This window comes from Mustela nivalis, assembly GCF_964662115.1.
Source record: "Mustela nivalis genome assembly, chromosome: 14".
Taxonomy (NCBI): Eukaryota; Metazoa; Chordata; class Mammalia; order Carnivora; family Mustelidae; genus Mustela; species Mustela nivalis.
The window spans coordinates 19,852,052-20,095,844 of NC_139033.1; the positions used below are offsets into that span (position 1 = coordinate 19,852,052).

General features: G+C 58.4%; 8 protein-coding genes and 4 long non-coding RNA genes across 33 annotated transcripts; 4 read left to right on the forward strand and 8 right to left on the reverse strand.

The window, feature by feature from the left end:
• Positions 1 to 6,002: 6,002 nt before the first annotated feature.
• Positions 6,003 to 20,393, reverse strand: RBFA (ribosome binding factor A). 9 transcript variants are annotated; one of them, XR_014303012.1, is made up of 9 exons: positions 20,080 to 20,377; positions 17,981 to 18,023; positions 17,013 to 17,239; positions 16,417 to 16,529; positions 14,313 to 14,397; positions 9,862 to 9,935; positions 8,066 to 8,807; positions 6,997 to 7,533; positions 6,003 to 6,373 (listed from the first exon to the last, which is right to left on the reverse strand). XR_014303012.1 is itself a non-coding variant. In XM_082700002.1 (7 exons), the coding sequence occupies exons 1-7, from the start codon at positions 20,238 to 20,240 to the stop codon at positions 8,432 to 8,434; spliced, it is 1,029 nt and encodes a 342-aa protein (XP_082556128.1). In that variant the 5' UTR covers positions 20,241 to 20,393; the 3' UTR covers positions 8,023 to 8,431. The 9 variants fall into 9 exon arrangements, 4 of the variants coding, with proteins under 4 accessions (XP_082556128.1, XP_082556127.1, XP_082556130.1 ...); XR_014303013.1 differs by having other exon boundaries at positions 6,994 to 7,533; XR_014303010.1 differs by having other exon boundaries at positions 6,003 to 7,533; positions 17,013 to 17,189; positions 20,080 to 20,393.
• Positions 20,394 to 22,450: 2,057 nt separating this feature from the next.
• LOC309848404 (uncharacterized protein) lies at positions 22,451 to 27,536 on the reverse strand. Of its 2 annotated transcripts, none has more exons than XM_082700000.1 (2): positions 27,517 to 27,536; positions 22,451 to 25,699 (listed from the first exon to the last, which is right to left on the reverse strand). In XM_082700000.1, exon 2 carries the CDS (start codon positions 24,546 to 24,548, stop codon positions 23,214 to 23,216), a length of 1,335 nt encoding a protein of 444 aa, XP_082556126.1. In that variant the 5' UTR covers positions 24,549 to 25,699; positions 27,517 to 27,536; the 3' UTR covers positions 22,451 to 23,213. The 2 variants fall into 2 exon arrangements, with proteins under 2 accessions (XP_082556126.1, XP_082556125.1); XM_082699999.1 differs by lacking the exon at positions 27,517 to 27,536 and adding an exon at positions 25,978 to 26,913.
• Positions 27,537 to 27,765: 229 nt separating this feature from the next.
• TXNL4A (thioredoxin like 4A) lies at positions 27,766 to 38,871 on the forward strand. 2 transcript variants are annotated; one of them, XM_082700015.1, is made up of 4 exons: positions 27,766 to 27,897; positions 28,162 to 28,333; positions 35,137 to 35,240; positions 38,247 to 38,871. In XM_082700015.1, the coding sequence occupies exons 2-4, from the start codon at positions 28,181 to 28,183 to the stop codon at positions 38,416 to 38,418; spliced, it is 429 nt and encodes a 142-aa protein (XP_082556141.1). In that variant the 5' UTR covers positions 27,766 to 27,897; positions 28,162 to 28,180; the 3' UTR covers positions 38,419 to 38,871. The 2 variants fall into 2 exon arrangements, with proteins under 2 accessions (XP_082556141.1, XP_082556142.1); XM_082700016.1 differs by lacking the exons at positions 27,766 to 27,897; positions 28,162 to 28,333 and adding an exon at positions 28,950 to 29,078.
• A 1,091-nt stretch (positions 38,872 to 39,962) lies between these two features.
• HSBP1L1 (heat shock factor binding protein 1 like 1) lies at positions 39,963 to 55,407 on the reverse strand. Its single transcript, XM_082700017.1, has 4 exons — positions 55,096 to 55,407; positions 54,113 to 54,179; positions 53,134 to 53,243; positions 39,963 to 40,550 (listed from the first exon to the last, which is right to left on the reverse strand). Exons 1-4 carry the CDS (start codon positions 55,144 to 55,146, stop codon positions 40,413 to 40,415), a joined length of 366 nt encoding a protein of 121 aa, XP_082556143.1. The 5' UTR covers positions 55,147 to 55,407; the 3' UTR covers positions 39,963 to 40,412.
• Positions 55,408 to 62,883: 7,476 nt separating this feature from the next.
• SLC66A2 (solute carrier family 66 member 2) lies at positions 62,884 to 110,827 on the forward strand. Of its 5 annotated transcripts, XR_014303009.1 has the most exons (7): positions 64,856 to 64,996; positions 65,475 to 65,808; positions 72,084 to 72,217; positions 79,547 to 79,594; positions 91,657 to 91,805; positions 100,312 to 100,528; positions 109,020 to 110,827. XR_014303009.1 is itself a non-coding variant. In XM_082699994.1 (6 exons), exons 1-6 carry the CDS (start codon positions 64,294 to 64,296, stop codon positions 96,567 to 96,569), a joined length of 1,557 nt encoding a protein of 518 aa, XP_082556120.1. In that variant the 5' UTR covers positions 62,884 to 64,293; the 3' UTR covers positions 96,570 to 97,199. The 5 variants fall into 5 exon arrangements, 4 of the variants coding, with proteins under 4 accessions (XP_082556120.1, XP_082556121.1, XP_082556119.1 ...); XM_082699994.1 differs by lacking the exons at positions 91,657 to 91,805; positions 100,312 to 100,528; positions 109,020 to 110,827 and adding exons at positions 95,564 to 95,668; positions 96,337 to 97,199 and having other exon boundaries at positions 62,884 to 64,996; XM_082699995.1 differs by lacking the exons at positions 91,657 to 91,805; positions 100,312 to 100,528; positions 109,020 to 110,827 and adding exons at positions 95,564 to 95,668; positions 96,352 to 97,199 and having other exon boundaries at positions 62,884 to 64,996.
• A 3-nt stretch (positions 110,828 to 110,830) lies between these two features.
• On the reverse strand, positions 110,831 to 157,555 carry KCNG2 (potassium voltage-gated channel modifier subfamily G member 2). Of its 2 annotated transcripts, XM_082699997.1 has the most exons (4): positions 157,439 to 157,555; positions 134,787 to 134,877; positions 119,637 to 120,241; positions 110,831 to 113,608 (listed from the first exon to the last, which is right to left on the reverse strand). In XM_082699997.1, the coding sequence occupies exons 3-4, from the start codon at positions 120,204 to 120,206 to the stop codon at positions 112,805 to 112,807; spliced, it is 1,374 nt and encodes a 457-aa protein (XP_082556123.1). In that variant the 5' UTR covers positions 120,207 to 120,241; positions 134,787 to 134,877; positions 157,439 to 157,555; the 3' UTR covers positions 110,831 to 112,804. The 2 variants fall into 2 exon arrangements, with proteins under 2 accessions (XP_082556123.1, XP_082556124.1); XM_082699998.1 differs by lacking the exons at positions 134,787 to 134,877; positions 157,439 to 157,555 and adding an exon at positions 121,357 to 121,541.
• On the forward strand, positions 156,643 to 174,088 carry LOC309848417. Of its 3 annotated transcripts, none has more exons than XR_014303026.1 (4): positions 156,643 to 156,704; positions 158,008 to 158,536; positions 160,238 to 160,396; positions 173,984 to 174,088. It is a non-coding gene; the product is annotated as an uncharacterized lncRNA (long non-coding RNA). The 3 variants fall into 3 exon arrangements; XR_014303027.1 differs by lacking the exon at positions 173,984 to 174,088 and adding an exon at positions 162,308 to 166,974; XR_014303028.1 differs by lacking the exon at positions 173,984 to 174,088 and having other exon boundaries at positions 160,238 to 160,640.
• Positions 174,089 to 180,101: 6,013 nt separating this feature from the next.
• On the reverse strand, positions 180,102 to 229,746 carry CTDP1 (CTD phosphatase subunit 1). 5 transcript variants are annotated; one of them, XM_082699947.1, is made up of 13 exons: positions 229,507 to 229,746; positions 218,187 to 218,270; positions 217,516 to 217,609; positions 215,808 to 215,936; positions 213,524 to 213,674; positions 211,152 to 211,242; positions 209,179 to 209,345; positions 207,367 to 208,338; positions 205,634 to 205,775; positions 204,861 to 205,064; positions 195,526 to 195,685; positions 186,100 to 186,296; positions 180,102 to 180,650 (listed from the first exon to the last, which is right to left on the reverse strand). In XM_082699947.1, the coding sequence occupies exons 2-13, from the start codon at positions 218,225 to 218,227 to the stop codon at positions 180,509 to 180,511; spliced, it is 2,490 nt and encodes an 829-aa protein (XP_082556073.1). In that variant the 5' UTR covers positions 218,228 to 218,270; positions 229,507 to 229,746; the 3' UTR covers positions 180,102 to 180,508. The 5 variants fall into 5 exon arrangements, 4 of the variants coding, with proteins under 4 accessions (XP_082556073.1, XP_082556071.1, XP_082556072.1 ...); XM_082699945.1 differs by having other exon boundaries at positions 229,259 to 229,702; XR_014303008.1 differs by lacking the exon at positions 195,526 to 195,685 and having other exon boundaries at positions 229,259 to 229,702.
• LOC309848420 lies at positions 181,721 to 185,201 on the reverse strand. Its single transcript, XR_014303031.1, has 2 exons — positions 183,106 to 185,201; positions 181,721 to 182,524 (listed from the first exon to the last, which is right to left on the reverse strand). It is a non-coding gene; the product is annotated as an uncharacterized lncRNA (long non-coding RNA).
• LOC309848416 lies at positions 187,071 to 195,519 on the reverse strand. The gene is made up of 2 exons (XR_014303025.1): positions 191,877 to 195,519; positions 187,071 to 191,634 (listed from the first exon to the last, which is right to left on the reverse strand). It is a non-coding gene; the product is annotated as an uncharacterized lncRNA (long non-coding RNA).
• Positions 220,030 to 228,382, reverse strand: LOC309848408 (uncharacterized protein). The gene is made up of 2 exons (XM_082700007.1): positions 227,819 to 228,382; positions 220,030 to 227,765 (listed from the first exon to the last, which is right to left on the reverse strand). Exon 2 carries the CDS (start codon positions 221,613 to 221,615, stop codon positions 220,704 to 220,706), a length of 912 nt encoding a protein of 303 aa, XP_082556133.1. The 5' UTR covers positions 221,616 to 227,765; positions 227,819 to 228,382; the 3' UTR covers positions 220,030 to 220,703.
• A 5,509-nt stretch (positions 229,747 to 235,255) lies between the features above and the next one.
• On the forward strand, positions 235,256 to 242,328 carry LOC309848415. The gene is made up of 2 exons (XR_014303024.1): positions 235,256 to 236,818; positions 241,534 to 242,328. It is a non-coding gene; the product is annotated as an uncharacterized lncRNA (long non-coding RNA).
• The last annotated feature ends 1,465 nt before the right edge of the window (positions 242,329 to 243,793 follow it).

Genomic DNA, 243,793 nt, shown 5'->3' on the forward strand with positions numbered 1-243,793 from the left:
TTGATCTATTGGTTGTTCAAGAATGTGTTGATTTAATTTCGACATATTTGTGAATTTCCCAATTTTGTTACTGATTCCTAACTTCATACCATTGTGGTCATAGAAAATGGTAGAACAGCTGTTTTTAAATTCATTGAGACTTAATGTGTGGCCTAACATATGATCTATCCTGAAAAATTCCCCTACGCCTCTGAGAACAATGTGTGTGCTCTTGCTGGGTAGTGTCCTGACATCAGGGTTAGTTAGCTTATTCTGTTAAGTCCTCTATTTTCCTACTTCTGTCTGGGTTTTGTATCCTTTAGTACACGAAGGATATTAAAGTCTCCACATATTATTTTAAAACTATTTCTCCCTTCAGTTGTGTCAAATTGTGCTTCATGTATTTCAATGGCCTGTCATTGGGCATGTAAATATCTGTAAGTATGGATCTTGTTTTATGGACATTTTTGTTAACAGGCAGTGCCCTCCCTTATCTCTTGGAATTTTTTAAAATTTAAACTCAATTTTGTTTGATATTAGTGTAGCCGCTCCTGCTAGCAACGATTACTTGCATGGACACATTTTTATATCCTCTCAATTTTCACTCTATGTCTTTGGATCTAGAGTCTCTTGAAGACAGCATGTAGTTGGACGATGGTTTTTTATCCATTCTGCCAATCTCTGTCTTTGTTGGGAAGTTTAATCCTTTTATATTTAAGGCAATTACAGATAAGGAAGGACTTCTGTTATTTTGCTATTTGTTATGTGCCTTACTGCTTCATTTTGTCTCTCATTTCTTGAATTACTTTCTGTCTTTTGTTTATTTTGGTGCTGAAACATTTAAATTCCCTTCTCATTTCCTTCTGTGTATATTCTGTAGCTATATTCTTTGTGGTTAATGTGGGAATTATATTTAACATCCTGAAACTGAAACACTCTAATCTGAATTTATACCAGCTTAATTTCAGTAACACTCAAAAACTCTGCTCCTTTAACATCTCTGTCCCCAGCCCTTTCAGTTGCTGATGTCACAACACATAAATTAACAATTCTGTTAAATGCACTAGTCTCTTACATCCCGTAGAAAGCAAAATGTGGAGTTACCAACTGCTGCGACAATACTAAATTTTATGATCGGCTGTGTACTTTTCTTTACGGAGATCTTTCTCCCCCACACAGCTTGCAGTTGCTGTCTATTGCTCCCCGCCCCGAACCCTGCAGGAGCCCTTCACACACTTCCAGAAGGCAGGTCTAGCGGTAAAAGCACTCCTCAGCTTTTATTTACTGACCAACGTCATAACTTCTGCCTCACTTTGAAGGACATTTTGCTGAGTACAGAATTCTTGGTTGGATGTTTCTCTTTCTGCACTTCGCATGCGTCAGCCCACTGCCTCCTGATCTCCAGTTTCGGATGGAAATCTGTTAACCTTCCTTGTGACCCCTTGTATGTATTAACTTGCTTCTCTTGCCGCTTCAAGATTCTGTGCATTTGGCTTTTGTGTTTCTTACTGGGGGTCCCTGCGTTCATCTTAACTTGGAGTTCATAGAGCTTCCTGGATGTTTCCTCAAACTGGGGGAACTTTCAGCCATTTCTTCAAATACTTGCTCTACCTCTCTCCTCCTCCTGGCACCCCCATAATGCATAGATTGGTCGGCCTGGTGGAGTCCCACAATCCCTTTGGGCCCGTTTACTTTTATTTTTTTTCTTTTTGTTCCTCTAACTCAAATTCCTTTGTCTTATATTACAATCCACTGTTTCCTTCTTGTGCTTAAAACCTGCCTCTGAATTCCTCTAGTGAGTTATTTCATTTCTGTTATTGTACTTTTCAGATCCAGAATTTCTTCATGGTTTCTTTTTGCTTTCTCTTAGTGGATGGTTCCATTTTGTTCATTGTTTTGTCGACTTTCTCTACATCTTTCATTAGTTGAGAGTCAAGGCAGTTGCTTTCAAGTCTTTGTCTAGTAGCTCTGCCATCAAGTCTTTTTCAGGGACAGATTTTCTTTTCTTTTCAATAGGCCATACTTTCCTGTTTCTGTGTGCCTTGTGGCTTTTTTTTGAAAACTGGACGTCTGAATCTAACCATGCAGGAACTCCAGAAATCAGATTCTCCCCTATCCCCAGAGTTTGTTTCTCCCTGTTGTAGGCAGTCTCTATGCCAAGGAGCCGCAAAATCTCTTCCCCAAGCCCTCTTTCAAGTCTGACACCCTCATGGCCTCCATTTACCACAAATGCACAAAGACCCTGTAAGAGGAGCAGTGTTGTGACCCAGGGATCAGGACAGACTCCAAACCCAACTTGTTACCACAGAGCCAGGGGAGGGGGAGGGGTGTCTAGACACTGCTGTACATCAGAACATTTTCAACATTATTTCATTACAGAAAAGGGTTAGAACCCTCCAGTGTGTTGCTACCCAAAAAAAGTACAGCTTTTTAACAATAGAGGACCTGGTCTTCAAATCCTGCCTCCTCCCTAACCTTGATGGCTCTGAGACTTCGTAAAATGGAGCCAAAACCACAAGACAAATGGCAATGGCAACGGCCAGATAGCCCTGTTACGATGTTATGCCTTGAGACCTCACAGCCTGGGACTCCTGGGTGGCTCAGTTGGTTGTGTCTGCCTTCAGCTCAGGTCGTGATCTCAGGGGTCCTGGGATCGAGTGCCATGTCGGGCTCCCTGCTCAGCGTGGGGTCTGCTTCTCCCTCTCCCTCTGCTGCTGCTCCCCCTGCTCACGCATGCTGTCTCTCAAATACTGGGGGGAAAAATACCGCCTAGCCTAATGGCTTGTGAACAGGCATTCACACATCCATGCACTTGCACATGTGCAAAAAGAACTGCACACACAGGCCTCCAGACACGGGCACACTCAGGCATGCACACATGTTCAGGACAGTGCTGAGGCTTCACGCGGCACACTTCCCAGCTCTGCTGGTTTCTACCAACAGAATTCAGGCAAGAATCTGCCACAGACCTTTTGTCACTTCTCAATGACATTCCTTATGATTCTTCCTCTGCTTTTCTCCTGGTAACTAAAATACACTCAATTACTTTTGGCTTTGTGACCAAGATTAACATGCTCTAACAACATGCTCTAAGAACACCTGCTTTGAAGACCCAGGAGCTGAGCATGGGGGTAGAATGGGGCCACCGGCCTCCTCACAAACCGTCCTGACCCTAAGGACGCGTGTGTGATGCAGCCGTGCACCAGTGTGCAGACTCCAGGCCTGAGCAGGGACCAACACCAGGAATTCAAAACAGAATCTAAACAGAAGGTCCAGCCCACACAGCGCGGACACCACCATCCTGTCGGGCACTCTGACTACTGGCTCATTCTACAGAGCCTGCATCGGGCACCTTCCCAAACCTGTGTGCAAGCCGCCTGCACACAGTATGGCAGCACACTGTATGTTTGGGGCTGAGCCGAGAGGACTGACCGGACACCGCAGAGTTTCCTGCACACACATTCTTCCTCAAACAGCCTACTTCAAAAGGCTGTGCCTCATCTCGTGGCTCACGGTGAGAGGTGCTTTCCTAAGCAAACTTGAAGATACACAGAAAATGGTGTTGCAGGGACATGAACTCTAAACAAAATGGTATAGGCTACAACGTTTTGTTCTGTCTTCGGTTACTGAAAACCTACTTTAAAAAATAAAAGGAAGGACGCCTCCTCGGTGGCTCAGTCAGTGACGCATCTGCCTTCGGTGCAGGTGGTGATCCAGGGTCCTGGGATCGAGCCCCGCTTCTCCCTCTCCTTCACTCGTGGTCTGTCTCTCATATAAAATCTTAGAAACAAACGGAAACTAGACTGCTCCCTCTGCAGCAGGTACTCTGGGTTTGAGCTCAGTGGCGTCTGCGTCCACTGCGTCCAGACGGTGTGTCATCCCAGCTTCCTCTGCGGGAGACGGTCCAAGTCCACCTCCCGGCACAGGCCGCGCTGAGACGAGACGGGCAGTCGGATCCCTGACGCCGTCTGGGACCGTGTGTGCCCAGACAGGAGCAGAGTGAGACACCGGATGCTGGGAGCCACGTGTCTGCTGCGTGTGGTCGTCCCAGCAGGTGCCTGGGTAGCAGAATTCGTCCTTTTCCAGGGAAAGAAGCAGCATGGAAGCTGTGGCTTTTACATTTTAAGGGACAAGTTCTGGGGAACTGGTGTACCTATGCCCAAGGGAGACAGAACATCACTCCTGACATCTCACTTTGCCACAGTCTTGTGAGGAAACAGGCCTGTTTGTGCGGATCCTGTTCTAGGACGGAATGTTTGTGCGGATCCTGTTCTAGAACGGAAAAACCAAGACCCTGGCACTCGTCTCACCCAGATCCGAAGTTCCAGAAATCAAGGCTCAACGGCAGGACGGCCACCAAGATTCCTGCAGAAACCACACGGACTAGCAGGGGCCAGGAGATTGAAAAGGGAAGCTGCCCTGAAAGTCTGTTAGTGCGGACAGTCGGGGTGACCGTGACTGCTGCAGAGGAGGCGCTCCCGGTGGGAGCCGCAAAGACCCAGCTCTGCAGTCAGGACCCAGAAGATCCAGTGAGCCTGTGTTCTCCCTGATTATGTGAAACCTCTTAAAACCTCAATTTTCTGCTACAACCCCAGGGACCAGTGGCTCCTTTGTGCTCCTGTTTCCAGTCCTGTGTCTGCCTTGCCTCAGTTTTTCTCGGGCCCAGAGTGAAAAGGGGCCCCAGCCACGCCTTCGTTCACTGCTCATGTGCCCCCCCTAAGCCAGCAAGAACACCTGGCCCTGACCTTGGAGCAGACCCCAACAGTCCATTAGTCAGTCGATCAACACGTGCCACACTCTGGCCTGAGAAATCTTGAGCGAGAGGCAGGCAAGAGGCTGATTCAGCAGTCTGGCCGTGAGGCCTCAGCTGTGGGAACGAGACCTGCGGGTTCACAAAGGCTTCCCCAGGTAAGGCAGGAAAGGGGAAGAGAATGTGCCAAGACCCAGTCCGAGGACCAGCACTGAGCGCCGCACAACACCAAGGAAGGCCGCGGCACCTGTGGCGCCATCAGGGTCACGAGAGCAGCTGGCAGGGAGGCCGCCGGGGGCTGGGGCTCGCGTCTGAAAGGGGAAGGGGCGTCAAGCGTGAAACGTGAACGAGTAGCAAGGAACCCGGCTTGAACAGAAGGAACATCGCGACGCAAACCCGCGGAGGCGAAGCGGACCGACGGGGGGCGGGGGGCGTCCGGGCTGAGAGTTCGGGGACGGGGGCCTGGGACTCTGCCCTGCACTTGGCATCCGCGGCCCAGCCCCGGCTCCCTGCCAACACGGAGTAACCTCGCCACTGCGGGGGCCCTGCCTCGGCCTTCCCCTCCAGCGCCCCCAGGGCAACCTTCCCCAGTACAGGGTCCTCCAGAATGCAGCTCCACAAACTGAGCGTCGGGCGCCCGCCTTGGGCACCGGAGTGCGGGCTCGGGCCAGGCCCCCAGCCACACCCCACAGAACCTCCCGGCCCCAGCCGCGCCCCCGCAGCCGCGCCTGCCCCAGGCTCCGCAGGGGCAGGTGTTAAGCCCCATCGCAGGAACTTCCGCAGATCCTGTCCAACTTCACTTGGTTTCGGTTCTTTCCCTCAAGCTACGGAAAGGCAACTTGGAGCTCTACTTGGTCGTAGGACACACTGTCCCCTGGGCTGCACTTTACATAATTCCAGTGACTCTCAATTAAGAAACGAGAGACCTGGGGTGCCTGTGGGGCGTGGGGGCGGGCTAAGGCCTCTGCCTTCCACTCGGGTCATGATCCCGGGGTCCACATCGGGCTCTCTGCTGGGCGGGGAGCCTGCTTCCTCCTCCCCCGCTTCTGCCTGCTTCTCTGCCTACTTTGTGACCTCCGTCAGATTAATAAATAAAATCTTAAGAAAAAAGAAAAAGAAACGAGCGAACCCTGGGACACGGGATCTCAGCACCCAGTCCCCACGCCTCAACAGGCTGGTGTAGGGCCAGGAGGCCCGGGACCACACAGAGCAACGAGAGCCCTATTTCCCTCGAGAGCTCAGATGCGTCACGTTTAGCTGCGGTGCCCTGAACTTGCTCTGTGGCAAATACTTTTATTTTTGAAAAAGCCCATGGATCACAAACTCTTCAACAGAAAAGATGCTGTAAATAAGCAGATTTCCAATTCTCCCGATAGGACCCAGAAGGCCAAGACGGCAGACGGAGACTGAGGAGCTCCTGCTGGAGGTCAGGGCGCTTCCAGACACGGACAAAGCCGTCCCCGAGGCCCCTCCCACGGAAGCCTGTCCCCTTCTCTCCCCATTAGGTGCTTCAGTTGCTTAACGGTCCATCATCCTCAGCGGCTCTCCCGCCACTCGGTCCTTTCCGGGGTCTCCAGTCACTCCGCAGCAGGTTGGAGGGCTGGGCTGTGGTCGCGGCCAGGCCCCTGGGCAGACCGCAGCGTCCTGTGCAGAGGAAACAGCGAGACCAGCCAGAGGCAGGGCTGGGGAGGGCGCCGGGGAGCCACGCCCGCTCCCCAAACCTCTACGCACACCAACGCAGGAACTCTGTGAAGGGGACCTCCAAGTCCTCTTAAAAGCATCAGCGGTGAGGGGCTCCCAGGGGGCTCAGTGGGTGCAGCATCTGCCTCCGGCTGAGGTCATGATCCCGGGGTCCTGGGGTCGAGCCCCGACTCAGCGGGAAGCCTGCTCCCACCCACCTCTGCTCTTGCACCCACGCACTGTCTAGTAAGAGAAAGTTCTGAAACAGCCGAGCAGAGAGGGCCGCGTGCCAGCTACGTCCGAGTCCCTGCCCAACCCGTACACCCGGGCCACGCGGCCAGCGGCACCTGTCAGGAAGTGCAGAGGTGGCCCGGCGGTCACGCCCCCTGGCCCTCAAGAACACAAGTGCTGGCGCTGCGGGGTGAGGGTCTGTCCCTGGAGGACCAGTCCGTGGAGGACACCAGCTCGAAACCACCACAGGCTGCTCCCGGCCTGAAAGCTCTGCTCCTTCTGCCTCTGCTCCAGCCCCGGCCCCAGTTCTGAGACGCAGCGATGCTCCCCGATGTGTGTGCCACACAACTCACAACCTCACGATCCCACTGGCCCTGGGGCCCCGGCACTTTGGGCAGCGTGGACGCACAGTGGCCATCAGTAAGCAGGCTGCTGGAGGCCGCAGGGTCCTGGGTTAGTTTCTGATGCTCCGTGTCTGCAATGTTTTAACATCCTGGGGGGCTTGTTGGCGGGAGATGCTGCCCCCACCCTCCCAGGGACAGTCAACAGCTGACCCCAGAGCTCACCTTGGCGTACGCAAACCCACCAACCCAGAGCCCACACTCCAGCCCCTCCTCTACCTGGTTCTTACACGCCAGAGAGCACTTCCTCTGCCCCGCGTCCCCCAGGCCCAGCACCGCCCCCCCCCCACAGCCCGGAGCCTGCTGAAACTCCGCTCCCCAGCCCACTCATGCCCGCAGAAGCCCCGGCTTCTCTCTGCGTCCTGACCGGGCCTGGGGCTTCCCCGAGGAGCCCTGAGCGGCGCGGCACGTCTCCGCCCCCGGGAAACGCGGTATGCGGCCCACTCTCCTCTCCGGGCAGCTGTCTCGAGGTCTGTCGCCCAGCTCACCTGACTAGAGCCAAGCACATGTATTCAGACAGGTGCAGCACGTGGCTTCTCAGGTCAGAAGAGGAGTCTCGTCAGCAAGCGCACTCCCGAGTGAAATGCTCGCTAGGCATGGCTACCTGTGTGCCGCGGGACAGGTGGGCTCACGCAGAACCCACCCCTACACCACCATGCCCCGCGCTTCTGAGGTGGTCCTGCCTGTGACCTGTGACGTGTCCCTTCCATGGGGCCACTCTGCGGGCAAAGCCAGCACTTCCTGGTGCCACCTGCCTGCACACAGAGCACAGGGGGGGGGGGGGGGGCGTGCCCGCTGGCTAGGGGACCGCATGGCTAGGGGGATGGCACAGAAGTGCAAGTCATGCTCCCCAAGCAGCCAAGCCACCAGCGCCCTCGCCCCGTCTCACTCCCGCGAGTCTGACTGTGCGAGTTCCGGGGACACCCCATCAGCATTTGACACTGAGGACACCTGGGGAAGGGAGGAGCCCCACACTCGGAAGACTTGGTAAGGATTTATTCTGCGTCCTTCCGACAGCACACACCTGACAGGGCACACCACGGAGCTCCTGTCCCAGGGAAACTGGACCCTTCCGCAGACCGACTGTGGGGATGGCGTTTGGGGCTCGATCGGACACCCGTGCAAACAAGGGGACGATGCTCGGCCGTCCCACCCACGAACCATGTGCGGGGGCTACACAACAGCCTCGAGTCCCCACGAGTCCCTCGCACGTCCGAGCAGGGTAGGCACGTGCAGGCACTCGTGAGAAGGACGATGGCGTCCGGCGTGCTGACGGACTGTCCCACGCTTCCCACGACCACCGCCCTTCTCAATGCAAGGTCCAAGTGCACCCGTGTGGGGGGCAGCACAGCCCCCGTGGAGCCCTGGGTTCTGCCAGCACGGCTGACATTCAGGACCCACCCCCTCCCCACCCCCCGCTCTCTGCCCCTGGCGGCCGCCTGCCCTGTTGCTTGGGGCTGCTGTCCGCACCCTGGGGGCCCCCCAGGTCAGGGCTGGGGTCGCCGCCCGCCGCCCCCAGCAGGTGATTCCTGGGGCAGAGGTCCCCGTCCGCACAGGGTGTGGCTGCCGCCTTCCCCTCTCTCGTCTCCGCCGCCAGACCAGCCGTCGGCCGCGACTCCTCAGGACTCGCAGTCCTGTGCCCTTGCTTCCTCTTGTACTCCATGATCTGTTTGTGGAGCGCCTCATGATCGATCCCACACAGACTTGAGCACGTGGCAGAGGTCGGGGTGCCTCGCGGAGCAGGAGTGTCCCAGGCCCTGGCGCCGCTGGAGAGAGAAGAGGCACCCGGTAAAGCACGAGAGGCGGCAGGACTGCGAGAGCCTAGGGCCGCTGCTCCTCCCCTTCCCGCCTCCACTTGCCAGTGGGCTGCCCGCGTGCGAGGGAAGCTGGGCCGTAGGGCACTGGGCTCCCTGGCCCAGAGCCCCTCTGCTAGTGCTGCTGGAGCCCGCGGGCGGGACAGGCCAGCACCGTCCCACGCAGCCCTTCCACGAGACGGGTGTTCCATCTCTTTCCCCAGTTAGACACGGCTAGTGTGTGGGGCCAGTTTCACAGAATTACAGCCGCAGCCTTTTAGATCTACCCCGCCGGTTCCCCGAGAAACCAAAGGAAAATATCTGACCTGGTATGACCCTTTCAAAACCCAAATTTGACCAAGTCATGCCTCTCACCCCTTTCCTGATCAGCTCTGGAAGGTCTCACCCCCACAGGCTGGGCTCCCCATGGCTTGGGGCCTTCACTCCTGCTCCATGCTCCTGAGGCTGGAGCCTGGGGGTCCCGCCCGAGGTCCCGACAGGACCCCGGACGCGGAGGCACCGGTATTAAGGAGCAGAGGCTGAGCGCCGGCGGGAGCTCTTCCCTCGCCTGCAACAGCCCCCAGCTCGATCGTCACGTCTCTTTCTCAGACCGGGGAGGCCTGACTGAAAACCAGCGCTGCCCCCACCCACCCGCCTACCGACCCGCCACCAGACCTTCCAGACCCACGACTGTCTGTGGCTCCCCGGAGGCCTCGTCCAGCAGAAGGCGAAGAGCCCACTACGTGTTCCCAGACCCTGGGTGCTAGGACAGGACATAGTGCACCCAAGAAAACCGTGCTGAGTGGACAGAGAGGCTGAGGGAGGGCCAGCTGCCCTCCCTTGATGAGTCGCTGCGGCGACCAGAGGCCTTCCCAGCCACCATGCAGCTGCTGCTACTGGGAACGGCCACAGGCCTGACAGGCTGGGGGCCCCGGCAGGGTCGGAGGGCGTAACACACCTGCTGCAGCAACCTGCAGCCCCACACCCGGACATCTGTCCGAAGAACCAATGTCACATCCCCACGTACCCGATGTCGTCTTGCACAGAGTCTTCTTTCTCATCCCGGGGTCCCAGATCGGCCACAGCCAGCAGCCGCTCAACCTGAGGAGGAGGGACAGAGGGTGAGCCGGTGAGCCCCACCGCCCCGCCCCGGCACCAGAGCCCGGCTCTGGTGGGCCACGCGCAGCCGCGCCGTGCTGGCTCGGACACCGGCCTCGGCCGAGACCTCCCGGCGGTGGTGCTTTCACACATCTCCCACGTATCGTCCCGTGTTCTCTGACGACCCACGGGAGCCTTCTTCAAACTGCACTTAGAGCCTGCGAACGTCGAACTTGTGAAAAAGTCAGGTAAGCGTTAGCTCAAATACTTAATTCCTAAGGAAGTGCAGAATAGTTCAATTTTGCCACAGAATCTGTGTTTGCAGAAAGAAAGCCTCCCGGCCCAGTGATAAAGTCACAGTCACGCGACTCCCAGCTCCACGGGGGCCGAGGGGACTCAGTGGAAATGAAAGCTCTCCTCGGTCGGGGCAGCGCTCAGAGCCCAGCTCCCTGGACACGGAGGGCAGCTCACCCCTCACCCGCCGCCCTGCACACCCAGGACGTGTGCCCGAGACCCCACCCTGCGGTGCGGCATGCCCAGGAGAGCCCGGTCCGGGACCAGGGCCCGCCATTCCACAGCAGCACAAAGCGCCATCACAAACCGAGGATGCGCCAATAAAAATCACAAATGTGAAAAAGTCAGTCCACAGAAAAGACCAGAAACAGGACCAACAAAGCCACAAAACAAGCACTAACTGGACGTCTCCCGGGTTACTGCTGGCACCTGCCAAGGGACCTGTGCTGGACACACGGGCGTTCTGCACAACTCCACACTGCATACCTTCAAGAACGGGCCGAAGCCTGGAACAGACTTCACCAAACAAAGAATGGCCGACAGGCGCATGGCCAGATCCCCCCAGTACAAGTCGGCACACACGCGCACGTGTGGCCGCCAGAGGGGCCACCACAAACGCAGCGGGACTCCTGATGTCTGCCGGGAGCTCGCGGTGGCCCAGACGGTTCCGTCCCACCAACACCTCCGGAAAGTCAGGCACGCCCGCCACTTCTACACACTGACCTAAACGTGCAACGATGAACCATGTGTACACACGGTTCCCAACACCTTTACTCACCGCTGCCAAAATCCAGAAGAGACCAATGTCCACGAAAGTGAACGGGTCACTTAGCAGTAGGGAACCCCTTACACATTACACGTTACAGCGCTGAGCAATAAAACCCGGTGTCTGCCTCTGTCTGCAGAGCTCCAGGAATCTGAACAGGAGAAACCACCTGACAGCCGCTGGTTGGGGGAGCCCCGCGGGCAGGGGTGTGGGGGCAGGGGCGGGGCAGGGCACAAAGGCATGCCGGCGGCCATCCCTGCGCACTGCCTGGAAATCAGGCGTCACCAAAACTTCTCTCTCTTTTTTTTTTTTTTTTTTTAAGATTTTATTTATTTATTTGACAGAGAGAGATGACAAGCAGGCAGAGGCAGGCAGACAGAGGAGGAAGCAGGCTCCCCGCTGAGCAGAGAGCCCGATGTGGGACTCGATCCCAGGACCCTGAGATCATGACCTGAGCCAAAGGCAGTGGCTTAACCCACTGAGCCACCCAGGCGCCCCCAAAACTTCTCTTTGAAGCCTTTACCGAGCACCCCATGTGAAAGCAACCAAATCCCGACATGTCCCCTCAGGCTGCGGGGACGGGAGGCTCCGTGCCGACCTCTGAGACAGGACATGGGCTGCTGGGACGCCCTCTCCAGGGAAGGCTCAGGCCCGACTGAACAGGAGCTGGCAGCCCGCGTGGGCTCTCCTGACACCTGCTTCTCCAGCCGGAAGACAAGCAAACACGTAATAAATCACAAAGCCACTATCACAGTTTACGCATTTCAAGATTTTACGTTTTTCCCTTTAAAATCGTGGTAAGATCAACCTTTTTTTTTTTTTTAATTTATTTATTTGACAGACAGAGATCACGAGCAGTCAGAGAAGCAGGCGGTGGGGGGGGGGGGGCAGTAGACTCCCCACCGAGCAGAGCCCGATGCGGAACCCCATCCCAGGACCCTGAGATCATGACCTGAGCCAAAGGCAGAGGCTTCAACCCCCTGAGCCACTGAGGCGCCCCTAAGAACCTTTTGAAAACCCTCTGATCGGAATGGAAGACACGGGGAAGCACACCAGTCGTTACATGCGGAGCCCAGGGACACCTCCCCAGTGGACTGCACCCCCGGGCGTCCCCGGCGTCCCAGAGACAAACCCAGGAGCCTCTTCACGTCCCCCCCACTCACTCGCTTCCCCAGATGCAGCCCCCAGTTTGACTCCCATCACCAGAGACGAGCCACACTTGGCTCAACATCCTGGAAACAGAACTGCAGGGAGCACGGCCTGTTCCCTGGCTCTGCATCACCTGCGAGACGAGGGGAGCTCGTCCGCCCACCCACCTGTGCCCAGGGGTCTGACCGTGCCCAGGGGTGCCGACGCATACCCGGGGATCCAACCTGTAGGTCTGACCCGTGCCCAGGGGTGCCGACGCATACCCGGGGATCCAACCTGTACCGGGGAGTGTGACGCATACTTGGGCGTCTAGGAGCCTGACGCATACCCAGGGGTCTGACGGAGGGATCCCTGCCGCTGGCACCCTGGGTGCGTCTCTGGGGCACACAGTCAGTTTAAGCGGCAGCGTGAGCATGCCCTCGGCTCCCGCTGCTATCTGCTCGGCCCACAGCACAGAGGGGGTCCCGCGGCGTCTCTCTGGCCCGCTGTCTGCTCACTAGTGGAAACCCCTGGGGGAAGGGCGAGCCCGGCCTCTGTGAGGTTTTCTGTGCCGCTGGGCACCGCTGCGTGTGTTTACGGCACACCGGCACCCTGAGCACGCTTGGGGCAGAGCTCATCCCTGCTCTCTCCCGAGTGTTCCAGAGAAGGCAGAGTAAGCTGCCGCAACCACCGGCAACTTTTCAACGTGTGCAACCAACACAAGACAGAAATAAGCTGACAGGTACAGAACTCCAAGTTTCATCCAATACCCCCATTCCAAAGGCACGCGTCTACCCAAACTTCTTTACTACAGACTGACTTTAACCCCTATTTCAAAACACGCTGCCCTGACTTATGCTAGAGCCGATCGTGACCGTGCCCTCAGTGAACAACCTGCCCCGGCCAGAGACCCCCCACGCCCCTGCAGCCTCTGCTTGCTTCTGACTACAGAACACGGACACCTGAGGACAAGAAGAGCAGAAGCTTAACCTTCTCTGACCCTAGCGCAGCAAGGACACAGGAGGACAGGCGCTGGGCAGGCCCAGGTGGCCTCCGTGGCAAACAGCCCACAGCACACTCTCTAGGGACAGAAGGGCTCTGGGGTGCTTGGGGCACTCCCTGCACCTCCCTCCTTCCAACGACTTTTTCTACAAAGGAGCCCACAGAGCCAGACGGGCTCTACCTCCCCAGAGAGGGACCAGCCAGGCGGGAAAGGACTCTCCCTGTCGCCGAGGGGTACGGCCTTCTGCCAGCTCCGCCAACCGTGCCTGGCTGAGTCCTGTGCGCGTACAGACCCAGCACACCCCACAACCTGGGTTCTGCCCGGCTCTCTGAAGCTGGTGCTGGCCACGTCACTCTTCTCGTGAGAAAACCACGCCTCTGTCAAGGGTTTAACTTGTACGATACCTTCCGTATTGCTTAAATAACGAATAACAAAAAATGAAAACATCCTGTTAGATTTGTTTTCCTCTGTGGATCTAAATACCACCTGGTCCTGGGGCGCCTGCGCACCTGACCCTCGGTTTCGGCTCAGGTTGTCATCTTGGGGTCATGGGACTGAGCCCCGAGTCAGGCTCCGCGCTCGGCGGGCAGCCTGCTTAGGATTGTCTCTCTCCTTCCGTCCTGTCCCTCCCTACCCCCGCTCACATGCACCTGCCCTTTCTCTCAAGTCAATCTTTAAACTAAATAAAAAATTAAAAGCAAAGAAAAAGACACTATTTAGTCCTGTGGTGAGTAACAGCTACCTGGCTAGACCATCACGACTGCTACTGACTGAGGTTTTCGTAAATTTCTTAAAAGTATAACACACCTTAGTAACTACCCGTTAACTACCACCCAGAAAGAAAGCACACGTAACCTTACAGCCTGTAACCTTCGTAATTAACTTACAATTAACAGAATGTAAATTCAGTGTAAGTAACGTAGGTCAAATCCAGAGAGAAAGGCAGTTTGTAAGTCAAGAAGCAGACACGTGGTTTCCTAGCTAGAGATTTAGTGGTAAACATTAAAGACCAGGAGGAGTGGTTACCGCTGGGGAGTCTGGCTGGGACAGGGGCCTGGGAGCCTCACTTTCCACTTAGACTCTTGGAGACTGATTACTCCTTGTAACTACACCCACGGTCGTTCCAGCATCTGAAGATGAACTACAACAGCTGACTCGTCCGGTCAGCCTGTTCCTGCAGAGCCGTTACCTCCGCCAGGGCTGCGTTTCCCTTGTCCCGAATGAACACAATTGGCGGCACGTTCCTCAGGGTCTGCTGGGACATCAAAAGGTGCCTGGAGAGAGACGGTGCAAACGGTGCAGTTTAGCAGAAAGGAAAATACACATTCATCTCATGGAATAAAACAAAGGATCTGCTATCACGTTATTCAAACCCGAAAACGTCAGCACCAGACACCTTCCTTCGCACTCTGCCACACCACACCAGGAATACGGAACACATCGTAACTGCTTCACTGCCCAAACGCAACTCCTGAGAGCCTTACGAGCACCCTGATGTTGGCCTGGATGCCTCCTGGGCATCGCAGCGGCCACGGGCTGCGTGGTTTGGGCGTGAGCAGTGGGCCCCGGCCTCATTCCTCCACTCGGTGGACATTCCCTGGCAACAAGGCCAAGACTCAGGCTCCGAGGGGGATGCGCAGCCCGTGTGCACGGCCACTCGTGCAGGCAGACGGACGCGAAGCAGCAGCATTAGCACCGGGCAAGGACACTGCTGGGACAGCCTCTCGGCAGTGACAACAGGTCCTGGGACGCAATTATAGCCAAGCCTTTACTCTAAACCTCAGCTCAGCACAAGAGCCGGGAAAAGGGATGGTCTGTTCAGCTGGGTTTTCTAATGACCTAAAACTAATCAGAAAATAATACTGTTTTCGCCAACACTTGTTGGAGATCTTTCTCCTGTTACTGTTAACAAAGGAAAAATCAGATGAGCGCTCTCTGATGGAGGAGACTCCTCGGGCCTTCTGGGACAGACGTTAGGAGAAATGAAGCAGACGGTACGTAAAAACACCAGTTCCGCACAGGACTCCTCCCCTTCTCCGAAGAACAGAGTGCGATGGACTCGGGAGAGGTGAGGGGCAGAGAACGGGGAGAGCATGCGTTCTGAGCGCCGGCTGGTTAGGTTTCTGCGTTTCCTCAGACCGAGGAGGACACAGAGTCACCCTTTACTGCCGCCCAGCGCTGCAGTTCTCCAGACGTCTGGTCTCAAGACCTCTTCCTACCGGTAAAGATCACCGAGGACAGCAAGGAGTTTCTGTCAACGTGCGTCGTATCTGTGCACGCCTAGCACACTATAAATTAAAACTCAGAATGTGAGGGGCGCCTGGGTGGCTCCGTGGGTTAAGCTGCTGCCTTCGGCTCAGGTCATGATCCCAGGGTCCTGGGATGGAGCCCCGCATCGGGCTCTCTGCTCGGCAGGGAGCCTGTTTCCTCCTCTCTCTCTGCCTGCCTCTCTGCTGCTTGTATGTGCTCGCTCGCTCTCGCCAACAAATAAATAGAAACAAAATAAAATTCAGAATTTGAAAAATATGCATTAGTTCATTTCAATAACAAACTTACAAAGTGGTCATGTGGATTTTTTTTTTAAAGATTTTATTTATTTACTTGACAGACAGAGATCACACGTAGGCAGAGAGGCAGGCAGAGAGAGAGCGCTCAACCAACGGAGCCACCCAGGCGCCCTCAAATAAGTAACTCTAAAAAAAAAAGGAGAGGGGCTTGAACTTTATCACTGGCGACAAAACAGTCCATTGTTTTCCCTGAAGTGACAGTTTCACTTTGCTCATTTTAGAGGAAACGTCTGCCAACTGCCCACATCTGAAACCGCGCAGCCCCTTGTTCCCGCCAGCAAACGAGTGTCTGCTTCAGCTCGGGGGTAACCGCGCCTTTTCCCGAGGCGACTGTGCCATGCCAGCACGTGCTGTGAGCTGGTGCTCACTCTCGGTGACACAGGACACTGAGATGACATGTGCCCAAGGGTCAGGACAGAATGAATTCAGTCGCTTCTGCTTATTCACCAAGGATGTCCTTGCGAAAAACTGCGCTGCTTTTCCCCACGAGCAGGTAGCAGGAAGCTGCAAGGACCAGGGGGCCGTCGGCGGCCGGGAGCCCCTGGCGTCTGGGCCCACACCTTGAGAACCACTGTCCTAGGTTATGTCCCGCGTGAAAATGTAAATTACACTTGGAAATTTAAGAGTACGCTTCCCAGAGTTTGCTCAAAACCAAAAAGACGCAGGCACCACGGGGAGACTGGAGAGGCAAGCAGAAGCCAGCGGGCTGGGGACAGGGGGTCTCACCTCATGTGGGCGGCACTCCTCTGCAGGACGGCCTCCGTGCTTGCACTCTGCTCGGTGGGGACCTCGGTCCTCCAATACACACGGCAGGCGGAGAAGTCTGCGGTCAGAGACACCTGAGACCCCCCACCGCAGACGCTGGTCACCTCCAGTGGCCGCGCTGGCCTGCACACGGCATGCAGGAGCAGGAACAGCTTCAGGCACCCACCACACCCCTCCCCTCTCGCAGGTGCTCCAGGCCGTCCCCTCGCCGCAGGCCACCGGCTCCTGCCGCCCGAATACAATTCCTCAGCGTCCCCAACCCGCTCCCACAGCGCACATCAGAAATGCCTGACCTGCGGCTTCTAAGCCTCCGTGTGTCCCTCTAGCTAAACTCAGAGCACAGGAAGGCAGGCGCGGAAGTGGCCACCCTGCACACCGAACAGCACTATGGGTGCCCGCACCCCACACCTGGACACGCGCACCCCGTCGACTCCACATTAAGTGGTGACACTTAACGGGGCTCCTGAGCTCTAAGACCTCAGGACCGACGCGGGGCCTCCTCCCCAGGCACCAGGCTGCCAGCCTCGCCCGGTCCCCACCCTCTGGCCCGAGTCTACCTTGGAGAGCTGCACGTTCAGGTCACAGATCTCCTGGCTCACTTGCGGGGTGCACAGCAGTTCCGTGAGCGCTTTGTAGAGGAGGCCGTTCAGAGCCCGCAGGCGCACGTGCTCGTCCCTCCTGGTCTTCTTCGCGGTGCTCTTCGTTAGGAACTCCAGCCGGGGCGGCTTGTACATCTCCGTGTGGAACAGAAAGGGCAGCGTCACCACGGCGCACGGAACTTGCTCTAACCGAGGAGAAGGGGGCTGGGGAGGACTGCACACTTGGACCAACGAGAGCCGGCGTTACTGTCAGCCGTCTCGGCGCGTCACGCTGCGGTCCACAGACCTGGCCCCTAGACGTTACTCGCGTCCCCCCAAGGGAAAAGGGCTGTCATACGTGTGTCTGCACCTAAAACAATCTTACATGGTATGAAATTCTCCTGCTTAAACAATTCAGGCTTAACATACGATGCACTTTTTCGAACAAAAGCCACTTAGTACGTAAACCCTCATGGTCTATCCGCACGTACAGACGCTGCCACCAAACGGACGTTTCCGCACTACTATTTGATAACACAGACGGCGTTCCAGGATACTTCAGGATAGTTTTTTTTAAAGGGCACCTGGTGACTTGGCTGAGCGTCCGACTCTTGGTTTTGGTTCCAGTCATGACTTCAGGGTTGTGACATGGAGACCTGAGTTGGGCTTGATGCTTAGCGGGGAGTCTGTCTGCGATTCTCTCCCTCTCTCTCTCTCTGCCCCTGCCCCCTGCTCACTTACGCTTTCTCCCTCTCTCTCAAATAAATACACTCTTCTAAGAAGTAAAAATCCACACTGGCGGTGTCTCTAGTCCCGCCCCTGCAGACCCAGAGTCCTCAGATATGGAAATGGAAGGACTGCCAGGCTGGGGCTCTGCCCACTTCTGGACGCCTTCGCCCACGCCCACCAGAGCCTGAAGCAGCCCCTCGAAGCCGCGGGGCACTTACCAAGTGAGACCCCAGGGAAGGACCTTCGTACCAAAACTTCTTTCTATGGGGAGAAAATAAACGGTGACACTGGTGGCAAATTGAGGAAAATACAGATCAACTCAACAGTACGATACCCCCATCCTTCCTAAAGGGCTAAACTTGCGCACAGAAACGGATGTTACCGCAGGACGAAGAAATTCAGAATTCTAATCAACCGGGGCTGTGGGGGAAACAAGATAATTCTAGTTCAACCTTCTAACGTTCACTCAAGGTCTACCTCCAATCCCGAAGGCAGAGAGAGCACCTCAGAACACCTGCGAAACCGCAGGCGAGCCCCATACGCGGGGTGTGCGGCCCGCACTGGCTGGGCTGGACGAGGACAGCAGGTGGGGGGGGAGCGGTCACTGCTCCGCGGAGAGATTACAGATAAGCAAGGAAAGCTAGCTGCGCGAGCCCTGTGGTGTGGACTGGGGCTGGACATCAGGGTGGACTCCAGTGTCCCTGAGTAACATATACAGAGACCTTTGCAGCCGAGAGTACGTGCAGAGTTAACAAAAATGCATTTTCTGCTTTGTCAGCTGACAAGGCCTAAGGGACAGGCACCCCAGCTCTCAGATTAACCTTTTTTTAATTTAAGATTTTATTTATTTGACAGAGATCACAAAAAAGCAGAGAGGCAGCAGAGGGGGGGGGGGCAGCAGGCTCCCCACTGAGCAGAGAGCGGGATGCCGGACCCCATCCCAGGACCCTGAGATCATGACCAGAGCAGAAGGCAGAGGCTCAACCCACTGAGCCCCCCAGGCGCCCCCAGATGATCATTTCTCACGCATCCAGCAATAACAGAGCTTCTCGGAGCACTGCGGACTGCGGGGCTGGGGGAGGGGCGCCTGGGTGGCTCCGTCAGTGAAGCGTCTGCCCTGCGCTCCTGCGCTCAGGTCACGCAGGTCACGGTCCTCCGTCCTGGGGTCGTCCTGGGGTCGAGCCGTCTGCGCAGCAGGGAGCCTGCTTCCGCCTCTGCCCCTCCCCACCGCTCCCGCTCGACCTCTAACAAACTTTAAGGGAAAAAAAGTTTTTCAACTGAAAAGCCACCAGAGAACCCCGAAACGATGAGCGTGGCACAGAGCGCAGGACCTGCACCGAGAGCTCCCCGGGGTCGGAGACCACCGGAGCGCAGCAGGGTTGCTGGCTGGACACGCCACGTCCAGGCGCACGAACGCACCCGCAGGGCAAGACCCGCACACGCGCCGGAGCACGACCCCCGCCCCGTGCGGCTGCCCGCGGGGCGTCCCCTAGAGCAGACAGGACGCCGCGCGCTGGGGGGCTCGACTCGGTGCGCCCGACAGACGCGACCTGGGGCGGCCGCCCTGGCCCGCAGCGACCGCCCGCAGCAGGCTCCGTGGCAGGAGCACGAGACGTCCCGCAACCCACACGGGGCACGCGGACAGCCCTCAGGGCCGCGGGACCGAGGCCGGGTCCAGAGGGCCTGACAGCCGGCTCGGCGGGACGCGGTCCCGGAGGGGCCCTGCGGCGGGATCCGGGCTCCGGTCACCGAGCGGGCGCGGGGCCCCGGGAAGCCGTCTCGGAAAGCCGGTCTGCGGCGGGAGAGGCCGCGGACGGCGGCGCAGGGACCCTCCGCCCGGGACCCCCCGAGCCCGCGCCGGGCGCTCCGGCGCACAGAGCCGCGCCCGGGCTGCCCTCCGACGACGCCCCGCGAGGACGGCTCTCGGGAAGCAGCGGGCGGGACACCGGACCCGCGTCCACCAGCGACGGGCGCCGTTACTGCCGCTCCTCCACCGCCGCGACCGAACGAGCCGGAGCGGGGCTGCCCGCCCGGTGCGGCCGACCCGACGCCGCGCCCGGGCTCCGGCGGGGCCGCAGAGACCCCGCCCCGCGGACTCGACCCCGCCCCGGGTGAACCCCGCCCCGCGGACCCCGCCCCGCCCCCGCGAGCCCCCGTGACCCCGCGGCCTCGGGCCCCGCCCCGCGGAGCGTCCCCCTGCACAGTGGACAGACGCCCCCCGCAGCTGCGACCTGCCCCCCGACCTGAAGTGAGTCGCCCTCCGCCACACGGGCGCCGCCCCCCAGCGCCGCAACCGCGCGGACTGGGTGCGCATTACTTGGTTTTCGAAGCGAATTTCTTGAGCAGGTTCTTGCCGCAGGAGACCGGGGAGCCACGCAGGGCCCGCGCCCCGGCCGGAGGGAGAGCCGCGTGGCCACCGCGGAGGAACGTCCGGAGCCCCTCGCCAAACCCGCACCGGCGGGGCGTCACCGCCCACATGGCTGCGGCGGCAGAGCCGGCAGGGGCGACGCGGGGCGACGCAGGGGCGGGGGCTGTGGGTCCCGGCGGAAGCACGCGGCGGGAGGGGCATGCGGCGCGCGGGGTCCTCGGGCGCCGGCGACCCGCGTACGCAGCGACGTCGGGGCGGGGCGACGTCCCCTCCCGCGTGCGCACGGGGCGGGGCGCGCGGGGGCGACGTCGGGGGGCGGGGCCTGCAGGCCGGGAGGGCGGCGCGAGCTACTTCCGGCCGACGCGCGGGACGGGGCGGGGCGGGAAGGTGCGGGCGAGCCGGGGCTCCCGCAGCCTCAGCAGCCGCCCGTGCGCGCCGGACGGAGGCGACCCGGGACCTGCGGGGCCCCACCCGGCTCGACGCCCCGCGCCGCTCCCGCCCGCACCCCCGGGGCCGCCGGCCCGGCGCGAACGTGGCGCGCCGACGCTGGCGCCGGCGGGTCGGAGGGTCGGGGACGCTGGCGCCGGCGGCAGGAGGGAAGGCGGCCCCGGGGGTGCGGACCAGCCCGGGGTTCACCCGGGGGCGGGCGTGGGGACGGGACCCCGGCCGCCGGCGCTACGGGGCGACCCCCCGGAGCCGCCCGGAGGCCGCCGCGGGAGCGAACGGCGCGCGGAGCTCTCGGCGGACCGCGCCCCCGTGCGCTTCCATGACCCCCGCGCCGGCCCCGACAGCCTCCGACCGAGCCCGCCGGCCCCCGCGGCCGAAAGGAAACCTCAGCGGGCCGCGCGCCGGCGCCAGCCTCGGAGCCGACCGCGCACTGACCAGCTACGGAGAGCTTCGGCGGGCCCGGGAGGGCCACGGGGACGCTCTCGGCGCCCGCGCGCGGCCCTCGGGGCGCGGCTTCACCGCAGGGCGCGGCCCTGGTTCCCGGGTGTCTCCGACCCCACGTTCCGGTCGGACGGGAGGCTGTGGAGGTCTCAGGCACCGCGCCTCCTCCAACCCCCGTACGTGGGGGCGCGGCCCGGGCTCTCGGCACGACGGCTCGCCACGGGGCGGCCCCCACGACACCGGCCCGGCCGGCAGAAGAGGCCCTCGGGGTTCCGTCGTGCAGGCGCTCGTCCCCGCAGCACAGTCCGGGCTCCCCGTGACGAGTAGCAGTGTTCCTGCGATCAGACCGCGGAGAAGGGACAGCAGGGGACTCCGCCCAGAGAAAGGACTGGTCGAAGGGCCGCAGAGGGTCTCAAACACGGACGCTGACCCTAGCCACCAGCAAGAGGAGAGGGCAGCAGCCTGACCTGGCAGAGCCTCTTGAATTCTTTTTTAAGGTTTTTAAAAATTTATGAATTTGACAGAGAGGGAGAGATCACAAGTAGGCAGAGAGGCAGGGGAGGGGGAAGCAGGCTCCCCGCCAAGCAGAGAGCCCCATGCGGGGCTGGATCCCGCGATCCTGGGATCATGACCTAAGCCGAAAGCAGAGGCTCAGTGGGTTAAAGCCTCTGCCTTTCGCTCAGGTCATGATCTCAGGGTCCTGGGATGGAGCCCCAGATCGGGCTCTCTGCTCAGCGGGGAGCCTGCTTCCCCCTCCCGCTGCCTCTCTCCCTGTGATCTCTGTCAAATATATAAATAAAATATTAAAAACAAATACTAAGGCCAAAGCCCACACGCAGCCGTCAGCCTCCATGCTCTAGGAATCTTAGGGACCCCAAACCTGCAGAAATTCTCTGGGGACACTTGTAATTTATGTCAATGCGCCATGACTGTCCTTGCCCCCAGGCCTGACCCACGTGAGGCAGAGCCTGGAACACCCTTAGCGAGGGTGGGACCTATTCAGAAGGACGCTCCCGCCCTGCCAGCAAGGAGGTGGGCCCTACCATCCCACAGCGCGAGGGACACCAGTCTCAGCGGGAGGTGACCCCACGACTCAGAAACAGCGGAGTCCTGGCCAACTGCAACGGCCCGCCCACAGAATCTGGTGCCGGGCTGGACAAACCTGAACTGCACCAGCACAACATGGCAACGGCGTGTTGTTGGTACTGAGGTAACAGGATGACCCTGATGACCTCTGGGGCAGACCCCTGGACTTGCCCTGTGACTTGTTAGTGAAGCCACCAAAAAAACTGACTCGGCAGCAGATGAGCCCTGAGCTTCTAGGTTTCTGAGTAAGTCGACAACAGTCTAAAATCCTTGTGCTTCTTACCGGGTACGGACACGCGTCTGCTCTACGTTAGTGGTTCTCAAACATTTGGTCTCAGGTACACTCTTAGCTCAATCTTTTTGTTTTATTAAATTTTCTTTCTTTCTTTCTTTCTTTTTTTTTTTAAAGTAGTCTACGTGCCCAGTGTGGGGCCTGAACTCACAACTCTGAGGTCCAGAATTGCACATACTCCAACGGAGCCAGCCACGGACCCCAGGACTTCCTTACACCCTTCTTTAAGTTTTTTGAGATTTTGCTTATTTGTTTATTCGAGAGAGAACAAGTAAGGGGAAGAGGAGAAGCAGACGCCCCACTGAGCAGGGAGCCCCACCGGGGCCGACCCCAGGAGGCAGATGCGCAACCGACTGAGCCACCCAGGCCCCTTCTTTACACTCTTAAAACTGAGAACCACAAAAAACGTTTTTATGGGTTTTATCTGTCCACATGTGTTGTATCGGAGGTTACAGAAACAGGAGCACAGCAGCACCCGCTGCGTTGGTTGTCCCCGACACCGCCCGCAGGGGCACTGCCCCGCCCGTGAGGAGGTCGCACATACGTTCAGTGAAGATGACGCCGACAGAACCTCAGAGCGTCTCCAGACCACATTCTGAGAACGTATGCTAAATAAGCTTTTTTTTCAGAAACATAAGCTCTGTGGTCAGTCTTGGTAAAGTTAGATATTAAATTCGGTTGTAATGTCAGACTTCCAACGGACAGTAATTTGCTTACTAGACACACAGCTGGAGGAATCAAACCTGAGAACCCGCTACCTTCATGAACGACCCCAAGATTCAAGATAAACGACGTGAGGAGACCCCGGATCGATGGTTCAAACACAGAAACATGAGCGCCTGCGGGGCTCCGTCGGTGGGCCCTGGATCGAGAGCCCCATGGGCCTCAGGCTCACAGGGAGTCCGCGTGAGACTCTCTCCCTCGCATCTGCCCCGCCCCCGTGCCCACGCGATGCTCCCTCCCTCTCCCTGGTAGACAGACAGGGCGCCCGTGTGACTCCGTCAGTAAAGTGTCCGCCTGCAGCTCCGCTCACAGTCCTGGGGTCCTGGGATCGAGCCCCGCGTTGGGCTCCCTGCTCAGCGGGGAGCCTGCTTCCCCCTGCCCACCCCTTGCTTATGTGCTCTCTCTCCGACAAATAACTAAAATCCTTTAAATAAAAATAAAATGTCCTTAAAACAAGACACAGAAGCAAATTGGGCAGAAATAAATGTAAAATTCCACGCATAAAAGACAACTGAGAATAATTTCGATTTCTGCTAACTAAAAATCTAACACACTGCACGTGAACGGGCCCGCCAGCAGCACAGGCTGCGGAACGCGCTCGCATGCAGGCCACAACACAGCCCGTGCGCGGGTCCTGCGAGCACATCCTCAGAGGACCTCCCAGACCCGAGCGCTGGAAGCGGGGCCGGGAAACGCCGCCGTTTCGGCTGTGACCGAAGGACCTGAGACCAGCTCGGATACACGGAGCCGGGGCAGCGGCTCTGAGGCTCCGGGAGGCAAACCAGGGCCACCAGGGAAGGCGAGGGCGCTTTGGCTGGACAGGAGCCAGGCCGGCCCGCCCCGCGGGGGCCGCCGTCCGAGAGCCCGGAGCCCCTCCCACGCAGACGACTGGCCTTCTGCAGAACCGGACCGGACAGCAGAGGCCTGCCCCGGCCCCTGCACGGTCCAGACCCGCCCCCCCCCCCGCCCCCCGTCTGTGGCTTAACGGCTGCAAGGGCAGAAAGCAGTGACTGTGCAGAGCGCCCGAGCCTCGGGGGAGACAGCCATCCTGCCCGGCTCCATCACGGGGCAGGGGCTGTGGGCGTACCACGTCCAGCGCCACCGCTTTGATGGCCCCGGTCTGGAGAGCTTCCACCTGCGCATCCTGATGCACCGACAGACCTGAGTTAATGGGACGAGGCCTCTGTGTCACTACAGTCGGGCAGGACCCGGGAGGGATGCCTTGGTCACTGTCGCTGCTACTGCAGGCCCGTCTTGATCCTGCCAGCGGCTGACCAGGAGCTTTATTCTGCCGGTTCCTCAGCAGATGTGCATCAGACATAGCTCGGTGACAACAGGACGTCGATGAAGGGAAGTAGGTCCCAGTACAAGTTAGAGCACAGGCACCTGCTTCTGGGACCACAGAGCACCCCGATGTGGGCAAACGCATCTGGGTTTTGCAGAAGACATACCAGCAGAACCGGGGGGTGCCTGGGAATGCTGCTTCTCACACAGGGAGCAAGGCCCCCAGGGTATGATAGAGGGAACCTTTGTGTTTTGCTTTGGTTCAGTCCTAACCCTGCTCTGGTCCCCAGACAGCTGGCTGCTCAGAGGGATTCCAAGGCCCAGAGGTTATAGGTTCCCGGGAAGCTGCCACAGCGCTACAAACACAGAATTCCAAATTACCGAAATTCTCCCCTAACAAGTGTTTGGGTTAAGGGACAGCCCTGAGGCAGGATGGTTGCCATGCCCACATCACACAGGAACCCTGGCGTCTCTCTCTGTGCCTGTGTTCATTGCCCTGAAGTCTCTCCACTGTCTATGGTGCAAACACTGGCTGGACACCCCATCTCCCAGCTCACCAGGCCTCCACGAGTTTCTCACCAGCTGGGAATGTGGTCCACAGGCAGTGGGAGGCCACTGAAAGGCTGTAAACAACATCCGTCGTCTGGCTGGTTTGCACGGAGGGCCGGAGGTCAAGAGCAGCAGGGAGAAGCCCCACAGAATATGCATCTCAGGTGAGAAAGGACAGGGCCGGAGCCCGCGGCATCGAAGAAGTGAGAGAGAACAAGCGGGTCTGCCGCTGTGTGGAGACCATCGTAAGCCTGGGCACTGACGGAGGAAGGAGCCCGCACACGTCATGGAGGGCCGACAGGACCTTCCTTATTACATGGATCAGGCTAGTTGCCCGGTGCTATGGCCCGCTTCTCCCTTTCACTTCAGAAATTGGAGCCTCTTTTCTGGTGAATGTTTTCAATAAAAAAAAAGTCTCAGCCACATTCCCAAGTACGCACAGCCGCTTTCTCGACCGTCGTTCTTATTTTTTGGAGAGAAAGAGCAGGGGAGTCTTGTGACTTATGGGGGGATCCTACGTCCAAGCCATACTGAAGGCAGGGATGGTGTGTTAATCTCAGGTCCCTTCTGAATGTTCACCTGCATCTCCTGTTGCGGTACAGAATCCTCGTGTCCAACGCTCTGGCTCTCTGAGCCATCTTATAGCCACTGCTGCCCACACTGACGATTCAGTGGCCCTGGTCACCTCCTGGCCCATCCAGTTTGTAGAAAATGTCTCTGTATCTGGCGCACTGGCCAACATATGACCTAAAATACAGAGGGGACAGAGTGAGCCACGGGGCCGGCACCACACACAGAAAGCCGCGCCACACCCTTCCCACACCACAGACAAGGCTTCTGCAAGGCTGAAGGGACAGACAGATGGAGCTTCCTCCTAACAGCACCGGAGCGTCCTGGTAGAACACCAACTTCTCTTACGCTAGGGAAGGCCTTCTGGTAGAAATGTCCGCGCCGGCACCTGTGTGCCCACGAAGAGCCTGGTTCTCGCTTCCTCTTTCCTCAAGCGCCTTCACACCCAAGCTCACCAGGAGGGTGGGGCACCCTCCCAGGGAGGGCCAGGGCGTGCAGAGGCCCGGTGCTGCCTTCTCACTTGGAGGCCTACACCCCAGGACAGCTGCTACGGACCAAGGAAGGACCCCAAGGGCATTTCCACAGAGATGCTGAAATGACTTCAGGGGAACGCGTGGAAGCTTGTGGGGGGCAGACGTGGCAGCTGTCGGACAGACTGCCCGTGCCAGGTGCAGGCCAGCCGGGCTCGAGTCCCGGGTCGGCCGAGAGTGGCTCCAATGCCCAAGTGCAACCAAGCCCTGAGTTCGGTGTGCGGAGGTCAGGTCCCGGAAAGACAGGAGCAGGTCACCGCGCACGGGACTGTCCGGCGCGCGCTCCTTGGAAAACCCGCAACTCCAGTGGTGTCTCCCTGCCGTGACCCTGCGAGCCGCCAGCAGTAGGGCCATCCCCATGTGGGCCCCTGGGCTGCACACGCCCGTCGTGCGTGGCCGCCTTCGCACCGAAGCCGGCCGGGAGCTTCAGGTCCGGGGATGCAGACCTACTCCGCGCCCTCCCGCCCCGGATGTACGCAGTCTTTGGGCAAACTGCATTTCATTTTCCAAGTTCCTGCCGGTCACAGAGCAAAGCGCTTCCGCAGATGTCCAGCGCGACCTTCACGCTCCCCGCAGCACCTGCCGCGGCCAGGCCAGTCCCCATCCGCCACGGCCTGCGGGACGCCAAGCGCCACGTCTGCTGCCCCCCCCACCCCGTCTCCAACGGACGGTCAGGGCTCCCCGACGGCCCTTCCGGGTTCTGAGCGCCCAGTTCCCAGCACGGCGGCGCCCCCGCCCTCAATTCCACGCCGTCCTCCGGGCACCAGCTGAGTGTCTGAGTGGGCAAGGGTCAGCAAGTCGGGACGCTCCCTACGAGGACGGCGACGGCGGCAGCTCCCGCGGGCCGAGGGCTGAGTCCGCCGCGGCTGCCCCCCCCCCAGCCCGCCGCTGCCCCGCCCCCCGCGGCGGCCCCGCCCCCACCGCCGGCCCCGCACAGGCCCCGGGCCGCTCCCCGCGCTCCCCGCCGGCAGTTTCCGACCAGCTCCCCCGCCGGTTCCTGGCCCTCGCGAGAGCGGCGCCCGAACTCCGGGACGCGGCCCCCTGCTTGCAGGACCTCAGGGGCGGCGACACAGGACAGGGCGACCGAGACGCTGACCACCGCGTTTCTGTCCCCGCGGAGCAGCGCCGGCCCCGAGGGACAGTTCTGGCTCCCTCAGCGTGGAAGGTCTCCAGAAAGGCCCCCAAAGCTGGCCTCTGGGGGTTTACGGAGGCTTCGCTGCGGAGCCGGGACTGGGGAAACCACGGGCCTCTCCCCGGGGTCGGCGCGGTGGTCGCGAGGGGCCCGGCTGTCCCGACCCGTCGTCAGTCCCAGGCAGGCCCCGTCGGCCTCACCGCGGCGCCACGGTGCCCCGGGGGTGCGGAGGGGGCGGACCGAGGAGGTCCCCACCCCGGCCCAGGGGTCCGCTCTGTCCAGTCCCCCCCCGCTCCGTCCAGGGGTCCGGTCAGGTCGGACGCGAACCCCACCTCCTTGGTCCGCCCAGCCAGCTGCCCCCTCCGCCCCCGGGGCACCGTGGCGCCGCGGTGAGGCTGGGTCTGTCCGACGGGGCCTGCCTGGGACTGACGACAGGGCGAGTACAGCCGGGCCCGTCGCGACCGCCGCGGCGCCTCCGAAAAGCGAGCCCGCGGGTTCGCCCCCAGACCACCCACCGCACGCGCGCCGCGCGCCTGGAGCCCTGCGCCTCGGGTGTCGCGCGCCTCCCAGCGCCGGGCGCGCCCACCCACGTCGGCGGACACGCGCACGCTCACGTCGGCGCGCGTGCGCACGCTCACGTCGGCACGCACGCAGCGTCCGGCACGCGTCCACGCCCGGAAGGACCGCAGCGCGGGACGCTCTAGTCGGCAGAGGTGCGAGCGGCCGGAGCTGGGGGGCCGGGAGGGCGGTGGGGCGGGGAGGGAGGGGGCGGGAGCCGAGCGGGGCAGCCCCCCCGGGTTCTCCGCGCCGGGGCTGGGGTCCGCGGGGCGTCCGCGAGCTCCCGGCGTCCTTCCAGGGGTCGAGCGCGGGGGTCCAGGCGGGGAGCGGGGTCCCGGCCGCCCGCCGTGGGGCCGAGGCCCTTTACCCCGTGCGCGGCAGCCGCGGGAAGGAGCGGGTGCGCGCAGTTCTCCTCGCAGGCCCCGCCCCCGCGCCGCGATGTCGTACATGCTCCCGCACCTGCACAACGGCTGGCAGGTGGACCAGGCCATCCTGTCGGAGGAGGACCGCGTGGTGGTCATCCGCTTCGGGCACGACTGGGACCCCACCTGCATGAAGATGGACGAGGTGCTCTACAGCATCGCCGAGAAGGTAGCGCGGCGCCCCGGGGTCGGCCTGGGACCCGCGCGGCCGGCCCCCCACCCCCACCCCCACCCCCCACGGCCCCCGCCTGGCCCGCTGGCGCGGGGCTTGGAGGTGCGCTGGTCCCGTTCGCGCCCCAGCTTCGGGCGCGGTCGGCAGAGGGAGGAGGAGGCTCCCGGACGCGTTCTTACCCTGCGGCCCCGGGGTGTCCGCGCGAGCTTGCGTCTGTCCCGGGAGAAGCCTCGTGGTTCCCCGGTGTCGGCGCGGTTGGCGCTTCCTCGCCGCAGGGTCGCGGACAGGACACGCTTGGGGACTAGTGAGCCGGAGCTTCGCGGACGGGGACGGTGCGTCCGTGGGGCCTCGTTTCCTGGCGTGCGAGCCCCGCGCCCTGCCGGAGCGCGCCCCCGGCCCCCGGCCCTTCCGTCCGCCCCACGCTCGGCGGCGCTTGGCCGCTGTCTCGGAGCGAGCGCGCTGCGGGCGGCGGCAGGAGAGAGAATCGGGCTCCGGGCGTTTCCCATCCGGACTCCGGCTCTGCGTGGTGGCGACGGCGCCGGGGCTGCGCGCTTCTCGGTAGCTTCTTCACGGTGGTTTGGAGGTAACCTGGATCTGGATTTTTGCAGCTGTAGCGACAGGACAGAGCCAGTGTTAGCCTGTTAATGAGACACCTAACTTACCGATACCCCAGAAGTAATTTGCGAGGCCACTCGGAGGAAGAGTGACAGCCGTGGGAACATGGAAGCCGTGTTCTCTCAGGGTAAGGGGCAGAGGAACGCATGTAAGAGCGCGTCTTGCATTGAGGACAGGAAAACTGATCTTCTGGGACATCTGGCGGGCTCAGTCCGCAGAGTGTGAGATGCTTGCGGTCCTGCATCCAAGCCCCACATTGGGTTAGTTTACTTGAAAACAAACAACTGACCTTCCGCTGCTGATTTTTACTATCTCTTACTGGGTAGGAGAGGCAGACTGCGGCAGGGGTGGTGGCACGGGGACCCTGGAGACCGATCTGTGTCAGTCATCATGAGCGTCCCTTGGAATACTTGCTGAAGTGCGTCGCCGAGGTTCCCGTTCTGCTGGTCTGGGGTGAGGTCCAGAAACAGCCCTTTTCAGAAGCCGTCCTGGCAGCTCTGATGGGACTTTGGAAACCCCTCAGCGGTGGTCAGCATCAGAGTAGGTGCGCTGTGGCTGCCCGCCTCTCCCTCCTCCTCGTAGTCGTCCTGGGACCCATGGAGTAGGTGTGCCAAGTGGTTTGTCCAGACTCGGAAATGGAGAGTTGGGATTTGAACTGGGAATGTCCTCTTCACTGGATGCAATATTATGTGGCCATTAAAAATGATTTTCTAAGGTTTTTAGATACCGTGGGCATTTGTTGATGACGTTAGCTCGAGAAAGCAGAACGTATGGGATTTCCTCATGAGTGAACATGTGGGTCTGGGGAAAGGGAAACACTTTTCACTGTTAAGACACTCCTACTCTGTTAATTTTATTTGTCATATATTTTTAAGTTACATAACTTGTTAGAAGAACACAGGGCTGGAACATTGCGTTGGCTTAGTCAGAAGAGCACGCGGCTCTCAGTCTTGGGGTCGTGAGTTTGAGTCCCATGTTGGGGGTAGACTTTACTTTAAAAAAAAAAAACTGGGCTGGTCACACAGCAGTGGATTTTCCCTTCCTTTTGTATATTTCCAAAGTGAGCATTTTTTAAATGGAGAGAATATCGTAGACACCTAGCTCCTTTTCAGTTTTCTTAAAAATGCACAGGGTTGTAGTTAAGCACGGATTCCTTAATGGGTGCGAAATGTTGAGTAGAAATAGTTCGGGCCGTGTGGAAGGCGTCACGGCAGAAGCCACGTGGCCCATGTTAGGAGCAGCTTGGACAGGCGGAGGCTTTTCCAGAAGAGGGAGACAGCAGGGAGGCAGAGGGTTGGTGGAAGGCCCCTGGGCACCGCCCAGCTGGGCCGCGGTCCCTGCGCGGCGATTCCTCGCCAGCCTGTGTCCGGAGGAGGTGGCACCACCCCGGCTCTGAAGGCCGGTCTCTCCGAGCCCAGGGTTACGTAATTAAGCTCACGCTGTTCCAGAACACATTTTTAGTGACAATAATGTGTTCCTTGCATTTCAAAATACGAGTTTCTTGTTAGGAGTTCATGCAGTGAACATGACTCGTGCTTGTGAGTCGGGCTCTGCATCTGAGGGCACGTCGGTAAAGACAGACACGGCTCTGCAGGGCCATCGTGTAGCCCGCACGGGGGGAGAGAAGAACTAAGACCAGGGCACCACTTGGTTGTCTACTTTTGTTTTGAGAGGGCCTGTGAGGGGGGAGGGGCGGGGCACTCTCGGGCAGACCCCACTGAGCCCAGAGCCTGCCGCGGGGCTCACAGCCGGAGTGGGATCGAGAGTTGGAGGCTCCGCCCAGCTGTGCCACCAAGGGGTCCCTGTCCTATTACTTCTGACGGAGCCAGTTTTCTTACTCCGCGTGGGAGGCAAGAGGAAATTGGGCCTCTCCTGAAGTCTCACGGTAAAGACCAGCATCTACAGTGTGACAGTTGTCTCGTCGAGCTGGGGTCGTTGAATGTCCTCGTACGTAAAATAGATGCGATGTATCTTGATCACTTTTAGGAGGATGTGGTTTCTCGTGTCAGTCTCTGCTCTAACTTGGGAGGTTTGGAGGTTCCAGGAACCAGAACCCATTGGCTAAAGAATCCACGTCAAGCCAGGAATGTGCCCCGCCAGGGGATGGCTTGGCAGCAGGAGGCAGGCGTGCATCTGTACACTTGGTTACACAGGAACGTAAACACCGTTCCCTGTAAGTTAAGGTGCCTTTGTTTTATAAGTAAAAAGTAACAAAAGGAGGAATCTCTGCTTAGTGGAATTCAGGTGTAGGCAGCAGGTTAGGAACTCGCAGGGTCTGGTTTGCTGGGACAGCTCTGCAAGGAGCGCTGCCGCCCAGGGGCCGCGGGGACGTGGCAGGAGCCCTCTCGCGCAGAGGCTGTTTGGACCAGGGCCGCACGGTGCATGTCACTGCACAGCCGCCTTCTCTTTCACCTGGAAATGCGGGGATTGGCAGTGGCAGCTGCCTCTCCAGCTGAGACCCTCGGTCACTCCCTCTTTTCACAGCCAGGCTCTCTGCAGGGCCTGTCTGTCCTTCATACCTTGTGTGGGTCTTGCACGGTCACTGATGACCTTCCAGTAGCCAGAGTCACAGAACCACAGGCTTCGTCTGACGTGAGCTCTCTGGTCCCTGACCCAGCTCCCTGTCAGGTGGGTCCCTTGACTTGGTTTGTGAGTGTGCCTCTCTGGCCACCCCTTCTGCCCTTGGCCCTCCCGTGGAGCGGCTGGACTGGCCGCTGTTGGATGCAGACGGCAGTGGTGCTCAGAGCACAGCCATGCCAGCGTTCCTTGTAAGTAAGCCCTTCTCCCTAGATGCTCCTCAGTTTTCCCAGGTCCCCGACCCCTCCTTGCTTGGAGACAAACAAGTAAATGACCCGAACTTGGGCCTCAAAGGGCCCTGTCTGCGTTTCCAGGCTCACGTTCCACCTCTGATCCCGCATCCCGGGCGCTGCCGCTGCCCTTGCCTTGTCCTCGCCGGCGTCTTCCTCTCGCACACGCCGCCTTTCTAGCCTGGCCCGTTCCCCGCCCCCCTCAGGGCCTCCTGTCCCCTTTGGGCAGCCTAATTCCTTCGAGACTTGGGTAGGAATCCCATCCAGAGGTTGCGCTCTGGAGCCAGACGGGGTGAGTCTCAGCTTTGCCGCTTGCTTCCCATGTAGCTTGCGGTCTTTCTGACTCATTTTTTAGGGTCACTCTGTCTTCCTTACTTTCATTGTACACAAAACATTAACCATGTCTTCATTCGGGGGTTAGAGTTAGAAGTAAGGAGTGAGGAGTCCCTTGTAAGTGAGCTTGACGCACTTTGCTTCTGCTGGAATTCAGAGTGGGGGTTTAGACCAGACAGATCGAGACTTGTATCTTTTTTTTTTTTTAAGATTTTCATTTATTTGACAGACACAGCAAGAGAGGAAACACAAGTGGGGGGAGTGGGAGAGGGAGAAGCAGGCTTCCCGCCGAGCAGGGAGCCCGATGCGGGGCTCGGTCCCAGGACCCTGGGATATGACCTGAGCCGAAGGGAGAGGCTTAATGACTGAGCCACCCAGGCGCCCCTAGACTTGTACCTTTAAACAAGTTACTTTTATTAGTTGCCTTCTGATTATGAAATGTCCATTGATGCAAGTCCTTATGCTTTTAGAATTTTTTGCGTACAGCAGTTTGTCGTGGCTCATGGATTTGCCCGGCACCTCATGTGTTCCGAGTGTGTTGACAGAGCACAGAGGCAAGAGAACTTCGAAGTTCGCTGTCGTTTACGTCGTGACTCGGGAAGTCTGTTGTGTCGCGGGCGGGACTTCAAGTCCACACACGATACTGGGAAGTCAGTGAAAACCAGGCAGTAGCCAAAGTTCCCGTCCTTGGGTACTCGTGTGCTGAGGCTGACAGACCCAGGAAATGCAGTTTGAGGCCTCTGGGAGGGGCAGGGAAAGGGAAGCTTGAATTTGCAAAGTGGCAAAGCGAGTCCGAGGGACGCAGACTCCAGAGCCTCTTGGAGGAAGAGTTTGGTGACTGTGAAGTGGGCGGCAGTAATAATTTGTAAATTATTGCTAATCTTTTACGATTCTTGGTTTCTGGAGAATTATCAGTAAAGCAAAATAAAACAAAATTTTTTGCATACAATAAAAAGGACAAATTTATGATTTTACTTTTCTCTAAATTATATAATTTATAGCCCTGCCCATCTGATTTTTAGACTAACTGAATATTTACATGGCGATTCCCTAAGTTAATATTTACTCACTGTTACTGGTATCTATTTTGCACATCAGTCAACAAAGCAAGGCATTGAAGGGATAAAAACGGGTCAGGGTTACTGCCTGACAACTTTGTGTGTATTTGTACACGCTGACTGTTTTACAGTCTGAACTTCTGTGCTGCAGTTTGTTTTATTTTTAAATAAAATCAGAATACAGTTGATGAGTTAACCCGGAAAGTAAAACTGGGTTCTGGTGACCTGACCAGCACGTTCCCACTGTTGGCACCGGAGACTGGAGTTCCAGGACGGGGCTCGGCCACACGAAGGTGCTGCTTCAGGGCTTTCAGGACACAGTGTGTAGACCGCAGCGCGTGGCAGCGTCAGAGCCCTCGGGCAGAGAGCCGGGGCATGGTGGTGGCCAGGGTCTCTCCCGACCAGCACGGGGGCCGAAAGGAGTCCTTATGAGATGCCAGCTTTGTTTGGTGTTGGTAGCTTAATTTTCTGTGTTAACTATTGGTTCATAGTTCCCAAAGCAGAGAGAAGGGTTGTAGTGACCCCTCTGCGCCTCTCGCTCGGGTCTAACAGTCCCCAGTACCTTTCTGTCTTCCGTCAGCTGGCCCTGGACATTTTTTCTGCTGCAGCATTTAAAGCAGATCCCAGATACCGCATCATTTCATCTGCAGATTATAGTCAGGATTTTAGAATTAGTTTATGTGCATTTCCTGGGGCTGCAGTAACAGAGCCCACAACCTGGGCAGAGAAACGAATAGAAGTCTGTCACCTCACAGTCTGGGGCTGAGAGTCCCAAGCCAGGGTGTCCGCAGGACTGTGCAGCCTCTGAAACCTTCTCGGGAGACCACCTGGCGCGTCTTCCTGCTCCGGGGTTGTCTGTCGTCTTCGGGGTGTCTCCCGCCCTAGAAGTCAGCCATAGCCCCTTCTCTGAACGACACCGTCTGGAATGGCCAGTCTCCTCCTAGCGAAGGCATCTGCAAGGACCCTCTGCCCAGTGAGGCCCCACCCTGAGCACTGCAGCGTATCTCTTTCTGGGGGGACGTAACCCAGCCCATAACATACAGGGTTGTCTAGCTTCCCGGAAGGCACCAAGACTGCGCTTGCAAGTGTTTAAAACGTCATGTCCTTTGTTGTAGAGATTACGTTTTAGAAGTTTATCTTTGGAAATAATGAAATATGTACACACAGACTTAAGGGTAGCAATGGTCACAGGTGAATAATTGGTATGGATGAAAAAAATCTGAACTATTTTCATGAAAAATCAGAACATAATAGAAAAAGTAAAATAATGACCTAACTGTTTGATAAAGCAATTATGTAGCTGTAAAAATTGTGTTTGGGGAAAGTGTATAATTTGTATAAGAGACTGTCCATAGTTAAAGCAGGATATAAAATACTGTGGTATGACCACATTTTACTTAAACAGCATAGACACGTGTATGTGTGTAACAGAAAAAGCGGTTAAGAATTTACTAAAAATCTACTTGTAGCAATTAACTCTGGTCGTTGGGATCGGAGGTGATTCTAATTATTTATTTATTTAGTGATTCTGTTTTATGGACCGTTTTCTGAGTTTTCTAAATCCTCTGATGCACTTGGAATCAGGGAGCAAGAGGAAGGTGTGTGTTGCGCGGCACCACTCACAGTGCTGGGCTCTGAGCCCGGCGGGTGTGCAGGGCCATGCGGGAGGGGCGGCCAGCCGACTCCTCAAGGCCTGTTTTCCCGCCGCTCCTGGCGGTGCGCACGCACTGTCGGGAGAAGCTGGTGTAGGTGGTTGCTGATGGGCCTCCGCTGCGGGGGTGGCGCAACCGGCTCTTCCAGAAGGGGTGCAGCGGGTGGGACCCCGGGGTCGGCGCCTGTGTGTCAGCGTTCCTGCGGACTGGCGTGGGGGGGTTGGTTCGGAAATCGTCCTGTTCCGCACAGATTCTTGTGCTTGCTTTTCAGTGTGCTTTTGCAGAGAAAAAACTGATCGTGACTTTATAGGGCTTTTTCAATCTCTTACTTTTAGGTTAAAAATTTCGCAGTAATTTATCTCGTGGATATCACAGAAGTGCCTGACTTCAACAAGATGTACGAGCTGTACGACCCATGTACTGTCATGTTTTTCTTCAGGTACGTTCTCTTAAAGCTCTCGCCTCAGTTGGATATTGTTGGTCCGGGATTTTGATGTAGTCCAGATGGCGTCATGTCCGATGGTATTTCTGTAATAAAGTTGGGTAACGTGACTCAAAAAGAAGTTGTGGAGATTTAATTCGGAAAGAAATCACCATATGGTGTTGTTTCTACTTGTCAAAATTTCTGTGTATCGTTAGTAGAAAGGTTGGTAAACGGCAGTATTAAGCCTTAGACTTGCTCCGCTCCTGACAGGTGAGGGACGTCTGGGTGGGTTGTATGTGTGTGCTGTATGGGGTGGGTATTGGCTTCATATCCCGTGCAACAGGTAGCGCCGTGCGAGTAGCTAAAAGCCTCATGGATGAGCTCAGTGTTCTGTTGCTCCGAGTTTGGGCCGGCTCAGTGGGTTTCCTCTCGGGGCCTCACGAGGCCGCAGTCACGGGCTGGGCCTTTTCGGGCCCGTCCGTCGGGGAAGAAGCCACTGGCTCGTTGGGTCGTTGGTGGAATCCAGGTCCCTGGTCACGGGCAGGGGCCTCAGACTCCTGGCCGGCTGTGTGCCGGGGCCTCTCTGCTGCCTGAGGCCCTTCAGTCTGCACAGCCTGCACCATCTCTGCAGTTTCCTGTTCTGCTTCCCCGAGGCTGTGAACGGAATAGACCCATCAAATAATCCAGGATTATCTCCTTATTTTGAAGTCAGTTGATGAGTAATCATTGGGGCGTCTGCAGCGTCACTGGGAGCTGGTGTCTCATCGCAGACAGGCCCGGGGATGAGGGCAGGAACTTCGCAGGCTTGAGTGTAGGGTTTCCCACTGTCTGCCCTCTGGCTCCAAAGACTCACATCCTTCGGGTGTACAAAAGCAGGTATGCGTGAGGCTGCGTAGGCCGGTGGGCACGGCTTACCTGTGGCCCCAGCTCGGCCAGCACATCGTGGGACAGCACAGCACACAGGCCGGGCTTCTCAGGGGGACGTGAGGAGGAAGGGGCTTACTCCCCAGCCCTGGGAAGGTCTGCCCAGGCTTTCCTGCCTTTTCTGGGAAAGGCATGTGCAGCCAGGCCGTTTCCAGCCAACTGCAGCAGTAGCATTTTGGGGTTCTCCAGCCTCCTTTCTCTGCACCGTCATCCTCTGCAGGCCGAGTGCCCGTCCTGGTGCCCACGAAGACCCAGGAGGTGCGCTGCTCCTCACTCGCGACTGAACGTTCCGCCTAGGCTGCAGCACCAGGTCGTGGGGCCTCTTCCGTGTCCCCGTGCCCTTCTGCATTGCAGCGTCTTCTGCCGTCTGGAGGGGCCAAGAATTTCTTCTCTTTCAGCAGCTCTAACCCCGCGTAGTCGGTCGTCACCGTCCACAGCAGGGAGAAAGCAGGTGGCTGCTCCAGGGCTCAGCAGCTCCTCAGGTGCACGTCCAGGCGCATCCCGATGACTTCTGCAGGACCATGTCCCCGAGGAACAGGGGCCCCTCCCTCCCGGCGGTGTGCTCCTTCCTTCCTCCGGCACCTGCGCCGGCCGTGCTCCTCGAGTCCGCGCGTCCATGAACAGGCTCTTCAAGGCAGTCTGGGCCTTTCCTGTCATGCTGCTTTCCGTGTCCCCCACACCCTTAGGGTGCGACTCATGAGGGCCGTGGTCAGGCCAGCCTCCCGCTGCCGGTGGCCAGCCCGACCAAGCCACGGAGGACGCTGTGGCCGACAGGGCCGCAGAGAGGAGGAAGGTGGGGCGGATGCCGGGGCGCTAGGCTGAAGAGAAGACCAAGTGCCTTCCGCTCTTTCTGCAACGCCGGAATCCAAGACGGGCGCCTCTGCTTGAGTTCATGTTTTCACCAAGTGCGCGTACTGAGTCCCACCAGGTTTCATGGTCTAGTGCCCGGACGTTAGGTCAGACAAGACAGGGTTCCTGCGGTCACCGGACTTCGCGGATTGGCAGCAGTGGAGTAGATGAGCCAAGGCGAGCAGGTGTTTGTAGAGACACGAGTGCCGCGTCGGGGTGGCGGGCAGCTGAAGGACAGCCGGAGGACGTTTACACTGAGCTCGTGCCTTCACGGGGGCGGGCCTGCGGGCGCAGATGGTCAGGCCGTGGTGGGGAGACTGTAAGAGGCCGACAGGGAGGGACGGGGTCCAGACCCCCGGATTCCTGGGCCTGAGTGCGGATGTGGAGAGTTACCCTGGAAGTAGATGTTTGCAGCAGAGGAGAAACGTTGCGTCTGCCTTTTGGATCTCCCTGTGGTTGGACAGACGGAGACTGAGGTGCTGCTCTTCATTCCTATAGAAGTGAAAACTTGAATAAATGAAAACTGTCTCCGACAAACTTGGAGAAATCAGTGCACCAATGACTGCAAGGGTTAATATCTCTGTAAAGTGTACATATCAATTCGTTTTTGAAAGTAGCCTCTTAAAAATAAATTTGTAAAGTATCACCTACTTCCCTAATTATAGAAATGCAGACAGACTAATTTCACAATTAGGACTTTGGATAAAGTGTACGCTAGGGTTGGGGTATTGTGTTTCCTAGGTAAATTGGTACAGCCCTTTGGGAAACAGTGTCACTTTCCAAGTGACTCACACTGTGTCCTATAGGACGTTTGTCCCAAGGGAGTGTCTAAGCCATGCAGAGGGAGCTTGGGCCATGCATGGTGTGTGCTTTTACTCTAGTGTTCACCTGGTTCTCCTCTTCTAAGACGTGGTAGATCCTCCTGACTGGGTATGTTTTTGTCTTAACTGATTTTTTTTAAGATTTTGTTTTTTTATTTGACAGAGAGAGATGACAAGTAGGCAGAGAGGCAGGCACAGAGAGAGGAGGAAGCAGGCTCCCCGCGGAGCAGAGAGCCCGATGCCGGGCTCCATCCCAGAACCCTGAGACCATGACCTGAGCCCAAAGCAGAGGCTTGACCCCCTGAGCCACCCAGGCGCCCTTAACTGATGTTTAACAAGAGCTTGTGAGGGTGGGAAACAGAACGCATTTTTTCGTGGAATTCTTAGAAGACTGTTGGTGATCTTTGACCCCGTCTCCTCTTTGCAGGAACAAGCACATCATGATCGACCTGGGTACTGGTAACAACAACAAGATCAACTGGGCCATGGAAGACAAACAGGAAATGATAGACATCATCGAGACTGTGTACCGGGGCGCCCGGAAAGGCCGCGGCCTGGTCGTTTCTCCAAAGGATTACTCCACAAAGTACAGATACTGAGCTCCGCCTAGTCTCTGTGCGCAGAAGTGGCGTGGAGTTGTTTTCATGTGAAAATATTGGAAACTATTTAAAGCCTTAGAGCCAGCGTTTGGAAGAGAATATGAAGATCACAGGGTTGGTTGGAGGGCCCTTGCTGTAGGGCTTGCATGGCCTCAACTCCGCCTGCCTGGCTGTTGTATTTTTTTTTTCTTTTTTTTAAGATTTTGTTTATTTACTTGGCCCAGAGAGAGAGAGCGAGAGATCACAAGTAGGCAGAGAGAGGGGGAAGCAGGCTCCCCACTGAGCAGAGAGCCCAATGTGGGGCTTGATCCCAGGACCCTAGGATCATGACCTGAGCCGAAGATAGGCACTTAACGCACTGAGCCACCCTGGCACCCCTGGCCGTTGTATTTTTATATTAGCAAATACCTGTAAATATGTAGCCGAAATAAATAAAGCACTCAGTGATGGGAAGTTGTAATTGCTGTTTTTTACAGATGGGCCATGCAGGGGTGCCTGGTGGCTCAGTGGGTTAAAGCCTCTGCCTTCAGCTCAGGTCATGATCTCAGGGTCCTGGGATCAAGCCCCCGCATCGGCCTCTCTGCTTAGCAGGGAGCCTGCTTCCCCCTCTCTCTCTGCCTGCCTTTCTGCCTACATGTGATCTTTGTCAAATAAATAAATAACATCTTTTAAAAACAATTGCCGTGCAGGTTACTGATTTTGGCAGTCAGAGTTACTGGACTTCTTTCCCATGGGAGTGGAGTTCAAGTGTGTGTTCTGTAGGACCCTGTGTTTGATGAGTCCTGTTGGGGGCGGGGAGTGGCGTGTGAGCCTCCCAGGGCTAACCTAGCAAAGTAGCCCAGACGGGAGTGACAGCGGACAGGAGCAGGCTTCCAGATCTGAAGGCAAGAACTCTAGATCCAGAGGTGGTCAGGGCTGGGTCCTTTGGGGCTGTGCTGGAGAATAGGTCTCCTGCCCCTCTCCCAGACCCTGCTGCTTTCTGGTGATCGTTGCCTGCTTCGGCCTGAGGCTTCGCCCCAATCCTGGCCTTCATCTTCACATGGCCTTCTCCCTGTGTGTGTGTCTGTGTCCACGTTTCCTCTTCTTATAAGGGCACTGGTCACTGGAGAGGGCCGTCCTATCTCCAAATAAGGTCACATTGTACTGGGGATTGGAACTCCCGACACAGGCAGGGTGCGCCTGGGCGGCTCTGTTGATGTGAAGTGTCTGCCTTTGGCTCTGGTTATGATCTCAGTCCTGGGATCGAGCCCCGCATCAGCTCCCTGCTCAGCAGGAGCCTGCTTTTCCCTCTCCCTCTCCCTCTGCCCCTCCCCCTGCTTGTGCTCTCTCTGTCAAATAAATAAAATCTATTTTTAAAACTCCCGACATAGGAATTTATGAGGAGGCAATTTCAACCCACAGCAGAATCCGAAGACTTGAGTTCAGAAAGAATACACTTGGGGGAGAAAGTGTCTTTTATTCTGGTTATAAAAACAGTGCAATAAAATAATGATTCTAGGAGTCCTCTTTTTTTTTTTTTTTTAAGATTTTTATTTATTTATTGAGAGAGAGACAGTGAGAGAGAGCATGAGCGAGGAGAAGGTCAGAGGGAGAAGCAGACTCCCCGTGGAGCTGGGAGCCCGATGCGGGGCTCAATCCCGGGACTCCGGGATCATGACCTGAGCCAAAGGCAGTCGTACAACCAACTGAGCCACCCAGCCATCCCTAGGAGTCCTCCTTTTAAATACGAAGTGTAAGTTGTTCCTCCTTCCTCCGAAGATGGTATCCCACATACTCAGGCTGCATCTTCGTGGAAACCGCACGTGCAGCTGGTGGCCTCATCTCAGGCTTGCGCCTCTCTTGCCCCACAGCTCGGCGGTGGGTGGGCGGTCGGGAACTTCCCCAGCACATCTCGTCCATACAGGCTCTGCTGTGACAACTCCCGTTTTCTCTCAGGTGAGGAGGTGGCGGTGTCTGCTGTCCCGTGGGAGTCTCAGAATAGAGCCTGGTGGGCCTCAGTGTGCGAAAGCCCCGGCTGGGTTGTCTGTGCTTGAGACACGAGGGCAGACCAGCAAATGCACATGAGGCGTGCTGGAAGACGATGTAATACTCCGAAGCAGGCTCGTGGCGTTGCTGCAGCCTTGTTTTCCGTCCTGTGAGATAGGGAGTACAGGCCCTGACTGGTGAGGGGCGAGGGGAAAACTCACTGTGACCCCAGGCCCGGCACATGACAGACATTCAGTGTTCCGCTTCTGATGTTTCTCCACGAGAACAGCCAAGGATCCCCTGACAAGCTCTGTTTTGTCATCGAGGAAAACCTGCAGATGCCACTGCCCACGCATCGGGGTGCTGCGGCCAGATCCAAAGGGTCTGATTTTGTTTTTTAAGATTTTACTTATTTATTTGACAGAGAGAGATCACAAGTAGGCAGAGAGGCAGGCAGAGACAGAGGGTTATAAGCAGGCTCGCCACTGAGTTGAGAACCTAATGTGGGGCTCGATCCCAGGACCCTGAGATCACTACCTGAGCTGAAGGCAGAGGCTCAACCCACTGAGCCACCCAGGCACCCCTAAAGAGTCTGATTATTGCAAGAGTCAAGGCCACGGAGAAACTGGATCCCTCAGACCCTGCTCAGGGAGAGGAGTACGGGCAACCCTTTGGAAAACGAGATAACTTGCACGTCCGTCACCTGCAGAGTGGGTAAACAGAACGTGGTCCGTCTGTGCAGTGGGATGTGATTTGGTGCCGAGACACGAGGTGCTGATGCACGGTATGCTGAACCTTGAAAACGTGAGGGTAAGTGAGAGACTAGGCACCACATCTCATAGGATTCCCATTTTTATGAAATGCCCAGAATAAGCAATTCATGGAAACCAAGTAAATTAGTGGTTGGGGGAGGGGGACAGAGGGAGGTGATGCTGATGGTGTGGAGTCTCTTCCTAACATAATGAAAACATTCTAAGCTGGTTATGGTGATGGTGGCACACATCTGTAGATACACCAAAAACCACTGAATTGTGTTAATTGGTTAATTGTGTAGCATGTGAATTACATCTTATTGATAAAGCTTTATTAGCTGCCGAAAAATAAGCAAAGAAAATGACATCCCACATTTCTAAGCTTACCCTGTAGTAGTGCTATAAATGTGTTGTGTTTATAAGTTTATGTCTTATTTTGTACCCACTGTCTACCTCAGCCTGAATTAAGTGATTTACAAGCCGTTTTCTCAAATCCTTCCAACCCCCTGCCAGTAGCTAGCGTGCAGAGAAGGAAGGTAAAGGTTAGGTTGCGCAGAGTCCCACCTCATCCAGAGAACGTGGCTTCAAGGCTGGATCTGTGCGGCTACCGGCCCGCCTCATTGCTGCACACATTGCTTTATTCAAGTGGAAATTAACTAGTGCAGAAGGTGCACCAGTACCCCTGGTTCCCTGAGCACTGAATGATTCGTTTCTCATCCTCCCCAGGGCAGCTTGCGCAAAGTCCAAGAGCTAGTCTTGGCAGCTTACACAGAGGCAACAAGCCTAGAAGGTACAGCATATATTCTGGGGGGCAGTAAGTAATCAAGTACCCCAGGTTGGGCTCCCTGCTCAGAGGGGAGTCTGCTTCTCCCTCTGCCTCTGCCTGCAGCTGCCCCCACTTGTGCACACGTGCGCTCTCTCTCTCTCTCTCTCTCTCTGTGTCAAATAAAAAGAGGAAAAAAAATATAGGATGTGTCCATGACCTCACCACGTTTCTGATCTGAAAGTTGAGGTGCTAGTTGGGAAAGTCTGATATCTTGAAAATCAGAATGGGGAACTTTGGGAGAACTCACTTATATGGTTGCCATTTTGAATAGTTTTTCTACATCATCTTTACTAAAGGCTTTTAAAATACATCTGGTTTTAGTATTCTTTTGTGACATTTTTACATTTATCAAAAGCTATACAAGGAACCCTAATGGCGTCTTAATGAGACTTGAACTGTCTTGTACTGTTGGGGTGACATCCCACTAGTCTCCCCAACCACTGCTGTAACCCCAGCCTCCAACTGCGCTTTGATTGTCTTGGTTAGTAGAGTAGTTAAGCTCTCACACATCTCCATGGACAAAAAGCACCATATAAAGGATGGCAAAATTATTTTGAAACTCTAGCAATTCAACTATTAATTTATTTTTTAAAAATTATGAGTAGCTCCTGGGCCCCAGGACTGAGCAAAATCAGTCTGGTTGCTTGCTGCCTTGTGAAGATAACCAAATGATCATGTAAAAAGTGAAATTATGACTATGAGTCAACAGCAGAGTGCCAGGAGATCATATACCAAGTAGATCTGACCCAGATGGGGATTCAGGGAGAGAATCTCTGAGGAGATTATTTTCAAGCTGATATCAGATATTAAAAAGCTAAGTGGGTGTAGGGGTAATTGCATTCTAGAAGGGGACCTGCAGGAACAAAGGCCCATGGTGGGAAGGAGGCGGGCTCATCTGAGTACAGTGGTGGCTTAGGTGTAGTGGGCACAGGATGCTTTGCCTTGGAAACCAGGTATAACATCAGATTTTTATAGACTTTTATTTATTTATTTATTTGATAGACCGAGAGAGATCACAAGTAGGCAGAAGGCAGGCAGAGAGAGAGGGGGAAGCAGGCTCCCTGCTGAGCAGAGAGCCCGATGTGGGGCTCGATCCCAGGACCCTGAAATCATGACCTGAGCTGAAGGCAGAGGCTTAAGCCACTGAGCCCCCCAGGCGCCCCAACATCAGATTTTAGTTCTGAGATCTTTCTGTCCCCTTGGAAGAGCTAAAAGGGGATTGGGAAGAGAGTTGAAAGTCTGTGGTGATAGATCAGGCAAGAGACTGTAAAGAACAGAAGTTAAACGTGAGAATTTAAAACTTCACACAACTGCTTCTAGAGCTGCTGACTGACAGATTTAGGCCTTTATTATTAAACTTGAGGTTTTCATAAGTTCCCTAATTTTGAGGTAAATGAGTTTTAAGTTACAAATTTATGAATATAGCATTTGATACTGAATTTACAACATTTACTTAAGTATTCTGTGAGTAAATTGCTTGGTGCTAAAAATCATGTTTGTCCAGTTTATGTTTGAATAAGTGTGTTTAAGCACATGTAACTCCATCTACAACTTTCCCCCTTTTCCTTATGGAAGCATTTTGATTTCGTTTAAATGTATGTAACATGGAACTGGAAAATACCGATCCTTTAGGAATATGTTAGGGCACCAGATGAGAAAAATATGCAGCCAAGAATATTATATCCAGCTAGACTGTCATTGAAAGTAGAAGGAGAGAGAAAAACTTCCAGGACAAACATAAACTAAAAGAATTTGCGATCACCAAACCAGCCCCACAAGAACTACTGAAAGGGGTCCTCTAAGCAAAGAGAGAGTCTAAAAGTAACATAGACCAGAAAGAAACAGAGAGAATACACAGTAACAGGCAATACAGTGTCACTAAATTCATATCTTTCAATAGTTACCCTGAACATAAATCGCCTAAACGCCCCAATCAAAAGACACAGGGTATCTGATTGGATAAAAACCAAGACCCATGGTGGGGCACCTGGGTGGCTCAGTGGGTTAAGCCTCTGCCCTCTGCTCAGATCATGATCTCAGGGTCCTGGGATTGAGCCCCGCATCAGGCTCTCTGCTCATCAGGGAGGCTGCTTCCCCTCTCCCTCCTCCTCTCTCTCTCTGCCTACTTGTGATCTCTCTCTCTCTCTGTCAAATAAATAAATCTTAAAAAAAAAAAAAAGACCCATCGATTTGCTGTCTGCAAGAGATTTGTTTTAGACAGAAAGACACCTCCAGATTGAAAATGAGGGCAATAGAAAGCAATTTATCATGCTAATGGATATCAAAAGAAAGCTGGGAGGCACCTGGGTGGCTCAGTTGTTAAGCTTCTGCCTTTGGCTCAGGTCATGACCCCGGGGTCGTGAGATTGAGCCCTGCATTGGGCTCCCTGCTTGGCAGGAAGCCTGCTTCTCCCTCTCTCACTCCCCCTGCTTCTGTTCCCTCTCTTGCTGTGTCTCTCTCTGTCAAATAAATAAATAAAATCTTTTTCTAAAAAAAAATGAATGAATGGGTCAACCAGGAAATTAAAGAATAATTGAAAAAAATCATGGAAACAAATGATAACGAAAACACAATGGTTCAAAATCTGTGGGATGCAGCAAAGGCAGTCCTGAGAGGAAAGTATATAGTGATAAAAGCCTTTCTCAAGAAACGGAAAGTTCTCAAATATACAACCTAACCCTACACCTAAAGGAGCTGGAGAAAGAACAGCAAAGAAAGCCAAACCCCCTAGGAGAAGAGAAATAAAGATCAGAGCAGAAATCAATGAAATAGAAACCAAAACAACAGTATCAACGAAATCAGATCAATAGATCAGTTGATCAACAGATCAACGAAACTAGGAGCTAGTTCTTTGAAAAGAATCATTAAGATTGATAACCCCCTGGCCAGACTTATCAAAAAGAAAAGAGAAAGGACTTAAATTAATAAAACCATGAATGGAAGAGATCACAACCAACACCAAAGAAATACAATTACAAGACCATTTTATGAGCAACTATATGCCAACAAATTAAGTAATCTGGAAGAAATGGATGCATTCCTAGAAACCTGCAAACTACCAAAACTGAATGAACCAGGAAGGAAGAACTAGAAAACCTGAATGGAGCCATAACCAACAAGAAAATTGAAGCAGTCATCAAAAATCTTCCAAGAAACAAGAGCCCAGGGCCAGATGGCTTCCTGGGGGAATTCTACCAAACATTTAAAGAAGAATTAATACCTATTCTTCTGAAACTGTTCCAAAAAATAGAAATGGAAGGAAAGTTTCCAGACTCATTTTATGAGGCCAGCATTACCTTGATCCCCAAACCAGACAAAGACCCCATCAAAAAGGAAAGTTACAGACCAATATCCCTGATGTACATGGATGCAAAAATTCTCACCAAAATACTAGACAATAGGATCCAACAGTACATTAAAAGGATTATTCACCATGACCAAGTGGGATTTATTCCAGGACTGCAAGGTTGGTTGAACATCTGCAAATCAATCAGTGTGATACAACACATCAATAAAAGAAAGAACCAGAACAATAGAATCCTTTCAAGAGATGCAGAAAAAGCATCTGACAAATCACAGTATCATTTCTTAATCAAAACTCTTAACACTGCAGGGAAAGAGGAAACATACCTCAATATCATCGAAGCCATCTATGAAAAACCCACTGTGAATATCACTCTCAATGGGGAAAAACTGAGAACTTTTTCCCTAAGGTCAGGAACATGGCAGGAATATACACTATCACCACTGCTATTCAACATAGTACTAGAAGTCCTAGCTTCGGGACTAGGACAACAAAAAGAAATGAAGGCATTCACATGGGCAAAGAAAAAGTCAAACTCTCACTCTTTGCAGATGATACGATACTGTGGAAAACCCAAAAGACTCCACTCCAAATCTGCTAGAACTCATACAGGAATTCAGTAAAGTGGTAGGATTTAAAATCAATGCAGGAAATCAGTTGCATTTCTTTACACCAACAACAAGACAGAAGAAAGAGTAATTAAGGAGTTGATCGGCACCCAAAACTATAAGATAACTAGGAATAAACCTAACCAAAGAGGCAAAGAATCTGTACTCGGAAAACTATAAAGTACTCATGAAAGAAATTGAGGAAGACACAAAGAAATGAAAAACCATTTCATGCTCATGAATTGGAAGAATAAATTTTGTTAAAATATCTAATGTACCTAGAACAATGTATACATTTAATGCAATTCCTATCAAAATACCATCAATTTTTTCCCACAGAAATGGAACAAATAATCCTAAAATATGTAGGGAACCAAAAACGACCCCGAATAGCCAGACACATGTTGATAAAGAAAAGCAAAGCTGGGAGCATCACAATTCTGGACTTCAAGCTCTATTATAAAACTGTAATCATCTAAAGACAGCATGGTACTGGCACAAAAACAGACACAGATCAATGGAACAGACTAGAGAGCCCAGAAATGGACCCTCAACTAATCTTCAACAAAGCAGGAAAGAGTGTCCAATGGAAAAAATACAGTCTCTTCAACAAATGGTGCTGGGAAAATTGGACAGCCACATGCACAAGAATGAAACTGGACCATTTCCTGACACCACACACAAAAATAGACTCAAATTGGATGCAAGACCTAAATGTGAGAAAGGAATCCATCAAAATCCTTGAGCAGAACACAGGCGGAAACCTCTTCAACCTCAGTCTCAGCAACTTCTTCCTAGAAACATCGCCAAAGGCAAGGGAAGCAGAGCAAAAATGAACTATTAGGACTTCATCAAGATCAGAACCTTATGCACAGCAAAGGAAACCGTCCACAAAACCAAAAGACAACTGACAGAATGGGAGAAGATACTTGCAATTGACATATCAGATAAAGGGCTAGTATCCAAAATCTATAAAGAACCTTTTACTCAACACCCAAAGAACAAATAATCCAATCAAGAAATGGGCAGAGGACATGAACAGACATTTCTACAAAGAAGACATCCAGATAGCCGACAGACACATGAAGAAATGTCCAATGTCACTCGGCATCAAGGAAATACAAATCAAAACCACAGTGAGAAACCACCTCACGCCAGTCAGAATGGCTAAAAATAACAAGTCAGGAAACGACAGATGTTGGCGAGGATGCGGAGAAAGGGGAACCCTCCTATACTGTTGATGGGAATGCAAGCTGGTGCAGCCACTCTGGAAAACAGCATGGAGATTCCTCAAAACGCTGAAAATAGGGGTGCCTGGGTGGCTCAGTGGGTTAAGCCTCTGCCTTGCACTTGGATCATGATCTCAGGGTCCTGGGATCGAGCCCCGAGTAGGGCTCTCTGCTGAGCGGGGAGCCTGCTTCCCCCCCCCTCTCTCTGTCTGCCTCTCTGCCTCCTTGTGATCTCTCTCTCTCTCAAATAAATAAATAAAATCTTAAAAAAAAAAAAAGTTGAAAATAGAGCTATCCCATGACCTAGCAATCGCACTACTGGGTATTTACCCTAAAGATAGAAACATAGTGATCCGAAGGGGCATGTGCACCCAAATGTTCATAGCAGCAATGTCCACAAGAGCCAAACTATGGAAAGAGCCCAGATGTCCATCAACAGATAATCAGATAAAGAAGAAGTGGTCTATATACACAATGGAATACTACACAGCCATCGAGAGAAATGGAATTTTGCCATCTGCAATGACATGGATGGAACTAGAGCATATCATGCTTAGTGAAATAAGTCAATCAGAGAAAGACAATTGTCATATGATCTCCCTGATACGTGGAATTTAAGCAACAAGGCAGAGGATCACAGGAAAATGGAACAGGACAAAACCAGAGAGGGAGACAGTCCATAAGAGACTCGTAATCTCAGGAAACAAACTGAGGGTTGCTGGGGTGGAGGCAGGTGGGAGGAATGGGGTGCCTGGGTGATGGACAGTGAGGAGGGTACGTGCTGGGGTGAGTGCTGTGAAGTGTGTAAGACTGATGATTCACAGACCTGTACCCTGAAACAAATAATGTACTCTATGTTAATAAATTTAGAAATCTAAAAAATTAAATAAAATTGAAAAAAACTGTTAGGAAGATGTTAAAACAGGAATGATATTATAAAATGCCAAATAACCTCTAAAGGCAGGTGTCTGTGGTTTGAGTAGATAATTGAGATAGTAAATGTCAGACTATGAGAGGAGATCAGCTTGGAACTTTCCTTAGAAAGAAGTTAGTGTTTGGGAGAGCATAAATGTTTCTTTTTCATTTCTTCAGTAGGCTCCACAGCCAATGTGAGGCTTGAACTCGTGACTCTGAGATCAAAACTCGCATACTCTACCAGCTGAGCCAGCCAGGCACCCCTAATGTTTTTATTTTAGTTATTAACTAATAGAAGCTTTCTCCCACCTCCTTTTTAAAAGATTTTCTGTATTTATTTTGAGAAAGAGTGTGAGCAGGGGGAGGGGCTGGAAGAGAGGGAGAGAGAATCTCAAGCAGACCCCTCCTCTGAGTGCAGAGCCCATCTTGGGGCTCCCTGGGGCTCGATCCTGTGTCCTCGAGATCACACCCTGAGCTGGACTCAAGAGTCAGACGCTCAACCGAATGAGCCCACCGCCCCCCCAACCAGATGCCTAGAAGCTTTCTTTTCTACTTACTTAAAAATCCTGGATTTTGAACTGTGGTCTGTGTTATTTTTTTTTTTTAAAGATTTTATTTATTTATTTGACAGAGAGAAATCACAAGTAGATGGAGAGGCAGGCAGAGAGAGAGAGAGAGAGAGAGGGAAGCAGGCTCTCCGCTGAGCAGAGAGCCCGATGCGGGACTCGATCCCAGGACTCTGAGATCATGACCTGAGCCAAAGGCAGTGGCTTAACCCACTGAGCCACCCAGGTGCCCCTGTGGTCTGTGTTATTAATGAAGACTCAGATCTGTTTGGTTTACTTCAAATATCCACTTTAATTTCTGCTGAGATTATGATAGGAGCCAAGATGCTTTGAGATTGCTCACATACTCTAATGGAACTACTATGATTTTAAACCACCAAGAATACTGAATCTAAATGATGTCATTTTAAAACTTTGGATTAAAAAAAGAAAGACATGGGGACGCCTGGGTGGCTCAGTCAGTGAAGTGTCTGCCTTCAGCTCAGGTCATGATCTCGGGGTCCCGGGATTGAGCCCTGCGTCGTTCTTCCCGCTGATTGGGGAGTCTGCTTCTCTCTCTGCCTGCTGCTCCCCCTGCTTGTGCTCTCTCTATCTCTCAAATAAATAAAATCTTTTTAAAAAATAAAATAATGAGGCGCCTGGGTGGCTCAGTGGGTTAAGCCGCTGCCTTCGGCTCAGGTCATGATCTCAGGGTCCTGGGATCAAGTCCCGCATCGGGCTCTCTGCTCAGCAGGGAGCCTGCTTCCTCCTCTCTCTCTCTCTCTGCCTGCGTCTCTGCCTACTTGTGATCTCTCTCTGTCAAATAAATAAATAAAATCTTTAAAAATAAAATAAAATAAAATAAAATAATGAAACGAAAGACATGCACCCCTTTTGGGAGTATAACATGACACTCCCTTTCTTAGATGCGTTTGACTAAATGTACTTCTGACCCTAAGGAAATGTGCACAGAATCCATGGTAACAGCGCTCCCCACGGCATTATTTGTGACAGCAGGAAAATGGGGAGCAGCCTCGGTGTCCGAGGGGTATTATAGGAAAGTTCAGATTATTACATACCATAGAATACCGAGGGGTATTATAGGAAAGTTCAGATTATTACATACCATAGAATAGTAGTCGGACATTTTAAAAAAAAAAAGTATGAAAAGTGTATGAAATTCTCACAAAATGTTTATGATATGAAAAGAACAGGATATGAGATTATAAACAGCATGATCAAGCATATATAAAATAGTATATGCACAGAGAAGTGCTTACAGTGGTTAATTCTAAATTGTAGAATTCTGGGTAATTTTGACTTTTATATAAAGAATAAGTTTTATTCATTTGCAGGTATAAGGTTATTTTATACACTGAGAGCCTATTATCAACCCTTTTTAATTTTTTTTTAAAGATTTTGTTTATTTATTTGACAGACAGAGATCACAAGCAGGCAGAGAGGCAGGCAGAGAGAGGAGGAAGCAGGCTCCTGGCTGAGCAGAGAGCCCAATGCGGGGCTCGATCTCAGGACCCTGAGATCATGACCTGAGCCGAAGGCAGAGACTTTAACCTACTGAGCCACCCAGGCACCCTTATTTTTTTTTTTTTTTAAGAATTTTTATAGGGGCGCCTGGGTGGCTTGGTGGGTTGGGCCTCTGCCTTCGGCTCAGGTCATGGTCTCAGGGTCCTGGGATCGAGCTCTCCACTCTGCGGGGAGCCTGCTTCCCCTCTCTCTCTGCCTGCCTCTCTGCCTGCTTGTTATTGATCTCTCTCTCTCTGTCAAATAAATAAATAAAATCTGGAAAAAAAAAGATTTTTAAAATTTATTTGACAGAGCACAAACGGGAAACAGTAGAGGCAGAGGGAGAAACAGGCTCCGTGCCAAGCAGGGAGCCTGGGACCATGACTTGAGCTGAAGGCAGATGCTTAACTGACTGAGCCGCCCAGGGACCCTGAAAAAGAACTACTTCCAAAAAATGACTGGAAACAACTGGTGTTTGCATAGTTACCACCTGCCAGCCCCTTTCTAGATGATCATAGCTCTATTTTACTCTAGCTTAGAGAGGCAAATCACACAATTACTTGATTGTCTCTCTATAACCTACAAAGTGCCCTGAAGTACGTCTGCTTCTCCTGGGTAACTACCCTCCAGGAGCGGGGCGGGCGAGGCTGACCGAGCTCCCGGACAAGCTGTTCTCTTGGGTTGGGTCGGGTCTGGAGAACACTGCTGACCGAATCTATTTGGACTGGACAGATTAAAATGAGTTTTCCCAAACACCGTGGCAGTGGAAAAGCTGTGTTGGAATGCAGTTATTTAAAAAGCAATCTCAATCAGAAAACAGCTTATGACGCTTTTTAAAAAGATCTATGTAGAACTTAATTCAGGAAAAAAAACATTGACCTAATGTAGCTTATGCTTTTCTCCCATGATTTATAAATACAAGGTATATACTGAAAAAATTTTACAACCATTTTTGTTAATCATTTCCTGAATTATGTTCTTCCTGGATTGTTTATTCTTTTAATCTTTCTTTTTATTAGAATGAATTTTTAAATTAAGTAACAAAAGTCAGAACTCATGCAAATTATTATTTTAAAAGTACAGTTTTAACTTTATCACATTTTCTTTTTCTTTTTTTTTTTTTTAAATATTTTATTTATTTATTTGACAGAGAGAGATCACAAGTAGGCAGAGAGGCAGGCAGAGAGAGAGGAGGAAGCAGGCTCCCTGCTGAGCAGAGAGCCCGATGCGGGACTCGATCCCAGGACTCTGAGATCATGACCTGAGCCGAAGGCAGCGGCTTAACCCACTGAGCCACCCAGGCGCCCCATACTTTATCACATTTTCAAATGACTGGTCTACCGTCCTCAGGTCTGTAAAAAAAAATTGAAAGAGGTAATGGTTGATTTATATACCAATCAATGTACAGTTAAATAAACAGGAAGCCAAAACTTTCAAGAAAAATACCCTAATTTCCTATAATTATTAAAAGATTTGTGGATAAGAAGAATTCAATATATAGAAGAATGTACATGTTAAATGCTTTTCCTTTTCCACTGATGGAGTCAGACGGAAGGTGAGGAAACAGTGTGTTTTCTTGAAACAACAAAACACTGCTTCTCATCCGTGTCCCACCGCCGTGACCGACCCTCCCAGGCAGCCCGGACAGAACCCCCGTGAGGTACACTGTGTCTCTGCATGGAATTAACTGCAGGAGGGGGCCACGGTGTCGTGCCTCAGTTTGGGGACACTGACAAACTGAGAACGTCTCCGACATTTTGGGTTCACCGACTCTGCCTCCTCCCATCACCCCTCCCCAGGACAGCAACACGGGTTTCAGAGGTTTGCAGAGTCCCCCCCAAGTCTCCGGCACAAGCTGTGAACCCTGACCTAGTGCAACCGGCAGACCCAGATTTATCCAAACATCTCTGTTTAGGTCTTCCTGTTCATCTCAGCAGCAGGACCCCTTTAAACGAACTTGGGTGTTTGACCTCTCAGGCCGCAGGTGCCTCCAACAGTGAGGCTTCCACATCTACTCAATCATTTAACTTGATGCCTAATAGTTCGTGGTTTTGACTAAATTTAAAACAGCAGCTGCATCTGGGTGACGACGGGAAGGACCGGGTTCCTGGGCTGCCACCCCCAGCCTGGAGCGGGCAGTGTCCTCAGCCCTGTCTTACCACCAACTCAGCCCCGCGGGAGGAGGGCTTGGCTGGGAGGCTGGGGGCCAGCTGTGCCCCGAGTGCACCTGCACACAGAGCGCCCCTGCAGTGTTTTGCTCCCCCGGGCAGCTCCCTCGGGCTACCGTTTTCCCGGAAGAGGAGACACAGGTATTTCTAAGTCACTGGGAGGTGAACCAGCCCTGATTTAGCAGGTCAAGTACAGATCATTTGCCCTGACCGAGGACAACAATTGTAAAAGAAAATGGGAAAACAAAGACACCTTAACTATTCGATCAAAATTGGCTTAATTAACCAGAATATTTTGGAAACAAAATATGGGTCAGTATCTTCATAAAATAAGGCTGTGTCTGTCCGCACATCACACGGGCGTAAATCTGGTCTGAGCCCTGAAGTCAAGTACGGGTTTGCAGCTGCAGGATTAAGTGCGACATTTCGCGGGAAAAGAAATGTTTGCATTGTGGGGACAGGCGCGGGACCCTCAGGAACCACCATGAAACTGAGGGCTTAATGCATATGCATTTTCTTTAAATGGTCAGAAATACATGGTCCCCACAAAAACTACTAGTTCTACGCCCCAGCCTCTACTCTGTCCTAACTTGTGCTTTGATTGAAGACTAATTTGAGGGGTAGTAGGGAAAAATACTGTAATAAAAGCCAACTGTTAAATAATAGAGCCTGTGATTTTAAAATACACTTTTTAAGGAATTATGACGAGGAGCATTCCAGTTGGTCTGTTTAGAAAAGAACACTTGTAAACGTCTTCTATTATTCCTGAAGGTTTTCTATGTAGGATGAAGGCAGTAATCCCCACAGTGAACGAATATGGGACCGTATTTTTCAAGATGAAAGCAATCAAAAGATAATGCAAAAGGCAAACATATTTACCTCCCTGCTGATGACCACTTGTTCTTTAATGGAACTTTCGATCCCAGCTCGCACCATTAGGTCACTGACATTCTTCTGGAGATCCTCAATGCGACTTCCCATTTCTTCCAGTACAAGGTCAAGGAGACTTCAAACCACACCTGCTCCTCAAGGGCTACTGATGCAACTCTTAAACCCAGGGACTCACCTCTGGGTCAGCGCAAATTAACCCTTTCTCTGAGGGTTTCGTGGTGTGTCTTTACCCTTCGAAGTGTGAGCCGGGTTCTGAAAACTTGGCTCCCTTTGTGTGGACACAGATTCAGACGCATGAGATGGTCTTTGTAGGTTTAACTATGTTTTAACCAAACTCTAATGAATGAGTTTGTATATATAATGGAAACTAATTCTGTTTAAAACCAACTGTCCTACAGTTTAATTTTACCATGTTTAAGGATAATTTTTCCCTATGAGAACCCATCTGCAGAATCAGAAGTCGAAGTAAGTGATTCCATATGCAAATACTTTACATATAATTCCTAAGGAATGACCTTAATGTTATGAAGTGATCTCTAGCTCCCCAGGTCTTAGGGCAGAAGTTACCATTATCCAGGTTTGCTTGAAGTGGAAACAAACTTGGTATCCTAATTCTGTTTGAATTCATGTCCTAACAAAGCAGTAAGCTGACATTCCTGCTTATGTTTGCAAGTTTCTGATTGGTGGAGTACAAATCTCATTCAGATTTATTTAGGGCTCGGTGGAAAAGCCCCATCTGGGCAGGACTGTGCATTGTGTCCTTGTATTTTATCATTGTCATACAAAATGCCCTGTTTTGCTGGTCCGGCAGGAAGTGATTACCTGTGAGTGGTAATTGCTACATCAGGATAGGGAATGTAAACCCCAGGCAATGCTAGGTCAATCATCCATTAGTAGCAGACAAAAAGATGTCCCCTGATAATTTGAGTTCAAAAGCATCCCAGTATTTGTTATAAGAAAAGGATATCTCTGAGGTTTAATGTTGCAGTCAGAGCTTGAAAATGTTCTTGAAGTTCCTGAAATAGATTTTCTGCCTGAAAAAGTGAACCACAAAACTGAATGTAATATGTATATGCCCCTAGATGTCGGTAGTTAAATTAGATCTATCGCCTTCCTTTTTTAAAATAATATTTACTCTCGATGTACGACATTTTAGCCTCATGGATAGAATCATCCTTAGTTAGATTTCTGACAAGGTGCCGAGGACTTTCCATTCAGACGCTGCGGGGACGAGGAGCCCAACGCGTAACAGGGTCAAGCCGGGCTGCCCTCCCGCTCCCCGCAAAAACTAGCTCGAACCGATCCCGCACCTGCATGTAGGCGTTACAACTACCGATGGGCAGCAGGGGACGCGGGAGACTGTGACAACTCGGGGCACCCCCGCGAGTCCCCGCGGAGCGCGGAAGCGGCGGCCGCAGCACCTGCCCGCGGCCTCCCTCGGGCCGCCCTGAGCGGGGGTTGCGGACCGTGTCCACCGGCCGCAGAGGCGCGGGTGCGGTCCCTGAGACCAGCCCTGGTCCTGCGGGCTCCGGGGCTTGCAGACCCGCGTGCGCAGTGCGGGGCGCGCGTGACCTCCGCGCGGGGACGACAAAGCCCGGGCGGGGGCCGTCTAGACTCTGCATCTGCAGGTGGAGACGCTGCGGCGCCCTCCCTGCGGACGGGCTCGCCTCGGTTCTTCCTCGCGGGGTCAGGACCGCGGACGAGGAGGAGAAGACAAGCCCCGGCCTGTCAGCCTGGCGTCCCGACGCGCGCCGGCCGGCGTGGCCGCGCGGGCTCCTCCTGCCAATAGGGAGCGGGAAGGGGTGCGGGCCCGAGAGGCTTGCAGGGGAGGGTCGGGGGGAGCCTGCCCGAGTCCCCTCCCGCCACGCCCACCCAGGACCCGCCCTCGGTCCCGGAGGCGGTGCCGGTGTGGAGGGACACGGGGGAGGGGAGGGGAGGGACCCCACTCACCGCGTCGCCCAGCGCGTCCCCGCCGGGGGTTTTGGGTCCCCGCACGTCCATGTCCAGCGGGTCCCAGTGGGCCAGGTGGTTCCCTGCGGACCCGGCGGGCCCTGGGCGTCAGCTGCGCTAAACCCTACAGGTCCCCGCGCGGCGCCGGGCTGCTTGGGGGGGCCGGTCGCCGAGATGCTCAGCCTGGGGGGGGGGGGGGGTTGGGGGGCCCTGGAGGAGCCCCGATGCAGGAGGCAGTGCAGCAGCTCGGGTCCCCAGAAGTGAATTCCCGGGCCGGCGCGGCCGCCTGTGCAGGGACAGGCGAACAAAACCGGGGCGGTTCCCGGGAGGAGGCCGGGGGAGGTGCGGGCTCCTGCAGGCCTGACGGTCAGCTTCCCCGCGGAGGGAGGGGCCGCCTTGTGCAGGGAGGGGCCTCTGCACCTGCTAGGCCGGCGGGGCCAGCCCGGCCTTCTGGATGACAAGATGCACCTCCTGGCCGGCTGCGCGCCCTGGGCACTGGTGACACGCTGGCTGGCTGACCTGGGGGGGGGGGGGGGTGCCAGGCAGGCCTTGCTCACCCTGCCAAGGACTGATTGCTTTGTTTTCATTGCATCAGAGATGAAAGAGGCAGGCAGAGGGATCGTGGCCTTATTACTGTAGTAAAACGCACCCAGTAGCAACTTTACCGTCTTAACAGGTCTGATGGGGGTCCCTCTGGGGTCCGACTGGGGTTCCGACTGCGGGTCCTACTGGGGTCCGACTGAGGGTCCGGCTGGGGGTCCGGCTGGGGGTCCGACTGGGGTCTGGTGCGGCGGCCCTGAGCACATCCACGTCGTATTGTTGTGCCATGGTCCCCACAGCCCTCCTGCAGGGCCCCTTCATCTCCCCAGAGTGGAACTCTGCCCCCACTGCTGGTGACCTCCACGTCCCCCTGCAGGACCCCTGGCACCCACCATCCTCCCTTCTGCCTTTATGTTTCCTGGTCACCTTTGTAAGGAGCTCGGGGAGATGCTGGGGTAACTCAGCTGCTGCCCACACACAGCCCGAGCGTGCCCCCCAGCCCCTCCAGAGGACGGCCATCTCTATACGTCTCTGCCGTTCCTGTGGTCAGCCTTAAAACTGAGACGTGACCAAGTCCTGGCACACTGCCAACATGCGCATCCCTGTTCTGATTTGATTGAGGGGCTGGAAGGAAGATCTCATGACCCGTTCCCTCCTTCCAGCGCCCGTCAGGCCTGTCTGGATTGTGGCTCGTGGGTCACTTCCTGGGTGACCCCCCCCCCCCACAGGACTCTGTTTTTAGCCACTCCCTCAACAATAGGTGAACACCCAGGTTGTTGAATGTGTGTGTGAGACACGTGCAAAGATGCCCAAAGTCGTTAATCATCAGGAGAATGCACATCAGAACCACGGTGAGATCCCAGTTCACACCCACTGCTAGGCTAGAACTGAAACAATGACAGGTGCGGGCAGCAGTGGAGAGGTCGAGCCCTTACAGGTTGCTGATGGACGGCAGCCAGCGTGGAGTTAAAGTTACCGTGGAACTTGAACTCCGCCTCTGGATATGTGCACAGGGAAATGGCAGCAGCACTGTTAGCAATAGCTAAAAAGTGGAAATGGGCGCCTGGCTGGCTCAGGCCGTGAAGTTTGGGACTCTTGATCTCAGGGTTGTGAGTTCGAGACCCCAATTCAGTGCAGAGATTTAAGCATAAAATCTTAAAAAAAAAAAAAAATGGAAACAGCCCAAATGTCCAATACATGATGCACGGACAAGCAGAATGTCGTCCACCGTCCAATGGGCTGTTACTGAGCCAAGGGAAGGAGGCTGGAGGGTACGCAGGGGTGAAGGCTGGGAACGGGGTGCTGAGTGACAGGAACCAGTCACAAAAGGTCATGCCCTGTAGGGTTCCAATTCCATGAAACGTCCAGAATCAGTGAATCCAAGGGGGAAAGCAGACTGGCGGTCGCTGGGGAAGGGAGAGGACGGGCATGGGAGACACTGCTCGGTAGTTAAGAGCTATCTTTGGGGGATAATCTAAGATTAGCTTATGGTGGTGGGCACATAACCCTTGCAGTCAGCTACAGCTCACTGAATCGTGTACATTAAATGGGTGGGTTTACGGTATGTGAATCGTATCTCAGTAAAGCAGCTATTAAAATAATAGCTTTTTAAAAGCATGGCTGTTTTGCTCCTTTTCATGTCTTTCCAAGCATCTTCCCTCTGAGAGGAGCTGAGGAGGAAAGGTGTGCAGCGCGAACACTGGGGTGTGGGAGATGGAGGGGCACGTCTGGGCTACTCCAGGGAAGGGAGGGTGCGGCAGGGAGCTCAAGGGCTAAGCCCTGCGGGAGGGATCCACCGCCTCTGGCCTCCGTTTCTCTTGGAAGAAGGCAGAGCTGGGGAACTGCCAGACGGGGAGGACTCGTGCGGGCTGGTGCGCGTCCTCTCTCAGCCACCGAGCACCCAGCAAACCCTGCTAGGCCGGCGGGGCCAGCCCGGCCTTCTGGAAGACAGGACGCACCTCCCGTGCAAGGGCGGGTCCCCTCGTGGCGGGCTGGGCGCTGGGCACTGCTGACACCCTGGCGGGCGGACCTGGGGGCGGGGGCAGGCCTCGTGAGCATCCTGGGAGTGTGGATTGGGGCGGGGGGGGGGGGGACTCTGGATGCTAATAACCGGTCCTAGCTGAGGTTCCCGTTCCTGCGCACCCCATGCTGGCTATGCCTTCCTTGCTTTTAATTACCGGCAGTAGACAGAACGCAGTGAGCTTGGCCTGGCCCACGGGAGCCTGGGTTGGAAAGGCAGACAAGCAGAGGCTCTTGTCTCTGAAGCCACTGGCCTGTCTCTCCCCTACATGTGCTTCTCTTCCCCAAGGAGCCTGTCTGTGAGTCTACCCAGTCGGGCCTTAGCTCATCTTTCAGTCTAAGCTTCCAGAACCGGCTGACCAAGGCAGTTAGTACCCATGTGCTCGGCAGGCCCCTGGGGAAGCAAAGACGGGGTGGGGTCCCCTGCCTGACGGTGGCTGGAGGTTTGTGGGGCAGGTGGACCTGATACAGGTGGCCCCGGACCCCCCTTCAGGAGGTAGAGCCTCAGAAACTCCCATCAGAGTCCAGGGTCTTAGGCCTGGGAACCAGTCTCCTCACCAAGCTGGGAATGGTGAGAAATGGTGTGAGGTCTCCAGGACAGAGAATCCCTAGGGTAGATGGGAAGGTTCTAGAAGTGGAGCTGGTAGGGGGGTGGGTGGCCAGGAATTGAGTCAGGAGTAACGGGAGCTGGGCGTTCAGAGCACACTCTCGGGTGGCCTTCCAGCCACAGCACCCACAGCCCGTGGTACCCTTCCTGAGCCCAGGAGTCTGTGTTTCGGCAAACACATCAGTAATTCTTCTGGGCAACCGTGATGTGTGTGGTGTTGGGCCAGGATCCAAGTGGCCTCCACGGCTCCAGGACTTTCGGGGAGATGAACAGGCTTAGTCTTGGGGGGAGGGTGTCATCGCAACTGAGAGACAAAGCTGTGTGTGTGGACCTAGGAGGGCAGGAGAGGCGTCATAGAAAGGGGGCAAGCCAAACACTTTCTGGAAGAGATACCTTAGGATATAGAATAAATATAGAATATTTAATACATAATATAATTTAATTAGCAATATAAAATAAATATAATATATAATAAGTAATAATACTTATTATTTCCACTTTTGTTCATTTCCCCATAACCCACACAAGGCAGATATTGTTACCCATTTCACACATGACCCTAAACTTCACTAAGCTGTTTGAGATCGTAGCGCATGGTCAGCAGCAGGGTGTCCGCACCTGCTGGACACATCAACAGAATGAAAGGGCAACCTACAGAATGGGAGGAAATATTTACAAGTCAGGTATCAGATACGGAATCGATGCCAGAATATTTACACGGTTCCTAAAACTCAACAAGAAACAAGCCCCTGACAGACATGGGCAAAGACTCGAGCAGACATCTCTCCAACAAAGATGTGCACGTGAAAATATGCTCCACATTCCTGGTCAGAGGGAAATGCAAATCGAAACCCTGGTGAGGTCCAGTTCGCATTCATTATGACGACTATTAGCAAAGACAGAAACAGCACCTGTCAGGGAGGACCTGGAGAAACTGGAACTCTGTGTGTTGCTGGTGAAAACTTAAAATTAGACAGCAGGTCCTCAAAAGATTAAAACTAGAATAACCATGTTAATCAGCAATTGCACCTCTGGGCATCTACCCCCAAAAGTGAAAACAGGGACTTGGGAAGGAATCTGTACACCCGTGTTCATAGCAGTGTTATTCTCACCAGCTGGAACATGGGCACGTGTCCATGGACAGACGAGCGGATACAGAAAATGAGACACACACCTGGGCATGTTATGCGGCCCTGAAAAGGCAGGGAACTCTGACCCAGGTGCCACGTGGGTGAACCTGGAGGGCGTTCTGCTCAGTGAAAGGAGCCGTCACCACAGGGCTCGGCGCCATGTCCCTTTCCGTCAGGCGCACAGACTGTTCCCATTCTGACGGACAGAAAGCAGAGTGGCAGGTGCCAGGGGCCAGCAAGAGGGAGAAACAAGAGTTGACGCTCACTCTGGAGCGCATTTCAGTTTGGGAAGATGAAGTTCTGGAGACAGACGGTGGTGATGGCCGCCCAGCAGTGTACTGTCCTTCCTGCTAATGGAGCACTTAAAGATGGTGAAAATAGTAACATTTGACAGTATATATATTTTACCACGATTTTTCTTTGCAGTACATTTTGCCAGCTTCAGGGGTGCCTGGGTGGTACAGTCGGTTGAGTACCTGACTCTTGGTTTTGGCTCCGGTCCTGATCTCAGGGCTGTGGCGTGGAGTCCCCACGTCAGACTCTGGACTCAGTGGGGCCTCTGCTTGAGATTCTCCCTCCCTCCCTCTGCCCTTTAAATAAATAAATAAGTAAAATATTTATTAAATATATGTAAGAAAAGAAGAGTTCTTTTGGGGTATAGACTTGGGTACACAGATTTGAGTATAGAATTTTTTGCTTTTTATTCTAAAATAGTTGCAGTGTTTTCATAATTTTATTTTAACTTTTTAAAAGATTTTATTTATTCACTTGACAGAGAGAGACACAGCAAGAGAGGGAACACAAGGAGGGGCAGTGGGAGAGGGAGAAGCAGGCTTCCCACTGAGCAGGGAGCCTGACATGGGGCTTGACCCCAGGACCCCAGGACCATGACCTGAGCTGAAGACAGACGCTTCACTGACTGAGCCACCAGGCACAAAACAGTTGTTTTCTATTTGCTCTTGGTTGACTGATGGAACTTTTTAATAAAGACCTTATTTATTTATCTATTTATTTATTTTGCTTTAATTATTTTAATTTTTTACTATTTATTTATTTTAGAGCGTGCGCACGCACAGGTGAGCGGAGGAGGGTCAGAGGGCGAGAGACAAGCCGACTCCCCGAGTGTGGAGCCCGTTGTGGGGCTCCGGCTCAGAACGCCGACGTCACCACTGGAGCCGGCGCCAAGAGTCGGATGCTCCTCCGATGGCGCTGCCCAGGTGCCCCTGACGGATGGGGCTTTCAGTAGTTCCGGAATGTTCTCAGCAGCGGCCTGTCCACCCTGCCCCCTGCTGCGAGTGAGGGGTTTCATTTTTGCAGTCTGGGGGCCCCAGGGCCCACGCTCTCCGGGCTTTCCCTCCACCTGTGCCTCAGCATCCTGCTTGCCTTGGCTCATGCCGGACACTCGTCTACACCGCCGGGTGCTGGCCGCCCACCAGCTCCGCTGCTCAATCTCTGCTCCCTCCGGATCTCACTGCAGGACGACTTGCCTTTCTGCTTACAGGGCTTTGGGGGGAGGGGCAATCCTTGTCGGGGCTGGGGGCTCTGCCTGGACCTGGTTGGCTGCCCCCCTCCCCCCACAGCTCCTTCTCACGGGAAAATCCATGCTGCTGCTAGATAGGAGCACCATAGGTCCACCGCCTTCTTTCCTGTTGTTCTGGATATGTCCTCCATTTTGTCGTCTTTTACCTATTTTTGTGATTTGTCACTCAAAATCTGAAGTGCTCACAGTGTTCCTGTGCAGGGTCTCAGCGATCTGAGCAGGGACCCCCACACTCCAGGCTCTCAAAGGCAGGAGGAGGGCTGAGAAGGGCGGGAATATCCGTGACCTCTGAAGACACCGCTGGGGCCTTTCCTGGGTCCAGAAGAGGCCAGAGAAAGGCCTGCAAGGACGGTCTCTGCTCCTCAGGCCAGGGTCTCTGCTCCTCAGGCCGGGGGACGGGGGGCGTGCCGTGGGCCCCGGTGCTGGAGCGCGGGTCTGGTGTCCCCACAGGCGGTCTTCATCCTAAGAACTGTCATTGATGGAACTGACCCTGGAGCTGCTGTGTTTTCAGGGAATCTATATGGAGCGTTAACGGAAGGTGTCCGTGATGTCTACTCTGGGTTTGGTCTGCCTGTGGCCGCCTGGAAGTCTTGGAGGCTCCTGGAGCCTCCTCTACTGGGAACACCACCAGTGTGTTGGTTGGAATGAGCAGAAGTGGGCTGCACTGGGTTTGTTGGGGCCCGTAGTCTGGGGACGTGTGCAGTGTGTCTGAGTGTGATTAAAGGCCACTGGGGAGGTGGTAAGGTGGTGGGCGTTTCAGGACCGGACTGTCTGTCACAGGAAGGAACAAAGCTGTAAGGAACAAACCCATTCCGGCGGCTGAGCCCAGTGACCTCCTTGTGGATGTCAGGGCCCGACACTGCCAGGCTGCTGTGGGGACTCCGCCCTATGCTGTGAGTCAAGGCCATCCAGTCGGGGACCACATGCCAGGCCATGTCCCGGTGGATTCTCCACTGCCCTGTTTGCACCTGGTCAGGCGACAGTGAGCACGAAGGGCCGGAGGAGACCCAGGGAGACAGGCCTGAAGTGGCAGACGTCGAGTCCATCAGCCTTTCCTGGCTGGTGCTCAGCCACATGACTGCTCCAAGACGGGGGTTGCAGGACTGGGGGCCAGTGGGGCCTCGGCCGCAGCTGGTCAGCCTGCCCAAGGGAACGCATGAGCTCAGAATGCACAGAAATACACGTTTGTCACAGCCACTTCACGAGCAGAGGCTGTGGCTGGGCCCGTGAAGAGCCTCTGGTGGCAGGGGTGGGGGTGACTGTGGGGGAGGGTCAGCAGGGACGACCACCACGGGCTTTGGAGCAGACTCTGGAAGTCCAGTATTCCTGCACTTTGCCACCCACTTTCCAGAGTGAAGCCTCTGCCCAGTCTCCTTGCAGCTTCCTGAGATGAGGTGACAGCCACCTGGGGTCAGCCCAAAATGTCCCGACTCCTAGGACCAAGGTCACCTTGGTTTACATTTCATTTTAGAAATGCCATTGGTTAGGCAGCTTCTGACAGGGCTCCTGGAGGAGTTGGTGGCTTTCGGTGGCACCCTCCCACGCGGGGGAAGAGCCTAGTGGTGTGGTCTTCCCCAGCAGCGGTGACAGGGTGGTCCTGCCTCTCTGGGCACAGCTCCCACCCTCTTGGGCCAATCCAGTCTTTGGGGCCACTTTTCCACGTCTCTGCTCCGTCTTCACAGAGTCTCCTCCGTGTGTCAAGTTTCCTCCCTTCCGTCTCTACACAGGGCCCAGCCGGATAATCCTGGACCATTGCCCCAGAGCAAGACCCTGAACTTAATCACACCTGCATTTTCAAAAATATTTTATTTTCATTTATCTTAGATTTTATTTTTAAGTAACCGCTACACTCCACGTGGGGCTCGAATGCACAGCCTCAGCGCGGGGGTAGCTCCTTCCACCGACCGAATCAGCCAGGGGCCCTGCGTTTTTGTTGTTGTTTCGTTTTTTTTTTTGTTTTTTAAGATTTTATTTATTTGACAGACTGAGATCACAAGTAGGTAGAGAGGCAGGCAGAGAGAGGAGGAAGCAGGCTCCCCACTGAGCAGAGAGCCCGATGCGGGGCTCGATTCCAGGACCCTGAGATCATGACCTGAGCCGAAGGCAGAGGCTTTAACCCACTGAGCCACCCAGGCGCCCCTGTTTTTGTTTTTTTAAATAAGGTAACATTCCCAGGTCCTGGGGATGAGGAGGATACATTTGGGGGCTATTTTCCGTTCCAGCCCAGCCTGGCTGGCTCCTTCTGTTTGGGACTACAGGAAGCCATGGGACGGAGCTCATGGATGAGCTTTCCTCCCTTCTGCTTGACTGACGGATGGTTCTAGGCCAGCGAGTGCACCTCGGGTCCCAGATGGTTGGTGTTTAAAAGGACTTAACAGCGAACTCTCCAGTCATCAGCTGGCCTTACCGGAGACCTTTGTGGGGTGCAGTCCTGGACCGAGGACACCAGACTGTACCCACGTCGCTGGACTCTGTGGATACTGTCTGGTGTGGAGGCTTCCCCTGACAGCCCTGATGGCTCTGAAATGGCCAGGATGGCGACGACTGGCCCGAGTACGCCCAGATGAACAGGGTCAGCAGCTGTGACTCAGGACGCTCCAGTGAGAGTCAGGAGGAAGCTTCATTCCAACCCCCAGGCCAGAGTGAAGCCTCCAGGGCCCCTGGAGCTCCGGCAGAGGGGCTGGGGGAGAACACCCACTTTTCCTCCTTGACCAGCCACAGCAGCCTTGTCCGTGGTTGTGGTTGTGTGTTTTTCTCTCCCCTCTGCACACTCCTGATGCTTGTTTCCTGGGGATACTCTTGAGTAGCCACGACTCAGAGATCCCTAACATCAGCCTCGGAGATGGGAGGGAACTGAGAACCAGCCTCTGTTTTTCCTGCTCAGCGCACCAGACTTGTCTGGGCCTTAGTGTCAGGGAGGCTGGAGCTATTCCATGATTTCTCTGAGACCTGCCTGGCAGGAAGGAGGGCGGGCCACACCTTGGAGCGGGAAGCTGGCCAGCCAGGTGTGCGGCCCCACAGCCACGTTCCCTTTTGGGGTGTTTCAGGTCTGTGGAGATAGGAGCGTGGGGGGAGCCGCGCTGTGGACAGAGTCCTGGGGCCCTGCGCTGGTCTTCTCCACCCTGAGTCCCACCTGCAAGGGTGCTGGGCACGCGGGGCTGCCGACTTCTCACAAGTGTCCTCAGTGCCCCTCCATCCCACGGGCGTGGGCTTCATTAACGCCCAGCCCCCCAGCATCTTTGTCCGAGGCACCTTCCCGAGGCCCCCGGGGCTCCCCTTGGTCAGGGAACTCTGGAATTCCTGTTTCTTTATGTATGTCGGCAGACACCCCGTGAGTTCCCCTCCGGAACAGTGTGCCTCAGATGAAGCCCGGAGCACTTAGCAAGTTACAGCAAGAGACGCTGCCGCAGGCAGCCCCGGCTCCCGCCCTAAGCGACATCCTGGCCTGGTTCCCCAGAAGGGCCGCCCCCTCAGCCTCACCGGAGACCAGGTTAGCCTCTGACACCTGCTGCTCCGGGCTCGGCCTGCCCGTCGGGTTGGGGAGCCCCCCAACGCGTCAGAATACGCGGCCGTGGAAGGACCGCGGGGGTCTCCTGGGGGCGCTCAGGCACGACCTGCGGGCCGCAGACGCCGCCTCCGTCCCCACGAGAGGGGGTCCCCAGGGGAGGAGGGCTCCGGGCCTCGCGCAGACCTCGGCCAGAGGCAGGCGCGGGTCCTCCGCGCTCGGGGGCGCGCCGCGTCCACAGGGCCCCTTGCCCCGGCGCAGGTGCGGACGCGCCCACGTGGGTCCCGGGCTCCAGAGGCGCGGCCTCGCCGGGGAGGTGCTTCCTGACCCCAGCCCCGGCGTGCGCGCGGAGCAACGGCGCCCCCGCGCCCCCGACGTCCGACCCCTCCCCGGCTGTGCGGTGCGCTCTAGGACCCAGCGCCGCTTGGCCCGGCGCCCGGGCGGGCGGGGCTCCTGCATTGTGACGTCACGAGGAGGCGGGGCTGCGGCGCCGGGACGGACAGACGGACGGAGGACGCGGGACAGACCGGGCGGGGCCGGCGCGGGCGCGGCCGCCGCGGGTGAGGATCGGGCTCCGGGTCCGCAGGCACCGCGCGTGGACGCGGACGCGGAGGCAGCGCGAGGGCCGCCCGCCCCGGGGTCGCAGCTCGGGAATCGGCGGGGGCGGCGGGTCGCGGGACGGAGCCCCCCGGACCGAGCGCGCGGCCCCCGCCCCCGTCCCCGCCCCCGTCCCCGCCCGGCCGCGCGTCCCGCCCCGGAGCCGCCGGCCTCCCTTCCTCCGAGCGCGCTCGCCCCGGCCTCGGCGTGCTCGCCCCGGCCTGAGCGCGCTCCGCCCCGCCCCGCCCCGCCCCGCCCCGGCCGAGCCGCCCCCCCCACCCCCGGCCCCGCGGGCCCCGCCGTGCGCCCCGCGCCTCTGTCCCCGCGCGGGGTCGGCTCGCGCGCGGAGGGCTCCGGGGCCCCGGTGTCGGCGGGGGGTGCCCCGGCCGTGAGCCCCCGCGGCGCCCTGGCTCGGAGTTCTCGGCTCTTCTCTCCCGCCAGGCTCGGATGGCGGAGGGTCGCCGGGCAGCAGCGGCGAGGTGGGGGTGACCGGCAGCGCGCGACCCGGGAGCCCGCGAGAGCAGCGGGCCGGGGCCAGGCGGACGTCCGTCGGCGGGCCGCAGGTGCTCGGGATGGAAGCGGAAGGCTTGGACTGGCTGTTGGTCCCATTGCACCGGCTGGTTTCCTGGGGGGCGGCCGGGGCCATGGTCTTCGGAGGGGTCGTGCCGTATATCCCCCAGTACAGGGACATCCGGAGGACTCAGAACGCTGAGGGCTTCTCGACCTACGTGTGTCTGGTGCTCCTGGTGGCTAATATTTTACGGATCCTCTTCTGGTAAGTTGGGGGCTTTCTATGGGGGTGCTTCCAGGAAGGTGGCTTTCTTTTTTCGGGGTTCCGGAGTGGGGTGGGGTGGGGGTGGCGGCAGGAACTGGCCGGTTGCATGCGATCATTTCCCAGGAAACATGGGGATCGGAGTGGAGACTCTCGGGCTTCGTCTTCGTTTCATGGCACTCATACCTGGGGAGAGACTCCCGCAGACGACTGGGTGCCGGCGAGGTCCTTGCACTCGGTCCCTTCCCCAGGATTGCATGGGGGCAGGGGAGACGAAAGAGGAACGAAGAAGTTAAGACTAACCAGAAGTGATGAGCTGTGGGAAGGGCATACGGCTGACCACCGGGCCCCTCAGGAGGGGCCATCAGAGCTGGGCAGGAAAGAGCTCAGGGGCTGGTGCCGGGAGGGCGGCCCCCTCAGCCTTGTCTGGTGTGTACAGCTTTGTTCCGTTCTGATAGGAAAGGCAACTTTCTGGCTGCTACTTGAGACTGTTTTCTTTGCCAGTCGCAGGCCGCTTGCTCTTACAGTCAATTGCATTCTGGTGAGGAAGTCTGTAGTTCATTTTAATAGTTGCTAAAGCCAGGCATGTCTGGGAGGGGGCATTTTTAGAGGAAATGAAATGGTGTCTTATGACCGCCTTTTTTTTCTTAAGAGAGGAAGAGGGGGCAGTTGGAGAAGAGGCAGAGGGACAGGAGAATATCGAGCAGACTGCGTGACTGGCGCAGAGCCGGATACGGGGCTTGATCTCATGACCTGAGTGCAGTCAGGTGCTTAACAGACAGAGCCATCCAGGTGCCCCATTTCAGCCCCGTTTTAAGATGGAAGAGGTCTGGAACTTTCTTCTTGACTATCTGCGCATATAGTGAGACAGGTTGCTAAGCCTGCTCAGGAGGAGGTCGGCTGAGGGCAGAGGTAGGACAAGGGTTCCAGGCAACTGGTATCCGGACCTTTGCTTCTGGTTTTCTCTTGCACTGGGGGGAGGTGCCTGACATTGGCTTGCCTTATGGGGGAAAAAGATCAGTCAAGAGATCTCTTCCTAGTATGCTTCTCCTTCACAGTTGCAAAAAGAGGATAGAGTAGCTAATGTACATCCAAAGAGCTGGTTTGGAGAAGTCAGTAATTACACTAATTTCTTGAATGCTAAGTCTCAGGGATTCTGGGTTTAACTGGCATTTGGGCTGGGAGTCCTGTCCCCACTCTAGGGCCTGAGACTTTGGGAAGCAGAATCTGGAGCTCTCCTAATGGGGCACTGGGCTTCTCAAGTGTGGGCTTCTAAACTGTGGGCTTCTAAACTTTATCCACTGGCAAGTCTATTTCTATCCATCCAACTGGTCCTTTCCCAGAGTCAGCACCCTGCGCTGCCCCGGGTCACTGGAGCCATTCTGTGGCGACCTGTGAACACACAGGGCTGCCCTCAGCCCACATTACAGGAGACTGCAGCAGTGTGCAGGGTGGCAGGAGGGCTGGCCAAGGGCACTGGTCCCTCCTCCAGAGTGTCTCTGGCTCAGGGGTGTGCTTTTCCTGCATTTCACGCAGAACAGTCCTTGCGTTCACAGTGAAGCCCAGCAGATGGGCTGAGCTTTGTCCAGGACTTGGAGTCATGTGGGCTTCTCTGCCCACCAAGTTCTGGGCCCCACTCCTCGGAGAGGGTGCACATCCTCCTTTTATGTCTTCTCTGGAGCCTCTGAAGCCCTCACTCCTGGGTCTACCATCCTCATGGGTTAGCAGCAGCCCATGGGTTAGCAGGTATTGGTTTTCTGCGTTCCAGACCCTGGTCCAGATGCCATGGGTTTGCATGTTAGCAGAAGTGCTGTGTGGGGTGTACCTTGTACACAACATGGGTTGTGGCAGGCTCCAGGTGAGACGGAAGCTGTGTCTATGCTAGACCAGGGCTGGACTTAGAACTGAAGAGTGTGTTTCCCAAAGCCGGCTGAGACCACAGTCCTCGGAACTCTGGTCTGGGAAGACCCCTGCGGATTTGTGGTGTGAGGGTTGGGAGTGGCTCGCAGTTGTGCGGCGGAGGGGGACAGAGCTGGGTAAACCCTGGGTTTTCTTTTTCTTTTTTAAACTTATTTTTTAGAAGATTTTATTTATTTATTTGACAGTGAGAGAGAGAGATCACAAGTAGGCAGAGAGGCAGGCAGAGAGAGAGAGGAGGAAGCAGGCTCCCCGCCGAGCAGAGAGCTGGATGCGGGGCTCGATCCCAGGACCCTGAGATCATGACCTGAGCCGAAGGCAGAGGCTTTAACCCGCTGAACCACTCATGTGCCCCAATGCTGGGTTTTCTAAAACTTGTGGCACAACTTCTTCTTAGGGCAAATGATGGGTCAGCCCCCGCCCCCCCATGAGTGAAGGCATGCTGCTCAGATAAGCCAGTCTGAAGGGTTTGTCTTCCTTTCTTCTTCTTTTTTTTTTAATTTTAAATTATTATTATTATTATTTTTAAGAATTTGAGAGAGAGCATGAGTGCAGAGGGGGAGAGAGAAGCAGACTCCCTCCAAGCTGAGTTCCCCCTCTGATGTGGGACTCAGTCCCAGGACCCCGAGATCATGACCTGAGCCAAAGGCAGATGCTTAATGGACTGAGCCACCCAGGTGCCCCCTCTAGCACTTTTATTTCTTACAATTCTTATCATCCTTTCGCAGAACTAGTGTTCAGCAGATTGTATTCTATGAAATGCTTATGGATAGTATTTTGACTCAGAAGAGTGGCGTCAGGACACACCAGGCGAAGAGCTAAATGATGCCTCATGACTGATGTTTGCAGACTTGTGATTTTGTAGAGAAAGGCAGAACAAGGCGCAGGAGGCCAGGGTGCAGGGCTGGTATCGCAGGACCTTCCAGCCCGAGCCTTCTGCATTCACAGAGCTGGTTCTCAAGCTCCATTCCTATTGGGTGAAAACACTGTAACAGAGGCAGTGATGTGTTAGATGTTTAATAACATTGTATCAGAGATGCAGTGACATTGTATCAGAAATAAGGAAACACTAGAGAGGGGGCAACACTCTGTCAGAGATGGAGTAAGACTCTATTGCATACTATTGCATACGGTAACATTTTATCAGAGATACAGGGAGTGTTGTGACCACATTAGATACAGTTGTGTCAGAGTCGCAGCAGGTGTCATAACAGAGTCCTGCGCTGCATTGTATCAGAGATACGGCCCTGCTGGGCACACAGTAACATTCAGCTAAGGGTGTAGCAGTCAGTGTGACACAGGGTAGGAGACAGACAACTTCTTTCTACTGATTTCCTGTTACTTGGAAGACATGAGAAGGTGTCCCGTGTAGAAACTTTTGCTCAGACTTGGTGAAACATCGCCTCACCTGCAGTGCGTATCTTCCTAGGGGGAAAGACAAACCCTCAGAGTAGCTTATTGAGCAGCACGCCCTTCACTCATCCGGGGGGCTGACCCATCATCTGCCCTAAGAAGAAGTTGTGCCAGCACACATTCTCAGGCAGGAGAGGACAAAGTGTTGACATCTCTGTCAGTTTAGTTAGTTCTTAGCTTTAAAGGAAGAAAAAGCTTAACCAATATGATAAATAACAAATGGTATCTTTCTATTTGAATTGGCCTCTAAAAGTTACTAATGATATTGATCCTCATTTCAGATTTACTTTGTCTTTTGTATATAGCTTGTCGAAAGTTGTGCTTTTGGAAATCTGTATCTTGCTTAGCCTGTCTTTCCAAAATCAGTTAAATATTCATCTCTGCTCCCTCTCACTTCGCTTTAGATGGTCTTGTTTTTATTGTAAATACTGAATTCATCTGGATTCAGGTTTCGGTGTAGGGTTTAAGGGGAAGTGCAAACCTTGATTTCTTTGCCCACAGTTTTTCTAGTCGTTGTTTCTGTTGAGAATTTAAAAAATAAAAGTGTTCTTTCTCACATAATGGCCAGAATTGCACATCTTCAGCCTCACAACTGGCAGTTAGCTTGGTGCGAGGGGCCCCAGAATACCCTGCTGTATTGGGGTTCTTCCCGCCTGCTCAGGAAGGAAGCATTTCCTGTCTCCTTAGGCAGACATTGAACTTTTGCTGTCTCCTTGTCTGACCTTCACCTAGAGAGGAGTTGACCTCTGGGATCAGCTGGGTAACCAGGGAGATCCAGTTCCTAGAAAGGACTAGAAATGTCCTTAATGGCCTTTGGGGTAATAGCTGCCCTTCACGGAAGAGACAAGGCCCAGAGGTGGTGGGTCCAGGTGCGAAGGCTGTGGAACCAGCCTGGGGTGGAGTCTGTGGGCTCCCCCGGTCTGTGTTGCTGGCTTCGAAAGCTCCAGGGCCCATCGGCCCTTTCTTGCTCTGACCATTTAGCATTTCAGCTCCTCTCCTGAAGGAGGGGTCCAGACGAAGCAGCAGGATCCCTGGTGAGCGCAGGTGACATTTCCTGGGGAGGCAGGAGAAATCTCATGGTGATGGAGTTGTCCTATCTGTGTCCTGGTTCCTCTGGGGCCCAAGGGGTGTGGGCCTGAGGCTTTGTGACCCCAGACTGCTCTGTCCTTTGCTCCAAGGACACGGGCCAGGCCTTAATCTCAGAAACCGTGCAGAATGCCGATACTGGCACTGGTGTCATGGTTCCCGTTCCCAGGGACTATCTGGCTGTTCCTGGTGGCTGGACCTCCTACAGGCTGGTGGCCTGGGTGCAGCCCGCTCCCGGTGGCCTGCTCTCCGCTGCTGGGCCAACTCACGCTGGCAGGGCAGACCCTGGGTGGGCAGAGGCGTCCCCTCTGGAGAGGTGCGCGGGTTGGCTAGGACGCCGGCAGGGCGGTGCGTGCCCACGACTCAGTCTTGGAGAAGCTGACTTGCGCTGGAGCAGGGGCCAAAGTCAGTGTCTCTGTGCGAAGAAGCATCATGTTTTCTCGACCGTGTAGGGAGATTTTCTTGCTGTGTAGGCACACCTCTCAGACGTGCTCCTCGGCCAGGAGAGCTAATCTTGGTCTTCACAACAAACCCAGAGCTGAGTTTTTGCCTTGATTTCTCATTGGTTTGGTGTTGGCAGGTATGGGGGAGCCCAGGCCCATGCCCTGCCGGGAGCTCTGACCCAGCTCTGTGTCATGGGGGCACCCCTGCCAGGCATCAGTGGTCAGCTCTCGGTGACCGTCCCTCTCTGCAGGAAGCACGGTGTTGGCTCAGGCCAGAGTGAGGGAGAGGGCGGTGGGGAGGGGCGGGCGGTTCTCTCTGCATCTTCTTTTCACGACCAGCTGGGAAGTCAGGCTGCCTTGCAGGGTCTCTTGACTCAAAGCGTTGACAGCAGTTCAAGTTTGGGAGCTGCCCTCAGGTCATGATGCAGCCAGACCTAGTGGGATTCCTGCTCCCCAATAGCTGGGCTAGAATTGGGGTTGGGGCTTCAAGGGGTGCCCTGTCCAGGCTTGGCCTTAGAGATGGGCCTGGGTCAACACTGATCCTCGTGGCCACGGCAGAGACCCCTGAGCTGGCGCACGGAGGGCGGCGCTGCTGTTCTCCGCCCCTGGGGTTTGGGATCTGCTGAGGCGCCCAATGTGTGCTGGTCACTAGATCGAGGGTCTTACCTCCAGGACCTTATGGCTCACTTGGTGACACTTCACCACCAGGAGGACCTCGGCAGGAAGGGCACGAGAGCCGGGCAGGCTGGGGGGTTAGAAGAGAGTGGGCGGCGAGGCTTGGGCGAGGAGGGAGAGGGACAGCAGGTGGCGAGGCCTGGGTGGGGGGAGTCAGGGCCTCAGGTCAGGAGTGGGAGGTTGTGCCCTCAGCTGCCTCCTCCTCTTCTCTGGTGGGAGGGACGGGGGGTTCCTTGGTCCGCCACTGCTCTGGCCTACTGACCCTGCTCAGCCCAGGCAGGAGGCAGGACTTCCTGTCATCCCTGGACTCTGGTGTGAGTCTTCCCAGGGAATCAGGTGGTCTAGAAATTGGGCTTCGTGGGTGGCTGGGGCCTCTGTCTGCGGGACGTCTGGCTGTGTGGTGCGGGAACCTGGGAAGCCCATCCACCCTCACTGCGGGTCCCAGGGAGGGGAGCGTGGCAGCCCTGCCTGTCGTTCTGAGAGGTGCCCCTGCAGAGGGGGCGTCGTGGTCCCTGGTCCTGCCATCCCCGAGTGCTCCTAGCCCCTGCCCACCCTGCTATGTCTCCCCGCGGAGCCTGGAGGCCCAGGCGTTCAGGCCCGCGGCTGTGACGCATGTGCGAGTCCGTCTGGGGCTGCTCACGAGGTGGCCAGGGGGGCCGTGGCAGGGGCCCGGGCAGGGAGAGGCGGTGAGGCCCCTGGTGCCCCGGGGGCCCTCCTGACGCCGTGGTCTCTTTCCCTCCCCAGGTTTGGAAGGCACTTTGAGTCGCCGCTTCTCTGGCAGAGCGTAGTCATGATCTTGACCATGTTACTGATGTTGAAGCTCTGCACCGAAGTCCGCGTCACAAATGAGCTGAACGTAAAACGCCGTTTCTTTGCAGGTTGGTGATCTGATCTGCGGCTTTGGGAACAAAGCGCTCGGTCAACAAGCAGAACTCACCCCATGTGTGTGGGAGAGGCAGGGGCCGCTCCGTGTTGCCGGAGCTGTACTCGGTTCACCCAGGGCACGGTGGCGAGTGCCTGGCGTCCGTGTGTGCCGCATGTTCCCTTAACACGGGGTCGTTTCTTCCCTGGAAGGTGCGCAAGCTCCAAAGTAGTCTTGGCATGTTCCTCTGCACCGTGGCTGTTTACCTGAGGGTTCTGATTGGGCTAGGACGTACGTTTCGGTATCTTCTCTGGCACGGTCGGTTCAGAGGGGGATTTGCCCGACGATGGTTTTCTCACCGTGTGGGGCCGGTGCCTCCCACGTGCCCGTTCAGTGACCGTGTAGCTGCGGTTCGGTGCTAACACCGGGAGCTTCCTCTCGTGCCTGGTAACCATTCACCCGACATCCTGCTTCTGTGGGGCCGGTAGGGGGTCACCTAGAGTGGGCCCGCGGGGTCTGCGCATCGGGCAGGACGAATGATACGCTCAGCCCACACTGCTTCGTGACTTTGTGGCTCAGAAAATAGAAAATACTTCTTTTTGCCTTTTCCTTTGAAAAAGCTCCTTCTGGGCTGATGTTCTGTGTGTGAACATACGGGAGTGTTGTCAATGCTTTACTTCTGGTTTTCTTCCAGTTACGAGACGGAAGACAGCTCTCATTTGACTGTGTCTGAAGCGTGTGTTTCATCTCCACTGTTGCTTCGCGGAGCTTTTTTGTGGGACTGTTTGGCTCCTGGGGACTTGAGGTCTTGCTCCTGTGTTTGTCCTGATGGTTACTTTCTCTCCATCGGAGCAAATTCTTTCCCCTGGTAGCTTCTGTTTTTAGAGATGAAGGTTTGCCAGTTTCAGTCTTTAAATAGGTCACCCTCCAGCGCTGATGGGCGGCCGGACCGGTTCGTGTCACTCAAGTGGCCCCCACGGTCTGCTTCTGTTGTGGCTTTGTTCTCTCTCCCCCATGAACTTCTCTGCAATCTGCTCACAGCTGAGGCTGTGCTCGTTGTACTGTGGGTCCTGCCTAAGAGCAGGGTTTCTCCAGCCCCCCCCCCCCCGCCCTTAGCGGGTGAGGGGCTGGCCCGGGTTCGGCACCCGCCCCCCCTGCTCCTGATCTGCAAACCTCGCCTTCAGTGTGGCCCAGAGTCTGCGCCCCGCTGTGGGGGAGGGTGGGAGTTGGTCAGTAGTGTTCCCGCTCCCCCAGGGAAGGACGAAAGGCAGAAGGCGCTTGGGGCCCACAGTTGCTCAGTGTTCCTATACCTCACTCTGAAACGTGAGACCAGATTTCACGATCTTGTTGGAAATAGAGTAAGGCTGTGCTGAGTAAGGGGCCAGATACAGCAGGGGCAGGCTGTTGGCTGCCCACACCTGCTGTCTTGCTTCCTGCGGTCACCGGCAGGTGGCCAGAGGCACAGGTGTGGCTGAGGGCAGGGGCAGACCTCGGGAGCGGGGAGTGGGGCCTCTTCCCACAGCCCTTTGGCACCACAGTTCTCTCTCGTTCTGTCTTGACTGCTGGTGTTTGTGTAAATTCTTCCACAAGGACTGTCTTTAATTCTGGTTGGTTAGAACGGACCGAGTTAAAGCGGTGAATCCCAATTTCCAGGGATAGAGCTGCAGTGTGAACTTTCACAAGAGGCCTCTCTGGGATGAGCCGATGAACGGAGCCCATGCACGTCCACTCCTGGGAGCCTGGGAGGGGCCGTGTCAGCTGGTGTGGGGGCTGCAGGGGTGATGAGTGCTGAGGCCTCCCCGGGGGTTGCCCTGGACTGCCTGGGCGGGCCTGATGTCGGCAGAGGCCCTTAGAGTAGAAGAGGAGAGAGGACATGGCCAGGAGGGCCTTGAGGAAGAAGTGGTTCTGGCCCTGGCCATGGGGGAGGGGCAGGAGCAGGAAGTACCTGGGAAGCTGGCCCGGCAGGGACATGGGGAGCTCAGCCTCAGGGACCCAGAGAACAGAAAAGGAGAACAGCAGACACAAACCCAAGCACGTCAGAATGACGACTTGGAATGAATTAAACAACCCAAATCAAAGGGTATAATTGCTAAATGAATTTTTTATAAGTTCTGCTATATGCTGTTTGCAGGAAACACGCTTTAGATTCAAAGATGCAAGTAAGTTATAGAGAAAGGACGGAGGGACCCCTGGGGTCGTCTGCCTTTGGTGAGGTCATGATCCCCGGGGCCTGGGATCCAGCCCGCAGCAGGCTCCCTGCTCTGTGGGGGTCTGCTTCTCCCTCTGCCCCTCCCCCAACCTCACGCTGCGGTGGGCTTTGACCTTGCCCCTCGGAACAGCGCCCCCTCCCTGGGCCTGTCCCTGGCTGGCTGGCCTCCTCACTGCGGTTCTGCTCCGGCAGAGGACGGACGCAGAGGACGGACGCATCTCATGAGCCCTGCGCTCCTCGAGGGCAGGTGGGGGCGCAGACAGCCTCAGATGCAGAGCCCGTCCCCAGACTCCACATGGGAGAACACGGCAGGATGTGTTTGAGGGTTAGTGAGGGTCCATCGCTAATTCTGGATCCAATGAGATTGACGGATTTTTGTGTTTCCTACGCACTCCTGTCCTCTGCCGGAAGTGGGAAGGTGGAGGACAGAAACACCGGCTAGTTCGGGCTGGAAGCGCCAAGTCCCTTGACGAAAGTGCCAGGGGCCTCCCCGTGGAAGGCAGGCGGCCCCCACGTCCTGCCGGTTTTCTGCTGGGGCGTTGGGGTTGCCTGAGGGGGCTGGCCTTGCACACCTCAAGTATTTAGGGAAGGAAATCTTTAATAGCCCTGTTTCAGCGTTCTCAAAGGATAGAAAGCCTAAACAAATAACAACTTAAATGTTTTATACCTTTTATAGAGGTTTTTAATTTTGAAGGTACTGGTTCATGTTGGAAGTTAAGATTAAAGAAAGAAATGGAATCAAAAGAAAAAAGCAGATTACTTACACAATTAAATATATAATTTCCTGTCTGATTAGAAGGAGCTTACATGCTCGTAGTCGACATTTTGGGGGAGGAGAGAGGAGTATGAAGTGAAAGCCAGTAGCTTTCCATCCAGCCCCCAGAGGTGACATCTGTGAACTCTGGGGACACTTCTGCAGTTCGTCTCCTATCACAAAATTGGAAGTATTTCAGAGAGGCTCAAATTTTTAAAAATGTCTCCTTCCACTGGGGGTTCCTTCTGTGCCCTTGTTCAGACTCTGGTTGGGCTGGGGTGTGGGTCCTGGAGGTGGCTTCGGCCTCCGAGGGCGGCCAGACGCATGTGTTTCAGGAAGAAATCTTCCGGAGACGCTGCTGTTTACCTACCGCGGGAGTGATGTTCGATGTGTCTTCTGTGCTGTGTTTTTCCTTCTCACCCATCATGTTTTATTTGGAGAACGTGAGACGTCTACAGACTTGGGGAGAGGTGTGGTCGTGCCCACCTCTGGCTGCTCCCCGAGGCCTGTTCCTGTTGCCCGCCTGCGGTTTCTGAAGGCCATTCCTGACATACCCTGTTTGTGAATAGTTCACAATGTATCTCTGAAAGAGAAGGACTTTAAAAAAATACTGTCATGCCATTATCAGCCATAAAACATGAGTTCCTTAATTATCTAGGATGCAATTGCCGTGCAAGTTTCTAGCTGCCTCGTCACTTCCTCATTTTGGGCTGATTTAGCTCCTCAAGCCGGGGTCAGGTTACAGGCTGCACACTGCGATCAGCTGATGGTCTCTCTTTCTTTCTTTTTTTTTTGAAATTATTTTGGTTTGTTAGAATGTTTAAGCAGCAGAGGGGGAAATAGGCTCCCCACGGAGCAGGGAGCCCAACGTGGGGCTTGATCCCACAACCCCAGGATCATGACCTGAGCCAAAGTCAGACGCTTACCCGGCGGGGCTGCCCAGGCGCCTGCTGGTTGTCTGTCTCATCTGCAGGCTCTCCCTCCCTCCTGTCCTTCCGTGTGGCCTGTGTGCCATTACAGCAGGTGGCCTGGTCTGCGGGTTGCTGGGTGGTACGACCCCAGGCTCCACCGGGGGCTGACAGCCCAGGAGTGTGCGGGGAATGCAGAGTCGAGAGCTAAGCCACATCTGCGTGAGGACAAGGTTCCTGCTGCCGCAGGGGACCTGGAGGTGCACGGACCTGGTCCCAGCCTGGCTTCTGCTGGCCACACCCGTGGTGGATGATCACATCTTCTTGTCTCTGGCCGTGTGGAAGGACACTGGAAAGAGATCTTTGGGTCTAGGGGTCGGTCAGATCTAGGTTTGGTTCTGTCTGTTTTTTGCCGTTTTCTGTGTTCTTCTACAAGGACGCATGTATTGTTGGCTTATCTCTTGTTGGAGGTCAGTGGTGGCGGGGTCAGTGGTGGAGATGAGTGGTCAGTGGTGGTGGGTGCCCGGTGCCTGACCCGTGGGCCGCGAGGCTGCCGAACGCTGATGTTCTGTCCGTCTCTGCTCACCTGTTAGCTGGAGGGCTTCTCTGAAGAAAAGGTGCCCCTGTAAATGCTGTTCAGTTATCCAGTGGTATAATTTATAAATGAAAGGCAGGTCATTACTTCTCTTCTTTCTCTTTATTTGCCGGTTTTCAGAATTGGTTCCCTGACATCTGAAAACAGTGATTACATTGTTTTTCTGCTCTGAGTGTATGGGCTTCAAATCCCCTATTTGATGTGTTTCTCTGGATTGCCTTTTATTACATCTGGTGAAGGCCCCATTGACTCCCGTCTGCCACTGGGAGCCTCTGCGGCTGGCTCCTGACCTTCTGGCACGGACGAATGTCCCTTGGACCCGGGGGCGTTTGGAGGCTGCACTCTGGTCCCGGGACAGCTATGGGACTGGGGGTGGTTTGGCTTTCTCAGTGGGTGGGAGGTTCTGTGGCAGATGGTGTGGTGAGACCTGTCGCCGACTCTGCCGAGCTTCCGTCTTGTCTCGTGTCTTCCGCCGACTTCTCGAGGACCCAGGAGTGAGAGACTGGCCGGACTTGCTTCCCTGTGCTGGAGGTGCTCTCCGTAAGGAGCCTCCTGGAACGTTGTTTTCTTGGGGGTCCCAGGATGATACGTTCTTACCGTCGATGACCTTTTTCCGAGTCGCTGGGAAGAGTGTCTCCTTAGGGATGGGCACACACTGCTGGCTTCTTGGTTCCCTTTTACTGAAGAAAGAACCTCATCTCTGGCTCAAGGTCAGGTGGTCGCCTTCATCTGACTTGGCCCCAGATCTCGGCACTCCAAGCTCCAGGATGGAATTGGCTGGGGAAGTGGGTGGGGGAGGGTCACATACCATCCTGAGAATGAAAGCTGAGGACCCCCCCCCCCCAAGCCCCTGGAAGGTGTTTGTCTATGAGCTGTTCTGCATTTCTGAGGGTTAATCGGTGTTCTCCTTGGACACGGGTCACATGTCCTGTGTCTCCCCTGCCTACAGCCCTAACTGATGTCTGTCGCATCTCCATTTTGCCTGGACCCCCCTGGTGCCCTGGTCTCTGGGTCGTCCTGTCCATGGAGCCCTCGCCCGCCACGGCCCCCACGCTCTGCTCCTCCCAACTGGTCTCTCCACGCGCCTACCGCAGTGGCTCCCACACCACGACGGGGACCTGAAGCCGCATGGAAACCGCATGCGCCCTGGCTCCTGGCCACTCCCAACCTTCCCGCCGGCCATCCCCTGGCTGTCCTCTGGCGCTCAGGACGGCCAGTTCTCCGGTCTGAGCTCGGCTGGAGTCTCTGTGGCTCGGGTCCTTCGCGCTCTGTGTCCCTCCATCCATCCGTCCCTCCTGTCCTCTCTTCTTCTTCCGGGGAGTCTGCTGGGACATGGTCACGTGGCCTCCTCACGTGGCCCGTGCTTGGACATGGCAGCCAGGCTTCAGGGGGTGGGTCTGGGAGAGAACCGGTGGGAGCTGTGTCTCTCTTGTCATCTGGTCTTGGGGCCCATGCAGCATCGTCTCTGTGGCCTGGAGTGGTCACGGTCCCCAGGAGCCCAGGGGTGCATCCAGCGGGGAGCGGTGAGGCCCTGACGTCACTGTGGGTGCGTCGCTGGGAGGCCTGGGCCACGTGGGCAGCATGGACCGTGGGTCCCTACCTGGGCTCTCAGCTTCAGGACTGGCTCACCTCCAGTCTGTCCTCTGCAGGGATGCTTCTCTGCTTTGTAGCCAGGAAACCTTAGGTGGCTTGACTCTGTCCTTGGGGGGAGTCTCCCCGCCCTGACCCACGACTCCCTACCAGCTGCTGCTTTTCCTTCCCCCGTGGTGCTGCCCAGAGACCCGATGGGCCATGTTCTCTCACTCCTGGGCCTGCCCCTGGCCCCGCCCTGCTCCCTGGCGTGCTTCCGAGCTCTGCTTGTCCGCTGGGCATGATGTGGCCCGAGTCGAGAGGGCAGATGGTGTGTGGGGGTCCGGCCTGCGCCCGCAGCCAATGCGAGCACTGTGTCCTGTGTCCCCTTCGCCCCCTTGCACTTTGGAACCTGATCCTTGAGGAGGTGTCAGTGAGTGCGGCGCTGTGCGGCCGCTCCTTGTAAGCAGGACCTGTGGGCATCTGCTGTCCCCACGCACGGAGCCTCATTACTTCGGGCAGGGGACAGGGAACTGGGCCCAGTGACTCTTCCTCCCGTCTTTCAGACTCCGTCCTGGGCTCCGCTGTGCAGGGACCCTGGCTGTGTATTCAAGGGCTGTGGGCTGTCGTCCAGCAGCACGTGGTGGGCGGTCTGCGGTGCGGCTGGGCTGCCGGAGGAGCAGGTTCCCCCAGCACGGAGTCATCTCGTGCTACGTCAGGTGCAGCTGCCCCGACGCCTCAAGTCCCTCCCCGGCGGGCCGGACGCCGCATTGTCTCTGGGCCACACGTTTGTCAGGTTCGCAGGTTGAACTGGCTCCCCATGCCCAGCGGGCATTTTGTTAGCGTGCTCCGAAAACAGCTTTCTGCAGGGTGTGACCCTTTCTGAAGGGTGTGACCCTGGGACAAAAGCCGTCAAAGCTCGCATGGAGCTGAGTTTTTAGGGGGAAATAGAAGTAGCATCTGCTTTCTCTTTCTCTCAGCCCAGCAGCCATGCAATGGCCTTTATGGCACCTCCGACTTTGCAAATTAAGTGAAAATATGGTGACTTTGATTTTTTCAGCCAAGATTTCCTCCTCCTGCTCCAGGCCCTTCTACAGGAAGAGGGTAGGTTGGGGGTAGAATAGTTCAGGAAGTAAATTTCCTAAAACACAGAAGCCAAGATCTGTCGTCCTGTTCCAGTGTCTTTTGTTTCAGTTTTTGTTTGTAAAGAAATGCCAAGAGGGCTGGGAGCCGGGGCTGCGACCAGTGTTCAAACCAGTCTGTTTCTGTCCTTCCTCCTCTCTGTTCTCTTTCTTTCAATGTCGCTGCAGATAATAAGGATGAAGAAATCAAGGTCCCCCCCAGGCGGTCATATCTGGGTACGTACCACACCGCACAAGGCGGCCCCCTGCACCCTCTGCTTCATTCATTCTGTGCAGCTCTGTCCCAGCTCAGCCCTCACTGTCCTGCTGCTCTGTGTGTGATTCGTTTTACTAAGGAGGCCGTGTCTCCAGCGAACTAACCACCCCATAGCCTGCTATTTTTAAGCATGAACTAGTTCCTAGAAACCTGTCCAGTGTGTGTGTGTGTGTGTGTGTGTTGGGGGGGGGGCAGATGATCAGTACAAGTTTTGGAATGCTTTTGTTAAATTTGTTACAAAGTGTTTTAGAATGCTTTTGTTAAATTTGTTACAAAGTGTTCTATTCTTTTGGATGCTATGGTACATGGAATTGTTTTCTTAATTTCATTTTGGATTGTTCATTGCCATGTTGTAGAAATAAAATTGGTTTTCACATATTAATCTTGTATCCTGCAGCTTTGCTGGTCTCATTCTTTAGTTCTAATAGCTTTCTAGTACATTTTTTAGGGTTTTTCCCTTGTAAGATTATGTCATCAGCAAGTAGAGGTAGTTTTACTTTTTCCTTTCCAATCTGAATGCTTTCACTTTTTCTTGCCTAATTACTCTAGAATTAGGAATGGCTAGGAATGGTGGGCCTGGGTATGCTTGTCTTGTGCCTGGTCTCCATGAGAAGGCATTCTGTTGCCATTGAGCCCGATGAAGTTGCACAGTTTACACAGATGCCTCATGTAGATGAAGCAAGAACCTTTCTGTTTTGAGTTTGTTGAGTGGTTGTTGGTTTTTTTTTTTTTTTTTTTAATCATGAAACAATGTTGAAGTTTGTCTAATGCTTTTCTGTGTCTTTTGAGATGATCATGTGGTTTTGTCCTTTATTCTACATTGATTGATTTTTGTATGTTGAACCAACATAGCATTCTTGGGATAAACCCCATCTGATTGTGATGTGTAATCCTTTTTATAAATTGCTGGATTCTGTTTGCTAATTTTTTTTAAGATTATTTATTTATGTATTTGACAGAGATCACAGGTAGGCAGAGAGGCAGGCGGTGGTGGGGGAAGCAGGCTCCCCGCCGAGCAGAGAGCCCGATGTGGGACTCAATCCCAGGACCCTGAGACCATGACCTGAGCTGAAGGTAGATACTTAATGACCCAGCCACCCAGGCCCCACCTCCCCCCGTTTTTTAAATTCTTGTGATGACTTTGGTTTTAGTGTCCGGGTAGTACTGGTCTTCTAAGTTTCCCTCCTTTTCTATTTTTTTTTTTAAGATTTTATTTATTTATTGGACACAGAGAGAGATCACAAGCAGGCAGAGAGGCAGGCAGAGAGAGAGAGGAGGAAGCAGGCTCCTTGTTGAGTAAGAGCCCGATGTGGGACTCGATCCCAGGACCCTTGAGATCATGACCTGAGCTGAAGGCGGAGGCTCAACCCACTGAGCCACCCAGGCACCCCTTTCCTTTTCTATTTCAAGTTCGTGAAGGATTGGTATCAATTCCTTATTAATTAAAAAATGATTTATTGAGGTATAATTGACATATAACATCTGGTTTGAGTATGTAGTAAGTCTACTTAACATCAGTCATTGTTTCCTTAGATTCCACATATAAGTGATCATACAGTACTTGTGTTTTTCTGTCTGACTTATTTCACTTAGCATAATGCCCTCAGGGTCCATCCGTGTTGTTGCCAATGACAGGACTTTTTTCTTTTTTGTGCTGAATAATAATTCCACTGTATATGTACACCACATGTTCTCTGTCCATTCATCAGTGGGCGGACTCTTGGGCTGCTTTCAGATCTTAGCTATGGTAAATAATGCCCCTGTAAACATAGGGGTGCATATATCTTTTTGAATTAGTGGTTTTGTTTTCTTTGGATAAATACCCAGTAGTGGAATTGCTGGGTCATGTGGTAATTCTACTTTTAATTTTTAAAGGACCCTCCGTGCTGTTTTGCACCGCGGCCGCACCAGTTTGCATTCCCACCAACGGTGCGCGAGAGGTCCTTTTCCTCCACATCCTCGCCGACGCTTGCTCTCTGTTGTCCTTTTTTTTTTTTTTCTTTTTAAAGATTTATTCATTTATTTGACAGAGAGAGAGAGAACACAAGCAAGCACAGAAGCAGGCTTCCTTGCTGAGCAAGGAGCTCCATGCGGCGCTGGATCCCGGGGCCCTGGAATTATGACCAGAGCCGAAAGCAGACGCTTAACCAACTGAGCCACCAGGCGTCCCAGCTCTGTTGTCTCTTTGATTAAAATAGTCACTTGTGAGCTTTGGTGGTTTTCTTTGCTGTTCAGAAGCTTTTTAGTTTGATGTGGTCCCACTTATTTATTTTTGCTTTTTTTCCTTTGCTTTTGGAGTTAGGTCCAAAAACTCATCACCAAGGCCAATGTCACGGAGCTTATTGGCTATGTTCCTTTATGGGAGGTTTTTTGTTTTTTAACTGAAATACATTTGACATACAGCATTGTGGAAATTTAAGGTGCACATCATTTCCCTTTGATGCATTTATATATTGTAATATGATTGCCATCATAGTGGTGATTATCATATTACATAGTTAAAATCTTCATAGTGGTTAGAATAATTCCGTGTTACCTCAGCAGGTGTCATGGCCACAGTACTCGTCCATGTTCACCCCCCGGTGCTCTCCGTCTCTGGGGCTTGTGTACTTCTCATCACAAGCTTATTGATTCTTTCACTGTGGGGTAGAATTATCCTGTGAGGTTTTCTGGCCCTGGGCCTTTGTGGAAAGTTTTAAAATTACCAGGTCAGTCTCTTCTTACAAGTCTCTTCAGACTTTCTGCTTCTTCCTGAGCTACTTTTCTTAGTGACTTTTACTTACTTAGTTACTTTTCTTAGTAACTTTTACTTAGTTACTCAATTACTTTTCTTACTTGCTTGGAATGTGTCCACTGAGTCTAATCTGCTGATGTGTACTTTTGTCTTATTTTTGTTTCTGGGCAGGTGGTTTCTCTTTCGTCCTTGACTTGAATAGTGTGAGTTCCCTTCTCTCTCTATCTCTTTTGGTTGTTCTAGCTAAAGGTTTGTCAATTTTATTGATTCCCCCCCCCCCCAAAGAACCAAATTTTGGTTTTGTTGATTTTCTCTGTTGTGTTTCTATTCTCTCCTGTGCTTATTTTGATTCTAGTATTTCCTTCTCTCCTGCTTATGGCTTTGGGTTTAGTTTGCTTTTTCTAGTTTCCTAAGAGTGGAAGGTTAGATTATTAATTTGAGATCCCTTTTTCTTTTTTAGTATAGCATGTATAATCATAAACAACTTCTAATAAATGCTTTCAGTGAACCCTGAAAGTTTTGGCATGTGGTGTTTCCATTTTCATTGGTCTTAAATACTTTTTAACTTCCTTTGAGATTACTTCTTTGACCCGTTTTTTTATTTATATATGTTGTGTCATTTGCACGTATTTTCCACAGATTTTCATCTGTAACTGATTTCTAACTGAATCCATGTAGTTAGAGAATATACCTTATATCATTCCAGTCATTTTAAGCTGAGGTTGGTTTCATGGGGTCACAGAAGGTCTGTCCTGGAAATGTCCCACATGCACGACACCCTTTGCTGGGTGGAAGTGGAGAGAGACTGTCCGTTTCGTAGAGCTCAAGTCTTTCCTTCGCCCTTTCTGGTTGTTACACCCATGACCGAGAGTGTATATTGAAATCTTCCACTATTTTTGAATTATTTGGGTTTCTTCTTCACTTCTGTCGGGTTTGCCTCTTCTGTTTTGGAGGACTGTTGTTAGGCGTGTCTGTGTTTGTTTATATGTTTATACTTTTACCTGACTGATGGATTGGCCCTTGATCATAAATTGTCCCCCTATTTCTAGTCATTTTTTTGTTTGTTTGTTTAATGTCTCTTTTTTTTCTGGTCTTAGTATATCTACTGCAGACCTCCTGTGGTTGCTGTTGTTTGATAAAATTTTTTCCCTTATTTCACTTTTTTTTTTAAAAAAAGATTTTATTTGTTTATTAGGGAGAGAGGGAGGATACATCATTCATGAGTGGGGTGAGGGCCAGAGGGAGTGGCAGAGGGGGAAGCAGGCTCCTCGCTGAGCAGCGAGCCTGACTCGGGGCTCCGTCCCAGGACCCTGAGGTCATGACCCAAGCTAAAGGCAGATGCTTAACCAGCTGAGCCACCCATTGGCACCCCTTGATTCTTTTACTTTAAACTTACTTGTTTCTTTGAATCTAAAGTGTGTTTCCTGTAGACAGCATATAGTGGAACTTAGAAAAAATTCATTCTGGCAATTATGCCCTTTGATTTGTGTTATTTAATCCATTCGTGCTGAATGTTATTTTGATGTGTTTGGACTTGTATCTGATGTTCTCCGTTTCCGTGTATGTCTTCTCCTTCCTTACTGCTTGCTTCTGGATTAAGCAGATGTTTCCTAGTATGTTAATTGTTTTGGTGATCTTTTATTTTTTAAAAAATATTTTATTTATTTATTTGAGAGAGGGAGCAAGTGAGAGAGCACAAGCAGGGGCAGGCCCAGAGGGAGAAGCAGACTCCTCACCGAGCACGGGGGTCCTGGGACCGAGCCCCACATCTGGCTCCCTGCTCAGCGGGAAGCCTGCTTCTCCCGCTGCTACTTCCCCTGCATGTGCTCTCTCTCTCTCTCTGTCTGTCAAATAAATAAAATCTTTAAAGAAATATACAGTGTTAAGCTTCTGTAGTGAAATTTTTATTCAGTTATTGTACTTTCAATTTCTGAATTTCCATTTGGTTCTTTTTTATAATTTCTATCTTGTACTGCTTTTCTTTCTTTCTTTCTTTTTTTTTTTTAAAGATTTTATTTATTTATTTGACAGAGAGAGAGAGGTGGTCGAGGGAACACAAGCAGGGTGGGGAGGGGCAGGCTTCCCGCCGAGCGGGGGTGCCCGATTCAAGGCGCTGGATCCCAGGACCCTGGGATCACGACCTGAGCTGAAGGCAGATGCTTGACCTACTGAGCCGCCCACGTGCCCTGCACTGATTTTCTGTATGATGAGACACTGTCATGCTCTCCTTTACTTTATGATTTTCTTTGGTTCTTTGAAATACTTAGAGTGACTGTTTTAAAGTTTAAAGGCTGTTTGTTTCTGCTCAGTCCAGTGGCTGTGCCCCTTCAAAAAGAGTTTTGTTTCCTCTTGTTTCTTCTGCATATGGGCCACTTTCCCATTTCTTTGCATTTCTCAAACATTTTGTTGAAAGCTGTATTGTAAAATACTGTAGCGACTCACTCCTGGATCCCGCCGCCCCCATGTTGGTGGGGAGGCTTGTTTGCTGATGTGTCGTGCCAGTGGGCTCGTCTGGTGCCATCTCTGAACCTGTCTTCCCCCAGGCAGGGCTGTGGGTCTAGCTGTCCTTGAGCCTCCTGGGTTCCCCTGTTGAGCTTCTGGGTGGCCGGCCCCCGTCGGAATCACACGCCCCTGTGCGCCTCTGCCCATGGCTAGCAGATCAGCAGCTGGGCAGGTCAATGGCTCTATTGGGTGGGTAAGGCCCGGGGGGCATGAGTGGCTCATCAGGCGGGGATCTCGAGGGCAGTCTCCAAGGCTGCTGTGCCCCAGGAGGGCTGTTTTAGTCTGATGCACGCGGAGCAGGTCTGCTGGTTCAGGAGCTGCCGTGCTGAGCTGTCAGCTCCCAGTTGCTCCTCTACCAAGGTCCCCACTGCTTTCGTCAGGCCTTCGGCTTGCTCCTGCTCCTGTTCCTCCCTTTAGGGAGAGCGACAGACCGGTCTGTTCCTGTGCGCCCCATCTGTGAGACAGACCTCGGAACCCCCGCTCTGCAGCTGGGGGCTGGGGCAGCACCAGCTTTTCTGGGGTGACGCCCCTGCTCTTCTGAGTGTGGGACCGAGGGGGCAGTTCGGCCCTCCCAGCGTGGGACCTCAGTCCCAGGAGCAGGTTGGGAGGGGATGGTATTCCCTGCAGCCTCTGTCGCTGAGTGTGTGGGGAGCAGTGCCCTGGGGGCTCTGTGTGCTTGCCTGCAGCAGTCAGCTGAGGGCTGGGAAGTGCTGGCAGCTGCTGCCCCTGGAGAACCCGCGGCACTGCGGGGCTGGGGCATGTAGCGGCCGCCCCCCTGGAGCGGTGGGGGCCGCGGGCCGAGTCTCAGACGTTCTTCTATTAAACAGATGTTAGGACCCTTCACGGGGTACACACACTGCGCTGTCTTGCTGGGGAGAGCGACCGCCGTCGCGTCGCAGAGGTTTCAGGCTGGGAGAACAGGAGCTTTTCTGGTTTTGCTTAGAGCTGCCTGAAGGTGCACCTGCTCGTTCACGGTTGGTTTTCTCTTCCGTGGAGGATAGGGCAGGATGTTCACCTGAACAGAAGGTCATGTCCTCTGGTAAGGTTTTAGAAGCAGCCTTAAAACTCAAACCGAAGTGCTATTTTGATTTGGGGAGAAGCTGCGTTTCCCAGTCTGTCTGCTGCTCTTCCTGCTGTGTCCAGCACGGGAACCTCGAGTACCGCCTGCGGCTCCGCGGGCCTGAGCCAGCAGCCTGCCGTGGAGGCCGGTGCGGGCCTCTCAGCCGGGGCCCTCCCATCGCCCAGTGCAGGGAGCCCCACTGAGCACGAGTTGTCAGCACAGAGTCCTCGCAAGCCAACAGAGTAAGAGGGAAGGGTCCTGCAATTCAGGGGTGCCGAAGGCCAGCCCATCTGCTGGGGGGTCAGCCTCGGGGGCATGGTGGGACCCCCAGGACAGCATTTTTGAACAAGGGCCGGTGTTCCCGCTCACTGGTTAGTCACACTCTGCGCCGGGGCAGGGGGGAGGCGCTCTGGGACCTTTGGGTCCCCCGATCACCCCCTCACAGTGGTGGCCTGCCGCTCGGCAGACCTGCCCAGCAAGGGTGGTGCGTGAGTGGGCAGGGAAGGTGGGTCAGTGCGGTGAGCCCCGTGGCCCACAGTTCTGTAGTCCCGCAGCTGGATTGCGCAGCCCTTTGCTAACCCGCTGCGCCCTTGTCGGGCAGAGTTAAAGCCGGGGTGGGCTTGGAGGGTTGGGCAGAGTGGCTGTACCCCACCTTGGAGAGCCAGCTGCCTCCTGACCAGCCCCTCCCCCCCATCAGGAGCCTTGCAGGCCGCCCACCCCAGGCTTCCTCTGGTGACCCCTCTGGTGACAGCACATGCTCCCCCATGGGGCCTGGCACCCCATCTTCCTTGTCAGAGTGTGAGCCCAGGGACATGGGGTCAGAGATCGGGACGGTGTCCCCAGACTGAGCGGGCACTCAGCAGTCACACGGATGAGCAGTCGTGCCTGGGCGGGGGCGTGTGACCAGAGCCACGTGTTAGTCTGATCCAGGGTGTCGAAGGAAGGAGTGAGGGTGGCTTTGTTTTCATGAAGACTTGATTTCTAAACATTTGCATTTCTTTGAAAGGCCACAAAGTTAGGGTAGGAGTGCACCGCTTTTTCTTAGTTGTTTGCGAGGAAGTGTCTGACTTGCTGCCTGGTGACCCCGGACACTCCAGGGCTGGCTCTGGGAAGCAGGATTCCAGCGTCTGTGGGCCACCCTGAGGTTCCGCTCAGACCAGCCCACCAGCCTCAGCGTGCGCTCGCCGGTGCAGGGACGGGTCCCCAGAGCCCGTGTGCTCAGCCGTCCCATGCTCCTGGCCTGTGCTCGCAGGGGTCAGTTCCAGACCTTTGTCCTGGGGATCCTGGGGTTCCTGGAGGGTCATGGGGGGCTCTGGGTGGTCCTGGGGGTTCCTGGAGGCTCCTCGGGGGTACTGAGGCCCTGGGGCCGCTTGTCTTGTGGTGCCTGTGCTCTCCCTCCTCCAGGGACCGCGTGGCACCGTTCCTGGCTGTTGCTCCGGCTCCCACGCCTCTCTCTGTGGTTTGTACCTATTTCTGGGGGACACCTGAATGCTCGTGAAGATCCCACTCCTCCTCAAACTTCCATGCATCCCCATGTTTGATGATAAGGGCAGGGATTCATGGCTTCCTGCCTCACTCAGCGACTGACCCGTGTCTACTTGGGTTGCCGGGGAGTCCCTGCGACCTGCCACAATTCTGGGGGCGCTTCTTTGCAGCCTGTCACCTCAGAAAGACCCAGGTGTGTCTGGGGCAGCCTCTGCCCCCGCAGCGTGGACCCTGCCCCTGGGGAAGGGAGTGCTTTTGCAGATGAGACCCCCTGGCTGGGCATGGGCTGGGACCAGGCTGGTCCCCAAGTTCTGCTGAGTCGGGTTCCCAGATGGTGCGGGTCCGCTGCTGGGCTCGGGAAGGGGGGACTCGTTAGGAAGCAGCACAGGGGGACTCACCCTGGAGCTGCGTGGGTGTGTCTGCCCCCGCGTGGGCGGGGAAGACGTGACGTGGTCCTCTGGCCACGAGGATTTCATGCAGGAGACTTTATCGTCGACGTAGCGGACACTGAGCGCTCTGTATGTGCCAGACGCTGTTTTAAGTCTTTTATGAGAAGTTGGTTAATTTTCACGTGGCCCGTGTGGAGTGTACGGAGATTTCTCCATTTTACAGATGTGGGGACAGGCCCAGGGAGGCCGCGTCGTTGTGCAGGAAGCCACACAACAGCAAGAGGCAGGCTGGGCCCCCTGATGGGTAGGCTGTCATCACAGGCCCAGGCTGTGGCCCCCCCCCCCGTCTTTTCCCGTGAGGACCCTCGCCTGTGGGAGCATCTGACCTCCGGGGACTGGGGCTGACCATTCGATGCTAGGCTTGCTGCCATGCCCGGCCCCCACTCCTGGGCAGAAGCTGTGCGGCGGGAGCCCCAGGCTATATGCGGCATGAGGCTTTGTGGGCCCTGGCCCATTGGGACAGGCAGTTTCCGGTGGCCGGTGACGGAGGTCAGGGGGAGCTTGGCTTCTGGTGTGTAGGGGTGACAGGGCCTGGGGGGTGCTTGGCTTCTGGAGCAGGGGTGATGGGGGCCAGGGGAGTTCTTGGCTTCTGCTGCAGGGGTGACAGAGGCTAGGAGAGAGCTCGGCTTTTGGTATGCAGGGGTGACAGTGGCCAGGGGCGCTCAGCTTTGGTGACGTTGCTCTGGCTGCTGTGGCAGGCCCTCTCGGTACCTGCATTTCTCCTTGTCCTTGGGGAGTGGCCGGGCCTTACCAGGAGCCGCCTGCTGCATGCAGCTGGGGGTCCTGTCCCGTAGGACAGAGCCAGCAGACCCAGTCCTGAGGCAGCCCCCGCTTGTCCCACAGCTCGGCCCTGGCTGCGCCCACGTCACTGGGCACTGTGTGTGTCATGGACCATGGGACGGCAGCCCTCAAGTTCACACCTTCCCCCCTCCCCAGTTTCTGGGGACCTGGAGGCAGAGCTGGCAGAAGCCAGGAGCCTGTGTCCCGGGCCAGCAGCTTCTGACGGGTGGGAACAGCTATGGACCCCTGCACTCTCCGTGCTTCTCCGGGGCACCTGGGGAGCCCGTGGCTATGTGGTGAGCCCGGACTCACCCCGCTTTCTCCAGCAACGTCTGGTTGTCGTTTTGGCCCTGGGGAGGGACACAGCCTGCCCTCTGCCCTGCTTGCTCAGCCTCTTTCCGGCAGGCGGGACTCTGCCCGAACTGGCGGGAGTGGGCCACACGGGGGTGCTCGCGGGCTTCGAGGTCCGGGAGTTGGGTGGAAATTGCAGGAGCAGAAACCGCCGGGGGTTACGGAACTGTTCCATCACTGAGGGGGTCCTCGGTGTAGCCCTGATAAGGTCAAGCCAGCCAGGAAGTGACCTGTGAGGACTAGGGTGTCCTCGACCTCGGGAAGGGCCAGGGTCTCTGTGGTTCCTGCTCCTCAGGGGAGGCTGGGGACAGGGTCTTTTAGGGGCCGACTGCTGCTACTGTCCTAGGGGTCAGGCTGCAGAGCTGGGGGCCGGCCACCCCCCCCACCCCTGCAGCGGCTGGGGCAGTGCTCGGACTGGACTCGGCCTCACCCCCTGCCCGGCCAGGCCCTCTGCAGTCCCTTGAGGCCCAAAGGCTGTGCGGAGAGGTGCCCAGGCCCCCTTGCAGGCACGCTGGCCTTCGCAGCTCTGCACAGAGCAATGAGGAGTGAAACCAAATCAGTGGAACCCTGAGACCTCAGCAGCCTCCGGGCCCTCGACTCCCTCAGCCCTGTGGCCGCTGGCAGCTGCCCCCTGCCTGGTGGGGGGCTGGGGGCGGGGGGTCCTGCTGTCCCCCCCTGCCTTGTATCCAGCCGATGGTGCTGCCTCAGTATCCCCCAGTGTATGGCTTGGGGTGTTGGGAGCCGACACGAAGAGCCCTCTGGAGAGGGGCCGGCACCTGCGGCTGTGGCTCCTGGACTCAGAGACGTGAAGGGCTCCAGCTGAGTGAGTTGGGGGCTGGGGGGGCTGCAGGTATGGGAAGGCTGCACTCAGGGGCGGAGGGTGGGCTGAGGTCTGTGGCGACCTTCCGAGCTGCAGTTCTGCTCCAGATTGGGACTTTGTGGAGATCCAGCCTTATGTCACTGATGGGGGACGGCTGGGTCACGCATATGTTGGTGTTTCCTCGTTAAAATGGGAGAATCCGGGATGAATCCACGGTATTTGGTGTCTGTGCTGAGGCACAGCCGAGGCGCCGTTGGCAGAGACGTGTCACTGGTCAGGACTGTCCTGTGGGGTCCCTGGGCCATGGGCCCCTGCGGCTCTTGGGACTTGTGTGCGTGGGACCGTCACTTCCTACCCCAGCAAAGGACACTGGCAGTCATGAGTGGCACCGCATCCCCCCCCCCCCGAATTTCTGGTTGGGGAGGAATTGGGAAGAAGGGTGCCAGGTGGGCACAGAGAGCTTGGTGACTGGTGTGGTGTTCTCGGGGTCAGGGCCAGACCTGGCTTCTGCTCTGTGGACACACTTTACACAGTGCCATGCCCATGAGCACAGAGCTGGGAAACTGGGCAGCTTGCCGCGTCCCCAGCTTTGCTGGCCAAGGCCCGTGTCGCTTAGGGTACCTCTTGCGCTTGGCCACGGGGCTACCCTCCCCACCCCGGAACCCCAGAAACTCAGGAACATCTCCCCCTAGAAAAGGTGGGGTCCGCAGTATGAGGGAAGAAAAGGAACGTGTGAACCGAGGGCTGTGTCCCACAGGAATGGACGTCTGTCCTGTGGTCTGGGGAGTGTGTGCTCCTGAGAGCCGGGTGTGGCCAGAGAGCAGCCAACGGGAAAGCCTGGATCGCGGAGGCGGGGGCTGCTGGGCTCCCCCAGGGGGTGGCCGTGTGGCCTGGGGTGAGCATCGAGGCGGGGCTGGGAGGGCGGGGAAGCTCGCGGGACGCGCGGGGTATGTGAGGGGTGACAGGGCATGTGAGGGGTGACGGCCCGCCCAGACAGAGTGTCCGCAGGCTGTGCTGCGGGGGGAGGCCCGCCCCTCCAGCCGCCCGGGGTGGGGATCAGGCCTGGGACCCTGGGCAGCAGCAGGGGTCTCAGCCGGGCATTAATGGGCTCTATCCCTAGTACAGCTGCCGTCCTGTGTTGTTGCCCCTGGATGTAGCGCGGGAGCCTGTGGTCTGGCGGTGTGGACGGAGCCCAGGGTGGCTCCTGAGCACTGGGGGTCCTTCTTCCCACCGTGTGGCTCCGTGGCTCCCCAGTCCCTGTGGGCCACCCCATGTTGCTGAGACACAGTCAGCACACAGCGAGCCTGTATTAAGGTGTGCGGTTTGGGTGAGTGTGGATGCGTGTCTGTGACACCCTCCCCAGTGCGGTCTGAGAGCCCAAGCGTGCCTGCTCCCCTGAGTTCCCTCGCTCACCCCAGCTGCCTCCACGCCAGCAGGCACCACTGACCGCTTCCCCTGCACGTCCACTTGCATTGACTGGACTTCAGCACAGACGGGGTCGTCCTGCTTGTCTCCTGTTCCGCTGGCTCCGTCCACACAGCAGGGCTGCCTGCAGTGTGTCCGAGCTACGGCAGGAGCGGTCCGCCCATGCTGGTGTCGGTGGTACCGGGCCTTGTAGCTGTGCCATGGGGCTGGTCCAAATAAGGCTGCTCAGAATGTCCGTGGACGGGTCCTTGTACGACCGTATGCCTTCTCTCCCCAGGGTACAAATGGGCGTGCACTAGCCGGACCCGACAGTGAGTGGGTTCGGCTTCCTTGGTGCTGCCCAGCGCCCCCCGCGGCGAGTGGGCTCCTGGCTGGCACCTCGTCCACACCGAGTCTGCGCCTCCTTTCGTTTGCAGGCCTTGGAAGGACGCGTGGGCATCTCGGTGTGGTTCTCCTCTCACGGGTGACGCTGGGCATCTTGGCCGGGCCAGCTGTTGTCTCTGCGTCCTCGCTGGTGAGGTGCCCGATCGGCCGGCCGGGACGCTGTTCTCACCGAGCTCTGAGTGTATTTTTTTCTTTAACATTTTTAATTTTGTGAAATCCACTTTACCAGTTTGTTCCTTTATGGGTGATGCTTTTGATGTATCAGAAACCTTCACATAACTGTTTTTCTGTCTTTTACACTTACTTATTTATGCTAAAGATTTTATTTATTTATGTGAGCGTGAGAGAGAGCGCACCCAAGCGTGGGGGGAGGGGCCGGGGGCGACACAGACCCCCCACCGAGCAGGGAGCCGGACGCGGGACTCGATCCCAGGACCCTGGGATCATCCCGGAGCCGAAGGCAGAGGCTTCATCCATGGAGCCCCCCAGGCGCCCCTGGGTTCTGTGTTCTGATCCGTGACCCGCTCTGAGTTCGTGTTTGTTGGTGTGAGGGTTCGCTACAGCCCGTATCCGCATGTGGTTGTCCAGACACTGTCTTCTGTCTGCTCGGTTGCCTTCGTGTGTTTATCGAAGATCAGCGTCTGATTCCTGCGTCCCTGGTCAGGACCACACTGTCTTGGTGAGAAGTCTTGCAATCAGGTGTTGTTAGTCTTCCAACTTTGTTCTGGATTCTGTGCGTTTCGGTAGAATTTTAGAATCAGTCTGTCAATTTCTACAAAAAACATGCTAGGATTTGGGGATTATTTTGAATCTCAGATTAATCTGGGGGAAACTGACATCTGGCAGTAATGCAGAAGGTGTTCACACAGCAGCCTTAGAAGGGCCCGTGTGCGCAGCTGGCCCGGGGCTGGCGTCCGGATTTCCAGGAGACTTTGCCTCCGTCCCAGCCCTGGGGGAGGGGCTCTTTGTGCCTGGACTTGGGTATGACGGGGGATGTGCTGGACACTTGCTTTCTTTCTGGAAGTGGGATTGTGAGACACGCCAGGCAGGGCGTCTGCAGAAAAGACTCCAGGAGCTTCCTCGGTGGAGCCTGACTCCCGTTGTCAGTAGTTTGTTGCTGGAGGAGTTACGCTCCTCCTGTGTCAGTCCTTCTAGAAAGATCACAGGACCCGGGGCTGGTCTGGGAACCCGCACAGAGCACCGAGGCTTCCGGCCCACGAGCGCCAAGTGTCTGAATTTCACTGTGTGCTGCTCTCACACGTCTCACTGATCCCTGAGTGACTCACACTCGGTGGTGTCCTAGACGGTTTTGCTCTTTAAATTCTACTTTCTCATTGCTCACTGCTCGTACGTAGAGACCCTGTTGGTTGTTGTGTGCCGAGCGTACCGTCTGCGACCTTGCTGAGCTCAGGGGTTCTAGTGGGTTCCTTCCGTGTCTGTGAAGTGCAGTCATGATCGCGTCACCAGCGAGGAGAGGTGAGGCTCCCTCTTCCTTCCCGGGCAGACGTGTCTCATGTCTCCTGCTTCGTCGCCATGAACTCTGGGGGGTGTCGAGCAGCGCTGGGGAGCCCTCCTGTCCCGTTCCTGGTCTCAGGCTTCCCCGTCTCAGGGTATCCGCACGAGCGTGGGGTTAGCCGCAGGGTTTTTGTGTGTTTTGTCCTCAGGTCGCAGAAGTTCCCTTTATTCCTCCATTGCTCATCAGGACTGTGTGTGGAGTCGGTCAGATGCTTTTCGTTCACCTGTTGAGATGAGCGTATGTTTTCCTGTTTTAGTTTAATAAGACGTAGTGCATCGTGTGATTGGTTCCTGGGCAGTCCCGCCGCCCTGCGCTCCGGGATGAGCCTGCTCTGGCGCGAGGGGCTAACCCTTCTGTGTGCGGGTTTTTTTGCCGCAGCCTCTTCCGAGTTCTTACGTCTGCGTTCACGAAAGCTGTTGGTCTGTGGTTCGCTTACGATGCCTTAATCTGGGGTTGGTGTCGGAGCGATGCCGGCGCCGTGGAGTGAGCTGGGAGTTGCTCCGTACTTCTCGGTTTACTCGAGCTTGTGAGGTCCCTCGGGGAAGCCGTCTGTGCCCGGAGTTATCTTTGTGGGAAGTTTTTTTTTTTTTAAGATTTTATTTATTTATTTGACAGACCGAGATCACAAGTAGGCAGAGAGGCAGGCAGAGAGAGAGAGGGAAGCAGGCTCCCTGCTCAGGGACCTGAGACCATGACCTGAGCCAAAGACAGAGGCTTAACCCTCTGAGCCACCCAGGCGCCCCGTTTGTGGGAAGTTTTTAATTCACACTCAGCTTCCTGATGGGGATTGGTTACTTGTCTTATTCATTTCCTCTTGACTCCTTTACAGCTTCTCGTTTATCCTGCCTGGAGATGGTGGGTCTTGTTTTGGTTTCACTGGTTTTCTCTTTTTTCCCGTTTTCTGGGTATTGGTTTCTGTTATTCTTACTTCCTTTTATCTGTTCACTTTGGGTTTAAAGATCGATTGACTTGTTTCTGGAGGGAGCGTGAGCGGCAGGGGCAGCGGAGAGGGAGAGACTTCCAAGCAGGCTCCCCGCCGAGCACAGAGCCCGACGTGGGGCTCGATCCCACGACCCCAAGCTCACAGCCTGAGCGGAAACCAAGAGCTGGACGCCCCGCCGGTGGAGCCGCCCGGCGCCCGTTGCCGGTGGCTGTGACCTGTTCCTCGCCTGCCCTCCTGCACCCTGGCTCTGGCACAGGCACCGCGGCCGAGCGGGCGGCCAGGGGCTCTAGCAGCGGCGCGGTGGACTTGTTGCCTCGTGTTCGCTACACTCAAGGCAAAATACTTTCTAATTTTCTTTGCTGACTTTAGATCCTCTTTTGCCGTATCCATGCATGGGCAGTGGCTTGAGGCTTACCGTGGTCATCTTTCCCTCCGTCTGCCCTGGGGGGACGCCCGGGCGCTGCGCGTGCTGCCGAGAGCCCGGCCCGCGGCGGGGTCCGCGTGCCCCGTCTCTGCCGTCCGTCCCTGGGCGGCTGTCCTTTGCGTGTGCTGAACCCCTGCTCTTTTGTTCTTATTTTTGTTCGAGTCACTAAAGAGAATGAGATTATGAGAAAAGTATCGTATACATCTACCCACTTGGTTGCCGCGTCCTTGCCGGAGATGTCAGATCCGGATTTCCATCCGGTGCCGCTGCCCTTCTCCGTAAGGTTTCTGGCGCCACGGCTCTCTGGTGATGGAGTTTTGAAGCTTTTAAATGTAAAAAAGTCTTTATCGCCCACCTTCATGTTGGAAGACATTTCCGTGAGGTCTGGCAGTCTAAGCGGATGCGTTTTTCTCTGTCGGCGCCCGTGAGCTCTCGCCGCCTGGGCTGCGCCGGACGAGCGACCCGAGGGCGCGCTCCCCGTTCCTCCGCGTGTGCGCGGTCCTGGCTGCCGCCGTGGTTCCCGTGTTACTACTCGTGTTGAGATGTCGTTACGATGACACGGTTTTCCTCAGGTTTCTTGTGCTGCTTCGGTTTATGACTCACAGTGTCCATAAAATTTTGGAAAATTTTGGCCCTACTTTTCTTCAACAATCTTGGCTCCTTTTTTCTGCCCTCCCCCACCCCAAAATTCAGGGACTCCACACCGCACAGCTATGCTCCCTGAAGTCACCCACAGCTGACTAATGCTCTGCTAAAAAATGCTCTTTTCTGTCATATTTTGCAGCTTCTCTTCCTTTGTCTTCTGGTTTCCCAGTCTTTGCTTCTTTGTGTCATCTGACGTGAACCCGTCCGTATATTTTTCATTTCAGATCCCAGATGGCTTTTGGGAGGGGTTGGTCTTAAAAACTGTGGGTATTTGGTGTGTACGTATGTTATATAAATACAGAATTTCCTGTCTCTGACCTTGTGAGCATGCGGAACAGAGTCATAACGGCGGTTTTGATCGCCTTGTCAGCTAAATGCCAACGTGCACTTCGGCGGTGCGTGTCTTTGCAGTCGGCCGATCTGTCGCTGCGTCGTGGGTCACGTTTCCTTTCCGCTGGCTGCTCCGCTGTGGCTGTCCGACCGCCCCTGTCGCTGGGGCGTCTTCAGTTTCCACAGGTGCGTGAGCTTTGTTCTGGGGGTGCACTGAAGGAGCTTGGAAACAGTTTGATCTTTTTAGGTCTTGCTTTTCTGATGAGTCGGCTGGGACCAGAGCGCTGCCCAGTCCGGACTGGTGACTCCCACAGCCCAGAGAATCGGGAGGCTGCCCTTCTGGTGGGCAGGGGCACTCCTGGCCCTTTGTGGATGGGCGCTGGGCACGGTGAGCGCTTACCCGCCCGGTGGTTCTTTCCCTGGGCTTGCGGTCGGTGCTCCGCCAAGGGCCTGGGCAGGACGCTCTGCAGACCTCCCGCGTTCTCCGTGCTGTCCTGCTTCCTGGAGTTTGGTCCTGCCGACTCCAGCTGCCTCGTTTCCTGGACGCAGCTCCGGGTTTCTGTGGGCCCAGCCTGGGTCCCCGGAAACTCGCTCTAGCCCGACCTGCGGCAGTCAGTTCTGGGTTCCCTTTGCCTGTTTCCCATCTGCCAGAGGTCACGGTCCTTTCCTGCCTCGTGACCTGCAGACGTACATGCTGCCCATTGCTCAGGCGTGTGGGGGAGGAAGGCTGGTCTCTGCGGCGGCGGGAAGGGGGGTGGAAGCTCAGTTTTCCCGTTCGGGGCCTCCGTACGCCCCTCACCTCCCGTGGCTGCTGCGTGTGAAGGCGCCTCCCCCCGGGTCTTCCTCCCCCACAGCCCAGACCTCACCAGCCTGGACGGACGCCTCAGCCCTCTCCCGGCCGCAGCAGCAATGGCGACGGACCGCGCCTTCTGCTTCCTTCGCTCTGGATTCGAATCGCTGCGCCTGGAGGCACGGGGACTCCGCGTCCCCTTCCGTTCTGTCCTGGGCTTGTGGCCCTGCACGAACGCCCGCCAGGTCCATCCGTGTTTTCGCACGGTGCAGAATCTTCCGTTTCACGGCGGACTAATGCTCCGTCGACGTGTGGGCCACGGTTTGCGTCTCCGTCCACCTGCTGACAGACAGCAAGTGGCTTCTGGGTCCCGCTCCCAGGAGCCCCGCCGCTGGGACCCCGGGTGCAGCTGTCCCCGAGCCCCTGGCCCCGCTCTCCGGGCGCACACCCGGAAGGAGAGTCGCGGCTCCTGCGGTGATGCCTTGTTCGCCGCTGCCAGGACGCCCTCTGCGCTTTCCGGGAGGGCCTCCGCGCCCCACCAGCAGCCGCGAGGGCCCCGTGTCGCCGCGTCCTCGCCCCCGCCGACTTCTGTTGCTGGAAGGGCCGTGAAGCGGCGGCGCACTTGGTTTTGACTTGCGCTTCTCCAACGACGAGCGGCCCTGGGGACCACTTCATGCGTTGCCGCCGGCCCTCGCGGAGACACGCCCTCCGCCCTCTGAAAATGGGCTGGCTGGTCCCCGAGCTGTGCGCCTTCTGTATATTCCACAGCCACGAGTTCCCCCTGGACCTGGGATCCGCAGCGACCTCCTCCCGTTCCCTGGGTTGCATTTCACTGTTGATTATGTCTTTTGAAACACAGATTTTTTAAAAAGATCAATTTTCTCAGCTCCATTGAGATATTATTGACATATAACCCTTTAGATTTAAGACCCGCAGTGTGATGTTTTAATACACAGATATTGTGAACTAAGTGCATGGTAAGATTAAGTAATACTTCCACACCTTCACACAATTACTTTATTTTTATTATATTATTTTTAAGATGTATTCTCTCAACACATTTGAAAATCTTTTTAATTTTAATTTTAATTTTTAAAAAATATTTTGTGTATTTATTTGACGCCGAGAGCGTACAAGCAGACGGAGGCAGAGGGAGAGGGAGAAGCAGGCCCCGTGCTGAGCCGGGAGCCCGACGCGGGGCTCGATCCCAGGACCCGGGGTCATGACCTGAGCTGAAGGCAGTTAGTTGCTTAACCTACTGAGCCTCCCCAGGCACCGTTTTTTTTTTTTAAGTTTTTTTAAAAACTCTGTACCCAGCGCGGGGCTTGAACACGTGACCCCAGGATCAGGAGTCGCGCGCTCCACGAGCCGAGCCAGCCGCGCTCGGGCGTTACTTACAGTTGCGTTCTGTACATCAGGCCCCGGACTGGAGGTGTGTACCCTGGGACTGACCTCTCCCCAGCCCAGTCCTGGCAGCCACCGTTCTGCTCTCCGTTTCTCTGAGTTGGGCATTTTGGATTCCGCGTCTGAGGGAGTACAGGGCGTGTCCTTCTCTGATGGGTTTTACTCACATGACGTCCTCAGCTTCTGTCTGTGTTGTCACTAGAGGCAAGACCCCCCCCCCCCGCCTTTTTAATGGCTGAACCGTTATCTCTCGACGGTCACTCGGGTTGTTGGCTGCTGTGCGTGAAGCCGCAGTGGGCGTGGGGCCCGGATACCTCTCCCGGATGCCGCCTGCCTTCCCTCAGGCTCTGTTCCAGAGGGGGCCGCCCGGGGGCTGCCAGAGCACGGGGTAGCCCCGCTTTTGACTTCCTGAGGAGCCTCTGTACCGTCCCCGCGGCGGCCACACCAGCCCGCCTTCCCACCAGCGGCGCGCGGCCCCTTCTCCGCCTGCTCGCCCGCACCTGCTGTCCCTCGTCTTCCCGCGTCTCGCCTTCCGGCAGCTGCGGCGCGGTCTCGTCGGGGTTCCGATGTGCACTTCCCTGGCGCCGAGGGACTTGAGCATCTGTCTGAGCGTTCGTCGGCCATCGGAGTGTCTACTTGGGAAAAGACCTAATCTGCTAATCTAGTCAGTCCCGGGACCGTTTTTTAACTGGATTGGCTTTTTAAACTTTCTCCCCTTTGTGCTGAATGGGTTTCATATATGATCTGGTATAACCCCAGTAAGACTGACAGTTCGCACATATTTTCTCCCACTCAGTAGGTCTCCTTTTCGTTTTGCTGGTTGGTTCGTTGGTTGTCTGTTTTGATGTGGTTCCACTCATTCTTGCTTTTATTCCTTGCACTTTTTTTTTTTAAGATTTTATTTATTCATTTGATAGAGACGCAGTGAGAGAGGGATCACAAGCAGAGAGAGGAGGAAGCAGGCTCCTTGCTGAGCAGGGAGCCCGATGCGGGGCTCGATCCCAGGACCCTGGGATCATGACCTGAGCCAAAGGCAGAGGCTTAACGACGGAGCCCCCCAGGCGCCCCATTCCTTGCACTTTTGATGTCATATCCAAAAAATTGTTGCCAAGATCAATAATGTCAAAGAGCTTTTTTCTTAGAAACACCAAAGTCTCAAATTTTGATATCACCCTATTTATTTTGGCTTTTGCTGTCATACCGGAGAGACCATTGAAGACCCGACACCCTGAAGCTTTCTGTATTTTCTTCTCAGAGTTTGGTTTCTCATGTTTAGGGCTTTGATCCATTTTGAGTTAATTTTTGTATATGCGAAGGTAAGGGTCTAGTTTCAGTCTTTTCCCAGAAGCTTTTGGTAGGATTTTCTGTTAGTTCTTTGTTAACTGACGTGCTCCTGGGGAACCTGACAGAGGAGGCTCCGGACAGACTGAGCTCAGGCCTTGTTGGCTCCGCTCCGGCCCCGAACCGTCTCCCGCCGTCCTTAGCTCATCCCGGTCCGGGCCCCCGTCCTCGGCTCTGAACGTGCTCCCTGCACTCCCCGGCACAAGGGCAGGAGCCCCCCAGGTCTGAGGTGTCCTTGCTGCACCGTCTTGGGATTCCCTGTTTTCTGTAGGGGATGCCTCAGTGTCGGCTCCCAGCCCCGGGTCCCAGGCCACCCCTACCGGGCAGCCGGGCTTTGCTCAGGAGGTAGAGCCGCTCCCGCTGCGCCCTGCTCTGGGACGTGTCGTCACACCTGCACACTGTGTCCCCCTCCTCTGGCCTCCTGCCCACACACCACCTGCTTTCTAGCTCAGACCTGGGGTGGTGTTCTTGTACAGAGTGAGTGGGTGGAGCTGGGAGGGAGGGCCTGGGGCGGGGAGGACAGGCTCCTGTACGCGGGCTGGACATTCCCGTCAGGGTACTTCCCGGCCCCTGGGTGGCCAGCCCCCTAGCCCGCACCCTTGCCCACGCCCAGACCCTGCCAGTGAGGGCCAGGCCAGTCCTGGGGCACATCGTGCCCCCCCATGTTCTCTCTGTGTGTGTCTCCATTTTCCTGACCTTCCCTGAAGCCACCTCTGTCCCCAGGGCCTCCCGTGTTTATCTGCCAAAGCCCAGGAACTTCTTGTGGTTTGCTGATGGGGAGTGCCTGTGAGTTTGGTTTCTGCAGGATGCATCCGTGGAGCAGACGACATTCCCTCAGTGATGTGTGCAGTGATGTCACGCACGTAGCTTTGCTGGGCGCTTACAGGCTGGGCACTCTGTAGGGTTCAGAAGATTAACCGCTGAAAGAGCCCTAGGAGGGAGATTGTTATTCCTCTTTTACGTCTGAAGAACTGAGACGCGTGGTTAGCAGTGCAGTCGTGGAGGGAAGGGGCAAGCATTTCACCCAGGAAGAGCGTTCGGAGGCTCCAGTAGGGTCCCTGCCCATGTCATCAGCGGATTGAAGGATTCTAGCGTCTTTACGTTGAATTCGTATCCGTATCACGGCTCCCTCCCCAGTGCTCCTCACCACGGCCTTGGCCGAGAGCTTATGGAGCCCCACAGCCTGCATCTGTCTTCTGTACACGGGCCTCGACCTCACTCAGTCCGCGTCCTGTCCTCATGCTGACCATGACCCGGAGGCCTAGTTGACATTTCTTTCTCCCTCTGGCCCTAGACTTTGACCCTCACCACTTCTGGCACTGGAGCAGCTTTGGGGACTACGTGCAGTGTGTCCTGGCCTTCACGGGAGTGGCGGGCTACGTCACATACCTGTCCATGGACTCGGCCCTGTTTGTGGAGACCCTGGGCTTCCTGGCTGTGCTGACTGAGGCCATGCTGGGGGTCCCACAGCTCTACCGCAACTACCGCCACCAGTCCACCGAGGGAATGAGGTAAGTGGACCGGAGTCGCTCTCACCACATCTGTTGGTACCAGTGTGCCCGCGTGTTTGGTAAAAACCAAATGTGTACAGACTTGGCTGCTGTGTTTTAAGTTGTATCTGTGAGACGCCAGGTAGAGAGCAGACATCTGGACGCATGAGCAGATGTGTTTGTGCGGAACACGCAAGGGGACACCGCGACCCCCTTGTGAAACAGATGCGTGGTACGGGGTCTCCCGGGTTGAACCTGGAGCCTTGTGGTGGGAGGGCTGAGAAGGGAGGAGGCTCTGCCCGTGGAGCACAGGTGAGCGGAGGTGGCTCTGGTGCCCGGCGGTGGGGGCTGTGTCCCGAGATACACTTTAGGTGGCAGCCGTGTGTCTCCGCAGGGCCCTCCGTGTGTTTAGATGCCCTCCCGGTCACGGGAGGCCCGTGTGGAACGGGTCTTGAAGGCGCTGGGTGGAGCCCTCGCCCAGCCTGTGGAAGTCGCCTGTGGCGCTGGAACCAGATGTCGACGGGAATTCCCGGGGCCCCCGTGGATGGGCTTGCTCTGAAGCTTCGTCGTTCCTGCCGGTGCTTTTCTCGTACTTACTTGCTTCCTGTGATGGGGAGCCTCCTCCCCAGGCGTGAGGACCCCTGCCCAAGGCTCTGTTCGAGGCCCCGTCAAAGCACCTGAAGTAGCACCTGAAGCTCCCATGCTTTTTCCCTGAGGTCCATGCAGCCCAGCCCCTCCCAGGGTGGTCCTGTGTGTGTGAAGGCAGCATCCGCGACCCCACTCCCCTGGGGCCTCCTGTCTGTGCTGCTCTCCCTCGGTCTGCCGGCCGTCTGTCCTGTGATGGCTTACAGCCCCTTCCTTACCCAGTTCTCCCTGGTGGGTCTGTTCGCGCGACGCATGACAGAAGTCTAGTGAGCAGCTTCAAGTCGGAATGTGCAGTGGGAGGCCTGTGCCGGGACTGGGGCAGGGTATCCCCTCCCTGGGGAGCTTTGCTACCTGCAGACTCACTGAGGCCAACCGCCTGGTTTGTGGCCATGGCACATGCTCACAGTGAGGTCATACTGTTCCCGTACCTGCCGCTCCGTAGCCCGCCTGTGTGTGCGGCAGCTCCCGGGCTGCCACCGCTCACTGGCTAGGTCCTGTGGCCACTCTTCGTATGCCCAGCACACACGGGACACCCTGGCAGTTGAATCTGACATTGTCTCAATTTTCCAAGTCCGAGCTGCTGTGATGGGGAAGGACTGTCCGTGGGTCAGAGGTGGGTCGGAGTAGAGGCTGCTGATGCCTCTGGCTAGGGACGATGGCCCATGGATGGGAAGCTGAGTTCACAGACATCTCTGGAAGGCAGAGATTCAAGGCTTTTCTTTTAAGATTTTAGAGAGTGGGGGTGCAGAGGGACAGGAGAATCCCAAGCAGACCCCCACTGAGCACAGAGCCCGGCGTGGGGCTCCATCCCCAACCCTTTGAGCGTGACCTGAACCAAAATCCACAGTTGGACCTCAACGGACCGAGCCACCCGGGTGCCCCAGGATTCAAGCCTCGTAATGTAGGAAATGACGCAACAGCTCAGTCCCCTGAGACCGAGCAGACTGCAGGGCAGTCAGGAAATGACAAAAACAATCCCATTCGTGGTACTATGGAGACTAACCGAGGAGGTAGCAGACTCGTGCAGTGGAAACTAGAGCACTGTTGAAGGAACTTGAAGACATGAGTAGAAGGGAAGACATTCCACATCCACGCCTGGAAGTTTCAGGATTGTTAAAATATCAACACAACCCAAGGCAGCCGCAGGTTTAGTGGAACCCTTTCAAAATCCCAGTGATTTTTTTTTTTTTTTCAGAAATAGAAAAACCTGTCCTGAAATTCACATGGAATATTGAGGGACCTGAAATAGTCAAAACAGTCTCAAAAAGAACAAAACTAGAGGACACACCTTCAGATTTCAAAAATGACTGTGCAGGTGCCATCGAGGCTGCCCTGCGGCGTATAGACAGACCCGTGGGATAGAGCTGGAGCCCAGAAACGACCCCTCCCTGTGTGTTCAGTGGCTTGCAGCAGGGGTGCCAAGACCGTTCAGTGGAGAAGGAGCATTGTTCCCAGCCCGTGGTGCTGCGGAAACGGGACGTCCACGTGCAAGAGAACGAAGTTAGACCCTTACCTGCCACCGTGCATAGAAATACTCAAAAGGGAACAAAGACCTAAATCAACACCTGAAACAATAACATTCTTAGAAGAAAACACGAGAGAAAAGCATCATCGGATGCTTTCGTTGGATTTGGTAGTGATTTCTTGGATGTGACACCAAAGGCACAGGAAGAACCAAAAAGGCAAATTGGACTTATAAACCACGAGTCTCATGCGTCAGGAGGTTGTCCAGGAACAAAATCGCGACCGGCAGAATGGGACGAAATATGCGCAGGGCCTCTGTCCAGTGAGGGGTGACATTAAGTCTACAGAAAGAGCTTCTAAAACTCAATGACAAAAAATCCAAACAACCCAATTAAGAAACAAACAAAGACCGGAAAAATGTTTCCAAGGCCGATGTACAAGTGGGCAAGAAGCGCGAGAAAAGGTGCTCAGCGTCGCTGACCCTCAGGGACCTGCAGATCAAACCACACTGAGGCCCCCTCACACCAGGAGCGTGGCTGCTCCCAGAAGAAGAAAAGCAGCAGGCGGTGGTGGCAAGGGGGACAGGAGCCCTTGTGCCCTGGTGCCGGGCAGGAGCCCTGGTGCCACCACTGTGCAGAGCAGTATGGGGTCCTTAAGAAATAAAAAGAAAATCACCAGATGATCCGGTAGTTCTGCTTCTGGGAATCGACCCAGGAGAGCGGACAGCAGGGTCCTGCGCTGCTTGCAGACTCATTCACAGCCGCACCGTTCACGGCAGCTGTAACGCAGAAGCAGCCCCGGTGTCCACGGGTGGATGAAAGGATCAGCAAAAGCGGATAAATAAATCGCAATATGATGATCTATAAGAAACGTCTGTTTGGTCATTCAGACGAGCTCTTCAGAGAGCTTCAGGCCGGTGGAGACGCGCAGATTTGGGGAGAGCGGTGCGCCTGGAGAGGGCATGGGACCTCCGGGCCCTTACCCAGCTTTGTCGCGACCCCATCACCCGTTTCAGGTGTGCAGGTGGGAGGAGTTCGGCGTGCCCACGGAACTGTGCGGCCGCCTTCTCCGTGTCGCGGTAGAGCACTTTCCTCCCCCCACGGAGAAACTTCCTACCTGCTGGCCATCACCCTCCATATGCTCCCAACCTGCCCCACCCCTGGCCCTCGGCGGCCCTGGACCGGCTGTCTCTAGGATGCTGGACGTAAACGGAGCCGTGGGGAAGCGGACCGTGCTCCCAGGCTCCGCCGTGCAGGACGTATCCGCGCTCGGCTCCGGAGGCCGGACCACAGTCTGGTCGTGCGGACGTACCTGCGCCTGTTCGTCCACCGGCAGACATCCAGGTGTCCGGCATCTTCTGGCTGTCACAGGTGATGCTGCCGTGAAGGTCACGTACAAGTTTCCGCTGCACACCTGCTTTCCTTTCTCTGGGAGCAGACCAGGTGGCACTGTTGGGTCGGACGGCGGCTCTGGGTTGAACGGTTTGAGGTGCGGCCATGCTGGGTCCACAGTGGCGCCTGAGGGTTCCGGCCCGGCACCTCACCGATGCCTGTTACTGTGTGGCCTGTCGATTCTAGCCGTCCTCGTGGGTGTCACGTGGGCCCTCCGGTCTCCGTGTGGTTTCGGTTTGCATTTCCCTATGATAATGAGGTTGAACATCTTTTCACGTGCTTTTTGGTCATCTGTGTGTCTTTGGGGAAACTTCTGTTCCAGTCCTCTGCCCGCTTTAAACTCGGTGGTCCGTCTTCATTACTGAGTTGCAGGGTTCCGTATTGCACTGGGCACTACAGCCTTGTCAGGCGTATGATCCGTGATTTTTTTCTCCCATCCGGTGGGTTGTCTTTTCACTTTCCTGATATTTTCCTTTTCAGCACAAAAGACTTTAAATTTGCTGAAGTTAATGAATTTGTGTGTGGGGTGGGGGTGGGGGATGTTGCTCCTGCCTTTGTCATCAGACCCAAGAAACCCCCGTCTGACCCAAGGTCTCAAAAGCCTGTTCTTCTGGGACGTGTTTTGGGTGGATTTTGAATTACAGGAGAGCCTTTGATTCGTGGAAGGGAGAAGGTCTAGGTCTAGGCTGAGGGTGCAGAGAGGGGAGGCCGTAGGAGTCGGCATGCCTGGTTGGGCTCTGGAGGAGGCTGGGCAGGCACAGGAGTGGGGCCATCGCTTCTTGGGCACCAGCTGGGAAGACGCGTTCTGGACTGCAGGACAGAGCAAGGAGGTGGTGAGAGGAATCTTAGGAGAGTTTGGGAGGAAAAATGCAGACGTCAGGAATAAGGTAATAGGAGCCTGGATTAAAATGGTGGAAGAGGGTCAGGCGGGGGGTACAGCCCCATCTCCATCCAGCCCGAGCAGGAAGGCCACAGCTGGGGCCTGGGAGGGGCGGTCGGGGCTTCCTGTGGTGTTGGAGCTCTGGACTGGTTAAGGTTCCTCCATCCCAGGGGCGCCTGGGTGGCTCAGTGGGCTAAAGCCTCTGCCTTCGGCTTAGGTCATGATCTCAGGGTCCCCGCATCGGGCTCTCTGCTCAGCGAGGAACCTGCTTCCCCCTCTCTCTGCCTGCCTCTCTGCCTACTTGTGATCTCTCTCTGTCAAATAAATTTAAAAATCTTAAAAAAAAAAAAAAAAGATTTCTCCATCCTGGTCCCCCTTGGGGTGGGGACTCCAGGACTTCCCTGGCATGTCGTGCACTGATAGCCCAGCTTCTGGGGCTCGTCCCTCCCTCCCACAGTTGTTGTGGGGGATGGGAATTCACAGCTCGTGGGGGCAGGGCGCCTCAGGGTCTTGGGGTAACAGCATGAGCTCCTACATCCCGAGCCGTGCACAGGAACGCTCCTTCCTGACAGCGGACCACCCAGCGTGCTGATCACTTCCTGTGCTTGGCTAGTATTTGATCTGGGGGCCATGCCCCCAACCCTGAGCCCCCCACCAAGGCGGCTGGTGTGGGGCCGCCCGCGGGGCTGTCACATTTGTGACCCTGAGCAGAGGCCACCTGTGCATTCAGGGCCTGGGGGAGGGGCTGTGACCGGGCACTGGGTGGAGGTCCTGGGACTGTCTCCAGGCCTTCATGTGGAGTGCCACCTTGCCTGGAGGGGCCAGCTTCCTGCGAGGCGGCCATTCCAGGGCGGCCGGGAGCACCCTAACCCCAGGAGTGGCCTGGCCCCGAGGAGCTGGAGACACAGGCAGGACCTTTCCAGGCTGGCTCACTCCAGGCCTGGCTGCTCCCGCCCAGGTCCGCTGCGAAGGCTCCAGCCCGGCCCCCTGATAGACCCCGCTGCCAGGCCTAGAACCAGCGCTGGGGCTTGTTAGATTTTATTTGTATTTTGAGGGAGGTGCCTCCATCTCCTGATAAAATGTGGGTGCCTCCGGCAGACCGAGTCTTTCACTGTGAACTCTGTTAGACGGAACTAGACTCCTCTGCTGGGCCCTGTTGCTTCTCTCCTTGTCCTCCCGGCCTTTTGCAGAAACCTTGGCTGCTCTCGGAGCTTCTTGAAATGCTTGCTGTGTGGGTGTGGACTTTCCTTGGAAGAGCGCAGGGGTGAGTGTGGGAGCTGCGAGCAGCCCCTCCCGGGCAGGCGGGCCCCTCCGCAGGGCATTCAGGCGGGCCATCTCAGCCCAGCGGGCCAGGTGCCTGCAGCCCGTAGGGGGGCCCCGGCCAGGTGCCCTGGTTGAGCTGCTTCCCTCCTCTGCTGGTCGCTCTGCTGTGTCCTTCTCTGCGGCCCCCACCAGCGCCGAGCGTGTCGGTAGCCCCGTTCCTGCCCGTGCTCCCCGCTGTCCAGCCCCCGGGGGGCCCTTTGCCTCATGCCGAGTTCCCCCGCTGCTGCCCCAGACCAGGCGGTCCGGGCCGAGCTGGAGGCACAGCCTTGGCAAGTGCAGGGTTTTTGGTCACCGCAGGCAGCGGATCCTGGGTGGGACATCACAGCAACAATCGCTGTCCCTCTGCCCCGTCCGGGGCAGACCAGGCCAGTTATCCCCAGGGGCCAGTCTGGGGTGGCCAGTGGTGGAACGCATATGTTGTTCAGGGCCGCAGGGGGCAAGCCCAACTCTCCCCTCGAGGGGCACAGAGAGCCTGGACAGGAGGTGCCCAGCAGCTGGGGGGACTCGGCCGGGCAGCAGGAGGAAACCCTGGGAACGACGGACATGGGTGGTGCTGGTCTCCCTTTGGACCCGCCAGCCTGGAGCTCAGCACTGTGCCCGGGGCCAAGCAGGACGGGCTCCCAGTGCAGCCCCCGCCGCTCCGTGTGTGGGGACGCGTGAGCTCCGGCCGCGGCTGTCAGTGTTCTGGCCTTGCCCTTCCTCCGCAGACCCTAGGCAGGCCCCAGGCCCGGAGTCGCCGCCTTCAGAGCTGGTGGCGGCCACAGGAGCTGAACGCATGGCAGCCCACATGCCGCTGGACGGTGACCGTGCCTGTTGCAGCAGAACCCGACGTTCCCACGGGGTTTGACGGGACGCGGAGTCTCGTCATGTGGCACTGACCGTGCCCAGGACACACAGCGGAGAGACATCAGCACCGGCTCCGCAGCTCAGAGGAGGAGCCGGCCAGCTGACGACGCACCACCAGCGAGGGCACCCGGGCCTGGGAACGGTCCCTGGAAACTGGTCCAGGGAGGAAAGGAAACACGCTCGAAGTGAATGGAAATCGGGACAACTCAGCGGAGACGTGGAAGCTATAAAATTAAAAGAACCAAACAGAACATTTTAAATTAAAAAACACAGTAAGCCAGATAAAAATATACTTCGTGAGTTCAGTAGTGGAAAGCAGATGGCCGGGGAATGAGCCCGTGAACTTGAAGACGGATCAATAAAAATACGTTCTCAACAGCAGAGGAAAACCAGAATAGCTTCAGGGAAAGTACGAGAAAATCTAACATTGATGGCGTCGGAGTCTGGAGGAGAGCAGGGGTGTGGAGCAGACGAAACACTGACAGAATGTCTGAAAACTTCCCAGCTTTGATGTCAGATAAACTTACCCATTCGAGAAGTTCCTCAGTTCCCAAACACGGACCCCGTCACGGTCTGCTAAAAGCCGAAGTCGGATGTTGAAAGCAACTAGGAAAAGAGGGTCTGTCGTACACGGTGTGGATTTTTAAGACGCAGAGTTACCAGCTCCCTCACAACAGTCTTAGAATGCCGTGTGAGCCAGAATCACAGGCCAAAGGGGACACATCTGGGGGCCTTTCCGGTCGTGGAGCGCCCGTCCACGGAGAGGCTGCACGGGGCCCGCCAGGCTGCGGGCCGTCTTCCCCGTGACCATCCCGCGAAGCCTCAGGCAGCCTGTGTGCGGCAGGTCGGGAGGCCTCCCCGTCCCCGTCTGCGCTCTGTACGGCCGCGGCAGAGTGGGGGACGCAGGGCTACGTCCTCAGGCGGGGAGTTCCAGACACGGGGGTCCTCACCCTGGTTTTCGGAGTGAGAACGAGCCTGGGGCTCAGAGGACTGTGTCCATCTGCAAGCTCAGTGCCTGGATGCGTGGCCCTTGGTCTGGTGCTGGCGGCTCTGGCAGCAGACGGCGCCCCGTCTGCGTGGGGACCCCCACGCTTCTCCTTCATCTTCAACCCCCTTCCTGGCAGCGGCTCCTCTCGGACTCTGGTCTGGCTCACTTAGCTGGGAGGGTCGGGCCACGGGTGGAAACGGGTCTGATTTAAATTTACTGGTAAGTTACCGGAAAACACAATAGTGCTTGTGCCAGTGCCTTGGGAAGCCTGGGTGCTCGAAGCTGTCAGGGGAGACGTGGCTGGGGGACGTCGCAGGGACAGGTGCTCCCTTGCCACCCACTGAGGGCTGAGAGTCCCTGCCTGCCTGTGGACTGATCTGAAGCGCTGGAAGGGAGGTTGGCGTCGGCGACCAGAGACGGCATCTCCCTCCAGTTACTGTTTGAGGGAGGGGGTCTGGCCAGGCAGGGGTTCCCGTGACCAGGGGTTCGCTCTGCTGCTGCTTGTGGCCTCCAGTTTCGTCCTCAGCACGCCTGGGTGCAGATGGGGCTGCCCGGCCAGGAAAGGAAGCTCCTGGCTACAGGGCCCCCCCCAGGCAAGTCTCCCGAGGCCAGCCCGGCTCAGCCCGCCCGTCCCCGTGGCCAAGTGCTGTTCTCCTGCCGTCCCCACCTGCCTGGTGGTCCTTGGGGTGCCGTGTGGGAAGGGGTGGTCTCCCCCCTCCCGTCTGAGGCCACAGCATGCCTCCTGAGGGTCATAGCATGCACGCCGGCCGTCAGGAGGGACGGAACGCTCAGGAGGCCACGTGAGCCGTGCCACGGTGTCCAAGGTGTCTGCTTCCCTGCCTGGCAGCCGCAGGGCCTGCCTGTCCCTACGGCTGTGCATGCCGTGGCCTCACAGTGAGGACAGGAGGAGCGGGGGGGGGGGGGGGACAGGTGGGGGCCTGGATGGCTGCTCACCGCCGGCTTGTGTCTCTGCAGCATCAAGATGGTGCTCATGTGGGCCAGCGGCGACACCTTCAAGACGGCCTACTTCCTGCTCAACGGCGCCCCCCTGCAGTTCTCCGTGTGCGGCCTGCTGCAGGTGCTGGTGGACCTGGCCATCCTGGGACAGGCCTACGCCTTCGCCCGCCACCCCCAGAAGCCAGCCCCCCACGTGGCACACCCTGCCAGCGCCAAGGCCCTCTGAGGTGGCGGGGGGACACGGACGCGTGGCCTCTGCCGTGGGCCCTGGCCCAGGCGCCTGTCGTCCCTGCGTGGCCAAGGGGATGTCCGGGCCATCAGGATCTCGATCAGCTCTGTGGGTCTCGGGTGGGCTGCCAGGGGCCTGGGGGCCAACATTCGTGCTCCACCCCGAGGACGAGTGTGAGTGGGCACGAGACCCCAGGGCTGGGCTGAGGCTGTTTTCCAGGTGATGGAGAAGCAAGTGTTCTCTTCCTTCCTCTCAGAAAACACCTGTCTGGGACTTGGAATGTGCTCACAGACCCAGGAAATGGCAGACTTTGGGCTGCTGCGGGACAGGGCGCCAGGAAGTCCCTCTGGGTCTCAGGCCTGCCGCGAGTCCCCGGGGCCTGCAGCCGGGCTGTCGGCAACCCTCGGCCTGGGCGGGTGGGGGAGCAGGGGTGAGCAGCGGCACCAGGAGAGCCTGCGCACCCGGCGCACAGAGCCTGGTCTCAGAATGGCCCAAACGTGGACATCCTGGAGACAGCACGCGCAAGGGAGACTCAGAGCAGGGCCCGGGCACAGAGAGTGGGCCTGGGGTTTGTACACAGCTGGTGCTTGTGGGAAGGAAGCCGAGAGGACGCACTTTACAAGTGCTTCTGGTGACCTGCCGGAGTCTGCCCTGTGAGGGTCATCTTCAGTGCGGCCGCGTCACGGGACTCAGGACTTGGCCCTCAGCTTGGCAGTGGGGCCCAGAGTATTCCGTGTGCCCACACACCTCATTTCTGCATTGGCCGCCTCCTGGGAGATGCCTGTGTGGACGCCGCTGGCAGCGAGGAGGCAAGCCTGTGTCCGTGCCGGCTGCATGCGCCAGAGTGAGCTCAGGGGTGTTGGCACCAGAGCCTAGAGTTCCCCATGAGTCCTGGGGGTATGTGGGGGGCACAAGTGGCCCGTGTGTGCCCCCAGGAAAGCTGGGGGCCCAGGACCAGGTCTGTAGGGACACACCCTCCGCCGAGGACAGGTGTACTTACTGGTGTTCCCTCTGGGTTCTGGGACTCGCACGTGCCTGCAGCCTGCCGCCCTGGACGTCCGTGTTCCAGGACGGGGATGGCCTGCGAGTCAGGCGAGGGCCCGTGTGATGCAGGTGTCCCCACGCTCCTCGGGCGTGGGGTGACGTGCCGGGGCGGGGCGTCCCTGGCCACATGCTCTTCCCCCCTCAGTTGTACAGGAGCATCTCTGCTGTGCCCAGCAGCCCTGGGCGAGCTCCCAGGTCCCGGCGCCCGAGTGTCCCAGCAGCCGTGAGGCTTCCCCTCTGCAGGGCGGAGGGCGGCCCTAGGGCGGGTGTGCGGTGTGCGGGGGCAGCGCTGCTGTCCTGCTGTTCCAGCTGCTGCCTCCTCCTGAGCTTTGCTCACAAACGCCTGAATGTTTGAGTGAGGGTCCTGCTTAGTCACTTGGGCTGTAAGATGCTTTGAAAATGTTTATTTTTAAACACAGGGGGTGTCAGTAGCCGTAATTGCCTCCAGATTGAAGTGTCTCCCTCTGACTGCGGCCGTGCGGCATGTGCCCAGCAAGGGGAGCACTCGGGGTCTCTGCGCTCTGACTTTAACCCAATAAACCGCTTGCGGATCCGTGTGGCCTCGTGAATGGAGTCCAAGCCCAGGACACAGTGAATCATGGGGCCCCATGGGTCCACACGGGTCTTCAGAGAAGGGGGGGCGCCCTCTTCTTGGGGTCCAGCTCTGCCTCTGTGAGGGGCAGGGACCAGACTGCTGTCTTGGTCCCCCCACACGGACATACCAGCCCCCCAGACAGACCAGCTCCCTAGACAGACCAGCCCCCACCCTCTGGACAGACCAGCAGCCCCCCTTCACCCCCCAGACAGATCAGTCCCCAGGGCAGACTAGCTCCCCGGACAGACCAGACCACCCCTTCCCCCCAGACAGATCAGTTCGCTAGGAAAGACCAGCCCCCTGGACAGACCAGTCCCCCCAGACAGACCAAGCTGGCCCCTCAGCATAGACCAGTGCCCCAGGACATACTGGCCCCTAGGGCCAGACCAGCTCCCCAAACAGACCAGTCTCCTGGGCCAGATCAGCCCCTCAGCCACAGACCAGTCCCCCAGGACAGACCAGCGACCCCACCCCCTCAGACTAGCCCCCAGGGCAGACCAGCTCCCGGGACAGACCAGACCAACCCCTCCCCCAGGAAAGACCAGCTCCCTAGACATACCAGTGTCCTGGGACAGACCAGACCAGCCCCTCAGCACAGACCAGTGCCCCAGGACAGACTGGCCCCCCGAGGCAGACCAGCTCCCCCGACAAAGCAGCAGGACCAGGCCAGGGGAGGCCCTGACCACCGAATGCCTTGAAAGGGTGAGAAGTCTTTTGTTTAAAGAAAGGCCAAGGGAAGTGTTTGAAGAAAAGTGGACGGTTTTGTCAAGCCTGTAGGAATGGAGCTGTGTGTACTGAGTGCTTCTTTTTTTTTCACGGAGACAATTTACATCTGGGGGCAAGGTCTCAGAAATATCAGAGATACGGTGAAAATACATGAAAATGATATTCTAAATTTTGGGATGACCCCCCCAACCCCTCCCGCACTGGCCCCAGGGTCCAAGAGTGAGTCTGGCCTGGAGCTCCTCCGTGTGGGTGACACCCACGTGGTCTCTCTCCGGCAGCCGGCATCCCCAGCCTGGACCCTTGTCTTGCTCTGAGGGTAGATTTTTACTTTCTTTTTGATAATCAGTTCGTTAAAATTAACTGCTAATTCTGCATGCAGTAAAAATCCCGACGGCGAAATGAAGAGCAGTCAAGCACACAGAGGCGTCTTTCGCCGTGAGCCCATCTCCGTTCTTGAAAAGTCACCTGTGGCCTCTTTCTTTGGTTCCACTCACAGCCGCCGGGTGTGTGGGAAGGAGCTGGGGCCCCTTCATCACATCGGCCAGCGGGGCACAGGCTCCCGAGCCCCACGAGAAGTGGGGCTCTAATCAGAGTAGATGAAGGTCCCTTTCCGCAGGCTTAGACCTCCGATAAAGCTGTATGGCTTTTCCCCTCAGCAGGATAGTGGCGCGACTGCCCTGGCTGCTGGTGTGACACGGTGCGGCTCCCTGCGCTGACCCTCCGAGAACTTGGAGCCGACGGAAGGCTGTCAGTGAAGCCGGCCCGTCTCCATCTGGGCAAGAAGAAGCCGTGTGTGCATGTGTGCATGTATGCGTGCGTGTGCGTGCCTGTGTCGCAGTGGGACGCCCACGGTGGATGACCCTGCAGAAGCAGGAGCCCCCCCCAACTGCCCACCACAGATAGCTCCTCCAGGAGCTGCCAGCCAAGGGGCAGGGAAGCAGAGGGTGCGGCCTGCGGACACGGGTGGCCGCCTGGCATTCGCTATGGTCTGGGAATTTCTGGGCCAGGGAATCCGAACTCCGGAGGGAAGGAGGAGGAAAGAGGGAAGCAATGACCAGAAGAGGAGGATCAGTCCCCCCCTCCCTCCGAGTTAGGGCTGCGCTGGCCAGAGGGACATGTAGTGGGTACCTGGAAGGATCCAGGACCCCCACCCTGGGGTCGCCCGTGGGATGGGGTTGGGGGGTGACACGCTTCTATTCCTGAGGAAGCTCAGGAGGAGTGGCCTCTTGGGGGCCACAGTCGCGGCCACCCCCCAGGTGCGGGGACCCTGGGGTGGGCGGCTGTGGCGGGCCCCTGCAGGCCGTCCTCGGTGGCCGGGGCCGAGCGTGCGCTGTCCTCGCGCAGGGCCGGCTCGGGGCTGGCGGCGCGCCGCCGCTGCTGCTCCTTGAGCTCGGAATAGGAGCGCGAGAAGGTGTGGAAGATGGACGTGACCGGGAAGGCCAGGAGCAGGATGCCGCTGAGGATGCTGCCGAGCGCCACCACCTGCCCGGGCAGGCTGCGCGGCACCATGTCGCCGTAGCCCACGGTGGTCATGGAGATGACGGCCCACCAGTAGCAGGCGGGCACGCTGGAGAAGTCGCGGCGCGCGCCCAGCTCGCGCTCGGCCAGGTGCACCAGCGGGGCGAAGAGCGCGGTGGCCACGCAGAGGAAGAGCAGCAGGAGCCCGAACTCGCGCGCGCAGCGGCGCACGGTCAGGCCGAGCGAGCGCAGCCCCAGCGAGTGGCGCGCCAGGCGCATCACGTAGAGGACGCGCAGCGCCCGCAGCAGCCGCAGCGCCAGCCCCGCGCGCTCCAGCAGCGCCGCGCCCGCGCCCGCGCCCCCCGCCGCCAGCCCCGCGAGCAGCGACACGTAGAAGGGCAGGATGGCCAGGAGGTCGATGACGTTGAGCGGCGTCCGCAGGAAGGCGCACTTGCTCTCGGCGCGCAGCGAGCGCAGCAGGAACTCGAAGGAGAACCAGGCCACGCACACCGTCTCCAGCACGAAGAGGCTGCGGCACTTGGGGGAGCACTCGCCCTGCGGAGGAGAGGGGGGGTGCGGTCACACGCGCGCTGCCCTTCCTCCACGCGCCCGGACCCTCCTCCCCCATGCGCGGGGGCCGGTTTCCCTCCGAGGCTGCCACCTGGCCAGGAGCTCAGCCGACCCGCTCCCCGCTTCCCCAGCACTACTGGTGAAAGTCATTAAAAACAGCCATTAAAGCCTCTGGAAACGGCAAACGGAACATCTATTCAAGTAAAGCTACAGAAATTCATTTAAAAAGGCGGCAAAGCTACAGAAATTCATTTAAAAAGGCGAGAGAAATGCCACGGCCCCAGCTCAGCGAGGAGACCTGCTCCAGAACACAGGCCGCGTCCCCTAGCTCCCCAGGGCAGTGCAGCGCCTCCTCCCTCCCAGTCCCCACTTCTGCCCTACCCTGCTCTGAGAACACTGGGGTCCCTGCCTTGCCTGGGGTCCTGGCTTGGGCTGGTGGTGTTACGCCAGGAGAGGCAACCCAGAGGACCTGAGCTGCTCTGACCCCCTGCCCCCAGTCAGCTCAGTGAATGGGGGTCACCAGAGAAGCCAGGCACTGTCCCCACCCCCAGTTCCACAACTCCTGGGGCAGAGGCTTCCCCCGGGGGAGGGGGAAGCAGGTTCCTAGAACAGCTCATTTCTTGCCAAAGAAACTGAGTTCATTCGTAACTAAGTACGGAGTCGTTCGACCCCAGGGTGTTCTCATCATTGGACGCTGTCGTGAAGGAAACTGGGCAGAGTCATGGGGTTCGTTCCAGGGTGACCGTGGGTGTCCCCAAGCTGTGGGTCCCTGAGGGGCAGCATCGGTAATCCCAGTGTGCGGACGTGTGTGTGCACGTGTGTACGCGTGCATGTGTGTATCTGCACGTGTGTGCGCATGTGTATATGTGCACATGTGTAGCCACATACGTGTGTGCACGCGCATATCCGTGTGCATGTGTCTGTGCGTGTGCGAGTACTTATGTATGTGCACGTGTGCACGTATGTATCCGCACGTGCATGTGCACACACATGTATCTGTGCGCATCCACGTGCACATGTGTGTGCACATGGATGTGTCTGTGTACGTGTGCGCATGTGTCTGTGTACGTGTGTGCGCGTGTATGTGTCTGTGCGTGTGTGCATGCATGTATCTGTGTACGTGTGTGCGCATGCGTGTGTCTGTGTGCACGTGTGCACATGTATGTGTCTGTACATGTGTGCACATTTATGTGTCTGTGTGCGTGTGTGCGCATGTATGTGTACGTGTGTGCGCATGTATGTGTCTGTGTGCGTGTGTGCGCATGTATGTGTCTGTGCGCGTGTGTGCGCATGTATGTGTCTGTGCGTGTGTGCGCATGTATGTGTCTGCACGTGTGTGCGCATGTATGTGTCTGTACGTGTGTGCACATGTGTGTCTGTGTGTGTGCACATGTGTGTGTCCGTACGTGTGCGCGCATGTATGTGTCCGTGTGCGTGTGCGCACATGTATGTGTCTACGTGTGTGCGCATTTATGTGTCTGTGTGCGTGTGTGCGCATGTATGTGTACGCGTGTGTGCATGTGTCTGTGCGTGTGTGCGCATGTATGTGTCTGTACGTGTGTGCGCATGTATGTGTCTGTACGTGTGTGCGCATGTATGTGTCTGTGTGCGTGTGTGCACATGTATGTCTGTACGTGTGTGCGCATGTATGTGTCTGTACGTGCGTGCACATGTATGTGTCTGTACATGTGTACGCGCACACGGAGGGCAAGGACACCTGCGCTAGAACAGGTAACAGGAGCGAAGCCCGGAGGAAAGGTCCATGTGACCCAGCGTTGCTGCCTGCGTCTTTCCAGTAAGAAACCCTGGAGCGGGTGTGGAAACCGTAAATCATGATCCCTGCCTCAGAAAAGAATCAGGAAACAGAAGCGACATTTGGGAGGACCAGATGCCGGAGTTTGGAGAAGCACCGTTGTGGAAATGTGCTCACAGACCAGAGGAAGATCGAAGACGTGGAACTCGGGACGGCAGCCCGTTGCACAGATGGGGCGTGCAGGCTTTTCCGTGTGCCTAGCTGCCGGCGGGTCCTCGTCGGGCCTGCCTTTGACCCGGAGCTCCCACCCGGCCGGAACCTCCCGGGGGCTCAGCAAACTCCCCAGACTCAGCGGACGCTGGCGTGCACTCGCAGACCCCCTCTCGCTGGAGGGGAGGCGACCTGGGGGCCTTGCACTGCCCCCCTCGGCCTGTGGGGACAGACCCTCACGCCCGCCCAGCTCCCAAGCCTGCTTCAGGGAGGGGCCGGCAGGGCTGCATCTCCGCCCCCCATGGACAGCACAGGGCTTCTCCCCAAGTGTGTCCTACATGTCCAGACCCTGATTTATCTCAGTCTTCAGGAACCCGGGCCTCTGGGGCTCCCATAGACCTGTCTCCGCCATGCGCCGCCGTCCGGTGGCTCGCCTCCCCACGAATGAGCCGTTGGGGCTCAGGACCTCGGCTGCCGTGGTCATCCCTGTTTTGTGCCTGGAGATAGTGGGCCGGCGCCGCGGCTTATCCCGCAGGCTCACATGCAGACACGGCCCGGGTGCAGGTCTCTGGACACAATGTGGCAGGTCTGTCCCCAGACAAAGGCAGTGGTGCCTCCGCCCAGACGAGGGGTTTTCAGACCCTCTGCTGGGGTGTGCGGACAACATGGTGTAGGGTCTTCAGTGGCCTGTCGTCCCACAAGGCCCGATCCCCCCAGGGTCAGGGGTGGTGTGGCCAGTCCAGAGGCTTCCCAGCAGTCACCCAGCTGCAGGTCGCAGCGGTGCGACTGTTTTAGAAAGTCCGGTGGTCTCGCTGCTGCCCTCGATTCCCAGATAAGCAGGGGCTTTAGCCCAATTGGAGGCGCCCAGTCTGCGGCATGGCCTGGGGTCCCGAGCGTGTCCAGTCTGTGCCTTTGTCCCTCTGTCCCAGAGCTGGCTCTGGGCCCCAAAGGGTTAGGAGCTGCTGTGCACAGAGCACTCGGGGGCTCCTGCCCCACCTGTGCCCTCGGGGGTACCTGGGCCTGTCCACCTGTTCCCACCTGCCAGCCTCACCCCTCCAAATCCAGGTTCCCTGGGGATGCTGATGACACGGGGCCACTGGGCTCTTCGTGCGGCCGGCCGCTGGCTGCTCCCTCCCTGTGGAGGCCATTGTGAGGGCTGGCGGGCTGCGCACACCCTGGGGCATCTGGCGGTCACAGATCCTAGCAGGAGGGCTCCTGAGGGGTGAGGCCTGGTGACAGGACCGTGCACGGCCAGGGAGAGCAGCAACTGGGGCAGCAGAAATGCAGCAAGGACGTCTGCCACTCCCCCTTCTGGAAGGTTCCTTGGGACCAGCGCCAGGATTGTGCGGGGAGATGCGTGGGAGCCTCCACCAGGCAGTCTGTGGCATTTGCTCCAGTGGCGCCGGGAACACGGTGACCCACGATGCGGCTCCGGCCGGAGTCAGCGGTCAGGGGCTCCCGGGGACGGCACCTGCCGGCACAGGCTCCTGCGAGCAGCCTAACCGTGCACATGCGGCCTCAGAAGGGCGGGTTTCCGGGGCGGGCGCTCAGCCCTGGGGGCGGCCCCACGGCTCCGTGCTGGAGGAGACAGAAAAGGGCCCTCGGGTCCCTGAGGGCATTCACAGCCCGGGGGGGTTGGGGGGGGGCTCGGCGCTGTGGGCAAAACGATACTTAAACTTTAAAAAGAAATCTTTTAGCCACTTTAAAAATCGGAAATCACATACAGAAATTACTGCAGCCCTGTGACTTTCAAGTTAAATTCTACTGGAAAAACCCCGACAAGAAAGTACTAAAAGGCTCCCAAGTTTCTTTCCTTCCGCCTCCACCCATCTGCCTCGTTCCTGGAAAGAGTCAACGGTGTAGCCAGCGCAGAAAACAGTGAGGTGGTTTCGCAAACAAGGAAACACAGGATTATGATATGATCCTCCAAGCCCATGCCTGGATGTTTACCCCAAATAATGAAGGACAAGGACTCAAGCAAGGGTTTTGATACGGGGTCACGCCAGCGTCCCGCGCCATGGGCCGGAGGGTTAGCAACCCGAGTGTCCACAGGCAGAATGAGAAGATGTGGCGTGCTTGACAGGGAAATACTACTCAGCCTTCAACAGGGAGAAATTCTGCACCTGCTGGGACACGGGCGAACCTGAAGGACATATGTTCAGTGACAGAAGTCAGCCACAAGCCTAAGTCCGGTGGGGTTCCGCTTGTGTGAGGTCCTGAAGGAGTCGCGGTCATAAAGACAGAGGGTAGATGGTGGGGTTCGGTTTAATGGGGGCGGACTTCCAGTTTGGGAAGATGAAAAGGTTCTGGCCGTGGCGGTGGCGGTAATGACACAACATGTCATCTGCACTTCGTCCAGATGCTGGTCGGCTCTGGGCAGGTTTCCCCTGAGACGGCGATGAGCGACACCTGCTCTTTACTCAGCACCTGGTCTGTGCGGGAGGCCAGATGCCCCACAGGTGTCTGTCCCCAGGCAAGGGGCACACACGACACAGTCCAGCATGTGCTCACCGACACTGGGATTCTTCCTCTGTAATCCCACAACTGACGGGACGAGGCGGTGCCTGGCCAGCATGAAGTGATGTTTCAGGAAGTGGGGGGCAGGGGCTAAGGGGCTCGAACTGGGGGAGGCACGGAGGCCGGTGGGCACCCAAGGACTGCGCAGGGGCCAGCTGGAATCCCGAAAGGACATCAGGAACGAGGCAACCCCAACTCCTCCGGTGTCCTGACTCTACTATGTAAATGGGTCCCCTCTGCGTACTGCCCAGGGTTACTACGGTTCAGAAAATCCAAACACGGCAAGTGGCTTTTTGAAGCAGAATCTGAAACCGGAGCTAAGACCCCTGGAGGCGACGGCTCAGGAATCAGACACCCAACGGCAAAGGGAACCGACCTCCTAAAATTCATGTTGAAATTGACTCTGCCGTCAGGGTCGCCAGGCTCCCGGTCAGCCGGCTGCTGTTTCGGGGGAGGACACTGGCCTTCATCTCGTCACTGTGACTCTGGATAAGGGGTGACCCCACCACCTGTGCTCCAGGCTGACCTGCTGACCTCTGAGGGGCTCCGAGGCTTTGATCTCGAGCTCTCTGCCCAAGGAAGGTGCTCCGAAGCCTCGGCCCAGCCCCTGGAATGGGAAAGCTGGGGACCGTGGAGGGTTTATACCCTCCCGAGAAGGAAACGCTGGAATGCTCGACTCTGCCCTCCAAAGGCCGCAGGACCCTCTCGTCTCCCAGTGCTGCTGCCCCAGACAGCACACACTCCAGGCCTTTCCGGAATGTCCCCTGGCTTTTCCACCACACATTCAGTGCATAAATGCTGACACACGTTGGGCAACATCCAAACTGGGAACATTTCTGGCCACATGTGCGGGCGTTCTCACAGACCAAACGGGGACAGAGTGTACCACTGCGCCCAGCCCCTCAACACAGCCAACCCTGGGTATGTCTGAGCAGACCCAGGACTGGCTCCAGTGCCCCTCCTGAAGGTGAGGTCGTGTCCCCTTGGTTCAAGACCCAGGACTAGAGGCTAGAGCACACGACTCCCTAGGCCTTTATGATCCCGCATGTTTGGCTGCAAGTCGCCGGGGGCCGCTGGCCTGCGGGCTGGAGAGGCTCGGGGAAGGGCTGCTCACCGAGGAGACGCAGCCTCCCGCTCTCCGGCTGTCTGATCCCCGCCCAGCCACCTGGCTGACGCCCGCGCCTCCTCCAGAAGGCTCACTCTGGGGGCTCTGGACCAGAGCAGGAGTGGGCCGGACCCTGGGGTGTCAGTGCTGGACGCGGGAGGGGTTCCGGAACCAGCACTCAGCTGGCTCTCCCTTGGCCTAGCTGCCTCCAGGTCCCAGCTGTCCCCACCCTCTGCCCTGGCCACAACCAACCTGCACCAGCAGCCCCTCCGCAGGCCCAGAGGCCCCCCACGCCCCACACCCTGGGGCCATCGCAGTCTGCGCCCCCCTCCCCCATGCCCACGGCCCCCCCCACCCCCCACCGCCGCGCCGCCCCGCCCCGGCCGCCCGCTCCGGCCGCCCCGCCCCGCCCCGCCCACCCCGCTCACCCGCTCCTCCTCCGCGCGGATGTCCGGCATGGTGCTCAGGCAGAGGCCGACCGCCGTGGCAGCCACGAAGGCGACGGACACGCAGGCGAAGAGCTTGCTGGCGGGTCCGGAGCGCGGGTCGTCCAGCAGGTCCCGCAGGCGCCGTCCGGGCCCCGCGTCCCCCGGGCTCCCCGGCGGCACCGCGCGCGCCTCGGCCGCCTCCTCTTCCCGGCGGCGCAGACGGCGCAGGCAGCAGCGCTCCAGCCGGGCCTCGTCCGTGCCCCAGTAGGCCAGCTCGTCGCGGAAGGCCAGCGCGCAGGGGCCGCGCAGCAGCCGCAGCTTGCCGGCCCGCAGCAGCGCCACGATGGCGCGGAAGGCGCACGGGCTGCGGTCGAAGAAGAACTCGTCGCGGCTGGCGTCGTAGTCGTCGCACACGCGCAGGACCTCGTCGCGGCCGCGGCAGGCCCGCAGGCGCTCCAGGCGCGCGAGGGGACAGCGCGCCAGCGCCGCCCAGGCCAGGCGCACCCTGCAGCCGCCCACGTTGATGATGACCACGCGCCGGCCGCTCGCGGGCTCGGGGAGCCGCGCCATGGCCCCGGAGCGCGGCGGGACTCGGGTCGCAGCACCTGCAAAGGAACGGAGGGGTCAGGGCGCGCGCGGGGGATCCAGCCTGGGAAGAAGCCGGATTGTCCCACCTGCCCGGAACCGCGGAACGGACCCCTTCAGCCCCCGCAGGCCCGCTTAGGTGGTGCCCTCCTGTCAATTCACCTCCCCGGGAGGAGGGCAGTGGCCAAGGGTGGGCCACCGACCCGATGCCCCGCAGGCTCACCGGCGCCTGGAATAAAGGTCAAGGGGGAAAGACAGAGGGGACGTTTTCATCAAGCTGCGGCCGGCGGGCTCTCGGGCTCTGGAAGGGCGGCTGGTGGCTGGAAGCGAGAGGCAGTGATCAAGGTTGAATCCCGTGTGCACTCGGCCGCCAGCCGCACGGGGCGAACACGTGTGCCACACACCTGACACGGAGGACGTGGCTCCTTGGCGTTCCAGTTTGGGGGACAGAGAGCCCAGCACCCCCAGCTGCAAGGTGGGGTCTATAGGAGAAATAAGAGGGTGCTCTGGGCACCCAGAAAGGTCTGGAGAGCCAGGAGAGCCTCTCAGAACCAAGGAGTTGGGGAAAAGTGGAAGTTGTGTTGAAGGAGCGAGGTTTCACTTACTGGAAAGCAGTCATCATTTGGGTCCCGGGAACTTGCTGCCAAGACTTCCCGTTGCTCCCCCAAATCAAAGACTCAGAGGAGTGCAGAGCTCTGAGAGTTCCCTGCCCCACCCCCACCCCACCTCCCCCCAGGCTCCCAGACAGAACCTCCTTCCCGAGGTCACAAGGCATCTGCTCTCAAAATGGCAGGAAACAGCAGCGATTTGTCAGGGAAGACTTGCGGGGGCAGCGTGTGGCCCTCACGGGGACACGGTCCCGAGTGCCCAGAGCCCCGTGAGGCTGACGGGCGTGGACCAGCGGCTGCAGCTCCCGGGAAGGTGCTGAAGGTCCCGCGCCCCAGAGGGAAGCACCGCACGCCCTCCCCCGGGATTGCGGAACCTGAAGCAGTTTCTGCTGGGAATACCGGCATCCGGTCTCAAACGAGGGACAGAGAACTAACCCAGCTTACGTGACACGCACGTGTGGAAGCCTGTCTGGGCTGCCCGGGGCTTCGGTCCCTCCCCCCACACACACCCCTTCTGAGTCACATACTAAGTCCGTGGAACAGGATGAGGGAGTCGTTTTGTAGCTAAATCAGCTGCGTGCTTCCAAGGGCCCGTCAGTGCGCAGGGGTTGAAAGATCTGGGTAATCTGCCGGACCCCGGGACTTCTGGAAACCGTTTTTCCAGAACATACATGTAGAACACACATGTTCCACAGAACATGCCAGAACGTACCTGTAGAAATAGAAGTACTAGTCACCGCTCACTTTACAAGTGTTCTCAGTCAACTTCTTGCTCACTCGGGAGGCCACACTGTCACTTCCAAGCACCTTGAACACATCCCCACTCCCAACACAAACACAACAGTCCGTAAGCGCAGCTGGTTTTAAGAGGACGGATGGCTCAATAGAAAAATGAGCAAAAGCCACAAAGTTTACAGGAAAGGAAAAAATAGCCTTTCCACATATGAAGAGCTATGCAGCCTCATTCATGACCAAAGAGCGCTCTCTGGTCCCCACGAGGCAGCATGTGGGAACGGGTGAGGAAGTCTGATCTCTCTGTTGTCAAGCTGTGGGGTCTGTCACACCCGTTCCCTCCTCACGGACCGTCAGTGGGTCCAGCTGTTCTGGCAGGAGCCGAGGGTGTGAACCCCGGGGACCTTACCTAGGCCACGCGCTCAGGAAAAGGGTAACCTAGAAAAAACTCCATCTGCTGGTGTGGGAAGACCATGAGATTTCTGGGCCGGCTCTGGGTGTAGAATGAGAGCATGGACCTCAGCGTCTGCCGTCACAGTCGTTTGGGGCTGGGATTTCGGTCTGTGAAACTCCAAGTGCAGATACGATCGCGCACGGAAGGTGGTTTCGGGTTGGCACTGTCCCCACGGCCCGTGTTAGAGCCGCACACCCTCCGTCCACAGCTGCGGTTCTCAACCTGACACACGCGGCGTTTGGCGGGGCTGCGGCCACTGTTTGCGCGGGTGACTGACAGCCGTGGGCGGAGAGCATGGGGGCTGCTGACCCTGGGATGCACAGGACGTCCCCAGAACCCAGGGTGGGAAGCAGCCCAGGTGTCCACGGTGCCACGGCTCTCGCGGGACCAGCTCTCGCGTCCAGCCTTGTGGGATTCCCACAGTCGGAGCCTCAGTGACGATGAAATGACAAAGCAAAATTATGAAACACACAGGGTTACAACCCTCAGAGCAAGAAGTGGCAGGCACCCGAGGGGTAAGGGAGGGCCCTAGGGTCTTTAGATAATGGAGCTTCCAAACACACACAAAGATGTGGAAGAAGGGGTTAGAGACATCCCGGAGAAAAGAGACCAGGTGAAGCGAAACAGGAAACAGCGGCCCCGGGCCCACCTCCCCCTGGACCTATCTCTCCTGGTCCCCAAGTCTCCCGGGCCCACATCCCCGGGGACCCATGTTCCCCTGGGCCCTGGGTCTCCCTGTTTCGTGTTCGCCTGGACCCCACCTCCCATGGGTTTGTGCCCACACTGGGTGGACTCCTAGCTGTCCGTGCCTGGGTCTCTGTGCCTGCGTCCCCCTGGCCGCCGGGGCCCGCCCTGCCCGCCCAGCACAGACCAAAGATGCTTGAGGCTCAGCGTCTGCAGGGGCACCTCTCACTAGGGCAGAGAGGCGGGGGTCAGAGGCCCCCAGAGCTCCCCAGTCCTGCGAGGGGCCTCCCTGGCTGACCCACTCTGCCTTCCTCTCCTGGTCACTCGGGACGGGTGCTCCTGGGGTGGCTTCCTGGGGAAGCCTGGGGAGGCTTCTGCGCCCCTTCCTCCGGTCTGCCCGAGGAACTGAGCTCAGACATCTGGGGAGTGTGAGGCTGGGTGTGTGGAGCCCGCAGTTCCCAGAACTTTAAAGAGCCAGAAAGATGCAAGGAACAGTGTCTAGAAGAGAAGGTCATCAGTGGCTTCATGCGTGCGTGCGACTCAAAGCCTCTGATGCATCAGGCTCTTACATTCTGGAATGGAACCTCCTGCTTCTTGTAGGGAGAAAAGGGACTTAGAACCACTATCTTGGGCTGCTTGACTGAGTTTTTCTTTCTTTCTTTTTTTAAAAAGATTTTATTTGCTAGAGAGAGACAGAGAGAGTGAGCGCAAGCAGAAGGTGCGAGGGAGAAGCAGGCTCCATCCCAGGACCCGAGATCAAAGGCAGACACTGCACCGACCACGCTCCCCAGACGTCCCTCGACTGGGTCTTGCAGAGAAATTACTGCTCTTTTATGACATGGTCTCTGAACCTCACAGTGCCCACTTCTGCCCTGGCGATCACCTGCCTCCCCCACGTAATCTGTCCAAACTGGGACGCTCAGAAGGCACAGGGTGCTGTGAATGACAGCGGGGCCAGAGTCAACTGCGAGGGATGTCACCCCGCCCCAGAAGGGCAGAAGTGGGGTCCCGCAGGGGGCCTGAGTGGGGGCCGGCACCCGCTGGCCTTCACGCCCCCATGGTCCATCTCCCAACTACTCCGGGGATGGCTGGTGTGACGGCTCTCAGAGTCCCTAAGCACCTCTCTTAGCCATGCCTACAGAAACCAGGACCAGAAGAGCAGGGTGGGGTGGGGGAGGGGGAGGAAGCCTGGCCGGGGGGCACTAGGAGCCGGGGCGGGGTGTCTGCGGACAGGGACAGCCGCTCCAGTGACCGTCGAGGGCCTGCTGGGTCTAGGATTGCCATGAATCCTTTGTCACGGGTGGGCACGGACCCTCGGGGGCAGGTTCGGGGGCTCACTTTGCAGACTGCAAACCGCGTATCCCGGGGCGGGGTGCGGCTGCACTGCGGGGTCAAGGAGCCGGGGAGCTTGCTGGTCCCCCACACCCCTTCCCTTCTGATTCCTGCTGGTTCACCCAGGATGCAACAGGCCCTGCTAACCTGTCTGCCTCCCTCCGTTTGTCTGGGGTGGTGTTTGGCTGGGCTGGGAGCTCCTTGGGTGAAGTGGGAGCCCACAGCGCCGGCAGGCAGAGCCACACCACCCCAAAGCACCACCGGGATGCGAGAGAGAGCTCCGTTCTCTGTGTCCCGGCACTCTGCCACGGCCGGCCGTCCCCTCGTGCAGCTGCGAGCCCTCCCCTCAGGCAGGGGTGTGCCTGCCGCTCGCGGCTCCTTGGCAGGCAGACACCTCTGGGTTCCTCCGGACCTAGAGAGCCCAACCGTCCCCGAGGCTCCTCCTGGTGTTCCTCGAGGTGACGGGAACCTGACTCCTTCTCATTTGAGAAGACAATGCTTCTGAGACCGGAGAGCGTTCCCCTGGCATTCCGTGTGTGTTGTCGGACGGGGAAGACGACCCCTACCTCCTCGCTTTGAAGTCCACGTGTATTTCCGAACGCGCATAACAGGGCTCCGAGCTAGCGCATCTGGGGCCACGGGGCAGTGGGGGCTGGGCTCTGGGTGAGGCCCAGATGGCGGGCGCTGCTGGGGTGCTCGGTGGCCATCCTCGGGAGGTGCTTGGCCAGGGGCGCTCCTCCACACCCTAACCCTCACCCTGATGCTGGTCTGTGATGTCACACGAGGAAGCAGCACCCGCGACCTTCCGCCCACGTCCGCACACACACTCCCAACGCTGACTTCGGAACCGAACGCCATTTGTTCACTGTGCGCAGCTCACAGATTCCCGAGGGATGAGGTCTGAGTTGCCCTCTTAGGGCATTTTGTATGACCAGACACACAAGGTCGGGAGTTGGATGAAGAGGACCCGTCTGTCCAGGAATTCCCCGGAGCGGCGTCCGCCTGTGGGAAGGAACGCCGCATCTGGGCGCAGAAGGGAGTGAGTGCACGCTTGTCCCGGACCTCCTTGCCATCAGCACAGAGCCAGCAGCAGCTCCACGCCGGCCGGTGGCCCTGATCTTGCGAACTTCTGAACCCCTCCAGGCGGACGCCCGTGTCTGATGTTCTGGGGAATTCTCGACTCATGTGGGTGGGCGCAGTGTCCACCGCTGAACGCCTCTGGTCTGAGCCTCCGTCCTCTCCCGCTGGAGAGCCTCATCCTCTCCCGGCCGGTCTCCCTACTTGCCCTGCACCCAGCACGGCAGCCAGGGAGGCTCGCGAGGCCTGGCAGTCAGCCTCCGACCACACCTCCCTGCTGTCTGCTCCCCGGACGGAGGTCTGGCCCGTGCGGTGTCCCCCCACCCCCGACGTCCTCCGGCTCCTCGCCTCCCTTGAGATCCGCCTCCGTCCCTCAGCTCTCGCCACACCGCACACCCCGGCCTTCCCCGGCTCCGACCTGCCGAGGGCTTCCCCCTGCTCCCAGGCGAGCAGGCAGTGTGCTCGCTTGCTTTAGCCACTGGCCGTTTTCTTTCTGGGGCTGCTGGGACAGGGGCTCCACGAGGGAACGGCTGCCATCAAACACACCAACACGGTCCCCGGAGTGTGGCGGATGGTCAGGCAGTCCTCGTCGAAGGGACAAGCTAGGGACGCATGGGCCTCAGATGTTACCGGCCCATGTGCCCCACGCGTCGCATGGCCCCCGATGGGTGGCAAGGCCGGCATGAGTGTAGCTGGGGTGGGGCCTGGCCCGTGGCCCAGCACATAGGAGGTTTCTGGTGGACCTGGTCCGGGGGCCCAAGAACACAGCCCCTGTGATTTCCCCTGAAAAAATGGCCGGAGCCTGCGACCTGAAGCAGAGGCCCAGGAAGACCGAGTCAGGCTCTGCAGGCCAGGACGGCGCCCGTGGCTCTGCTCCCGATCGCTCTGCCGTCCTCACGCCAAGCGTCCCCACTGCTCTGACGTGCCATGGCTCCGACGTGCCGTGGCCCACCCTGGCTGCGGACCCCTTGTGGGTGGGGGAGGACCAGGGCAGCCGTGACCCCGTCGGGACACAGCCGCCAGCCCCGGTGATCTGCCTGCCCCTCCAGAGCCGGCGGTCTGGGCAGTCGGTGCCTGGGACATGTCCTCCTCATTAACTAACGTCTGCCTCTCGGGGGTGACTCAGCACGTCCGGGCTGGGCTCACCCTCCTGGGGGCGACTCAATGTCACGCAAGTAGAGCAGAGACAACGCTGGATACAAGCTGTTCCTCAGGGAGTGAAGTGCTCAGACCATCCCGCTGAGCGCCAGGACCCCCGTGGCCCGGGCCGCAGCCTCCGGGAGGGCACTTCCTCTGTGAGTCTCCTCGCTGAGGGGACGCTCTGCTTGGTGACAGCCACGCCCCCGTGTGGGACAGCGTGTTGGTGGCAGGGCTGAGCTCCCGCGCCAGAGCCGTGCAAGCCCACAGAAGCCACAGATCCCACGCCATGAACGGCAGCAGCGGCCTCGTAAGCACGGGGACACCCGTGTGAATGTGCAGGACGGTCTGGCCGTCCTCAGCCCGTGCCGACGCACGACGTGTGTTCTTGGTGCCCTGCCCTGTTTCTGGGCCTTCTGGCTAGGATCGGGGCGGCACCTGCTATCAGCAGGGTGGACGTCCAGGGGAGACGGTACCCCGGATGGAGGGCTGAAGCCGGAGGCGGACGGGACCGCATGCGTCCAGCGAGGCACAGTAGCGGAGGCCCAGCTACGTAGTTTCTGAGGACAGGCCTTCCGCCGGCTCCCACCCTGTCGGACCCTTGCATGGGGCCTAGTGACCGGCCATGAGGAAGCCAGGACAGGGAGCCACATGTGGCTTCCCGACCGCCGGACATCGGACGGGCCAGAAGCCCCAGCTCTCGCAGCTGAGGGATGGAGCACAGACAGGCTGTCCACGCCGGGCCAGACTGACGTCCGTGCCATGTGCAGCGGTCATGTGCCCCACAGAACCTGCGATCCCCACGCCGGGGCCGGGAGGGCCGGGGGCTCTCGGAGCTGCCACGAGCGCCGCACATTCACCGTCCTGCCCAGCTGTGCCTGGGTCCCCATCTCTGGCTGGGCCGCGGCGCGGGGAGCGGCAGCTGGGGAAGGACACCTGTCTGCGAGCCTGGAGGGGGCTCCGCTAACAGGTGGGCACCAGGAGGCCAGGGCGGTGTCTGTTTTGCGTCACCGCCTGTCCCCCGTGCCTAGAACACCACCGGCACTTGGCAGGTGCTCACGAGCAGTGTCTGAGTTCTGGGGGAAGGAGCAGAGGCCGAGGGGGAGCCGGAGCAGGGGACGTGCGTCTGAGCAGGCCCGCGGGGTTTCGTGCCTGCGGCCGCGCGAACACAGCAAGGACCCCCGGTCATCGAGGGCTCGGGGAACTCCGGGGTACTCACAGTTCTGAGCTGAGGTCACTCAGAGTGTCTGCGGGTGCTTGCGGGGCCGCTGTGTACACGGCGGCCACCGTCCCCGTGTCCTGCCAGACCCCATGGCCCAGGGACGTGGCACCATCTGTGGCATCGCACCGACAGCTGGAGGCGGGGGCTGGCCATCACGCTCGGTCCGGGACGCCCACCGTCAGCGGTGCCAGGCTGAGACCTGGCTCCAAGCGGGCTCCTTTGGGCCACGGCACGAGGGAAGACGCGAGAAAGCCAGACACCCACGCCGAGCTGCCGGGGCGTCCGCACCGTGGGGAGGACACGGGGCGTCCTGGCGAGGAGGACGCTCTGAGCTGTGTGGGCTCCACGTCACAGCCCCAGGGCCACACCGCAGATGCTGGAGGCCATTAATGCGGCGACCGCAGGCTCTGCTGCTCCCGCCTCCGTCTGGTTCGGGGATCTTGGCAGAGCCAGCTCCCTCCCTGCTCCTCCCGCCGGCCACCGTGGCCAGTGGCCAGCAGCGTCTGTCCATGGAGCGTCTGTCTGGCTCTCCCCTGCTGGGTCTTCTCCAGGCACAGGCTCCGCTCTGTGGTGGAGATGCTTAGTCTCCAAGCGGGCCCGTGTCCACGAGACAGACCCGTGGACCCGGCCCTGGGACAACAGGGGAACGTGGTCCCAACAGAACGCGTGTGGCCCACCCACAGGCCGGCGGCGGCTGCTGCGGGTTCCCGTCTCCGAACAAGCAGGACAAGAGGGGCGGAGAAGACCAGCCGCAGTTAGAAACAAGCCGAAAGTCAGTAATTTCAGGTAAAACATGGCTCTTCAGAGATTTTCAGTCTTAAAAATGAGTGCTCACTAGGGTCATTCCTGTAATTCTGGTTCTGCTGAAAGACTTTACTTGAGAGAGTCAGAGGGAGCACACGCGGGGGCAGCGGCAGAGGAGAAGCGGGCGTCCTGCTGAGCAAGGAGCCCTTCGTGGGGCCGATCCCGGGACCCCCGGACCATGACTGGAGTCAAAGGTAGACGCTTCAACATCGGAGCCCCCCAGGCGCCCCTGATTTTTTAAACTCACATGCGTTCAATTATTTTCTTTTGAAATGGGTTTATTCTGTGCCAAAGCAACACAAGCTCCAAGAGGAACTGAAAACGTGCTGATTATACCCATTTTTAGCCATGTTGTTGATAGAAGAACTGATGATTATTTCTGAGTTATGACTTACGGGAACCACATATAATCTCCAAACCTGTTAGACCTGGAATTTGGTAACTAAAGCAAGGCGCGTGCAGCAGAGTGTGCTTACGTGTGCACAAGACCGCGGTGCGTGGAGCGAGGGTCACCGCACTCAGACTCTCCCTGCACAGACCCCGGGGGCCTGTCCCGGTCTGCCCCGCGCACGCCTGCAGCCCAGTCTCGCCGCCGCCACGCCCGCGGCCCCCGACACCTGCCCCCTCCTGCCGCCTCCGTAACCCCAGCGAACACCAGCCCCACCCCGTCCTCTGGTCAAACTCAGGAGTGGTGGGGGCACCTGGTCGGCTCAGCTCGGGGCGCCTGTGACTCTCCGTCTCGGGGGGGTGAGTTGAGCCCCCCCTTGCTTACATCAAGAAGTTAATAAACTTAAAAAACCCAGAACCCCAGGAGCGGCCTCTGGACGGACAGGCTGCGGCCCTCCCGGACAGGCTCGTCGGCTCTTCGATCGGCACTGGGCACCGGGCGCTCACCTGGGCTGTTCCTCATCCTGGGCACGGCTCGCGGCGGGGGGGACCACACTCTGTGCGACTCGCCCAGGCTGCGGGGCCTCTGGTTATCTCCAGGGTTTGGACACGCCTGCTACGGACGTTCCCGTAAGCGTTTCTTCCCCTCTGGGTTAAGTGCCAGGGGAGCCAACGTTTCCACTTGGACTTGGGTGGAAGCTCACGGTCTTCGCGTCTGACGGTTCCAGCCTGTTTGTTAAGAAGACCACCTCTTCTTCATTGACGCGTTCTGAGTCCCCTCCAGTCCCAGTCGGAGGGGCACCTGGGAGGCTCAGTTGCTGAAGCGGCTCTTGGTTTCGGCTCAGGTGGCGAGACCGAGCCCACGGAGGCTGCCCTGGACCCCTCTCTGCCCCTCCCACGTCCCGCTCTCGCTCGCTCGAAAACCAGTCGATCTTAGAAAGAAAAAAATAGACAACCCCTTCCCCCAAATCCAGCCGGCCCAGCTGTGCGTCTCCTCATGGGTCTTCTGTTCCGTCCCCTGGGGTGCGCCGGCGTCTGCCGCCGGCACGTGTGGCTCGTCTCCGGACCCGCGCTCGAGCCTCTACCCTTCATTCTTTCCAAGACGGCCTTTACTGACCCGAGTCCTTCACCTCTCCACGTGCGTTCCAGAACACGCGTCTCTTTATTTACAAAAATCACCTCACTGAGGACTTTGGAGGACCTGTATGGACCTCAAGCCTGCTTTCAACCTGGTCAGACTCGACCCGTCGGAGCTCCTGTGCACACACGGAGCGCGGCCGTGTCTCCAAGCCTTGAGTCTCAGCCTCTCGAGTGTCCCTTTCTGCCCTGGCCTTCGTGTCTGCCTCTTGTCTGCTTTATCAAACACAAAATACAGCCGCTTCAGCTTCCCTTCGGCGGGTGTGTGTGTGACACGTCCACCCCTTCCGTGGCTGCCTGCTCCTGTTGTCACACTGAAGGGCTGTTCTTGCAGACAAATGCACCTGGGTCCTGTTTTCCACCCGGTCTGCCAATCTCTGCCTTTTAACTGGTATTTGCTTTCTTTGCACCATTTATGCTTTAAAAAAAAAATCACTTGTCTTTTTTTTTTTTTTTTTAATTAAGAAACTCTACACCCAGGACAGCTGGGTGGCTCAGTGGGTTGAGCGGCTGCCTTTGGCTCGGGTCATGATCCCAGCGTCCTGGGATCGAGTCCCACATCGGGCTCTCTGCTTGGTGAGGAGCCTGCTTCTCCGTCTGTCTCTGCTGCCGCTCTGTCTGCCTGTGCTTGCGCGCGTGCTCTCTCTCTCTCTAACAAATAAATAAATAAAATCTTTAAAAAAAAAAAAAAAAGAAGCTCTCCACCCAACATGGGGCTTGAACTCACGACCCTGAGACCGAGTCATCAGCTCCACTGACTGAGCCAGCCAGGGCACTTGCACCATGTAGCCTTCATGAAATAAGGGTTCGCTTGTTCATTTAAGGTGGGCAGAGGGAGAGCAGGAGGGAGAGAAGCAGAGCCCCACCCAGCGTGCAGCCTGGCGCGGGGCTGAGGTCATGGCCTGAGCCTGAAGCAGAGGGGGAGGCTTCACGGGCGGAGCCCCCAGGTGCCCCTGTGCATGGGCCTCGCACGTGAGCTGGAACTCTCCATAGACCCGTCGCGGTGTTTCTGAGTGTTTCGGCGGCTGGTTCGGACCCTGCGCTATGTGCACACGACTTGTCCGCTCCACAGCTGGCGCGGAGCACGGTCCCCGACTGTCCCCTACATGCCCGCACCACACCCGGCGGACAGCTGTCCGCGGTCAGTCCTCGAGGGGCTTTAGAAGCACATGGGCAGCCGTCCGGTTTTCTCTCCTGCCATCGGACATCGCTTCGGAAGCCCCAGGTGAGCAGCAGAGCCGCCGCGTTCGCCCGCGCTCACACCCCACCTTCTCTCAGCCTCTGCCTCTCTCAAGAACTTGCAGTCAGCGTGTGCTGGAGGGGACGGGTCTGCTGGCAACAATTCTCTTAGTCCGGGTATCCCGAGAATGTCTTGACTTCACCTCATTCCTGAAGGTGTTTTTGCTGAATGTGAGATTCTGGGCTGATACGAATCGTCCTAAACTGAGCCCTTAAATCTGGTCTCACTTCCTCTGGCCTCATGGCTTCCGATGAGAAATTTCCTGCCGTTTGAACTGTTTCCCTCCAGGTAAGGCACGTTTTATCTCTACCTGCTTTCCAGATTTTTAGTTTCCTGGTTTTTAGACAATTGACTATGGTGTGTCTTGGTGTGGACTTGCTGGTTTGTACCGTTTAGTACTCATTCAGCTTCTCGAACCTGTAGACTTGTGTCTTTTGCTAATTTTTAAGTCGTTATTTCCCCAAGAACTTTCCGCCCCGCTGACCTTCCCCTCCCGGACTCGGACGACGCGGACGCTGGCTCTTGTTACGGCCGGAGGCTCCGTCTCTGAGCCGCCATCCGCGTTACCTGCCTCTGTCCTCCCCGCCCTTCAGGCGGCCGGCTCGCCGTCCAGACGCCTTCTCACTGGTGCTTGAATGTATCCACTGCGTCTTTTTGTCATTTATTGTATTCTTCAGTTCTAAAGTTTCCCGTTTCTTCTTCATACCTGCTCTTCCTTCACTGAGACGCTCTGTCTTTGCTAAAGCTCAGTTTTCTTGTCAAGCATGTTTGTCGTTGCTCGTTGACGTGTTTTTACGATGGCAGCTTACTTAATTCTAACGTGTCTGTCGTCTTGATGTCGGTGTCTCATGCTTGTCCTCTGCTGGGTTTGAACCGTCTTGGCTCTTGGTATGAGGACTGATTTTCCAAAGAAACCTGGAGATTTGGGGCGTGATGTTATGGGACTCTGGATCTTACTTAAAACTTCTGTTGTAGCCTCTCAGAACAGAATGAACACATCTGGCAAGCTCCTAAGATCATACAACTAAATACCCTCTCTTTCTAGGGAAAATGCTCTTAGCCATCAGGGACGGGCCCTTCCCACGTGAGCTGCATCTCGCAGGAAGTGCCGGTCCCCGAGGAGAGGCCGGCAGCGTCCGGGGTGAGATCAGCGCCTTGTGACCAGCGCTTCTGTGAGCGGCGCCGCAGTCCTGGGCGAAGCGGTGCGCAGGGACGGGTCCTACGGCCGACGCTGAGAGTGGACGCGTGACACGAGTGAACAGAGGCTGATGAGTCTGTAGAGACGCAGAAATAAGAGAGAGATGCAGAGAAGAGGGAAAGCCCTTTGCCATCCCCGGGGACGGGCATCTGCCGGGCACCGGCCACCCAGTTGTCATGAGGGTGGATGTGGCTTTACGATGGGTGCCTTTTGGGTTCACTCTGAGTCCAGTCACACAACGTGGCATGGCCCCACTGACATCGTGGCCTCAAGCACGACACGGTGTGCAGCGGCTGACACTGCCACAGCCATCGGGCTCTGCCCCGAGTGACGCAGAGACCCACGTCCCGGTGTCCAGAGAACCCGGGGCTGACGTGCTCGCACAGAAGCATGAGCAGAGGCCATTCTGAGGAGAACTCCTTGGCTTCTGCGTGGAGTCAGGGACGTGGGAATCAAAACGTGGAGGAATGTCCTAGAATCAGGGTTCAAAGAGCTTGAGACAACCGACCGATGAAGTTGTAGACACGATTAATTTTATCCGAAATAGCGACAGAAGACGGTTTGTGACCGCTGGGGAGATCTGCAATTGGACGCAATACAGCCATGCCTGTTAATTTTCTTCAGTGTCACATGCATGCGGTCCCAGAGGGAAGGCCCTTGTTTTGGGGACGCATAGTAACTGTTTAGGGATAAGATGCCTCGATTCCCGGGGGCTGCTTCCAAGGTGGGTCGTTATTTCACGTGAACGTGAATTCGCAGATGGCCGGGTCTTCACCGAGCGACTCCTTCAACTTCTGGTGTGTTTGAGACTTTTCCCTTAAAAACGCTGGAAAATAACAGCAACAAACCCCGAAACAAAACTCTATGCCAGCACACGGACTCTCCTGCCGCGACGCCGTGGTGCTGTCCACGCCCTGACCACCTGCGTGGCCCCTGGGCTGTCCTCCTCCCCGGTCGCTCAGTGTGATGGCACCGGCCGCCGAGGCCTTGGCTAGGGCCTGGGCACCCTGGACGCTCTGACGTATGCGGGGCTGCTGGGTCGTGTGTCCGTCACAGTGACCACACGGGGCCTGACCACACCGGACAGAGGAGTCTTTGTAAAACACGTCGACACTGATGTGCCCGTTACTGACTCACGGATGCGGCCTGCTTGGCCCCCGTCCGTCCGCGGGTGTCCTCATGGACGTGCGCTTCTAAAACGACTGCAGCAGATTTGGGTTTTATTCTGTGAGTTCAGGGCTCCCACTTTCTCAGTCCCCAAACACCACTAAGATGCGGGCGTTGGAAGGCAAACAGAGCCGCAGGGGCCGCACCCAGCAGCGCTAACAGCTGCATCAAAGTGCAGCGAGAGACCTAGGTCGGACGCCAAGAAACCCTGAGCCAGTCGTGGAGGCTGAGAAACACGGAGACGCCACGGCAAGGAAAACTCACACGCTATCCCTCTCCGCCGGTTTTTACAGGAGCTGAAGCTTCCACCTTCCCAGCCGGAGGGTGAATCCTGGCTCGCAGCCAACGCTGACGAAAGGCCTGGCCAGATCCGACACCGTAGCTCACGGCTGACCTGCCCCCGCTCAAGAGCCAGAGCAGGCACTCGGGGGCCGGGAAGAGGGGGGACATCTGAGTGTGCAAAGCTACTGGGACCACTGTGTGCTGCGCCCAACAGGACTCTGGGCACCTCGGCGGGAAAGCCTGAGGACTGAGTCGGGGCAGGGGAGGGTGTCCTGGTGCCCCTGGTGTGCGTCTGGGGCCCACCGCCCACAGCCCTCAGGGTCTCAGGGTCCAGGTAGCAAACCGAGGGTTGAATGAGATCATCTCTAGCTCTCTTCCAGATGGAAGGTCTGTAAGTGCCAGGTGAGAGTGGCCAGGGAGGGAGGGGTGGGAATCCGGAGAGCAGCAGGGACGTGCTGCGAAGTAGCGGCCGAGACTGGACGGGGAGGCCCAGGCTGGTGTGGGAGAGCCCGCGGAGCTGCGGAGGGACAGCCTGGGGGCAGGTGAACGACCCCCGGGGGGCGGGTGAGGGACTGGGGTCCCTGCAGCTGGAGCTAGGAGGGAGGCGGTGACACCGTCCCCCTGCGTCGGTGAGCACCTAGACCCCTGCACAGCCTTCCGTCCGGAATCTTGGGGCGAAGCTCAAAGAATCAGCAGCTCACAGGTCTGCTCCGTGAGGGTCCCATGAAGGGCGAGGCAGGCCCCGGGGGACTCACAGGACAAAGGACAGGCCTGGGGGACAGCGGACACAGGCTCTCTGGGGTCCCCAGGTCATCAGTTTGCCGCTATCCCACTCCTCAGTTAGAACTCGGGGGGCCCCCTTGGCCGTCCCCCGCTGGCCTCCCAGAGCAGCCGCAGGAGCTCCTGGGGGACGGGCACCCGAAGCTGCCGGGCTCAGGGGCTCGTCCCTGGGTTCTGTCCCCAGAGTTCACCCTCCTTCATCGAAGCTCCGAGGACGTCCGTGTGTTTACGGCGTCACCTGCTGAGACTCTAAGTGAGACGTTTCAGGGAAAAGATCCTCCCGTTTCCTCCCAGTGGGGTGTGGGGGGCAGGCACGTGTCTTACCTCAGGTCGGTGTCCCCGCGTGGTGGCTCATCCCAGGGGCCCCTTCGCAAATGGTGCCGTCCGTCGGACCTCGGCCAGTGCGCTCAAGTCCCTGAAAGGACACGTCAAATCTCCCTTTTAGTTTTTTATTTAAGAGATGGATTTTATTTGAGAGACAGAGAGAAAAGAGAGCACGTGTGAGCCAGAGCCAGGAGGGGCCATGGCCGGGAGAAGCCCAAGCAGACTCCCCACGGAGCACAGAGCCCGCCTGATCCCAGGACCCTGAGATCACGACCTGAGCTGAAACCAGAAGCTGGACACTTCATCAGCTGAGCCTCCTGGGGGACCCTCCAATCCCCTTTAAGGCGTGGCTTCTTGACCTTGGTAGAGCCATGAACTTGTCAGAGAATCCAACCAACCCAGTCCATCTGCTTGTGTAGAATTTCTGTCGCCGCACACATCATCTTGGCTCGGGCTGGGGTCTCCCTGGGCCCCATGGAATCCACCGCTGGTCACAAGGACCACAGCTTCCCAGTTCGAGAGCCTCTATTTCTGGGGGAACGTTTTGCATTTATCTCATTTACCAACTTAATCATATCATGATGGCAAACCACGCGGTCACTCTCATCTACCAAAGGCAGAGTCCCCAGTGTAGCATTTGGACAAAGGAAAACACAAGAATTTTCCAGAATTTGCTCCTGTCTCCTGTCTTCTCCTGGCCTCCCATTTGCAGACCGGACAGCTGCTCAGGAGCCCACGCTACAAAGTGTGAGAAGTGCGACCTGCAGGCCCTAGCACGAGGCCCTCGTCCCCCGCCCCTGACCACGACCGTCCGGTGTCAGGGAAGGAGGGTTCTTTCCGGAGGCCAATCCCCCGCGCTGGCATCCTCTGGAAGACCTCCCGAATCACTCTGTCATTCTGCGTTTCTCACCTCCTCCTGGACACGTCACATTCCGTGTGCCAGACCTGCCTCCTTCTCTTGCCCCAAGGGCCAGCTGCCCTCTGCTGTGAGAGGAGCCCACAGTCGCTGTGACATGGGCCGCGCGCTCACCCTGCTTCAGCCCCAGGTGCCCCGCCTGGACCAGCCACAGACCTGGATGTCGTTTGTCGTCTCTCGGGATGTCAGTCCCTTAGGGGCGGCCTGGCCCCTCGCCCACGGTGCCGTCAGAGTCGGCAAAGCTCAGCACACACATCCTCGTATGCACGGAGAGACCCCCCTCCACCGGCCCGTGCGCCCTCTGTTTAAGACCATTCATTCCAGGACACTTGTAACTGCTGAATCTGCCTCAAGGCACAGGTCAGAGGGTCATAATTAGTGTGCTTTATGCAAATGGACCGTCAAGCCCACCTTCCCTCTGAAGTAGCGGTTTACATCGGTACTTTTGCTCACGGAGCCCGGAGAGGAGAGACCCCTCCGCCACCACCGTCCACGTTCGCGCGGAGCAGCGGGCCGCGGGGTGGGTAATGGAGTCGCCCGTCCACTTCCTGCTGGTTTCTGGGCCACGGTTTGGAGGAAATGCAGTCCCGGAGGGCATGGTTAACATTCCTGGGAGCTTGTCTTTCCGCCAGCATTTCCCAAATCCGTCCCGAGCGTCCCCGTCGGGCCGGTCTCTCGGAGGCAGGTCTGGACCACCGGTGTCACGGGACCCCAGGGCACAGGACGGGCACGCCCTCAGGGGGCTTGTTCCTGCCCCAGTGATTTCTAACCTGGCTATGGTGATACACATGACCCACTTCTAAAAAAGCTCTTTGATCCTAAATCATCCTTAAGGTGGGGAAGTCTGAGAGCTGTGTTCCAGAGCTGTGGAGCCTCCCGCCGGGCCCAGGACGCGGACCCCGGAGCAGCCGTCTTCCCGGCGCAGCTCCTGAAACAGCAGGGACTTGGTTTGAAGTTCTCGTGGGTTCCAGGAGTTCCCCTGTCCTGACCCTCTGGCCCTCAGTATCCCCAGCTCCCGACAAACAGGTGGGCCGTGATCCGACTAGCTACTAGGCTTCTCCACCCTCGTTCTCTGCTGAGTGAGGGGCCCCAGGCCAGTCCTCAGGGGGCCTGAGACCTCCGTTGTGTCCCCATAAAGACCAGCAGACACCAATGCTGGGCTCCTGTCCCCACGCCGGGGAGAGCAGACACAGAACAGGAAGCGAGCACGTATCCCAGATAATCAAATTTTACTTCTCAATCGGGACAACTCTTATTTGGTCATTTCTTTTTCAAATCAATTTTTAGAACAAGTGATTAATCATTCCCATACCTCTGAACCAGCATGGAACGCACATTAATTTAACTTTCGGTGAAAGCGGCACACACACCGTGAAGTTGCCACCCAGTGGCTGTGCAGTAGGGGAGGGGCCCTACGCTGGCCTGGTTTCGCCGTGACCCTCACTTCGTCACAGAGGGCAGCGCACCCCCCAGGTGTCCAGAGCTGCCCACTGGCTGCGGGAATAAGGCTTCGAGTCAAGTCTGAGACAGCTGCTTCTGCGCGGCCTCGGGATCCAGACACTCCCTCCGCCGGCTGGAGGACAGGCTGTGGGACGCGTGGGGACACTGCTGCAGCCCTCGGCGGCCTGAGCGGCACGGCCCGCCATCCCGAGCCCGCAGACCTCCAGCCTCCTCTCCAGGGGGCTCCCCCTTCCTTGTCTTCAACTCTGGGCAGTGACATCTGTGACGAAGGACTAGGAAGAACAGCAGGTGACAGAGTAGCCCAGACCTATGACCGACCGTCTGTGCCCAGTTTCTCTCTCTGGGGACGACGCACACAGAAACCTCTGGGACCGAAGTCGTCAGCAGGCGGACAGCACACAGGTGCGGCGGCGGAATTTGAGGTGATTTTCACTTTGTTATGCTCTTTGATCCTGCTTCGTCACCGCCCCCCCAACAGAGGATCCAAGAACTCGAGTAGCCGGGAAAAGGACTAAATCCAGTCTGATTCTAGGGGGGAAGTCTCATCTTCGAGTGTTTTCATATGAGGAGACGGAAGTCTCCTGAAATGTACCACGATACAATGGCCCTTCGTGGGGGGCTGTCCTGGCACCGACCCCGGAGATGTGCTCTGTGCGCCGTGTCGGCCGCACCAGAAGCCGCCGGTCTCCACGGTCGCGGAGCCCCTGCGAATCCCAGGCAAGACCACTGCTTTCCACGGCGGGCAGCTCTCGGACCAGCCGTGCGGGGAGACGTCTTTGTAGACCACCCAACGGCTTAGTCTTTGAAAACGGAGGGTGAGCAACACTGTAACAGGCTGCTTTGAAAATAACAATGTTTGAAATTCTAGGGGATGATCTCTCCCGGTCACTCAAATGTTCTTCCCCCTTTTGTAACTACATGATTATATTCAAGAAATTTACTTCTGAAATGGAATATAAAAAATCACGGGTCACTTTGAAGTCTTCCATGCAAATATCTGGAAACCTAGAGGAAATGGCCGACTTCCTCCGGAAATACCAACGATCAGAACTGATCCCACGAGAGTCAGAGACAGAGAAGGTGGTAAAGGAGCTACCCCACAGAAAGTACCAGACCCGGATGAGTTTCTGGGAAACCTACCCGACTTCTTGGAAGACCAGACAGTCCCCACGTGCTGCGAGGTACTGCAGAGCACTGAAAAGGAAGGAAGGCTCCTGAGTCCCTCTCACGAAGCAGGTAAACCCTGATACTTCAACCAAACGCAGTTAATACAAAGGAAGAAAACTCAAGTCCAGTATCACTCATGACTACGGGAGTAAAAAATCTGAACAAATATTACTAAACAGGAAGAACCTGATGTTCTTTAAAAAATACTAGAAAAATTGGAATTTGTTCCAGGAATGCAAGACAGGTTCAATAGTAGGAAGTCTACTAACGTCATGTGCCATAAAAATAAACCCAAGGAGTAAACAATCTTCTGACCATCCCACAGATGCCAAGAAGCATCTGACAGACTGTTCAGAAACTGGGGACATTTCACTGGCACAACAGACCACTACGTTAAGCCTAAAAGCCACTCTCTTGGCTAATGAAGAGCTGCGACATGCCTTCCCACCCAGATAAGGAGCAAGGGGGGCAGGCACTCTCCGATGTTATTCGACGTTACCCCCAGGGTATTAACTGACAGAATTGGGCAAGAAAACCCATTAGAGGCATGGAGTGGGCACAGACAGTAAAACCGTCTCTACCTGGAGGTGAGATGGCAGTGTAACTAGAAAATCACAGGAACCAGTGGTAAGACATGTACTGACTGACAGAACTGAGTGAGGTAGCAGGCCACAACAGCTTCCTTTACACAAACAAGAAATCAAGAATATGGTGATTGCAAGAGAAGACTAAATCCGCAGGAGCCTGTGTCACAAGGAAAGTGGGCACTTTCTACAAGGAAGGGTTTTAGAATACCCCGGAATCAGAAAAGCAGAACCAAACCGGGGAAAGCCACCCCGTGGTCTTGGATAGCACGACGCAGCATTTTCCACGAGAGATTCCTCCACTCAGGTTAACGTACATGTTTCATTCAATCCCAGCAAAATCAGAGCAAGCTGTTTCATGGGGTTAACATGTAGGACTCGGATCAGATGTGCGAGCGCGTCAGAAGCATTGTTCCAGTGGAGGGACAAAGGACCAAAACCCATAGATAAGTGGGAAAAACCGTGAAAAGGCGATTTGCAAAAATAGATAAAATAGATAAAAACGGCCCTCGGATGTGTGGAGAGACCATTCCAGCACACTCATGGCCAGAGAAGAACAGACGAAGACACCCAGACATCACTTCCCGTCCACGTGGCTTGAGAAGTTTAAAAATCTCTACGTGCGAGTGGGCAGCCAAGAGGACCGCGTGAAGCCGGGGGGGGGGGGGGCGCTGCTGACCTGGGAGCCAGGGGTCACACGTGCCCTCCGCACCCCTGAGCACCCGTCACTCCTGCGCTCGCGGCAGAACGTGGCCACGGCGGGTCCCCAGGGAGAGTCCAGGACGGCGGGTCCAGACGGCGGGTCCATAGCCCCACAGAGCGGGGCGCCATCACCAGGCGCGGGGCAGGGGTGCGTTCCTGGCAGTCGCACAGCTGAGTGCGAGCTGTACAGGAACAGCCGGGGAGCCACTCGTAGGGGACACGAGTCCACACCACGTGCATCTGGTGGTCCAGCAGAACCCTGGAGGGATGAGCGCGAAACTAAAGGGCAGGAGGGACGCGAGGGGAGGGTGGGGGGACCCAGTGGAGTCCCCGGGGGCTGGGGGAGGGGCCGGACTCCGTGGGGAGTGTGAGGGGCCCACCTGGGCCGAGGCCCCCATACGTTAGGGTCAAGGTGAGGGTGAGGGGCAGGGCAGTTAGGGCTGGGCCCCAAGGGCTGCCCCAGGCCAGCAAACCCTTGCAGGCCCAGAGCCACCGCTACCCACCCTTGGACATCTGGAGGGGCAGGGAAAGCTGCAGGCCGGGACAGGCTGTGGCACCGAGTGTGCTGTGGGGTCCCGAGGAGGCACCCGGAATGCAGACAGACGAGGGAAGAGAGCCAGGGCTGGGCCAGGGCTCTAAAGCTGGTCCACACTCCCCCTGGGCCACCGTCACATCAGCTAGGACATGAGAGGACTGGGTGAGGGAACTCTGAGCTGATTTTACAGCTTTTCTGTAAGTCTAAAATAGTTCAAATAAAAAGTTCTTTATTTTTAGTCTAACTCTTTCTGCTTCATCCTTGGGGCACTGGAATGAACTGTACCTTGAGTCTGAATTTGACAAGTTTTACTGAAAGCATCACAATCTTCCCCAAATATTACCACTGGATTTTCTTACCGGCAAAACCTACCAGAATGTTCCACGCACTTCTAGGATGGCCTATCAAAATCCCAACAGTGTTTTTTTCCAGAAATAGGAAAAAACCTATCCTAAAATTCATATGGAGCATCAGGGACTCTGACTTGCAACAATAATCTTGAAGAGAGCCACGAGGTTGGGGTCTCCCAGTTCCCAATCCCTAAACACAATACAACGCTGCAGGAATATGACTGTGATCCCTGCACGCCCATGGTGGAATGTAATGTAATAGGACGTCCAGAAATAAACCCGTACACCTAAGGTCAGTTGATTAGTTGATTGATTCTAAAGGATTTTTAATTATTTGAGAGAGTGAGTGTGAGAACAGAGTTGGGGGAGGAGGGGCAGGGGGAGAAGCAGACTCCCCGCTGAGCAGGGAGCCTGCTGTGGAACTTGACCCCAGGACCCTGGGATCACGTCCCAAGCTGAAGGCAGACGCTTCACCGACAGAGCCACCCAGGCTCCCCTTTGGTCAGTTGATTTTAGACACGAGTGCCAAGACCAGTCAATGTGAAAGAAGCAGTGTGCCAGCACATGGCATTGGGAAAGCAGTCCACCCACATGCAAGGATGAATTCAAACCCTACCTCACACCATATACAACCCAAAGTAGATCGATAATCTAAGTTCAAGAACTAAAACAAAAATTTTAGAAAAACAATGTCGAGTCTTCAGAACTTTGGACTTGGCAATGGCTTCTTAAATACGACTCAGAAGCTCAGCCAGCAGACAGAAAAACTACCACGACCTCTGTGCATTGAAGGCACCGTCGGCCACATGGAAAGACAGCCCATGGAATAGGAGGACATGTTTCCACGTCGGATACCCAGTAAGGACTTACTATTAAGAGTGTGTAGGAGCTCCTACAACTCAAAAACAAGAAAACAACCAGTGGGAAAAAATGGGCAAAGGACTTGAACAGGCATTGCTCCAGAGAAGATAGTCACGCAGCCGATAGACACCAGAAAAGTCGCCCAACAGTGCCAGCGATTGGGGAGATGCACATCTCAGTTGCACGAGATCCCACTTCCCACCGACGGGGGTGACTGGGACAGACAGTCACCAGCATTGGCGAGGATGCGGTCACTCGAGCACTTGGTGTGCTGGTTGTGGCCACGCGGAAAACAGCCTGGCGGGTCCTCAAAAATGAAACACAACTACATGACGAAGCGATTCCACCGCTAAGTAAATGCCCCATGCCCGAGTACTGGGCTCCAGCAGGTCTCTGCACCCAAGGCAGCCGACGGTGGGAGAGGCCGCCGGCAGACAGATGGATAAGGAAAGTGCTATATTCATACAGTCTTACGCTTTTTCCTTGAGGTTAGGAGAGAAAATGAAAAAAATGTTTATGGAGTGTTTTAGATTAAACCACATATTTTTACCAAAAAGAGAAGGAAAGAGAAGAAAATGCAGTACATACGTGCAACGGGATATTTTTCGCCACAAAAAGCAGTGCTGATCTGCGCAAGGACACAGATGGACCTTGGGCACGTCATGCTCAGCGAAGGACGCCAGACACAAAAGGGACGAGTCTTGTGTGGAACAGACGAAGCTTCGGAGACAGAAGTAGCTGGGAGTCACTGCGGGCTGCGGGAAGGGGGGATTCTGCTTAGTGGGCACAGGGTTCTGTTCGGGGTGACGGGAACATGCTGGAGAGGACGGTGGCCGACGCGCGGCCCAGTGAGGTTGCTTGGGCCGCCCACAGTCACGTCGGAAGCGGCTGGAATGGCAGATTCTGTGTTTCAGATGGTGGACGGCTCTGGCTCTGGCTGGCCAGCTGAGCCCATCTGTGAAGCGGGCCTCACACACCGCTCACCGGTCACCGGTCACCGACGTGACTCAGGACTCGTGAGGCTCAAGCCAGCGCGGCCTGACGCAGCCCAATCAGAGCAGACAGCAAGCCCGGGACGGCGCTGGACGTGGACAGGCACAGTCACGGCCTTCTCTCACCTCCCAGCCCCGAGACCTGAGGCCCAGCCGCTCCTGCACGACCGCCGGAAGGTGGCCAGGTTGGTGCAGCCACATGCCGGGGTGCGGGGCAGCTGTTCCGTGACAGCAGGAGGGAAGACAGGCTGCCCCGCTCTGCCCTTGACCTGCCGCGTCCTGCACTGCGCCCGGCTGCCCGCCTCCCCAGCATCCCGCTGCGGGTCGCTTCCATGGCCTGCGTCCTGTGGGCGTGTGGTCTTAGCCCCCACCTGCCCTTGTGGCCACTGCCCCTCCCCGGCCTCGGAGGACCCAGCGTGTGCCACCCCTCCCCCACCACTGCCACGCCCCCTCGTCCAGCCGGCCGGTGCCCGGCTCCGGTCCCGATTTCGTTTCCTTCACAGACACCTCCATTTCCACCAGACACGTGGATGTTTGCGAAGCACCCGGCCCGGCCAGTGCCAGGCTCTGAGAAACCGGACTGTGCGTCCTCCGGGATCCCAGCCGCGCAGCTCGACCTCAGGGCCACGGCCTCGTTGCTGCCGACCAGGCTGGGGGCCGTTTCTGGTGGCCCGGCGGCCAGAGGCGCACCTGCGCTACTGTGGGACGGCCCACCCCGCCAGCCAGGCCCAGCGCCCTGAGCTCAGCACCTGCAGGGAGGTGCCTCCGACTTCTTCTGGGCGTTTCTCCGCCTCAGACAGAACGGCGCCTGGAGGTAGATGCTGCTCCTCACGCGCGCGAATCGACGGTGGCATCCGCGTGTCCTCGGTGTAATCCCACCAAACTGTCCCTGCGAGCACCCCGCATCCCTCGGCCCCGCGAGGACCCCGCACAGGACAGCTTCGTTCTGTTCCTTGTCACGAGCGTGTCAGCTGCTGTGACTTTCAGGCTTCCGAAAACAAACACTTACAGAAATGCTGTTTCCTGTCAGCAGCGGGAGGTCCCCTCTTCCCTTCGATCCACGGCTGCTGCGGATGAAAACGCATCAGAGACCACGGGCTGCGCCTGCGAGGGCACCGGGCCCCTGCGGCTCGGAGTCACCGGTGCGCCCCGACCTTCTTCACCAGGGCGGCACCCATGTGCCAGAGGCCACGAGGCTCACGGAGGCATGAGCACGTCCCTCTTCACAGTGGCAGGCGAGACCTTCCTGGGGAGTTTCTGTACAAGTTACCTTTTCCTCTCCGAGAACTCTGGCCCATGGGGGCCCAGGGACACTGGTGGTGACGAGTCCAGCAGAAGGGGTCCCAACCGCTGTCCTTGCCTCCCTGGACAGGGTCCGCGGAGTGCTGCTGGACTAGAGCTGGAGGGGGCTTCGCCCATGGTTGCAAAGCCCAGAGGGCCTCCTGGCAGAAGCAACAGGAGGGAAGCCGGGCAGCAGGGACCCCAGGAAGCAGTCGTTGGGGAGGGGCCCCAGACCCTGCAAGGCCCAGGCCATTGTAAACGGAAAACAATTTCACTTATGATACCACGGAAAAGAATAAAATGCTTAAAAATACGGCTCCCCGAGGAGGTAAGTTTCGTTACCTGCAAAGGCTGCTGGAAGGAATGAAAGAAGACACAGATACGGGGGGTAGACACCACGATCTGGCCTGGAAAGGTGTCTACACCACCCGGAGTGACGCAGATACTGGGGGATACACCACGATCTGGCCTGGAAAGGTGTCTACACCACCCGGAGTGATGCAGATACTGGGGGATACACCACGATCTGGCCTGGAAAGGTGTCTACACCACCCGGAGTGACGCAGATACTGGGGGATACACCACGATCTGGCCTGGAAAGGTGTCTACACCACCCGGAGTGACACAGATACTGGGGGATACACCACGATCTGGCCTGGAAAGGTGTCTACACCACCCGGAGTGACGCAGATACTGGGGGATACACCACGATCTGGCCTGGAAAGGTGTCTACACCACCCGGAGGGACCCACAGACTCTGGGCGACCCTCTGAGAGCCCCAACAACACGAGTCTGCAGAAGCAGAAAATTCCATCCTCCGTCCCTATGAGGTCTCTGAACAGCCAGACCAGTCTGGAAAAGAACAAAGTTGGAGGTCTCACACTTCCCGGTTTCAAGACTACGACGAAACCAGAGTGTGGTCCTGGCCTCCAGGCAGAACCAAAGGAACAGAGCAGAGAGCCCAGAGAGCAAGTGCACGGTCTGTGCTTACATGATTCTCGACGAGGAGGCCAAGCCCATTCAGTGGGAGACAGTCTTCTGGACACGGCGCTGGGAAACGGGATGGAAGAAAGGGTGAGACCCTCCTCTTCTCCCAGAAACATTAACTCAAAATGGATCAAAGACCAGGATAAAAGAGCCAAAGCCACAAAACCCCCAGGAGAAAACACGGGCAGAGCCTTCATGACATTGATTTGGTAATGGGTTCTTGGATATGACACCAAAAGCACAAGCAACAGAAGAAAAAATCAGTTAATTGGACCTCATCAGCATTAAATAATTCTGTGCACCTAAACCAGTAACAATAAAGTGAAAAAACACCACAGATCAGATTATAGGGAGAGGGCACCTGGGTGGCTCAGTGGGTTAAGCCGCTGCCTTCGGCTCAGGTCATGATCTCAGGGTCCTGGGATCGAGTCCCGCATCGGGCTCTCTGCTCAGCAGGGAGCCTGCTTCTCTCTCTCTCTGCCTGCCTCTCTGTCTACTTGTGATCTCTGTCTGTCAAATAAATAAATAAAATCTTAAAAAAAAAGATTATAGGGAGAAAATATTTTCAAGCCATATCGTATCTCCGATAGAGGGTTAAGATCAGTGAGCGCCACATATCCAGAGAACTCAGCTAAACAAAACAACTTTAAAATGGGCAAAGCAGGGGCGCCTGGGGGGCTCAGTGTGTTAAGCCTCTGCCTTTGGTTCGGGTCATGATCTCAGGGTCCTGGGATTGAGCCTCGCATCGGGCTCTCTGTTTCCCCCTCACTCTCTGCCTGCCTCTCTGCCTACTTGTCATCTCTGTCTGTCAAATACATAAATAAAATCTTTAAAAAATAAAAATAAAACCGACCCATAGGGAAGTGGACACTCGGGCAGAACAAAGAACAGGAGGAGAAGACGACCTTTCATCCTATCGCCACAGGCAGCCGTGGGAACCTGGCTCTTCTCTCCCAGTGTCCTGTCTTGCGGCTGGCTGCCTCCAGGCATCAGCTGGCGTCCTGGGCTCCGAAGGGGGCAGGCCGTGGCGCACGGGGAGTTCTGAAAGCCTGGGGGGCCAGAGTTGCAGCGTCCGCAGATTCCACGCCCAGGCTCTCCTCACCTTCCCCAGGGGATGTCGGTGGTAAAAGAAGAAGCTTGAGCAAGACTTTCAAGAAGTTTGGGGCTGTGCTGTCTGGCTGGACAGGAATGGACAGGGACTGTGAGGATGCCCACGGTTTTGTTAAGTTGTGGCTCTTTTAGTGACCCTGGGAGTCCCATGCGGAGCCTGTGTTGGACCTTCTTGGCCTCCACCCCCACATCAGTCTGCAGTCGGGGAGCTTGTGATAGACGCTGTGCACAGCCTCTCGTCCCAGGACGGCCCGTTACTTACACCAGCATTCCCCCAACACCAGGCGTTATTGTAACATCAGCCTACAATCAGACACGTGAATGCTCCTGCAAATTCAAGTCACTTGCTCTGAAAGCTTTCCTCCTCCTCCACGAAGCGTCTTTAGATCAGCATCTGCGACAGCAAGGAGAGGGGATGGTCCATGTCTGCCTCGACCTTCCCCTTCCACAGCAAGGACGGTGGACGGTACGTGTCCAGCATCAAATTCCCTTCAAATCCACGTCACAGTGACTTTCAAGGTGACACATTTGTCCAGAACTTTTTGCTAAACCTTTATATGAAATAGTTGCACATACATTCTAAAGATTAAATTCATTTTGAAATATCTGCGGGTTCATATACTATAAGGACATTCTGTGTGTCCTTCTCCTGGCTGGCCCTGTGCGGCAACCACCAGGACGCTGGCAGCCCAGACGCAGGACATCCGTTGCCGCCAGGTCCCTCCTGTCACCAGGTGTGGATCTACTGCTAATCTGTTCCCAATCTCTGTATTTTCATCAATTCAGAATATGACATAGAATGGTTTCCTGGAGATTAGATTAGAGATTAGATTAGAATGATTACCTAGAGGTTGGCTTATTTGACACAGAACAAGTCCCTGAAGATTCCTCCAAACTGCCGGTGTCTTAATACATTCTCTCACTTCAGCTTTTCCCTTCATGCTGTTAAATGGTCCTTTGAAGAGCAGGTTTTAATTCTGATGAGCTCAAATTTATCAAGCCAGATATTATGGATCATACTTTCGGTGTTAAGTCTAAGAACTATTTGCTTAACCCCAAATCCAAATGGGTTTCTCTTATTTTTTTCTTAAAGTTTTACAGCCGTACATTTTACACCTGAAACGTGATCCATTTTTAACTCAGTTTTGATACAAGGTGTGCGGTTAAGGTAACGTTCTTTTTTTCGCACTTATGGATGACCAGTTGCTCAAACGTCATTTGTTGTAGAGGCTCTGCTTCCTCCGCTGAGCTGGCTTTGAAAATTTGTTAAAAACTAGTTGGATATACCGGTGAGGATCTGCGTTTTGTTCCATTGTTCTGTGCATCTGTCCTCCTGCCAGCACCACGGGGTCACGGTTCCTGGATCTCTATAATGAGCACTAAGACCGGGTTGTGAGACCTCACCATTTATTCTTGTTTTTCAAGATCGTCTTAGCTATGTTAGAGGTCATGCCTTTCCATATGAGTTTCAGAATAAGCTGTCTGTATCTACAAAAATTCTTGCTGGGATTTTGATAGACATTTTATTAAATCCACAGATCAATTTGAGGAGAAAAAAAACAGCTAAGCTACATGGAGTCTTCTAATCCATGAACATGGTATGTCTTTCCATTTGTTTAGGAGGTTTGGGGCACATTCCTTGGAATCCCCCACGTAGCTGTTCATGTTATCTGTATATAGGGCAGCTGTACTTCTTCCTTCCTGACCTGTACCTCTTTTATGTCCTTCCCTGGTTTTATCTAACCTCCAGGACTAGGTTGAATAGCAGCAATGACGGAGGACAGCTTTGTCTCGTTCCTGATCTTAGGGGGAAAACATGCAGCCTTTCACTGATACGGGTTAGTATTTTGAGGTTTTTTGTAGATGCTCTTTGTCTAGTTGAATATCTATTTCTAGTTTTCTGAGAGTTTTTCATTACGGGTGGGTGTTGGATCTTATCAAATGCTTTTTTTTTTTTTACATCAATTGATATGACGCTGATACGGGTTAGTATTTTGAGGTTTTTTGTAGATGCTCTTTGTCTAGTTGAATATCTATTTCTAGTTTTCTGAGAGTTTTTCATTACGGGTGGGTGTTGGATCTTATCAAATGCTTTTTTTTTTTTTACATCAATTGATATGACGCTATGCCTGTTCTGTGGATATGGGTTATACTGATTGATTTTTTAATGTTGAGCCAGACTTGCATGCCTGGAGTAAATCTCACTTGGTCTGCAACTCTATACATCACTGGATTCAATTTGCTAATATTTTATTTAGGATTTTGTGTCTAAGTTCACAAAAATATTGATATTTTTTCCTTTTGTTCCTTTTTGTGCTTTCCATTATGGTCTCCAGGTAAAGCTAACCTCATAAAGTGAGTTAGGAGTTCCCTCCTTTCCGCTGAATGATTGATAGGATTAACTCTTCTTTGAATGCTTGGTAAAGTTTTCTAGTGAAATTGCCTCAGCCTGGAGATTTCCTTTCTTAGGAGTTTTAAAAGAATTAACACATTTTCTAAGTTCTATTGATTTGAGACTGGTGGCGGCTTGTTTCAGCCCAGGAACAGGATAGCCATGTGAGGCCGACTGAGCAGGCATCATAGGACCAGGTTGGCCTGAATGCAGGTGCCTGCCTGGAGCACAGACACTGGCCATGGGCTCAGGGCCCTGCCAGCCCTGCAGCCTGGGTTCCCGCAGTGGCAGAGGAGCAGTCTGAAACCCAGAGTAATGAAGGAGACAGGGAGGAAGGCTTTGCTGAAATCCCATGACCTGCGTGGGCCTTTAGCGTCCTTGGGTGAAGCTCTTAGGTCTTCTAGAAGAGGTGAACAGCCTCTCTTTGCGGGTAGGCTGCCCTGGAGTGCTGTCTGAAGAGGATGACTCAGTGGGCATGGGTACCCTCCCTGCCGGGGCTGAGGGTTAGGACGGAATGTCATAGAATGGCAGAACAGCATCTGCGTGCCGCTGGAGGCTGATGACCCCGGCTCTCCCGTGCATCTAAGGACCGATCTGGGGCAATGCAACCAGGATCAGCTTTTCTAGGTGTGATGTGAGGAGGGCCAGCCACGTGAGGGGGTGCGGCCCCGACACCCCAAGTGTTGCCACGGCACAGAAGATGGAGAACGGCTGGAGGGCGGGGGCTGTCTGGGCCTGGGGCAAGCTGGGGAAGGGGCTTGAGTCAGGAACTGTGTCCCAGTCATTAGCTTAGGAGGGTGTGTCCTGGAGCTCCTCACTCAAGATGTGAACACAACTGCTTCAAGTTAAGCGTGTGATGTGTGCAGAGGCTATAAGGCTCAGAAGCCCCGTAATGGGTTCCTGGAGAGGGAGACCCGTGCTTATGCAGGTGACCAGGCCTGTGGGCAAATGGAGGTGCTGGGAGGTTCTGGGAGAGTCCCACAGGGTGTGAGGAAAGAGCTGGGGCCGTTTGAAGCCCTCATGCATACAGTCCTTACAATACGCGCCTCTCGGAGGCCCTTCTTTATTTTATTTTATTTATTTATTTGACAGAGAGAGATCACAAGTTGGCAGAGAGGCAGGCAGAGAGAGAGGAAGGGAAGCAGGTTCCCTGCTGAGCAGAGAGCCTGATGCAGGACTCGATCCCAGGACCCTGAGGTCATGACCTGAGCCGAAGGCAGTGGCTTAACCCACTGAGCCACCCAGGCGCCCCACGGAGGCCCTTCTTGAGGAAGAATACAGACCAGGAGCCCGTGCCTGCGTGTCTGCAGGCCTAGAGCCGCCGCACAGAGGAAGGCCGGGCGAGGCGTCGGCCCCAGCTGCCTTCCTTACCTTCCCCGGCTTTAACAGGCAAGCTGGGACGGTCTCTCCAAAGGCCTTTCCAGGTGGCTCCAGGTCTGGGGCTAATTCTGACATTACACTAAAAACAGATGAGGGAGGGCAGCCCTGGGGTCTTCCTACACGAAGGATCAGGCCATAGGGAGGGACAAGAGATAAGAAAATGGCGCAAGACCCCCATTTATTACTAATTTCTAACTCCGGCCCCAAAGCAGCAGCACGTGGGGACCTGTCAGTCTGCTGGTGACCAGAGAGGAGCGCGGTTCTCATCTGCACTTGCCTCAGGAGGCTCCCATGCCCTTGTTTCTGGCCAGCGCCTGCATGGAGGTCACCGCACAGTCCCAGGGGAGGTGCCGGCCCCAGAAAGCAGAGCCAGAGGTCACTCCATGGGTGGCCGGAAACGCCATCAGAACCCACATCCTGGAGTCTCTCCGCAGCAGCCCATGTTCCGAGAGCTAACAGACGGCCCTGATTCTGAAGGGGCTCTTCTCCAGGCCTGACTGGGGGCACAGGGCACATTTGAAGGACCCCACAACAGTTCCCCTTGCCCAGGGCTGTGGGCAACGAGAGAGGGACTGGCGGAACCCACAGCAGGAGACTCCCCTGAGGTCCTGCAAAGTGCGACGGGCCCAGCCCACGGATGAGGTGGGCCAGGCTGCTGGCCATACCGGGTTGGGGCGCAGCCACCACGGGCAGCGTCTGGGAGAGGCCACCAGGCCCTCTGAGCACCGACGGACGGCTTCCTCTGGCCGCCCTTCATCTCGGGAGACGGCTGAGTCCACAGAGGCAGGGGTGTCCTGGGACACAGGCTCCGCCACTCAGCGGGGACGAGGCCTGAAGTCGCCCTGGGAGGTGTTCTCAGGGCCCTTACCTCCCTGCGTCACACAGACATCTGGAAGAGGGGTGTGAGCGAGACACCAACACGCAGACACCAACACGCCTGGCTCAGACCTGGAGGTCAGACCATCCCTGAGGGATCCTCCCAGCGTCTCCTCAGCCCAAGTCAGCTCTGGACCAGCGCTGGCTTGACAGGGTATGCCCGGTGATGCTTCTAAGTTCTCCCCTGGCCGCCAGGCTTGTGCACACATAGGTATGCACGCACGCACTCAAGTAGCCACACAGGCATGCACATGTGCACCCACGCACACATGTGTGTGCACACACGTATGTATGCACACATGCATGTCCACACGCGTGCACATGTACATGTAGGTGCATTCCTGCGTGCATTGTGTGTGCAGGCATATACATGCACAATGTATCCATGCACACGCGCATGCATGTGTTCGTATACATACAAGTATCCACACACGTGTGTAGATTTGCACTCGGGCCTACATGTACATGTGTCCACAAACATGCCCTTGTGTGTCCGTGCATGCATATACATGTATCCACACCCGTGTACACGTGCACACGGTGTGTATGCACGCATGCATGTGTGTACATGTATGACGTGTATCCCTGTCTCTGTCAACAGCTCCTCCTGCCCCGTGACCACCCCGGTCTCCAGAGACAGTGTCTCGTCTTGCGCAGACCCGGCTCGCTGCCGACGCCCCTGTGTGCACACGAAGCCGAAGGCCTGGCCAGCAGCACGTTTTCTCACTCACAGCTTCTTCCTGCAAGAATATTTTATGCTGACCACGAACTGCCTTTACAACAAAAGGTCGTTTACTTTGGAAATCTGGAAAGAGAGGACAATGGGACCAGCCGCTGTGACGACGCGGACGCTGTGAAGGCGACCAGCCCCACAACTTCCCGAAGACGCGATTTGATTCTCTAACATTTATTTATTTATTTGAGAGTGTGGGGGAGCGGTGGAGGGCGAGAGTCAGAGACGTTCAAGCAGACTCCGCCTTGAGCATGGAGCCCAGTGCAGGGCTTGATCCCACAATGCTGAGACCATGACCTGAGCCGAGACCAGGAGTGGGGCGCCAACCAACCGCGCCCCCGGGTTCTCCTGTGAAACTAGTTGACATTACCTAGCAAGAGCTTCAAGCGTTCATACCTTTTGACCAAAGGCCAAGTTTTCAAGCATTTACCTAAAAAGATAGTGGTATTTACGCTTAGAAACAATCCACGTGGCCAACCACAGAAGGACGCGTGGACAGACTGACGATTCCATGCAAAATCTTCCCAGTAGAACGTAAGAAAGTATGAGGACATACAGCAATTGCCACTGTGTGCGTGAGTGTGGGCGTCCGTGCTGACACGTGGGACACATGTGCGACACGTCTGTGCAGACACTGAGCGACAGAGGACATGTCCTGGTAAACCTGGAGCCATCACCTCCGGAGTGTGGAAATCACACAGGATTCTAAAAATCTGTGCCTCTCTTCAAGCTCATCCCCGCGTCTGCCATGGTAGCAGTGGACTTGCTTAATAACGAGGGAAAAACAATCACAGGAATTTTCAAATTGCACGTGTTGCTTCTGGAAACATGAGAAACTACCTTTCTCCACGTCCCTAGGGCTCAGCGCTGGCTGCTTCCCGTGTCACATTCCCTTTGCTGCAAAGTAATGTCCTCACTGTTCCCAAAAAAGGGCGTCAGCCCAGACATGACCCACGGGCCAGCCCCGCTGGAAGGGTGGCCCCGTCCTTACACTCCCGCCAGGGAGTGGCTCTCCCACCGGCCGGGGCGTCTGACCACAACTTGGCCCCAAGGCAGTGCCAGGCACGGAGCATGGGAGTCGTGGCCCGTCTCGGCCTCCAGCCTGGCCGTTGGCCCCACAGAAGCCCCACACTCCGCACGCCCTCCAGTGTTGTGGGCTCCTGGGAAAATGATACGTCACAACCGCCAGAGAGGCACGGACTCGCTGCTCCTGAGTGCTGCCCACCAGCTCCGACACCTGCGTCTTCTCCAGGCCCCGGCGTTCTGCTTGTCATCTGTCGTGGAACGAAGAAGCCCGTATGTGTATTTACTGTCCGTCCTCACCTAAAAGGTGCCTTTTTCTCTGGCGGAAATAATCAGGGAGTTTGTTCATGGTCAGAAACTGTCCATTTCTTGAAGGAAATGTAAACCAGTCCAATGAATGTGAGCCATGCTAAATGCCCCAGAGAAGTGGCCCAGTAGACAGGGGTGCTGAGCCCGGTCAAATCGCAGATGCCAAGAGGACTGTTTGCTGTGACTAGCTAATCCACAGAACGACCATTAGTTTTTAATGCATTTTGGTTCACCAATGCATTTCACTCCCCTGCATTAACTGTTACCACGTTAAATAAAACATGCGGATATAAAACCTGTCAGGCACTTTTCCTGTCAATCTACACACAAAGATGTCTCCTCCACACCCCAAAAACACGAAAGAAAGGAAATAGGAAAGGAACCCTTTCCCTGGCTTTTACCAGACAAGGGTTTGCATGTCTGCTCTGGGCGACCGTCAGAAACCGGTCACACACGCGCACCGGCCGGGCCAGGCGGATGGCTGGGCTCCCCTGAGCACCCTGGCCCCAGCCTGCCCAATGGGCCTCCTAACTAAGAGCGTCTGGAAACGTCCGCACCTAACTAAACTGGCTCAGTGACAGACCCGGGTGCCTCAGGATGTGCGCGATCTGGACGGGGCTGTCTGATACTGTGAACCCACAGCGAGAAATACCTTTTATATTGTGGCCCAGAACACACAAAGCCACACCTGTGAGAGAGGAAGTTCTGATACTTTCCTCCTCTGTCTTGCTACAATGTTGCCAGTTCCAACCCAACCAGCATTTCCAACCTTCAGAACGATGAGCCCCGACGGACCCACCAAACCCAACCCACAGAGGTGTGGCCCGGATCAGGTGTCAGCCCACGGCCTTGATTTCACAGCAGCTGAGGGCCAAGGGCACGTGTGGGGACAGCCAGCCAGGGCCACACCAGCTGGGGGCAGACCCTCTGTTCACGCCCCCCACCCCAAGTCCCGCAAGGGCCAGGCAGGCGCGTGCCCTGCCCACTACACAGCCTCTCCCGCCAGTGCTACTCGTGGGCGCGAACAAATCTGCCTCTTCGGGACAGAACTGAGTGAAGACCACCGTGCTGTCCAGATCAGCCCGATGGCGTCTGAGGCTCTGCAGGCCCCGGCAGGCCCTCGCCCTCGATTTCCTGTGCCCAACACCACTCAGTCTAAAACTTCACCCTCATTGTTCAAACATCTGAAAAGGTTAAAAATACCCAGGAATTTCATTAAATTCCGGGAACGGTCATCCTGGGCTCTGGCCACGTCTGCCTTCCTCACGGTGCGGCTTGTCCGAGGGAGGCCCAGCCGAGGGCTGGCACAGAGCAGGTGTGGCCTGGAGTGCAGGTGCACCCGGGGGCCAGTGTGAAAGAGACCCCGGAAAGGTGGGGGCACGTCCAGCTGCCCTTCCTGGGCGGGAGGAGATGAGGGACATGGAGCCCGGCCCTCAGAAGTGCTGCTGGGAGCTGGGGAGCGCGCGTTTCTGTGAACTCCCTCGCAGGGTCTGCTCCCTTAACTGAAAAGAGCACGTAGAGATCGTCTGTACTGTTCAAACATTACACTTCAATCAATCTTTTCCTACAATCAAATCAAAATATTGGGTATTTCCATTTTGAGTGAATATATTCCTTTTCCACAACACAAGTTTCTCCTCTGAAAATCCCAAAGCTAAGACATGCTCAGTCCCGCTTCTCACACGCCGCGGGAGGACGCCGTCCGCGGCGAGCAGGCCGACGTCTCCCGGCCCACGAGGCCTAGGGCACCCGCACAGCCCTCTCGGGAACACGCACCCTTACTTCTCAGGGGGCATTGTGACGGGCAATCTTGGGTAAGCAGTCTGGAAGTCTGACTTCCTCAGCCACAGGAGGCTGAAGCAGGCTGGTCACTGGGTCCCTTCGAGCAGTTCGGTGACTCTGAGCCTTTGCAGCCTTCCTCTCGGGACCAGCTTCCACCTCGGTTCGCTCGCTCCTCAAGGTGTTTTCTGGCTTAAGTGTCCTTCCAGACAAACCGGCTTGGTACACGGAGCCCAGGGAAGGCGCAGGTGCACACAGATCAGACACCAAGCGAGGGGCTGGCCCAGAGCCCAGGGAAAGAAAGTGCTGGATGCCTATTTCTTTCACGCCTCTCAAGCTTTGAGGTGCAGGTCAATGGCTTGCCAGGACGTGGGGTGGGGCCTGGGAGCCGGGCACCACCCTCCGTGAGGACACAGAGAGCCCGGAGTGGCCCTCGCCCCACTGGGCTGCTGTCCCCTTCCCTGCCTGCCCGGGGCTCCCTGATGTTGCCCTTGCTCAGCCCCACCGGGAGCCAGCCGCCAGGCCGTGGGGCTCCAGCCCGCAAACCCCCGACGCCCGTGAGACTGCCTGTGAGTGCCCAGGCGCTCAGGGATTCAGACACACGTGGCCATGCTTCTCGGACCCCCTGCGCCCATCTCTTCTGGAAAAGCCCAGCTTCTCCGTCTTGCAGCGACACTCTCGCGGCTGGCTATCCTGCGGCGGCCTCCGGACCTGCCGGCACGCATGCACGCGCGCGCGTGCACACACACACACCCTGGTCGCGCCCCATCTGCTCCCCTTCCCTCCCACCCCCACATATCGGTGCTCGCGGCAGAAGCGGAGGACGCCCTCCCACTCTAAACCGTCCTCAGCCGGCCCTGCCCCCCAGCGCCTGAGTGAGCAGCGGGGCTTCCGGAAGAGCCGCGGAACGTGGGGCAGGAGGAGGAGGAAGAGGAAGAGGCTGCCGAATCCCCCCAAGGCCCTCAGACCCCACCTGCTTCTGCGGGGCAAACCCGGGCGTTTTCCCGTTGGCTCCCAGCCGCGGTGCTCCACATAGACTGCGGGTCGAGGCGCGTGCCCACCGCACACCGGGTACAAACTCCTCATTAGAGCTCCAACGACCCACAGCCAGCTCGTGTCCTCAGAGCATCTGCCACGCACGGGACTCGGTGCCAAGCACAGAACAGAAAATCCACACAGCCTCCTGCTTCGGAGCCGGCTGACGAGGTGCGTCGCCTTCTTTTCTTCTCATGCAAAACCACGCAATTTTTTATCTTGAATTATGAAAATCTCAAGGTATAAAAAAACTTTTGCCAAGTGGAACATATACATTGTGAAAGGAAAGGAACCAGAACACTAGATGGCACCGGCCTTGGAAAGAATCTCAAAATTGTTTTCCTAACCTGTCTCCAACTGAAATACAAATATGTCTTCTTAGCCATAGCGTATTCTTTTTTGTATGTTTGGGACTGGTACGCACAAGGGAACCACAGTAGAGGGGATTTCATCCCCCAAATGGGCCCTAATGCACCCCTCCCCCAATTCCCAGTTGAAAAGGACCGAGAGCCAGTCCATCCTTTGACTAACTGGGAATTATCGCTGAAGGAAGCCTCCGGAGGGCAGCCGAGCGCGCCGGCCTCCACCCCGCTGGCCAGCCTCTCCTCTGCTTCAGCCAGCGCGGGGTTCGGCGGGTCCTCCTGGGTTTCAGGGGTCTCGCGACTTCCTCCACTGCGCGTTTAGGCCTTGTGCACAAGGCGACCTTGGAGGGCTCACCCAATGAACCTTTCCAGCGGCTGTCCCATGTCAGGGCTGGGACCCAGCTGCTCTCCTGCGTGTGCTGGTCCCCGGAAGCCAGCCATCCGGCTCGCACCCGCAGAGTCAGAACCCATCTCACACCTGCTACTTGGTCCAGGCATTGGCCTTGAGCACACACTGGAGGAAACCATCGGTTTTTGCAGCCCAAGGAAGAGGGAGGAGAAACGGAGGCCCGGGGCAGGTAAGAAGTGCCTTCTGGAATTCTAAAGACCCAGCAGAATTCCCAGGACCCCAGCTCGGGGCTGGAGTTTCAGTCCAGGAGACAAAGGGAGTAACCGTCCCTGACCGTGGCCCCACTCCCACGGCCAGAAACCAGAAACCAGACCCTCTGGAACAAGGCAGTCTGGGAGGGGGGCTCCACCGTCACCCCCAAACCGCCAGAGCACAACCACGCGCAGGCGCAGGCAACTCCTCGGAACTCCCCTCCCCCGCCCCTGCGGGTCAGAGGGACCCCAGGCGGCTGCCCCCCGCCCCCGCGGCGCCCCCCGCCCCCGCGGCTCCCCCCCCCCCCGCCCCCTCCTGGGATCTGCTCTCCCCGCGCGGGTGTGGGAGGCCCCTGCGGCGGCTCGGACCGCTCCTGAGTTTGCAGAATTCGCGGCTGACGGCGCCGGGACCCCCTCACCGGTCAGGTCTGCGCCCCGGGGAGCCGGGGAAGGCCGGCTGGGAGGAAGGTGTATGCCTGCCAGGTGCGTGTGCAGGGGTGGGTGTGAGGGGCGGCGAGAAGCGGCGAGGAAAGGGCCCCCACGAGCCCGCACTCGCCCACGTCCCGCCCCCTTCTCACGCGAGCCGGATGCGCCCACCTAGCAAGCGGGGGCGAGCGCAGGGGGAGCCCGGGTCACCCCCCGCGGGGCGGTCGCGGCTTCGGCCCTCCCGCCCTTCCCCCCACCCGGGCTCCCGCAGACCCGACGCGGACAGACGGGTCGGAGGCAGAAGCAGGCTCGGGCCGCGGCCGCCCGGACCTCCGTGGAAGCGCACCCAGCGGCCAGGGCCCGTGCGCACCTCCCCCAGGGCGCCCGCCGGCCGGCGGGGGGCTGCGGGCGGCGTCCCGCACAGCCCCGCCCGGCGTCGGGTGGCCCCGGGCGTCCGGAGGGCGCTTCAACTGCCCCCCGCCCCCGTCTCCACGGCGAAACCGAGGAGCGACTGCGCGCGGGAGCAGCGCCGCGTCGGGACCGGCGCCTGCACCCCCCTTGCCGGGCTCCGGCCCCGGCCCCTTCGGTGTCGACACCCCTGCCCCTCGCCCCGTTCTGGCCCGGAGAGACTCCAGTGTAGACCTGTCCCCCGCGCCGCGCCCCCTTGTCCCTGCTCCTGCCGGGAACCCTCCCTTGGAGACCCTCCCTCCCCGCTGCCCGTCGCCACGGCCCCGGGTGTAGACCTCCTGCCTCTTCCGCAGGCCCCGCTTATGCCCCGCGCGCAACTTTACCTCGGGGCCCGGACTCAGGGCCGCCGCTTGGCTCGCCTGGCCGCGGCCTCCTCGGGGCGGAGCGCGGCTTCTCCGGAGCCCGCAGCCCGCGAAGTCCGGCACCGCCCCGTGCAACGCCCCCGGCCCCGCTCGGCCCCGGCGATCCGCCCGGCGGCGGTGGCGCGGCGCCCTCTCGCGCCCGGCCGTAGTCCCGGGGGCAGACACCTGGGCGCACGGCCTGCGGGCCGGGCAGGGAGCGCAGGGCTGGGTCCGCTTGGAGCGGACGCTCTGGGGCACCCCCCAGGCGCTCGCACTCCGTCCCAGACGCGCGCGCTCACACACCCGGCACTGGCTGCAGCAGCAGAGACCCGCCCCGCCATCCCTCCTAACCCACCCGAAGCAACCCTGGGGGTAAGCGGCAGAACCAGGGTCTGTCCCATTGGGCGCTGTCCTGCGAGCCCTGGGGAAAGACGCTTGGCCAGACGGGGGAGCCGCTGCCTGGCCTCACATACCTGGGACCTCTGTGTCACGGCTCTTGGATGGCCTGCGCCGCTCTGGTAAAGAGACTGTTTCATCGCTGGCATTTGCAGGAAGTGTCCCGACTTGAGCCTGAACGCGGATACCTGGGAAGGAAGGTTTCTTCTCCGTAGAAACACTCACTGGATTGGAGAAGCCTGGCCCCCCAGGTGAAAGGCCATCTCTCCCCGGGAAGGATGTCCCTGGGACTGTTCCGAGGGCGCGCGCAGTCCCCCTTAAGTTAGCAAAACCCCCTCCTGGGGCAGGTGCTGCTGGGCAGAATGGATACGGCTGCTGCCCAGACCAGGAGGCCAGGAGCTGTAACCCAGAAGCCTCCCACCAGGAGAAAACGTGTAACGTCAGTGAGCAAACGAGAAAGCCCTGGGAAAGTTCCCAGCGTGGGGCAGCTGGGAGCCCCCACCGCGGGTCATTCACAGGTGCTGTTGCGGTGGGTCCGTGGTTCTCAGACTCGGCATGACCCCTCGCGGGTCCTCCCAGGAGGACATTTCCACACTTGCTCCCAGACCCTGCACCTTTGACGGGCCTCTGGGCCGCCTGGCCGAGCCCCTCACCCCTTCTGCAGGACAGCAGAAATCTCTAGAGGTAGTTGTTTTGTTATTTTTCCTGATCCATAACTTTCAATCATTTGGTTCTTTAAAATTAGATGTCTCAGGGCGCCTGGGGGTCTCCGTCGTCAAGTCTCTGCCTTCGGTCAGGTCATGATCTCAGGGTCCTGGGATCGAGCCCCACATGGGGCTCCCTGCTCTGCGGGGAGCCTGCTTCCTCCTCTCCCACTCCCCTGGTTGTGTTCCCCCTCTCGCTGTGTCTCTCTCTGTCAGATAAACAGAATCTTTACAACGAAGCGCGCTGTCTCAGAAAGCCGAATCGTATCGTACTGGCTTGTCCCTCACCTTCAGCGGGAGGGACATCGGGCGTGGCACCGGGCGTGGCACCGTCCTGGCCAACGGAGCGGGGCTCTGCCTGGGGTTTGCTGCCGGCCAGGGCGCCGTCCGCCTGGCCTGACCGTTGGCGCAGCGCCAGCTGCCCCCCATCGAGACCAGTCCAGGTGCTTGGGAGGCGTCCGCGGAGTCTCTGTCGAAAGCCTTTGGGAAATGTGGTAGAAGGAACCAGGCATCTCAGCGGTGCCGGGCGGGCTCTGTGCGAACTTCGGGGGAACTGAGCTCACGGAGTGATTTTCCGTCTCGTGCCCCTGTGTCACGTGTGTTCCCGGCGTCAGAACCTCCCATTGTTTTTCTGTGTTTCTGTTTGTTGTTGAAATCACTGCAAGGCCGCAGCGTGAGGGGCTCCTGCTGGTGTCTTGGCCTCCGGCAGCCACGTGGCCTCGAGTCCCAGCACTGCTGCCATTGTGCTCATGGTGGTCCACAGGGGCGGGCTCCCAGGGGCGGGCGGAAGCAGATGGACCCTACCATCCCGCAGCCTCTCTGCGGCTTCTTTCTTTTAAAATTCATTTGAGAGAGAGAGAGAGAGCGCGTGTAAGCAGGGGGAGAGGCAGGAGGGAGGGAGAAGGAGGCTCCCTGCGGAGCTGGGAGCCCGATGCGGGGCTCAATCCCAGGACCTGAGATCATGACCTGAGCCGAAGGCAGAGGCCCAACCATCTGAGCCCCCCAGGCTCAGCCCCCGTCTGCTGCTTTTCCTAAATAGCGTTCAGTTCGCATCCTGGCTAACACATTCGTATTTGTGTGTAGCTTCTGTCTTGGAAAAGGAGCAAATATTTACAAAACATATGTATCTATATTACATGCTCATTGTAGAAAATCAGAAAACTTTCTGGGAAAAATGCAAAGGGGAAAATAAATCCTGTGATTTTCCCAACTGTGCCATCCAGAACCTATCACTGCTCTCGTTCGAGAACCTGACGTTTGTACCAAGCATTTTGCTCTCTTTTGATGTAAAAATATTTTTTTGTTAGTTTATATTCAAAAACAGCACCGTAACGTATGCTGGATTGTCACTCCTTAACAAGAAATGAAACAATGTTTTCCAGGCACCAAGGCCAATTAAAAAAAAATTTTTTTTTTAATTTTTAAGAGATTTTAGTTATTTATTTGACAGAGAGAGAACAAGAAGGGGGAGCAGCAGAGGGGGAAGCAGGCTCCCCACTGAGCAGGGAGCCCGATGCGGGACTCGATTCCGGGACCCTGGGATCATGACCTGAGCCAAGGGCAGATGCTTCACTGACTGAGCCCCCCAGGCGTCCCTCTGTTATTTTAAATAGTGGCATAGAGTCCCCTCTGGAGGCTAGTACTGAACCTTAACCAAAACTCTCTTATTTGACATTTACAGCTTCTCCCGTGTTTCGCTCATGTGAGACCATCACGGCCATGAGCGTCTCTGCAGGCGCATCTCGACCACGGCGGTGCTGCTGAGTCCGGACCCCTGAGCTCTCAGGCGGGTCCTGGTGGTGGACGGAACTGATCACTCATTTCCTTGAAGGAGCAGAAGGTCTGTGCGCGTACTTGCTGATCTCTGTCTTGGCAGAAGGGAAGCCCCCTGAGCCGGGCACCGTTTGTTCTCGCCTTCTGGGTCCTTGGCTCCGGGCCGGGCCCTGGGTGTGTTCGCGCAGGCGGTGTGGTGGTGCGCGGCGAGGAAGCCGGCGGTCACTCCTGCAGACGGACGTCTGGTGCCGTCCTCACACGTCTGGTGCCATCCTCACTGACACCGTCGAGGAGTCAATTTACAGAGATTTATAATTTCATGAGTTTTCATTTCTTGGCTGCTTTTCGAACCAAGAGAGGATACAGTCCTTCCTTTTGTTTTTTATTTTGTTTTTGTTTTTTTGGTTCTGGCCACAGCTTCCTTGGGGTAGGATTCCGACTCCAGATGACTCACCCATTTAAAGTGTGCGATTCCGTGGTTTTTAGGGTGCTCCCAGGGGCGTGCTGCCACCACTGTGGTCGGCTCAGGCTGTTCCCCTCTTGGCCACCCCGGCCGGGCAGCAGGGAGTGCCGGCCCCTGTGTTCCCCGCCTGGCCCGTGGGTCCCTGGCGGCTGGAACTCGGTCGTGCCCCCACAGCCCTGGCCTGCCCCAGCTCCCCCATCTTGCGACCCCGGCTGACCCCGGCTGACTCTTCGCTCCTTGTTCTCTGCTTTCGTGACAGAGGACGCGGCCTCGGACGCCTGCCCCCCTCCGAGACGTGGGCCCCCCGCGGCTTCACTCAGCTGCGACCGGAAACACTTCTCTGTCTGCACTTCTGTCCTGAGTGCAGCGTTTCTGGGTCCAGCCGTCTTGCGGTTGCTGAAACCCTGGAGGGCGAGCGCGGCTCCGGCTGCGTCAGCTTCTCTCTCGTCGGCTCGTCCCTCCCGCGTTTGAAGGATCAAGCGTCCTGCCTGCCTTTGAGCTTTCTCAGATTTTCTCCTTTGTTCGTTACTTTTCATCCCAAAGTCCCGGCTCCCCATTTCTGTTACCTTAATCTGAGCTCCAGATGGGAATCCGTCTCCTGAGCTGTGGACGCACTTACCTCGCGGTGGTCCTGACGGAGCAGCGACCGCGCCGTTCCCTCCTCCCTGTGGTTCGGGGAGAGAACAGCAGGAAACGTGCGATTGCAGTTTTGTCCGTTTGGCCAGATATGTGGGCGCCGGCGAAGGCACCCACAGGGGCTCGTGGCCAGGCTTAGCCGTCAGCTCCCGCTCCACTCTGGACAAGCGGGGAATTGCACGCACTGCCCTGTGTCCGCCGGCGGTTGGGACCAGGTCCTTCCCTCTGGGCCGGCTGTGCGGTGGCGGCTCCCTGGCTGGATGCTCTCAGGGTCCGTGTACTTGTGGGCGACTCACACGCCGCTCCCCAGAGTTGCTCCGACGGTGACGCAGTGTTCCCAGCCCGGAGAGCGCAGCGCGGTTCCTTCAGGGCCGTCTCCCAGCATTGACTTTCCACATACCTGCTCAGCATTGGAGTTCACTGGCCCTGCCTTGCGGAAGTAGCTCACGGTCGATGTGATCACACTTGAAACTGCTTGGATCACTCCGTCCTGAGTACTATGCTGGACAGGGTTTTGCGTGACTGGGACTTGCTTTTTTTCCCAGAATTCTATGGCATTACTGACGTTCTGCAGAGAAATTACTTGTCTGTGAAGAGAGCAGAGCCCTCCGCCCTTCGGTCGCCTCCGTCTAGCTCAGCAAGGACTTGTTCAGGCATCAGAGAAACGGCTCCATGGCCCAGGGACATCAGACCCCGCGCTGCCCTCCGGGGGTCAGGAACTGCGCGGATGCACGCCCTGAGCAAACCCACAGGGTGGACGGGCTGAACCCGTGGCGGGCCCATGGGGGAAAGGGCTCTGTGGAGACGGGGGCGGGGGGTGGCTGCTGCCTCACGGTTGCGTGTGCCCACCCCCAACTTCAATCGCCGCAGAGAGCACAGGTCCTGGAGGCCGGAGCCGGTACCGCGACCAAGGGAGACAGAGAGAAAGCGCCGGTCGTCTCCCCCAGCACGACCACCCGATAGAACCGACAGCTGTCCTGGGACTCGCAGGAAGCATGCGGCGGCGCTTCCCAGCCTGTGCGCCGCGTAGCTGCCGTCCTCAGGAACCCCCGAGCCCCCGCAGTCGCACGATGACAGGAACTTCCCTGGAGAGGACAGCCGCGCGGAGGCGGCCCAGGGAGTGGGCACGGCTATGGCACATGCAGACAACCCTGCTGGCCCCATGGCCACGGCTCCCCACGTCCCGTGGCAGGAAGGGGCAGACGGAGCTGTCCACAAGGTGCCTCGAGCAGAGGGGCGCCTGCTGTCCGCACCCTGCTGGGGTCACCAGCTTCCGAGAGAAAACCCCGGAGCCCAGCTTCTTCTGCGTCCCGATGCTTTGTGTGTGCAGGGGCCGCCGTCAGTCACCTCCCTAGGCTGGCGACCAGAGAGCGGCCCTCACAGACCCCCTCCTGGCTCAGATCAAAGGTCCGTCCTGGCCAGAGTCCACACACCCTCTGTGGTCTGGCTGTGCTGCTCTTCTGGAAAAGTGGGCCCCTCCCTTCCAGATAAAGAGAAGACCGTGGCTGCTGCGGACGTGTGGAGCCCTTAGACTTCTAAGGTGGAGTCGCCTTTCTGCTCGAAGTTTCCCTGAGCTCATGTTCAGCCTCACGCCCTGGCTTGCACATAACTCGCACAAACTCCTCCCGGCTGCGTCCAGGGGCCGGCCGAGGCTGGGTCTGCGGCCCCGTGACCACACCAGCCACGTGGCTGCAGGGCGCCCACGAAAGCCCTGCATGGCTGCGGGCTTCACCCTCCACACGCTGGCTCCTAGGGTTTGCTAACGAGGAGCATGGTGTCCCCACGGCACTGACGACCCTGCTGCCGGGCCGCCGCTGGCCTCTGCCATGGGGAGTGTGTGCTGCCGTCAGGCTCGCGGGGGCACGGGCGGGGGCAGGCCCTGTCCCGGCATATGGACACATGCAAGGAGGTAGCTTGTGTCATGCCTCCTACAAGCCCAGAAGGCATCTGGCCTGGCCCATCTGGAATATCGGGCACACAATGAGGCCCCTGGACAAGGCAGCATTGGGACCTCCCTGCACGTCCATGGTGGCTGCCAGCAGGGTGACAGGAGAGCTCTGGGAGGGTCACCCCCCGGGCTCTGTGGGGGGAGCGCTGTGAGTCAGGCTGGGGCTGGATGTATCCTGCCCTGGGTTCGCAGCCGGAGATCTCTGCTCACGTGGTCCGGGTGCCCGACAGCCCTCCTGGGGGGTCTGGTCGGATTTGCTGCCCGTGGGGGTGCGAGGCCTGGGGGTGCCTCTGCGGCGTCCACGGTCTGTGCCGTGCGTCGCTGTCCTGTTGCTGGAATTCCGAGAGCTGTGGTCCGCGTCTGCGTCTGGTCCTGCAGCCCACGCTCTGATCTGGTCTGGGGGAGAGCAGATGCGCAGACAGAGCCGCCTGTGCCTGGACGCCGCCGAGAGCCACAGAACACGTGTGTCCCCATGCTCACCCCAGGGCACAGCGGCCCTGCCTTGTGTGCTAGGACTCCGGGCCCTTCACGCCTGCCACCTGACGTGTTTTAACCTGGAGTGGTTCACGTGTGTCTGTGGCGTGTGTGCACATGGCTGAGGCGTGTGTGTGCGCGTGTGCATACGTGCGTCTGTGCAGGCCTGTGAGTCTGGTCCCGCGTCCCACCTGTGCTGGAGGGCAGGTGCCCGTGTCGCCCACAGAGCCTGGAACAGCATCTTGCCTGTGGCGGGCCCTGCCTTATATCCGTTATGTTTGTTCAAAGAGCAAAGACGATGCTTCCTGTGGGAACGCGTAGGGCTCCTCTGGCTCAGGGTCAGAGGTCTGAGGAACTGTCTGGAAGGCTTGCCCCGGGTAGAGCTCGGAAGGAGCAAAGGACAGACGGACGGATGGCGGAGGCCCCTACTTCTAGGGCCTTTGAAGACCGTGGGTGGCCTCCTGGCTGAGGCGTGGGGACGGCACTGAGCCAGAGGGAACCGTCCTGCGAGCTTCGCTCACGGGCGAGAACAGCCGCTGTGCTTGGGGCTCAGAGCCACTGTCCTTCAGCACCGTCGTCCAAGTTTTCTGAAGGGAAGAGTCATTTTACAGTTCGGTAGCAACTGGTCACGTTTCCTGCATTTGAAACAACTGATCAGAAAACATTTGAAACCAGGTGCAGGGAAGGGAGGTCCCTGCTGGCCAAAGGGGTCAACTGAAACATTTTCTTCCATTTCGGAACGGCCCCGTGGGCGGTCACCTTGCACCCTGGGAAGGAAGGAGAGTCAGGAGTCGCCTTCCCCACGTCACACCCTGAGGAGCCTCTGAGGGCTTGGCCAGCGGTGTCTGGTCTCTGGCGGCAGTGACGGGGCTGGCGGTGTGAGGGTCGGAGAACCGGGGTCCACGCGGACTCACGTGTCCATACAGGCTTCGGCAGAAACACGGCAAGCATGACGGCAGAGGTGGATGGAGACGGTCTGCATCCAGGGCTCCTTGTGGCGTCGGGCGCTGGGAGCCCGGCGTGCGCGGCCTGGGGCCTGGGGTTGGCGGGCGCGGCCCTCGGTGCACTCCAACCGCGGGAGGGTGTCCCGGTGAGGCGGGTCGCTGCGTTCCCGGAGTTCGGCCGAATAGCGAGTGTCCTTTGATGGCGCGTCCGGGGCCACAGACGTCCTCTCTGTCTGCCGGCCGGGGCTCCTGCGGCCAAGGAGGGACCCCATCCTCTAGCGCCTGCGGTGGGGGCTGTGCCTTTGTTTCGGGCTGGAGATCAGGACCGTCTCTGCCCGCCAGAGAAGCCGAGTTATTCCCCTCTCAGAGCAGATGGGCCTTCAGTGCAGGTGTCTGCTCGCTTCCCCGAGGGTCCCTCCGCGGCAGCTCCCGGCCCCGCTGGTCTGCGCAAGGCTGACGGCGGCCGCGCGTGCAGCGTCGCTCGGGAAGAATGGCGTCCAGCCCCCAGCCCGGAGGGAGCGCCCCATGGGCCGTGGACGCTGTCCTTCCCTCGTCCTGTGAGAACATGTGAGGCGGCTCCGTCCCGAGGGACCAGACGGAACCGAACCGGCAGACGCCTGACAACTCTGCAGGCTCCCTCGCAAGGGGAGGGCTCACCGGAACCGCACGTCACCTCTCCTTGCAAGGGGCGCGCCTTCTCAGGGCCCCCGACATCCTGGTCGGGCCGTCTCCGTGGGTCGCGGATCGGGGTGGGCGAGTTCAGGCGCTGGACTGTGGACGGAAGCATGTCGCCCACAGGGAACCCCCAGACGGCCCGGACGCGCGGAGAGTAGCCTGCGCACGCGTCCGCGAGGCATCCTTGGGACACGGGGACAGTAAAGGGTGAGGTGACCCGGTGCCTCGTGTTAAAGTCTCTCACACGTGCTCCCGCTTGGGCCCCGCGCTTTTTGCTTCTCCGTATTCCCTGGAAAGAACGCGTGCGACTTTCACCACAGCAGCAGGTGGGATGCGAGAGCCCCCCACGCCCGCTCTGCTCTCAGCCGCGGGAGGAGCGTCGCGCTGCCCTCCCCTCCGACCCGCGCGACCTGCTCCTCTGCCAAGGCAGGTTTTGCGCCGGAGAGACTTGGAGTTTTTCAGGCCGTGCGGTCAGACGCGGAGGCTGTGAAGTGCTGTTCCCAACCAGAGGACGACTGGACAGTAAAGTTCAGCAGGAGAAACCCCTAATTTATTACAAAAGGAAGGAGAGAAAAGTAATTTGGACACGTTCCATTCCAGATCAGAGGGAAGGGGCTGTAGGGTTCGAAGACACTCCGCGCTCCTCCAGGGCCAGCCAAGGGGCCGTTCTGCTGCGTGGACGCACTTTGCCTCCTTCACGGAAACCCGCAGGCGTCGTGGCCGTGGAGCCGCCAGGACTCGGGCTCGGCCTGAGAAATGTCCTCCAGTTGGCTTCACCTTCGGAAGGCTCAGCCCCGTAACGTACTTGCTCAGGCCACGGCTCGGCCCCCGCGGGCCTGAGTGTAGGGTTTCGGCGAAGTCCTGGGTCCGTTTCTGTCCTTCTGCGTCTTGGCCCCACTGTCCTCTCCGGTCGTTCTCAGCCGGCGGCGCACGTGGACAGAGGCCCTGAGGCCGGAGTCGTTCTAAGGATCCGCCGTCTCCTTTCTGTCCCAGAATAATGCCACTGTGTCCAGAGGCTCAACTCCCTGGCGGGTCGGGCTGGGATGGTGGGGCCCGTGCAGGACGGACAGAGCTCAGGACAGCCCGCACCGTGACCTCTCAGCCGCGGCTCCCTCAGCGTTTGGGCGGTCATTTCTCGGGGTGGGGGGCTGTCCTGGGCCCCACGGGATGCTCAGGAGCACCCCAGCTGCCCCCATACATAACCAAGACTGTCCAGACATGGCCGGACGTCCCCATGGAGGTGGTAGAGACACCACGTGAGCGTCATGGTGTTATCTGACGTCCACACCCCAGATCCTCGTAGAATAAAGAAAATCATGTATTTTAGAGCTGAAATGAGGTTCTCCCACTTAGACTTTACTCTCAGACGTCCTCTGGTGCTGTTGCCATGGGAGGAGGGGTGTTTAGTAATGCGGCGAGTACAGTTTGGCGGAACCGAGCGCCAGACCCCGGCTTGTTGTGCTTGCTCGAGGCCGACTGTTCGTCGCAGCGGGGGACGGCGTGACCCTGGCAACAGGCACGGGACAGAACCGTGCACCAGTGTGCTGCTGAGTCAGGAACGGCCCCTCCCCACCGACAAGGCAGCCCCTAGTCCTGGCCGGTGACCCCCCATCGTCCCCTAAAGCCCCGAGATGGGAATCGCAGGGGTAAACGTGGACGGCGAAAACCCGGCCCGTCTTCCCCGAGTCCCGGAGAATTCAAGCTCCATCAGTGATTTCGCACAAGCTCTGCCTGCCCGTGCGTCACCCGCCTTGGGCTGGTGCTGGACCCGGCCGAGTCCTCGCTCTCGTGCGGCCGGAGCTGAGCCGGCGTCTGAAGTCGGGGCAGCCTTCGCCGAGGCTCCGGTCAGAGAAGGCGCCTGTCAGAGCAGAAGCCAGCCGAGCTGTCCCAGGGAAGACCCGCTCAGCCAGCAGCGTGTACAGTGACTGCGGGAATCCGGTGCGGCCCGTGCGGGTCTGTTTGGCGCACACGGTGGCCGGCCAGCTCACCGGGGGCGTCCGCGTTTCGTGCGGGGTCGGCCAGTTGGGTCCTCCACAGACACCCCCATTTTAGGCAGGGTTTCCTTCCCACACACCCCGAACGCTGCTGAATCACCTGCTTCCTGCACTTACAAGACGCGTCCTGCCAGGTAGGGGCTGGGCCCCGTGACGCAGCGTCTCATCAGGGAGGAGCTTCTGCTCTCACGGGGGAGACGCACCCGCAGACAGGTAGCGGAGGTGATGGGACAGGCGGCGGTGTGACCGTGCTGGCGGTGTGGCCCCCGTGACATGCCCCCTTCACTACGTACTCTCACTGGTTCGGGGCCTCTTTCCTCCCAGTGGCCGGCGCCTGTCACCCCCAGTCCCGTGGAGATGGTGCTTGGCAGCAGCACAGAGGTCTCTGGAGGGAGGAAGGAATGGCCTTGAGCTCCCTAAGAAGCGGGGCAGCGCCTGCGCCCCCAAACACGTTTATTTGGGCCAGGCAGGGGCGGGGAGGGAGTGAGTTCTGCTCTCCGCTGAGCGCTGAGCGCTCTCTCCTGACGCAGGACTCGCCTCCTCTCCCTGGTCCTCCTTCCGCCTGACTTGCTGACTCTGCTCTGACCCGTTTTCTAGATGGACCTGGTGCTCCGCAGCACGTCTTTCTGACGACCCCTGGTGACTTCCTATGGTGGTGTCACCCTGAGTCTTTAGCATGTACAGACTCCCTTCTCCCACTCTGCACCCGTTTGCCAGGTGACCGTGGGCCAAGGAGGGGAGGTTTTCAAGCAGGGAGTCCTTTCTGCGCCTGTCCCTCCGGTGTCCCAGCAGCTTGAGGGAGTCTGAGGGTGTGGGTCTTCCCTGGCCTTAAGTCCTTGTTGGATGCTGAATTTGGACCTATGTGGCTGAAAAACATGGAGCACAGAAAACAAAGCAAACCAAAAACTGCTGATTCCTTGGGGCAGCTCTAGGATGCAGAGTTGCTAGAACGTTCTGAACTGGGAGCTGGTCCTGCGGGCAGCCGGGGAGCCTTGCTGAGCACATAGGAACTCGGGTCGCCGCGCAAGGACCTGTCTGGCAGGGATGGCACCAGGGGACCCCTGCTGGGTCAGGAGTCCAGCTCTGCACTTGGCCACAGCTCCCCGGTGGTGCTGGACAGGCCCTGAGCCTTGGGTCAAGATGGCCCGGCAGCCGGCATGCTGTGCGGGGCACTTGTTCCCACGGCAACACCCCCGCTCCAGGTGGGGGGACTCAGGCCGTTGAGACAGGTGGAGACCCGGGCTGGAAGTAGGGGTGCGGGGAGCGGGGTGCCTGCCCCGTCCGTTGCCGGCAGCTGCACCACCTGGCTGTCTTGGGGCCACATCAGGGGAAACAGGACTGTGTTTTGAAAGGAGACTTTGGGGAGAGTGTTGTTCCGTTCAGACGGCCCCGAACATCTCGTCTGTCTGCTCCTTTCCCCCCGGCGGGGAGGCCTCAGGGGACACCCTCCCCGCCCCCTGCCGGGCATCACCAGCAGGTTCAGCAGCTGCCGGAGGGCCTGCCCCACATTCGGGGTCTGCAGCACCCACGGGGCCCCCCATGGCGTACAGGGGACAGGCCCTAGCTGATTCCGTCCCTCAGTCGACACGCAGGTCTGGAAACATTATTTAGGAAACCGTCATGGCATTGAGGAGACTTGAAGGGCAGAGGCCCGGAATTCGAATAGTTTCCAGGCTCACTTAGTTCCTGTGTTTGCTGAGGAAGGACTGGAAAGTCTCCATTTCTCAACACCTACGGGCCAGAGATGACCAAAACCAGACATTGAGAGACGCCGCACTGTTCCCAGGCAGGTGCGGCGCGGGCTGGAAGGCGTCCGCTAGGACGTCCCCCAGACACACTCCCCGAACGCCTGACAGCCAGAGCAGGTGGAAGGAACGCCACGTGCCGCTAGCTTTAAGTTTTCCTTGTTTCTCAAAACAACAAACAAAAATCCAAACCCCCAATACCTGTTTTCTTTTTCTCGTTTTGAACTCTGGCCAAGTTATGAAACTGGAAATTAGGATTTTAGAAGGAAAAGCGGCAGCCCACTGGTTGGAGACTGATCCCAGGTCTTGGGGAGAATGAGTGTCGTCGCAGAGCGTGAGCAGAGGGAGAGGTCCCTTGTTGGAGCTCGACACGTCTTCCCGATAGAGCGCTGTGTGTTCCAGAACTCCCAGAGTCACGGCCTTCGTGACCACAGCGGCTGTGCCACGGGAGGCCACACGCCCTGATGAGACCCAGAGCCTAGTGGCAGGGGTGTCTGGGGGGGGGGCGCGTCCTTTGTGCCCCCAGGGACCCCTCAAGGGCCCTCCACTCTCAGGGATGGGACGTCCATTCATCAGGAACAGAAGTACCTGAGCCAGGGCACGTGGGTGGCCGTGCTGCTCAGTCTGTCCCCGGGACGGCTGGATGCGGGTCCTCACCTCCCCCTGTGGACCAGGCCCATCTCAGCCTGGCCAGAAGGCAGCCGCTGCGAGCTGTGGCCTTGCCCAGGAAAGGTCGGTGTGCGACCAGACAAGGGTTTGTGGGCCCTAGGGCTGCGGCTGAAGAGGCAGTGGCCAGCACGGAGCCCAGCCGGAGGAGCGCGCCGGAGATGGTCGCTTCCTTGGTGGACGGAGGCTGGGAGCAGCTCTGGTTTACAGTACATGCTGCGCGGTGTTCAGTGGGGTCGGCTGGCTCGGTTCTGAGACCCGGGATGCTGGCCACTGCACTGCTGGCCACTGCACGAACGCCGGGCAGGCACCCGCGGGGCCGTGTGCTGTGCAAACCGGTTCCAGGAGGGCAGCAGGATTCAGACCCAGTCGCAGCTGGCCCCAGGTTGTGGCAGCGGGCCCATGCCCCCCTTCATCCCCCGCCTCCCCGAGGCAACAGCGGGGTTTGGGGCTGAAGCACCAGAGGTGTCCTGTCAGTGGGGCTGGGGGGCCAATGTGGGGGGTGCAGCCAAAGCCACTGTTTGCACGGGGTCGCCTCATCCTGGCGGCACTTCGTGTGTGTGCTGGTGAGTGTTCGGAGACAGCTGAGAACCCGTGTAAGAGGAGACGCAGGACGGGTGCCGGGGGGCAGGGGAGGGCCAGTGAGGTGAACCAGGTGGGGGGGCCCGTGAGACGGAACCAGCAGGTGGCGGTAGCTCGGGGCCACGGGCCTCCGGCACCCAAGGGTTGTACGGCTCCCAGGGCGCCCGCCTGTGGGGAGTGCCAGGCCTGCGGGGCTGCGGGGACCACACTGCGTCACAGGACCCCAGGTGACCCGTCCGAGAGCAGCCTGCGCTGCGGCCCCTGAAGTCTGCCCTCTGGACAGTGACCTGGTTCTGTAAGAGCAGGCGGGACCTCAGGGCCGCAGGGAGCCGGCGGTGTGTGTTGGCCATGGCCAGAGCAGGCAGCAGGGCCGTGTGCACCGGGAAGCTGGGCTCACCCACCGTCTCTGCAGGGCGGGCGCGTCCACGCAGCAGGGTCCCAGGGCCGCGGCCTGCGCCCGAGCAAGGCGGTCGTTACCCATCTGGTTAGAAACTGACTTTCGGATGCTTGTTCCCACTTTCATCATCTCTGTTCTCGAGGTCGTCAGCCTGGGGACTGGCCCCAGGTCGGGGCATGCACGAGCCCAGAAGACTTGCTACCAGCTCCCAGCCCGTGGCCGTGCGTTTTCCTGCAAAGACTGCCTCTGGGAGTGTGGTCCCGCCCAGGGACGGGCTGCAGCAGTGACCATGATGACGCACTGACCCCAGAGCTGTGTTTCTGGAAGGGGGAGTGTGGCTGGGTGCCCTGTGGGCAGATGGTCAGCCGTTAGCAGCACAGCCCCCCGGCCCCCAGGCACTGCCCAGTTTCTGGGTGAAGTGTTCACAAGCGACCACGTTAAATGAAACAGAACTTTCCAGAAAAATGTCAGGAGCTGACAGGTTCACCGGGCAGGTGGCTGGGCAGCTCCCAGGCTGCAGAGCCCCAAGCCGATCGGCTGGCCGGACCTTCCTCCCGAAGGACCCCCCGTGAGAGCTGCAGTCCAGGGCTCTCTGCAGAGTGGTCCGCCCGCCCTCCCCGCTGAGCCCTGACACAGCGTGCCCCTCCTGTGGGTTCCGCGGAGCTCCTGCCCTGGCGCACAATGTTAGCATGAAAAACCACGGACCTTCAGGGGCTGCCAAGGGTCGTCAAGGGGCTGGGGACGAGAGCCGTGGGGACGTCGTGAATCCCTAACACCGTTCTGGGACAGCACCGGCTCCACGGCTCTCGTAAACCCACTGGGTCTGGCGCGAGAGCAGGTCGCGGAGCCCTTCCAGCGGGCTGAGGGCCGGTGCCCAGGGGCACACGCTCCAGCCTCGGACAGGCCGGCCCGGGTCACTGCCGCGTCCAGGGAGCACAGAGCAGGGTCCCTTTGAGCACGAAGGCTCTGAGTTATGCCCGAGGTCTGTCGCTGGTGATGCTGACCTTGTGGGGCGAGAGGTGCCCCCCGAGGTCAGAATGATTGTTACCAAGTCCTGGAGGAGGAACCCAGACGAGGCTCAACTACTCCAGCCTTGGGCCCCACTGTGTCCGGCGTGGGCGCGGCAGGGATGGCCAGTGGCCGAGGGTGGTGGGGAGTGCCCGAACCCTGCTCTGTCCCAGGCTGAGCCACTGTGGGAAGAAGCCTATGGGTAGGAGCCCAGTTTCTCTGAGCCTTAGCTCATGGTCTCGTGGGGCTCACGGGGGGCCCTGGCTCCAGGGCTGGGGTGCAGGGTGGGACGCCCCTCTGAGGGGCCTGGAGCCGTGTGTCTCCTGACGGCTCGCCTTCCCGAGAGCGTCACTGGGTCAAATGATCCCGTTCCCAAACAGAACCGCACACAGATGGCGTCACGGTGTCCCCGTGTGCTGCCGCCCCCCACCCCTGAGCATGCACTTTACTCGGGGCTGAGCGCGCCCGCTAAAGGGACACGTCCGAGAAATGCCATCGGTTACAGGGAACAGAGCGGCTCTGGTCCCACTTCCTGTCTGTCCTTGAGCACAGCCACGGGCGGGAGTTCCCAGGACACAGCTCGCTGGGCAAAACCCCGCCTCGGTGTGTCAGGACTCCAGGCGCGCGGAACCAGATGGAGCTCGGAGCTTCTGGTTTGCGGACGCCTTCTCTTTGTCATCCCGTGTGGCCTTATGTCATGACCTTCCTGAGCCCCTGATCCAACACCACTAGCACTGCTACTTCGTCCACTTCCCGGACACGCACACTCAGGCACGATCGGTGCAAGCCCTATTGTCCCCGTCACGCAGCCACAGCGGGCGAGCTGGGAGCGGACCCTCTTCTCATCCAGGCAGCTCTGACTGCTCACGTAGGCCAGTGCACTCTGGGGCAGGGCACCCACACCCCAGAGAGGTGACCAGAAGTGGGTTGCTCAGCCCAGGATGTGGGGTCTTGTCCCCCTCCCCTGCCCCCAGGAAAGGTCTTCACAGGCATGAGGGGCAGACTCACGGGATGGGGAGGAGACGTCTGGTCCGTTCCTGCTCGCTCTGGCGCAGAGATCTGGGGGAGGACAGGGACACGGCCCCCCAGGCAGCCACGTGCTGAGGACAGAGCTCTGTCTCACTTCCAGGGAGACCTCGGGGCTTAACTTCCCAGAGACGAGGTGAAGACGAAACCGACTTCATCAGCAAGCTGGCGCCCTAGAAACGGCTCTGGACAGCATCAGATGTCCTCTTCCTATAGGGAGGTGGTTTAATTAAACAACATCTCCTAAAAGCATCTGAAAGCAACAGCAGTGTTGACTCAGACTGTCCGGGCCCCGTGAGGAAGGGCAGCTCCGCCTGGGACCCAGGAAGGAGTCCCGAAACGGCCGCCTGGAAACCTCCCTCCACAGGACCTCAGTGCTGCGGGGAGGGTCCCCCGGTGCTGGGGGTTGCTGACCTCGGGACACCCGTGGGGCCTGCATGGGAGCCCCCAGGGCTGGGGGTGCAGCTCCAGGCCACCCACAGGCACAGCACCTTGGCCAGAGAGGGGCTCTGTGGTGGGAGGTGCGCGGAGGAAATGGAGTCTGAGTCTTCCAGGCAGGAGAGCAGGAGAGAGACACGGGGAGCAGGAGTCTGCCCGGTCTCGGGGACAGCAGCAGCCGGAGGGCCGGGTGACTGGCTGACACGGACCGGGGGTCATCAGGCTGCACGCGTGGAGTTCATCCCCAGAGAGTGAGCTCTGTGGTTTGTGACCCTTTGGCCCCAGGAGGGCGCCCAGGAATCCAGACTCCCACACGCAAAAACCCTACCAGGCAAGGACAGTGGGTCACGCCTTCACTTACATCTTCTTCAGCCTCTGTTGAGCCCCTGCCGTAGGCACCAACTGCTCTAGGTCCAGAAAACGCAGGGTGCACCGGCCGGGCATTTCAGCCTAACTGGGCACACCCCCGAGGAGTGATGGGGAGTGGCCGTGTCGGACGCCGGACCCACGGGGGCCGGGAGCTCCGGCGCGATCAGAATGCGTCTTCCCAGGGAGGAAGGGGGGTTTCGAACGGCTTCTTCCGGTCTCTGGACAGGACTTGACTTCTGTCTTCCGGTCTCTGGACTTAACTTCTGTTCTCTTCTTCCCTCTTTCAAAGGTTCTGATTCTCCAGAGAATCGAGCTTCTTAAAGAACGTGCCCGTTAGTGCCGTTGGCGGACCCGTGCTCCAGATGCCGGGACTTCACGGCCCCCGACTGGCCAACGGCGCCTTCCAGCCTCCGGCGTTTCATGCGGAACGTTCCGGTAAGACTTGTGCTCAGGCCACCGAGGTCACCAGGCGGCTTTTCAGGGAGCGTGGATGTCCTGGGTTGCTTTCTTCACTGCCAAAAAATCCATTTTTAGAAACCAGTTCCAATAGCAGTAACAGAACCACTGCCGGGGCTCCTCTTGGCCAAGGCCCTCGGAAGCCGGCCGGGGGGTGGCGGCTGCACTCCGGATGCTGTGGGTGAAGACGGGCCTGTCCGCGGCTCCCTCGGCGGCCTCGTGGCCCTTGTTGGCTCCTGCCCCAAGAGGCAGCTGCGGCCCTCCCACAGGTGCTTGGGGACGGGCATCTGGGGCCCAGGACCAGCACCTCACCCTCAACTAAGGCGGACGTCAGGGACTGGATCGCCAGTGTGTCCCTCTGGGGACGGTGGCACCTCCATGTGCTGGTGCCCTGGTTACACGGTGACCATCCACATGGCCAGCAAGGGCTTGTCTTTGCGAATGGGCAGACGTATCCCCGGGCAAAGGAGCTTCCGAGAGAGGCCTTGGGGTCTGTTTTCTAAACCCCAGTGTTTCTGGTAGCATGCGTTCTCGAGTGCTGGTGACCCTGCCTGGGCTGCGTCCCCGGGGAGGCGGGCACAGCTGGCCCATGCTGAGTGGCTGGTGCCAGCCGAGCTCTCTGGTGACCAGGACGTGCCATCCACATGCACAAGAACAGTCCCATCCACGGAAGGGCAGGATGTGAAAGTCCGTCCATCCGGTGTGGGAACTGGTCCCCAGAGACCATCTGAGAAGGCTGGTGGCCCAGCAGGGCTCGTGGGAGGTCCCGTCCCCGGACATGGCCCTGCCAACCTGGGAGGGCCTTGGGCCTCTGCTCCTGCGGGCATGGAGGTCGGGCAGGGCTGGGTGGAGTGTGAGCCCCCGTAGCCAGGGTGGTGACAGCTTTGTCTAGGAAACCTGGGGGCACACAGAACGTTCCCAGTGGCCCACTTGTTCATGGAGAGCCAGAGGAGCCACCAGCACAAGCAGAACACAAGACACAATCTGGAACGTTCCTCTAGTGGGTGCTGGAGAACAGGACAGGAACGAACTAGAGCTACACGTCCTACGTGGACAGATTCCCAAAACAACGCCACGTGAGGGAAAGGGGTTTCCCTCTTAAAATCCCAGATCGGGCAAGGTGAACCCTGTTGCGGGGAAGACACACTTTGCTCCGAGGGCTGACGGGTGGACGTCGGCGCCCCGGGCTCTCAGGTCAGGCACCGTTCTTGCTGCAAACGGGGTGGTCACACCAACCCGAACCCTGTGCTGAGTGCAGACAGACCGCTCTTCCTCTGAGAATGAAAGCACTTCCAGAAATCTGACTGCGGGGGAGGGCTTGGAAAAATGCGGAGTAGGAGAAACCCTCTTTTACAAAGTTATAAAATGCAAGAACCTGAAGGAAACTTCAGAAGGTTTTATTTCCCAGGATGCAACCGAACAGGAGGTAGAAGGTTCTGGGGCCCGGTGCAGGCACCAGGCGGGCGCCGACCAGGAGACAGGGGCGCTGACGAGATGCTGCTGGGCGGGCCCTGTGCGCCCCGACGGCCGTGGCAGGAGGTCAGAGGACCCGACCCTCTCGAGAACTGGACTGGAGACTGTCGGGCACGACACCAGACGCGCCCCCAGAATTCAGGACGGAGGACAAAGGGATACGGGGTGAGAAGTGACAGGAAGAGAGAACAAGGAACCGCAGAACGACGAGGAAGCGCTCAACAAAGCCACTTCAGACGAACGGACACTCGCGCGGGGACTGGTCCCAGCCCAGAACCCCCAGGAGACAGGCCTCCCGAAGAAACCCTGAGATGAATCAACGCGATACAGATAAAAATCCTGAAAGCATCCGGAGGAAAGGGCGGGCCTCGGGGTCCGCGCGCCCTGACCCGGTTGCGATGGGGCCAGCGGGCGGGCGATGACTAAAGCCAGGAGGACCCGGTGCGGCGTGGCGAAGCCGGCTTTCGGGTCCGCAAGGCCTCCGGCAGCCCAACTTACCTTCTCAGGCCGCGCGCAACACACCAGAACTCAAATCACAAGGATCATGAAACTGTGGTTAAAAAAGACAAGAGGGTTTCCCTTTGGAGCCAAATAGGGACAAATTTTGCGGCGTGGGGCAGAAGGGGTCCTCACACAAGTTCCTGTGGAGACTTTCTCTGCAAACGACCACCGAGAACGCGCCCCCACCCCGCTCTTCGCTGCAAAGGCTCCTAAACCTGCTTGGAAAGACGGTGGGACCGTGGCTGTGTGCCGGCCGCCTGGGTGGGGGCTGGGGGTCTCGCGGTGCGTGTCGGGCGTCCCCGCAGCTCGTCCTTGGTCAGGGGACACCGCAGACGTGCGGAAGGCTCAGCGTCAGCTCGGACGCACGGGGACCGCGCTCGCATCCGACCCCGTCTCCCGCACCGTGTGGCTCCATCTGGTGCGAGTCCCAGGCGTCTCCTTCAGGATGTCCTGACAACCACGGACTCTCAAGAAAGCGCGTCCTCTCACACGCGCGACGGTCGAATCGCCGACCCAGGCCGTGTTGTCAGGCCGCGTGCCTGCCCCTCGCGAACCATTAGGGTCCTCCATTTCTTCCTTTTCCCCTTAGAAATTATGTTGTAAAGAAACCAGCTTGTCTGTCTCAAGAAATTTCTGAGTCTGGATTTGGGTGCTGGGTTTGACGGAAACACGGGGGCACCGAGTGCGTGTCCCCCGGTAGGGGAGGCCGGTCTGCGGAGCTGCGCGCTCCGAGTCCTGAAAAGTCACCACCACAGGCACAGAGGGGCCTCGGAGGTGGCCGGGGGACGGCTCCAGAGGGAGGGAGGGAGGGCGCAAGGACTTTCAGGGCAGCAAAACCACCGTTCGGTGCTGTGACGGTGGGTTCACGACCTCACCCACGCGTCTGGACTCACAGAACACCCACCACGTTACCCCACCGCAAACCACGACGTGGGTTGACAAGGACGCGTCAGCGTGGGCTCATCGACACGGACGCACAACCATGGGGAGGCCGTGCATGTTTCGGGCCAGAAGACTATGGGCAACTCCATACCTTCCCCCCAAATCTGCTCTAAAAAATAGTCTATTACAACCATATGCATAAATGGACTAGAACAGCTCATTGAAATGTTAACGTGGCTACATTTAGTGCCAGGATTCTAGCAATTTTTCTTCCTCTTAGATGTGCGTACGTTAAAAGGTCACAATGAGATTAATTTTAAAAAACAAGGGAAGCCAAGTACAGAAAACGCTGCCGTGTGACCCTGAGACCCGGGGGCTGTGAGGGGCGTGTCGCTTCCTCTTCTGCACTGGTTTTCCACCTGCGAGGCACTTTCCAAACAGAAACTTCGCTTACAAACCAGACTGCGGCCTTGCACGAAAGCACACCCGTGTGCAAACACGGGCCCCACGCGGCATCAGGCGCCGGGCTTCTCGGACACGACTCACCGTGAAGCTTCCCATGTACAGCTGCGCAAGTCCCAGGGCGCTGGGAGTGGCAAACCCTCCCGGCCAGAGCCTCGGCTGGTGGCAAGCAGGGGCCCCTGCTTGGCCCCGACTCCGTGCCCCCTGTCGGACATGGCCTGCAGACCGGGTAGGGGCAGGGTTGTTGGGAAACATGAAGAACTCCGGACAGGAGATCCACTCGTAGTCACACAAAATTTCAACATTCTGTTTCCCACGGAAGAAAAATTTCATTGAATTTCCAGTTTGATTTTTCAATGTTGTAAATAAACAGCCATTTATTACCTACTTGTGCAAAGGTTTCTTGTGGACCGAGAGCTCGATGCCCATTCCCCAGCACACAGCTCCCTACGGCCCTTCTCCGGACCGCAGAGCTCGACCGGACGTGCAGGGAAGCGGCTGAGTCTCCTGTTACAGCTTCGGAAGGCGACGCACAGACAACTCTGTCCCGTGAGCAGACGGTGGTCGGCCGTCGCACCCACCGCCCCTCTGCCGCAGTGGGGGAGGCCCTGAGCCCCACAGCTCCCCCACCCAGGCTCCCGGGGGCAGGAGGACTGGAGTGTTTAAAAAGTAGTTTGGTTCATTTAGGGCACAGACACGTTATGAAACCAGAACACCGAAGGCCAGACGGTCAGGGCAGGCCATCGAGGGCACCCCGAGCCGTGTTCCTGCCCAGCTGTCCCACAGGGCACGTCCCCACGTGGACGCCTGCTCCCGGCCAAGTCAATTCCCGGCGTCCAGAGGAAACCACCACCTGGCAGAGTCGAGCACCTTGAGGCTGCAGAAGCCCGAGCAGCGTCACGGCCCCGACACGCTGGGCCTAGCAGCTGAACTCACGGCAGGGGTGTCCTTCGTGGCAACAGCGGGTTGACCTGTGTGTTCTGCTCAGTTGAGCTCACGGCTGGGCCTCACCTTCCCTCCCAGACCTCCAGCTTCTCGGGGTCCCAAGGCTGTGGTTTTTCCTTCCCGGTAACACCAGGTTTGGGTCTTTCCCTCCAATTTGGTCATTTTCCCGTTGCTGACCGGGGTGGTGGGACACCAGGATATCTGAGCACAGAGGAGTGGTCTTGTCTCCCTCCAGGACCTGCCGGAAGGGGCCCAACCAGCTGAGAAGGACACCACTTCCGTCCCCCTCCTGGGTGCACAGGGCCCCACCTGCCCCTCGTGAGCCCACAAGGTCCCCCACACGTGCCCGCCGGCAGCAGCCCGGGCCCAGGCCCACGGCCTCCGCTCACACCCTTTTCAGCCACAGCTTCCGATCAGCACCCGAGCCCTTTCAGAAACCGTGGCCTGAGGCTGTCTGGCGTGGAAGGTGGAAATCTCCAGCTTCTTCCGCTGCACAAGCCCGGCCCGGGCTCCTGTCTGCAGCTGCTGTGCGTGTTGCAGAGGCTCCTCCGCTCCCCAGCCAGCCCCTGCACGCTTCCCTTACTGCCGTTGCGGAGAGAGGGAGTCAACAGCTACGCTCACCTCCTGGAGAAGAACAAGGCCAAGGCGGTGCCGGGATTGCTGGCCGCGTGCCTGCCCGCCCGCCCGTCCTGTGCGCAGGGTAACACCCCCACACTCCCCCTGCCCGGCACCGGAAGTACAGACGGGATCTGAGCGTCACACCCTGTTGTGCAAAGACCTCCCGAGTGCAAGTAGCAGAGGGATAGCCCAAACTCCTGGAGGGGATTTGGGTTCTTAATGATGCCTGAGTGGCCAGTGAACACCTAGAACCAGCTGTACCTGAAGCTCATCCATCGCTTCTCCATCAGGTGAGTATCATAGCAAGGTTACCCCAGCGAAGCCGTGATTCTGTTACCTGCGCTCGAAGGCAGCGTGCATGGCACACAGCCGGAGCCCAGCCTGTTACCTCGGACTCCGCGAGCGGTCCGGAAAACGGGGAGAAGAGGCCGCGCAGCTGGAGAAGGTGCGCCCCACCAACAGCGTCTCCGAGCCCGCGCAGCTGACCTGCGCTGGAGAAGGTGCGCCCCACCAACAGCGTCTTCCAGCAATACCTCAGACTTCAGGAACACATGCCAGGTCACCTGCCACCCAGAGTCCGCTGATAGGAGGTGCCGTCCAGGCCGTCTCAGAGGAGGTGCGGAGACCACCCCCACGGGCAGCTTGACCAAGGCTCGCACCCAGAGGTCTCTGGGCGCTGTACCAGCTCCTCCCAGAGCTGCATGAACGCGAGGGCTCATGGGTCAGACCCGGACTGAGCGCCAGGGACCAGGTACCATCAGGCTGTCTGGGGGACACGCCGTGTGATGAACCGTGCTCCGGCTTCTCAGACGGCTCGGAGCTGCCTGGGGTCCTGGGGTATCTCCGATCCAGGCTCGTCACCTGAGAGCGAGCACTGACGGAGACCCTCCGTGTTCTCAACGCTTCTCTACGAGTACCGCGACGTCGGGCCCACGGTACGGCCTACAGGAGTGAGGCCCGTCTGTTCTCCCAGGGACGGCCCACAGCGGCCGGACGCGCAGCTCTCGGCCCCACAGGCCGCAGGGAAGGCCGGGCGCCAGCCGCTCCTGCCACAGCGCACCAGCACGAGCTTACAAAAAGGAGTTTTATTCGATGAAAGAGAAATTTGCTTGGTGGGTCAACGCGAGATCGATATACAAAACTTTACATCTGAGTCCCGGGGGAGGACCCCGCGCCCCCGCGGCCCGGCCCCCACTGCACACTCTGGCCGCCGCCCACGTCCCACCTCCCGATCCGCGCCGGGCTGCGCAGGGGGCGGCGACATCTTTGGCACACCGCCTCCCGGGACGCCGTCCCTTAGAAAAGTAGACTTTCCGTAGTAAAACCTCTAAAAACACCTATTTCTGCAAAATTATGTGTCTCTGTATGTGGAGCTCCGCCAATATGCACGTCTTTCTGGAGAAGAGAGAACATCCGAGGGCCCACGCTGCTGGAGCCCTCCGGGGACGGAGCGCACGCCCGCCCTGTGCCCCACAGGTCACATGAGGTCGCTGAGCTCGGCCTCCAGTGCCGCCGCCATCTCGTCCGCCTCCGAGCTGCTGCTCTCCTCGTCCGCCCCGCTGGACTCCCCGCTGGACGTGCCGCCGGCGTCCTCCTCGGGCAGTTTACGCTTGTGGCCCCTGCAAGACAGACGCAGACCGTGAACGGCTCGCAGCAGGGGCCGGCCCGGCCCGGCACACACGCGCGCATGTACCCCGCAGGCACGCCCCGGCACCAGTGTCCATGTCCCGGCACACACATGTGCATCCACCCCACAAGAACACCCTGGCACGCACACCCCCACACGCTTGCACACACGCTGCACTGTCCTCTGGGGAAGGGCACTGCAAAGTGCTAGTTTCACGGCAAGAGCCTGCTGGCGCTGATGGCCAAAGTCAGCTGACCCCAGAGCGAGGCACTCGCTCTGTTCCCCGTGCCGCCGGGCCCCGCAGAGGCAGGCCCACAGCAAGAGTCCGGCACGCACGAGGGAGTCCCAAGCAGGTCAAAGCACAAGGCCGGGACACCGTGAGGTGCAGCAGGTGTGGCCGAGGCCCGAGGCCCAGCCCTCCACCTGCGAAGCCGTGACCTGCCTCCTTGGCAGCACTCCAAGGACCACCCCACGTGAACCAGGACGCAAAGACCTGCAGAGAGGCCGGTCAGTCAGAGGAACCAGCCCGCCGCCCGCACATCTGGAAGCCCAGGCGCACCCCAGGTGACCACACGGGGCCAGCACACGCTCCACTGCCCCCAGACTCCCCGCTCCCGAGTCCGCGTCCACACGAGCCACCCTGATCACAAACCGAAGGGCACGGAAGGTCTGTTTGGCAATGTCACAAACACCAGGTCGGGGAGAGTATCTGCATCACTAGGACTCCTGGGACCTGAGACCGCGAAGAAACTTTTCCATAACGGTGAGACAATAAACCACCCGTGAGAAACACTCCCGAATCTGAAACGGCAACGGTCAGAGCTCAAAAAGGACAGAAACCCTGAGAAGGACTCGGGAAGCAGAACTACGGCGTCCGTGCGAGGGCTCAGGCTGGCGACGGGGAGCGCGGGGGTTTCGCTTCTGGGGGGAGCCCTGCGTGCATCCGTAGGACTTGAACCCGCCGTCGGGCCCAGACCAGGCCCAGGCGCAGCCTGACGGACACGCGGTCCAGTAACTCAGCCGTGGCTGACTTCTGGGTTTGCAAGATATCCCGAGACAAGGTCTGTCACAAGGATTTTACTTTTGAGGGAGCCCACGTGCGTGTGCCAGTCAGCGGGAGGGAGAGGCACAACGGACTCCTCGGGCAGCCTGAATCGGGGCTTGACTCCACGGCCCTAAGATCACAACCTGAGCCGGAATCAGGAGTCAGTCGCCCAAGCGCCCAAACAAGCTGCTTCTGTGCCCACCTGGAGGACTGTCCGCTTGCTGAGCGGAGAACAGGCCGTATCCACAACACCAGGCAGGCCAACAGCTGACCCGCTTCGCGTGCGAGCGGCAAGGGGCTGTCAAGTCACTACAAGGGGGTGCTTTTATCGTTCACACGACTGACGACCCCAATAAAACCAGTGTCCCACCGGGCACTGCCCAGGAAAGTGTGCGTGGGCCCGGTGCCCAGAACGGTAGTGCAGGAACACGTCTTGGCTGCTGGCATGCAGTAGAGGTTCACCAAAAACGCCAGTGATTTTGAGAAAACCTGGGAAAACACCGGCTGGACCCCACCCTGCAGCCGGAGAGCACGCTGAGGGATCGTGAAGGCTCGTCTCCTGTCGCCCCACGATCTACCGTCAGGATGGGCTCCTGGTCCTGGGCTTCCACCCGCCCCCGGGGTCCTGGCCGGACCGGGAGCCCAGCTCGCGCTGCGTGGACACACTCTGTCACACCGCCTGGGGGGGGTCCTCTGGTTTGCGCAGAGCCGGCCTCAGGAAGGGACAAACGCGACCGACTTCCCTCGCCGCGTCCTACGAACAGTCTGTTCCCCGTGGAGAGCCCCGTCCGCACCCAGGGTCCCTTTCATCCCTTTGAGAGCTTGAGACAAAAAAGCAAGGACAGAGAGTTCCTGCTGCTGGGGAGGAAGGCCCTGAGTCCAGGAAAAAGCTGGACCCACTGCTGTGCGGACGCGGATCAGGAACCCCAGGAAGCAGCTCAGACGACCCCCCAGGCAGAGGCGTGCCGGCGGGAGCAGGACAGCAGAGGGAGAGCTTGGGGAAAAGCAGGGACCCCCGGGGTCAGGACCAGGACAGGTGGAGAAGCCGCAGCCGGCTCGGAAAGTTCTCTCGAGACAGCCACCTTACAACGATGGTAATTTAGGGTAAAATCTTCTGTGAAAACCTTTCTTCTTTCAAAGAAAGATTTTACTCCTTTATTTGAGAGCGAGAGTAGGGGAAGGGGGAGGGGGAGAGGAAGAGGGGAAGCAGGCTCTCCGCAGAGCAGGGAGCCCAAGGCCGGGCTGGAACCCAGGACCCTGGGGCTGTGACCTGAGCCAAAGGCAGCCCCTCACCGGCTGAGCCCCAGGCGCCCCTGTGAACCTTCCGCCGGCTCTAGAACGTCTGGGGCAGCGGCGCCCGGTCGCGCTTGGTTAAGTAATGTACAGCAGGACTGAACTTTACCAATTAAGAACGACCTCGGGACACCTGGGTGGCTCCGCTGCGCATCTGACTCCTGATTTTGGTGCAAGTCGTGATCTCGGAGTCATGGGATCGAGCCCCAAGTGGGGCTCCATGCTCAGCAGGGGGTCTGCTGGAGGCGCTCCCTCCCCCCAAAACTCATCTCCAGAATTGGAAACGGGGCTGCAGGCGACAGTCAATACGCCCCTCACAACGCGCGGCACTCGCACGCGCTCACAGACGGAGCCTGCAGAAAGCGGAGAGCCTGGACACCCGACTCCGGGGAACCCAGCGGGAACAGGACCGCAGCATCGGCACGTGCTTCCTCCTCGACGTTCCCGCCTCCAAATGTGCTGCTGGCGGCCGCCCTCCGGCGCCTCGAGCTCGCTGTCCCTGGCGTGTACAACGGTCCCGCGACTGTGACAGCCACGCACACGTGGGTGTCTAATGACGACCAGCGCCCAGTGTCCACAAACCGTGTGCTTTCAACTTGCCGGTTAAAGCAGCTTGGTTTTTTAGCAGAAAGGAGCCGCCGTGCTGCCCTCGGCGAGGCCACTGCCTGGATGAACACACCTGTTCCGTGTATGCGTGTGCCCGTGCGTGCAAGGGGGGGCCAGGCCAGCCTCCTGCGGGGACAGCACGTATGAGGCCGACTGGGCTGCTCCCTGCCCCCTGCCTTTCGCTGTGAGCAGGCACCCGGCCATCCGGTCGCCTGACATGCGGGGTTAGACTTGCTAAGCCTACAGAGCGGCCGTCAACTCCCCGCTGTGTGGTCGGTCCACGTCGGGTGTCACAGCGGCTGTGGAAGGCAGCTACATCCATGGAGAACCTGTCATGGGGCCTGCTCCAGTGCGAAGCTCGGTGCCACAGTGACACTGACCAAGGTGACAGCCACCAGCCCGTGCGGCCCCTTTAACAGAAAGACCAAGACGACATCCACGGCTCCCGCTTGGAGACACGGGCAGGCACCAGAGCAGCACACGTGGGACCCGACCTGGCAGTCTCCTACACTCCTGCACCGAGCCCACCAGCTGCCCCGACGTGCGCTCAGGGACGTGGCAGCCTGTGTGGCCGGGTGGGCCGTGCGCCGCCTCAGGTCACGACGTGGAGAGCAGGACGCCCGCGGCCCGACGGTCCGGCCGGATGGTCTCCGAGAGGCTTTGCCGCTTCCTCAGCACAAACGCCAGGTCACGTCCCAGGAACCACGCAGGGAGTTTTCACCAGCAGAAACCATGGGAACTGCCGCATCCCCAAGACGGCCTTCGGGAAAGTCCCAGCAGGGGCAGCGAGCGGCCCGGTCTGCAGTCCGCGTGCAGGCGTCCGGCGGGAGTGTTTGCAGAGGGAAAGTTCTCTGGACCACATCTGCGGCAACTGTTTTTGAGAAGCCTGCCGACGGCCACGACGCCATCGGAGTGCCCTCGCAGAAGGAGCAGGAGGGCACCAGCGCCCCCCCCGCTCCACAGCCCGGTCTCCTGAGCGTCCGGCCTGGCGGGCACCGTGGGTGGCACGAGTGTGCGCTCACAGACGCTCACCCCGACCCGGTGACCACCGCCCCCGTGCCGCAGCCTCACCACCTGGGACCAATAGGGCGGGTCCTCTGGCTCCTCCCGGCGGCGTGGGCTGCCGTGGGGCCCAACCGTTGTGTGTGTGCGTGTGCGGGTGACGGAGCAGCCGCCGGTCTACCTCCCACCTCTCGGCCCTCGCCAGGATGGACGGCGGCAGCCAGCCTCTGAGCACTGCCCGCTGCTGCCCCCGAAGCAGCGCACACACGGGCCCGACAGTCGGTCTGCTCTCGGACCTCCCGACCTGCTCGCGCTGCAGGCTCGAGGGTGGTGTGGCTCGGACCCGGTTCGTCTCCCCTGCCCGCCGGGACACCACGGGACGGGCACAGGCACGGGCTCCTGGCCTTCCCTCCCGACGGGGGCTACGGACGCTGCGGCACGCGGTCAGGATGGATGGTGGCCAGCCTGAGTCTGCCCCGGTCAGACACGGGGACGGACTCTTCCCTCTGCTCGGGCCCTGTCATTCGTGGTACCTACGTGTGCCACGCATCCCCACGAGCCGTACACCGCGCGTGACTTTACATCTCACACGTGAGCTTCTCATCGTGGGGGTCGACCGCGGCTGGGGCTGCAAGGGGGGCGTGCAAACCGCCCAGCGCTCGGGGCAGGGGTGCAGTCCTCCCCGCGCCAGATGGCGGTGCCCCCCGCGGACACTGCCAGAGAGCTGGAGCCACGCCGCCTGCAGCCCCCACCCCACTGTCAGGCCGGCGGGGGCGAAGCCAAGGCAGCCTGTGTGGCCCAGGAAGCTTCTGAAGACGCACGGACTCCATCAACACGAGGGAGCAAAGCAACGAAGTGTTGATGCCAGGAAGTGGGGACTGTAGTCTGGAGGCGGCGAGGCCAGTCCCAGCATGCAGCGGGGCCCCGAGGCAGCTCAGGCACGTGGGGACAGTGGCTCTGGCTTTGGCGGGATTGAGCCGGGCCACTGGAGTGGGAAGACTCAGAAAGAGGCCAAAAGGAAGGAAAGTGAGCGAAGAGCAAATGCGGTGATCAGATCCAAGGGAGACAAAAAGAGGCTTCGGAGGAGGAGAACCGGCAGGCCGCCCTCGGTCCAGGAGAGGACGGGGCCAGTGTCCGTGCTGCTGGAGAGGCGGCTGCGGCCCGAGCATGCTGCCCACGGACGGGGCCGCGAACAGGGCAGGGCACGCCGGAAAGTGGGCGCTGTGCCCCAGCGTGCCAGCCCCGGCGCCGCCTTGCCCTCTGCCCCAGGCTGGCGACCACTGGCCCTGCGGGGTGTCCCCACTAACAGCACCGAGGACGGGCTCCCCCAAGGGGAAGAAACTGGGGTCCACGAGGCGTCACCTGAAGCACGAGACGTGGAGAGAAATTCCTGTCGCCTTCTGACACGCCCAGGTCTGGGGACTGTGTTGAGACTCCGTGGCACCCACAGACGTCTCCAGGTCTCCAGGCCGGGCCCCTCCCCCCGGCCCCTCACCTGGGCCCCTGGCTGCCTGCGCTGGTCCTCTCCCCGCATGGCGTGGCCTCCAGCGCGGCCTGGGGCTCCCGGGGCGGGGGCTGCTCCTGCCGCTCCTGCTCCTCCTCCGGCCGCTCCTCCTCCTCCGGTCGCTCCTCCTCCGGCCGCTCCTTCTCAGCGTCACTGTCATCACTCCCCTGTCCTAGGATGTCATCCACCTGGCGGAGGGGGACAGTCAGTGCCGGAACACAGCCTCCGCCCCCCACCCAGTCACTCCCGGCACGTGGGCGGCACGTCGGGTTCCTGGGTCTGCAGCGCCGGGCCCTCCGCCGCGGGGCTCTGGGAGGCGCACGGCAGGTTCCGGAGGCCGAGGGAGAGCCGGCAGGGCCAGGCGGCCTGTCCTGGGCTCCCGGCACCCCCCATGGGACCCTGCTGCAGGTCATGCGGGCCTGGGCAGTCACTTCTTGGCGGCATGATTCTGACGGGTTTCTAGCTGGTGCGCGCATGAGCTGCGCGGTGAAAAAGACCCTGTTAAAATGCTCGTGACCGATGAGCCGCACAGAACGACTGCTTCCCAGGAGGTGCTCTGGAGTGTCGGGGGGGCTGCTGCCGGCGGGGTCCCAGCTGTGTCTGGGGCCTCGCTCTCTGCAAACTGAACCATTCACGGACATGCCAAGCAAGGGCGATGGGGACTAGTAGTCATGGGGCCTAGCACGGCCCTCACTGCTCCTCTATAGCCGGGGGCAGGTCTGCTTCCAGAGGCCAAGCGCCTGGCCCCCAGGGACGCCGGGTCCCCAGGGAGAGCCACCGAGGGGGGGCTCCCACAGGTCTCCCATCGGAACAGCTCGGCTGGGCAGCCTCCCAACACCCACTCAGACGGAGCTGTCACATCAGGTTGGGGTGAGCCTACGGACAGAAGACGGGGGGAGGGTCGGCCTTCCACCTTGGTCTGACCTTGGTCTCTCTGCCTTTCTCTCAAATTCACTCTGGTCTTTTTTTTTTTTTTAAAGATTTTATTTATTTGACAGAGATCACCAGTAGGCAGAGAGGCAGGCAGAGAAAGAGGAGGAAGCAGGCTCCCCGCTGGGCAGAGAGCCCGAGTTGAAGGCGCCGCTCGCCCTGGTCTCCTAACACAGACACCAGATAACGACAGAGATCGGGTGAAAAGGAGAAAATATGGAACGGAGGTTACCCACGGCAACGGGACAGAAACGTCCTGCTCACTGCACTGCGCTCCGGAGCCCCTCTAAGGGCGTTTCTGGGATGCTGCTGTTTTCTCAAGGAGTGGCGCTCTGCTCGCACAAGGGAAACCGCGATCCTTCTTTGCTCTAACCTAGTGTGTGACGGAGAAGCCGGGGGCTTCTCTGTGCCCCACAGTACCCGGCAGCAGGCCTGCCTTCCGCAGCGGCCTGGGTGCTCAGGGCAGCCAAGGCCAAGGCGGACGCTGGCAGAGCCAATTCCCAGGCTAGAAGCTCTTCTTCGACGGCTCCGGAACGCCCCCAACCGTACGCACGCCTGAGAAGTGCCACAGCGTTTCAGGATGTTAACGGCAAACGTGTGGCTGCATCACTGCAAACATGAACTTACTACAGAAGGCGCCAGTGGAGCGCAGAGATGACCGCACTAACCGGCGCCGCGAGTCCTGGGTGCCGCACCCAGGGCGGAAGGCCTCTCTTTCTCCCCAGAGATACACACTCAGAAAAAGCAAGCAAGGATGTCGAACACCATGTAAGTCAACAGGATTACGTCTTTAAGACTGCAAAGTGGATCCTACGTAACAAGGTTATCTGCTGTATGAAGCAGTGAGAGAGAGATTCGCTGGCCTCTGTCCCTCTGACCTGACACAGCGCTCCCGGCGACACGGCAGACAGACTCTTGGTGGGCTCAGGACAGGGCGGGGAGCAGAAGCCTGGAGCCCTCGGCCCCAGCCCCGTCCTCCAGGGAGGGGAGGAGCCCGGAGCCGGAGGCTGGGCCTGGGGCGCTTCCACATGAGGCAGGGCTGGCCAGCAGCAGCCCCTCCCTACAAAGGCGAAGGGCACGCCCCCCCCCACCCCTGCACACCCGGGGACTGGGCTGCCCGCTCCTCACCTCCCTGGCCTCACGCACCCCAAAGCACCCCTGGGCTTCTGTGCACGGACTACGAGAGCTCGGACAGGAGAGGTGAGGTCCCAGCACAGGGCAGCTTCAACCCAAGCCCAGTTCCGTCACCGCCACGCTGACCTCGGTGAGAGCGTGGGAACGGCCCAGTGGCAGCTACAGCAACGCAGCAACGGTCGTTCCGTCACTGTGCTGTCTGCAGGCGACACGCGGGCTTCGCTCCTACGCTGAGGGCAGGTGCCAGCAAGCACGGGGTTAACTGAGAGCGGGCGCACGCGCCCTTCACCGCTGGGCCCGCTCTAGGCTGATGAGCCAGCCTCCTGTTGGGATATTAAACTTCCTCTGAAGACACTTCAGGCCTGTAACTCTGCATCGTTACCTTTTCAAGAGGAAAAGGAGGAATTAAACCAGGTCTTCGAAAGACAATCACGGCCTCCTGGAGACCGCGAGGCGGCCCGGGAGCGCCAGCACCATCCCCAGGCAGGAGCCCGTCGACCGTCGCGTCTGCGGTTGGCAAACCCGCGTGCGCGTCCATCCTGCCGACTGTTTGGCAAGATTCAGACAAACGTTCTGCACCAGCGAGAATCGTGCGTAGGGAGGAGCCGTACCTAAGTTATGCTTCAACCTGCTCGGGCTCCTGCCTGACGCGGGCACAAGGGTCTGTCTCAGAGCCAAGACAGGGCTCCAGGCCTGTCCTTTACGCAAGGGTAACTGGGCTCTTTGAAAAACAGTAAGGTGTAATGAACTATTTTATAAACACTACTTGAAAGATGCCAGGTAAAAACTTTAGAATCTTAAGGAAAAACCTAAAAGCCAAGTATGTGAAGAGAAAAAACTTGCTTTCTACGGATTGAACGACGGAGGTCTGTCAGAGGCCCCCACGGCTCCCAGCGCAGGCCCTGGAAAGCGTTCCCATCGCCTTGTTGGGAAGACGCAGGACCGTGGGGATCCCGGACTCCTCACGGCCTCTGCCGGCGCAGACGTAAGGCCGGCGAGGGGCCACGGTAAAGAGAGGAACAGAAGCGTGCCCCGGGCTGGAAATGCACCTTCCCGGTCACTCCGTGCCAGGCGACCTTCTCTCTTGATAGAAGGGAAATGTGCTGAGACGTGTTAATGACGGCTTTACCCACGGAGGACACAGAAAAGGGGACAGAGGTGGTTCCGTCCCAGTCTGCCTCGGCCCGCACGCTTGAAGCAGACAAGCCCGCGGTGACGCCTGGTGTTCCCTCCAGCTTTAGGCCAGCAACGCTTGTCACAGCTCCTTTGGCCACAGCCTCCTGGACGGACTAGCCCGGGAGAGTCCGCAGGACAAGCCCTCTAGATCACGAGAAATGAATTAGGACCTGTGTTCCTGTTTCACTTTCCGACTATAGAGACGCCGTTTTCACGTATTATCTTCAATCTCGAGTGTTTTCTCTGAAAGCTAACGTCTGTTAACTATCTCGAGCTGTCCGGAACGTTCATGACGTGGCTCGCACAGCTTCCCAACGTGCGGCCCAGCACCGAGCAGAGACACAAGAGCCCTCACGGCAGCCGTCTGCTGAACTACCTTGGGGAGCTTGCTGACCCACATAAAGCCCTGAACGGCACAAGTGAATCTGCTGGTCCGCAAGCTCCTGCTCCCAACAGAGGCATGTGAACAGAAGGGTCACTTGGCAAAGTCACGGCGGTGTCCCTGCCTGATGTCCGTGCCAGACTTCCAGTCTGAGGAAGAAAGCCCAGTGGGCATGACCGCGAGGCCGCACACACGTAAATGAGACGGCCCGGGAAGTCCGACTGCCACGAGGGCTGAGGACACAAAGGAGACGTTCCAGCCGTCAGACAAACAAGCAGTTAAAGCTCTGCAGGACGTACTGGTCCTAAAGTGTGCCCACGACACCTAGAATGAGAGACTTGCGTGACCTAGCCTCAAACCACTCTCCGCACGGTCTCCAGCCGCCTCTTCTGTGCACGTGTCTGCCCATGAACACCGAGTCCTGCCATGCGGCCGGTCCCTGCGCCCCTGCCGGGGAGACACGCTCTCTGAACACGCCCGAGGACTCCCGGCGCTCCGCAGGGCCCTCGTCGAACACAAGCCTCTGCGCGCGGCCTGCTGGGGTCCTGGGGAGAAGGGAGCCGCGCGGAGACACAGCGTGGACGACACTCTGCTTTATGAAAACCTATGACTGGCCAGACTGGTCTGTAGCATCAGAAACCAGTGAATTGATGGCTTTGACCAAGTTCCTGGGGTCTTCAGCCATCATTCCTCCAAGTATCGGCCCCATGCCCCCGCCCTCCCCAGCTGTGGAGTTCAGTGGCGCACACAGAAGGCTCTGCTGCTGACCGGACGGACTGTGGCTCTGACCACAGACCCCCATCTGTCTTCCGGCTCGTCTCCAGGGGGTCTCTGTGGCCCTGTTCGTGGGCTCTCCCTTTTTTGCCTCCACTGGGTTGAGCGTGTGGGGCGGCCGTCAGGGACCCCGCGGAGCGTGTCTCTCTCGGTTCTGAAATCCCTGCTGCTCACTTGTCATTGCGTGTGTGTTCCCTGGAGGCTCTGCGCCTCTGCCCGGGGAGCCCAGCCACCGAGCGGCTCTGAACGTGCTGGTCTCCTAACCCCGACGACTGGGCGGGCCGGGGGTGGGCGTCTGCTGCCACTCAGGCTGTGCCCGGACGGCTCCGACCGGACAGCTTCTCCAAGCCTCTGGGGAAACACGGGTCTGTGTTTGCAGGTGACCAGCCCGGCGAGGGCCTTGCCTTCCGCGGATAGCGACGTGGATTTTATGCCTCCGTAATGCTGTCTGTCCCACATCTGCTCTCGGAGGCAAGCCTGGGGTCTGCTTCTCCCCAGAACTGGGGCGCTCCTTTCCACTCTGCGGTGTGCCTGGGGCCCCACAGGGGACACAGAGGCAGAGGAAGGAGCCTCCATACTCTCTGGGCCACAGACTCCTGTCCCTCGACCCTCTGTTTTGGGTGCCTGTCCCAGAGCAGAGCTGGGAGAGGGGCCCCGCCTGCAAGTAAGGGCAAGAGCTGGGGACCTGCTCGTCCCGCCGCACCCACGCTTCCAGGAACCGTCTGCTCTTTCTTCCGAAGCTGTAACGTTTTTTCTTCCTTAAAGAAAGCTCTTGGTCCAACACGGGGCTCAGACCCCTGACCCTGATGGAGAACTGCCCGCCCGACGGACTGAGCGGGCGCTCCCTTCTCTGTTCCGTGGACTTCAGCTGCAGGGAGCGCGAGGCTGGGAGGCCGTGCTGGGGGCGCCCCACCCCGGGCCGAAACGGGGGTCAGCGACAGGCCGGTCGTCCACCCGCTATGATGCTTCCCAGTGCTTGGGGTGTGGGTGGCATTGTGCGCCAGCCCTTCTCATCTCTCGTGGCCGGCGCTTCCCTACCGATCTGACTCAAAGCACCTCTTCTGTCCTGATGGGACTGCGAACGTTCCCCTGTCGGAACGGACTTGTGCATTTTAATTTGAAGGGTGGACCTTTCTTTTCTTTTCTTTTTTAAACAGTTTTTTGTTGTTTTTTAATTTTATTTTATTTTATTTATTTATTTGACAGAGAAAGAAATCACAAGCAGGCAGAGGCAGGCAGAGAGAGAGGTGGGGGGAAGCAGGCTCCCCGCCGAGCAGAGAGCCCGACGTGAGACTTGATCCCGAGACTCTGAGATCATGACCTGAGCCTAAGGCAGTGGCTTAACCCACTGAGCCACCCAGGCGCCCTGGACCTTTCTTTTATTCTGGAGACACGACCCACACATCCCAGCACAAAACCTGCTCACCAGCCTGTGGCCACACAACAGCAAGAGCTCCACACACCTCGTGTTTGGCTCACGCGGGAACACAGGTGTGCAAACCTGGTCCGTGCGAGCACTGCGGGACAGCGGGACACGCAGCCTCCGGGAGAGGACACCAGTGAAAACTCACACAGTGTCCGATGCCCCACTAACCCCAAGCATCGTCACTTGGGCAAAACGTTGTGAACGTGTCATTAGAACAGCCCTGAGCGGGGAAGGCTCAGACAAGACCACGGCCACACCCACACCCGCAGGCACCCCCACCCGCCCAAAGCTGGGGTCCGTGGTAGCTTCTGAGATAAACTTGCTTCATCTCAACATTCTGAAGCCAAGAGACAATGAGCCCGTTTTACTCCGAATATACTTGCAGAACAGCACTTGCTCCGGGTGAGACACACCTGCCGCAGGGACAGGACAGCGGCCCTGAATGTTTCCCTGACGCACGCGTCCCACACCGAGAGCCGCTGCAAAGCAAAAGGGAGAAGGCGGTGTGTGAGGCACGAGGCCGAAACCCCAGCCGGGTAACTCCCCAGTGTCGTGCGAACCCTCCGAGAGCCAGCCCAGTGAGCGAAACCGTGTGCGGGGACAGACACCAGTGCACATGCGTTTTGTGGACACTCGGGTCAGCTCTCAGGGGACCATCTTTCAGTCCCCCGACAGGGCACGCCCATGCCGGTGGCCCCACATCCTCTCCGGAAGGCGTCCCTGCGCACAGGCAGCGGCGGGAGGCCTGAGCTCACGCCGCTCACCGCCGCCGCTTACTCAGCAGCAGCAAACCTACCAGCTCGGTAAAACCAGAGCGCCCAGGCCACACAGGAAGGCTCACCGTCTCACGCGTGACAGAACCCGCCACCGTGCCGGAAGGAAGCTGCTGCCCACGGGGGACACTGGTGTCCAGGCCCCAGCACATGGTGATGGCAGCCCACGGTCTTGGCAGAAGGCTCTTTGTGTGAGCCCCAACACACACGAAGTGCAACCCTAACCCAGCACAACTCCCCACAGAAATCCTCACACTAGACACACGCGGACCATAGTCGGTCCCTCGCCCACAGGGCAGGCTGCAGAAGCCCTGCGGATGCCTGAAGCCTGTAGGAACACAGCGAGGACGGCGCTGGACTGACACGGAGACTTCCCAGTGCCCCGTGGTAAAACAGAACGTCACAGCAACACACGGCTGGGAAGACGCGTAGAAGCGCAGGCTCTCACCGCCCCTGCCCTTCCTCCTCCGATGGAGACATGAGGGGGCGAAGGCCGTGGGCCCGTGATGTGCTGTCAGGGCACTACTGACTGTCTGACCACATGTCCAGAGGATGGCCCCCAGCCTCCCGAGTGCAGCCGGCCACAGTACCGGGACATGCCTCAAGTCCTTCCAGGGACTTGAGCTGAGCTGTGTCTCCAGCGAGCTCCGGCAGCAGAACAAAGGAGGGACAGAAGCGAAGGGGACCGTGGCCGCTGGGGGCCGGGAGAGGCGACCGGTCCCAGACACAGGGCCTCTGACAGGCACGCTGGGGAACGCCCATCAGTGTGAGCTACAGCCCATTGGAACAGCCCTCTCCAAAGGGTTGGACAAACACGACAGGCACGGGTCACAGCGCAGGTGAACACGGGGGCACCAGGACAGGGCACAGGTGAGCAACGATGAGGACGAGGAGACGGAAACAGGACACAGATGGGCACAGGTGGGCACAGCAAGCCTGAGCCAGGGCACAGGTGAGCACAGAGGGCACAGGTGGGCAAGGTGAGCTCAGTGGGCATGAAGACAGGGCACAGGAGAGCCCCGGGGCATCAGGACAGGGCACAGGTGGGTGTGGGGATCTCCCGACAGGAGACAGGTGAGTAAGCTCACAGTTCTCAGCCCTATGTCCGAGGACCCCCCCAGTCACTGAGCGGAGTGAGACAACTACCTGGCACGTGTGAATTATGCCAGGGTCCTGCGGTAGATCTCACAGTTCCCAGAACCCAAGTGTACTGAAAAACAGAGGTTTTTGGCAAACAGACCACGGAAGGAACTCATACAAAAGACAGTTTGTTATTCGATTGAATGTTCTTGATAAACCAAGAACAACTGCACGAACACCAAACCACCTACGTAAGGTCCCCAGTGTGTACAAATCTAGACACACACAAGGACAACTCTAAAAAAGCAATCCACCCTGAGTCATCTCAAAAGAACAAGGCCACGTGTTCTTTTAGAAAACAAAACCACGTGCTCACTTCTCCCAGCCCACTAGTGACCCCTTCCTCTGGCAACTCACTCATTTTCAAGAAGCTTCCTGGGATTCTCTCGAGGTTTCGGAATTCCCTACATGCTTCACCCTCCCCGCCAACCTTCCTCTACTCTAATGGAAGACCTGGGGTCACTGCCTCGCAGACTGGGGTGCACTCTGAAACCCACCGGGAGGCAGGGCTGGCACACGTTCCCTCATCTTACGATGTCTGTTCCCTCCTGTCAGCCCCGACGGCGAGTGGCACAACACACGGGACTCAGCCACACGATGCAGGACTGTGAGCCCCCATTCAATGCCAGTGTGTGTCTGTGGGGCGGCTGTGGGGCTGGGGAGGTGGAGGCCAGCGGGCCCCTCCCCCAGCTCCCTGTGGGGTCAGCAACTCCCTTAGAGATACAGGAGCATAGAGGAAATTTGGAGAAAACATTTTTATGAAACAAATAGCACGTCCACCAGCTAACGTTCAAAAAACGGGAGCACGGAGCCTAGCACGTCTGCAAGTAGGGTCCAGCTGTCGCCAGTTAAGCCATCCTCTGCACACGATACTCTGAACTGCTGGGGAGACTTTGCGCTGACAAGAACCACGGACATTTTCCTGCTGCTGCTCAAAATAAACTAAAATACGTCCTGCTATGTTCGGGTCTTCCCGGAGTGTGGCGTGGTGCTGGGGCAGAAAGGCCACCGAGCACCGGCCGGCACACGGCTTCCGTCCCCAGCAGAGCCCAGCAGGGGTGCCAACAAGGGGCCACGTTCCCTCGGATGCACGATATGGTTTTCTGCAGAGGCTGCACGACCGCCTACAAACGGAGACCCCTACAGGCAGGCAGGACCCTCCTCTCGAGGGCACTGGCCCAGGGGGCCGGTGGGACTCAGGACCGGCTGACGTGAGTGTTTCGGGCCTCTCTGAAGATGACCCAGGAGACAGACAACAGTCTGGCCTACAAAATTACCTGCAGCTTAGTGCCATTTGGTTCTGAAGAAAACCCCACTGTATTTAGTCTCCAACTCAAAACCTCGTCAAGGCCCTGTGGCCCTTACTCCCACAATTAAACCTTTGACAAAAGAGAAACCCCACCGATGTGGCCTATCTTCGGGGCCTAAGGCTGAGATCCTACAAGGGACTGCTGGCTGCGCCCCGGGCAGGAGGTCATCGAGGGTGTCTCGTGGGGCAGTGCAGGCCGCCAGTGGCCCCGGCCCCACCAGCCCAAGGCCGGGCCCTCGCCAGCGTTGCCGATGCCCTGACGCGTCACTCAAGGCCGCTGCGCGTGTCTCGGTGGAAGCGTCCCTGGGAAACCAAGGGTGGTGGTGAGCACGGTGCGCCCTGCCCCCGGCGCGCTGGCGCCCGCGGGCCTCACCTCTTTGTCCATACTCTCTAAGTCCTCCTTACACAGGGTGTACAGCGGCATTGTCTCTGACATGCTGGGCTGTCGCTTCCGTCCACTGGGGCCGGGCTGCTCTCCGGGTCGGCTGTCCGGCAGCTCTTGAGCAAGCGTCTGCCGCGGCGGCTGAACCACTCTGAAATGAATGTCACAGGTCCCACGTGAGGAAGGTCACTTGGAAGGACTCCTGACTCTCGGAGCAGGTGCACACACACACGCACACGCACACACACACAGCATTCTGGCTACGACAAGGCACCGTGTCTCTGCACAGCACCTGCTCAGGCTTTCTCTGAGCGCCGCCTCCTGCTGGAAGCGAACACCCGCCTCCTTCCGCCAGCATGACCCCGCTTGACCCGCCTCCCCCGTCTTCGCGCAGAGGGCGGAGCGGGAAGAGCTAACGAACCACCACGGCCTAGAAAGCAGCAGGAAGCGTTCCTCATCCTCAAGTCCCGTCAAGCAAGCCGCGGGGCTTCTAAAACGACAAAGCCGACAGACCGTCTCCCCGTGGTCTCCGGAACAGGAGGACGTGCGGCGCAGAAGCAGGTGACGGGCTGAGGTCAGCCGTCCGCGGGAGGGCGCGGCTCTGCTGAAGGGTCAGATAGGAACACAAAACCCAGCAGCCCCGGGAACGCTCTTCCCCGGGGCCATCCCAGGCTGGGCACGGGGAGCTTCTCCCAGCGCCTCCCGCAGGCGCGCACGTCTCCATGTCAGACCGGAAGCACGCTCTGGCGCGTCACTGCCTCCATGTGGAGTGGCTCGTGTGTGCCCGGCGGGTCCAGCACGAGTGGCTGTTTTGAGTGGCTGCTCGCGGGGCTCAGAGCCTGCACGAGGTGCCTCGGGCCCCACGGCCACTGCCACCCACACGCTCCCTCCCCGAGATGCTGATGCGGAAAAACCTCAGGACTGCGAGCTCCACCCACACCCGCAAGCGAAGAGAAGCAGCTGGGGAGGCAGCTGGCGTCCTCTAGCGGACGCGGGACTTCTCCCCGCGAACATGGAGCGCCCCCCTCCGCGCCCCCAGGCGTGGGGACACACGCCGCCTCGCCAGTGCCGCCCACGCGACAGCGTCTACACAGCTCTCCGCCGGCACGCGACAGCGTCTACACAGCTCTCCGCCGGCACGGCTCGACACTGCCACACGCACTGGCCGGCGGACCCAACACGGGAAAACAGCAGAGTGTCCGAAAAACAAGTATGTCGCTGAGGTCTCCCCTTCAGAACAATGATTTCAGTTAAACCAAGACCTGAGACATGCCAACAGGTCAGGGCACGTGGGCCGGCCAGGCCGCTTCTGCAGGCTCCGGCACTCCCGGGTGGGCCCACCTCCCGGGCCCTGGCCCCCGAGTCTCCATTTACCAACGACAGGCCACACCGGTGGTGGGGTCTCCACCGAAGGGCAGCTCCCAGCCGGGGGGCACAGGCAGCCAGGAAGCGCTGTCCTCGGCCAGAAAGCCCCAAACACGCAAACAGGCCACTCTTCTTACGCGTCTTGTCTGCTGGGAACCGCTGTTTCACTACTAGCGCGATCCAGTGTTCACACGAGGTGGCCCACGGCTCCCCTGAAATGTGAGTGTCTCCCAGGCGGCGCAGGTCCTGTGTCTGACAAGGTCAGCTCTGGGGGACGAAGAGCTCCGTGTTCCCGACACCAGGCTGCTGGCACAGCTGCCCCAGACGGCACCACAGACTCCAGAGGAAATGAAACACAGAGGGATTCTGCATCTGTTCTGAATCGCAAACTGACCTCCAGTCCCAGGCAGGCAAGCGGGCCTCTGTCACCCCCCTGGGAGCTCAACCTGAGACCCGGGCCCCCAGGGGACACAGGACAGACCGTGCAGGAGGACTAGGAGCCGGCAACGTGAAGTCCCAATGGGCAGACACGATGCCCCGAGAGCAGGCTGCTCCCTGCAAGGGAGGCTCAGAGAGAGGCCACCGCGTAGAACAGGAATGCCTGGGACAGGCCCTCTCCACCGCGGGCCACCACCGACAGTTGCGGGCCCCACCAGGAGTCTCCGGGAAGGCAGAGTGGGGAGCCAGGACCTTTCCTCCTGTCCAGCCTGGGATGAGCGCCCCACAACCGTGCAGCGTCCGTGGGGACCATGGCAGGCAGAGCCTGGACAAGCACCTCTCCCTGCAGCTGACAAGGCCCTCGTCTGGGCTGGGAGGTGTCGGACTCAAGATGTTCACCTCCACCCAGTGGTGAATGCGGGGGCCGCGGGGGGCAGCCGGAGCCCCCACAGCCTGGCGGCAGCAACCACCCCCAGCAGGTGCCACGGCGGCCCGCGCAGACCGGGACTGCTCCCTGCCGGGCACAGGGGAGGCGGCCCATCCACCTGTGCTGCGGGCGCGGAGCCAGGCAGAGGCAGCCAAGCTCTGGGTCCAAATAAGGTTCCGACGCTCACGGCGTGACCTGAAGCCGTCCCGGCTGCCATCGAAAATCACTCGTCCTAGCAAGAACCAGGAAGGTCTCCAGCGGAACGAACGTCCACTCGAGGACAGCGGAGATGCTGGAACCCCCCGAGGCAGACGCGAGGGCATCGCAGTAAAAACGCTTCCACGAGAATGACAGGCGCACGCAAGGAGCGTGAGGAAAAGTGAGCAGGGGCTTGGGAGCGGAAGACGCGGCAGCAGCCGCAGTTTCTTAAAAATGCAGGGATGGGATCAACTTTGTAAGGAAGGAGACAGAAACCACAAAAGCAGTAAACCCGAGGAGTCGCAGAATACAGAGGAGAGACTGATCGGAACAGGCCAGACCACGACGAGATCCAGTCCTTGCGTCCCGGAGCCGGGAGAAGGGGCAGCACGGCAGAGGTGGAAACGGCCTCAAAGAACTGGGGCTGGAAACGTCCTGAACTTGGTGAAAGACATTCAACTTTCCGTTTAAAATGCTGAGCGAATCCAAAGAGGATAAAGCCCCGAATCGACATTAGGACACATCCTCATCAAATTCATTACTCAAAACAGAACAAAACAAATCTCGAAAACAGCAGAAGAAACAATTCAAATGACAGGCCAAAGGAAACCACGTGACCGTACCACTGCAGATAAAGCACCTGAAAAATTCCACGCCCGTTCAGGATAAAAACTCACGGAAACCTGGGAAGAGGGTCGAACTCCCCCTGCTTGGTAAACAGCAGCTGCAGAAAACCTAGAGCCAGAAACGGAACATTTTCACCTGAAGACCAAGAAAAGACGAGAACGTGTGCAGATGAAGGGTCAGTGGGAACGCAGCCGTGACCCGCAGGCGCACCCCGACACCGGCACCAGCACCGAAGCCAAGGAAAGGACGTGCAAGAGCAAAACCGACCCGCCACCCAAAGTCTCATGCCCCGTGCAAAAACCCAGAATGGGTCACGGTCTTAAATAGAAGGCGTGAGAGCTATGAAACTTCCAGAATAAGACGTAGGAGGAAACCTTTAGGATCTAGGACCCCAGAGAGAGTTCAGACTTGAGAGCAAATGTGTCCTTCACGGAAAGAACGAATCCACAGAACCTGATTCACCGAAATGAACCACTTCTGCTTCGCCCGGCTCGGTGAAGATGAGGAAAAGCTACAGAGAAGAAACACCTTCCAGCCACACCGTCCGTGGACGAGCGGTACCTGGTGCACAGCAGGACGCACCCTCCGCAGTCCCGTGACCGCCCCGTGGGCAAACAGGAGAAGACAAGATGCCTCACGGAGCAGGACGTGGGGGCCTGCGTGCCCGTCAGTGGGACCAACAAGAACGCAGTCGACCCCAAACACGGTGGGGTGTGGGGAGGGGACTGTGCTGCTTCTGGAGGGAGTGAGAGAAGGTGCTGCCCCTCCGGAGGGAAACCGTGCGCACGCTTGGCACACAGTGCGGCAGGCACGGCCCCGGGCTTCGGTCCCGCGGAACCGGACACAGACACAAAGGCTAGGAGTAGCCCTCCAAGGGGGTCCCTCCTCCCGGGGGACCCCTTGGCTGTCGGGGAGAGAATGAGGGAGTACACATGAGTAGTGTGGCAACGGTGACTGGCCCGGGGCCGAGGGGGGCCACAGACGTGCGAGAGCCTGTGTGTTTGGCACTGCTAGGTCGACCGGAGGACTGGGGGGCGGGTTAGCGGTCTCAAGGTTATGGAGGCGCGGGAGGGGGGCCGGCGGCGGCGAGACTGGGCTGCGGGTGTGCGCGGGCTGCAGGTGTGCGCGGGCTGCGGGTGTGCGTGGGCTGCGGGTGTGCGCGGCTGCAGGTGTGCGTGGGCTGCGGGTGTGCGCGGCTGTGGGTGTGCGCGGGCTGCGGGTGTGCGCGGCTGCGGGTGTGCGCGGGCTGCGGGTGTGCGTGGGCTGTGGGTGTGCGCGGCTGCGGATGTGCGCGGCTGCAGCAGGGACAGGGCACCCGGGCTCGCTCTCTTTGTACCCTTGCCTGTGGGTCCACAGCGACCTCAAAACAAAACTTTCCTTTTACAAGATTCTACTTATTTATTTGACAGACAGAGATCACAAGTAGGCAGAGAGGCAGACAGAGAGAGGGGGAAGCAGGTTCCCTGCTGAGCAGAGAGCCCGATGCGGGGCTCGATCCCAGGACCCTGGGATCATGACCTGAGCCGAAGGCAGAGGCTTAACCCACTGAGCCCCCCAGGCACCCTCAAAACAAAACGTTTTAACAAAAAACCCCACAAACGTTCATAACTAAGAGCACAGCATCACGATGGGTTAAAAAAAGAGAAATTCAGAATTCTGGACGCCATCCTTGCAGGGGAGTAAGTCCAGACGGACCGCGTGGTGAGCCCTGGCTGCTCAGACCCCGGCCCACCCCCAGTCCAGGGCGCTCACCTTCCCCTGCAGGCACATCCTGGGGTCCTTGCCAGGGGAGGCCCCTCGACCCAGCCTCGGGAGGGGAGGACGGAGCCTGGCATCATGCCAGCAACAACAGGGACGCCCCAAGGAGCTCTGACCTCGAGGCTCCAGGTGAGCCAGCAGCCTAGAGCCCAAACCATCGAGGCAAGGCAGACACTCACAGTTCCCCAGGCCTCGGTCAGACAAGCGCACAGAGCAGCGTCCTTGCCCACAGGCCCAAGCGCCATGTCACAGTGGGGTCTGCACAGGATGGGGCTCAGCCACCCGTCCTGGGGCTCTCCTTCCCACAGCCCTCGACACACAGCAACAGGGCAGCCTCGGGCAGGAGGGGCACCAAAGCCTCGATGGGGGGCTGGTGCAGGCTCGTAGCCCATGATTCCAGGGACCTGCCTGTGTACATTGGCACCTGTGAGGGCAGACAGAGCAAACAGAGGTGCCCTGGGTCGCTGTGCGTGGACAGGGGGACTAAGGACACAGGCGTGTGTGGGCACGGTGTGAGATCAAACGGACAGGGAGCTCTAGCTCCATGCGGAAAGGACGCCCTTCCTCTCTGCCGCAGCCCTGAGCCGCGTGGGCAGGCTCACCTGCGAGAGTGCGACCCGAGCCCTACCTGGGCCTCTGGCCTCTGGGCCTGGACGGCTGCCACCCCTCCCGCGGCAGCGTGGCACTGCGTTCGCCAGTTTTACAACGCAGAGTGCTCTGTATGCTAGGAAGGAGAGAGACGCGGGCCGCCCCCCGCACGCGCACACGACTCGCATGCCCTCCCCCACGGGCAGATGCGGGGCGGCGGTGACCCGTGACTCGTGTGGTGCAATCACCCTCCCGAGGTCCAGAGAGAGGAGAATCGCGTCGGGCGGCCTGCAGCAACTAACACTGTGCACTTTCCTCTGGGAAGACGAGCCCGCGGGTTTGTCCTCCTGTGCCGTCCCACTCGCGGGCCGCGGGTCCCGCACAGCTCGCACGGGGCGCTGGCGGCTGTGGGACCACTGCGGCCCTGCGGTAGGAGGCAGCGCTCGGCCGCAGCGGGGTCCAGCTGGCCGTCCGTACGCGCTTCCGGCTGACACCTGATCACGTCTCCTCCCGCAGCGGCCGTCCTGGCCGACCGCAGCTTACTCTGAGCCCGCAGCCCCAGCCGTGTCTGAACTCCAGCTCTAACCGCTCCAGACGCTGTTCTGCGCCCAAGGATTAACTCAGAAGTTCATGATCTAATTCCCGGCAGCGTGAAAGGCAGAGTCTAAAACCCAGAAACCGCTCACGTGAGCATCGGTACAGCCCTGATGCCGTGACGGCTCTGGGGACACCAGGGCACTGAAGGCTCACGCTGGTGCCAGGAGTGGGGTCCGCACTGCAGACGCACACCCTGTCCGGTCCGGCACACATTCCCGGATGCGGAGCGCACGCCCCACGCAAGACCACCCACAGAGAGAAGCCCGACACGGCGTCCCCACGGCGGTGCAGCGCCTCCTCCACGAGGGAGCTCTGGATGCTTGTGACAGAAGCCCCCCTGCGTGCCCTGCCCCGTGCGACTGTCGTAAACTGCGACACGGCTTCGCGCTCAGCGCTGGTGTCTGGGTCCAAGTGGGTGAGGTGCAGGGCTGGGCGTCCGCTCGGCTGGATGAAGAGACACGAAGGGAAGGCTGTCACAGCGGGAGACGCTCTCACCTCTGCGGCTGAGCCACGGGTCCCGGTGCCAGCGGAGTCCCCTGCGGACCCTCCCCCCTCCCACAGCCTGTGCTCCTCCTCAGTCTGACCTGGGAATGCCATCATCTGCCCAGGGTACCCTCGCTCCTCTTCACTGCGCCACCACCCGGCCGAGCCCAGCGGTCGGGAGCCACACCCAGGCTGTGGCACTGCCACGTGGAAGGACAAGAAATGGGGCGACCCCGGGGATGCTCCCCCTCCACCGCATAAACACCTGTGAACAAAGGCCGTGAAGTGGGGGAGAAAGGCACTGCAGCCTCCCACTCCCCCAGAGACGGCAGCACAGGGTCCAGATGGCCACCTGCCTGCCCACGACTGACCCTCTTCTTGGCACCCCCCAGTGTCCCGCACAAGCAAACCAACGGCGTCAGCACCAGCTTCCTACAAGCGTCCCGGCAGCGTGCCCACATGCACGAGGGCTTTGCACGCGGGCCCCTGGCATCAGGGTCGCAGAGCCTACGCCCAGGAAACCACTGAGGGAGCCGAGCGTGCCTGTGCTCAGGAGACAACCAGCTCCTCCAGAGGGGAGACGCGTGAGCACCCGCTTCTGCCCGGCTCGGCACCTGGCCTCCCTCGCCCTGCCCTGTGCTGACTGCGGCCTCGAGGGCTTTCTCAAGTTCTGGTGGCCGCGGCTATGGCCACGGGGAAGCAGCTGTCCTCACGCACCTGCCAGCGCCCAGCCCGCTGGGACCGTCTTCCCTCGGGTCTCCCTGCTCTGCCTTTCTCCCCCCAGCTCACAGCGGGCCAGGAGAGCCGGACCCTGCCCGCGGCCCCAGTATGCGCCCAGTGTCCACCCAGCACACAGTGCCGCCTCATGGTGTCAGCCGCTGTCCGCGACCCGTGTGGGATCGGACGCCTCGTCTTTCTTACTCACACGATCCTGTGACCCATGAGCTCACTGAGCCCGCTGTACGTGCGGCAAATAAGGCAAGCTGCTCTCCTGCTGCTACCGTGTGTGAACACTCGCATTCAAGGTGCACGCCGGACCTGTCACCTGAACATGTGTGTCAGCTCAGGCTGCTGGACGCTTTGGAGGACCTTAACCGTATACCCTGAACATCAGTTATCGGTACCCGTGGTTAACGGCACAGGATACATACACTCTCACTGCACGTACAAAAGCTGCACTTTCACAACCCTGCAAGCGAGAGCCCTGACCATGACGGCCGATTCTGTTTCCTGTTACCCAGCTTGGGTCACAAGTTACAGGATCTGAGGATTTGTTTCTCCCTGGTGCAGTGCCGCCTGCAGACGTTAAGGCCCTATGCTGACCCGCCCCGGCTCCTTCCGGTTCTTCTCCGCGGCATCCAGCGTGCGCGGATTCTGAGGACTGTCCTCCGGTTAACTGTAGGTTGCGACTTCACAGTTCCGGAACAGGCTTTTGTTTTCCGCATCAGCTACAAGTCTCTGCTGACCTTCTCCACCGTCCACCTGTTTTGCCCGTCCGACTTCATCAAGCACAACACTGTTACTTGAAAAGATCTGTCCCCTTCTATGGGACTCTCCCAAGTACCAGCGTGCTGACCGCTTCAACCCCGAGCTTGGTCCCCAGAGCCCAGAGGCCTGGCTTCACTCCACACAGACTGAGCCGTGTGCCTCCCACCCACAGCTTCTCCGGCGATTCTTACTTGGCAGGACAAAAGACCGATAAAAGGCCCGCCACGCGTCACAGCCACGCTCCAGCAGCACATTTCCCAGAGGAGGGCTGGTCGAGGGGGCGCAGAACCATCCACATGCTCAGGCCCCGGCAGTCAGCACTGAGCCCAGCACCCGTGAGCGGAACGCCGCCTACTGCCCCACCCGGCTCTCCCCTGCTGGGAGCATCTACTCACACCTGCCTCTACCTGGACCACATCTCAGGGACTGCCCCGGCCACAGAAAGCCCCGAGAGCTCCGGAGCCACGTGGTCCTCCCGCTGCCAGGCTGGCCTCCCACTGGGGCCAGAGCCCCTCTGACGGCCTCCGACAGGCACTGAGTCAGTGGCGCCTCCTGAGTTAACGGAATCTGCATTCCACCCCAGACCTGTGCCCACACAGCCTGGTCCAACACCTCGCTCCTGACAGCGAGCAGATTGGCCTGTCCCTCCAGGCCCCTGGGGCAGCGCCCTGCCCCCCACACGTTCCCTCCAAACGCAGGAAGCTCAAAACCAGGCTGAGCGCAGCATCTCAGGAAACATGTCAGCAGTAAAAGTGACCATTCGCAGTGTATGGGACGAGGCAGTGCACACAGAGCGTGTCCGGAGCATCTGCGCGGTGTCAGAGCTCCGAGGGGAGAAGGCAGAACTGGCCGAGCCAGGCCTCTCTCCCTCACGTCTCTGCTCACAAGCAGCTGCCACAACCGCCTCCTCAGTCTCATCTGGGCCAGAAAGTGCGATGGGCACCAGGGGACCCCAGAGCTGGCTCCCACTCTGGCCCTGCCACCCCTGCCCGCCGCCTCCCACCTCCAGAAGGGACGGACCAGGGGCCACTGGCGCGGAGGGTCTCCTGCGGGGGGATGAGGGCCGACAACAGGGTGCAGGTCAGGTCTGCAGCTGGAAGAGCTTCTCAGGCAAACCACAAAGCGAACGCGCGAGTGTGGGGCTAGACCCCGGCCTGAAACGTTCCAGGGTCGGGGACCAGGACGGAACAGAACCTGCACGAGGCCCAGTGCCTCCGTAGGGAAGCCCACCCCAGCTCAGGGTACGGCAGAGCCCCAAGTCCACGTTCCGCCAGCACCGGCGGGTCAGCGCTCAGCAAGTGTGGCAGGCCGGACACCTGGGCACCCCGCCGCGGCGCGGCCGCGCAGACTCATGTACCTGAAGGAGGAGTGCTCCGCGTGCACTGCCAGGGAGCCAGGGGGCCCGGGGCCCGCAGCACCTTTCCGGATGAGCTTGCCCGTGTTGGCGTCATAGATGCGAACGTCCGGCCCAGCCTGGGCCCGGGGATGGACAGGCGTTGGGTGGAACAAGGCAGCCGGTGGTGCGCCCTGCCGGTCCGGAAAGGCCGCTGGGCCATCCTCCCTGTGCGGACAGAGCGAGGGCTGTGAACACGCGCCGGCACGGCCGCCAGCCTGGCCGCAGCTGCAGGCCTGTCCAGACAAGGACGAGCGGAGTGCGTGCCCCGTGCCTAGCCCGGAGCCTCACACAAACTGCAATCACCGCCCCTTTGATGCCAGGTTCAGGGCTTCACCCCTGACCACAACAGCCGAAGTCGGACAGAGAACAGGACGCGTGTTCTCAAGCCGTCTTCAACAGACAGACCGTCACCCCACAGGCCCACAAAACCACTAGACCCATCAGGCTCCCACCCGCCCCTCGCTCTGGTCACTGTCACCCTGGCCACCGGTCCTCCGTGGGGCCTCCGTCATTCACGACGCTGCCCCCGGGCCAGGAAGGAAGCGCAGGCAAGTCGGTCCTCCCTGCCAGCATCACCCGGCGGGCAGGGGACAACCGGGCTTTCGGGAGGTGGCGGTGTGGGAGTCTGAGCTCTATAGGGTCGGGCCCTGCTGGTCCCGGAGACGCAGCACGCGTCCGCTGGCAGCACCCCGCGCTCGGGGGAGAGTGGGCAGCAGGCGCGGGCTGGCGCTCACCTCTGCACTCGGCCGTAGTCCTCCCTGAGCGGGAAGAGCTGCTCCTCCACCCTGTCCCAGCGCTCCAAGCAGCTCCACAGCCAGTCGGGGTTGACCACGTGCAGCTGCCCGCACTCCTGGGCCTGGCGCACCTTCTCCGTGCCTGCGGGGAAACCAGCTCTGTCAGTCCAGCCTGGGCTGCAGGCGCCTGGTGGCCTCCAATCACTCGGACTCTGAACCCTGCCCGGCACCATCTCTGTGTCTGAAACCTGGGACTTCACTCCAACCACCGCTGCCCGCCCCCCAAAACAGGGACCCACTGTGGGGTCTCACAGGACCCACGGGCAGTGGAGGGATGTGACGGACCGACGGACCCCAGCAGAGCAGCCAGCAGGCACCCGTCTGTTTCGGTGGGGAGTGTCCCACTGGTCCAAGGCCTGCCTCCGACTGCCAGAGATCTCTTCCCCCAGACCACGGGCGGGGCCTCGGCAGAGGCTGGGCCTCCCTGCTGTGGGCTCCAAGCCCCACCCAGCCCCTCTGCCAAGGTCACCTCGGTACCGCGCCCAGTGCCCCCTGCTGAAGGACAGCGGCCGGTGGCCAGGGTGAAAGCTGACCAAGCGGAGGATGGCGATGCGGTGTGGGTGCGTCCCTGCCACACACGCGTCTGTGTCCTTGGAAAGGCTCTTCAACAGTTGGTGAGGACACCTGTCCCACCCGCCGCAGGCGGACCGCCCTGTGCTGTGCCCAGGGCGCAGAGGCCAGGCCGGCTACCAGCACTGTCAGCCATCAAGCGTCCCCAAGCGAACAAGCCGGGACACTGAGATTGGGGAGGGTGAGGGGTGGACACCCAGGCAAGGGGGAGCCACAGGCAGAGAATGAGCCCCACGCCTCCTCCCCCGCGCCCCTGGGCTCACTGCCCATGTGCGATGCCTGAGGGAGACAACAAGCCTGCTCCCACCTCCCGGTTAAGATCTTCCCACGTCTCGCACCAGGACGGGCCACCCAAGAGCCTGTAGCTCAGTCCTGGCGGGCGAGTGGGCCCCACGAGGAGGCTGTGACCTCGGAGGGCCGGCTGGGCAGGTGCAGGCGTGGGAGGAGCAGTGCCTGAGCAGCTGGGGGCGGTCTTGGTTCAGAAAACACTGCACCATCACGGGTGAGGATTGGTTATTTTAGCAGCCCCGTGTGTTTCTTCTTAATTTGCCCGTCGCCGAAGGGTTGTTTCCTGGACTGAAATCCCGGGAGCGTAAGGGGGACGTTGCTACAGTGACTTTCCCAACCTCATCCCTTAGAACGAAGTGGTTCCAGCCGGAACCTCTGTGCTGGCTCTTCTCAGGGCTTCGCTGCCCACTCCCCACCGAACCGTGTGTGCTGACGCCAAGGTACTTGGGCTCCATCATGAACTCCCCATCCCCCTCCTCTGCCCGACCCACATGTGCCCCCCCACAGCAGGCAGAGGAGCCCGACGGGCGGCGGCTGGGAAACACGGAGTGCTGCGCCCATACCTGGAGTGCACACACCCGCCCCCCACCCAGGCAGGGACACAAACAGCCCATGCCACCAACACGCAGCCAGCAGCAGACACGTAAGAGGCAAGGATTCAGGACGAGGCTTCTGACAGCTCCGCACAGACACACAACCGTGCCCTTCTGGAGTGGCCAGTGCGGACAGACCCCCGCCCGGGAACACCACGGGGGTCTTCCGTGTCCGCCCCGCCCCCGCAGGATGGCGGGAGGGGGCCGGCCTGGCGCACCTACCTGCCCTCGCCGCAATCAAGTGGGTGGCCCTGTTGGGGCTGCTGGGGTCCAGCGCCAGCTGCGTGAGGACCTTGGCTCCGAGGGCCGTGGCGTGGTAGTGCTCCCGCGTCTTCTCCACCGGGAAGTTGGTCGGGTGCAGCCCGCTGAATATGATGACGACGTCCGCCAGCACCCGGCTCTTGAGCTCCGGCACAATCTTCCGTATGTCGGGGGCCTCGGGGCTGTCCCCGAGGAGGTGCCGGTCGTACCTGGCGTAGTAGTCAGAGTGCACTCGGGCGAGGATGTCCTCCAGGTGGACCAGGTGGTCGTCACCGTCCCCGTCGTCCTCGTCCTCGTCCTCCTCCTCCACGCTCTGGTCCAGGGACTCGCCCGCGGTGACCCCGGACTGCTCGCTGTTCTGTGACTCCGTCTCGGCCTCCTTCCGGTCGGCAGAGCCGCCGCCCAGCCCGCAGAGGCCGTCCCGCTCACCCTCCTCCTGCACGTCGGGGTGCAGGCCCGGGGCTGGCTCTCCGCATGGCCTCTCCCCTCCTGGGCCGGGCGGGCCGCCCCGCTGCACCACCTTGCCCGCACCGTGCGCTCCCTGAGGCCTCTCCAGGCTCCTCTTCTCCCCACTTTCACCATCAGACAATGACTGGGCGTCTGACTCGCTGTCACTGGAAAGGTCAAAGTCCAGGTCACCGCCTGCTGTGCCCTGAGCAGCCCGCTTTTCCAGCAATGTCCGATCAGGTTGCGGAGCACACACTGGGGGCCCCTTGCCATCAGTCAAGGGGCCACGGGCAATGGGTCGGCTGCCTCTCTCCTCCTCCTGCCCAGGCAGGGGCCAGTCCCCTCGAGCAGAAGCACTCCCGTTGAGTTCCCTCGTGGGCTTCCCAAGGCCATTACTCTGCTCAACCCCAGAGCCTGGCCGGCCCTCGGTCTCCCTGACAGACAGAGCTTGTTCTGGAACATCGGCCCCTCTTGGAGATGGATTTACTACAGGTGTGCACAAAAGAAAAGGTGACTGTTAGTCAGCATCCAGTGTGAAAGTAATGGCACCCCCCCAGCCCCTGTCCCCGTGTTGGCTCTGACCATGCTCTAGACCTGGGCTCAGCAAACTCCAGCTGTCAGGTTTCTGGCCACAGGTGGTCACTCTGCCTTGGTTTTACAACGGTCAGAAATGGAGAGGACACGCTAGGCTTCCCCGCTGTGGATGGACGGCCCGCGGGCAGCTTCCCAGCCCTGCTGTGGCTGCACGCCGCAGCGTATCTCCCCTCAGGCCCTACAGCACCCAGCCTGGGCCTCCAGCTCTTAAGTCATTACCGCAGTCCCCGCAAGCCTCCAAGAGCCTGAAGACCATCAGACATACTTCACACAGCCACTTCCAGTCCCCTCAGACAGACTCTGGCTTCACGCTTGCCAGACAGGTTGAGCTGGGGGGCTCCCTGCAGGCTCCGGGCCCAGGCCCAGCGCCCACCACCAGCAGCTGGAGCTGCTTCGCCCCACAGCTCGCTCTTTCCAAGGATCGCAACGGCCCAACTCCCGCCATCCCGCCTTTTAAGAGAACCTGGGATGACAGGCGGATTCAGACACAACGAGCTACGCTAACTCTTCAGTCTTCGTCCAACTGGAAAAACGTTTAGGTTAATGCTATTCAAAAACAAAACAAAAAAAGAAAACCAAAAACCAAAGTGGAAAGCAAACATCCTGGTTTTCACTCTTCTAACTAAGCACCAGCCCGTAAGGACAGAAATAGGAGGAAACAGAAACAACGCAGCCGCAGCAGCGGCGGGAAGCCTATGCCAACCGCTCCTCCGCCGCCCGGAAGGTCCTCACCTTTCCGTCTTGCCTGGGACTCCCGAGACCCAGAGGGGGCGTTGATGTCCCCTATGCCCTGGAAGTAGACGTATTTCTTCACGGTGATCAGATTGGGGGCAAACTTCCAGACATCTTCTCGGTCATCAATAATGCAAACCATGGAGTCTCCACAGGGAAAGAGATTTCTAGAAGTAAAAACCAGAACTAGCACACTTCACGACAACAGTGACGAATCAATTAAAAGTCACGATGGTCTTCGACAGGTAGCGAGCAGATCGCAGATTTATCGGAAACGGATGGAAACTATGCTGAAGGCCTTTTGCTCAGCTCGTGTTGAAACTCTCCAAGTTTCCAGACAAAGGAGCGTTAACACGATCGCGCTTTCTCCACGGCGCTGCCCCTGATGGGGCTGCAGCCAGAGCTTAGCGTCTGGGGACCATGTCCCGTCCGGGGAAGCGGACACACAAACACCCCATCCCAGTACGTTTACAGACGCAGGAGACGAGCCTGTGGGCGGCCTGCAGGCGCCCGCTCTACGGCGAGGGGCTTTCCTGGTGAAGGCAGGAGGGCAGCCCTCTGTAAGAAACAGTGGGTTCTTGCAGCACAGGACCCACGTGGTCTCTGCTCAAGTCCAGAAAAGCTACTAGAACGTACAGGGTCGGCAGGCATGCTAGCAAGGGTCAGCCGTCTGACAGATGTAGGCACACACTGCTACCCTCACATGGTCTCATGAAACTCTCTATCCGTGATTCCGGGATTCAGACAGCTCGCAGCATTCAGAATTCAACGCGGACTTTGTCTCGGAGCTGGGCGCAAACCCCAAGGCCCGCCTGCCACTGCTCCATTCTGTACCTGCCAATGGCGGAGACTACCCGAGAAAACACGTTCACGTATCCAGGAGTAACAGTATCTCCCGAGCCTGCTCCCCTCAAGTAAAACAGAAAGCAGCTACAATAATTTACACAGCCCACGCTCTCTGGCACACTGAACTCCAGATGAGAGAGAGAAGAGCTGGCGCTGTACCTACACGCGCCACAGGCTGGCCACCCACGCCCGCTGGGGAGCACGCTGCTGCCCTCTGGCGCTGTGCCCGTGGGGAGCTTCCCTGACGCCATGACTGACAACACCCCTCACGTTCCTTTGTCTTCGTCCACGTGCTCGGATGCTAACTAGGTCGGTTTCTGAAGCAGAGACTTTCAGATTCTCCTCCTGGTTCCTGCGGCTCTGAATAGGTCCCTGCGCGTGTCGACACCCTAAATCTGAAACACGCAACGTGCGGGAGGATGGTCCACTCCGGCGGAAGGCCCGAGGCCAGTGTCAGTGCCCAAACATCGCCGGGACACACACGCACGGGAACGCGTTACAGCGAACACCGTGCTGGATGGGAGGGAGAGAGAGTGGGCATTCGGGGGGGGGGGGGGGTTTACTACCATTCTGGGTAGAAATGGGGAAATTCCTTGGACAGAGTGAACATGTGTAAGAGCCTCTGGACGGGGGAGGCGCGCCCACTGTGAAAGCACAGAGGGCAGGACTCACAAGGCACTTGGTGACTAAGGGAACGGAACCAGGAGCAGATAGGGCTGTGACTTTGGATCTGGGAACAAACTAAGAGGAGCAGCAGCAGCTCCTCGGGAAACACAACTGTGAGACACCAACACCCGCTCCTTTCCCGCTGTCCTGCACCTGCGGGAGCTCTTGGCCCCTCTGCTTGCCACCTCCCGTTCCCCGCTGCTCCAGCCCTGCTCTCACTCCCCCTCCCCAGACCCTCAACCTGTGGGGCTCTGGCCACATGCCCTGGGAGCCCGCCAGGGAGCCCAGCACAGCCTGGACACTGGGGGAGCTGGGGGAGGAAGGAGCCCAGCTAGAGGACAGCAGGGTTCTGGCGCCGTGCGAAGCGGGAGCAGGGCCGAGAAGCACAGAACTGCGGCCACACGCGCTGTCCGCTGGACACTGGGCAGGAAGCCGCCTCGCGAACACAACGAAGTACGTACCTGAGGTTCCCCGTTTTAGAAAATGGGTCAATACATTCGTCCCTCGATAATATTCGATGAGAAAAAAGCTTCTTCTCGGGGTCTAAAAAGCCTTTGAAAAGAAGAAAAAACCAAGGTCAGACATGTGACAGGCTGATGTCCCTCTCTGTGCGCGGTGAAGCCCCTTCTGCTCACGACACTGGGACACTAAGCGTCCCATACTGGCACCAAACGCTCTAGTCTCTCTTGGTAGGACCATGATTCACTTACGGTTCCTCTTAACATCTTTAAGGGCTTCTGTTCACTAACCATTTGCTGAATTTAACATGACCTGGAATTTGGCTGAGCTCAGGACCTAAGGACTAAACAAAGCTTCACATCACTCCCCGGGGGCGTGGTGTCTGTGGGGACAATAAACGCGTGAGTACGTCATTTCTACCCACCACGCTGCACGTATACGAGGGGCTGGGCCCCAAAATTCCGGTTCTGCCACTGTGGGCAGCTTCCCTGTGCCTTGGGCTGTTTGCAAAGCAAGGCAGGGAACGAGGCGCCCAGCAGCCTGTCCTGCTCACCCCAACAAGCCGACCGTATTCCCTGCACATCGGGAGACCCTGTCAGCGCCGTGACGGCAGACGCGGCAGCCCACGTACGCAGCCCGCTGCTGACGGCCAGCATGCTGAGCAGGCTGGCCTCCCGTCCACCTCCCAGCAGGACCCCGAGACCACACATCTGACTCACGCCTTGTCGGAGAGAAGGTGCCCCATGCTCTGGTGTCTGCACACGCGAGGCCAGCCACATAGCAGGGGAGGGCGGCCACCTTCGGCTGCTAACACCTGTGGGGTCCCCAAGCCAGCAGCACTTACCACAGAGACTGCTCGCGCCCACAGGAAATGTTACAAACACGCATTCTTACTCATTAAAGAACACACACATTCTGTGTGGACACCGATGCCACTCGGGGGCTGGTCTCTACGATCCAATCCACGAAAAGCACCCCACCTCTTACTCGCTGTAACAAAAATGGATCTATCCTAATCATACTGAAAACATACACCCTGCGAAAATGGTAACTTTCCCAACTGAAACCTGACAGGAGGAGGAAGCTACAAAAGCCGTGGGGGTTACACACCAGGGCAGAACCTCCAGCCTCCTCCGTCCACGGTCAAACCCACCGATTCCAAACTCAACTCCCCCAGCTCCGAGGCCTTTCCATGCCAGCGACCCTCTCTGAGGGCCAACCCCCCTCAGAGCCATGCCGGGCACACATCCCATGGGCCCCAGCTTCCTCCCAAGTCCTCGGGTGGGCGCAACGCGGTCGCCAATGCTAAAAGGCAGCCACCTGGCAGTGATGGGTCCCCTGGCCTGTGGCGAGGGTACTTCCTGTGACGTGTCCACAGGTGTTGGGACGCGGGAGTTCGAAGCCGGACACAAGGAAGAGGCAGACTGCCCCAGGGCCGCTGGGAACGTCCTCTCGGCCTCCAGGTCCCCGGCACCCCAGGCCCTTCTCCCTAAATCAGTATTATCTTCACTACCTCTCCGTGGGCCGGAGATCTGGAGAGACACCACGGCTCCAGATCATCCTGCGGCCAGGAGGCAAAGCCCAAAGGGGGCACCCGAGGACCCAACCACTCCTTTGCCTTGGGGTGCTACTGGTCACTGGCATGGAGTGGGGACACCAGGCTGCCACTCAACAAAGGCAAACACAAGATGATGGGATTCCAACACACGGCTGCTGTGCTCATGGAGAAGATGACAAAGGTGCTATGTGTTCAAGGAGGATTCAAAAGCCACTTCTCCATCAAAAAAGACCAAGACCCCAGTAAAAACACTTCCACGAAGAAGGACTTAATGTGGCCACTGTGGAATGACTACGGAGGTGCCGTGGCCAACATTCGTGGACAGTCAGAGTGGGCTGGAGCCCTGCTGTCCCCAGGCAGCACTGCCAACAGCACGCACCACTCCTGGCCCAAGAAGGGCTCCGCACACACGCTGCCCAGCACAGCTCCAGCGCCAAACCAGCGCGTCCATCGCGCACAAGAGACAGCCAGGACGCCTGTGCTCCGACTGTCCGGTATGGACAGACACCAGCAACCTGATTCCTGGGGATTTCCAAACCAATGAGCTAAACGACCTGACGTTGCTCACGTAAGTAAGTTTCTACTCTTCCACCTACTCGCAGTCCTGAGCAACTTTCGGACCGGCCCACAGCATGCGTCCGACCAGAGTGCGAGCAGCCACACGTCTGGGGAAGCAACGGCCAGCTCCGAGAGCGAACTGAGCTTGCGAGAGCTGGGTTTCTTCTCTCCACCTGCAAGAAGCCCACCAAACCCACCAGGGACGATGTTCACGCAAAGCTCAAGGCCGCACAGGGGACGGCGGGCGGAGCCGCGCACCTGCGATGGTGTGGGCGTACAGCCGGCTCCCGAACGTGAAGACGTGCAGCTCGTACAGCCGGGCGATCTTCTCCAGGAACTCCCTGCAGTGAGGGCGCACGCGGGTGTGCAGCATCGGCTCGCCCCGGCCCAGCTGGAAGTGGAAGATGCCCTGGAGGAACACACACGCTGGTGAGAAGCCGGACGCTGCCGGACGACACCCCCAGGCCGCACCCCGCAGGGCGCCCACCCACGACAGACACCGAAGGTCACCACGGAGGGGACTGAGTGGCCTTGGTGGCTGAAGGACCCCTGAGGACAGCACCCCGTTGCCACGGCCTCAGCGACGTCGCCAGACCCTTCGGCTGTTTCATCTACGGTCTTCTCCTGGCAAAGGATAAAGCAAGCGTCCCAGGGTGAGGATGTGCACGTCCTGCTCAATCAGGAGCCTCGGCAGAGCTGAGCCACAGCAGGTCACCGAGCAGGTCTCCAGGGACCCGCCGGCAGCGTCCTCCCGAGGCCGTGATGGAGGCAAACGACAAAACTCAGTCCCGCTCCTCGGCTGTCGTAAGTGCTAGTTTATGAACCCACAAACACAGCGCAAAAGATGACACGGTATCCTGAACCCCCTTCAGCAGACGCACAGAATCAGTGATACCAACCTGCTTACGTATGATGAATACACCAGTTAAGTTCACTTTCCTAAAGAAGCTAAACTTTGATCCTTTTCATTCTGCTTATCATTAACTTTCTCAGTAAAAATATGCTGAACTGAAAACAAAAGCAAGCGACCCAGATGCTAAGTGGCTTTCCACTAGCTGTGAACTAGTCAACCTGCCCAGGACGCGGCTGTTCTCTGAAAACGTGCACACGTGGGATCAGAGCCACGGTCCCCTACAGCACAGGTGCAGCAGAAACGTCCTTGAAAACACAAGCTGGGATCTCCAAAGCTCAGAACTGAACACGCCTTTCTAGCTGCCGCGGGCCAGGGTGGCACCGGAGGGCCGGGCAGGGGCAGAGGCAAGGTCGGAACCCCCCAGGGCCAGCTGCAGCCTCGGCCTGTCTGCGCGGGCGGGAGGGCGCCTTCAGCATGTAGATCACACAAGCTGAGCAACAGGCATGCCACGGCGAGTCCCAACTTCTGTGGAGTGAATGAGAAGCGCCAACTTCAAAGGTGCAGGAAACCCGCGGCTGGCGGGCCAGCACACACACCGGCACGTCCGCGCGGCAACCCTCTCTCTCTGCGCAAGGTCCTCCAACTTGCTACCACACTCGCAAAGCAGAGTTCTCAGGAATGACAAAGTCCAAAGGACTTCCGAACCCCTCCTGTCACACGCTCGTATCACAGACTTGGACCGCACCGTAGGCTGCCAAACGGCACAGGCTGCCTCGGGAGAGGGGACCGGGCCTGAGCGGAGAGCGTCCCTGCTCACTGCCACGGCAGCAGCGTGGCAGCAGGACCCTGCCACATGTGGGACTGTGGGGATGGCCCAGGGACGCCAGCGTCACCGCATGTGTTCACAAAGCCAAACTGCTTTCCGGCCACGTTTGCAACGACTCCCGGGTGACACGCAGCGGTCACCGAGCGCTGTGACCCAACCTCCCCCATCCCTCCACTCCCGCTGCTGGCCTGGCCACGCCACTCCCGTCAGAGGCCTTCCCACGGGGCTCGGCCACAGGTGCCGACCTGCTGACGGCCTAATGTCTGACCCGGAGTCTGTGTATCGACTGCCCGACAGCAAAGGATTCTGAAAACGATGGTTTCCGTGTGGGTGAGGCCTCCTCTGTTAAGGAGGGCATAAGCTGGTCCCAGGCCTCGGAGAGCCACCTGAGCAGATGCTATTGAGCGCCTTCCAAAGGGCCAGAAGAACGTCAACTTCTCAGCGTCTGGACCGAGCAGAAGAGGCGGAATGTGGGGGTTTTAAGGATGTTCCCCGACCCTTTACTTCTCCGAGAAATCCACGTCCGCGGGCCCGCAGGCTTTCCCTCCAGGCTCTTGAGTGCAGACCCAGCGCCCACCTGGGCCCCTAGTCCCGGTATCTCAGCTGTCCTTGGAGGCCCAACACCACCTCTTTGCCCCCACCAAGACTGTCCCTCTTTTGTTGTCCACCTAACCCAGGGGCCTCGGGTCTTCCAGGTTCCAAATCCTCGACCCTCCCAACGACCCCGCCATGTGCGGATCTGGCGATGGCCGGGCCAAGTGACCGGGGAGACGGGGAGTGGGTGCCGGCGCTGCCGGGGAGACCCGCTCTGGGACGCGAGCCCGGCAGCACAGGCCTTGGCTCCAGCCCCAGGAGGCACTCACTTTGTTGGACATCTGCTGGCAGTGCTGTTCTGTCGTGTGGATCAGCGTCTGGTCCAGGTCCACCATGAGCACCAGCTTCCTGTTGCGGTGCAGCCGCTCCTGGTCCTCCCTTGCCAGCTTCGCAGCTTGCTGAAGGCGGAATGAAAAGGAAGATCATGAAGTGTGGATGTCGGGGTCCAGAACCAAATCCGATTCTGTCAGGAAAAACAGAAGGAAGCAGGGCAGTGGCTGTGCCACTCCCCGCCCCACAGCGCCGGCAGCCCCGCTGCGCGCTAACACAGCCCCCGGGGCACACGGCCTGCCCCCCCCCCACCTCGAGCCACCTCTGTGACATGAGAATTTCCGAACATAATCCCGTAACTCAGTGATAACCAACAAGAAAGCAGCGGACTGCAGCAGCTGGTCAGTGAGGACTGGCTGAGCGCCACGCGCTGCGGGACGAGGCCGGCGGCGAGGCAGGAGGGCGGCCAACTGTGGGGCACCAGGCGGGCGGGGGGCTGCGGCAGCGCTGCCTCAGCCTCCTGCCACGCTGCGGACACCGCTTCGCCTCAGGAGAGACCTGCAGATGGCGCGGCCCACGGTGGCCTATGGGGCCAGCGTGGGACTCGCGGCTGGGGAGGGGCCCCGGCCGGCAAGCCGTGTTTCGGGGTGCACATCGCTTCTGCCTTCTCAGTTCGGTCTCCGTTGCCACAGACGAGCTCCTGGTCCCGGTTCCGTCAGCCAGGGCAAGGCCGCGTCTGCCGCTGAGAGGGCCCGCGGACACGGCCAGCCAGAGTTCCGCCCCGGCAGCAGCAGCGGGGACCCTTTCTCCTCTCATGCCCAAGCTTCTCAGGTCTGTCTGTGTCCGGCTCACTCACTCACTCACATGCTTTTCCGTATGTACATTTGTTTAAAGCTCAGTAATTCACGGAGGTCAAAATCCTGTCTTGCCCACACAAAAATAAAGCTGGTACGTACCATTCCAAAGCCCAGACCCGACAAGTGCAACACTGAGAAACGTGTCACCGGCTCTGAAACGGTCTCACAGGAAGGGCCCGGCGTCCCCAGCACTTGTGGGAGGGTCGTCCTGCCGGCCCCCACCCCTGCACCGCAGCCCTGGCCCGTGACAGCGCGGTCAGGACGCCTCGACCCGCACTGCCCGTGAGGCCCTCAAAACGCGTGCGAAGCAACGACACTCACAAGCACACCCACCTGCGGGCTCCCGGATGCTGCCCCGTACGCTTGCCCCTGAGGACCGCGCGGCGTGTGTGTGTGTGTCCCCGCCGTCCACTCCCCCAGCCCTGCCGGTGGGGACCTGACACTTCTCCCATCACAGGCGGCCATCTGCTCCTGCCTGTGCCCAGCCCAGCTGCTCTGCACACAGCAGGGCACACACCTTCCCCTCAGCCCCTCTCAGTCTCCGGCTCTGGCCATGGGACCGCGGGAGCCATAGCACCCCAGGGAGCTCAGACTCGGGCTGGCGGGGCTGGGCCTCCCCAGGAGGCAGATCCCTTTGGGAAAGAAATGAGCGCAGCCTTCCGTACGGCAGGCAGACGGCAGGTGACCCCAGTCGCCCGTCTCCCCAGCGGCTATCCCGGAAACCATCCTGACGACAGGCCTGGTGCCTCCGCGCGCCGCTCTCCGCACGGGGCAAGAGGTCCCCCCCGAGGCGCCCCACTGTGCTCAGGAAACGTTCTCGGGCTTCGCCTCCGCCAGAGGCAGGCCTTACCTCAGAGCTCACCATGAGCTCAGGGACGCTGTGCACCATCGACACCGTGGCCGTGGACAGAGGCACCTGCTGTCCCCCGTTCTTGCTCCGCAGCCTGCAGACACGAGAAGGCACACCGCGTCAGACCCCCGGAACCCACCCACTCGCCGCACAACGCACACGGGGCGCCGGGCCGAAGAGGCCCACCCCCACTCCGGAGCCAGGGCTGGTCGGGGCAGGGTCTCCTCCCGCTGCCAGCTGCCCAAGTGCGGCCTGCGGGCTGAGAGCAGGCGGGAGAGTTCTCCCCGAGCGCTCCCCGAGGTCACCAGAAATGAGCAGTGACGGCCGCACGGAAACGTGACAAGGGACTGGCCATGCCACTCTGCATAGCAAACGCGGGCGAGGGAGCCCGGCAGCGGGGCGGGGGAGCCCAGGGGGCTGTGTGGTGCAGGCCCACCGCGGACGTGCATGGGCCTGGCTGCATGGGGCCTGGCTGCACCGGGAAAGCACACCCGCCACGCCCGGGCTTCCGGAACTAAAACCAGAAAGGACGCCTCCCGGGGAGTCGGACCTGACTCGCCGGTAAGGAGGCGCCTGTCATCTGCCGCCAGGGGGGCCGCCCCTTCGAAGCTGTGGGTCACCGTGTCTCAGGCCCAGAGGCCCCGCCCCCACCGCGAGCAGCCCGTACTTACTGGGTCAGGTCTTGGCCACACTCGGCACACAAGCCTTTCATGACAACCGGGTGGCTACATCCTTCCAGCTGCAGCAGGACCGACCTGGAGACAGAGAACGGTCCCCGGTGAGGAAGGGAGCCCGCGCGCCCGCAGAGCCCGGGTCTGGGACCAGCTCTCCCAGGGACCTCCACCTCGCTCCTGGCAGGTGGCGCCCCCCACGCTGCGGCTCCGCCTCCCCGGCTGTGACGCGGAGGGGCTTCGCAGGCAAACGACACAGCCACGGAGGCCAAGCCAGAAGAACCGGGGGCGCCGCCAGGAGACGGGACCGGGAGAACGCTCGACTTCGGATGCGTGCGGGAGCGGTGTCTCGTGCTTCTGGGAACGGCGCGCAGGCGCGCGCGTTCCTACAACAAGCAGCACACCCTACGCGACCGACAAGAATGGACGTCTCCCGTGTATCGTGCCCAGTCTACAGAGAAGCTACGAGTCACTGGGATTTTTCTGGAACGACTATTGTGCTGCTGGCTTTTACCAATACAAAAATGGCCATTTCCTTCATACGCGAGCGGCACAGACCGCCAGGCTGTGTGGTCAGAGCACCAGCGTCAAGCCGGAGCTCTGGGGGCTGGCAACGGCGCCACAGGAGCCTGCTGCTCCCGCGGAGCCTCCTCGCCAGACCTGGGGCACCCAGGCACCTGGCAGGCCAGCGTCTACGAAGGGGGGGCCTTTCTGGGTGCTTCCCCGCCAAGGCCACAAACCAGTCACTGTGAGGTCTGAGCCCACCAGCAAGTGCCACGCACTTCTCCTGCCTCCCCCACACTGCCCCAGAGCTTCTGGACCACAAAGGCCTTCCATGGGCTCACAGAGGGGCCAAGGCCGGCAGCCCCGTCTTCTACGACCACGCACTAAGTGCCCGATGACTGGGCCCAGGGCTTGCCACCCTGTGTGTCCGCAGCCCAGCAGCATGCTTGCCCCCAAACCACGGCGCCACTCAGGTGGCAGGTGCTGGCGTCCTTCAGGGAGGTGCTCACCCAACACGCACGCCACCGCCCAGACTCTGCCCGTCTCCCCGGTGTTCAAGGAAGCCGCCCCTGCAGCAGACGGCACCCCTACCCAGAAACCTTCCCATCTGCATGGCGCCGCTCAAAGATGTCTTCTTGTTCCAGGCTCCTGCTGGCCTAACGCTGGGGATCTACGTTCCAGGAGAAACCCCGACGTGGCCCCTGTGCCCGCCGACTGCCGCTCACCTCCACTGGGCAGCCTGCACTTCTCCCGCCTTGTGACAGCAGCTTCTGGGCCGCGGGTGTCAGAGCTGGCCGTCGAGCCTGGCTTGGGACCACGGTCCAGCTGACTTTCTCCGCCAGCCTGGCTCTGCAGCACTTGGCCCCACCAAGCCCAGCCCCCGCTCAGAAGCACGACAGCCTCTTCGCTCCTTTCTGACCCCACACGACCCACTCTGAGCGGCTGCCGGGGTCCAGGCCTCTCATATCACGGCCCTTGTGGCGGGCACTGCCAAATCAGCCCTCCCTCGGACACGAGACACGCCCTCCCAGAGAGCAGCCCACTTTGCAAACAGCCTGCAACTGCGACTGTCCTGCCGGCGCCCCTGCCCGTCCTGGTCGCCTGCACGCAGGAGGGCAGCAGCAGGCCCAGGAAGGTGACCGTCTGGGAAGACAGCAGAGCCGGCAAGGGAGCTGACCGCACTTCCCCAAAAGTCAAAGGTGTCAACCGTCTGTCTGTGGCTGGCGGGTTTCTGAAGGGTTGTGAGGCCTTCTGGAACCTGGCAAAAATCTGCGGTTTGCCCCCCTGGAATGCTGGGGGTAGGTTTGTTCATTTGTTGGTTTTAAAGATTTATTTAACAGACAGAGATCACAGGTAGGCAGAGAGGCAGGCAGAGAGAGGGAGAAGCAGGCTCCCCGCTGAGCAGAGAACCCGACGCGGGGCTCGATCCCAGGACCCTGAGATCATGACCTGAGCCAAAGTCCGAGGCTTAACCCACTGAACCACCCAGGCGCCCCTGGGGGTAGGTTTTATAAGAAAGAGAGTAAACTGGGCCATTCACCATTCTTTAGGGTTTACAAATGCTGATGTCACCTGCACTCTAATGACAGGCTCTGCGGACCCACTACTGTGTAAGAGCGTGTAAGGCTGCACAGGCCACAGAGACGGAAGGTTCACGGCCCGGCGGCCAGGCCCGCAGACGCTGCCTCTTCTCTGTGCCCGCAGCACATGGATGCAAAACGTACAAGACGGTCTGCGTTTACTCACTTCACTCATTTCTGCTCTAAAACATGGCCTGCGGAGAACTCTCTTCAGGAATATCAGAAACTGGCTAGAAGGATTTCGCCCATCTTTCCTAAAATGTTAACCTGAAGACACACTCGGTGCCTCGAGGTCAAGCGACAAACAGGTCAACACACTCCATGCAGGGCGTTCCCGCCCTGTAGTCAGCTTTCTCATTTTCCCTAAAGGTGCTTCTTGAAGATTTGGTTTTGTATTTTGATCAAGTTCAACTTATCAGATGTTCTGGGTCCTTCAGAAATCTTTCTTACCCAGGTCACCAAGGTTCAAGGGGGACCCCACTAATTCTAGAGCATTAACTGTCCTTTGGCAGGACACTTCTAGGATGACCCCCCCCCCCGCAAGACGACAGGATGCAGGCGGGGTGGGGGGGAGGCAAGGCCAAGGGCACCAGGGGCACCAGGCTTCACATCCCCCAGCGAAGAGCGTGCTGAAAGTGGCAGTTTGGGGACCAACAGCTCTGGAGCCCACAGGTGGTGCTGGGAACGGAGCCCGGGGTGGGCGGAGCAGACGGGCTTGCAGTGTACCCGCAGGACAGAGATGCCAGCAGAAGTGTGAATCGCGAGACACAGGAGTGTGTGGACCCTCCCGGGCGTCCCCGAACGCACCTGCCAGGGACCGAGTGCAGAAGGGACCGTTAAGTCCACATGGAGCACAGAGCAAGGCGAGCGCAGGCCCCACCAGCCGCCGGCCGGCTGAAAGCACGGCTGGCGCATGGGTCTGATGAGCTGTGTATCCCGGCCCAAGGTGCCACCATCTCACAGCATACAGACAGCAGGCCTTTGGGGACCCCCAACAATCAAGGCACAGGCAGAAACAAAGAATGTCAATTTTAAAACACCAAACCAGAGCACTGCCCACAAAGGCTGAGAAGCATATGCCAAGGAGCAAACGTCTTGAGAAAGGGGTGTCAGAGGTAAGCGCCCCCGGGACAGACCAGACAGGGTGAAAATCCCACCCAGACCAAGATATCCACACTGTGACTGGGGGGGCTGCCAAGGCACACGCTTGTCTAAACTCACCGAACTCTGCCATTACAGTGTACACCCTACGCTGGTCGACCAACCACTGAGGGCCCGATGTGCCGGACTCAGTGAGGAAGGGGCGCCAGTGACCTTTCTGAAGGGCCATGTGGTGGAGCCCCATAGCGAGGCCCAGAGGAGCACGGGGATGGGGACGACCCCTGGATCCCGGGGACGCAGCTCAGTCCTGCTCGCCCAGCGCCATCCAGTCCCTGGGGGCTTCTGGGGTCACCCATGCAGGCCCCTGGGACCTCACCGTGCCACTCCATGGCCACTGGGACCCACGTGGTTGGCCTGGGACATGCTCCCAATGCTGCTGGAGTCCCCCCAACATAATAGGGTCCCTCTGCTCAGACCAGCCTGCTATTCACTATCCACCTCGACCTCATCCTTTTGTCTGAACCCAAGCTCAGAGCCGCACTTCCTCCCAGAAGCCCTCTCAGCTCCCACTGCTCTGGGTGACACGCACCACCCCCCCCAAGAGGCTGCAACGCCAAGGGCCAGCAGACACAGGACCCTCGCCGGAGCAGGGAGGCGCCAGCAGGCAAGGAGGCGGCCAGCCGGGATGAAAGGGCGCCGAGGTGGGGCACGCAGGACAACCGTGCCACACGGCCTTGGCTACATGGCCTGCACGTGCACCTTCCTCTGGAAAGTAGTTCACCTACGGGTCGCATTCAAGGTCACATAACCTTCAGTGCTGGGGTCAAAGCGTTTTGCCCGTCGTATTCCAGAGCAGATCAGGAGGCACCTCTGGCTGTCACAATGCGGGGGCAGCTCTTGGCACCTCCAGGATGGGACCGGGGTGCCCTGAAGGCGTGCCCCGTGCAAGCCCCAGTGCACATCACGGACAGACGGGTGTCAGCCTCTACGGCTGTCCTGGCGGACGACCCAGAGCTCTGTGCGCCGGTGGCCTCTGTCCCCGAGAGGAGCGCAGTCAGCGACCGCCGGGGGCAGGCACAGGGAGGCCCCTGCTGCACAACGTACCTAGGACAAATCCAACCACCCCAAGGCCTGAAGCGAGGATTTAGTGTTGACAGGGACGACCGCAGGAGACGAGCGCCACACAAAGCTTGCACAAGGACTCCCTCTGTGGTGACAGGACACGGGTCTCGTTGTCACCGGCACGTGTAAGAGATACACGGATCGCTCGCAGATCAACGTCATCCCTCCTCAAATGCCTTTGTTTCAAACCGTGAAGTCTACTCTCCCTGACATGGGAGTCACCCGAGAGCATCCAGAGTTCAGAAGTCCACACTGCTGAGCATTAACAGAGGATCGGCTAAGTGTAAACACGTGGTCTCCACCTGAATTCACCCTGGCAGTGCGTGTCACGTTTCAGCTAACGTGGCGGGGGGCTCAGCCCCGGAGAGGGAGTCCACGCAGGAAGGCGTGGGAGAGCTGGTGGTACACAGGTCACCAAATGCAGAACAAAATGTCATGAGGTTTTCTCAGCCCACCTGTCCGCAGACACCACGTGCTACAATGTAACAAAGTGGGCCCCACACCAAGCAGCATCCCACCAGAAACCCCCCACGTCCTACCCCTAACCATGCAGGACGTTGAGGCCCCGCTGGCCAGGCTGGGGGAAAGTGTTTGAAAGCACAACACCGTCTCCACTCACGGGAGAGGAGCCCTAGGTCTGCAGAGATGTTTCTGACGAAGGCTGGCCAAAGAGAAAGTGAAGATACTGCGAGCGGCTGTGAACCACCCCAGCCTGTGCGGTTTCAGGAACTCCTGCAGCCCCGCGAGGAGAGCAGGAGAGGCTGGGGGTCAGGACGGGCAGCGCACGGCAGCTGGGGACTACCCCAAAAGACTCCGAGTGAGCCGCTTGTCCCACCCTGCCGCACGGAGACGCACACGTGACCCAAGGACAGCATCTCAAAAACCTCCAGTCCCCGTGAAAAGGAGGGTAAGAGACTTCCTTCTTTGAATTAAAAGATCATTCAGGTGGGTCTTGCAGGCTCAGAGCGTCCGACATTAGCCTCTGGACTACTGCTTCTGCATCTCTGCATGGGCCAAAAGAATTCTCAAAATCAACCGAAGGAAGGATCAACACAGAGGAAAAGAGTATTTGTAAAAAGTAACAGTAACGTCCTTTTACAGCACGAGCCGATTTCATCCTTGCAGATGCCGATGCAGGAAGGACGAGCGGCAGGGAGCGACCCTAGTGTTTCTGCCCGCGAACCAACGCACAGCCCCCGCGCCATACCCTAGGGGGAGAGGCACGCTGCGACCTCTTGAGAACACAGTTCAGCCAAGGAGAGCAGCCCCAGAATGTCAAGTCAGTCACCAATAAATGTTAACTTTCCTCGTTTGTCCTTGAAAAAAAATCTATAGGAAAATCATGAAATGCAATTTCTGAAGAAGTTATTTTCCCCCAAATACAAACACCAAACTCCCCGGAATCTTTTGTACTCACTGGCTTTCCTGTCTACTCTGATGGGCCACCAGGGTGCACGCACTGTTGCAGAAGGCAGAGGGGAGGACACACACCCTGAGCTCGTGCTCGCAGAAGCCGTCACTGTCAAGGTTGGGTGCGACCCGTCCCTCTCCCTGCAGGTTAGGAGAGCTCAAAGACCTCCTCCAAGCACTACATGCAGACCGTAGCACGAGTGCATGCGGAAAACGCATTTTGTGCGCCCAGATCCTGCTTCCTAAATGTCACTCTCCATTACAAGGAAGCAGGACTTCTCGGAGCAATGGGTGATTCCAGAGTTGGGGACCAGGGGCCTCAATAACACTTGTGTCGGAAAACGTGGCCATGCTCTCAGACCGACTGCCTCACCACAGCGGTCAGCTTCAGGGGCTTCCGCTGCCAAGCCCGCGACAAGGGGAGCGTCAGGACAAGTAACAGTGGTGGACAGTAAGAACCCAAGAGTCCACACTGTGAACTAGCTGCTCCCACAGCAGACAGCCAATGCAGAAACGGAGAAGAAACAACAGACTGAAGAATGTCACGACTAGACAATCCTGAGTAAAGTAAATAAATTAATAAATAAATAAAACTCCCCCGAAACAGGAGAGTCATCAAGATGCCAAAAACAATGGCTGACCGTCTGATGAGAGAATTTAAGATATTTCCTGAGGAAGAAAGTATCCCTCACAAGACACTGAGCAACTACAACAGGAAAATGAGTCCGTTTTCACCAGAGCCACCACCGTAACAAACCACAATGGGCCACACGGAGGCCACCTGCTGCCCTATGGGCCCGCTCAGGACACACACAGGCGCCCCAGCAAGTCCTGCCCAAAGGCACACATGGGAACTGACAGCCAGTCTGCAAAACCACCAGCTGATCAGGAGATGAAAAGGAACGGACTGAGGAACCACCAAGGTTAGAGACCCAGGAGCTCTGACAGCGGAGCCTAACGTGTGATCTGGGGTTTCTTTTGCTTCCAAGGACAATGCTGGCCCCTCAGGGAGCTCTAGTGAGCAGAAAACAGCCCCGCATGGACGTTATTTCTGATTCTGATCGTTGTACCACGGGTAGGGAAGAGAACTGTTTTTAGGAAATTGAACATTAGGGATAAAGTGCATCAAATCTGCAACTCACTCCCAACCCTCAGGAAAGAAAATAGCCCATGTGAGGGGGAAGAAGGGTAAAGCAGAGAGAGCAGCTCGCTGACCTCTGGAAAACCCGTGTGACGCGTCCCTGAGGATTCCTGGTACTCCTCTCGCAGCGCTTCCCTAGGTCTGGATTATGTCCGCAAAGAAGCAAAAAGGCAGACTTGCTTTGTGAATACGGCAGGGGTGGGCGAGGGGCCGGCAACACGGCGCAGAGCACGACAGGGCGCAGAGCGGCGGTGGCGGCTGAAGCAGCCCCCCGCGGTCCCTCACTCAAGCTGGGCCCCCGCAGACGTGAGAGCCAGGACAGGGCCACTTCGGAGCGCCCCGGCCACCTCCAGGGCTATAAGGGACAACACCTGCTGACGGCAGGTGTGCTTGTAAGGGACAGCACCCAAAGCATTTGAAGCCACCAAAATAAAAACAGATGACCCAGTCCCAGTGCCGCATAAAACCTACACACTTAGCTACTGAGACTCCACAAAGCCAGTCTTGACAGAATTCTCTCCAAACTGTGTGCACTGCCAGTGTGGCCTCCTAGGACGTACCGGACAAAACTCCATTTCCCTAACATGTTTCCAAAGCAAGTGGCGCCACGGCACGCAGACCCCCGGGCACGGCTGGGTTACATGGGCAGGGGAGGACTCCCAGCCCTGGGCAGGACAACGGCCTCTGAATTTCAACACTGTCTCCAGGATGCACCTGCAGGGCTGCCAAGTTCAAAACAGCACGCCGGCAACTGTCAATGCTTCCAGTTCGGGGTGTGGGGTGGCTCCGTCAGCTAAGCGTCTGACTTCAGCCTGGGTCATGACCCCGGGGTCCTGGGATCGAGCCGCGTGAGAGGCCCCCTGCTCAGCGGGGAGTCTGCTGCTCCCCCCCAACGGCGTGCTCTCCCTCTCATACTCTCTGCCAAATTAAAAACAAAAAACAAAACGGCTTCCAGCTTTAACAAGCAAGAGCCACCATACCGCAGATGAAAAGCACCCCAGAGCATGTGGAGAATCAGCTCCCGGGTAAGGCAGACTGAGCTCCTGACCTCCATCATCCCACCGACTCGCAGCCTGCACGAGGCCAACTGGACAGGAGGAAGTAGCACCACCCACAACCCAGAGCACAACCATAAAGCCAGGACGTCTTCTAAAAAGTTTCTTCAAAATACGACGACTACCCAGGTCAACATTTAGCTCAAGTTCTTCACGTTCTAAGGAATTTCCTTGCCATCACGCGCTAAATAAGAAATACTTAAGATCCAGTTCCGATCTTTAGAAGTTACATTTATCTTTCAAGACATCACACGAACACTTTGAGATTGACTTGTTCTACCTTGTTTAGGTTCTCACTCCCCTAAATAAAAAGAAACACTTTTTCTGAGATAACTGATAAATTGCTTCCTTTGTAATAACTTTTGGGTTTACCATCAGTATTTATGTCATTCAAAAAAATAGATGAAATTAAAGACTTGCCTGTTCCTCTGTAGCTTTTTAATTTCGTATAATATACTCTGAAATTAATATGAAAATGGAAATAAATATGGTAATGCATGTTCCAATCTATTCAAAACTACCCATCAGTTTCTAGGCACACCAAGCTTCAAAACCCATTTGGTCCAAAGGTCTTTATTTAAAGGATTAGACAAGATGCTTAAAATAAAATAAAAAAAAAACAATAAAAATAAATCATGCACGCATGTAAAATTAAGTAGATGAAAAGGCCAATGGTTTTCTGGCTAAGTGAAAACTGGAAAAAAACAAAACAAAAACTCATCTGAAGTGGGTTCAATTAAACGAAGTGACAATTTTCCCAATTTTAGACATAAGTATCTTTTTAACGGAGTAATCTTTTATTTAACATTTTTTTTTATTTAACATTTTTTAAAGAAGATTTTATTCACTTACTTGTCAGAGAGAAAAAGAAAGCGCAAGCAGGGGAGCAGCAGATGGGGGGAAGCAGGCTCCTCGCTGAGCAGGGAGCCTGATGCGGGACTCGGTCCCACGATCCTGGGATCGTGACCTGAGCCCAAGACCGATGCTTAACAGACTGAGCCACCCAGGGGTCCGTGGAGTCGTCTGTTAAATAGTGCAGACGTCAACAGAGGAGGAGGAGACCGTGTGAGTAAGAGAACGTTCTAGTTCGTCAAGATGGTCCGCTATCAGAACGGACAAGTAGCTTCCTTCCGTCCACGGCAAGACCTCTGCAGACCAGGACCGTGGCGCGTCACGCGGCTGCGCTCGGAATTTTCAACCCGCGCAAGCGAACTTCAGCAGCTCAGCCTGTACTGTTTTCTCTGTGAGATCCTCTGACCTCTCTCCTTCTAACACTTACGAAGCAAGCCCGAGGCAGCAGTGCTCGGCCAGTCAGCGGCCCTCACCCCGGACCCTGGCTGACGCAGGCTGACTACAGCACGGAAGGAACGGGCGGACATCAACTAGACACAACCACCACCCACCACTTGGGTCCTTACCCACCACCAGACGCGTCCCCAGGTTATTTCATATAACGCTTTTACGTCTGTCGTCCTGCCCTGGGAGGCGATGACGTCCAAAAGAAGAACTCTGCTGCCTCCCAGTGCACGACAGCGGACGTAACGGCAGACGTCATCAAGTCTCTGACACACCGTGCCTTGTCAGATTATTCTCAAGTCAAAATACTTTTAGACACGTAGAAATCATGAAGACAGGTAAGGACTCTCATTCCATCAATCTCCCCACACTGGGACTCCCTGGACGCCGACCGGAAGCCTCAGCGAGGGGAGGTGCGGGTACGTCAAACCCCCGGGACCCCAGTGCTGCCCCTCCTTCCTCCCCTCCCTATCAGAGCAGCAGGGACACATTCCTACCTCTACCTGAGAGCAGGTACAAAACATGCAGGCCTAGTCAGCTCACAACGATCGTCCGTCAATCAGTTTAACTACACCCAGAAGCAGTTCCTACAACGACCTGTTCACCGTCTGAGCACAAACGCGGACGCGGGGGAGAAAGCCCGCGGAGGCCAGCGGTGACCAAGACGGCAAGGGCAGCTCCGGGACCTGGGCCAGCCGGGCCGGGCTGTGCCGGGCTCCAGCCGCACACACCAGCCCTGCACCCGGGAGTGCTAGCATCAGACTCTGGAGAGCCTCGCCATGAACCACAGCAGCGAGCGACCCTGAATCGCAAACACCAAACACTCCAAAGGAAAGAACTCGTCAGCACTGAGGGCTCATCATCCGGTCAGCTGCCTGCGTGACCGGGAGACGGCTGGATGGGGTCACTCTGCGTCGCTGGTCTCGCTGATGCGATCCGAGCGTCGCACGTGCAGTTCCTCACCAGCTGGCTGCAGCCGGGCCCTGATCTGCCTTTTCTGGATAACTGGGAGAGAAAAAGGACGCCAAGAAGCAGCCTGCCCCTCAGGAATCTTCTACACCGCGACACGCCAGCACTGGGTTTCACCTGCACGACCACGCGCTCACGGGCTTGCAGGCCCAGCATGGTCAGGTCGGCTCCCACCTCCAAGTATGACCGCGGCGTGCCACAGCGGGCGGCTGCACAGCCCAGCGAGCGTCTCCCAGACCGTCCCATGCAGGGTGCAGCCCCAGGCAGCTCGCACCTCACCCTGCCTGCAGTCACGGGCCAGGCGTGGGCCCTTACCCCGAGGCCAAGGACCAGGGCGCCGTGTGCACACAGCGAGCTGGAGAAGGCGCGTGGGGTTCTCTCCGAGCCGCTGGGAAGGGTGTTGGTGGGGAGCGGCGGGAGCAGATGCTCAGCAGTTGCCGCCAGAGACAGAGAAACGGGCACGAGCAGCCGGCCGGGCCGGGCCGTGGCCCCGCAGAGGGAAGCCGGCGCCGGTCACCCCAGCAGGAAGCAGGGCGCCCGCCCGGCTGCTCCCCCCGACAGCGGAAACAACCTCCTGAGCCACGTCCCCGATACACCGGCGCCCGCACCGCCGCGCGACGCCCCGGCCCGAGACCCGCCCACGGAGCCTCCACGGCGCGGCGCGTCTCCCGAGCTTTACGAGCAGCCGGAGCGCCGCGCCGCGCCCCAGCCGCTCCCGCCGCCACGACCGGGGGGTGGGGAGGGGGCGCGCCCGGCCGGCGGCCCGGGGGAGGCGGCACCGGCGAGGGGGCCCCGCCCCGCCCCGAGGGCCCCCCTCGGGCTGCAGCCCCGCGGCCCCTGCCTCCCCCGTGCCCGGCCCAGGCCCCCCAGACCCCAAGGCCGGGCCCCACTCACCCGGGGGCCACCACCTGGCCCGGCTGCGCGCACAGCTCCCGCACCACGCCGGCGCGCTCCGACCTCAGCCGGCGCTCGGCGCGCACGCAGCCCCCGGACCCGGCGCGGGCGGGGGCGGGGGCGGGACCGGCGGGCTGCGCGGAGGCGGCGGCCTCACACACGGCCAGCACCGAGCCGATGCGCACGGCCGCGCCCGCCGCCACCCTCCACTCGAGCAGCCGCAGCGGCCCGGGGCCCGGGCAGCGCACCTCGGCCACGGCCGGCGGCGGGGCGCCCTCGGCGGGAACGCGGCCCGCGGGCGGCGCCTCCATCGCGGCCGGCCCGGGGCGCAGGGGGAAGGCGGGCGGGCGGGGCGCTCAGGGCCCGGAGCCCATCGCGGGGGGGGGGCGGACCGCGACCCCGGCCCGGGCGGCGAAGGCGACGGCGCGGCACTTCGCGCTCCGGCACCGGCTTCCACCCGCCGCCGGCCCGCGCCGACTTCCGGGACGGCGTCTGACGTCGCGTGACGCCGCGTGACGCCGCGTGCGTCCGCCCGCGCGTCCGCACACGCCCGCGCGGGGCGGGGCCGGCGCCGAGTCGGCCGCGGGGGCCCGGGGCGTCGCGGAAGCGAGCGTGGGGTCCGGCCCGGCGGGAGCGGCGTGGCCGCGCCCCATGTGCCCCGGGAGCGCCGGCGGCGTGGGGTGCGGGTCCCGGCGTGCAGCGCGCGGCGCGGCCCAGAAGCCCCGGCATGCACTGCGACGTCCCGGCATGCCGCGCGTCCTCCGGGCCCACAGCTCCCAGGGTGCGCCAGGGCCCAGGGTCGTTCAACCATGGGTCCCGGCATGCAACGCGGCCGCCGGCTGCGTCCCCGTCACGTGCTGGGGCCCGTTGGGGAAAGACTGCGAGTCCCGGCATGCCGCGCGCCCCTCGGGTCAGAGGGCGGCAGGCCCCGCCCCGCTCGCCGGGCAGCTCGTGCGTTTCCGCGCGCGCGTCCCGGTGGCGTCTGGCCGGTGCCCGCGCGTGCGGGGAGGAGCGGCGGGTCGGTGGTGACCTCTGGGCCCGGAGCCCGGGCGGGAGCGCACCGCGGGGGCCGGCGAGGGGGACCGCCGGGCTCCTGAGTCCCGGAGCGGGGCGCGCGGCCGCCCGCAGTCCCGGAAGGCGGCGCGGGGACGCGCGGGAGCAGGAGCGGCGGGTCCGGCGGGGGCGGCCCTCCCGGTCGGCTGCTGCGGGCGTCCGGCGCGGGGCTCCGCGGTGTGCGGGGCGGCGGCGTCCCCCCGCGGGCGGGTCCCACCCCGCCGCCCGCGGAGTCCCGACCCCGGAGTCCCGACCCGCGGCGCCCGCGGCCGGACGAGGCGAGTCGGGACACGGGCGGGGCGCGCGGGTGTGGACGAGCCTCGCCGCCGGGACGCGGAGCGGGTGGGAGCGCCGGGCCCGACGGCGTCCGCGGCAGCCGCAGGCGGTTTCTGGGAAAGACCCGCGACGACCGGACCCGGCCGGGCGCGGAGCCGCGAGAAGCCGCGGAGGGCGCGCCGGGCAGCGCCGCGCTGGACCCGGGGGACGGTCCCCGGAGACGCGGAGACAGACGCGACCGCCCTCGCCGACGGGCGCCACGGAGCTCCGCAGCCCCGAGCCCTGGGCGCGGCCCGGCGGCCCCGAAGCCCCCCGCGGCCCCTTGGGGATGCGTCCTGCTGGCCCCGGCCGGCCGACGAGCAGCGGCGTCCGGCGGGGACGCCGGGGACTTGCCTGGGACGCGGACAGCAGGGCCTTGCGCTGGGAGCGGGTTCGAGGCGAACACGACCTGGATCCCGACCCTTGGAGAACGCGGGTGCCGGGAGGGGCTGCCGGCTCTCCCGGGCCCAGCCGCCGTGTCCACGCCCGGTTACCTGCCTGTGACACTCGTGTGCTGTTCTGGGTCTCTGATTCCCGAACCCCCCGGGCCGGCAGCCCGCGACCCTCCACCCCTTCCCGTCCCCAGGCCCCGTCGCTGTCACGGACACAAGCTTTCTCAGGCTCTGGCTTTGCAAGTTGCCCGGCCCCTGCCTGCCCCGACCTTCCCCGGAACAGCCCTGGAAGCCTTCCAGGTCAATCGGAGATGATGCAGAGAGCCCCTGGACTCCTGCCAAGGGGCGTCCCAAGGAGACCCTGGGGGCTCACTTCTCCGTCTCCCTTGCTCCCGTCTGTGGAGGTCTGCCGGGCCTGGGGCCCTCGGTGGACGCACCGTGCGGCCGTCCCGGGTGTCCCCAGCCGCGCCCCAGCATGCTGGGGAGAAGCCTAGAGCCTCCACGGCTCAGCCTTCTGTGGGCATGTGGCGGGCTGTGGCTGGCGGCCTCCGTTGGGCAGCTGCGGCTGTGATGCAGCCTCAGGCGTGGCTCCGTCCCTGTCCAGTTTCACACGTCCTCCCGGGGTGCCCTGCAGGCCCCTCTCGCTGGTGGGAGTCTGTGTGGTCTGGGAGGTGCCCCCCCGTCCTGCAGGCCGGCCACACCTGGGATGCCCACGCTTCCCTGACACTGGGCAGACGCCCCTGCGGCGGGCCAGCCCTTTCAGCCCTCTTGGTTTCCTGAGCTCTGTGGTATCTTAAGACACGATGTTCGCAATCACCTGTTTTCCCCGCGTTCTTGAGGCAGGAGCAGTGGCTGGTTTCTACCTACTTTTCCCTTCCTGGAAGGAGACCTCGGATGGGATCCTGACAGGAGCGAGACAGGCGTCCTAGACACAAGGACCATCGTGGGTGGGGTTCCGGGGGACCCTTGTTGGAGTCCTTTACAGCAAAAACGGGAGCATAGCCAGATGTGTGAAAAGTTGCGGACACCGCCAGTAGCAGTTGACTTAACTGGCTTTGGAGGGGACCCAAGCATCAAGTTTTGCTCTCTGGGTTATTCTAATGTGTAACGAGGTCTGTAGGCAGTGGGTAGTTCCTCCACGGTTTTGAGCAGACGTCTGAGCCGATCTGATCTGTGCTTAAGACTCCGCCGGCTGCCGAGGGCAGAGTGAATTGGAGCTGGGGTCCTGGGTTCCCGGGGATCCCAACCGACGGGAGTGGTTGCAGGGGAGTTTCTGAGCCTGAACACCACCAGATCTTGTCACTAGCTGGGCAGTTAGTGAGAAGGAGGGCTCCAAACTGGCCCCTGGAAGAAGACCCACGAACCAGGAAGAGGGGACAGGGGCACATGGGGAAGAGACATGGAATCCCTGGGGGCCTGTCGGTCTGAGCTGCCTGGGCACGTGGGAGAGCCGGCCAGTGGTGGGGAGAGCAGGGCTGGTGTGCTGGGTTCCTGGGGACGCCAGGGCAGCACAGAAGCCACCAAGTGAGGGGAGCGTCTCTCCTGTGGGCAGGGTGGCCACAGTGTTGTAGGCAGGGAACCCAGGCGCCCAGCAGCCAGCGGCCGGTGGTGTCCGAGGCTGACAAGGAAACGTGAGGCCAGGGCTGGTGGTGCCCCGGGGGGCGGGGGAATGGTTTGTGCTGGAGGGTCCCGGCTGGGACCGGGAGCACAGGCAGGAGCGAGGCTTGACAAGGAGCGAAGCCGTGTTTCTGCAGAAGAGGCGGAGGGGCGCACGCAGTGCTTGTTTACCCAGTGGTAGCTCAGAATCGCGTCCGTTGACTCCTCTGTTCTCTCCCCTTCCCTGCGCCTGCTTAAAAACTGTAAATTCACCGAATCTGCGTGTGGTCCTGAATCGAACCCAGCAGTGGACCTGGCGCCGGCAGCATTAGCCGTGTTGTCAGGGCGACCCGTCCCACCCCCTCCGTTCCCGCGGTTCTGTGCTCGTCTCGCTCCTTCCTGCGGAGTTTGCTTACGCGCGTGTACGAAGCCACAAGCGTGCCATGTAACGCTTGCTTTGGAGGTTGTAGTAATGCGTCACACACGCGGGCTTCTGGTCTGGGAGTGGTTCTCACTCGTCCCTGTGCACAGCTGCCCCACGGCGCTCTGTGTGGTCCCTGCGCGTGACCTGTCCGCAGTAGCTTGCGCGGGAGCGCGAGACGGCGTCGTTACCATCTTGTACGCGGACAGCGAGGTGGTTTGGGTTCTTACGAAAAGGGCTGGTTCCCTGGTGCCCTGCGCTGGAGCCCGAGGGTAGCGCCGCAGGATCCCAGGACGCAGAGCTGGGGGCAGCCTCGTTCCCACGCGGCGGTCAGCTCGCGTCCCCACCGCGCTCTGGCGGCCCCGAGCCTCGTGTCCTGGTCTCTGGGGGTCTGCGTGAAGGTGTGTGCGGCGGCCCCGGCTGTGGTCTCAACCTGCATCCTTCCCGGAGCCCCTCGGGTCATGCCGTGTCCCTGTTTCCCTGCCGGCGTGCCTGCTCCTCTCAGAAGCGCCCGCGTGGCGCCCGTCCGTCCCCACTGGGCCGTGACCTTCCGATGAGTGCTACCGCCTCAGCCTCGGAGTGCCCGTGCTGGTGTGTTCCCCACGTCCTCGCTTACGTTTGGCCGTGTTCTTGTCATCTTTACGAAACCGTAGATGAACGGAGTTCTTCGTTTTAGGAAAGCCTTGCCTAACCCGGGATGATAACGACCAATTCCTTTTTACTTGTGGAAGTCGGTAAAACTTTGCCTTCCACGGCCAAGTGATCGTAGTAAGAGATGGAGGTTTCACATGGGGTGTGAGGCGGTGATCGGATTTCCTTCCTGTGGGGATGGGCAGTTGTCCCGGCCCCAGTGTTTCCCTGGGGTGCAGCAAGTGCCTGTAAAGGCACGAGCCTCTTGTGGACTTTGTCCTGCTTTGTTCTTGGACTCTGAACTGCGGTAGCTTCACAGGAAGTCATGACCTCTGGGAAGTTCCTTTGCATGGGTTGTGGCTATTCTTGGCCTTTGCTTTCTCGTAAATTCTATAATTAGTGCGTCAGTTTTATTGATAAAACCTGTTAGAGTTTTGATCCGAACTGTACGGAGACTAGAGATCAGCTTGGGGAGGGACATCGCTGTGACTTGGATTGTGCCATCTGTAAGCCTGTGTCGGCCTAGTTACGTAGGCTCGCTCTGAGGTCTTCCAACGGGATTTCGTGGTTTTCTCCATATAGGACGTGCACATTTTTTGTTAGATCTATTCCTAGTTTATTTTCTTGCTGGTACTTTGGTTGATACATGATACTTAAAAAAACCAACAAACCCGACTTCTAGTTGATTGTTGCTGGCATAGAAAAGTGCCGTAGATTGTTGTGATCTGACGTTATACCTGGTAATCTTTCCAAATTCTTTCCTATTTAATTCATTAATTTTGGCTTATTTTCTTTTCAAGGAAAACTACAATAACAGACAAGTCTTACTGAGCATCATTTTGCCTCCTTTCAGGGTTCTGAGATGCGATCTTCCTGCGGCCGATCACGCAGTTGCGCTTCTGTGTTCTGCTCTCGCTTGGCGAATCAGTTAGGGTCGATCGTAAAATGTCCACACGTGGGAGTGCGTCTTTCTCCGTCCTTCTGTGGTGGATTTCCAGATGAATTGCGTCATCGTCAGACGGCATAATCTGAATGATGCTACTTTCTTGAAATGTAATGCGGTCAGAATAATTGTGCGCTTCAGAAGAATGAGTATCTTTTCCTTATTTGATTCAGGTTCTGCATCTACCCGGTACGCCAGCCCTCCTGAACGCGTCGTTCAGCTCTTGCAGGTTTACACAGTTTTCTGTTGGAGCAGCAGCAGTGTCTGCGAGAGCCGCGTTGAGATCTCGTCTGCGGTCGCGAATTCGCCCACTCTCCCTGTCGTTTTACTGTGTGTGCGCTTGTGTAACGTGTGTGCATGTGCATGTGCGCGTGTCTGTGTTTGGGGGGAGAGGCTGCTGTTAAAGGAGCACACACGTAGTACTTTTATGTCCTTGGGTAACTGAGCCTTCTTCGTTGCGTGGAGCCCTCTGTACCCTGGACAATGCTTGGCTCTTCTAGTGTCTCTGCTTTGAAGTAACATGACCAGCATGACTTCCTTTGTTCCTGAGATTTGGGTTCTTTCTTTGTCAGAGACAGAGTGAGCGCACGCGCAGGGGCAGGGGCAGCGGGAGAAGCAGGCCCCCTGCTGAGCAGCGAGCCCGATGCGATACGGGGTTTGGTGCCAGGACCCCGGGACCATGACCTGAGCCGAAGGCAGACGCTCCACCGACTGAGCCACCAGGCGCCCGTCGTGACTTTATGTTCAAGCACGTTTGCCGGTGCACTCTGCATTTTTACTTGTAACGTTTGTTCACCTTAAGTGTAGACAATCGTGCTGTGAACCCACAAAGCTGGTCCGTCTTTCAGCCGCGGAGTCCAGTGTGTTCCTGTCGAACCTCAGGTCCCAGGGCGCCTGGGGACTCAGTCATCCAGCCTCTGCCTTCGGCTCAGGTCATGATCTCAGGGTCCTGGGACCGAGCCCCGCGTCGGGCTCCCTGCCTCCCCCACTCCCTCGCCCACTCCCCCTGCTGGTGATCCCACTCTCGCTGTCTCTCTCTGTCAAATAAATAAGAATCTCCTGTTGCTACGGGTTCTCCTTTCTCATCTCTTCTTCCCTTTTGGTGATACGTGACATCTGCTTTTCTATTTATTCACTTTTCACTCTACGTTTATCCTTTTGGTGATCGCCACTGAAATTTTACTTTGTATTTAATAAATGTAAAGTTAGTATTTCAGTTCCTTTGCGAACATAGATCTTAAAGTACCGTACCCACCTCTGCTCTTCTCTGGACTTCTGTGCGGAAATTGTGCAGAATTTTAGTTTTGCATCTTAGGTCCCCAAATTACGTACTCTTGTTACTCTGTAGACAATGTTTGTTTTCATGTGATGTATGTTGACCACTTTATCTCGTCAGCATTTTCCTCACATTTCATGTCTTCCTTTTTTTAAGCGATAAATAGCTTGCTAGGAAAAAGAAAGATTCAAATGGAGAAGAAACTTCCTGTTGAAGTGAGGGATCTCGCACACACGTCTGGCGCACACACGGGTCGCCCCCTCGTGCCCCGTGCACTTCTCCGCGCCGTGCGTGTGCGCACCTCCCCGTCTGCTTACGGGATTGGTGCCGGCCTTCTCGGCTTCTGCTGGAGGGAAACCCTCAGCTTCTGTTCACCCGAGAGTGCTTTATTTGGCGCTTACCGTGGGCAGCCGGCGCCGGTGCTGTGCAGCCAGAGGAAGACGTGCTCTTTCCTGAGGACACATTTCCCGTTGGGTTCTCGTTTCTGGGTTCTGTTGCGGAAAGTCCGTTGGTCTGACCGGGGCTGACCCGTCTCCTCTTTGTCTTCGGTGTTCTGCAGTTTCGTCTCAGTTCGGGCGACACTGCGTTGTGTTCCGTGCGCGTAAGTTCCCGGGCGTCGTCCGCTCGCGGAGTTCACTGTGTTTTCCCTCTCGAACTCTCCCCGCAGCGGGGCCTCCCGTTCGCGGACCACCCTGCGGCCGTGTGCAGTCTGCCGTCTAACGCGTCTTTCGAGGCTTCAAAAATACTAGTTCTATTTGGATAGTTTTCAAATTTGCCTGTTCGTTGATAGCCTGTTTTTACTTGCTCATTTATTCTTTTTTCCTTAACAGTTCACAGCTCATTTTTAAGATTCGGCATCCGACATGTAAGGCCTCGGTGTCACTGTGGGCTCCGTCTGTGTGGCCGTCGCTGATGCGGACTCTTGCTCTCGCAGGTGGGTTCCCGTCAAGGCTGGTGCTGTTCGTGGGCCCGGACCGGGTGGGTGGCAATTCAGGACTGTGGTGACCTTGCTCCGGCGAGAACCAGAGCTGGGTGACACTCTTCCCAGCCCTCGCTGCCGGGGTCTGAGCTCCGTCTGCTGCTGGCCCCCGCCCCCAGTCCCGGGTCGTCCTGATCCCGGCGACTCTCCGAGGACACCCCATTCTACATCCCCTCCCTGGACCCAGCTCCAGAGGGGTTCCCCATTTGGGGGTCTTCAGGATGCCCCTTGCTGCTTATAAACCCAGTCCTGGCATGAAAAGGGTTAGAATCTACACGTGACGAGGGCCCTTCAGTGTCTCGACTGCCCTCCGGCCTAAAGCAGAACTTTTCTCTTCCCTTTTTCTTCTTAGACGGAAGGGAGCCCCCACCCCTGGTTTTCGGCCTGTTTGGCCCAGATGCAGCCCTGACCATGGAGGTGCGGTAGCCTCACGGTCCCCTCTCTTTGAGTGGGGACTGATGTGTCCCAGGGCAGACAGGGCCCCACGAGGTGGAGTCTGCCGTCAGACGGTGCTCCTGCAGGATGGACTGACTTCAGAACGTGTGTTCCTTACACGCGCTGCACACGCCCGTGGCATGTGCTCTCAGCCGGGCAAGCGCCAAGACCAGCCTGTCCCCCCCCCCCCCCCCGGGCAAGCGGGCGCCCGACTCCCCCACTCCGGCGGGCTTGGCTGCACAGCCCTGTGCTGTCTCGAAACCGGCTCTTCGAGAAGAGAGGAATAATGAAAACAAATGCATTTTGGCTCAAAGGAACATGCCACCATTTTTTTTTTTAAGGGAGCCAGTAGTACACATTGTGTGAGCTGCGGACAGAGATGGGCAGCGGGGGGAGGGAATGGACGGCCATAGGGAGGGCGGTGGCTCCAGTGGTCTCCGGGAGGAGGCTGAGTCGGACGTGAGGTTCCATCCGTGGTGCATTGCTGGTGAGAGCAGCGGGTCTGGGTAGAGGGGGGACGGTGGCTCCTGGACTGTCCTTCACGGACGGAGAGGTCTATGGCAGAAGCCCCGTGCATGGCCTAGGGACACCTTCTAGGGTGCCCTTGAGAGGAGCAGGGACGTTTCCAGGCGCAGCTCCTGCAGCTGGAGGCAGCCGGGTAACCCTGCGGTAGCCAACGGGCCAGGATGTCTCCTGCGTTTTCTCTGTGCTGTCCACTTCCTCGCCGAGGAGGATGCCCTCAGGTCTGGGGCTCCTTCTCCTGGGCCATCTGTGTGTGATTCTGGGGACAGCCCACAGGGTTCGAGGGTCTGGTTTGTCTCGGATTCCCGGCACGTGTGTGCGTGACAATAGGGATGTGGGGCCCGGAGGTCTGGGACTATTGCGTCTTCCCCGGTGACTCAGGTTTGTGTAACTTTTTCAATAATTGTCTCAAGTCAGGTGTGAAGAAAACACATTTTAAAGTGAATCTGATTCTCCAACCCCCAATTTTCCTTTGAAACCCCGCTTTCTGAGTGCAGAGCTGGGTGGTAAAACTTTGTCCTAGTCGAGGGCCTGCAGGCGGCTCTCCGCTTTTCCAGCACTCTGGTGACCCCCACCCCCGCCCCATCCTGCATCCCCAGGCGCTGGCAGGGAGGGACCCCGACCCCCGCACCCTCCCGCTCCCGGCTCGTTGGCGCCGCGCAGCAGTGGCAGCAGGCAACTGACCGTTGCGTGAGGGAGCAGTATATGCGGGGAAGTAAGCGTACGGCTCGTCTGACTTTGTATTGTGAGACGGTGTAGGAAAGACTAAAGAGACCTCTAGGCCCCGCAGACTGAAAGGTCCTCACTGCAGCGACTGTGCGGGTTTTCTTTCTGTTGAAAAGAATTCCTGTGGGAGCTTACTGCTGATTCATGTGGCGACTGGGTTAAAAAGAGCCCTTATCCCGCAGAGACGCTTGGAGGTGCAGCGGTAGGGTCCCGGGGCTGGTGTGCGCGTCTGCCGCGAGGGACGGCGGCGTGGCCGAGCGAGGGAGGCTCCGGACGAGATGTTGGAGGATGAACAACATCGGCGTCTTCGCGTGTTCTGAAAACTTTTGTAGTAAAAAACCCTCGTGCTCTTCTAGGTCCTTTTCATGACCATAAAAATAATGGGCTCGTGTTGTCAGTGTCCACGGAAACACGCCGGCACTTGGGGACTGGCTGCCTGGGGCTGAAACATTAACCATCTTGAACTTTCCATCGTTGCACACGAACATCTCTTGATTCATTTAAATCTTCCGTAATTTCTTTCAGTGACGCTTTGTAGTTTTATGTGAAAAACTTTGTGGTTTTGTGTGAAATCTTGCTCTTTTGTCACACTGACTGCTGAGTACTTGTTATTTTTGATGCTGTTGCAAGTGGAATTGTTTTCTTAATTTCCAGGTTATTGATACCATGTGAAAATAGGGTTGGGTTTGTTTGCGTCATGATCTTGTGTCCTGTGGTCCTCGTGAGATCATCTTGCGCATTTGTTCCGGTCACTCCTTTTTGTTCGGGTGTTTTTGTTTTGTAGAATTCTTAGAATTTTTTGTGTACAGGATCAGGGCATCTGTAAATGTTTCATTTCTTCGTTTCAGTCTTTATGACGCGAATGGCTTCTCCTTTCATTCCCTTTTTGCTTCAGGGGGAGATGGTTCTTGTGCTGAGCAGAAGCGGTGAGAACGGATACCCTTGCCCGGTCACAGCTGTAGGAGGGAAGGGGTTTCATCAAACGCGGCTGTGATGAGGGGCGCCTGGTGGCTCAGTCTGTTAAGCGTCTGACTCTTGCTTTCGGCTCAGGTTGTGAAATGGAGCCGTGGGTGGGGCCCCAGGGCAGGCTCCGAGCTCAGTGTGGACCCTGCTCGGGGTTCGGTCTCTCCCTCTCCCTCCAGCCCTGCTGCTCCTGGGCACGCGCTTGCCCGTCCCGCAAACAAACCCTCTAAAAACAGCTGTTAGGGTTATAACTGTGGCTTTGTTTTTTCCACATGTCCTTTGTCAGGTTGAGGACATTCCGTTCTTTTCCTTATTTGAGAGTTTTTTCTTAAAGAATTTTTTAATAGAAATTAGATTTTGTCAATAATATTTTCCCACAGCTGCTGATTGATCTGTTTCCAGGAGTTCGTGCATCGACATCCCTGGGATAAATTCTGATTGGTCATGGCGTACCATCTTTTTGAGGATATTTTTAGGGATTTACTTGAGAGGGAGAGCGTGCACAAAGGGGGAGAGGGAGAGGGAGTGAAAGACCCCCGCTGAGCACAGAGCCTGACGCGGGGCTCCATCTCATGACCCTGAGATCGTGACCTGAGCCGAAACCAAGAGTGGACGCTCAGCCGACTGACCGGTGGGTGCCCTGTAACCCTTCCACATGCTCTCAGGTTCAGCTTGCCCATATCTCGTTAAGGGTTTGGTGTCGGGGTTCGTGAGACACTGGTGCGAGGTTTTCCTGTGATTTGTTGTGGGCTTCGGTGTCAGGGTGACTCCTGCGGGACCGCTGGGGGCCCGTTCCTGCGGAAGGACTCGGAGCCCCACGGAGACGCCGAGCAGGTGGGCGTTGTTTTGCCGTTTGTCTTTCTGGGACTTCGGCGTTTCCTTCTCGCTGGCCCGACGTCCGTGACGTTCCCGTGTGGCCCTTCCTTTGCCGGGCTTGGGGGTGATGCCCGCGTCTCTGTCAGCTGCTCGTTGGGCCTCGCGTTTCTCCTGGTGGGTCCAGCTCGGGGGCGGGGTGACGAGCGCCCTGATGCTGGGGGGGCAACACGCAGGGGGCTTGCCGGCGTGAGGTGTGCCCGGGAGCGACTGCTGTGAGAGCACGTCCCGGAGCTGGGGGGCCGGCGTGGGAGATGGGGGGCCCGACGTGCAGCGCGAGCTTCACCGGCCTCGCCCCCTCGTGGCGCTCTGGACGGTGTGTGGCCGTCACCGCTGTCCCCACTGGCTGCTCCGGTCTGTCTGTCTGCCCTGATCAGACCTTGGATGTGGGTCTGGGCATCTCGGGTGCGCCTCTGGCTGCTTCCTGGGGGCAGATGGGGCGCCTGGTGCTTCCGTCTACCCCGGGCGGGCACCTTCTCTCTCAAGCGTACGGACGAGGAAGCGGAGCAGGGCCATGAAGACACGAGCCGTGGCGGGGGCGGGGCAGATTCTCTGGAGGTCGCGGCCCCTGTTGCAGCGCGTTTCCCTGGGAGCACCCAGCCTCCTGGCAGGACCAGGGACACCCCCCCCCCCCCGTGTTCTCCCTCCCGGAGGACATGCTGGGCACGCGTGGCTCTGTTTTCCTTTGTCCACACCTGTAGCTGGCAAGGCTGGGGCCGCACCGCAGCTGGGGAATTAGCACTTGAATCCTAAATAATAATAATTACTGTTTCTGGTTATGTTGAATCCACTGACAAAGACCTTTACAGAATAATTGCACTGATCAATCCCCTGCAAGTTCCTGGGGAAGATGGCTGAGTCGGTGTGTGGTGAGAACATTGGTGGGGACTCTGTCACGCCGTTGTGCGAGCACGTGTCCCTGAAGAACGCGTCGCGCTCAAGCGCCTGACGTAGCGCCTTGGAACAGCACATGGTTCCCATCAAGCAGCAGATGTTTCCTGGCCTCCCCTTAGAAGAAAATCATAGTCCGGCCACACCCCCAACTCCCCGCAGCAGGAGCGGATTCGTAGCTGCGCACCCGAGAGCCGCGGGCCGGCGGCTTGCAGGCATGTCTTGGGGAGAAACAGCCTTAAAAAGAAACAACTTTTCAGAATGTCAGATCAAAGAATCCTGGGGAAAGCGTGTTGAACAGGAGCCGTGGGTGTGGTTCGAGACACACGGACAGCTTCAGTCTCCGTCGTGCAGACCGCCGCTCCCCGCCTCCTGCTGCCGCGGCTTCCTGCGGGTCCTTCTTGCCCTCGGGGGGCACAGCGAAGTGGGGGTTTGTATCGTCACCACGAATGCCAGAACTCTCCGTCCCGAGAAAGGAGTGGTGTGGGGGTGGGGAGGCGGGGGGGGCCTCACCTCACTGGCTTCCCCGTGTACCGTCGGGGACGGCGCTCCCCCAGCGGGCTCTCCCGAGTACCCAACAGTAACGTCAGTAAATGCTTTAGGTAACGGAGCGCACAAGCGGCACGGGCGGCCCGCAGCGTGGGGCCTCGACACCCGGGGTCAGGGCAGCGCCGGATTGCAGGAGGGCTGCGTCCCCGTCCCTCAACCACCGTGAGGACGGGAACGTGCATCTTCTCTCCTGCGGTTTGGGAGTCTCCCACCTGCTCGTCCACGGGGGTCATTCCAGCGCCAGAGCCCTTCTCCCAGGCTTCTGAAGCAAGAGGCCTGTGATGGACGCCCTGCGGTCGGGTCGTGCGGGGGAACTTCCTCCCGCTGCTAATGCAATCAGGAAGCCGGCCCTTGATAGAGTTAGAGGCCCAGGGTGCGGGCCCAGGGGGACGGGCCTCCCCCTGCGTGCACTGGGAAGGAGGGGCAGGTAGCAGTTGGTGGGATTTAGCCAGTCATTGTGAAACCTGGAAATCAGGTTTTGGAAAATAAATTGGAATAGATGAGTTCTCCAGCGTTCTCCAAACTTCTTTCTGGTCCTGTCTTCCCTGTGGCGAGCCCTTGCCTCCCACTGCCTGTCCTTACGGGGTCCTCGGTGCAGTACCTGATGGCATTGTAGTGCTGGTCCTGTGGACTGAGGTCCCCCCCCATTTCTCAGTGAGGAAGCCGAGGCTCAGAGCCGGTGCCGCTAAACTGCTTAACGGGCCAGGGTTATTGGGGTTCGGTCAGCTGACTCTGGATTCCCTCGATGCATCGTGCTTTCTCTGAGCCGTCTGCACCCAGAAACACAGGGCACCTGCCTGTATGGTAATTCCCGGGACCTTCTGCCACGCAGCTGCCAGCTCTTTCATGGGAAAACAGGTGGATAAAGAAACCCAAGACGCCACAGGTCGGCCCTAAGCACCTGCTGCGGCTGCGCCCAAGTGCGCCCCGCCCCCAGGAGAGCAGGGCCGCCTGTCTGCAGTCTCTTCTGTCCCCACACGGGGCCGCAGTTGGCCCTTGAACGGTCCGAGTGCGGCTGGAGGTGCCTTCTCTGTCTCTGGGAGTCCAGCATTCTCCGACGGGAGCGCGAGCTCCATGCACTCAGCAGGGGAAGGGAGGGACGGGCTTCCACGGGAGAGGTGCTGCCACGGCGCCCAGAGGGACGAGGGTTAGGAAGGGCCTGGTGCAGCTGGGAGGTTTGGGGCACCCACAGCAGCCTGATCGCCTGGGCTCCCCACCCCAGGAGGGAGCAGCCTGATGGCCTCAGCGCGCGGGGCAGGGGAGCCACCAGGCCCCCCCGCAGGGACCTTCTGTGGGCGCACACCTGGCTGCCGTCACGGTCCATCCCCGCCGCCCAGTGTAGTTATCCTGGGTCCCTAGCACCTCCCCGTGTCCTAGTTGACAGAGGACTCGTGAGCTTCCTGGTTCTAAAGGGTAGACGGGGGGGGGGGGGCGGGTGGAGGGCTGTGGGCGAAAACCGTGGGGGTCTGATCCCCGGCACATGGACTAGGAGTGGACAAACCATCCAAACCAAAGGGGGGGACTGGGCTGCTGTGGCGCTGGGGGCCGGGGAGCTCCTTGCACTAAGCCCGCAGGGCCTGCTGTTGTCCTCCTCCGTGGGGACCTGCACCGAGCAGAACCCTGGAGCTCAGAGCCCGTGGCAGCGGGGACATGCAGGACCACGGCCTGTGTCCCCAGCCAGGGGGACACTGGGGACACTGAGACCAGGATGGAGGCCTGGGAATGGGGAGAGGGTAGAACTTCCACACCTCCCTCCCCTCCCCACATCATGGAATGTTACTGAGCCTCAATCAGGAGGACTGTTCTGCCCCCCCATACTGCACTCCCCTGTCCTCCCCCCCCCCCACCGTCCCTTCCCTCTCCACGGAACAGAATATGACGGAGTCTCCCACAGGAGGACTGTTCTGGCCCCGACACTGCACGGATGAGCCTGGAGGACTTGGGGCTGTGTGATGAGGTCCCTGGAGCCCA

Bases quoted from the DNA above. Each gene is read 5' to 3' on its own strand.
- LOC309848408 (XM_082700007.1), bottom strand. From the start codon at position 221,615: ATGGGGCTCCACCACATGGCCCTTCAGAAAGGTCACTGGCGCCCCTTC.
- HSBP1L1 (XM_082700017.1), bottom strand. From the start codon at position 55,146: ATGGACGTGCGGGGACCCAAAACCCCCGGCGGGGACGCGCTGGGCGAC. The intron at 53,244-54,112 runs ATATCCTTTTCT...TTGACCTTGTAC, and splicing joins TGCAACATTAAACCTCAGAG to TGGAAGAAATGGGAAGTCGC. The intron at 40,551-53,133 runs GTAAATATGTTT...CCTATCTCACAG, and splicing joins AAGTGGTCATCAGCAGGGAG to GACGGAAAACAAGGCTGCAG.
- TXNL4A (XM_082700015.1), top strand. From the start codon at position 28,181: ATGTCGTACATGCTCCCGCACCTGCACAACGGCTGGCAGGTGGACCAG. The intron at 28,334-35,136 runs GTAGCGCGGCGC...TCTTACTTTTAG, and splicing joins TCTACAGCATCGCCGAGAAG to GTTAAAAATTTCGCAGTAAT. The intron at 35,241-38,246 runs GTACGTTCTCTT...TCCTCTTTGCAG, and splicing joins ACTGTCATGTTTTTCTTCAG to GAACAAGCACATCATGATCG.
- RBFA (XM_082700001.1), bottom strand. From the start codon at position 20,331: ATGCCCCTCCCGCCGCGTGCTTCCGCCGGGACCCACAGCCCCCGCCCC. The intron at 16,530-17,012 runs GTAGACTCGGGC...GGGGGGTCTCAG, and splicing joins TGAACGTGCAGCTCTCCAAG to GTGTCTCTGACCGCAGACTT. The intron at 9,936-14,312 runs GTAACGGCTCTG...CCTCCTCCTCAG, and splicing joins GAAACGCAGCCCTGGCGGAG to GTTGAGCGGCTGCTGGCTGT.
- KCNG2 (XM_082699997.1), bottom strand. From the start codon at position 120,206: ATGGCGCGGCTCCCCGAGCCCGCGAGCGGCCGGCGCGTGGTCATCATC. The intron at 113,609-119,636 runs GTGAGCGGGGTG...TCTCCTCCGCAG, and splicing joins TCCGCGCGGAGGAGGAGCGG to GGCGAGTGCTCCCCCAAGTG.
- CTDP1 (XM_082699945.1), bottom strand. From the start codon at position 229,569: ATGGAGGCGCCGCCCGCGGGCCGCGTTCCCGCCGAGGGCGCCCCGCCG. The intron at 217,610-218,186 runs GTAAGTACGGGC...TCGTGTCTGCAG, and splicing joins TGTGGCCAAGACCTGACCCA to GCTGCGGAGCAAGAACGGGG. The intron at 180,651-186,099 runs GTGAGGGGCCGG...TCTGTCTTGCAG, and splicing joins GCAGGCAGCCAGGGGCCCAG to GGGCCACAAGCGTAAACTGC.
- LOC309848404 (XM_082700000.1), bottom strand. From the start codon at position 24,548: ATGCGTTTGCCCACATCGGGGTGCTCTGTGGTCCCAGAAGCAGGTGCC.
- SLC66A2 (XM_082699994.1), top strand. From the start codon at position 64,294: ATGAAGCCCGGAGCACTTAGCAAGTTACAGCAAGAGACGCTGCCGCAG. The intron at 65,809-72,083 runs GTAAGTTGGGGG...TTCCCTCCCCAG, and splicing joins ATTTTACGGATCCTCTTCTG to GTTTGGAAGGCACTTTGAGT. The intron at 79,595-95,563 runs GTACGTACCACA...GTGTCTTTGCAG, and splicing joins CCCCAGGCGGTCATATCTGG to TCGGCCGATCTGTCGCTGCG.